General features: G+C 42.5%; 3 protein-coding genes across 7 annotated transcripts; all 3 read right to left on the bottom strand.

The window, feature by feature from the left end:
- Positions 1-47675: 47675 nt before the first annotated feature.
- Positions 47676-92702, bottom strand: IL1RL2 (interleukin 1 receptor like 2). The gene is made up of 11 exons (XM_069493855.1): positions 92639-92702; positions 91804-91873; positions 90729-90963; positions 88152-88350; positions 79119-79278; positions 74963-75037; positions 63622-63751; positions 62366-62502; positions 55994-56137; positions 49526-49687; positions 47676-48094 (listed from the first exon to the last, which is right to left on the bottom strand). Exons 2-11 carry the CDS (start codon positions 91865-91867, stop codon positions 47676-47678), a joined length of 1725 nt encoding a protein of 574 aa, XP_069349956.1. The 5' UTR covers positions 91868-91873; positions 92639-92702.
- Positions 92703-95235: 2533 nt separating this feature from the next.
- On the bottom strand, positions 95236-172336 carry IL1R1 (interleukin 1 receptor type 1). 3 transcript variants are annotated; one of them, XM_069494122.1, is made up of 12 exons: positions 172024-172336; positions 127138-127214; positions 123492-123558; positions 110341-110575; positions 110038-110227; positions 109039-109207; positions 106927-106992; positions 103129-103246; positions 102246-102397; positions 99865-100008; positions 98957-99124; positions 95236-98428 (listed from the first exon to the last, which is right to left on the bottom strand). In XM_069494122.1, exons 3-12 carry the CDS (start codon positions 123550-123552, stop codon positions 98010-98012), a joined length of 1722 nt encoding a protein of 573 aa, XP_069350223.1. In that variant the 5' UTR covers positions 123553-123558; positions 127138-127214; positions 172024-172336; the 3' UTR covers positions 95236-98009. The 3 variants fall into 3 exon arrangements, with proteins under 3 accessions (XP_069350223.1, XP_069350224.1, XP_069350225.1); XM_069494123.1 differs by lacking the exon at positions 172024-172336 and adding an exon at positions 168289-168375; XM_069494124.1 differs by lacking the exon at positions 127138-127214.
- Positions 172337-249370: 77034 nt separating this feature from the next.
- Positions 249371-286506, bottom strand: IL1R2 (interleukin 1 receptor type 2). 3 transcript variants are annotated; one of them, XM_069494290.1, is made up of 10 exons: positions 286317-286506; positions 272838-272965; positions 271589-271853; positions 265988-266168; positions 262719-262893; positions 260524-260586; positions 258378-258513; positions 256823-256965; positions 254625-254826; positions 249371-249415 (listed from the first exon to the last, which is right to left on the bottom strand). In XM_069494290.1, the coding sequence occupies exons 1-9, from the start codon at positions 286328-286330 to the stop codon at positions 254660-254662; spliced, it is 1272 nt and encodes a 423-aa protein (XP_069350391.1). In that variant the 5' UTR covers positions 286331-286506; the 3' UTR covers positions 249371-249415; positions 254625-254659. The 3 variants fall into 3 exon arrangements, with proteins under 3 accessions (XP_069350391.1, XP_069350392.1, XP_069350393.1); XM_069494291.1 differs by lacking the exon at positions 249371-249415 and having other exon boundaries at positions 254512-254826; positions 286339-286506; XM_069494292.1 differs by lacking the exons at positions 249371-249415; positions 286317-286506 and adding an exon at positions 280089-280244 and having other exon boundaries at positions 254512-254826.
- Positions 286507-288358: the final 1852 nt, after the last annotated feature.

Raw genomic sequence — 288358 nt, forward strand, 5'->3', positions numbered from 1 at the left:
GCATCCCAGAACAAACACACATTCTCAGAGAAGGATGAATATCATGTGCCCGACAGAATAGACTATTCAAGTGAAGGAGCTCAGGAAATTGCACCCCAAAATATGACTCCTTGGCATAAAGAGTATTTTGAATTAAAGGCCCTAGAGGTCAACAGACCTTGGAAGGGGCTTTCCCTCTTTCTTCATAAAAAATCAAACCCATCAAAAAGAACAATTGACTTCCCTTCCCGTCCCTGTTATCTCAATACGTTACAGGAAAGAAGATCAAGAATGCAACCAGACCTGGCTCAAATCATTTTAAATATAATACCGGTCTCTCAGGTTAATTTAATTTCCAAAGGGAATAATTTATAAGTCAAGCTGTTTCCCCGCATTCTCTGAAGTATCTATTTATCCTCCCTAGTAACCTTTTATTGTCTCTAAATGGAACTACCCATATTCCTCAACCCCCTCTCCCCTCTAAAATGAGGGTGTATCAATATCTGGACCCCATTGGGATATTGAGTGATCACTCTGTGATTTTCTCCATGTGCATGATAAATAAACCTCTTTCTCTTATTAATCTGCCTTATGATGAGTTGATCTCTCAGCAAACCTTTGGGGCAAAGGGGAAGTTTCCTCTCACCCCCACACGAGAAATGCTTTTGGAAGCAAAAAGCCAACATGTTTCTGAAAATGACAGAGGTTCTCAGAGATCTCTAGGTCAGCATTTTCTGAACCTTTTTGAACACAGAACACTTTAAAATAATAATATATCGGCACAATACTGAATGACATTGTAAGATATTATACACATTTAGAATAACGTAAAGCAAAAATGATCTTGCAGATGAATTACTAAAAAATGTTTAAAAATTAATTATGTACAGTTTTTCCAGTATAACAATATTTAACAATTAGATGAATTAAATCATACTTTTGTTAAAGGAATAAAATATCACAATTACATGTTGAAATTATATAAGAAATGTGACACAATCCGTGAATCTTACAATAAAGAGATATACAAAGAAAATGTCACAGAAGGAATGGCCTGAGAAAAATAGAAAAAATATTTTCTGTCTCTTTAAAACATCTTCCACTCCTTTTTAAGAACTAAAACCTGGCCGGGCGCGGTGGCTCACGCCTGTAATCCTAGCTCTCTGGGAGGCCGAGGTGGGCGGATCGTTTGAGCTCAGGAGTTCGAGACCAGCCTGAGCAAGAGCGAGACCCCATCTCTACTAAAAATAGAAAGAATTATATGGACAGCTAAAAATATATATATAGAAAAAATTAGCCGGGCATGGTGGTGCATGCCTGTAGTCCCAGCTACTCGGGAGGCTGAGACAGGAGGATCTCTTGAGCCCAGGAGTTTGAGGTTGCTGTGAGCTAGACTGACGCCACGGCACTCACTCTAGCCCGGGCAACACAGTGAGACTCTGTCTCAAAAAAAAAAAAAAAAAAAAGAACTAAAACCTGCATCCCTGTCTCAGGCCAGTGGTTGGGAGGGGCAGGTTACTGTCTTTTGTTCTTTGTGCTACAAGAGATGGCTCAGCCTAGACCTGGCAGGAGGGAGGTCCTGGGCAGAGGTCACAGATTGTCTTCCCTGGAGAAGGGATGGACTCCAGTTGAACAGCAAAGGCCTGAAGCTAAACAGCACCCCTTCAAAAGTTCTGCATTTCTGCTTATTATTAGGAGGATGACATTTCAGACAGAAGTCTCCATCCTCTGCCTTTGCCAGCAAATTGATAAAACTCCTCTTTCCTTCTCCTCAAACCACTTGTCCTCGTCCTTCTGATGTGGCCTCGGGACAAGTGCCGAACTTTCAATAGCAAAAACAACATGTTGGGAAATTGGCAGATGAAAATCTGAGCATTAATGCATGACAGGATCCCCCATATAAAATCCCAGCACTTTCAGGTATGGCTCACCACTCTTTAAAGGTAGATTTTCTAAAACTAAGAGAAATATATAAATGAAGTATAAACTTTTTATTTTAATTTGATTTTAAATATATTTCAGAGAGATAGTGTCCATGACATTGTTTATTTGTCTATGGCAGAACCCAGAAAAATTTTTGAGAAATAATAGTGATACCAGGAATCATGGTTGGTAGGAAGGTTTCTGTAGAGAAAAGGGATGTTGATCAAGAAAAAACAAACAGAGGAAAAATCTTCATTGTCTGGTTGCATTCTTGATCTTCTTTCCTGTAACGTATTGAGATAACAGGGATGAGAAGGGAAGTCAATTGTTCTTTTTGATGGGTTTGGTTTTTAATGAAGAAAGAGGGAAAGCCCCTTCCAAGGTCTGTTGACCTCTAGGGCCTTTAATTCAAAATACTCTTTATGCCAAGGAGTCATATTTTGGGGTGCAATTTCCTGAGCTCCTTCACTTGAATAGTCTATTCTGTCGGGCACATGATATTCATCCTTCTCTGAGAATGTGTGTTTGTTCTGGGATGCCTTATCTGTCCCTGAAAATGCTGTTAATACATCTGTCTTAGCACAGAAGTTCTAGAGAGCAGGAAGCTGACATGTGATCTATTCTCATGATTTGTCTAGATCTGTGATCTATTCAGGGCTACTGAGCATCAGTTACAAACGTAAGGCAAATAAGTTGGAGAAATAGCATTTTGTTACTGCTGACATTACTGACTAGCCCACAGCCTACTTCCTTACCTTACAGCCAGAGGCACCCATCTAAAAGACTGATGATACATGGACAATAAACACAAAGATTAGGCAGACAGTATAACTTTAAGAGCAGGTGTTGGAGTCCACTTGAGTAGACTTTGGATCCTGGCTCTTCCCCTTACAATGTGACTCTCACCTCTCTGTGTCTCTGTTTCCTAAACAATAAGATGCTAGTACCTTACTCTCAGGTTGTTTTTATCATCCAAATGGGCTAACACATGAGCTTAGCTCAGGGCCTGAAACATAGTAAAGTCTCAATACTGAAGGATTTCAGGAAATTTCACCCCAAAATATGGATTCACCGTGGTATAAAAAGAGTATTTTGAATTAAAGGCCCTTAGAGATCAACAGTCCTTGGAAGGGACTTTCCCTCTATCTGCATAAAACCAGTTGGACCCATCAAAAACAACAATTGACTTCCTTTCTCCTCCCTTTTATCTCAATGCATTATAGGAAAGAAAATCAAGAATGCAACCAGACCTCACTCAAACCATTTTAAAATAATACCTCTCAGGTTAATTTAGTTTCCAAAGAGAATCATTTACAAGTCAATCTCTTTCCTCCCATCCATTCATTCTCCAGAGTAGAGTATCTATTCACCCTTCCCAGTATCAATTTGTTGCCCCTCAACAGAACTACCTATATTCCTTAACACCACCTCCCCTCTAAAATGAGAGTATTTAAACTTTTGGACCTCATTGGGAAACTGAGTAATCACTTGGTATCCCCAATCTTCATTCTAATTAAATACAAGAATCAGTTTAGATCCTAAATTCTTATGGCAAGAGAATCTATGCCATAGGTGATCAGAAGTGACCAACAAGAAGTTGGAATACCAGTCCGGAGGCTCCTGCAGTAATCCACCAAAAAGTGATAAGGGCTGAAATTTAGAAAATGAATGTTAGAATGAAGAAGGAAGCAAGAACAAATTGGGTTTCCATGTTTAAAAGTGTAATTAATTGTATTCACTAAGTTATTTTGCATTGAGGGGGAAAGAAGAGCATGAGTTTGGGGCAACTTTCAAGGAGGGTAAGGTGGTAGAGAATCATTTCCAGAGATACCAAATACTGGAGGAGGAATATTTGGTAGCAAAGGGAAAGGCATGATGAGTTCAACTTTGGATATGCTGATTTTGAGGTGCTGTCTTGACATCAAGCTGTTAGAAATGTTATGTCAGCCAGGCTGTATAGGCTAGGTCCTAGGCTAGGTCCATTAATCTGGGGTTTGTCAGTATACAAATTGCAGCTAAAGTCACAGGGGTGATTAAAGTCACTCGGGCAGAGAAAATAGAGCAAGAACCATTGGGGGAAAGGATGGAGCCCTGGACATCATGAACTCCTCATGGGCAAGAGAAAGAAAGTCACCCATGAAGGAAGGTAAACACATTGCCATGTGGTAGGAAGGAAAGCAGAGGGAGGGTAGACAGAGCTTGTGTAGGAAGGTTTAATGGTAAAGGCCACCAAGAGGTTAAGGTAATTAGCAATGAATGCAGTCACTAATGAGCTTGTTCAAAATGATATCAGAGATAGAGAGTGGCATGGGGAGGATACAGGGATCGGAAACTAATGTTAGAAGTGAAAACACTGAGCTCAACAAGCTTGGTTTGTTTGGAAACAGCACTGAAATGAAAGACCACTGCCCTCTCCAGCCATGCGTCAGAGGCACGAAAAGGGGGAGAAGCAGCAGTTCCCACAGCAGACATCGTGTCCTTAGGGGAGAATCAGGTCCCAGTTAAGTCAGGAATGTTCTCTCTGAAGAACTTAGGAGTGAAGGCGCCTACTAACAGTGGGACTGTCGCCATACTTTCTGCCGTCTGCCCAGCTTCCCCAGAACCCCATGCCTAGTTCGTTTCTGCTAATCCTTAAATGACCTCCTCAAGAACTCTCTGGATTGAACTTTTCCCCTTTTTATATGTTTCCCCATGACCCAGGACATTCTCCTTGTTGTGCCACTCTTCACAGAGATATTTGTTCAGTATCTAGTTTCTTCTAGACTATGAGCCCCATGAAGCCAGGAAATGCATTTGCTATGTTCACTATTGTATCTCCAACTAATGGTAGCTCAATAAACAGTTTGTGGATGAATAAATGAATCAATCAATCTATAGGAATTCCAGAGAGCATAGTGCAAATGGTTGGTCCAGAGGACAAGAGTGGGAGAATAGTCAGTGGGCAAGAAAAATAAGGTGGTATTGGGATGAGAAAATAGAAGAAAGTAGACCACTCAGAGGGACTTGGATATTAATTGGTGATGAAGGAGGACCTGTGTGAGAGGCACAAAGGTATTATTAATAACTAGTTTCAGAACTGTCTAAAATTCCAATCTAAAGACATAATGTATTTTGATACTTTCAAAGATTCTGAGTAGTATGCAAAGTTGGATGATGTTCACTAATCATGCTGCAGATAGTGTCCTGGGGTCTTTGACCAGGTTTCCAAACAAAATGTTGGTGATTAAGTTTAGATCTGGGTGAAAGAGTAGCTAGTTAAGGCCCTAGGTCCACGCATCTGTCTATCCAACCATCCATCCATGTGCCCATTCATCCACCCATTAATCCAACTATCCATCATCCACCCAACCATCCATCCATCCATCTATTCATCCACCCATCCATCCATCCATTCATCCATCTACTTATCCATTCTTCAAATATTATTGAGGGCCAGGCACTATTCTAGGGGCTGGGGCTACACTAGTGGACAAAAGAGACAAAAGCTTTGCCCTTCTGGATTGAGGGAGGGGCAATAATAAGATGAAATGAATAATAGATGGTGATGAGTGCTGAGATGAATCACTAAGCAGTGAAGGATGGGGGGGGTGATGTGAGTGTGTGTGGTATGTTGAACTGAAGTAGGGGTGGTGGTGATGCATTTTATATATATATAAAAAAAAAAAAAACAGAGAAGACCTCACTGAGAAGGTGACATTTGAGCAGGACAAAGAATGTAAGGGATCACACCATGAGGATACTGTGGGTGAGAAATGCAGGCAGGAGGAACAGCCATGCAGAGGCATTGAATATTCAAGTACCTGGAATGCTCAACACAGGGAGGAATCGGGTGAGGCTGGAGCAGAGAGAGGAAAGGAGAGAAAAGCAGGAACTACATCAGGAACTGAAAGAGGCACAAGTAGAGGGCCCCGTTGGCTGTTGCGAGGACTTCATTTAGTTTTTCTGCTAATGGATAAGGGAGACTTTAGAGGCTTGTGGAGTGTGACCTAAAACCAGAGACAGATATTAAACAGGTTACTCTGGCAGATAGATTGGGGGGCTATCAAAAGTGAAAGCTGTGGGGGAGGGACAGTTGGGGATTACCATAGTCATCTAAATGCCAGATTGGGACCAGGTAGGAGAGGTGGGGGTCATGAGAAGTGGTTACATTCTGAATGTAACTTGGAAGTAAAGCCAATAGAATTTGCCATTGGATTGGGTTTGGGTGTGAGGAAAGGAAAGGAGGAAAGGAAGACCCCAAGTTTGTGGCCTGAGCACCCAAAAGGATGGAACTGGCATTAACTGAGCTAAGAAAGGCTATAGGTAGGAGAGATTTGGAACAGGGCTTCATTTTGAATATCTTAAGGCTGGGAAGTTTATTAAATACCCAAGAGGCAAGGTTGAGTAGGCTAACTAGGGCTCAGGGGAGAGGTCCAGTCCAGAGATATCAATTTGGGAACTGTCAGCATATTGATTTAACTTAAAGTTATGAAACTGGATGAGATCACCAAGATAGAGAAAGAGAAATGAGCCCTGGGGCCTTCTAAATTAAGAAGTTGGGTAGGAGAAAAAGAACTAGCATTGGAGACAGAGAAAGAGAGAACAGTTTGATAGGAAGAAACCCAGGAGTGTGCAGTCTGGAGGCCAAGTAAGAAATCTTTTAAAGAGGAAGGAATGATCAACCTTGTCAGATGCTGCTAGCAGGTCAAACAGGATGAGCATGAAGATAAATCACTGGATTTAGCCACAGGGACATCATGGAAACCTTGAGGAACTAGTGTTTGTGGGATGGTAGGAATGAAAGCCTGTTTAGAGTGGTTTTAAGAAAAAGTGGGAGAAGAGGAATTAAAGATAATGAGTATATAGAACTATTTCAGGGGCTTTTGCTATAAAGGGGAAGAAAGACATGGAGGAGAATCTGGAAGGGAAATCGGGACAGGAGACAAGTGCTTATTTTCTGCGGAAGGAATAGCAATGTATATGTAAACTGGGGAGGATGTTCCAGCAGCAGGGAGAATTGCCTGAGCAGACTCCTTGAGCAAGGGAGCAGGGCTTCCACCTAGTGCATAAGGGGAGGGCTGAACTTTGGAAGAAATGTGCATGAACCATCCTTGTATCAGAGGGAAGGCAAAGCAAAAGGGTGCAGATGCTGGGAGCTGGGTGGATATGGTGGTGGGAGTTTGCAAAAGTTCTTAACGGCTTCTATTTTCTCATAAGGTCATCAGCTGAGAGTGAGGATGGGAGGCGGTATTGTGGTTTGAAAAGAGAGAAAAAGTGGCAGCACAATTGTCCTCTAGGACAGCGGGAGAGAGAGAGGACTCGGGCAATGCAGGACGTGCTGGGGGTGTGGGCATGAATGTGAAGTGACAGTCATTAGCGTGGGTGCATGCTTCCCTCCAGGCCCAGCAGCTGTGCAGCTGCAGACAGAGGCAGGAGTTGGACATGACCAAGGTTAGATCCCAGCCACGTGGAAGCAGCAAAACGGGGGCACAGTGAGGAGTTGGGCTGTGTGCCAGGGGAGCTGGAATGGTGGGATTTCAGGTGAAAATGTGAAGGAGGTGAGGAGCAGTGAAGAGACGTGCAGGTTGATGGATTTTACTTGACTGTTGGAGTCAAGGTGCCAGAGGAAAGAGCTGGGAAGAAACAGGGCAGAGGTAGGGAGAGCGAGACTCAAAACTGAGATGATAGGGTCACGGTCCTGGGTATTATGCAGAGATCCCAGGAGTGGCCGAGGCCAGATGGCGGGGGAGGTCACAGGGGAGCAGGGCGGACAGGAGAACCCACAGGTCACACGAGGGGATCATCTGTGTGGCTCGTGACATCAAAAAGCAGGACCTGTGCCGGGTGGAGGGGCCGTGACCCAGGAGCCCACACTTTCACAAGACGAGGAGGAGGAGCGATGTGGGAGCTGGTGGTGAGGGCAGCAGCAGGGCAGTGAGGGGTAGGTGCTGCTGCCTGGTGCCAGGATACCAGGCTGTGGCCAGAAGCCAGTAGCTGCACCTTCCAGCCTGCGACAGGAGGGCTGTGGAGGAAAGCCCACCTTGAGAGGACAGCAGGGCCCCGTGCCCGGGGAAGACCCAGCAAAATGGGCCGGACTGTTCACAGAGGAGTTTGGGATCAGGGGATTTAGCCAAAGATGGAGGGTGAGCTCCCAAGAAACTGAGAAGGTTTTTGAGAGTGAGGTAGGGGTAGGAGATAATAGTGGAATTGGGGATTTCCAAGCATAATGGATATTTTGAGAGCAGGGTAACATAGAGGGCAGGCAATGAGGGGTGAGTGGGAGCAGGTGGCATTTCAGGCACTAACTCAGTAGGGACAAAAGGGATCCTGAGCTTAGACCACAGTCTGAGGCCCTGAGAATAGGGGGAGGCACTGGGTGCGAGTCAGGCCCTCCTAGGAGGCAGGTGGATCATCTGACTCCCAGCACCCAGGGCCCTCCTTGCTCCTGTTAATGGAGGTCAGTAGGCCTGGGAGGAGGCTGTTACTCTGAGTGTGCTGGGGTCACTCTTGAGCCAGGGTGACCAGGAAGTTGGAGGGCTATGCAGGCTGCCCCACACACGGTATGAGGACTGTCAGGGTCACGGGGTGGCACCATGAGCAGTCTCGGCCTGGTTTCTCCATCCAAAAGGCCAACAAGGAAGTTGGGAGTTAGGTTGTAAAACCAGCAGCATCACTAAGCACAAGGAGCTGGGGGGTGGGAGGTGGCGGGTGAGCAGGTTGGGGGGGACAGGAGGCTGCCCTGGATGGACCAGTCTGTAGCTGGAGGGTGGGCACAGCTCGCCCCTGGATAGAGACGGGAAGCTGGGATGGGCATGATGCTCACCAGAGCTGTGGCCTCTGCAGAACTGAGCTTGGCCTGAGGTGGGGGTGGTGGGCAGGGCCAGGGCTCCCCGGGCTGCTCAGGAGGCATGGCATGGCTGGGGCCCTGGAGGGACAGCTGGCATTCAGGGGTGGTGCCCACAGTCAAGAAGGACCCCACAGCAGTACGGATCTCAGAAGAGCCCAGCCCAGTGATCCAGCCCTCCACTGTCTCCCCCAGGACAGTTTCCTCTGGTTGCCTCTACCAAACTCCCTATATCAGGAACTGGACATGGGAAGGATGGAAAAGATCCCCAGGGGCTTAATTCTGCTCTGCCCTGACATTTGAAAACCCCTTCTCTAGTACTAAGTGGAAGCTCTGCGTTGTATTCTTATTAAGAGCAAGTGCATTTCTTTGTATCCCAATAATGCCTTATTGAGTAAATTGTGTCTAGGCCCTGGGCCAGCTTCAGGGAACTGTGTGTGGGGTGGCAGGAACAGGTTGCAGCCAGGCTGGGGAGTGAGGCAGCTCAGAGCTCAGGAGGAGGAAGGGGGCGGTGAAGGGAGAGGAGAGCCAGGGCTTTGGAGCTCCCATAGGCCCAGATCTGGGGGCAGCAAAGCCCACTCATGCTGGCAGGTCAGTGTGTCCCAACAAGAGGCCACGTTCTTTGTGTACTGGGGCCCAAGCAGAACCAGCCTAGCAGCTCACAGAAGATCTGATGAGCAACCGTGGAAGCCAGAAGCAGAGCAGCACGGCTGCAGCTGACAGTGTCTCCTGTGACCCCCAACACACTGTGCACTGAACTCTGACCATTTTCGTTTGTCCAAATTCCTTTCTAAGAAGCCTGGTGAGTCATGCCTCCAAATGATAAAATCTCACTAAATGGGTTTTGTTAACCCAATATGACGTGGTTTCTTTCCCAACCTGGTTCCGGTATAGCATCCCATGAGAGATAGAAGACCACCTTACCTTACCTCAAGCACCCTAGAAGATGCCTATCTTAACTCAAACAGTCCCTTCCACTGACTCCAGATCTTTAGACAAAGCTTAACTCTTTCAACCATCAATTAAAAAAATCCCTAAAACCCACCTATGACTCATAAGCTCCCGCTTTGAGATGTCCCACCTTTTCAGGCCGAACCAATGTATACCTGCCATGTATTGATTTACGATTTTACCTGTGATTCCTGTCCCCACGAATGTATAAAACCAAGCTGTAACCCGGACGCCTCAGGTGCATTTTCTCAAGACCTCTTGAGAACTTGTTCCCCAGGCTGCGGTCACACATATTCGGCTTGGAATAAAACTCTTTAAATTATTTGAGAGTTTGGACTTTTCCATCAACAAAACTTCCTGCATCTGCTTGATTTTACTGGGTGCAGGATAAAGCAACACACTCATTTGAGAATGCTGAAATGCCTCCCCGGACCCCTGCCTGAGCCTCTCAGTCCCAGAGGCCTCGAGGTGATAAGGAGGCTGATCTGAGCCATCTGGGCCCCCGGCAAGGTTCTGCTTTACTTTGACCCGTGGGGAAAGAAATCACTCAAAAGTAAATGCTCCATCCCCCTGAACTTCGCATTTCCTGTTCTGCTTGCATTGTTACTATTATTAGCAATCACTGCCTGAATGCTAATGGAATGACAAGGGCTTTACCAAACTCCTTAGCTTCCTGATCTCCTTTAGTCCCCAAGTAGGAAACACAATCCCCACTTTATGGGTCAAAAACTTGAAGTTTAATAAAGTAAAATAAGGATGTGTGTGTGCTGTCAGGAGAGGACAAAGGGCTGAAACTCAGGTCTGACTCCACAGCACATACCTTACGTTTTTATTATTGTGGTAAAATACACATTATATAAAATTGGCCCGTTCAACCATTTTTAAGTGTACAGTTCTGTGGCCTTAAGTACATTTGCACTGTTGTGCAACCATCACCACCACCCATCTCCAGAACTTTTTAATCTTTCCAATCTGAAACTCTGTCTCTACTAATCACTACCTCTTCATTCCCCTCCCCAGCTCCATGGCAGCCACCATTCTTTCGTCCTGTCTCTGAATGGGAGTACTCCATGTACCTCATATAAGTGGAATCACACAGTGTCTGTCTTTCAGTGACCAGCTCATTTCAATTACAGGAATGTCCTCAAGTTAAGGCAGAGCCACAGCAGAAGGTGCTGTCAATGCCCCAACCTCTGGGTGGGGGTCCAGTGCTCTGCCACTGTGCCACTCTGCTACTTAAGCCCATGCTCTTGATTTCACTCTGGACGGTGTATGGCCTGAATTGCATCTTCCAAAAATGCATATGTCAAAGTCCTAACTCCCAGTATACCTCAGAATGTGACTGTATTTGGAGATAAGGCCTTTTGAGATGTATATTTAAATGAGGTTCTATGGATGAATCCTAATCCAACAGGACTGGTGCCCTAGTGAGAGGTAGAGACACTGGGAATGGGATTGCACAGAGGAAAGGCTGTGTGAGGACACAGCAAGAAGGCGGCTGTCTGCAAGCCAGGGAGAGAGGGCTCAGGAGAAACCAACCCTGCCTACACCTTGATCTTGGACTTCCAACCTCCATAACTGTGAGCAAACAAATCGCTGTTGTTTATGCCACAAAGATGGTGGTACCTTGTTGTGGCAGCCTGAGTAGACTAATATGGTCGGGGTCTCTGTGTCACTAGATAGGAAGAAGCAAGGTCACATACTGGCCTCTCCTGGCTGACACCAACCCCTCCCTGGTCTTACTTGTGGTTATTGGGGTCTATATTTATGTACCATAAAGAGGGATGTGGGTTTTAAGCCTACCACTACGACAAGGTAATGGATGACCTTTCGAAGTTTCGAGTTTTCAGTAATACAGCACTGCAGTTGTCCCGCATGTCCATGGTTTCCATGGCCCAACTCACCTTATTTTCGCCAAGCCATACAAGTTCTCAGAACCAGCAACACCACAGAAACAATGTCTTCACCAACTGTGCGAATCACGTCTCTCCAGCCTGCTGCTTTATGGCACGAGGAGACGGAAAAAACTTATGGAGAAGGCCACATGGCCCAAGAAATGAGCTTCCGCCACCTGGAAACAAAGTTACCAGCTTCCTTATTAAAATTGTAAGACTCTCTGACCTTAAATATAAAGAAACTCTCCTATATTTCTTCCTGTTTGACATTGTCACTTCTTGGTGCCATAATTTACATGCAAGTATTGCTTTTCAGAAAAAGAAGCAGAAAAATTTGGTCATTGTTTTTCATTCTAAGACGCACCATGCATTCTCAAATACAGCCTCCAGGATAGCCAAGCAAGCTGAAAGCCTAAGAGGAGTTCGGTAGTATGGAGAGGGCTGAGGGGTGGACATGTGGCTTCCGAGACAGTTGGAGGGAAAGCCCGCCCGACCTTACCCAGGGAGGTGCGGAGACAGCCACCCACTTGCCGGAAGAAGATCACTGGGGTCTCTCCCAGGAAACTCAGTCAGGAGGATCATGCCCCAAAGTGCTCTCGGAAATGCAGGACCAGCACAGGGAAACTGAAGAAGGGCAAGAATACCCTTCACTGGCAATGAGACTCCTGAATTTTCACGTAAGATGAGCTCAAGGGAATATCGGCAGCCTTGGTGCCACTGCAGGTTCCTGGGACAGAAGTGCCACCAGAAGCCAAAGACAGTTGGACATAGATCCCAGGCAGGAAAAGATCTTCATTCTTCAAAGACCAGAAGAGAAATGGGGGTGGGGTGGGGGGAGTAGCGAGGAGGCCAAAGAGAATAGATTGGTATGGAATTGTAGGGTAAAAATTAAAGATGAACTAAAATCTCAAAGGGAAAATCCTATGTGGAAAGAGGAGAGTCAAGAGGAAGGAACTGCAGCTTTTGATGAAGAGCAATGCCAGGACTGGGGCTATGGACGGCTTCACACTTCTGCAGGCCGAGAGGAGGACCTCTGCTCACAGTCCATAGTAGCCCAAGGTAACCTGTAAAGTCATGCACCCTCTGAGTAACAGGAATTATCTGTGCACATGATGGATTTTACCGAGCTTGGTAGACAGGTTTGAAAAGAGGAAACTGACCAAAAGGCTAAAGTAAGAAATGACTGTGAAGCCAGAGTGTGATATCTCCCTCTTTTATCATTTGAGAGTGACAAGGGGGAAGTTAACCAGCATCAACAACAAAGGGACCTTGCATTTGGTGGTGGCCCTAGGGTGGGGCTCCCATTTGGTCATATGTCTTCCATTTCCCTAATTCTGTTTTCTCCACTGGCTGCTAAATAAATGCTGGTGGAATTCCCCTCATCTTACTGATCAGCACAATTACAGAACACATTCATTAAATCAATCTCTGCTGAGCATCTTCTCTGGCTAGACAGTGTGTTATATCATGGAAATGGAATGGCCAACAAGGTCGACATAATTTTTCTCCTCAAAAACCAACAAACTCAAGTTAGCCAACTACAGTCAGAGTGCCTGCCAGACTGCCATTTGACCCTTCTACTCACCCAAAGCTTATTTCATTTCCATTCCAATGGCTTCTTTTCAGATATTTTGTTTGGCTGAAATTTGAAAATTCACCAGGTACCTTGCTATGAGCCACTGATCTCACCTCCTAGCCACTGAGAAACCGGACACCACCTGGTGCACCATCACTGCTCTCTCTCCCAGCCCAACATTTCCCAGGATCTTCACCCGTCTTCCCCCTCCCGTCTCCTCCCCACAGAAAAACATGCCTCTTTGCCCACGCTTATCCCTCCGCTTGTGTGCTAGATTTGATCTCACAAGCCTCCCAGCTCCCAACACAGTCTTACCTCTTAAAGGATTCTGCCATGCATCCCTTCTAGCATCTGTCTCTACAGCTTCCTCACCTGCTCTCTAAGTATGTTCTAGACGCCCCCACATGACTAAAGCCTCCCTTGATCTTCACTTTCCAGTGAAATTGCTGCCTGCCCTCTCTCCTTTCTTCCCAAGTTCTTACTAAAGAGCTCTACACCAGCCTTCACCACCCCCACCACACACCTACCCCTTGGAGCCTGAGGGTCTGATGTCTCTGTAGGAGTACTGAACTGCTCGCTGAAGGTGACCAAACACCCTCCCACTGACTTGCTAATGGAATCTTCACAGTTCTCATCTTTTTTCCACTGGTACCATTGAATGCTGTGACCACTTCTACCTTGACACTCTACTCTTGGCCTCCATGACACTTCATTTTATTCTGGCTTTCCCTCCCATCACTCTGCTATTTTGGGGTTCATTTACTGATTCCTCTTAAATGTGGGCATTCTCTAAAGATCTGTCTCCCCTCTTTCCAGGGACTCTCATGGGTTACAACTCCAACTGTTAGCAATTGTTGATGGCTTCAAGACCCACATCAAGGTGGCCCATCTTCTCACTCCTCACTTTAACCCACCTGTAAATTCACTCGTGCTACCTACACAATATCCATCACACCTGTGTACTTCTTTCACTGCTCCCTACCACTGCCCCAATTCAGGTCTCCTCACCTCTCATCACAACTACCACAGTAGCTTCCTAATTATTCTCTATGCGTACCCTAGTCTTAGTGCTCTCAATTTAATTTCCTCCTCAAGAACTGGCAATGGTTCCCACAGCCCATAGAATAATGTCCAAATTCATTGCTTAAGAGTCTTCACTCTGAATGCACGTCCCTGCTCCAAAGGAGCTATGAGACTCTGGACAATTATTTACCTTCTTTGAGCCTCTGTATCCTTACCTGATAGCATTGTTGTAGGAACAGTTGTTCAGGTTGTGCACGGCAGGAGTGTGCCCAGCTGATGGAGCAAGTGGAAACTAACACCCAATCCATCCTCCAATCACCAAGTCAGTTCCAGGACCTGGGCTGAGCTTGAGTCTTCTCAGAAGAGGAAGTACTTTGCCCTTCTTTGCACAAAGGTACAGTTAGAGTTGGAACTCCCCCATATTTCTTCTTCAACACATGTATATCCCTCCCCATACTTGACACTTGGGAACAAATCTTCTCATTTCCCAAATATAGCATGTCCATTAACAACCCAGGACAGTATTTTCCCATTGTCTCTGCAGCAGTTTGTCCTCCCATTCTCTACCTGGGGAAACTTCCTCATTCTCCCATGCCACTTGGTCTGGGGAGGCTCTGTGCATCCCTACCAGCTCAGGACTTCCCCTTGAGTCCCACATCCCAGTTACACATTTATAGAGCACTTATGTCATTTTGGTTTGAATTGTACTTTTGTTTTTTGTTTTTTGTTTGAGACAGAGTCTCACTCTCTTGCCCAGGCTAGAGTGCCGTGGTCAGCCTAGCTCACAGCAACCTCAAACTCCTGGGCTCAAGTGATCCTCCTGCCTCAGCCTCCCGGGTAGCTGGGACTACAGGTACCGTGCCCAGCTAATTTTTTCTATTTTTAGTTGTTTTGGCTAATTTCTTTCTATTTATAGTAGAGACAGGGTCTCACTCTTGCTCAGGCTGGTCTCAAACTCCTGACCTCAGGCAATCCTCCCGCCTTGGCCTCCCAGAGTGCTAGGATTACAGGCATGAGCCACTGTGCCTGGCCTGCATTGTATTTTTGTTTAGGAATCTGTCTCCTCCAGTTGCTGGGGGGACCTAAGGTCAGGACACTGCGTGGAGTCCACCTGTGTTTGCTCGTTTGAGCTCAGTACTTTTGGTAAACCTGGGCTTGTAGCTAAGCACTATCAGGTTGCACTTTGGAACACAAAGAGATAGAGCTGAGAGAAGAGTTTAAGGAGTAAATATATATATATGGAAGGAGCCAGATTAGAGAATGATTCTAAAATAACCCTAATTAAAGCAATAATACACAGTGGTCACAGAAAATATATAGAGAAAGAGAAAGAAGATAAATCAAAATTACTTAGTCCTACCACTCAGAGATAAACACTGTCATCATTTTGCCCTATAAGCTTACAAATGTTATTCTGTATAGATGACTTTTACAAAAAATGAGATTATGTTATTGCCTATGTTTTCATGTGGTATATCATGAGCATTTTCCCATGATATAAAATAGTTTTCTATAGCATTATTATTTTAATGTCTGCATAGTGTTTTGTTGGATGACTGTACTGTAATTTATTTAAATATTCCCTGACTTGAATTTTTTCTCGATTTTATATAATGCTGGAGTCAATATCATTGTAACAAAATATCTGGTACAACATTAATTATCTCTTAAGAATAAATGCTTAAAAATAGAACTGCTGAGTTAAAAGTTAGATACCTTGTTTTTTGTTGTTTTTTTTCAACACAAGACAGGGGAAAGAAAAAGTTAGGTACTTTTTAAAGGTTTTTGATACCTGTCACAAAACTGACCCTTAGAATCGCCATACCAACCTAACCACTCCATTTGAGATCAATGACTTGGCAATTTCACCACCCTCACCAAAACGGGTATTGTCACATCACAGAATTTTAATGCTGAAAATAATCTAGGAGATGATCTGCATTAAGGGTTTCACACCTGGAATCAACTGGGATTTATGTATTTTCTTAAGTTCTCCAGGTAATTCTCCTGTGCAGCCAGGTTTGAAAGCCACTAATACAGTTGAAACACTTCACTGTAGATTTGAGGAAACCAAGGGCCGGGGAAGATACATAACTTCACAACTTGCCTAAGTTGACCCATGGAAGGGAGAAAACTGAAAATGTATCCAAAAGATGAAGGAAAAGAAAATGACATATTTAGGTGGGAAATTAAGTGGTAATAATCATTTCTAGTTAATTATAGATAACATAATGAGGTATTTATATTTAAAATCTCATTCTAAGTCTGCAGACTACCTAAGAGCACACAAAGTGAAAATAACGCTAACCTTTCTTCCATTTCATGGAAAAACCGTTCTTAGCAAATCAATTTATAACCATTTGTTCACTTTAAAACCGATGTACAAACAAGTGGGGATAATAGCATGGATCCAGATAGAACAACTATGTATGAGTGAGGTGTAAAAGACACAAAAACACAATTTGACACAAAAATCAATCCTGATGGTACGAGTCAAGCACCTGTTTCTTAGTGAAAAAAAAAATGTGCAGTTGAAAATTAAAAATACTTCTCAGTAGCAACAAGATACTATATAACCTTATGGCTCTAAGAATCTTTAGCAAATAACAGTAAGACACAACTGGATTTTGTGTTTGTTTTAGATTACATTCATTTCAGGTTGAAGAAAAAGTGTAAACCTGTGTACCTGTGTGATAGGTCATTTCTCCAGACTTGAGTGCTGGAGAAGAATACCAGTATGCGTGTTTGGTGGGGGGAAGGGCAGAGTAGCCGCAGAATCGTGTCTAAGATGACATGTCTTTCACAGAGCAGCTGAATTAGCTGTCATGACCAATGGTTACTTCCAGTTACCACTTTACAAGAAAAAGTGATTTTAGCACCTTCTTTTCTGAGAAAGGAAATGTTCTCAGAAAGGAAAGAAAAGTTTTTCACATTGTTATTTGCTGCTCTCAGGAGACACTTGTGGTTTTGAGAGTTTTAATTGCCTGTTACTAAATCCACCCTACCACTCCCAGGGGTGGAATGAAAACAGTTACTCCTTTAGCATTCATCTCTCCCTGGGGGGCTCTTTAGGTGAGCACCTGCCTGCAATGCTGTTACCTATACAAAACATGGCCCCAGACTCCCAAATATTTAGATTACAGAAAGGGGAAGGAGAGTGGGTTCCCTTTCACAGAGCATCTCACACTCCAGGTGATGGGGCAGGCACTGTGCAAGCTTTGCACATCCCTTAATCTTCCTGAAGGAGGCCCTCCTATGGAGAGAGGATGCATGTAGGAGACGAAGAAAAATGATATTCCTGGAAGCCATTCTGCTGCGATACAGTTAAGTCAGAGGAAAGCGCAGCCAATAGTTTTTGGAGAAACCAGAGTAGCTTCATCCAGGAGATGATCTTACCCTGTTCTAGCCTGGTTATGCTGAACCAGAAGCAGGGCACATCAGAATCATCTGGTGGAAACTCCCCAGGTGGTTCTGAGGCCATCTCCTTCCCTCACTGTCTGGAACAGGCTTTCTCAACCTCAGCACAGTTGACATCGGGGCCTGCTACTTCTTTTGTTGTGGGCAGCTGCCCTGCACATTGTAGGGTGTTCGGCAGCACACTTGACCTCTACTCACTGGATGTCAGTAGCACCCTCTCCACAGTTTTGACAATGAAAAAGGTCTCCAGAAAATGTCAAATGTGGTCTCCATGTCCGTTGGGGTACAGTCACCCCAGTTAAAAACCATTGTTCTAGAAGAGAGCTCTTCTCTGCAGGAGAGTATGCACAGGCAGGTGTTGGGGACATCGGCCTGAGCAAAAACACAGACTGGAGAAGACACATGTCTGCACCATGCCCGGTCCAGGCCAGCTGATAACAACAGTCTACAGTGTCCCAAGCTCTCTTTTTTATCTCAAAATGCTTCCACAGGTAGGCATTAATATGTCTTGCAGGTCAGAAAACGAAGGCCATGCAGTGCCCTTAAGGTCACCCAACTGCTACATCACCAGATTGGAAGCTGAACCCAGGTCATCCACACTCTTCCTATTGCTGTGACAAGCAATAGAACTAATGATAACAGTGGAATTCTGAGCAAAATACAGAAGTAGGGACACAGAATGCTTAGGTAACCAGGTGAGAAGCTGATTTTCTAAATGCACGCAATGTTTTTCTCACTAATTCTGATCACTTTTTAACAGGTGACGGGACACTGGCTTTGAGTAAGAATGTAAACTTTATGAAAAGAGTGTTCAGGGATGCCTAAAAAGACACAGACAGTATTTAAAAGGATATACTAATAGTAAAGCAACTAGTTAGGGTCCAGTTAGAAGCTTACAGGCATAAATGTGGTATTTTGTTAGTGGTCTCAACATAGAAAAGTGAAAATAAAAATTCAGGAAATATTTCCTTATTCTTATGTCATAAGATATGCCCTACCAGAGAAATACCTACCCAGACATTGAATTTGGGTGTGTGTGCAGGCAGTGGACCTCTTACATGAGAGAAGGTTCCCCTATGATGTAAGGTAAGTGAAGCTAAGAAATCACTTGGGATTCCCTGAGAGGCCATTTTCAATTGGAAAGTCATATCCCTTTGAAGCACTGGCAGTGTCTTCCTTACAGGGGTAGATTTGGTGAAAGGATAAAAGAGTGGGGATTGTCCTGGGAGAAAAAATATTGACCCTACATAGGGGGGTGAGTAATGGCCAGAGAGACCAGAGCAGAAGGACCATGCCATCCCAGCCACTTTGTACTTACAACAGAGGTCAAAACACTAGTCTTTTGTAGCCCAAATTCCCACCATCTCCTGACTCTGCGATGACAGCAGCCTTACTAGTCCCTGAGCAGTGAGGGGCAAAGCTTTGGTGAGAGAGTTTAGAAGTGAAAGTCCTTTTCACATTTGCTCTCTGGCTACAGGCATGTTAACTGCAATTCTGAACTACGTCCCTGTTATGCTTGGCTCAATATTGTCCTATAGACTTCACAATTGGTGAGTAATGCAATTTGAGAATGTGCCAATTGGACACTAAAATAGTAATAAGAAAATGATCATCTTGCTTCTAATGCCAATAGAATTACAGCAATTGTGCCAAGAGATTACTTAACATCATATTGTGGTTGTGTTTTCTGGTCATGATGAAATAAAACTAGAAATAATGAACAATGTTACATGCAAAAACAAAATATAAACACTAGGCAAAAAAAGCAACAACACTGATTAAAATGAAAATCAAAACTTAAAAGTCTCAATATTAATAAAATAACAGCCAACAGAATGCCACATATCAAACTTCTCGAATGCAGGCAAAGCTGTACTGCAAGGGCAATTCTTTAATTCTTAAAAATAAAATATTTGAATGAAGTTATTAAGTACTTACCTTGAGAATTTATAAAAGAACAATCACAACAATCACAAACAAACGTGAAAAACAGAGGGAGAAGGAATTAAAGATTAAAAAAGACATTAATTGGTTAGGAGAAAATGTTTGCGTTGATAAATCCAAGTGGAAAAGAAGGTAAAATAGACATCGCTAGCTAATTAAGTCACAGGAAGGAAAAGTGAAAGTGAAAGTAAACAAAGTACAAACAAAGGAAACATTTAGGACATTAAATGCTTTTAGAAGGAGTATTTTATATCCCTCTATAGTAATTAATTTGAAAATCAGGATATGTGCACAATTTCTAGATAATTTTAAATTACTCAACTAGATTAAAAAAATAAAAAAGAATCAAATCAATAAATGTGATAGAAATAACAAATGTAATTTTAAGAATCACCACCAAAGTAGTACCTGAGTCAGATAGTTTCATGGGCAAGGTTTTCAAATCCACAAGGAAGAAATAGTTACTAACCTAAATCAACACTCGCAGAGCCTATTGAAAGACGGAAAGATTCTCACTGGGCACAGTGGCTCACTCGTGTAATACTGGCACTCTGGGAGGCTAAGGCGGGAAGACTGGTTTGAGCTCAGGAGATTGAGACCAACCTGAGCAAGAGTGAGACCCACGTCTCTACTAAAAGTAGAAAAAAATAATTAGCTGGGCGTGTTGCGCCTGTAGTCCCAACTATTGGGAAGGCTGAGGCAGGAGGATTGCTTGAGCCTAGGAGTTGGAAGTTGCAGTAGAAAAAGTAAAGATTAATTTAATTTGCAAATAGAAATGAAAATTCAAGTTGAATTAGATAACTGAAACATACTAACAAATCTGAGTGCACTGTGTATTCAGGAAGGCAAAGACAATTTAACATCAGAAGATACATTAATATGCTTCATCACCTCAAAAGGTCAAAGCAGAAAATGCATACAGTAATTTAATATATGCCAAAGACTCATATGACCAAATTCAATACAAATATCAAAACCCTGATGAAAACTTTTAGTACCCTAGGCCTAGAAGATCACCTAGTTTGATTAGCCCCAACCGGGTGATCGGACTCTCCAGTGACTTGCAGCAAGTAGGAGGGGCGTCAGCTCGCATCCAGGATGCCTTAAGCACAGTGTTGCAGTACGCAGAGGACGTGCTGTCTGGAAAGGTGTCAGCTGATAATACTGTGGGTCGCTTCTTGATGAGCCTGGTTAACCAAGTACCCAAAATAGCTCCTGACGACTTCGAGACCATGCTCAACAGCAACATCAATGACCTGCTGATGGTGACCTACCTGGCCAATCTCACACAGTCACAGATTGCCCTCAATGAGAAGCTTGTAAACCTGTGATTAGGCCCCAGGCAGAACTCTTGCCAGTCTGGGTCTCACCCTAGGACTCAGTATGAAGGGAAGGCGAAATGGTTTCTTTGTGGTCTTGAGTCACACTGAGTCAGTCAACTGCTTGTGACTCTAATAAACATGGCCTACCTTTTGTAAATGAAAAAAAAAAATTCAGAATAATTAAAAATTTCTGAAGAAAACTAAAACTGCCAATATCATAGCTAAAAGTAAAATCATAGAGACAGGGTTATACCGTTATTCCTATTAAATAAAATTCCAGATCTCCTAACAATTAGACAAGAAAAAGAAACAAGCATCACAAATAATGGAAAGAAAAAAATAAGTTTATTATTATTTTCAGTTATAATCATCTATGTAGAATAAATAATTAAATCTGCTAAAACAAATTTAAAACTAATAGCAGTTTGTCAATTATAAAACAAAAATACAAATTTCAGTAGTAATACATTAGCCAGGAATTAACTATTAGGAAAACACTGGAGAGCCACAAGATGGTGGATCAAACGCACCACCAGCCAGAGCGTCTCAGTAAGGAAAAGTTTTAGATGAAAGAGAAAAAACAGACAGACATAGGTCAGAGGAGGGACTGAAGGAAGGGTGCCAGGACCCGCAGGAGACTCCAAGGGAATAGGTTGCAGAGCAGAACTGTAAGGAGAAAGGTATCGGCAGAGATCAATCCCTGAGAGGCTTGGAGATGAGCGAGAAGGGTTAGGTGGAGCAGTTAGTTTCTCCCTCCCTCACATCTCTGGCAGTCAATGGGCTCGCAAGCTGCTGGAGAGACTTTCTGTCCACACAAACCCAGAAACTGCTGCCACCAGTGGGATGACAGCTTCTTATGGACAGGGCACCAGGCTCCCAGATTCCTGGGGTGCCTCCTGCCACACAGACATGAACCTGGACAGCAGGCGCCATATTGCTTCTCTGCCCACCGTGTACCTTTGCCTTTCCCAGAGGGTTTCAACTCCTCAGATTTTGTTTTGCTTATCCCCACACAGACATTTCCAAACTCTGGCCCAGACTTGTAGGAGCCACAGGGGTTCAGTGGGTCCCAGATGATGTGTGTGACTCTAGAGCCTGGGTGGCATACTGCCTCCTGGAGAGAGGGCTGGAGAGGACCACAGTGCTAACATTCCTCCATCCAGACTCTTTTCTTCCCCTTATAGTCTCCCACTTGCAGCTACCAAGAAAGACAATTGAGCCACCACATGGAGGTTTACACAGGGAGCAGGGCTCAGACCTTCCTTTTGGGGTCCTGCAGAGGACTAAGGAGTGCTCAAACTGTTAGCTCCCTGCCCACCAGCCCTCCCTGGTGCTGTTTGCCTGGTGGCTCCATCAGAGCAGAACACACCCTGAGGTAGAGGGACATCAAACCAACATGGGTATGGGACTAGCATCCTTCTCCCTGGCATAGGCAGGGATTGATCTCTGGGGCCTCAGAGACAAGCCCACAGCCAAATCCCATACTCCTAGGTCTCAATTACATTATCCAGGGGCACAGAGGGGATATTTGTGAATTAGTCTTGGGAGGTGTGGGTGGCTGCAGGGGCAGATAAGGGTATAGAGCACAGTGTGGGTCCTAGCTGTAATGTACTCCCTCCTGGCCCACATCACAATCGTGAGGGAGCTTGGATGGCTTGAGGTCCTGCCTGCCAACAAAGGCCAGGGAGAACCACAGAATTGGGGGGGGGGGCAAGACCTGCTCCAGATTGCTGGACTATGGGTCTCAAACAGCCCCATCACCACACGTAGACTTTCTGGTTGAGTGGGGCCATATCAGCCCCTCCCTGGCACCTTTGCACAGAGGCAGGGAATGGACCGTTGACCACTGCACATCCCTTGCAAGCATTTGTGGAGGTTAAGGCAGTCTCACCCAACCCACCCCCCCCCCCAGCCTCATTCCCCCACTGGCCACTGCTGAGGTAGAGAATCAGGATTCACCCGGAAGTTCCAGGGCCCCACTCACCACCTGGGGCATTTGAGTGCTTTTCCTGAGGAACTAAAACTGGATCACAGAACCCAAAAACAACATTGCAACTTGTTCCTTCCAGCAAGTACCACCTACTGACAGGGAGGTCAATTTGCATGCACTTTTACTACATTTACTGACTGAATCATACAGGGTATGGTCAATTCTCACTCACAAGCACCTACTGGCTCAGAGACTAAACTGGACATGTCATTAACTAAACAAAAGAAATCCAAAAGTAAGAAGCAACAGCTGCTCCAGATGAAAAGGAATCTGTAAAAGAACTCTAAAAGTATGAAGAGTCGAAGTGAAACGATACCACCAAAAAGGAACACCAGCTCTCTACTGATGGTTACCAACCAAAATCAGAATATTGAAATGACAGACGAAGAATTTTAAAAGTGGATTGAAAGGAAGGTCCACGAAATACAAGATAAAATAAAAATCCAACAAAAAGAAACCAAAAGAAAAACAATGCAGGAAATGAATGAAAAATTAATTAAACAAATTGAATTATTAAAGAAAACTCAAACAGAACTTCTAGAAATGAAAAATTCACTCAAGGAAATACAAAACAAAGTGGAATAAGTTAGATCAGACAGAAGAAAGAATCTCAGAGCTTGAAGACAAGTCATTCAAAGAGAGCAGAGAAAAAAGAGAAATGAGGAAAGCCTACAAGAAATATGGGATTATGTAAAGAAGCATAACATAAGAATCATAGCCATCCCTGAGGGTGAAGAAAAAAATACACAAGGGTTGGAAAACCTATTTGAAAGAGAATAACTGAAGAAAAATTCCCTGACCTTGCTAGAAACCTAGATATCCGCATACAAGAAGCTCAAAGGACTCCTGTGAGATTCATCACAAAGAGGCAAACACCACAACACATAGTCATCAGACTGGCCAAAATAAATAGGAAAGAGGTGCTACTATAAGTCGTAAGGGGAAAACATCAGGTAACTTACAAAGGAAAACCCATCAGACTAACTATAGTCTTCTCAACTGATACCTTATAAGCCAGAAGAGATTGGGGTCCCATTCTCAGTCTTCTCAAACAGAATAATGCCCAGCCTAGAATTTTTGTATCCTGCAAAACTAAGTTTCACATATGAGGGGAAAATAAAGACTTTCTCAGACAAGCAAACACTGAAGGAATTTGTCAAGAAAAGAACTGCATTGCAGGAAGTACTCAGAACTGCATTATACATGGATCAGCACAATAGACACCCACCAGTGTAAAATCACCCCAAAACCAAAGGTCAAAGCCCAGATACCACAAATGGCTCATGAAATAAAATAAAGCAACAAAGTCCTACTCAACAGAATAAACAAAAATCCATCCCACTTATCCATTCTTTCAATAAATGTGAATGGCTTGAATTCCTCACTGAAGAGACAAAGGCTGGCTAAATAAATAAAAAAAAAATATACAAGCCAAGTATCTGCTATCTCCAGGAAACACATCTAACCCACAAGGACTCATTCAGACTCAAAGTGAAGGGATGGAAAACCATATTCCATGCAAATGGAAACCAAAAGAAAGCTGGTATACCAGTTCTCATATCAAATAACATAGATTTCAAATCAACAAAAGTGAAGAAAGACAAAGATGATCATTATATAATGGTAAAGGGAAAAATTCAACAAGAAGACATAATAATTCTAAATATTTTGCACCTAACACAAGTGTGCCCAAATTCAGAATGCAAATCCTACCTGATATAAAAAAAAAATGATAAACAGCAGCATCATAAGAGCTGGGGACTTCAAAACCCCTCTAATGGAACAGGACAGGTCCTCCAAACAGAAAATAAACAAAGAAACAATGGACTTAAACAGAACTCTAGAACAAATGGGCCTGACTGATATTTACAGAACATTCTACCCAGAAACCACTGAATATACAGTCTTCTCATTAGCTCTTGGAACATTCTCTAAGATTGATTACATCCTAGGCCACAAAACATGTCTCAACAAATTTTAAAAAGCAGAAATTACACCATGCATCTTTTCATACCACAGTGGAATAAAATTAGAAATCAACTCCAAAGAAACACTCATCTCTTCACAAAGTCATGGACTAAACAATCTTTTGCTGAACGATTACTAGGTTGAGGAGGAAATTAAGATGGAAATCAAAAGATTCTTTGAACTGAATGATAAAGAGGACACAAGTTATCAAAATCTGTGGGATATAGCTAAAACACTCCTGAGAGGAAAACTCATAGCCTTAAATGCTCACATCCAAAAAATAGAAAGATCACAAATCAATAATCTAATGAATTGTTTCAAGGAACTGGTAAAGGTTAAGCGAACCAATCCCAAACCCATCAGAAGAAAATAAATAACCAAGATTAGAGCAGAACTAAATGAAACTGATAATAAAAGAACTATACAGAAGATTAATGAAGCAAAAAGTTGGTTCTTTGAAAAAATAAACAAAATTGACAGGCCTCTCACTAGATTAACCAGAAGCAGGAAAGAAAGGACTCTAATAAGCTCAATCAGGAGTGAAAAAGTATAAATTACAACTGGTACCATGTAAATACAAAATATCATCTCTAAATACTCTAAAAATCTCTATGCACATGAACTTGAAAATGTGGAGAAAATGGACAAATTCTTAGAAACACACAGTCTCCTCAGGCTCAATCAGGAAGAAATAGAATTTCTGAACAGACCAATATCAAGTAACAAAATTGAAGCAGCACTAAAAAAATCTTCCAACAATAAAATTCCTGGACCAGATGGTTTCACACCTGAATTTTACCAGACCTTCAAAGAAGAACTGGTACCTATCCTGCAGAAATTATTCCATATCATTGAGATGGAAGGAATCCTCTTCGATACGGTTTATGAAACCAACATCACCTTGATACCAAAGCCAGTAAAGGATACAATAAAAAAACAAAACTACAGAACAATAGCCCTTAAGAATACAGATGCAAAATTTCTCAATAAAATCCAACAAACTAATTTCAGCTGCTCATCGAAGAAATAATCCATCATGACCAAGTGGGCTTCATCCCAGATATGCAGGGATGGTTCAGCATACGCAAATCTATAAATGTAATTCACCACATAAATAGAAGTAAAAACAAAGACCATATGATCTCCTCAATAGACACAGAAAAAGCATTTCACGAAATTCAACACCCTTTTATGATAAGAATGTTAACAAAATAGGCATAGATGGGACCTTTCTCCAAATGATAAAAGCCGTATATGATAAACCCATGGCCAACCTCATACTGAAAAATAGAAAGCCTTCTCGCTTAGAACTGGAACCAGACAAAGTTGCCCTCTAACACCACTTCTATGCAACATAGTGCTGGAACTCTTAGCCAGAGCAATCTGACAAGAGAAGGAAATTAAGGGTATCCAAACGGGGGCAGAAGATGTCAAACTATCACTCTTTGCTGATGATATGATCTTATACGTAGAAAACCCCAAAGATTCTGCCAAGAGATTGCTGGAATTGATAAACAAATTCAGCAAAGTTTTAGGTTACAAGATCAATGTACCCAAATCAGTAGCATTCAAATATGCCAACAACAGCCAAGCTGAGAATCAAATCAAAGACTCAATATCTTTCACAGTAGCAACAAAGGCAATAAAATACCTAGGAATATATTTAAGTAAGGAGGTGAAAGACCTCTACAGGGAGAATTGTGAAACACTGAGAAAGGAAATAGCAGAGGATATAAACAGATGGAAAAACATACCATGCTCATGGATCAGCAGAATCAACATTGTTAAAATGTCCATACTGCCCAAAGTGATCAACAGATTCAATGCAATCCCTATTAAAATACCAACATCATTTTTCACTGATCTAGAAAAAATAATTCTATGCTTCATATGGAACCAGAGAAGAGCTCGCATAGCCAAAGAAACCTTAAGCAAAAAGAACAAATTGGGAGGCATCAATTTACCAGACTTCAAGCTATGCTACAAGCCTATAGTAACCAAAATAGCATGGTACTAGCACAAGAACAGAGACATAGACCAATGGATCAGAAGAGAGTACCTAGATATAAAACCATCCTCATATTGTCATCTGATTTTTGACAAAGCAGACATAAACATACAGTGGGGAAAAGAATACCTATTCAATAAATGGTTCTGGGGAAATTGGATAGCCACATGTAGAAGGTTGTAACAGGATCCACACCTCACCACTCACAAAAATCAACTCACAGTGGATAACAGACTTAAACCTAAGGCATGAAACTTAAAAATGCTAGAAGAAAATGCTGGAAAAACCCTTATAAACACTGGCCTAGGCAAAAAAATTATTAACAAGACCCCAAAAGCAATCACAGCAACAAAAAAAATAAATAAATGGGACCTGATCAAATTAAAAGCTTCTGCACAGCCAAGGAAGCAATCATTAGAGCAAATAGACAACCTACAGAATGGGAGAAAATATTCACGTGCTATACATCTGATAAAGGGCTGATAACTAGAATCTATGAAGAACTCAAGCAAATCAGCAAGAAAACATCAAACAACCCATTAAAAAGTGGGCAAAAAAACCATAAACAAAAGCTTTTCAAAAGAAGATAGACTAATGGCCAAGAAAAATATGGAAAAAAATGCTGAACATCTCTAATCATCAGGGAAATGCAAATCAAAACCACAATGAGATGGCACTTAACTCCAGTGAGAATGGTTTTTATCAAAAAGTCCCAAAACAACAAATGTTGGCATGGATGCAGAGAGATAGGAACACTCATACATGGTTGATGGAACCGAAAACTAGTACAACCTCTATGGAAAGTAGTATGGAGATACCTCAAAGAACTAAAAGTAGAATTACCATTTGATCTAACAATCCCACTACTGGATATTTACCCAAAGGAAAAAAAGACATTCTATAAAAAAGACACCTGCACTCCAATGTTTATAACAGCACAATTCACAATTGCAAAAATGTGGAAACAACTCAAGTGACCATGAGTACATGAGTGGATTAATAAAATGTGGTATATGTATACCATGGAGTTCTACTCAGCCATAAAAAAAAAAAAATGGTGAACTAATATCTCTTGTATTAACCTAGATGGAACTGCAGACCATTCTTCTAAGTGAAGTATCACAAGAATGGAAAACAAACACCACATGTACTCACTATTAAATTAAAACTAATTGATTAATATTTATGTACACATATGGAAATAACATTCATCAGAAATCAAGTAGGTGGGAGAGGGTGGGGGAGATGATAAATTCATACCTCTCAGGTACAATGCACACTATCTGGGGGGTGGGCACACTTATAACTTTGACTCAAATGGTACAAAAGCAATTTATGTAACCAAAATATTTGTAGCCCCATAATATTCTGAAATTAAAATAATAATAATATAATTCATTAAAAAAATGAAAGAAAAGGATAGAGAATATCAGAAATGCATCTCATGGCATATCATAAGGGTAAGTATTGTTTTGGGAAAACCTTTTCCTTTATATGTAATCTCCTGCACCATCAGTTAAAGAAAAACTATTAGGAAAACATTGGGGAAAAAATCCTGACAAAAACAAGAAAATAATTTCTGAGAAGAAACTCCTTAAGAAGTTTAGGGCAGGATCTATAGAAAAAAAGTATTAAATTATGTTAAGATACATTAAAGAAATATTGAATTAAAAGATATTATATGTTTCTAGAGAAGCATAATATTGTAAATTAACATACAAATCCAAAACAATACAAATCAAAATACCAGTAAAAATTTGTTGAAACTCAAGAAACTAATGAATACAGAAGAGTCAGGAAAGTACTGAAAAAAGTATAATAAGGGTGACTTGTATTGCTGGATGTTAAAACACATTCTAAAGCATACAAATATTAAGTGTTTCTGCCTATATTCTAGGGTCGTGTGATTTCTTTTTCTTTGTGCTATTTGCACTTTCAAAATTTTATTCAAGTTTTTATAATCACAAAAATCTTTGGAAATGTAATATCTCTAAGTATTTCTTAGTCTGCGTCCTGCTGGGGGCTCCCACACTCTCCCACCTCCCCTCTTCCTTAACCCTTATGTCAGCCCCACCCCCACCTCTCAGCCCCACCTGCATTCCTGGCTTCATGGGGACGTCAAGCTGAACTACCTGTGGGGCTCCAAGGGCTTCGAAGGTGTTTGTCCTTCTTTCCTGCCTCCACCACACCCACCATCTCCATCTGACTATCCTTTGCTTTGCAGTCCCGTTCTCCAGAAAGTTCCCTCTGACCTCCTGTTCCCCAATCTTCTTGCTCTTCTTACAACATATGAAAGTTATTATGTAAGAAAATTGACAACCGAAGAAAAACAAACCTAGATTGACGATGATATTTCCCTGGGGAAGGGGGATATATTTTATTATCTTATGTTGAAATCTCTTCTACTTATTTCTCAATCAGGTTATTTTTAAGATTCGTGTCTTACTCATGTTTGAAACCTTTGGCTTAAAAGACTTAAAACCAGTTTATTGAACGTTACTCAAAATACTTTTTTAACACAAATTGGCTGTGTTACTAGGGATGTTTACAATCTTGTTCTTCAGTTAGATTTCAATAATCTGTTTGAAAATTGTCATAAAGAAACTTAAATCACAGAGATTTTAAAAAGGGTTTACAAATGGGGCCTCTATTGACATATCCAGAACAGACTGGGTCCCCTGTAGTGGCCTTCACTAAATTTTGTTATTTTATTGTTCTGAATGCTCTAGAAAAGTGGCCTTTGTGGCCCCTGTCTGCTCTGCTTATCTCTAGCATCAGTGATCCAAATCTTTCTCTGACCTTTCAGATAGAAAACGGTTTCCTTTTGAACTCTTCATCGAATGGGTATCATGTGATTCTTCTTTGTCCTCCACAATATTCTCTTGCTGGTTTTATGGCTTTTTTATTCCCCTTCTTTTAAGGAAGAAGGTATTAATGAACTCAACAGTTATAAGGCAAGGGAATGAAAAAGCCAACTCTGTTCAAGAACGACTCAGAGTAAACAAACTTGCCTTTTAACCTGTGGATTCACACATGGTAATGGTGTTAAGGTAGTTAGCAAATCAGGGCTTCCTGGCCAGTACAAACAAGTGTGTACTATCAGCAGAATTTATTTTATGTTCCTACAGTCTATACTGTATGTCTTGTCTTAGCCAGCAATGCCCAAAAAGCAAAAAAGAAACAGAACTTCATCATGCTCTGTTAATCCTAGCACTTGATTCCAGCTAAAAGAAAAGGCACAATTCTTAATAGCTGTCACAGAAAGTCGCTCTCATAGGCTCCTCTCCTTTGAACAACCAAAGCAAAACCTCACACACCGAGTCACCACCATAGTCAGAAAATGAGTCATTATGGAAAAGGCATTGTTGCATAATGGTTAATCTAAATCCATTTTTGTGGGCTGATTCAAAGTATCTTTAAATCAGGCATTAGGGGAAAAAAAGAAAAAGAAAGAGACCTCTCTTTATTTGGGCATGTCAGATATACAAAGAAAAGTCTCTAACTTCCCCAACCAAGATGGGCCGTGCTCACAACCTGGCCATACCTCTTCAGGACAGGTAAAGGTGGCAAGCCATGTGATGTCAATTAACCCCCTTAAACAAAAACAAACAAAAAAAAGTGCACAGCCCTCATTTTTGTGGTTGTTTGGCTTGTTCCTGTGAGGGAAGCTGTTGTGTCTTAGAACACCATCTGAGCAACCCAGATGTGCCAGTGACAGCCCCCTTTTCTGCCTGGGTGTGCTCTCCCTCCTAGCACTGCCGACCCCCAGAAGAGACCCGTTGATAGCCCATGTGCTCCAAGCTGCTTCATTAGAACCGGAGATCAGCCCTCGTTCACTCATCTGTTCCCAAGACTTGTGTGTCTGGGGGTAGAGAGTAATGAGGGAGGGGTAGGGGAGCATACCATTTATTTAATTTTGTTTTCTTAACTATAGAAAGCATTTATGTGGCTAGTTGCACCAATTAGAAATATTAAAAGTTCATTCAGAGCCATTTTATAATCCAAACTAAAATGCACTCATCATAGACATCCCAAATCTTGTATGGGTCTTTTATCTCTTTTCCAAGGGGCAAAACTTGCAACATGATTTTGTAGATAAATTCACGTTGTTTGTGGGTGGTATTAATCAGAAAGAAAGTATGAAGGAAAAGACTAAAATATTGAGATGGCTTATATGAGTTGGGATTCTTTCAGTTGTGAGAGACAGAAACCCAAATTAAGCAGAAATGATGAAGATTTAACTTTGGAATTGAGAATTCCAGGGGGTTCAGGCATGGCAGGATCCAGGAACTCAAACAATGTCACAGATCTCACTTGTTCCTTCTTGGTCTATCTCTCTTTTTCTGATTTTGCTTATCTCTGTAACTCTTCTTTTTTGTCAGGATTCTTTTTTGATGCTAACAAATTCTATCCTTGTGGAAGGAAAGATTGCTATCAGCAAAGCTACACCCTACATGTTCAGAGAGAGAAAGCAAGAAAGAGAGAGAGAGAGAGAGAGAGAGAGAGATTTTTTTCCCCAGAAGCTTGGAGGATTTCAGTTCATCCATCCTGTTACATAGCTATCTTCAGCCTGTGTCAGGATTGACCAGGGCAGGTCATGACCCACAGGAGCTGTATGCAGACAAGGAGTTTCCCAGAGGAATCAAAAGGAAGGTGGAAAGATGTGTTGGCCAGACCCAAAGTGTAGACTACCACAAACCTAGACCTTCTCCAGGAATATACTACAATAGGTGGTAAAATATCACTTAGGGGCATTATGGTATATTGAATTTTGTAGTCAACCAGCTCTGGGTTCAAATACTATTGGGTAATAGGGAAATCTATTTAAAGTCTCTGAACCTCGACTTTGTGCCTGCAAAATGTACCTGAGAAGGTTGGTGTAAAGATTTGTATGGTAAGTGCCGGCACATAGTAAATGCTCCACAAGATGTTAATCCCTGTAATGATCAACAGCACTATTTGAAGACGCCATACTGAGTGCAGTTTGCTGTGGCATGTTTATATGTTAATACAAAACACCCACCTTCATTCAACTTTGCCCTGCTTTCTCCTGGTTACAAAGAACATACCCCTCCCCCAGCGTGGTGCCCACTTACGCCTTCTCCCCACAGCAGCTCACACTGAGTGCCAGTTCTTTCTTCCTTTCCTGTTACAAAGCTTCCATTTCATGTCTCCTTTCCATCTCAGATAGCCGTCAAATTGAAGAACAATCAATTAAATTCACCCCTGAAGCAAATGAAGCTGTTGGGGACATTAATGAAATACTCTTGCCGAGATTGCATACATTAACTTTTTTCCCATTTAATTCTAGAAATACAGGCAGTAAAAGACTGGTCTCCACCAGAGATGTTTTGGAGCAACACAGCTTTCTAACACCCCTACTGTGTTACTAGGTAGGTAACCATCTATAGAGAAAGTTGGATCTGATTGAGACACAGGACCAAGTAACAGGCACGGAGGGCCATTCAAGCCAATAACGAGCTTTTATTTGGAACATAAAATCAAAGGTCTTTGGTGATTGTGGGACAAGCTGCCCCAAAAGCTTGAGCTCCGAATGACACGTGATGACCAAAAGATCCTATGTTAGAGCTGGACATGAATAAAATTATGATAAACTCACAACTAAAATTATCCTCTGTTTTATGTGTTGTTATACTTTTACTATATACAACTAGCACAAATATTATGTGTATTATTCTGACACATTTTGTTAATATGGCTTTGAAGTTTACTCATGTTCATACACGTAGCTCGAGTTCATTCTTTTTTAAATGCAGATTTAACAGTTGATTTGGGGGCTGTACACAGTTTATCTGTTCTCCTATCCATGGATGTATTTAGTCTGCTTCCAATTCTTTATAATTACAAATACATCAATAAATATTTTATGCATATGTCCTTGTTCACGTACTCAAGTGTTTCTTTAGGCTACACACTTAGGACAGCTATGAGCATCGTTCACTCTGCCGGTTAGGCCCAGTGCTCTTCATAACCGTTTTAGCAATTAGCACTCTCATTAACGATGGAGAAGAGCTCCCATGGCCCCGTGGCCTCACCAACACTGACCAGCTCTTTACAGTTTGTTAATGTGCTAGATATAAAACATATTATTGTGCAATGGCATTTCCCTTATTATTAGTGAAGCTGAGCCTTCCTCTGTGTCCTAATCACCTGGTGCCCTATTCTTTGAATTATCTCTTTACATCATTTTTCCCATTTGCTGTCTTTTTTTCATTGATATTTAGAAAATCTTTGAAAAAAAATGGTGTTAGATGCCAGGAGGGATTTTTCCTCTTGCCCCAGATTTTCAGCTGAGGCTGAGACTGAAGAGTGAACGTGCTGAGCTCCAGCCAACGGCCCACTGAGAGGGACGTTCCAGAGGAACTGGTCCCACCCCCGTGTGCCCACCGGCACCCACACTCTGATGAACAGCCACTCCATATGAAGAGAGAGCACTGGTCACCGTTGGACCTGTGGTAGGAGTGTCTGGTTTGCAAAAAGAGCCTATTTTTTCGTTACCCTACTGGGGCAAGGGGGAAATCCCCAAGAGAATTATTCCTAAAACTTGCCATGCCAGTGAGAAGAAAAAGAGACTGGATTTTGATTCCTGCTGTGCCTCTGCTCAGCTGGTAGAGTTGCTGGACTGTCCTTGTGCTCGTAAACTGGAGAAAAGTGGACTTCAGAAGAGGTGACCTGGTGGGCACCGCCCAGGGAGCAGCCATGGACGCAGGCTTCCCATTCACTCCTGGGCACATGCCACCAGATCTTCTGGTTTCCAAGAAGTAGGAAGATGGATCCCGAGAGTACCTGCCGACCTGAGAGTAGACTTCACAGGTGTGTGGTGTGTGGCCACTTACTGCATGGCAGCCTAAATATATAGCCAGATCTCTCCACCGACCCTCTTTGCCAGGGTCTCTGCTTGTAGGACATGAAGTTGTCACCATCTATCTACCTGATGCCCTTGGATGTGAGCGGGGACAGCAGGTGTGGTACCCAGCGAGAGAGCCACCAAGTGTTGTCAAGGATGTAGACATGTTCCTTTTCCATCTCTCAGTGTTGTGGGGTAGGAGAGAAGGAGGAAGAGGACAGATTCATGACACTACCCTACACTCACCTTCATTCCTGCCACTGGTGTCTCAGCTCCCATCTTCCCCCGAGAGGGGGAGACGAAAAGAAAAGCTTTGAACCAAATGATTCAAGTTTTAATATAAACCAGAGCTGCGTCCTATAAACCCCAGAAAACTCTGCAAAGCACCAAAAGTGACTGCAAATCTATGAATCTGGCTGAAATATCATTAAGGGAGTTTCTACCCAGAGGGAAACGGGGCTTGGCATTGGGTGGGAAATCACGATTGTATCATGCTGCTTTGAGCTCAATTACCTGGCCACACCCGTCTTCCACCTGCCACCACAGTTTATGGGGTTGTTGTGATGAAAAAGTGAGATTTCATTTTATACTCTTCCTACCTCAATGGCGCATCCCTAGAAAAGTCTGCAGCAAAACATTTACCCATCCAACCATATATAAGAAGGCTTAGGCTGTGTGTTGTGTTTTAAGGGATCGTTTTTAGTGTTCCCGAGGCAAGACGGAGGCATGTAGAATCAGCGTGCCTGTCCGTTCTCGGCGACGTGTGTACTGCTTTCCTTTAAACCACGGCTGCAAGTTCTTTTTAGAACCCTTCGGAAATCGGAAGAACACAGCGCGCGCCCCCTGCAGGACACGTGGAGCAACCGCGGGCGCCGCTCAGGCCATGTACGATCTCATCCAACCGGTTTGAGTTTGGGACGTGTGGGCTGCTCATCTGCCAGGGTTTTATTTAAGGTTCCGTTTTTGTCACCGAGGTTAGACTAGCAGATACCTCCCGAGAACATAGGCAGGGTTCACGGCGTGGCGGGGCAGACCCTCGGGGACTGGTGGAGGGAGGCGACAGCAGTCCTGAGAACAAGCCATTCTTCCCCAGCTGGCTGGTCCTCAGCAAAGCAGGACTCCTCCCCTCCGCCCGGCGCCACTGCCACCCCTCCCCCATGGGCGACTGGGACCCCCCCAAGCATGCTCTCCGTGCTCATTTTAGTCTGGTTTCACGGGGCGACAATTTCCCCGAGTATTGAGGGAAAACCACACTAAATGATTTATTCTATTAATGCACACTCCAAAGCCACCTCCCAAATGGACACACTGGCGAGGGGTTAGCCTTGGGTTCAACCTAGGCGCGGCCCAGAGCACCACTCTGTTCGGAGCAAGCAGGTGTCCCCTGGCCACGGCGCTGTCCCGCACTCAGGCCTGATGGGGCGCAGAGCCAGACCTTCGCCTGGCTGCTAGATCAAAACCAGCTGGGATGCTGTGGCCTCTTCACCTAGGGAGGTCACATTCAGGCCAGCCATAGCCTCTTGCAACTAGTGTTGCATTTTTAAAAGATGGAGAGATGGGGAGGGGGTTCTCCAATCAAATCATTTTTTCTTGCGTGATTTTCTTTCTTACCTCTCTCTGCCTGCACATCCCCCCACCCCCCGCCCCCCAGGCATCTTCCCTCCTCTCAATCGTTCCTCTCTCCTCCATTCCTTAACTTGTGGGTGCCATCAAGGCAGAGACCATGCTTTTTGCTCATCTCTGTATCCAGGTAGGAGGCCCACTTGTTCAGTGAGTGGTAGAAAACAACAATAAAACTATGAAAGGCCAGTTTGATGCTAAATGACTGCCCTGTGCTCTCTCATTACCCCCTGAAGTGTCTACAGTACAAGATTTTTACCTTTGGTTTGGAAGGGGAAGGGTAGGGTAGGGAATAGTACGTGATTGCTCCCTCCAGATCCTGAGTGCCCTTCCACAGCGGTGGGGCTTCCAGGAACACAAGCAAAGCACACCTGTTAGATCCCTGGCTCCTGCCACACCCTGGAGAGGTGGGACAGGCACAGCCCGGGGAGGGGCACCTTGGGAACTCTTGGGAGCCGCATTGTGCAAGGCCTGAAGGGAAACCAGATGCTCAGCCTGGCAAGAGAAATCCGCCACCATTTGATATTTGTCCTTTAAACCCCAAGCTAAGATGTAGATAGAAATATGGTTCTTACCTTGCTTGGAAGCCATGGTGCAGAGTTGCAAGTCAAACCTGAGCAGAGGAAAGACCGTGAGCAAATCTCACCATTACTCTTGTGTCCATGTTCTCAATATTTACTCATTCAGCAGACGTCTCCTGAGGTTCTGGGAGACACGGCCACGGCTGTACCCTCTGGGGCATATATTGGCTATGGTAACAGCTGAGAGGCGCAGACCCTTTATTTTCACCCAGAGTAAGACAGACAAAGCCAACCTATTATTCATTCAGTCAGAAATACTTTGTGGACATTTTGCCAGCTAACTGGTGTTGCTTGAAACAGAAAATTAGAAAATTGGGAAGGGAATCAGTGTTCAGACATGGAGGCTGGGAGTGAATCTCCTACTGTCCACGCATCCGCCCCCAGTAAAGTATTTGCTTTTGTTGATGTAGTTCAATAATATATCAATGTTGAGGGCCTACTTAGGAGACCTATAGCTATCTCAAGATTCCAAGCATCCCGTTTAGAAATGTCTGGAGAATATCCGTGCCCTGCCAGCTGTGAAATGTGAAATGAAATCAGAGAGAGTGAGATCAAAGCAAGGCCAGGCATATCCTAACTTCCCAAGCTTTCTCTCAGTGCTGGGGGATCTCAGCCTTCTTGTAGGGGAGCAACTCTCTGTGGCAGCCTCAGTCCCCAGCCTCCATCCTCTCTCTCTTGGGGACCATCCAGTTTAGTCATCCACATGGGACCCTAAATACAAAAGACCCCCAAACACAATATACAATGTATTTTTTGCCTTGGGTTGGGTGGGGAAAGGTGACAACACCACATAAACTACAATAGCTTTATGGTTGCTATTGTTTAAGTAGCTCACTCTAGCAGAGAGGTTACTGGGAAAGGCTTCATGATTCTCCCTTCTGTTTGGAGACCTAGGCTTTTCCTCGCTCCTGTATTATTGTCCAGTCAAGTTTTGCACTCGACTGGGTGGACGCAACAACAGAGCCTGAACCTGCAGGAGTGCCCCTGCCACCAGGAGGAAGCCTCACTTGAGAACATACCCTGCTAAGAGTCACCACCAGCAAGGCATATGCAATCAGATAAGTGTATAAGACAGGGAAACAACAGGGCTGGGAACTGCATAACCACACCCTGGAACAGAGATGTGTACTACTGGGTCCTTCAAGATCAAAAATATCCCATCCCAAATTGTTGATCATTTCTTTTCAAATATACAAAAATACATAAAACAAGAAATTTCCCATTGTCATTACCAAAATAGGAACTCAGACCTGAGCCTGTAATTCTTCACTGGGAGGCTTTAGAACACTTCACTTCCTGGCATCTTCAGCCAACCTTGGTGGGCGTCACAATTGGTTCAAGCTTTCTGGAGGGGAATTTGGAAGAATGCATCAGATAGACATCTATTCTATTTCCAGTAATTTATCCAAGGCAAATCACTAGATGAATGCACTTTGTTAGCAAAAGTAACAAGTTGGAAATAACCTAAACATCCATGTGATGGTTCATTTTATGTGAAAGCTTGACTGGGCCACGGGATGCCCAGATTAAACATTATTTCTGGGTGTGTCTATGAGGGTGTTTCCAGATGAGATTAGCATTTGAATCTAAGGATTTAGCAAAACATGGCCTTCCCCAGTGTGGGTGACATCATCCAATCCTTTGAGGGCCTGAATAGACCAAAAAACAAAGGAATAAGGAATTCACTTTCCTTTTCTTCGTCTACCTGACTCACTGTTGAGCTGAGCCATCTCATCTCATCTTCTGCTTTCAGACGGGGAGACTTTTAGCATCAGCTCCCCAGGCTCCCAGGTCTTTGGAGTCCAGCTGAAGTCACTGGCTTTCCTGGGTCTCCAGCTTGCCGAGAGCAGACTGTGGGTCTTCTCAGCTTCCATAATCATATGAGACAATTCTTCATTAGATATACATTTATTTAACCAGATTTATAAATTTCATTAGTCAGGGTTTTCCAGAGAAACAGAACCAATATGACATTTTATATATGTATGTGTATATGTGTGTGTGTGTGTGTATATACACATATATATGTATATATATAAAATGTCAGGTTAAATAAATTAGGTATGCATTGCAAGATCAAATCTGTGTGAATGTTCATATATACACCAAAAGGATAATAAATATTTTTGTAATTTCTTGTTTTTATGAATTCTTTCCAATGAGCAAATAATTGGAGGGCAGCTATTTAAATTTTGAAAACAAAACAAAACCATACACTTCTTTCCCTAGTGTAATCCTGCTCTTCAGAACATTGTTATTTCTTTTCACAGGCAAACTTGAACAAGTGTCTGAGGGTTGGTTTTTTTTTTTTTTTAATTTTCTTTTTATTTTATTTTCAACCCTTTTTTTGGGAGAAAATGTGAAACATATACAAAAGTGGAAAAAACAGTGCCACAAACCCCCGTGAACCTCATTTACGGCCAGCCTAGTTTCAACAGCTTTCCATGCGCTTCGCCTCTCCCTGCTCTGGCTTATTTAGAAGCAAATCTCAGACTTCATCATATTTCATCCACAAATGCTTCAATATACCACCTCTAAAAGATAATAATGTCCTTGAAGACATAATAATGCAATTATTACACCTAAAAATTCAACCATAATGCTACCATATCATGAAATATCTAGTCAGTGATAAATTTCCCTAGGACCATTTCTTACACCTGTGTTACTCCTGGGTGTGTTATCTAATCTTGTATGTACTTAATTTCTTCATTTTTTAAAATGGAGAGAACATTGGATAATTGAGAGTACTAATGTGATAATATATTTAAAGAGCTTGGCATAGAGCCTGGCACACTGTAAATGTCTTTAACTGGCAACATGGTGTCATTTGTGATGTCATACATTTTTCATTCACTAGGCATTTGTATGAATTAGCCTTTACTTTGTAAATGTCCTGTTCATATTCTCCAGCCCTTTTTCTAGTAGTCAGTAAGGATAGCAACTTTTATCTTTCATACTATTCCCCATATTTTTTCAGATTGTTCTATGCTTTTTTATTTTACTTGTGATTATGCAGTAAAATTTGTCACTCTTCCCCTCCCCTGTTCTGATCCAACATAATACACTTCTATATTTTCTAGTGTTTTGTGGTTTTCTATTTTTTATTTAGTTTGTATAAATTTTGAGAGTTATTTTTTGAGTCCTAAAACCTATTCATTTATTTAAAATCAAAAATGTAATCACACTCTAAGTTTTATGAGCTTATATTTTTTATAGAGTCAGGTTTTTCTTAAGAACCACTGTATAAATTAACTCAGTTACATAAGGTAGCCTAGGATTGACCATATTCAAAATAAACCAACACCCAGTGATTGTCTAGGGCTTAAAGTACATTTCACACATTCATGTAGTCCTTACCACCACCCTATCAAGGAAGTTTTATTCCATCTGTTTTCTAGAGATAAAACACAGTGGCCCAGAGAGGTCAGATACCTTGTGCCTACATTCTTCAATTCCAAAGCCTTATCTGACATATGCTTCCCTTTCCTCATCTGCAAAGTGAAAATTCTTAGCGCATCTGCCTCACAGAGCTTATAGTCTATTAATACATGTAAAGCATGGAGAAGAATAGTGTTAGCTATTATCACCATTATTATTAGTGAGGTGATAATGATAAGTACAAAATAATAATTATGGTAAAAATGATAGTATACTAATAATAATTATTATTGCAACATAGTAAGAGTCAATGTTCACTGATGTCTTACTAGGTGCCAATAAGCACTTCACTTACAGGGCCCCCTAATGCAGGCACCTGTATGATCCCCCTTTTACAGATGGGGAAGCTGAGGCACAGAGCTTGGCTTGCCTGAGGGGAGCAGAAATCAACAGGTTAGCTAGTGGACTCAACCAGCAAGCGGTGCCGTTGTGACTGGAGTCCAGGCAGTCTGCGTCCAGGCCGCCTTTTTGGAATCACTGTCACTAACTAGAGTCCTCTCTGGCGGGTTTGTAGTAAGTAGAGCCTGTTGGTTCCTACTCCGACGTGTGCACAGATTGCTACAGTCTTAGAAACTCGAAAGTTAGGAACACGGTGACAAACTTAGAAAATGGCATTATCCCAACCTTCTCTGCAGCCTAAGATGAAGAAAGATATTCTTGCCCCTAGGTTGGAGCCCCCCCAAGAGGCTGATGTGTGCACCCGCGCGTGCCCGCCCACTGCCTAGGTACGTTCCGCCTCTTGCCCGGCAGGGGGAGAAGGGCTCTGTGAGCGGCGGGAAGGAGAGCCTGTCCCCAGCCGCCACTAGAGGGCGCGATGGCGCCGTGGGAAGGAGCAGGAGTCGTCCCTGTTTTTGCCCAGCCGAGGCGTGAACCTGTTGTCCTCTGTGTCCCACGGGAGGAAACGCTTTTCTCTGTCTCAAGATTCTTCACCCACTGGGCTGCCTTCCTTTCCTCTTGATGTCATCCTTTTACACAGGCAGGAAATTATGCTCGCTTTTACTACCCTGGGGTCATTTAAAACAACAAACAAAGCTGATTGACTGGAAGTCAGATAATTAAAAGAAGAGCAATAAAAAGTTCTTTCTTGATAAAGCCATATTGATTGCAGAAAACAAAATATCATGATTGACTGGGTGACCGGCAGCCTGGGAAGCTGTGTTTTTCAGATTGCACTGGAAAGGCCTAAGTTGGTCATTAAAACAATTCGGTGAACTGTGACCAGCATTTTGAAAAATTGAACTAGACTAGAACAAAATAGAACAAATAACACAGAATAGAACTTTAAAAAAAATTCTGTGTCTGTCTGTCTGTATGTACACTGAATTTCAAAGTAAAATGTATTTCTTCCTGTACTTCACAGTTTTAAAAATATGAAAGCCATTGGTAGTGGGTGCCCACACTTCAGCCATACCCTGGGAGTCTTAATGTCTGCACCCCTGCTCTGTCTTGTGCTTGGTTGCCTCTGAGATGGAGAGAGAATAAAATTTACATTTCTCTGGAAAAAAGAAGAAAGTAGATACTTCTAGGTATATAAGAGGGAAAGAATGAAAACGTGGCTCTGTGGCCTGGCCATGCTATATGTCATACTGGAAAATCATCAAGCCTCTGCCCAAGCCTCTGTCCTTATATAACTTTTTTTTTTTTGAGAGAGAGTCTGGCTCTGTTGTCCAGGCTAGAGTGCCGTGGCATCAGCCTAGCTCACAGCAACCTCAAACTCCTGGGCTCAAGCGATCCTACTGCCTCAGTCTCCAGAGTAGCTGGGACTACAGGCATGTGCCACCATGCCTGGCTAATTTTTTCTATATATATATATATTTTAGTTGTCCAGATAATTTCTTTCTATTTTTAATAGAGACAGGGTCTCACTCTTGCTCAGGCTGGTTTCGAACTCCTGACCTTGAGTGATCATCCTGCCTCGGCCTCCCAGAGTGCTAGGATTACAGCTGTGAGCCACCGTGCCTGGCCTATATAACATTTTTATTTTCCAGAAAAGTGCTAACTAGACTGGTGGTGGTGGTTAGGGTGGGCAAAAGTAAATCCTAATGACAGCAACAAGGACAAGGAGAGAAATATGGAAAAGTCGGGGGTCAGAGAGGGTGTTTGTGACCACAGACCCACCAGGACATAAAGCTTTGGTCTCCAGGGTTCCCCAGGCTAAAGGGAAAATCCTAGTAAATCCATAAATCCAAGAAAACAGAAGATGCCAGTGACTCACACTGAGAACACTACATCTACTAAGTGACAAAAAAACCCACTACTGCACATTATCCTCACATTTTTCTATAACTAGAATCACAGTTTGGGTTTTGTCCAATTTTTCAATTGGCAACACCGCCCGGGGGGGAGCAGATTCAAGGTGACAAATATTTGAATGTTGACAAACTGATTACTTGGTTGTAGTAGAAAAGGTTTTCATTCTCTAAACTGATAAAAAATGTTTGTAGTTTTCACAGGGTGGTAAGCATATAAAACTATTTTTTATGTTGCTCAAATGAGAAAAAAAGTTATTTCATGAATTACTGATATTTCTAACACTTACAGTTCAATTTTTCATTGCGGAAAAATGGAGGAAGGGCATACGCCACCCAAGCCCAGGTTTCCACATTGAGCTGAGCCAGCACGACCAGGTGACGGCCCCAGCTCTCACCCCAACCACCTCCCCTCTAAGTCTGAGCTCAGCTGGGGTCTAGAATCCCAACCCAGCCTCACCCTGCAGCAGGAAATAGATATAAGAAAGAGGAGACGTAGAACAAAGCAAGTCACGCTCCTTCGGTCCAGCCAGTCCAGTCGGAGCCAGTATGAGAATACATGTCTTTCTTCGCGAGCCGGGTCAGGACAGATCTGCTCTCTCCCTTTCTGAGGTGTCAGGAGATGGAGGCTGAGCAGGAAACCCACATGGGGACCAGAAAATCTCCACCTGGAAGGTCAGGTCATCAGGTGGAATAGCCCTGTGCCTTCCATTTCTCTTTTCTTACTTTTTCAAGGTGGTTGTGCCAGAGCGTCACAGGTGAGCAGTGGCAACTGTCACCTTTAATGAGAGAACCACAGAGGAAAGGTGACTTTGGCCAACAATAGGCAGGGCTCCAAGGTCCTTGTCAAGTGGAGAGAGCGCCCTCTCCACGCACGGCCTTGGAGACCGGGTTGGACGGCGTCCAGGCGCAGGCAGCGCAGCCGGCAGCGCTCTGGGGGTGGGAGGGCAGGGGTTCCTGCCTCCCAGGGACCTCAGAGTAACTGCATTTGAGATGTGTGGCCTCTGGCAGTTCAGACTGGCGTCTGCAGCTCCCAGAGGCCGACCTCAGCAGCTCAAAGCCGACTTTGCGGGTTTGTCGTCTGTGGAATAGCCTCTGATCGTAGAAGGAAACCAGGGAGGAATTTTCCACTTTCTTAATTTTCCAGTCACAGCCCTGGATCTATCAACCAGACAGCATGCGTCGGAGGAACGTTTATAAATATAAAGCAGTACTGAGAGCGGAGGAAAGGTCAGCTGACCCTGACACGGCAGGAAGCGGTCTGAGTCACCACAGGTGCCCGCAGGCGTGGGAGGCCCGGAGGGGCACGGCCCCCACTCCCTCCTCCCCGCCTTGGTAGGACAGCCCCTCCAGGTCTCTGTGGGCCGCCAAGCACCTTCACACGTGCGTCCTCATCTCGGCGGATATTCTGGGGAAAGATCTTTCCTTCCTGGACCCTTTATTAGCTGTGACTCAGTCTCTCCCCAGGCCTTTCTCACGAGCAGACTCACAGTGTTTGAGGGGGAACCAGAGGAAGTGGGTTCTGTGTCTGACTCAGTCATAGGAGGGAGGTGAACCGAAAGGTAACCGCGAGACTCAGCACCTGTGTTTATGTCACCTTGTCTCTGACCAGTCCCTTCTCTCAGCCCTACTTGGGCTCAGCCCCTGCCCCTGGGTCACCCCAGCAGCACCAGGGCCACCTCAAGGACCCCAGCAACCTCATAACTTCACAGGCTCACCCCAGGGAACAGGAGAGCAATGAGGGTGGCCTTCAGGGGTCATACAACCTGCCTTTTGGTTATCAGTCATTGAACACCTAAACCTTTCTTATGTAAATTTGAATTTGAAACCAGCCACTGAGCCATTACCTGCCAACCTGCCTACATTTCAGTGGTGAAGCCAGGCTAATTTAATTATTTGTATTTTTGATATATTGTGTCCCTATTATTTCATGAAAAATTAGTAGAAATTTTTAAACTCAAAGTGCTGAAGCTTGTGATAATAAACTTGAAAATGACATGGGAATTTGAGTATTCTGAATGGCAACTACTTGGTATGAAGTTTACACTTCTTGATCTTTAGCAGCTTGGTCATGTGTTCAGTTGCCCAGGTAAAAGATTGAAGAACAGGTGTGAAACAGTGGACAGGCACGTTTGGAGGACTGCCTGGTGGATAAAATCGAGTGATCTCAGTGGTTAGGTGGGAGGAGTTCCAACACCCCTTCCCCCAACTCTCCCTTAGGACTCAACCCATTCTGTGATGTGGGTAATTAACAAGGTCTCCATTTTAGGGAAAAGGCTACACCGACATTACTTCAAGCTCTTCTCTGCCGCTACCACCCCGACCAAAGAGTGCCTCTGAGCTCCTGCCACAGAGATTCTGGGGGGCTCTGGAGGGAAGCAGAGTCTTCCAGGGAAAATTGGCTGTGCTTCAGGCCAGAGGTGTGTCTCAAATGAATTTGTCCCAGGAATCAGGGAAGATGAGTAATTGAGACAAAGCCTTATTCATTGACCTCATTCATCTTGAAGTCACCAGCAGTTAGGAAGCATCCATTCAAGAAATATAAAATTCATGCAAGAAATTCTCAATCTTGAATGTTAAATCCCATATGCACCTAAATGCTACTGATTTGTCCACTCCCAGACAAAAACAAGACAAGACAAAACAAAAATGTGTAAGCTCTTGCCAAAGCCCTGAGTAAATCATGGGAAATCACTCGGAAGCCTTAATTGTGTACTTCTAGAAGTCAGTTCCTAGATTTTTACAGTACTATCCGTTTAGTTCCAACCGTTGGTTGGTGCGACTAAGGGCTGGCACACTTTGCTGTGAAATCAGAACCACAGCACAGTTACAAGTCCAAGGTATCTGTTCTAACTCTGCCACAAATTGCTGAGTGTCTCTAGTTAGCCACTTCACTTTCCTGGGCCTCAGTTTCTCCCGTGGTAAAACAGAATCGATATTTCCCAATTTTTTTCACGCCATGGGACATATAGAAACAAATAAAGCCCACTGGGGTGAACAGATAAGGTCCAAGACTCAAGAAACACCAAGAAGAACTGTCTCAGGAGACCTGTAGCTCATTTGTGGCATTCAGCTGGGAAGACGGATTGTTAAAATATCACTAAAATTCTCAATCTGTGCTATTTCCCAAATAATTTTTAGGAGGACTCCAAATGACTCCCTTATCCAACTTGCTGATCACTAGATTTCTACGCAGAATCTTGTAAAATTCTGAGATCACATCCTATGAATACAGAAGCAAAGACTGCCTAGAGTAGGGCCTCTAGACCTGCTATAAGGTCCCATTAAATGAGCTTGACTAAGTCTGTCAACCTTCTGAAGTTGTAGCCAAGATGCTATGTGTGTGCAGGTTGTTCTGGGGAGATACACACGGCTCTCAGCAAGTTATCCGAGGGGAGCCACTGTCAGAAAGGGCAGAACTTACTGCTGTCCGAGAAACCTTATCTGTCCTTTAAAATGTGTGGCTGTGTTTTACAAATCCAAATCAGAGCAGTGGTCCGACAATAGGAGAGTCTATTCAAGCCTGAGAACACCAGCCCGGAGTTCAAGTACGTGAGACAGCTGTCCCCTTGAGAAAAGGAGCTCCTACATAGGACACAAAATACATTTTAACAAAAATAAAATTTAAATGTGCTGCTATCGTTCATTAATATTATTACATTAATAATACATCTTTAATACTTTTCAACAAAAAGAAACTTAAGACACAAATGGGAAAGAGAAAAGCTTTTTGACTTAAAAATAAAATTCCAGCTAAAGAATTCACCAACAGAGCTGGCCTCAGAGGTTTCCAGAAGCTACCTTTTCTTCTGACAGGTTGGCTTCCTTTTTAGCTGACAGCCTGGACTGATGTCCTATGAACTCGGTCATTCATTTATAAATGGTTGGTTACTGGAGAATCTGTTTTCTAAAATTCACAGGCAGGCCAGGAGCCCCTTGTAGAGGGTACATCCCAGTCTCTGTCCCACTCTCCTGACACTGCAGCTGCTTCTGCCTCCTTCATCTTTTGGCGGGGAACATCTGGGAGGGGAGGGGAAGGATGCTGGGGACACCCCCAAATCAGAATGGCGGAGGGATTCACCAAACCATAAGCTGGTGACCACTTACCCATTGTGGTCCAGATTCTACTGCCCAGGGGTCAAATGACCAGAGATGGTGCCAACTGTTCTCAGATGGTCCCCTGGCATGGCCAGGTCTCATGAGCCAGACACGAGCAGACAGTCTCCAGAGACCAACCCAGGGAAGCAAAGACCAGTGGGGAGCGAGGGGGCAGAGTGAGGAACAGATCAGCGACGATCGTTTTCCACTTGGGAGAAACAGCTTATTTTAATTAAACTAGCGAATCTTCCAAGAGAAATTATGATCCTCGTGTTGGAGAGAGAAACTGAGATGCAAAAAAATTACAAACATCTGATTACAAAGGCCGCTGATGAGCTTATCACATATGGGGCTGTCCGGAGATCAAGTGTCTGCTATCCTCTCCGTACCCTTCAAGTAGGAAAAAAGAAGGAAGAAAGGAAGAAGGGAGGGATGGACTAGGTAAGAATAATGGAACAAAAAGCAAATATTACGGATGAACACTGAGGACATTATGCTAAGTGCAATGAGCCAGGTAAAGTAGGACAAACACTGTATGATTCCACGCAGATGAGGTACCTTGTGCTCAAAGCAGCATAGAGGTCACCAGGGGCTGAGGCCAGGGGCTGGGATGCTAATGTTGAATGGGGACAGAGCTTCAGTGCAGGAAGATGAGAAAGTGCTGGAGAGGGATGGTGGAGAGGGCTGCAAAACAGGTGAGCATACTTAATGCCACTGAACTGTATGCTTGAAAATAGTTAAGATGGCAATTTCATGTTCCTGTATTTTACCACAATTAAAAGAGTGGCCCAAAGTCAAGTCAGGGTAATAGACAAGTAGGATGACAAACAAATGTGTAATGCTATGTCACCTCGCAACATAAACTCTTAAAAGAGAAGAGTGGGCTCCTTAGCACCTAAGAGTCCACCGGACACTGGGCACCAACCACCGCCTGTGGACGAGGGGCACAGTTTGCCCCAACCCGTCTTGCTGCCTGCTCCATCCGGGGCCACAGTCTTCCTAGCTCACCCTCCTGCCCCCACTCCCACCACACCTGGCCCGGCCTGCCCACAGGCCGACTCCATTCCAGCCCCCACTGGTCGCTCCTTAATAAAGGCCACTCGCTAAGCCTCAGTGTCGCCAACCATAGCTTGCAAGGGTTGGACTATTCCTAATTTCCTCAAGCTAGGATCTTGGAAAGTAGTGATGAGGGTTTACAGCTCATTTTTGGTATTAAAAAACTGTGAATTGTTAAACCACACATTGATGAGGGCGCACTGGCTCATTAGAAGCTGGCATCACTTTCCTTGGACTAGAATTATATCATCTCTGTGTGCTAACTGCGTCTCTCACATGCTGCTCAGAATTCTGGTTGCATAGGTGTCTGAAAAGAAAAGGAAACGAATTCTTTCTCACTTTGGTTTGACAGAGACAGTCTCTCAAAGCACAGGCCCACTGGTCTAGGTGACCTCTAAGTCACTTTCAGTAGCAACGTGCTAAGACCGTGGTCGCAGCTCTTCTTCAGCACTGGCAGAGGGAGAGAGACACAGACACAGCAGACGCTGCCTGAGGACCAGGCCCATCACGCTGGACAGGCGAGGACTAAGTGTGGCCACCCTCGCCAGCCCTCCCCAAGCCCCCAACTGCTCTCCTGCCACCCCCTGATACCAAGGCTCCCATCTCAGGCCCTGTGGGAGCCGTGTCATGGACAAATTTCCTGACATTTCAACTGCTACCTCCACAACCCCCTGTGACCTGTTCCCGAGGGGCGGAAGTGCTGTGTCTCCCCGGTGCTCAGCCAGTACCCGCCAGCATCCATGAGCCACCAGGTTGAGGAGGGCCTCCTGGAGAAGCCACGTCTCTCCCTAAGGAAATAGCACTGATCAAAGCAAAGGAACAAACAAACAACGACAAACACAGACCCTCTCGCAAGTCCGTAACTACAAGCTTCGGGGGTGGACAACCCTCATGAAATGCATCCTCCTCCGGTGTGAGCCACCACGGGACGACACACTGTCCATCAGTGGGTGAAGAGCCCGGCACTGTCCTCCCCGCCGCCTGCCGTGTGGCCGCAGGGCATGGGCTGCAGCAGCTGGATGGGAGAACATGGCGGATACCTTCTGGGTGGCATGTGGTACCTCACTTTCTTCCAAAACGTGGACTTTGCACACTGCAACTGCCCTGTGACGTCCCCGCTCCACTGGATGGCCCCGTGCTTCTGCCTGATGTACTGAATCGACTCCGGCAAGGCCGTGTAGTCCTCGATTTTCTCCAGCTCGATCAGAATGACCTTGATCCCGTCCTGGACGAGGGCATTGTAGACGGCGATTTGTTCTTCCGACATGTTCTTTAACAGGCCAGGGCCCAGCGATTCGGGATCCAGGATGACGATCAGCCTCCTGCACAGCCTGCTGTTTACATCGATGACATCGGCCACGGCTGGAAGCAGAGAAAGAAGATTCAGCAGAGCTCACGGTTAAAACGGCCCACATCACAGTGCCACCGAGAATACCGCAGAGAGGCTCTGAGAACACAGGGTTTAAATGAACATGGCTTGGTCAGGAACGGAGTAGCAAAGACTTTTACCCTTTGTTACCTCCTCTGTGAAACCTCCCTGGCTTTCCCTGAAGAACTGGTCCTTTGTGGGCATGAATCACGTTTTTGTGTGGTTCGTTGGTATGTCACTATCCCCAGGCAACAAGGGTCTCATCATGCCTGACTCTATTCCCAGACTAGCTGAAGGTCTGGTGTATATTAGATGACGAACACATTTAAAAAAATAGATTTTAAAAGGATAGGAAAAATGTAGTTGTATCAAATATTGTATTAATCTTGTGTTTGTGTTTTCCTCTTGTTCTTTATAGCTATTTAAGTGACCAGGATTTATATGACTAAAGTAGAAAGGAAATAGCATGCTCTGATGATTGCTTAGGGACAGAGCGGACAGTTCTTTAAATACCCAGCTCTGCACATGCTGTCAGGTCTGTAGATGCCTCTTGTAGGATATAAGAATTGCCTGTCACCTCCCCAAGGACAGGTCTTCTGTTTGGCTGATTTTTGTATTTCTAGTGCCTAGAACTGCATCCAGCACATAGAGGTTCTCAATAAACATTTGTTGAATAAGTGAGTGTATGACATTTCCTAGTGACTAGGAAAGAAGGTTTATTTCAGATTTCAACCATTTTACTGTATATACTTCAAAGAAAGAGAAGAAAGGAGACAAGAGGGAACCGGTGTGTGGAGTATCTAATGCGTGCTAAGCTCCGTACTGGGCCCTTCTCATTTAACTCTCTCAGCTGAGTCAGGGAAGCATACTTGTCCCCATTTTGCAGATGAGGCAACTGAGGTTCAGAGATGTTCATTGAATTTCCCAAAGCCACACTCCTGTAAAATGGGAAAAGCAAATACAAAACTTCCATTTTATTTAGGTAGGGAAGAGTGAGTGGGGTTGGACTTTATAAAACCAGCTTGAAACATGACCTGATGTACATATTTAAACACTCAGCAGTTAGTCTCAGTGACATAAGGACAAATGACTACTTGTCACCTTTCAGCCTTTTGGCCGAGATGACGTCCCTGGCCTCCTGTTCCTGTGAATGGGTCAACCACATCCTTACTCCAAAGTGAGACTCACGTTACTGCAACCAGGAATCCCAGGCACTGTGGTGCAGGAATGAGCCCCGTGAGGGCAGAGGGCTTGGGCCTAATCTCCTGGGCCTGGGGGGTGGCCAGGCCAGGTGGCTCTGGCCATAGACTCCTGTGGTTCTCTGGAGAAGGTGAGCGAAGTCGCTGCCATCAGTACAGTGAAGGAAGAGAGAGGGTGCTCTCCTTTTTTTTATTTGTTGTTTTTACACCTCACTTAAAACACACCTTGTCCAGGAAATTCATCCCTGCCAAATATAAATAACTTGTATCCGCACTGCCTCTCCAGCACCTCAGGCAGGATCTTCCACACCAGTGTGTCCACGGCATGGCTCTGGCTTTCTTGGTGAGGCTTGGGGTATAAGACATACGCATCATACAGCTTCCCATCTGCAAAGGAAAGGGGACAAGCGTATGGAATGATTCCTACCACATTCTCTCATGTTAACGAAGTGAAAACCTGAGTTGCTACCATGACGTCTTTTGGCTTGGGTTCAACGACTTCAGAGTGCTCACTTGGCTGACTAGGAACTGACGCACTGCAACATCTCATCCCCACAAATTGGCCTGCGGAGGAGTGGTCTTATCCTCCAGCTGAGCCTGGAAAGGTTGCATCATTTCTGCAAACCCTAATTCCTCCCCAAGTCTTTTGATTCTATGTCCGTCACTCCCTGTCACGTGGCTGGAAACAAGAATTAAAAGCAGGAGACTCTACCCACATCACCCTTGGCAGGTCTTGTGCAAAAGAGGACCGTTCTAACTGCACCAGGCAAAATGGGCAGATTCCTCTTCATTTAGATCCATCAGTGAATTCCGTCACTGCAATTTTGTGGACTGTGTTGTGGAGAGAAAGAGCATCTGGGCAGATTGCTGTGCCATGCTGAGAAGTGAAACCCAGCAGTACATGTCATCCTTGTCAGAATGAGGAAGAATTTACTGAGCAACCACAAGAACAGTCCCTGTGCTGGCCAATGCAAAGACGAATGAGATACAAGATCTCACTGAGCAGATCGTTCGTATACACAGAAGTAAAACTCAAGGCACTGTGAGATGACAATAGCTAATGGAACAGCAGAGACAGCAAGAAAGGAAAATTCCACATAGTCTGGAGTTCTTGGAAAAAATTCACAGAGGACATGGGACAGCTCCTGGATCTTCAACAGTGGGGAGGGTTTAGAAAACAGTGAGGGTCTAGGAGTGGAGGGTAAGTAGGCAGCAGGGGAACAGCTTCAGGAGGGAAAGGAAGGGGAATATTTATGCCCTGCTCGAGGGTCCTATGAATCAATAAGGAATTACAGCGGGGCTGGAGTGACTGAGTGGGAGAAGAGGTAACTGTGGTCATCTCATTAGAAAATGTGATTTTGAGGTTTGGGATGGTTGGAAATTCAAAGCCAACCGAATCAGTCCCTGAGAGAGGAGCTGTTCTCTATTCCCTCCTCATGGCAGTTCATTTGATGAACAGATTTGGAGAAAAGGGCGTTTCTAATATTAACAAAAGAAGGCAAAAATCTTGTGTTTTTCTAGTTTTTGTCTAAATAGCAGTAGTTAAAATGTGTACAGAACCTTACAGTTTACATGGGGCCTTTTCTCATTCCATCAATTCTTATGCCAATCTCTGCCAACCTTCAGGCCTCTGCTCACCATTCTTGGCCATCCTGCAGAGAATGGTAATATGCATACATGCACACACATGTACATGCATGCAAGTGCACACATGCACACTCGTGCAGCTGCACACCCACATGCATGCACACATATGCAGTCATGCACATGCACACACACCCATATGCATGCACACCAATTCATACATGTGCACGCATGTACAGTCATACACATGCACAATGTGCACACCCTGTCATGAAAGGAAGCTGTGTGAGAGTGGGGACTTTGGCCTCCTGCTCTACCCTTAGCCCCTGGAGCAGGACCTGGTGAGGAGGAGGTCTCAGTCAGCACTGGCCAAATGCCCGAATGCAGCTTGATTTTACAGAGGCTCAAAGACGTTCTATCTATGCTGGGTACACATCAGATTCAGCTTTTCGATGAAGTGGGATCATCGGGCAAGTACAAAGGGTATAATTAATTTGTGCCTGGAGTTGGAAAAAACCCAACCCAGCAAAAACTCCTATGGAATCTTAAAGGTCACTAGTCTGGGCCACCACTCAAATAAGTTGATATTTTTCTGTAAAAAACGTAATGACACACATTTGATTTTTCAAAGATAGAGAATTTTTTTCCTATATATAAAAAAGGAAAAAAAAGAAACATTTCATAAAGTTCATAGGTTTCTGAACTTCTGGAAAAGGAATTAAATTTTCCCATTTAGAAATTTGATCATTTTTATCCTTTTGTTCTGCTGAAGGGCTGGTCGAGTTAGTGCTCCGTTTAACCAGAGCAACCTGTCTGGTACATACGGCATTTGTGGTCTCCACCCTACAGCCAACATTCCTGCTTATCACCAACTTGTCCCAGGGCCTGCCCACTAGTATCTCTCTTCTCTCAATTTGTTTCTCTTTTTTTCCCACTGCCTCTGATCATAAAACAAACAAACAAACAAACAAACCACTCTTGCTAAGTGTTCTCTCTTTTGCTAAAGTTCCATGTTCCCTATTTCTAAGCAAAGTGTCTGAGGATACAGGTACTTGCTGTGGCCCAAACTCAGGAACAGAAGAGATCTGGTAGTGAGAAAGTCTCGTGTCTTTTTTTTTTTTTTTTTTTTTTTGAGACAGAGTCTCACTCTGTTGCCCGGGCTAGAGTGCCATGGCGTCAGCCTAGCTCACAGCAACCTCAAACTCCTGGGCTCAGGCGATCCTCCTGCCTCAGCCTCCCGAGTAGCTGGGACTACAAGCATGTGCCACCATGCCCGGCTAATTTTTTCTATATATATTTTTAGCTGTCTGTATAATTTCTTTCTATGTTTAGTAGAGACGGGGTCTCGCTCTTGCTCAGGCTGGTCTTGAACTCCTGAGCTCAAACAATCTACCCACCTCGGCCTCCCAGAGTGCTGGGATTACAGGCGTGAGCCACCGCGCCCGGCCTCTCGCACCTTTTAAAAACGCAAATATAAAAATGCCCCCAATTTTTTTTAAATATTTTTTTTTTCTTTCTTTCTGACTAAGCTTTTGAATAGAAATGGGACTTGCTGACTTGTTCTCAAAGTGCAGTGGGTTTCCATCACTTTCAGATGACTAATTCATAATTTACTGACCAATAATGCCCAAAGATCGAGTTGTAGTCATTTTGCCTTTTGCATCAACACTCTGATTTTGAAGAGCCTTGCTGGGCAACAGCACCCCGGCATTTCCTGCCTTTTCCTCTCGCAACCAACTGTGAGGGACACGATGGTACCATCAGATTATGAGTAAGGAAGCTGAGGCCAGCACAGCTGCATGATCTCTCCGACGTGCCCCAGCGAGGAAGTGCACAGCCTGGGTCCGAAGCCGGGTTCACCGCCCCCTCTGGTGTGGCTAAAAGGAGAAACGGGAGCAGGAAACTTCACCAAGCTTATCCCAAATTAGTCCTACGCAACTGCATCAGACTGAATTTTCCTAAAATAGACCCAGCGATATTTCCAGTCCCACATGTGATTTCAGAACTTTGCCACACCCCTACAAAGGGGCAGAATTTATTTCCATTCCCTTAAAATTGTATGCTCTTATTGGCTATTGACAAAAAAATAAAAAAGCTCATTTGTATAAAGATTTATGAAATGTGCCTAAAGATTGTTCAATTCCCTACTTTCTCTCAATATGATATCACTGAATTTTAGGCCTGATCAAACCAGACCAGTGGAAAATCAGACACATTCAATCTGGCCTTCGCGCAGATACTTTTACTGAATTGCATCAGGTTTAGTGGTTTTAGTCCCAACGTGCTTAGAAGACACTAGAAGAAAAGTCACATAAAACATGCTGTTACATTTCATGGGAATGCCATTGCAGACAATCCTTACACCAAATCCTTTTAAAATGAGGACTCCCTACAAAAAAAAAAAGAATCTCCCTTTGGAAATTAGTACCGGAAAAAGTCATGTTTTTCATGAGCAACTGAAAGGTTTTTGTGAACAGCACACAATAAATCTTGGAGTCGCCTTTGCTTTAGCTTTAAAGGCAAATTCAATTTTAAAAACTGTGCAAAACTTGTTAACTCTACCCTGACTTGTCTTCTACCTTTGATTTCCCTTTGTACACTGTGCTTGTTTTGTTTTGCTTTGTTTTAACCATTCTACCCTACATGTACATTTTCCACAGACCTGTTTGGAATAAGCTAAGGCATATAAAAATCTCTCTTACATATTTGTAAATTGGCCTTTCCATTCTTGTACACGCATGCACACCTGAGAGAATTTGAAAAGTACCTATGACTTGCTAGAGAATATCTAGAACTTGTGACTTCAGCCTTTCAATGGCTCTTACTAAAATGTGAGTCATACACACCTAACTATTAATTGTGTTATAAAGCTTAACTAGCCTTGTTGGGGTGAACAGCTTATAAGAAGGATGTAATTGCTCTCCCTTCCTCATTTGTATTTGTCATCTATTACTCGGATGTGCCCAGATAACCCAGAAGACATCCTCAAGGGGAACAAAGCCGTAAACAGGATCTGGGACTAATCTCAGAGTCTCATCACTAGCTCACTGTTACGGCCAACACCCAAGAGATATTACAGCGTAGTTCTCATAGATGGAGCTGCAGAGAATTTAATCACAAAGTGCACACACACTTTTCTGAATTAAACAATAAATAATAAAAATAAGGAAAAGGAGGACACTGGCTGCCTGTCAGCCTCGATCTCCAAATACTCAGCCCACTGCTGCAGAATTTGGGCCGCAGCCCAGTCCCTGCAGAGGGCGGGGCTCCCCTTCTGGGTGAGTCACTATTCCTTTTTTCTCTTCTTGCCCAACTCGACCTCACTGGAAGCCTCACCACGCACTCTGCACAACAATGATAAGTCACAGCCCTACTCACACTCCTGGGAGTTGCAGTGACGCAGGGAGAGAGACACACCACGGGGCCAGAGCTTCTGGGAAGACCACAGACAGCGCTGCAAGCCTCTGTTAGTCAAAACCCAGAAAGCAGCCGAACTACTCACATCTGTGTCAGAAAAAATAAGTGGTGGTGGACTGAATTGCCTTCTTCTCAAAGATCCGGGCAGGACTACAGTCACAGGTGGGCATAGACAGGGCCAGCCTCTGCAGGGACCGCACGCCCCACCAGGCTATGTTGTGCTGGACATGCAAGGCCCAAACGAATTTTACCGTTAAAAAGGAGTGCATTGCTTGCTATGTTGCCCAAGGGTTGTTAGTTTTGAATTCTGAAATTTAATTTGGAATAAAGTCTATGTTAGGACATCTATGTTTTATCAAACATGGGGACAACAATTTGTGCCATTTGTGCTAGGTGCAAAGCAGGTGCTTAGTGTCAGTGACCTCTTCCGTGCGTTAGAGACTCTTACACCTTGCCTGGACACCTGGTCCCCCACTTTCCCACTCTTATCACTGCACGTCTCTGGACTTAAAAGGCATAAATGTGTGCATCTCTCTGCATGTCAGCTGCACAGGCTTCTTTAGGCTTTATATTAATTTTCCCATCTAATTAGGGGACACCAAAGCAGACTTTATTACTTTCTTCAAGGCCGTAATAGAACAAATCCATTCTGAAATAAAAAAGAAAGTAACACAAAAAGTTACAACCACCATGGTGGGAAATGCCTGTACTCAAGAGTTTCAGGCTCACACGGAGGCATTTCTGTGTCAAATAGCACCGGCAGGACATGGGCACCACAGACTAAGACTCCAGAGCACAGCGGTGGGGAGTGGCTTGCTTTGATCTCCAGAGAAGCAACGACATCCCTGTGCCCCGGACCCGGCTGAATGTGCTCCTGTACTTCAGCTCAGTCACTCCTACGGCAGACTCGGTGAAGCAGGGTTTGATCATTTCCCTCCCTCTCTTCCTTCCATTCTTTCCTTTCCCTTCCTTCCTTTCTTCTTGCTTTCCTACTCTCCTCTCCTCTCCTTCCTTCCTTGCTTCTTTTCTTCCTTCCTTCCTTCCTCTATTCCTTTCTAAAGCTGAGAAAGAAAAGAAAGTTAAATACTAGGGCTGTCTGAAAAGTATCCAGCCATTGTCAATATAACAGGAACATAGTACACGGCTGGATACTTTCCAGACAGCCCTCGTACCTATCTAAATTTACACAGGGAGTAAATGGAAAACTCACATTCAAACCTGAGTCCATCTCTCTCCAAAACTGAGAGTGAGAGACTTAAATCCCTTCAGGCACCAAGAACAGGGCCTACAAAGAGCCACCACCGCAGGCAGCTCATCACTCTCCATGACATACGCTCTAGGCAGGCACCGCTGTGCTGCAGAGATGCCGTGGGCAGGGAGCACTCTGCTCTTGGAGGAATTTCCTCCAGCGGATGGAGGATGCATGAGAGAACCTTTGCACCCTGGTTGCAAGTAGGGCCCAGAAGATGATCTCCTCCTGCTGCCGCACACATATGGACTGGAGCCCTAAGAACCTGCAAGCTTTGTTTGCCGGGATGATGCTGGTGACCACGGACAAATCCTTTCTCTGAAGCATGGGAAGCTACAGGGAGATTCCTTCCTCTAAATTTGCCAACAAGTGCATTTAAAATGGTTATATGGATAAGAGGATACCAATTTTGAGGCATTTTTTTCGTGATTATGCACACTTACCTTCCGTGGTCCCAGTAGAATGGAAGGCATTTCTATACCAAAGTACAACATCAATCTTGAAAATGTTGTAGAGCCACACGACAGACACAGCCACAACAGTCAAGGCGACAAGCCCGCCTATCAGGTAAGCTCGAAAATCAGGAGCTGCCAATGACACATAAAAATAAAACAATAATGATGGTACCAAGATTCAGTGACTCATACAGATCACATTATACATGACCAAGGCACATGCATTAGATGTCAGTGAGGGCACTGCCGAACTATTTCTTTAAAGTTAAATGGTAAGCATGAGCGTAGGATGATCTGATCTGGACCATAATGTTAGGAAACCAATGGGCTCTGGCAAACCTATGAGAGGAACATTCTGCAGAGCCCCGGTTAGCGACGGCAGATGCAGCATGGACCCAACTGCACGAGGACGGCTTTCAAAACACACACGTCCAGGTGCTTCTGAGTCAGCACAAGACCGTCCAGAGGCGAAGCCCAAGTATGTTTATTTGGATCAGTCCCCAGGTGGTTCTGCTGCACATTCTTGATTACAATACTGCTGTAACCACTTCCCTGCTTACTCCAAACTGAGCAGGACTCCTGTCATAAATAAAGAGCCATCAGTTGTCTCCCTGGAAGCCACCACTGCCAGCACTGGCCGAGAGACAACCCTCACCCAATCCTCTGAGTGCCGCCAGCTCCCCGGGTGCCTGTCGGAGACACGCAGCCTCAGAAAGGGTGTTCACATCCTCCTCTGCCTCATGAGCGCTGCAGAGCAATGACGAGCGCCAGTGGTGCCAGGGGCTGACAAGGAGCAGAACCAGTTCCTCTGGAACCCCAAGTCCCTGAAAAACATGCTCCTTCATGTCCCAGAAGAGGAACAGCACAGCTTGCTGCCTCACCACAGCCCACATCTATGCTTCCCAAGAAGGAGAGGATTAGAAAAGAGGAAGAAGGAGAGAGGAAGAGAAATCCTCCTCATTCTCAGAACCCACCTCAGCCACCACTTCCTCCATGGGCCCTTCCAGCTGCTCCAGGCCTCGCTAGATGGCGAGTGGACAGAAGGAGAGGAAGAGCAGGTTCTTTTTCCTGAAACCCCAGGAAATTTTTATGGCACATAATAGTTGTACATATTTATGGGACACATGATATTTTGATATAAGTATACAATGTGTAGTGATCAAATCAGGGTTATTGGGGCATCCATCACCCCAAGCATTTATCATTTCTTTGTGTTGGGGACATTCCAAATCTACTCCTCTAGTTATTTTAAAATATACAATAAATTATTGTTAACTATAGTCATCCTATTGTCCTACTGAACTCTAGATCGTATTCCTTCATCTAAGCGTATTTTTGTGTTCACTAATCAACCTTTCTTCATCCCTTCCAACTACCCTTCTGAGCCTTCTGTAACCATCCTTCTACTCTCCACTTCCATGAGATTAACATTTTTAGCTCTCACATATGGGTGAGAACATGTCATATTTGTTTTTCTGTGACTGGCTTATTTCACTTAACACAATGTCCACTGGTTTCATCCTTGTTGTTGCAAATGACAGGACTGCATTCTTTTTCATGGCTGAGTAGTATTCCATTGTGTATACATACTATGTTTTCTTTATCTGTCCATCCTTTGATGGACACTTAGGTTGATTGCGTATCTTGGCTATTGTAACTAGTGCTGCAATAAACATGGCTGTGCAGATAGCCCTTTGATATACTGATTTCCTTTCTTTGGGATATATACCCAGTAGTGGGATTGCTGGATCATGTGGTAGTTCTATTCATAGTTATTTGAGGGCCCTCCATACTGTTTTCTATAGTGGCTGTAAAATACTCATTAAAGAGCTTTTCACTACCTGCCCTAGGCCACACCATGTTGTAAACATCTTGAGGCCCCCAATTTCCCATTTACTATTGCATGTCTTTAAATACATAGCACAATAAAGTACAGTAACTAAATACACATTTGGTGCCCAAAACAAAAAATAGAAAAACCAATCCACTGACTAAGTCCCAGTGCAGCCAGGGTAGAGCCACTGTTCTATACGACGCTGTCCAATCCAATCCTGATCGCTTGTGAGAACCTCTAGCTTCTAATTATAAGATGGAGTCTCCCCTTCTTCCCATCTTGTGCTCCCCTGTGCCCTTCCTCAGCTCTTGTTATCATTCCTCGTGGTGCAACACTGCCACCTCTCCCTTTGGGAAGGTCGTGTCTGGGAAGCTTCAATGTGTAATTCAGAGATCTTGGTATTGTAAACTGTCATGATGGGAAGGCCATGCCCACAATGTTAATGAGACTCAAAATGCCCCTGGCAAGTAGACAGGAGTGGTCTGAAATCCTTGGGTTCATCATCATTGTATTCACGAGTGTTAATATCTTCTGCTCTGTAAATGAGCCAAGGGATGATAAAACTGGAAACAGGACATTAATAAATAAGTTCAAAGGGAGTAGGGGCTTTGAAATAGAAGTAAATGGAGAACTCACTGTCGATGCACTGGAAGCCCTGGTAAGGGTGGTGTTCACCATTTGAGTCCACCTGGCTACCACCGGTCTTCGACTGAGATGGTAGGTGAGAACAAGTGATGAAACAAAATTCACAGAAAGGCACACCTGACCTAAACAACTTGGTAGTCACCCCTGTTTCCAATCTGGAGGGGTCCTCAACAAGAACAAGGAAGTCAAATGGAGAAGCTGTAAACTTAACTCTGCCCTCAAGTAAACCACAAGAGGCTTGAAGTTAAGAGAGTGAAGTTCCTAAGAACTCAGGGCAAACAAAACAAAGCACACATGACCAAAAATATGCCGCACGTGAGATGTGAAATGAGTGTTGGCAGGAACAAAGATGAGTTTACTAAGCAGGAGCTTCTTAACCAGCCAAAAACAAATCAGATAAAGGACCCCCTGCCTCCTTCCAGAAGACTGATAGGTGTTAACTGGTAGGCATATTAGTTCATCTATGCCTGGACTTGGCCTCAGAATCCTTCTGAACACTGTGCTTCCAGCTAGTCCTTACCAATTAGTCAGTATTGGCATGGAAATTTATAGTGGCCAGCTTCAGTCTGGGTTACTGAATAAAGAACTCAAACATCTAGGTTGAGGCAGATTTAAGTTGTAACCACCTCAAGTCTCATGGAATCTCCAAGGATTCCTACAGGCAGCTTCCCCTCTTTTCTCAGGGGTGGACCCCGAGTCGCTCTCCATGACCTAAACCAGGCTGCATTTCCTCTGCACTGGGGAGTGAGAGGAGAGGAGGTGCCAGCAGGTTCTGCCTTTTAGCAGGTGGAAAACAACCCTGTCCCCAATGGCCCGCTGCACATGTCTACACCAGCCTCAGAGTCACCTCCTTCATCACAATGTGGGGCCCACAGAAGACAACCTTTGTCCCTGATCTGACTCTCTCTTCTGTAGGGCAGAGGAAGGCCATGACTAGGAAATGAGTGGGAACAGGTAGACCAGGGAGGCCTCGAATGGCAAACCAGGAGTTTCAATTTCAACCCAGAGGTAAGGAGGTGGCACTAATTAATGTCCAGGCAGGGGAGTGGCAGAGTCACAGCTACCATTAGAGAAGATAACTCTGCAACAGTCACCAGAATAGACTGGACCAGAGAAAATTCTCAAGGCAAGGAAACTGCTTAGAAAAACTAACATAATCATCCAAACAGCACATAATAATGGCTGGAACCTGGTTGGTCCTAATGAAAATAAACACAATTTTTTTAAACTCACGAGATGTCAGGTTCTATGCTTGTTTTATGAAATTATCTCATTGTATTCTTTCATATAATGCTACCCCTAGCAGTAAATGCTGGTGAATCACGCTGGAGAACAATATGGCATTATATGGAAATGTTCACAGACTCTCATGTGGCAACTCTACTCCTAATGATGTATCGTAGAGGAATGTGTCTACATGGGTACCAGGACACACGAACAGTGATTCTTGTAGCAGTATTACTTGTTAATAGTTCCTAACTGGAAACTATCAAATGACCACATGTTTACGGCAGAATGGATAAATCATGAACTAGTTAGTCAATGGAATAGGATTGAGCAATGTAAATAAATGAAGGACACTACGTGCTACACCACTGATGCACCAATGAGCCCCCTACACCTAGGAAAAGAAAATGTCCTATATGATTCTCTTAATATAAAGCCCAAAGCAGACAAAACTAAACTGTATTTTTTGGGATTTTAACACAGATAGAAAATCAAAGAAAAGACTTCCCTAAAAGTCGGGGGAATGATTATCTAGAGAGAGGAGAGATGCTTTGATCAGGAAGGACACACAGAAGCTTTTCAGGTCTGGCGAGGTGTTTTTCTTTATCTAGGAGGCTTCACATGTGTTTGCTATACAATTATTTATGTGATATGTATATTCTGTGTGTCCTTTACTACGTATATGCTAAATTTCACAATAAAAGTAAAAAGGAAAATCTCAATTGATGCTCACAAGAACCCTCAAAGGAAGGTCCTATTGCAATCCATATTTTTCAGGTAAGGCGTTGTGGGCACAGAGAGGTTGAGCAACAGTGCTGAGCTCACACAGCTCGTAAATGGACAAGCCAGGATCTGAGCCCGGAAACCTGGCCCTTAAAGTCCTGGGTGGGAGCTACCCCCCCCCCCCAGTTTGCTGGTGGGAGTAGACAGGAAGGGTCAGATGCAGCAGGACGGCCCCGGGGAGGAGGAGCCCACAGAATTTGGCAACCTGTTGGGTGTTGGCATGATGGAGGTGAAGACAAGGCATCGAAATGACCCAGATTTTGAGGCTGGAAAACGTGGAGGACATAAGCGTCCCATTAACAAAGGTAAGAAAAACAGAAAGAACCAGGAGGCTTGACAGCTTAAATCTGCTTTCAGACTTTAGCCGACGTATCCGCAGTATACACGTGGATACATTTCTGTGTAATGCCATACTGTTCTCCAGTGTGACTCACCAATATTTACTGCCAGAAGTAGAGCTGTATGAGAGGATCGGATGAGATCATTTTTAAAGCACAGTTGGAAATGCAGGGCTGTCACGAGGAAAGAGAGAACGCGGCGGGAGATTTGGAATTTGTTTGCACCTGCTCAGGATGACAGTTGATGCCACAAAGGGAAAGGAGATTATCAGGGATGACGGACGATGCAGAAAGAAAAGCACCACCGATGATGGGACCTCGAGAATCACCCAGAGGGGCCGGAGAGAGAGGTGGGACGTGCAGGAGTGACTGGCAGAAAGTGATTACAAGTGACTCTCCGGGACCAGGACAAGCCAGTGAGAAGAGGAAGAATGGGGAGTGGTGGCAGATGGGCCTGGGTGTCCTTCCATGTGATGCAACCCAAGAGGGCTCCCCACGGGCCCAGGCCGAGGAGGGGTGCTGTGCTCACTCACAGGTGGAGCAGCTGGCGCCAGTGTGACCTTGATCTCCAGGGCACAGAAGTGAGGCAGAGGAGGCACCCACCCAGAACCGCACGCTGCTGTGCACGCACCCGTATTCACCGCTATTCTAAGGGAGGTGACGGACAATGACAAAAGTCAGGAGCTTGGCAGGGGCACAGGCACATCTGCTAGCTCCATACAGCAACCACGATGTTTTCTGTTAAGTTCCAGAAAAACGTTTCTCGTGGGATTTTAGCTAGATGCACACAAACATGGGTTTAACTGATCGTTACAGACACTAGCAAATTCAAGCCCTCTCTCTTGCATGTGGCTAGCTCCTCCCCCCCACACACAAAATGATTTTAATAGAACGAGGTGGAAAAAAACAGTCTTGATAAGCCACCTGCATTTTATAAGGTATTTCACACACTTCTCCTGCTATGTTACGAATTTTAAAGTTGTTCTCAAGATTCTGACTTCCGCTATCTATTGTCTGACTTTATTACCTCCAGTGGATGATAGATAAGCTTTGTACAGAGCTAGGAGCACAATTCATACACACAAATTGAGTTGGAAGCCCTCCTGCTCAAATATCAGAATTCGGCCTCAGATAATTTTGCAAAATTATAGGGTAAAAACATGCATCATCATTTTATTTGTATATCCAATTATTTATAACAATCTAAAAACTGAAAATCACAAGCAAATGGCTACAAAAATTGAGCAATCAGGCTTAATCAAGGATAACTTCTGTTTTCTTTCTGTTTTGATGTATAAAATCTCAATATATATTAATATGGCACTCCCAAAATATACTAAATAAAATCACAGCCTCACTCTGAGAACATTATCAGACACAGTGTGAGCTTCTTCCGAGATTTCATAGCTAGTTTCTCCTTTTAATACCACTCTGTCACCTCAACTGAGCATTTAATGTCACTTCTCTTTCAGATGCATTTCCTGGCCACCCTTTTGAACACTCTGAACAGCATGTCGCCCACGGGGACATTACCTGGGAGCTGTAACATAATGTATGCTGTGGACACTCCCGCGTGACACATGAAAGGAAGGCCATAATCTTCCATTTTCACTTCTAAGAAGGTAATGTTTACTGTGTACAAATTATGTTCCTGAAAAGGAACATAGGTTCTATAAAAGAAAAGAGCCAGTCATTAATACATGAGTCATATTCTCCCGACATATTTTGTAATCTTTTTTCTGGAGGTAAATGTTTTCTTGGACAACACCTTGGGCCATCATTTTACCCTAAGAATACCTCGCTGTGTCGCCCAGTGAAGTGTGTTATTTGTATAGTTCCAAACTTGCTTTTTTTTTTTTTGTGGACAGTGACAAGGAAGTGTGGTTCTGTTAGCTGCAGACACCATCCCCAGCCCCCACAGGGCTGTCCCCTGTTCCTCTCCACGCATCCTCAGTTAGCTACACTGCAAGCCCAACACAAATTCTCTGCCCTCTGACTACGCTAGTCTTATTTACACCACTCAGTATCTACCACCATAAACTGAGTTTATACATTCAATTAGCTAATGATTATACAGTATCTCCCCCAAGAGTCCCTGTGCTGGCGCTTGTTTTTCTGTTTAAAGCCTTGGTTCATGGTATCACTGAATAGGGACTGACTTTAAGCAGTGGCTGGGAGAAATGATCTTACTGTTCTGTGGCTCACTTCATCTTCTGCCACATCTCCCTCACTATATCATAGGCAGGACTGAGAACACGAACATCTCACACTTCTCTAAATCAGATGCTTGGCCACACACAACGCTGCGAAGATCTTTGAAAGACAAAGCCAGGCCAGGCGCGGTGGCTCACGCCTGTAATCCTAGCACTCTGAGAGGCCGAGGCGGGTAGATCGTTTGAGCTCAGGAGTTCGAGACCAGCCTGAGCAAGAGCGAGACCCCGTCTCTACTAAAAATAGAAAGAAATTATCTGGCCAACTAAAAATATATATATAGAAAAAATTAGCTAGGCATGGTGGCACATGCCTGTAGTCTCAGCTACTCAGGAGGCTGAGGCAGGAGTTTGAGGTTGCTGTGAGCTAGGCTGACGCCACGGCACTCTATCCCAGGCAACAGAGAGAAACTCTGTCTCAAAAAAAAAAAAGAAAGAAAGAAAGACAAAGCCAAAAGGAGTGACAAGGAGTGATTTTTTTAACTCCTGTCTAAAAAAAGCAGTAGTTACACCACCAAATTAATTTAGACAGAGAAGTTCTTGCTAGCTGTTGGTGAAGCCAGAAAGCAAAACGCCTACTCGATTCCTTCTGCGATTCGTCTGGATTCGCTGTAGTAATCATCCACCAAAGTGTTATTGACTCTCCAGCATCGCAGGTTTGTGTTGTCCTTGGTGTCGGTTATGTTGCAGTCCACAATCAGGGTGGAGCCTGTGAGGATAAAATTCGTAAATATTCAATACAAATTTTCAAATTTCTTAACACCTGGTTGATAAATGTACCTTACTCTTGAGCCTTAATATTTTTTGATTTCCAGAAATACTTCCCCCCAACCCTGAGTCAATGTATAATCGATTTCACTCTCTTCCTGGAAAGAGGCCATAAGGGACAAGTGGCCTTCCAGGACAGCTGTTGTAGAGAGATACGCATACACTGCCAAACATCACCAACTTCTGACCAATGTTTTCCACGATATCAGGTGCACAAACACTACTTCTACTCCCAGTAACACTAGCCAAGGACTTTACAGTTGGTGAAGTATTTTATGCACATTTTCTCCTTCAGTCCTTATATCTTCAAAACAATCTCACAAGGCAGAAAAAAGAGAGGTGTTGTTATTCCCACGTCACAGATGAGGAAGTCGAAGTTTGGCTAGGATAGACCGAGTGACTTGTCTAAGGTCACACATTAATGAGAGGAAGAAGTGAGATGTGAATTCAAGATTTCTAACTTGGAATCCAGCGATATTGCTACTCCACCAAATGCGACCCTCCACCCTTCCCCCACTTATCCCTCATCTTGCTTCCACACACATTCACAACTTATGTTTCATAAATTTATATTTTCACTTCGTTTTGCCCCATGAGCCTAATAAATCCTAAGTTTCAAGGAGTGTTCTTTCTTCTAGGTGGTATTTTAAAAATTTTATTGTGAAATATAACACACATATAGTAAAGAGTATGGAATACAAATGTAAAGTTAGCGAATTATCACAAGGCAAGTATCCATATCACTTTCACCCCATCAGGAAAATAGTATATTGCCAGAACCCCAGAAGCCTCGCACATATTCATATCACAAACGTATTCATCACTCACGTACCCATCCCTGAATTCCAGCTTCCACTGCTCAACATTGGTGTGTGAGACTCATCCCTTTCTTTACCTCAAAATAGTGAAGGTGTTTCTCTGGAAATGTATTGTTTTGAGTTTCATACTCAGGTCTACAATCCACTCAAAATTATTTTTATAAATGGTATGAGAAAGAGGTCAAGTTTTATTTTACTCTCTATTACATCCAACTGTCCAGTACCATTTATTGAAAAGATTACACTTTCCCTACTTCTCTGTAGTATCTTGGACAAAATCAAGTGCCTTGTATGTGTAGCTCTATTTCTAGGTCTTCAATTCTCTTACATTACCTATCTTTGTACCAGTATTACACTATTTAAATTATTGTAGCTTTTTAATAAATCTTGAAATCTGGTAGCACAAGTCCTTCTATCTAGTTCTTCCTCATTAAAATTCTCTTGACTATTATTCAATCTTTGGATTTCCATACCAATGTTATAATAAACTTATCAAAATCTGCAGAAACTACAATCTCTTGAGCTTTTGACTTTCTTCTTCCCTCAACACAAAGGAAAAGTGTTCAATAGTTCAGTATTGAATGAGGTGTTTTTATAAGTTTTTAAAAATAGATATTTTTAAAATCAGATTAAACATTTTAAATTTTATAAGCATTTAAGAGTTCCTTCCATTCCTAGTTTTATAAGTGTTTTTTTAAATAATTACTTCTTAATTCAATTTTTTAAAATAACTTTTCAGTATCTATTGAGGTAAGTGTATTATTTTTCTCCTTTAGACTAGCTGATGTAAAATAAAAGGATGAATTATCTAATACGAAACGACTTCATATTCCTAGAATTAGCTCAATTTAGTCACAATGTATTATCCTTTATGTATGAAGTCAACATCAATTCGCTAATAATTGGCTTAGAATTTCTTTGTTATAATGTCCTCTTTGGGCTTTAGCATCAAGGTTTTCCTGATCTAATAAAATGAATTAAGGACTTTCTCTTTTTCTGCTCTCTGAAATAATTAGTTTAATAATGATGTTATTTTTTTACTAAATATTAATATTTTGTAGAATGCACAAGTAAAACCAATTGGATCTGGAATTTTGTTTATAGGGAGATTTTGAATTTATTTAATAGTTATATGACTATTCTGAATTCTATATCTTGCGTCAGATTCTATGCTGATTTTTGTAAGAAATTTGTCCGTTTCTTTTTAATTATATTGCACTAAGTTTTTCAGAATATTCTTTTATGATCTTTTTTTTCAAATAAAATTTTTTTTCTTTAATGATCTTTTTCATGCCTACATGATCTATGGTGATGGCCCCTTTTTCCTTCAGTTTGTACCTTCTCTCTTAATCACTCATGGAGGGGTTTATCAATCATTCTTTTTTTGTGGTTTTGATGTGCATTTCCCTGATGATTAGTGATGTTGAACATTTTTTCTCCTGTTCATCATTTATATGTTTTCTTTTGAATAATGTCTATTAAGGTCCTTTGCCCATTTTTAATCAGGTTTTTTTTTTTTTTTTTTGCTGTTAAGTTATTTGAATTTCTTATATATTCTGATATTCTGGATTAACACTGGTCAGATGCATTGTCTGAAAATATTTTCTACCCTTATATAGATCATGTCTTCACTCTGTTGATTGTTTTCTTTGCTGTGCAGAACATTTTCAGTTTGATGTAATCCTCTGAACTAAAATAAAATCTTAATCTCCCCAGCTAACCAACTGTTGGCCAAGGGGTCCCCAGAAATACCCTAAAGTTGAGTTGCTGGCCATGAGAAAGAAAGTCAGACATGCCTCATCATGCCCTCCTCCCTTCTTGGACTTAGCAAGGCTAAGGCTATACAAGACAAAGCTTAAACCACACCTGTAGGCCATCAGTTTACTCAACAGATCACTTGAGTTTCTGTAAATGTCCAGTGGCTTGTCTCTGAATAAGAGACATTCTTGTCTTAAGTTAGAATGTTCCAAGCCTTTAGACAAAGCTTCATTGCTTTAACTAATTACAAATAAAAGAATTTTTAAACCTACCTGTAACCTATAAGCCCTCATTTGAGATCTCCTACCTTTTTGGGCCAAACCAATATACACCCTCCACATATTGACTTAGGGTCTTACGTGTAATTCCTGTCTCCAGGAATGTATAAAACCAAACTGTAACTCAGCTATTTTCTCAGGACCTCTTGAGGCATGTGCTCTGGGTGGGTCACAGATATTTGGCTCAGAATAAACCTCTTTAAATTATTTTACAGAGTTTGTTTTTTTTTCCATTAACAATCCCATTTGTCCATTTTTGGTTTTGTTATCTGTGCTTTTGCGGTCTTATCCAAAAATTTCTTTCACAGTCCAATGTCATGAAGCATTCCCCTATGTTTTCTTCTATTAATAGTAGTTTCACAGTTTCATGTTTTACATTTAAGTCTTTAATCCATTTTGAGTTGATTTTTGAATATGTTGAAAGATATGAGTGCAGTTTCATTTTTCTGCATGCGGACATCCAATTTTACCAGCACTATTTAATGAAGATACTGTTCTATCTTCAATGTGTGTTTTTGGCATTTTTGTCAAACATCAATTTGCCATACATGTGTAGATTTATTTCTCAGCTCTCTATTCTGTTCCATTGCTCTAGGTGTCTGCTTTTATGCCATTATCTTACAGCTTTGGTTACTATAGCTTTGCATTTTGAAGTCAGGTAATGTGATGCCTCCTTTATTGTTGTTGCTGTTGTCGTTGTTCCTCAAGATTGCTTAGGTGATTCAGGATCTTTTGTAGTTCCATGCAAATTTTGGGACTGTTTTCTATTTTGGTAAAATACGTCATTGGTATTTCAGTAGCGATTGCATTGAATTAGTAGATAGCTTTCTGTAATATGGACATTTTAAAAATATTAATTCTTCCAATTCATGAACATGGGATATCATCTCATTAATTTGTATACTCTTCAATTTCTTTCATCAATGTTTTATAGTTTTTGATGTAGAGATCTTTTATCTCTGGTTAAATTTATTCCTAGGTATCTTATATTTTTTGTAGCTATTGTAAATGAGATTGTTTTCTTAATTTCTTTTTCAGATAGTTTACTATTAACATATAGAAATGATTTTTGTACATTGATTTTGTACCCTGCAACCTTACTGAATTTGTTTATTAGTTCTCCAAACTTTTTGGTGGAGTTTTTAGAGTTTTCTGTATATAATTATATCATCTGCAAACAGGGACAATTTGACTTTCTCCTTTCCAATTTAGATGCCTTTTATTTCTTTCTCTTGCCTAATTGCTCTAGCTAGGACTTCCAGGACTATGTTGAATAGAAGTGATTAAAGTGGGCATCCTGGTTTTGTTCCAGATCCTAGAGGAAAAGCTTTCTACTTTTCCCCACTTAGTATAATATCAGCTGTGGGTCTGCCTTATATGGCCTTTGTTGTGTACATACCTACTATACCTAATTTGCTGAGAGTTTTTATCATGAAAGGATGTTGAATTTTGTCAAATGCTTTTTCTGCATCTACTGAAATGCTCATATGGTTTTTGTCCTTCTTTCTGTTAATGTGATATATCGCATCTGTTGCTTTTTGTATTTTAAACCATATTTGCATCCCTGGGATGAATCCCACTTGGTCACAGTCAATGATCTTTTTAATGTGCTGTAGAGTGGTTTGCTAGTATTTAGTTGAGGATTTTTGCGTCTGTGTTCATCAGGGACATTGGTCTGTAGTTTTCTTTATTCTTTGTCCTTATCTGGTGTTAGTTTCAGAGTAATGCTGGCCTCATAAAATAAGTTTGGAAGTATTTCCTCTTCCTCAATGTTTTGGAAAAATTTGAGAAGAATTTATATTAGTTCTTCTTATAATGTTTGGTAAAATTTATCAGTAAAGCCATCAGGTCCTGAGCTCTTCTTTGCTAAGAGACTTTTTATTACCGATTCAATTTCCCCACTCATTATTGGTCTGTTCAGATTTTCTATTTCTTCATAATTCAATCCTGGTAGATTGTGTCCAGGAATTTATCCATTTCTTCTAGGTTATCCAGTTTGTTGGCATATAGTTGTTCATAATAGTCTCTAATGATCTTTTTGTATTTCTGTGGTATCAATTGTAATGTCTCCTTTGTCTCTAATTTTATTTATTTTAGTGTTCACTCTTTTTTTCTTAGTCTAGCTAAAGGTTTGTCAATTTTGTTTATCTTTTTAAAAATCCAACCCTTCATTTCATTGATCTTTTGTATTTTTTTATAGTCTCCATTCTCTTTATTTCTGCTAATTCTGGGTTTAGTTTGAGCTTCTTTTTCCAGTTCCATGAGATGCTAGAAAACATTAGGTTGTTTGTTTTTAGAGTTTTCCCTTTTTTTGATGTAGGCATTTATTGCTATAAAGTTCCAGTTGTAAGAATTGCTTTTGCTGTATCACTTGGGTTTTGGAATGTTGTGCTTCCATTTTTGTTTGTCTCAAGAAATTTTTTAATTATCCTTTTAATTTGTTCATTGGCCCATTGCTTATTCAGGAGCATGTTGTCTAATTTCCATTATTTAAAAATTTCCAAAGTTCTCCCTGTTATTGATATCTAGTTTTATACCACTGTGGTCAGAAAAGATACTTGATATGATCTCTATCTTCTTAAATCAGTAGAGACTGGTTTTGCAGCCTAACATATTATCTCTCCCGGAGAATGTTCCATGTGTAGTTCAGAAACATGTGTATTCTTCAGCTGCTGGATGGAATGTTCTGTACATGTCTAGTAGGTCCATTTGGTCTAGAATACAGTTTAAATCCAATGTTTCTTTCTTAATTTTCTGTCTGGATGATCTGTCCATTGCTGAAAGTGGAGTGCTAAAGTCCCCTACTATTGTAGTATTGTATTCCATCTCTCTTTAGATCTAATAATGTTTGCTTTGTATTTGGATGCTCCAGTATTGGATGAATATATATTCACAATTGTTATATCCTCTTGCTGAATATTTACCTTTATCATTATATAATGACCATCTTTGTCTCTCATTACAGGTTTTAACTTGAAGTCTATTTTATCTGATACACGTATAGCTACTCCTGCTTGCTTTTGTTGTCCATTTGCATGGAATATCTTTTTTCATCCCTTCCCTTTCAGTCTATGTGTCCTAACAGGTAAAGTGAGTCTCTCCTAGACAGCATGTAGTTGTATCTTGATTATTTTATCCATTCAGCCACTCCATATCTTTTAATTGGAGAATTTAATCCATTTACATTCAAGGTTATTATTGATAGGTAAGGACTCACTCCTATCATTTTGTTAATGGTTTCCTGGTTGTTTATAGATCCTTTGTTCCTTTTCCTCTCTTATTGTTTATCTTTGTGGTTTGGTGGTTTTCTGTGGTGCTAAGTTTTGATTCCTTTCTCTTTCTCATTTGTGTGTCTGCTGTAATTTCTTTCTTTGTGGTTACAATGGGCTAATATAAAGAGTCTGGTAGTTATAATTAGACTATTTTAAACTGATGACAACTTAACTTTGGTCACCTGAAAGTAGTCTAGGCTCTTACCTTCCCCCCCCCCAACAATTTATATTTTTGTTGCCTTAATTTACATCTTTATATGTTTCTTAACAACCTAGTTGTATCTGTAGTTATTTTTTTACCATTTTAACCTTTAGATTTCATACTAGAAGTTTGAAAGATTTACATAGTACCATTACAGTATTGGAGTATTCTGAGTTTAATTATGAATTTACCTGTACTAGTGGTTTTTATACTTCCATATATTTTCATAATAGTTATTATCATCCTTTCACTTCTAGTTGTAGCACTCATTTGAGCATTTTTTGTAAGGGTGGCCTAGTAGTGATGAATTCTCTCAGTTTTTGCTTGTGTGGGATGGACATTTTTTCTTTCAGCACTTTGAATATATTATTCCAGCCTCTGCTGGCCTGCAAGGTTTCTGCTGAGAAATCTGCTGATGCTCTAATGGACATTCCCTAATATGTGACTTGATTTTCTTTTCTTGCTGCTTTTAGAAATCTCTTTTTTGTCAAATTTTAACAGTTTTATTTTAATGTGCCTTGGAGAGGATCTTTTGGGGAGAACTTTCTAAAGTTGAATCTATTTGGGGATCATTAATATTCCTGAATCTGAATGTCCATATCTTTCCCAAGACTTGAGAAGTTTCAGCTATTTTTTTTTTATTAAATATGTTTTCTGTTTCTTTCTCCATCTCTTCTCCCTTCTGAATATCCATAATGCAAACATTTGATCATTTAATGTTACCCCATATCTGTTGTAGGCCTTCTTCATTCTTTCTTATTCTTATTTCTCTTTTTTCTTCTACTTGGGTTATTTCAAAAGACCTGTCTTCCATTTCAGAAAATCTTTCTTCTGCTTGATCTAGTCTGTTGTTGAAGCTCTCAATTGTATTTTTAATTTCATTCATTGATTTCTTAAGCTCAGATTATGCTTTGGTTCTTTTTAATAATATATATCTCTTTGTTGAACTTCTCATTCAGATTATGAATTATTTTTCTGATTTCATTAAATTGTTTATCTATATTCTCTTATATCTCACTGGGTTTCCTTAAGATCATTATTTTGAATTTCTTTTCAGGTATTTAGTAAATTTTATTTTCTTTGGGGTCTGTTATTGGAGAATTATTGTGTTTCCTTTGGAGGTATTATGTTTCTTCTTTTTTCATGTTTCTTGTGTCTCTATGTTGATAATTTGCACATGTGGTACAACAGAAACCTCTTCCAAATTTATGGAGTAGTTTTTTCAGGGAAAGACTTTTTCATGTAGATGCATCCTAGGTGTCAGTTAGGTGGGTGTGTTGGCCTTAGTTCTGGGAAAACATAGTAGTGTAGTCTTCATACAGTTTCTTCAGCTATAGTCCATATTTGTAATATTAATATCTTCAAGTGCCTCAGTGGCCTAGGCTGCAGGAGTTTGTGCTGGCAATGGCATAGCTTTGCATGGAACTAGGCCACCAGGCTGGTTCTCAGGCTGAGGGTGTGCCTGCATGGCAGGTCCACTGGCTTGGGGATGGCCTTACCAAGGGCAGGACCACTGGCTAGTTCTCAGGCCCAGGTTGTGCATGCATAGTGGGTCTTTTGCACAGGGACAGTGTAGGGCTGCCTGTTCCTTGGGTGAACAGGGCACCACGTGGACTGGGGCACTGGCATTTGTAGCCATTTCATTGGGTCCAGTCTGTGAGTAACCACGGTTGTGGGGCTGCAGCCCCCTGCATGAACATGGTAGGATGCTAGTAGAGCCTTAGGGATGGAGAGAGGCAGTGGCTACTGGCCCCCAGAACACAATGCACTCCAGCAGTGGCTGTGGTTTCAAATGGTGCCATGCTGTAGTAGCAGGGGTCACAGGCAGCCTAGGTGTGCGCAAGGTGAGATCCTCCTCTGTAGCAATGCAACTGTATGAACTTTAGGCAACTTCCCAAACCAGGCTCAGGGCTTGTGAGGATTGCAGGATTCTCCTGTAGCAAAGACTGCAGATGTATGTGGCAGTAATAGAGGCTGCTGGGAGCCTCCTGTTTACCTTTTTCCCACAAGAGAAGTTCCTCCTGGCTCCAAGCCAATCCTGGTAGGGGAGACAGAATGGCAGAGGCAGGGCATTTCACTCTCCTCTCTATATGGCTATCCTAGGCTTCTGTGCCCACAGGGATTCCACCATCCCCTTGCTATAATCCAGTGCTCTTCTTCAGACACTCCAGTCAAAATGTAGCTGTTTATTTACTGGTTTGGCCCTTTCTTGTGGGGGAGATGAGTGCCAGGTAGCTCCAGTCAGCCATCTTGTCAACATCTATCTTTGTAACTTAACATACCTTAATTACTTACAAGAAAAGGTCTCTGTTTATTTCTTTTATTCAATTTTTTCTTGGCCAACTCTTTCCAGCATTTTTGACATAAACTTTAGAAATGCTTTGACAAGTTTCAGGACATTCAGTAAAATTTAATTGGTATTGTACTAAGCTTGTATATTAATCTAGTAGAAATAGCATTTTTAGCACTGAGTGTTCCCATTCAGGAACACCGTAAGAAATTACTCTAAAGCATGTCTTCTTTTATGTTCTACCTTAAAAGATTGCATTTTTTTAATGTAGGCAAGTTTTTCAAATTTCTTATTCAGTTATTCCTTAACATTTTGTTATTTTTACTGAAATTACAAATGTCATTTTCCCCAATTACATAATATATACTATTTCAGGCATGTAAAAATGCTATTAGCTTTGAAAGTTCATTTTTTCTTAAAATAAACTTAATGAATAATTGCTAGTAATTATAGATTTTAGATAACTTTCTTAAAATTTCTAAGTAGATATCCATAGGTCATTTTTTAAAAAACTATATGTTTATCTTACTCCTTCCAAGATTTACATCTTTGTCTTTTAATTGTCTAAATACATTGCTAGAATTTCCAAAGACAGGAGTAGGGACCAAAGTCAATTAAGAGAGATAAAACTTGTCTTTCTAGGTGTTTATGAATTCCACAAGAGTAGTCACAGGGTGAATAATATGTAGACAAGTAGCCTTTATTATGGACATTATAATTTCCTGTAAAGTTTAAGATAACTCTCCTTAAAACATATGGGTCTAGAGCCTTTTAAACAGATTTTATCTTCTTACCATTTGTTGTTTTATAATCTTTCACATTTCTAAATTTTTATTTGGGTTTCTCTGCATTTGGGGGATTAGATTTGCTGGAAGTTATCTATCTTCTTCTCCCTGCCCTACCTCAACTCTTTAATCCCTAACCAACTCTGGGACATATCATCCTGTTTGGTTCTTTCTTTTAATAAATTTGTCATTTTCTACATTTATTTTTGTTGTTTAGTTACTCTTGTTTATAGAGTTAAATGGTTAGTTTACGTATTTTAATTCTTTCTATACTAATTGTTAATAACAATGATATTTAAAGATATAAACTTGTTTAGAGTGCAACAATGGTCAAAAGCCATAAAGTTTGATATGAAGTATTTTCACTACCATTATTTTCTAAATATCCTATAACTATGGCTTTGGCTTAATCTCTAACCAAGAAAGCAAATAATTATGAGATGGATTATTTGTTGTTTACATTTTTAAAATTTTTTAAAAAAATTTTTTGACAAGTAATAACTGTATGTATTTATGGGGTACAGTGTAATGTTTTGATATATGTTTACATTGTAGAATAATTAAATCAAGCTAATTAGCAAATCCATCACCTCACATATTTAAGGAGTGAGACTATTTTCATTGTTTTGCTTTTGTTATAAATTTCTAGATTTATTGCATTGTGATTGTAGCATGTGATCTATGCCACAATTTCCTCTTTTGGACTCTAAGTTTTTCATAGATGTGAGAGTGCGCTATCTATTAAATGCATTACTCTTATTATGTTACGCAAACCATTTAGATTCTCATTTGCCTAGTAAATGTCTCAAAGCCTGAGTATATTAAAATCTCCCATTGTAATTGAAACAATTACATTGTCTTATTATATTTGACTTGTATTTCTGAGACTTTTAGCATTATAGATTTTGATGCACTGCTATTAGACACATAAAACATTGTATTTTGAGAAGTGTTATAATTTTTATTAGTATAAAATTATTTAAATTGTCATTTGATTTTTTGGTCTCAAAAGACATATTATCAGATTGAAAGTTTAATATTGCCAACCTAATTTTTGCATTAATTTTTGCAAGTGATGCCTTGCTTATTCATTTATTTTTAATCTTTTAGTTCATGCATTTTTAGATATGTGTCTTTTGAGAAAAGCATGTAATTTGATTTTAATATTTGTCTCAATCTGAATATTTGTATTTTAATGAGGACTTTGTTTAATTTGATTTTTTCATAAGTTACTCAACATATTTATTTTACTAGTGATTACCTTTAAGTTTTAAAAAATAATTTCAGCCCCTTTTTCTCTACTTACATCACAAACTGAGAAAGAGGCAATTTTGTTGATCTTTTCTTATGTAAGTTAAGGAATATAACAGGATAATTTCCCCTACTCCTTTCATATACTTTCCAGCATGAGCTACTATAATCCAAAATTCCTGATCAACATTATTTAGTGTAGTTTTATATCATTTATTGTCTTTTTCAGGAACTATTTTTACATTTTTATTGCCCATGCATAAAGAAGTTTATAATAAAGCTCACTGCCAGACCTCTGATACCACAACTTCCCCAGGCTTCAGCTCTCTTGCTTTCCATTTTGATGCCTCTCCCGATGAGCTCAGGTATATCCAAAGCTGGAAACTGGATGTGTATGGGATTTATCTTCACCCTTGAAATTCAAAATAGTCACTAGAATACGTATACAAAATGAGCTGTGCCCTTGGTGATTTCAATAGTTTCAATGACTTTACTCACCAGGCTGTACTTCAATTGAATTATTTTTTGGATAAATGATTTTAGGGATATTTCCTCCATATCCGATTCTTTCTGCTAAGAAATCATATCCAAAGGAAATAGCATTAGAATCACATATGATACCTTCCCAAGTACTTTAATGCAATAGCATGAAGCACAGCAGAGCAGACCATCCATAAACATTGGCTGAGAAAAAACAAAACCCACAGTGTGACAAAATATCAGTCCATAAATACATATTTTTCAAACAGAAATAATTGAATTGCTAAAAAACAAACAAAACAAAACTAGAAGCTTAGCTATCAAGAGTGTTCACTTTGGCCATTATATTTTGGTATAAGTATAAATGCTGAGGTTGTATAATAAAATCTCACTACCTAATAATCCAAACACACTTTGCAAGCAGTGGCTAAAAGCAAAGGTCTGGCCGAGGTCCTAGCTTGAGAGAAATATTAACCCTATAGTTTTATCTTCAGTTCCACTCCCCCATCCTCCAACTCTGCATTTCCATATTCTTTTGCACCCTTTCTCCTTCTGTTATTCTTCCTACTCTTTCACCCTAACACCACACTTTACGATCATCTCCCTGTATTGACTCTCTGTCTCTTAGTCTTTCTCCCTTCTTCCCTTTGCCATTTGTCTATCAAAATTTAGCAATCACTTAAATGTCCCATATTCCTCCTATATATCTGTGATGGAACATGGAAAAGTTATAAGAGGGAAGCTAGGAAAAAGGCAAAAACGCATGTCTTTTATGATAGCAATAAAAATTATACATTCTACAAACTATTCACATTCAGCATGTCCCAAACAAAAGTTGCCCCCAGCTAGTTAAGGCACCATCACCACTAGATCACACTCATGTAAAATCTGGAATTCATTCTAGACAACAGCTTTTCTCTCATTTTTTTCAACTTACCAATCATCAAGTCCAACTACTGTTACCTCCTGACACTTCTCAGTCTGTGCCTCCTCCTTCACTTCTAAGCCCTCTGTTGTCTAATCTCTATTCTTTTCCTAAGCAATCTCATTGACACCCACCTCTTCAATTATCATCTGAAGGCTAATGACTTTGAAGGTCCTACCCCCAGGCCTTCCTCTAAGCTCCAGACCCATAGAAGCCATGGCCTGCCCTGCACCTCCACATGGGTATCCAAAGGGACCTCATACTCAGCCTACCAATGACCAAACTCATGGTCTCACTCCTAAATCTCATTTTCCTCCAGAGCTATCTTATTTCACTGACAGCATCACCGTCCAGTCTACTGCATATGCCAAAAGGCCTGGCTGGCTTACCTGACCTTGCCATACCCACCCCCCCATCCCCCCCACATTCAATCCAACACTAAGACCTGTGTATTTTACCTCCTATGATGCCTTGAACCCATCCACATCTCTCCATCTTCAACACAACCATTCTATTAATAACTGTGCTTATGTGATGTCTCACCTGCCCTTCCACACCACCCTCCTAACCACTCTTCCTTTTCTATACGGATCATTCTGTACACAGCAGCCAGTCTGCAGTTTCAAAAACGAAAATCATGTCATGCTCCTCCCCTGTTTTCAATCAGTCTGGCTGCTTGCCATTGTTCTTAGAATAAAATCCACACTACTCACTGTGGATTGCAGGTTCCTACCTGATCCTGGCTCCTGAGTACTTCTCCAACCTCATCACCTACCATGATCTCCCTCACTCAGCATCACTCCAGCCCAACAGGCCTGCTTTCCATCCTTCAGACACACCACGGTCCCTTTTGTTCCAGGGACCTTCATATTTGCTCCTCCCTCAGTTTGTAAAAGTCTCGCACACCCCATCACGGGAGTAATGCTTCCTGACTACCAGCATCATCATTATCAGAAAGCCTTCCCCAAGCCACTGCCTTCTCAACAGGCTCTTGTCTGCTTGATCTCACATTTTCCTTTCCTTCATTGCTTGAATCTCCCCAGTAATTACGCATCTCATTAGTGGATTATCTGATTAATCTGTGCCTCCCCTCCCTCTCAGCCTTCAAGCTTTATCAGAGCTGTGGTCATGGCTGTTTTCCTCAACATCACGTTCTCTCTGCCTAGCCCAGGACCTGGCCTTGTTAGGTGCTCAGCAAAGAATTATTAAGTGATCACCTGGAGGAGAAATCTCCCACCACCTCCTCCCAAGGTCAGACTACCAGCACTCTTCTGATATTGCGGCAGCCTCCTAAGTGGTCTCCAGGCCTCAGGCCCCTCTTCAGCTCTAGCTTCCAACCATTTCAAGACTGCTCTCTCCCATCACAAATGCAGCCCCGAAACTCTGCACTTGCACCGTGCACAGGCCCTTCTGCAGCCGAGTGGTAGAGCCTATATTGTAAGCAGCCCCCTTGACCTTGCCCCTGTCTAACCCTATGGCCTCTGCTCCCAGCACTCCTCATTCACACTTACACATGCTCTGATGAAAGCGGTGCTAGAGTCAACATGAACCACGATGTTTCATACTTCCACTACTGTTCCCTCTGCCTAGAGACCCCTCCCGACTCTTCCTTACTTTTATAAATCCTATTCATCCTTCAAAATTCAGCTGAGAACTCATTTCCTCTCGGAAGCCTTCCCAAACCATTTGCTTGTTGTGCCTGTGGCTCTTTCTGATTCTTTTCCTGTTCCCCAGACACTGTCTATAACTCCATCCTTAGCACATAATATTAAAATGATCCGTCTACATCTCTAGATTCTCTCCCACCAGGAGGAGGGTTTCTCAATAGAAGAAACAATGCTTTTCATTTTTGAATTATCAGGGTCTAATATAATCTTTGACATATTGCAGATTATAGATAAATGTTTATTGAACGTGAAATACAGACTATTGGACTCAGCAACTTCTCAAGGGATTCTTCATTTTACCTTAGCCATTTCATCTTTCAAAAAATTCCCTCAGCTACCAATGTAAACTTAAGCATTATTTAGCCAGTCTTTCAGCTAATAAACAGATCTGTGCCTAGAGCTAGGTGCCAGGGATTCAATCATGAACGTGAGGAAGGTGCCTATTTTCAGAGAGATAACAGCAGAAAAACCAAGAGCATGAAAATCATAAAATCTTATGCAATTGATCTTCTTAATTGGGAAAATTAAAGTTGAAGACCACCCAAAAAGCATTTAAATCAAGCAAGTAATTGCAGCAAAGAACACTGGAGGACTAGAGAGGAAAGACTCTCTAGAAGAACAGCTGGAAGACAGGAAGCTGCCGGACTCTAGGGAATGAGGGACCCTCCTGCAGAGGCAGCCGAGAGCCACCCCTGCGGGACACTCCCCCAGGGAGCCACACCATCAAGTCAGAACTCACTCTCCCCCAGTACTTTGAAAACAGAAATTAGTGACAAATATGAAGGTCTAAGTCAAAGAAATATCCCGCCTCTAGTTCTTTCCATCTAGATGAGTAAATATTAAAAACAATTCTCTACTAACGGAAGAGCCAAAGGCACCATAATAGGAATTCCTTGCCCAGTGTATTGAGAAAGACAAACGCTGGCCTGGACACTGAAGGCCCCAGCTCTGGCCTCGTTTCTGACACTAACAGCTTTGTGAACTGTGGTAAGTCGCTCCCCTCCTGGGGAGCCTCTATTAAAGGAGTGGCTTGAGCTAAACTATTTTTAGAGTTTTTTCTACGCCTAAGATTCTACTTCCAGATCTCCAGGGCATATGTTGAAGAGCGCTGGCTGCCCTGAGTTGAGAACTGAAACCCCGTGAGCAGCAGGCTATCCTGGGACCACATCCAGAGACCGGGAACTCTGCAGCGCTCGAGGCAGGCGAGGCCACGGCTGCAATGGCCCATGGAGGTATCCACAGTGAAGGCTGGAAGGATGAGAGTAATGGGAATCACGTCTACCATTTTCTGAGCACCTGTGCTTTGTCAGGCACCCCAGTAGCTACTCTGATCTCATTTAATTTCACAAAGAAGCCCAGAGTTTTGAGTGTTTTGTTTCTTCAGATGAGAGAAGTAAGATACTTACAGCATCTTCCCTCACACTTCCTTCCTGCTGTTCTCATGGTGACAGGTTTGAGAGCCTGCTCACCTCACCATCAGGAAAACCAAGCTCCAGAATCACTTCCACCCGAAGACCAAAGCCTCAAGGCAGCTCCCACAAAGCCAAGAGGAAGACAAGGTGACAGATACAAGCACACTTACTGGTGTTCACAGTGATGCCATTTAAAACCGTGTACTCTTTCCCCATGTGTGTCAGTCTGGCTTGACATGCATAGCTCCCTCTGTCCTCTGCCGAGACATTGTTCACCGAAAGCTTGATTCCCAAAGGAGTGAACCGCTCTCCTTTGATTTCTTTACAGTCCTAAATACAAAAAAATAAAAAAAAACCCGAAAAACAAAATTCAATTCAATGAGTATTTGGGGATACTAGTTGCATTTCTCTTAGCACCATCCTATGTGGTCCCTAGGACTTGACTTACGTAAGTTACAATCTAAGCAGAAGACAATAGATAGGTAGGTAGGTAGAAAGACAAGATAGATGGATATATACACAAAACAAGAATTCCTTGCCCAGTTTTTATGCATGTGTGTGTATATGTAGATAGCTAGACAGATGATTCATCAATATAGGATAGATAGATACAATGTCCAGAAGATTTGACAAAGAATATTTTACATGCTAAAATGAGTGATACAAACATCAAGTCTAATAGGAGTTGGGAGGAGAGAGGCCTAAGTAGACCAGAAGGAAGACTTCACAGAGGAATGTTGGGCCTGGGTCATAAAGGATTTGTGCAGGAGGACATGAGCAGGTCAGAATGTCCTCTACCTGCAGGGGCCCGTGGCCCTTATTGGACTCCCATCTAATGGACCCACTCCCCTTTGTCAAGACTGCAAGCCCAGGTGAATAATGACTGCTTCTACTGTGTTACAGGCCCAATCACATCTTCTCCACGCATCAGGGGTTAGACTTGATAGAAATCTAAAATAACTCTTCACCAACATCCTATTAGAACAATAGTCAAAAAATGCCAGCCAGACTTACAGAAAGCAGATATCACATCACTTCTCCTGTCCCCCTCTGGCTCCACCGCATCAACAAGGACACAGTTGCACACCCACCCAACTTGAAGATAGTCAGTCTCAGGAAGGCCTTTCTCTTGAAATTGTCAGCAACCACCCAGAGGGCAAGCCTCACCACTCCTCTGCCCTGTCCTAGGCTCACATTCTCATCCTAATCGCCACTTCTTTCATCTTCTGGGCCCACTTCTGAACTCACTCTCAAACATATTCTTCATCCTTCAGGAAGCTCCATGTCTCAGAGTGACTGCTGAGCTAATTGAGTCCATTCATTCATTCAGGCATTTGAGTTCCTGCTCTTTGCTAGCACTGGGAGAGGCCTGGCCATGCAGGATTTAGATGCAGTCCCTGTCCTTAGGAAGCTAAGATCTAATAGATCTGTGGGCCCCAATACCTGGGCCACAGACTGGTACCGGTTCACAGCCTGTTCGGGACTGGGCTGCAGAGCTCCCTACCCACCCCCTGCGCCCCATCCATGGAAAAATTGTCTTCCATGAAACCAATGCCTGGTGCCAAAAAGGTTGGGGACAACTGTAATAGATAAAACAAACATGTAAACCCCTAATTAAATAAAGATTTAATTGCCTAAATATTGAGCTCTCTCCTTACTTAGCCACAGTTCAGAGTTACATTTCATTCTCAATCCCTGCAAGAATGTGAATAGCTCTGCCTTACAGGGTGAAACTCGCTAAATAATGCCAGAATGAGCATTTGTTCATTTACAATGTGGAATATGACTTCCTAGAAGTCTTACATTATCTCCCTGTAAACAGCTGATATGGGAAACCAAATTATAATCAGATAGTTACTTACCAAACAGAATGGAAATTACTGATCAGAGTCAGATGGGTGAAGGCATCAGACTCTAATAGTGTGATGTCTCCTTCTTTAGGGTATGGACAAGCACAAATTTTGAGACTTTGGACTTTGGAAACCTCTTCCCTGCACAGTTTTCCCTGGATAGTCCCTGGTGAGGCACAGTCTCTGGGCCTCCTTTTCTATGATTCTGTTGTTGAGCAGTCCCCTTTCTGTTGGACTCATTCTTTTCTTGCAAGATATACAAATATTAACCATATTAAAGTTTAACCTTGACAGCTGAGGGCCACTCTGTCCCTTTACAGTAAGTAACTTGGATTGCCTCTATTCTGACCCACTGGAGCATTATTTTAGAGTTTAAGCTCTCAGCAAGCTTTGATTTTTATTTTAAAATTTGGGGATGATATCTCACTAACAAGATTTAAAATTAAAATATGAATCATAATAGTAGCCAACAATTTGAGTGCCTTTTATATTCCAGGTGCCAGGAAGAACACCCCTGACCCAGCAACTAGTGTTTCAGAGACACAAAGCAGCCCCAAGCTTTCTGGCTCAGAGGGGGTAGGTGCAGGAGAGCGATGGGGGTAAAACTGGTGAGGCAGTCGGAGCCCAGCCTTAGAAAACCGTGAAGAGGAGATGAACATCTGAAGCTTTTAGAGCAAGAGAATAAGATGATCAGATTTGCTTTTGAGAATGATCCTTCCAGTTTCTGTGTGTAGGACTAAAGTGGGAGCAATCCAAAAGACCAAGAAGCAATTGGAAATGCTATTTTCCATAATCTGAGGCTAAATAGAGCCTGAACTAAGGCAAGAGCATGGGGATAGCAAGAAGGGTACAAAAACCCAATGATTTTAAGCAGTTCCAATCCACAGAATTTAGTGACAAATTTGGGATATGGAGAAGGAACAGGACTTCTATGATCTAAGCTTGGGTATGCAAAGATGTTGTTCAGTAGGAGAGGGAAGGCAAAGAAAACACAGAAAAATGATCAGATTTGGGGTAAGATAAAAAGTAGCTCTCAACATGGTGAATGAGGTGAGTTGTGGGGTGAAGAATGTCTAAGTAGAATGAATGTATATTAGGCTGCTCGACAATAGATTCTGGAGGTTGGGAGAAAGATCAAGGTGGGAGAGAGACGGGAGGCACCTGTAGATAGATGGTTCTATAAATCTTCCATTTGGATGTAAGTGAAGTAAGAACAAAAGATGACCGTGGCTGAAACCATGGGAGCCCCAAAATATAAGACCCAAATATAGAGGATGAGAATCCAGTTATGATTACTAAAAAGGGCCAGAAATAAAATAAAATAAGATAGAGACAAAGAATAAGTCTGGGAAGGGAATGAGGAGAGAGTTCCCAGCTGACGGGAGTACCCAGCAGTGGTGAATGTCACCAGGAGATCACACTCAAGATTGAAAATGAATGTTAGTTTGGCAACTGAAGAGCCATATGTAACCTCAGCAAGTACAGATTAAGCACAATGGTGGGGGCGAAAACCATTGCAATGGGGAGTAATTTGGGATTGGAATAAAAAACAAATTGGAAACATTACTGCCTTTCCAAGTATGGATACTTCACCATCTAGAAAAATATGATGGATATGGTGGGCAGATACCCTCCATGGTGAGCCATTTTATCCTGCAGAGACTATCAAGCTATTATTTTTTTTAAAAAAATCTGAATAGATTTTTAAATACCAAATCTTTTCCAGAAGCCCTTCAATTTCAAGGACTGCCTTGATGCCTCTCAGTTTTCAATTCTCCCAGATATAGCCTGGACTTACCCAGAACCCTTGTCTCAAAATTTTTAAAATCAAGTATACTCTTTCTGATTATAATTTTCTATTATTCCAGCTCTTTCATTTCTTTATTTTAACTAAATAACAATATCTAATATTTATTTATTTATCAGGTGCTTATCATGTACCAATGCTTAGTGGATAGATTGATGTCATTTAATCCTCAAAACAATGCTTTGAGGCCAACTCTCTTAGTCTGGATTTAATAGCAGAAAACAAAAAAACATTCTGGCTATTTTTATGCAGAAAAGGATGCTGCAGAACTAGCTCACCAGGAGAGCTGCGGCCTCCACCACGACACCCAAGCGGGAATGCAACCCAAACTACACCACCTGCAATTCAGAGACCAGGAGTTGCCACTTAGGCTACTCGAGCACACAGTTCATGCCACATCAGGAAGAGCCACCCCAACAAAGAACCCGGAAGGCTCAGCTCCCACAAAGCTGGAGTCTGGACCCTGGAACACGGATGCAGAAATGTCCATGTCCCCAGGACTGTGCTTTCTAGTAAAAAAGGCAGGAAGATTCACCAGCCTCACCTTTCAGCAAAGCCAGCTGGAGACACTGAATCATATCCAGAACCTTAGCTGTAGGCGATTCTGGAAAATATAGGGTAGTTTGGTGGTTTTGTTCTTGTTTTTTGTTTTTGTTTTTGTTTTTGTTTTTAGCTTGATAGCTTCTACAGGATAATAAGGCTCACCATGGGTAGTTTCTGCCCACTATATCCACCATATTTTTCTATCTGAACTTTCTATCCATCCAACCCACTTTTCTATCTTAACTGCAATCAGCCCACCCCACTCTTCCACTTCTCCCAATTATCCTTCCTACCCATCCTGGACTCACGTGCCCATCACTTCAATCACTCCCTTCCCAATACCTCGCCTCCATGTCCCTCTGTCCTTCCAGCACATCCACCCTGCAAAACCCCTGTCCTGATGGATCCCTTCATCCCTCCTTCCACACCCACAACCAGGTGAGTGCAATAGGGGACAGGAGATAATCAGAGGAATGGGTATCTTGGGACCACAAAAAATTCATGGGCTTTAGCTTAGAAAATTCTTTGCCTTTCCTTCAATTCTCTCCTTCACCTATTCACCTACATCACTCTTCCAAATTTCCCCCATAACATCTCCCTACAATTACTGGAGAAAACAGGCGCCATCAGACATGCGTCCTCCACTTCCTCTTCTCCTTTTCCCTCATTTTTTCAGTTCTGCTTCATACACTCTTAAACAAGCCCCAACTCTTAACTGAATTTCTACACTAGCCCACGTGACCAACATGCCACCATTCCCAAGCCCTTCCAGTGTACTCACTACAGTGGCCACAGAGGGACTTTTCTCAAATGTCAATTTGATCATGTCATTCTCTTGGGGTAGCATTCACTCCTGAAATATCTTAGGTGGGAAAAGGCTATGTTTCAATTCACATACAAGACCTCTAGTTCCCAGCGTCACCTAGCCCCACGGCCACTTGTGCCTGAAGCTCTCACCCAAACACAGTCTCTGTCTCACCTAATACCTCTGCACATGCTGATGTCCTCTAATTACCCACCTTCCTTACTGCCCCACCTGCTTAATTGCTGTTCATTCTTCAAGCACAGTTCAACAGTTGCCTTTTCCAGGAAGCATTTCCTCAGACACTCCCAGGGTCTGGTTTAATTTTCCTCTCTTTGTATTCACCGCAGGCGATAATAAAAGTTGATTTGTGTGCCTCCTCTGGTCAATTGTAACTTCTCTGACGACAAAGACTCTTGCTCATTATTGCATCCCAACGCTAGACATGGCACCAGGAAGATAACAGGATCCAAGTACCTGGAGGATTGATCCCTGGAGGATCTCTCATTTTACAGATGAGAACACGAGGCCCAAGAAGTGATACAAAGTCTGAGAACAAGCTAGTGGCAAAAATAGAACCACAACTGGGGTCGGGTCCCTGAATCTGAGCTGGTGAGACAGATCTCTCCTCCGCAGACTGCTTGCCTCCTGGCCTCCTCCTGCCTTCTCAAGCCCAGGGGTTGTTTTTAAGATAAAGATGCCTGAGCCCCACCCATGGGTGATCTGTTTCAGTTAGTAGAGGGTGAGGCCAAACATCTGAGTTTTTAAAGGGTCCATAGGATAGAATTTGATGCCCACTCAGGATTGTTAATCACAGCTCTGAGTCCACCTCCAGGTTCTACAGAAATAGAAATTAGAATGGCCAAGACAACATTTAGGAAAAAGAAAAAACAGAGGACTTATACAAAACTCACAAGACTTATCTAATGCCATAATAATTAACAAGGATAAACAATAGGATAGTGCAATGCTACAGAGAGTTCGACTTAAATTAGAGGTGGCATGTAAAGCAACGTGGAAAAGACAGGTAAACTATAAATCTGTACAGAAGAAAATTAAATTTGACCCTACCTAACACTATGTTAATAGAAAAAGAAAAAAATCAAAACTTTTAGAAGATAATATAGAAAAATATCTTGTTACCTTGGGGCAGAAAAAGATTTTTAAACAAGTCACAGAAAGTACTAATCACAAAGGAAAAATTATTGCATTAGACTACATTAAAATTAGAAAGTTTAAGACCCCATTATGAGAGTAAAAAGGCAAGCCACTGTCTAGAAAGACATAGTCGCAACACTTTTAACTATTACTAATATCTAGACATATAAAGCACTACTACAAATCAATAATAAATAGATGAAACAAGAGGCTAGCAAACTATCCATGGGCCAAATCTGGCTCACTGCCTATTTTTGTAAATAATATGTTACTGGAATACAACCACACCCATTCATTTCCATATTGTCTACAATTGCTTTTGCGCCACCAAAATAGCTGAGTATTAAAACAGAAACCATCTGGCTTTTGATGCCTAAAATATTTACTATTTGGCCCATTATAGAAAAATCTGGGGTACCCCTGGACAAAACAACCAAATAGAGAAGTAGACCAGATACTTTCACAAGCACTCCACAGACAAAATTACACACAGACATGTGCACACACACAACATACAATGGCCACTAGACAAACTTTGAGGAGATCAACTTTATCATTTATCAGGGAAATTGTTAACTGGAGACACAAAATGAGAGACAATTACTCAGTCAATCTAATGGCAAGAATTACAAAGACTAATAATACCATGTGTTGTCAGATATAGGAACAGAAATAATATTATAGACCTCTGCTGGAACTGTAAATTGGCACACCAGTTTGGAAAATGCTTTGGCATTTTCTACTAACTTTGAACATATTCCTTATGACCCAACTATTTCACTCTTATATAAAATACTTTACAAAAACTGCATTTATGAGCGAACCAAGCATATAAGAATATTCATATCAACTTTATTTCTAATATTCAAAAACTGGAAATAACTGGAGTCAGATAATAACAATAATAATGAAATACTATACAGCCATGAAAAGGGATGAACTCTAGCCACCTACAACAGCATAAGTGATTCTCACTGGTTTGCTATTGAGCCAAAGAAGCTAGACATAAAATACGACATATAATATTATTCAAATTAAATAAAGTTGAAAAACTGGCAAATCTAATCTATGACAGTGTTAAATCGGGGGAGTGGTTATATTTGGGGACTAGGGAGGCATAGTTTTTGCAAGAGGTGGGCCTTAAGTGGTGCTAGTAATGTTTTCTTTCTTGACCTTGATGTGAGGGGGTAATTAAAAGGGGTATTCACTTTCTGATAATCCATCAAGCTCATCCACTTATGATTGGTGTATTTTTATTTATTTATTTTTTTGTACAGATGAGTTCTCACTATATTATCCAGGCTAGTCTTGAACTCCTGGCCTGCAGCAATCCTCCCGCCTCAGCCTCCCTAAGTGCTGGGATCACAGGCGTGAGCCACTGCACTTGGCCAGATTGATGCATTCTATATGTATGTTATACTTCAATGAAATGGGGTTTTTTAAATGCATGCCAAATTTAGTACCCAGGGTAGATAAATATATAAAATCTCCTATAAGTCAGCAAAGAAATGGCAGGAAAAAAAAGAAAAAGAAATATGGCAAAAGATTTAAGTACGCAGTTCAGAAGAAGATTCAAAAATGGACAATAAACATATTTTAAAAAGTGGTAAATCTCACTAATAATTAAGAAAAAACAAAGTAAAACAACAATAAGGCACATTTCATACCACCAAATTTTAAAAACTCAAAGTCTTACAATACAATGTCTACAAAAGGTTTTAGGAAATCTATAATACTCATGGTGAGAGTATAAACCAATAAAAACTTTTGTAAAGCAATCTGGAAACCTCAATAAAGTTGCATACTTTACTCATATTCATGCCCTACAAATTAGCAATTCTAGGGCTAATAGTCATGTACCCTAGAAAAATTACACTGACAAATGTATATTACAAGACAGCTATAAGGACTTTCATTTCCACATTCCTTGCGGAAGAGGAAAATCAAAGAACCTAAATGAACATGAAACACAAAATAGAGAGGATCAACAAAGCAAAAACTTTGCATTTTGAAAACAGTAATAGCACTGACAAATTTCTGATGAAACTAATCAAGTAACTATGTGTGTGTGTGAGAGAGAGAGAGAGAAGGAGAGAGAGAGAGAGAAACAGAGAAAGACAACAAATAATGACTACAGGTGAAACTTACCAGAGAAGCAGACATTAAAAGAGATGAGATAATAAACAATTTGCCAGCATATATGAAACTTTTAATGAAATAGGCAATTTCCTAGAAAACAAAATCTTACCAAAACTGGCTTAAGAGAAAGTAAGAAATTTGTATAATCCTATCACTATTAAAGACATTGACTCAATAGGTGAAAACCTTCTCATAAAGAAAATTAATGACCCAGATGGTTATGCCGGCAAGTGCTAATCAGCAGTTAGGGAAAACTAATTCCAATCTCAGATAACTAGCCTGTGCTCCTCCACACCAAGGATCACAACTTCTATGTCAGCATATGCCAACGCAGTCAAGAAAAGAGAACATTTGAAGGTGAAAACACAGGTGCAGAAAGATGAACTCAAGATGCTTTGTTTTCATAAAAAAGAAAAGGCTAGACTATATATATTTTTATTTTCTTGTATAGCATGATGCCAGAATAATAGCGAGGAAATAATAATGGCAACCACCTGTTGGGAAAGTGTGATGGGCCCACGGCAAATATGGAACAGGAAAAACATTTTCCAGGGGGTGACATAATAATTTGTGATTATTAAACCGTATGCAGGTAGTACCCATTCAAACAAACAAATTAATTAATGTTAGAAAAAAAAGAATAGCCACGGACAGCCTAAAAACAAAGACAACTGGGAGAGGTGGTGGATCCAAATAATAAAATATTCCAAAGCTACAATAACCAAATATTTTAAAATAAATAATTAGCAGGATAACATTGTCAATACCTACTAGCTAACAAATCTATCTTAGGCACACAAATCTCTTTACCAATTCTGCCTTAAAAGATACAACTTAACCTAGAAAAAACAAGTGGGTTTTAACGAAGAGAAGGGAAAATATCAATAGGAGAATTTTTTTTTACCTTATACCATTTTATTGGATACAAAACACAACTCCTCGGGAAGTTCAGATGACATGTAAGACTGTCATCATTTCCAACTTGTAGTATTTGTTTGTACTCGTCTGATAAACTTGGTAGACCGTGTCCGTAAGTGTCATTACACCAATACTTTTTATGAACAGTTAGGTTTACATGTATTCTGTGACAGCTGTCTCTACCCCTGCAAGAAAGGTTGAAACCTCATAAATTCTTAAACAATCACAAAATCAAATGATTTAGCTCAGCTTCAAATCTTCTCAAGTAATTTTGAAGGCACTGTGCAAACCCTCTGTATCCAACAAAACAATATGCATCTCAAAAATCATTTATTACAAAAGGACCAATGGTATTTATACAGCGGAGAGACTGGACAGCACCTTGACCAAGTGATCAGAACGAACATCACTGACCAGGGGCATGGACGTCATGTGCCTCTGAGAAGGACACATGCACTTCCCTAGCACTCCAGCCAAAAAGGCACAGCCTGGACCCAGTCAGGAAGAAACACCTGGCAAACCCCAGAGCAGGATATAATATAAAATAATAGACTGTACTCCTTAAAAATGTCAATGTCATGAAAAACAAAGACTAGGAAACTGTTCCAGATTAAAAGAAATTAAAGATTTATGGCAACCGAATGCAACACTTGATCCTGGATTAGTCCCTCTACTGAAAGGAATGAAAACAGTTATCAAGGTCCTCAAGGGGACAGTTGACAAGATTAGAATATAGACTATAGATTAAAGTATTATATGATGGTTAAATTTTCTGAATTTGATAACCATACTATGATTATTTAAGAAATACATAAATATACATAGAAAGGAAATAAGAAATATACATTGAAATACTAAGGGGTAAAAGGGTATGATGCATATAACTTAAATGGTTTAAAAAGTGGTTTAGGAAAAATACATATACATATATATGGTGAGGAAGAAAATTATAAGGTGAATGTGAGAAAATGTTCTTAAAAATGAAGAATCTACACTAGGCAGCATAATCACAAAGAACACAGATGCTGGAAGCTAACTACGTTTTGATTCCTGGTCTTGCCATTTATCAGCTGGATGACTTTTGTCAAGTTACTTAACCTCTCTGTGCCTCAGTTTTTTCATCTGTAAAATGCGGATATAATCAAATCTACCTTCTAGGGTGTTAAGGATCAAATGAACCTGGCACACAGTCCTATATTGTATAAGAGTTTGTTAAATGCATTGAATAAATAAATCCCTTGATAAAAGAAAAATGAAGAATCTAGACAAAGGGCAGACAGGAGTTCTTGATACTATTCTTTCAAATTTTACTTAAATTTGAAATTATTTCAAAGTAAAAATATACAGTTTACTGAATATGTATCACATCTGGATGTTAACAATCTGGGGGAATTCATGTTCATTTTCTTCCATGACAGAAAGGTGTCTTTGTTTAATTTCCATGAAAGATTATTTTTCCTTATGTCACAGCTCCCAGATTTAAATATTTTAAATCTAGCTCTGAAATCCAGATGAATTTGTGTGATGTATGATCTTCAAGTCTAGTTAATAATTCACCTCCTAGGTTAAAATGGGAGAGCAGACTTCCACAACCCCTCAACGGTGACCTCTTAATGAGCAAGGCTGCAGAAAGGAGCCAGGCAAACAAAGCTAATGACCACTTCCACTGTGCACCACCCAGTAAGTAATTTTGTACCATGAGTCTGTCGGGTGTACGGAAATGAGGAACCTGGCATGGAACAGAGTGGGAAATGGGCCGTCCTGGGACACAGAAAGGGGCCAGCAAATCCTACCGCAGGATCAAAACAAAACAGGGGGAGTGGAGCACCTACTGGACACATGATCTCAGTTCGTTTCCACCCCAACCCTGTCAGGCCGGTATCGTTTCCATTTTGCAGACAAGAAAACCAAGGCTCAGAGAGATCAAATAATTTGTTAAGGTCACAAAAGTTAGTATGGAAGTCACAAAATTGTGACCCTCAGACCAAATTTAGTCTACAGATGTGTTTTATTCAAGCCCTACAAAGCATTACAAATTGAAGTTACACACACACACACACACAAATTCTAATTTCCAGGTTCCCTGGAATCAGAAGATGGTCTTGAGCTGAATAAACAGCTACCTTTGATGGGGTGCAGGCTTTTCAGCTGCCACCATCCCCACAAGGCCTGTGTCACACATTTATATTTCTTCCCAGCACAGGGCCTTGGGTGGGCTTTGGAACATACCCCATGCTTACCAACTGCTAAATCTCTGCCTTGCCCAGATTCCTTATGAAAAGGGCTGAACGGAGGTGTATTCCTATCTGGATGTGCTACCTGTCACAAAAACTTCTGGCATTATGAGAAAGATGGCAGCAATGATGTAGGGACAAACATGCCTTGTGGGCCCAAGGCACCATTGCAATCGGAAAAGATGCATATCATGTTTCAAAAATGATTTAAAAACCTGTTTTAAAATGTATTCACTGAAAATTATCTTTTAGCAATTTAAAAGAGTTTTCCAAAAAGGATTAATATATACACATATAAGAGTTACTTCTATTTTAAATGAGGAACTTACTTTATAACACATTGGTAGATTCCTGAGTCCCCCAAGGCAAGGGGGAGAAACAAAATCCAAGTCTGCTCCTGGTGAATTCTAGACTTAACGTTTTTGGATATTGGAATTTTGCTAGAATTATTATACCATGCTACATTGACTTCCCCAGATGTTATCGGAGGGTATGTGCAATTAAAAGCAAAAGGCTGACCTACTGAAGACATCTCATTTGGCTTATGAATGTCCTTGCATACATCTAGGGAAAGAAATGGAGAAACAAAAATAATTAATCATGAAAGAAAACGCTAGTTTTATTTATCATTAGTTTTAACGAATGCCTCTCCAATTTTCTAGCCAATTTGAAATTTTATTTGGAGGTTTCCTTAGTCTGGGAGTTTCCTAAAAATGGCCTGCTGATTTGAAAGTATTAATGTAATTCCAAGTTCTTCAAATGTATCCATAAGACACAATTAACCCAGCTTCCTCCTCAGCAACCTCTTCCTTATTCGGAGTGATTTCCCTCTTTCCCTTCTCTTCTAAGACCTGCAATTCTTTCCTCCTCCTCCCACAGAGAAAAAGAGCCCTCCTTGTCCTGTTCTCTTTCTGCTCTGCCACTCAGTTATTTGGCTTTGTCTTGAGTGAAAGGTATCTCATCCCAAAATGGATTGTTAAAAAACCGGTTCAACTTTTCAAATTCATTGATACCAAATTAGTAGTTTTTAGAAGACATCTGTGCTATTGATGGCTTCTTTGCTTTCACTCCGGTCATGAAATAATCCTTTGTCATGTGAAATAGACAGTAGTAGCTCCAGTTGAGCATTTTCACTCAAGTAGACTTGCAAATTTGCCTAATGCCTTCTCCTCTCCAAAGTCAGCTCAAAGCTCAACGGTGACATTTGGGGTCGAGCATCAGAGCACTCGAACTGAAACTTGCTGTTTCCCATTCCGCGGAATTCCGCTTGGCCATGGCGGAGAGTCATCAGCCAGGCGCGCGGGCCACGTGACCCCCCAGGAGTCCGCGTGGGGGCTCCCCATGAGAGCCCTGGAGGCCGGGGGACGAGGGCAGCCTTGCAACCCGAGAACACACTGAACATACCTGCTCTGACAAATACTGGAAGAGCAATGGATAGCCCGCAAAGCAGCAAGGACGGCATCCCCATTGTGGGCTACGAGAGGAAAGAAGAGAATGGCAGGGGAGGGGAGGCAGAGGAGGGGCGCAGGGGGCGGGGCGCGCCCTCCGGCCGGCACAGGGCCCCGGCTTCTGCCGCCTCGGGATCGCGGAAATGCCGGCCCAGGCCACTGGCCGTCCCTTCTTCACCAGGAGCCCCCCCGTCTTGGGCCTCGCGTTTCCCCAAAGACTGGTCCCTTCCCGTGTCTGCGTCTTACTCTCAGCGCCGATCCTCAGGATCAGTGCAGGGAGCGCAGACTCGCTGCGGAGGAGGATCAGCGGGCAGTGGTTGGGAGGCGGCGGTGGGGACCAGGTGGCATCTGCTTCTGCCACCTGGCCGCGGGGTAGCCCGCGGTCCCGGGTCCCTGCTTGTGCGGCGCGCGTCACCTCCCCGCCCCGTCTCCCCCGCCCCGGCGTGTCTCTGGCCTCGGATCCGCCTGGGCTGGGCGGTCTACACCGAAACCCCAGTCATCGGCTCACCGGGGACAAGCCGGCTCAGGCCTACCTGGCGTGGGCAGGCGGGAAAGGAGGGAGGAAGACTGACAGCCGCCGGACCTGCAGGTAGACGCGGGCTCGACACGTCGGCCGACACGGAGTCGCTCTCCCAAGGTCACCGGGCCAGTCGGTGGCCCGCCCGGGAGTCCTCCTGATCGCTGGCCTCCCGTTTAGGCACATTTTGGCGGCCTCTTTTCCTCCACACCTTCCCACCGTCAGGGACCCACCCGCACTGGGCTCAGCCACAGACTCCCGGCCCGGTGTCTACCTGCCTGTGGAACTGGAGCGTGCAGGATCTCGTGGAGAGTGGAAAGTCTGACAGGGACCCGAGCCCTGTCGCGGCATTTCCAAGCCTAGGTATGTACCCGCCACGTGGGCGGGGCGGACCTGCCTTCCCTGGTGGAGCATAGGAAGGAACATCGCATCACACTAGGAAGTGGGTTGAAAGCCTTTTGCCTAATTTTCTGGCAGCTGACAAATCGTTCATCACCTGGAATGCCTTTTTAGGTCTATTCCAAATTGTCCCTATAAATGCCCCATAAATTCAGACTGTCCCTGTAAATTCATTCCTTTACAGATCCCACTGGAGCAGCTACCGCATGCCCTGCGTTAGCCTGCATGGGTGGCAGAAGTGGAAGCCGTCCCCAATGGCTACTAAGGAATATTATTAACCTGCTTGAGTTATGCTCATTAACTCTTGTAAGGCAGACATCCCAAGTGATCCCCAGCTACTTCAGAGTCTGAAGGTTGTTCCTGCCTAAAACTTCCCGGTAAGACAATCTCAACAGAGACCTGTCGCCCTGCCTGTCAGGAGACACCCCGGAGTTATCCCACAAGGCACTAAGACATAGGAAAGGATATAAAATGTAATCTCCATTCAACACATTCTTTTTTTTTTTTTTCCTTTTAAATACTATGAAGGAATCAACACATTCTTGGCCAAGCTATACCTGGTGGTCTTTGTGGGATTAAAGACAGTGAGACAAAAACAACCAAAGGAGTAGAGAGAGATGTAATATTTGCATTAACAGCCCCCACAGGCTGTGAAATATGCAACACCCTCTCACTAAAGAAGCCTGAGGACTCCTATTCTCAGAACATGTTGATTTAATGGATATCGAGTGAACCCTGTGGAATGGTATCAGTGCAGCCTTTCCCAGATGTGGACGCATAAACGAGTGACACATGGGATCACTTCCAGGTCAAAGGTTCTAAAAAAAAAAAAAAAACAAGCTTCATCGACTTCACTTTATGAGTAAATTAATCTCCCGACTGTTCGAAAACACGTTAGAGAAGTCAACAGGATCCTATTAGTTTAGATTCAGGTGATACAGGCTCAACTGGTCTAACAGCTGCAAATTTTAGAGACTACTGTGCTAATGTTTAGGGTTCAGATTTAAGGTGAATGTACAGGATCTACGTACCTTAATCAGCCAACCTTCCTAAAAGAAACCCGAGCAACCTGTGGTAAGATGAGTATGTGTTTGTTTTGAAAGGTTAATACTCATTGTAAATTGTATCATCTATTTCCTGAAACTCTTCCTTTCCCTAAAAACTTACACATGTGCGCACACTTTGGTTGCAAAATAAATGCTATTGCACCAAAAAACGTCCCTCTCACCTGTCTCCTCATGTACATTTTTCATGTGTACTCTATTTTATGAATTCTTGCCACTGTAATGGCTCATTGTGCATTTTAGCAAAAGAGGAACACAATTTTCTTTTCAATTTCCAGGATATAAATAAGTTTTTGATGAACATCATTTTTAGTTAAAAATTCTTGTCATTTTGAACTGATTCTCAAATATATTAAGTAATTTTATTTTGAAGATTTGGACTTCAATGGCTTTTTTCTAACTTTTTTCTTAGAACTGTTTATTATTTACTTCATCACAAGCACAGCACTATCAAAGACAAAGGTAAGCACTGTTTCTCAGGTCTTCTGAGAACTTGAATAGTGAGGAGGAAGGGGAAGTCAATATGTGTAATAGCTATTCTTCATCCACAGAAACAGCACTGGTGGGAACATTATTTATCTCTGATGGTGAAAATTGGATTATAACTGTTGAGGAAGCAACAAAAGAATTCTGATGGCAAAATCTCTCTCTGCATTCACCACTGAAAAAGGCTTGCTGAGGAATCTTAACTGCATTGTCCACTGGTTGAGGAGATGGGGTACAATTTGAAGCTGGAATACCGTATCTGTTGTCCCTCTGGGTTTTTTTTTCCTCAATGCTCTTAATTTTCATTAAAACCATATTATATTCCCTCTCTCACACAAACACACAAACAAAAAAATAGGAACAACTTTCTCCCTTTCAAGCCTATTCATTCTCTTCTCTACCTGCTACCCCTCCTTGGGGCCTCCACACTAAGCCAACCTCACCACACTCCCAGAGTCTCACCTCAAAGGTGAAAAGATTTTCTTTTGACTAATTAGCTGGAGGAAATCTCTGATCTTATAATTGTATGATACTTATACTTAAAATTCCTTCAATTAATATTTGTACCTACTGTACCAAAAATACCAAACCAGATCCTAACTTCCTAAAATCAGATTAAGTAGCAGCTCTCTGATCATTAGAGTTTCCAAACTGGAGAGCATCCATTTTGGACACCTAGCTCGACAATTCTGTCCATCTTCCGTGTTAAAAGAGAAAATAAATGGAAGCCTTTTGAAAAATACAAAAGTCTATACAAATATTGCCTTTATCATTTTTTGGACAGGTAAAGCAATAAGTCAAGAAACAGTTAATAATATGACACATTTTAATCCATTTCAGAAGCTAGTAAACAGATAGAGTCCAGTTGAGGCTACACAAGGGGAATTAGGGCTCATTGTTTGGCCAGTGGCCTCTGACCTCCACTCTCCTTCTCCCCCCACCCTCACAAAGAACTCTCTGCATAAGGAATCCTCACCTGTTCAGGCCTCGGAATGTGCAGGTAAGCTGTGGCCAGGGCAGGCCAAGAAAGAGATTTTCAATGATAACACTCAATGCAAAGTTTGACAGTTTTATTGGAAAACAAGTACAGTCTATTGATCAATGATGTATGCTGTACATGAATCTGGTGTTTTAATATATAAAAAATATTTGGCATCAGCCACAGAATTATACAAACAAGTTTTTTTTAAAAAACCCTTCATCGTTAACCAGTACAAACATAATTTATCAAAAATGTCATTTAAAAAAATGGCTCAATACCTTTTCTTTTATTGCAAATAAAATAGAAAGGCAGGAAAGGGGAAATATAAATTCTGCTAACCCAGTTTTAACAACTGGCAATTAAATACTTTGCTGCATTTGCAAACTCTTTTTCAATACTAACGCTGACTTAAAAAAAAATACCACCAGAAAGTGCAATAAAATCTTACCAATGGGGAAGGCATTTTAAAAAGTTTGTTTTGGTGTGGAGGGAAAGACAGTAAGTAAAAGAAAGTTCATAGGAAAGTAGAAATATAGCTCCCCCCTCCCCGCCGCCCAACTCCAGCCCTTGGAAGTAATGGGAATGACATTGCACTTTTCTGCTTGGGATGCCCCTTCACCCAGGCTTATTTGTTGATTCCTGTTCCTCCTTAAATTCTTGGTGTCAACCCTTCCCCACTTTCTGGCCAATTTTGTCGATAATTCTAAGTTTCAGAATTGGCTTGCTTTTTTGGCACTGTGCAAGCTAATACATTTTCTAGATGACAGACTAAAATCATCAACAAAACTAAAAATTTAAGGCACCTAATAGACCTTTCAGGATGTGACACCCCCACTCCGTCCCCATAGACTTCTGGCTGCAGTCAATGTGTGCTGCCAAATGAAAATGACGCCCTATCTTTCAGAATGGCAGCTCTACACAGCACTGTCACCCAGTGCTGTCAGACCGGGCCCAGGACACAGTAGATGGAGAGGGAAGAGTCAGTACTAAATTCTGTGTGTTGGTGTCTAGCTCTGACAACTTTGGGGGAAAAATGTTATTCCAAATAAAAATGTGTGTCCACCCATAATATTAGATATTAAAAACATAAAAATATAAAAACCAGGAGGCCTGTCCATGTTCACAAAACTTTTAAAACTGTTCACGTGTCCTGCAATAAGTGGCACGTGAACTTGGCTTTGCAGTTTTCCAGGGTTTCTCTAATCATGCTGAAGACTCTCATCAAATTTTTCTTTAAAAAATTTGTGTACCAGAAAAACATAATTCTTTTTCATTTTTAGTTGACTAAGAAATATTTAACTTTAGGAGAAGAATATATGAAGGTAGAAAAGTTTTTCATAAAATCTAAACATCATTTCTGTAAATTCTAACACTGAAAAGTTTAGGATTTGCTTTTTTAAATGAAAGCATTCCTAGACTCTGTGGCCTCCTAGAAAACTGTCATTTCTTCTCACGAAAGTGCTGGGGTGAGAGTGAGGGGCACAGTTACTGACCTGATATCAAGTATTCAGAGCACTGGACTAGAAGCCAGAAATGGAAGTTCAAGTCCAAGGTCCAATAGAACTTAGAGTGTGATTTTTTAAAAAATAGGTCACTTCCTCTCTGTAGAAAATTAGAATAATTGCAAAAATTAAATAAGATAATCTGAAAACATCTTTAAACAATATATAAATCTGTGTCATATGTGCAAATTACTCATGGAAGGCAGGGAGGGACAGGGAGACACAGCCACAGCCTCCCCCCTCCGAGAGCACAGACTCTGGTGGGGAGAGAACAACCCTGCCCTAGAGCGGTCACCAGCAGTCATTGCCACCGACCCATGGGGGAGAGAGAGGGTTTGAGAGTAAGCTCTTAGGCAGAGTCTCTCGGGGACTATGAACTTGGGGTGAATTCTGAATGTCAGTCAAATTCTGGTCAGCTGAAGAAACTTAAGAAATCAGGGAGGAAGCCACTGGGAAGCTGTCCTTCCAAAGAAGCAATGAGCCCAGGACAGTGCAGAAGAATAAGGAAGAACCGGATGGCTATGCCAGAGAGGAAAACATTCAGAGGTGGATCAATCAATCCCTGCTCCTGTTGCTTTTAAAATTCTCTCTCTCCTGTGGAAAGCTAAGATGATTTCAAAACCTTGGAATCCTGGAGAATCTCTTTATTCACTGAAATGACAGTTTTCAAGGTCTATAAAGTAAAATTCAATCTTTGGAAACTGCTAGCTGTGGATGTGTATAGAAAATGCAAGCAAATGGAACGTTCTCCAAGAACACATCCATCTTCCTCCGTGAGATGTCAGTCTCACTTCACCTGCAGCCCCACCCAGGAGAGCCACTCCAGGGCCAGTGACACTACAAAGTCCCCAGACAGGGCCACAGCCCTGCCCTTGGGCTGTGGGCCACTTCATAAAACCATCTATAGATGGTGACCGTTTCCTGCATGTTCTTCCTCTAGTTTGCTGTCTCTGTGCCTTTCCTCAGCAGTTACGCATTCAGAGAGGGCATTTGTTGCCTTTCTTAAGGCCTTCCCAAGCCCTCTTCTCTGAAGTACCCTGGCCTGCTACTGTCACCACGTCCTTCTCCCTGAACAATCTGATTCCAGGTGACCTCAGGGATAATGGACTACACAGGTACATTTTACGATGTGCCAGAGAGCAGGAGGCACAGCTGGCCCGCAAGGCCATGAGACAGGAGGCACCCACAGAGCTCTTGCCAGGCTTCTCCACGCTACCCAAGAGGCAGGTGAACCTCTTTCTGCAGCTTCTCCACAGAGTTCGGCCCAGTGGCCAGGGACAGTAACTGGTGTTTGGCTGAAGACGACCGTTGCTGGGCCGGCATGTGGTACCTGACTTTCTTCCAGAACCTTGTCTTTGCAGACTGTGGTCCTTCTGTAAAGTCCCCTGACCAGCGGATGACTCCATGCTTCCGCTTAATGAATTTAATGGATTCTGGCATCTTCTCATAGTCTTGGATTTTCTCCAGCTCAAGCAGGACAACTTTAATTCCATCCTGAATAAGAGCATTGTACATTGCTATTTGCTCTTCAGATGAACTGTCCAGCCAGCCAAAGCTTGATGTTTCTCTGACTAAAATAATAATCAGTCTTCTGCTTTTCTTTATGTTTTCATTAATAACCTCCACAATGTCTGAAAAACATGAAGCAAAGCATAGTAAGTAAAATGTCAATTTATAATTATTCTCTCCAGAACCAAAACCTCACAAGGTTCTTCCAATCCATCCCCTAATACTTCTTTCTTGCCTTGTGCTTAAGTTTAAAGGAGTTTCCTATTTTATAGACCAACTCAAAAGCTGGCCCTCAAAAGTTGAAAATTTCATTTAGAACCCATAAAACTTTCAGTTAGAATTTTAAAAACTTCTTGTTAAATCATTTGTTCTACACTACCCCTATTTTATTGTAGCAGTTGTAAAGTACTAACTATCTGTTAAGTTTCCCAAAACTAAGTAAAAATCACTTCATTATTGCTCCAACAAAATATGAGAGAAGTGAGTACTTTGTATTTAATAAATGTGAAAATTGTCATCATAGCACTGAAGAGGTTTTTAAACTGTCAAATATGTGCACCTATGCCATAGCCTTCTAGAAAGATGAAACCCAGATGTTAGCAATTAGTTTTACAACAATATACCTTTACTTTGTTCCATGACATACATACCTTCCCCAACATAGTCATCTCTTCCATAAATGAACAGCTTATATCCACACTGTTTTTCCAAGACCTCAGGCAAGACTTTAAACACAAAAATATCTGAGTTAGAGGTGGACCCTTCCCCAAGGGTCTTTGGATACAGTACATATGCATCATAGGTCTTCCCATCTGAAGCTAAAGGAAAAATGTAATGTATTTAGAACCAAAAGGAAAAATAAGAGATTTGATAGTCAATATCACAAACATGCATTTCATAATGACTTATTAATCTTTTTTTTTGTACAACAGCATGATTGAAGCAGCAATACCAAAAGTAGTCCATCTTTTTAAAGTGTTCATCCCTTACAAGGTTACTATATATCACGTTTTATTACAACATTGTTTTTATATCGTATGGGATGGCCACCTCTCACACTGTCAGGATGGAATGATCCTTTTCTCCCTGTTCTCATTTTCTTCCCCAAATGTCTCAGCCCTGAATTCTATCCATTCTTCCTTTTATACATTATTGTGGTATTAGTTTTTTGCAAAACTTAAGCAAAAGAGAAAGAGAGAGCCTCCCCGATGCATGAAAATCTAGTCATTTATTTGAAGGCAGATCAGAGAGTTATCTATGTCCATCCTACTCAGCACAGAGCAAGTCCTCAACAATCGCTTCTGAATAACTGAATTTATAAACAGATACTCTAAACCTCTGTTTACCTTACCAATATGAATGCTAAAGAAGAAATTTAGAAAACAATGATATTCAGCCTAGTCAGTTATGAAACAATAATTATGTGTAACAATAGCTACCTAATCTTATATATGCCCCCTTTCATTTTAAAATTTGAGTAAAAATCCCCTTAGTCATTTTCTACATCTCTTATCTCCTCCTCCAACAAGAAAATATTGCATAGAACACAAAATCATACCTTTTGGGGGGAGAAAATCATAGCAGGAATCCCTGTACCAAAGCACAATGTCAATCTTGAAGATTTTACAGATGAAAACAGAGCACGTAATTACAACTGTTAACATAACAAATATCCCAATGATTTGCTTCTGGAAATCAGGGACTACAGCAGAAAGAGGGGAAAAACATTAGAACCAAAAAGAATTAAAAATTTGAGCATAGCAAATTGAACATCTTCATCCCAGAAAAACCATATTTGGGATTGGTCTACATTCAGACAGTATTAACTCATTCCTTATTCTCACTTAACAATCTAATGTACTAATGTACAAAGCAATCTAGCATGGACCATATAAAACTAAGGTACATTCTATTAAGTTTCCAGCTATATAGCATAATGTACAATAACACAGAAAAAATACTGAAGACCATAGGATAGAGCATTCACAGTAAAACAAGTAAAAGTCGAAAATCACTCAAAAACTTACAAAAGCTCCCTGAGGCAAGAGAGTCAGTTAGGAAAAGCCAAAAGCTGAGGTGAAGGGAAAAGGGTGTGGGGGTGGATTTAGGGAAGGTTTCACATTTCCACATTCTCCTGGCCTCTAATTATTCATCCAATGATTACAGTGGAGGAGGGGGAGGGGGAAGGGGGACAGCAAAGGAGGAGGGGCTAGAGAAGGATTAGAAGAAGAAAGAAGAACAAAGTGGCTTCTAAATGTCAGAGACCATGCAGGCACTCAACAAAGAGAATCTAACAGCTTTATTATTTTACTTTTCCACTTTAGATCTTCAATCCATCTGGAACTGATTTGGGTACAAAGTAGAAATCAAGATATACCATTTTCCAGACCAATATCCAACTGGCCCAATCAATAGTTCACATTTACAGTCTTAATTACTGTAGCTGCATTTAAGATCATGATGTCTGTCGTGTAAATCCTCCAGATTTAGTGTTCCGGTTTAAGACCACCTTGACTATTCTTGGTCCTTACGCTTTCACATGACTCTTAGAATAAACCTGTCCATTTACACATGTGCCCTCAACACACCCATGCACACACACACACACACACACACACTTGCACAAAAACTGCTGAGATTTTGAGAGGAATTGTTTTGAATCTATAGATCTATAGATTCATTTGGGGAGAACTGACATCTTTATAATATTGAGTCTTTTTTTTTTTTTTTTTTTTTATTGAGACAGTCTTACTCTGTTGCCCGGGCTAGAGTGCTGTGGCATCAGCCTAGCTCACAGCAACTTCAAACTCCTGGGCTCAAGCAATCCTCCTGCCTCAGCCTCCCGAGTAGCTGGGACTGCAGGCATGCGCCACCATGCCCGGCTAATTTTTTCTGTATATATTTTTAGCTGTCCATATAATTTCTTTCTAATTTTAGTAGAGACGGGGTCTCACTCTTGCTCAGGCTGGTCTTGAACTCCTGAGCTCAAATGATCCGCCCACCTCGGCCTCCCAGAGTGCTAGGATTACAGGCGTGAGCCACCGCGCCCGGCCAACATTGAGTCTTTTAATCTGTGAATGTTGTATATCCCTCCATCTATTTAGTTCTCTAATTTGTCTCAACAACTTTTTTTTGGTTTGTATTGCTTAGGTCTTGAACAGCTTTTGTGAGATTTATTATTAGATATTTGGTAATTTTTGATGTTATTATAAATGTTATCTTTTATTAATAAATGCAATTTCTATTTGTATGCTACTTGTATTTAGACATACGTGAAATTATATATATACTTTGTGTGTGCGTGTATGTATAGAACAAGATTACTCTAGTGAGCTTGCTAAACTCACTTACTAATTCTAATAGTTTGTAGGTTCTTTTAGATATTCCTCCATGTACACACTTACAATACCCTATTTTAATTAAACCACAAATTATCTTAAAATATTCCACAAATGTTTTCAATGTTGTGTTTGATTATTCCAAGTGATGAAAACAGTGGATATTTAGGCTTCTTCTACATATTGATCATGTAATCAGTACTTAAAAATATTCATTAGGTACTGACAATGTACCAGAATTAAGTCGCTACCAGCTCTGGAAATAGAATAATTGGTGAGATAAATGGTCAGCACCATCACAGAATTTACAGTCAAGTAAAGAAAACTAAGTACAGTAGATCTTGTGAGTGGATGATGGTGCTGTGGAAACACATAACAGAGCACCTAACCTGGTCTGTTTGGACAGACAGCTAAGTTAAGGACAGGCAGGACAGAAAAGATTCCTAGAAGAAGAGATAGTTCGGCTGAGGAGTGAAAGAAGAGCAGAAGTTACCCAGGTGAAGAAGTGAAGAGTGTTCCAGGCAGAGGAAATAGCATTGCAAACCTTATGGAATCTTACTACAGTAAAATAAAATTGCATTTCAAATAGTTTGTTGTTTACCTGGATGTATTAATTGGATATATGCTACAGTCATGCCATACGTATTCTTGGCTAAACAGGTAAATGGATGGAGATAAAATCTACTTTCAACTTCTGAAATATTAAGCACTGTGATAAGTATTTTCCTTTTTTGGTCTGCAGAATTTTCCAGACTGTTCAAAAAAGAAAGAGTAAGTTAATTGTGTCAACTACAAATAAGACAAGTAGAGCTGACATATTTCCTTATTTGTAACATAAATTGAAGCTGAAATAATCACCCACCTTAATCACAATCCTAATAATCAGACTTTTGGCAACGCTATCTGAGATTTTATAGCCCTTAGACCATTGTCAGTAGCAGACTCAGTAGTGAGAAATCAAATTCAAACTACCAGCTTCCAAGCAGAAAAATATGGACATGTGTATCCTGGTCTCCATGGGGCACAGAGAAGAATACATTAAACAAGAGTAGATTGGGGAGGATAACAAAGGGCTTTGCAGGTGATGCAAGGAAAGGTAACAGCCAGTAGAGACTTCGGAGCAGCAGGATTCTGATTCTTGACCCCATTTAATGAGTCTTTTCTAAATTACTTAAGAAACTTGAAGAGTAATTCAGGATAAGTGCCTCATTGGAATGTTGCAATATGTATAACTGAATTCACTAGAAAGGCTTCTAAATGGTATAGAATTTGCACCACAATGATGTGTATTTTTTTTTACTTTAAATGTATAAGATCTTATAAATCCTGCTTAGCTTAGCAAAACTGAAAATGGTCAGCAAAGGGTTAGGACCAATCAACTGCCAACTAACCCTTGCTATTAGGTTAAACCATCAAGCTTATGTATTAATAAAATATGATATGGAATTTAATATCAAAATGGGATTGGCTCTTAGCATACATACAGATAATAATCTTCCCCCAGCACTGGATCATCTTCGTCAATGTCGGACCCATTCCACTTCCAGTAGACCAAGTCACTGAACAGGCCAGTGACATTACAGATCAATTGTATCCGGGATCCTGCAAAGCAATGTATTTTTAATCATAAGATTAATTGATTTTTTATTCTGATCTATCTAAACACCTAGATTAATAAGTGGCTATTAAATAAAAATTTTAAATTATAGAAAAACACAAAGAAAAATTGTCCTTAAACCCACCAGCCAGAGATAACCACTATTAGTAACTTTATCTATCTCATTCCTTATCTTCTCTGTGAACATATGCAATTCTTAAAATAGGGTCTTATTGCCTACTATTTTTTAATGACTGTGGGGTTCAGAATTTCGGTCCACATGGTTAGCCTTCCAGAATAGACTCTGTCTTGACTGCTTAGTATTCCATAATACAGATATTCTACAATCAATTATTTTCCTATTGCTGAACACCATTTGTTTCTCACTTTTCATTATGATGATTAATATTCCAGTGAACATCCTTGTACATCAGTGTTTATACATGTCCTGAAGTATTACTTTGAATAAAAATCTGGAAGTAGAATTGAATTAAAGGAGAAACATATTTTAAAAGCCAACCCCTCCTCTCTTAAAGGAGGCTGTATCAGTCTATGTACTCTCCAGCAGTGTATGTGACCACCATTTCCCCCAAAACTTCCAGATAACAAGTGTTTTGGGTTAGTCATCGCCAATTGAGAGAGGAATAAAATTACATTTAAATTTTCATCTGCATTTCTTGAATTTGTGGTGAATTAACATGTTTCTCATACACTTAGTCCTCCTTGGCCTTTCTTTGAAGAACTGCCTGTTATGCCTGCTGTCTGTTACGTACGTGCATCCTCCCATTACCCTTGCTGATGTGTGGGAGCTCTCTGTTCATCAAGGATATCAACTCTTTATCATACATGAAAACTATTCAGTTAGTTTCTTGTGTTTTACTTTTGCTAATGAAAACTCATTGATGTAGGTTTTTATTTGGTCACATTTATAAATTTTTCTTTATTGTATCTGCTTTCATTATATTTCTTCTAAAAGCCCTCTACCACCAAATCAGGAAAATACCCACATACACTTTCTTTTAGGTGTGGAATGTTTTCATTGTCTTATTGTGTTGATTGTTTTTGTTCTTTTCTTTTTTTTAAGACTCCCTTGCTAAAATATGTTTTCCTTCTTTAATCTGTCAAGAATATAACTGTCTGTACTATGAGGGAGACCTTTAACTTAATGTTTCTATCCAAATAGCTGAAGGATCACTCTAGAACCATTGATTGATAATAATTTTCCTCCTCACTAATCTGTAATGCTGCCTTTATCATAAAACAAATCCTCACTTATTTTGGACTTCCTAGGTTGATCTGCATATGTATACTGATGCCAAAGATACCACTCTCTTTTAATTACTAAAGTTTTAGAGTAAATACTATTAATGACATCATTTAGAGCTCATCTTACCAGTATTATCTTAATACACCTCATCATTTTATCCTCTCAGTGAATTTTAGAATTACTTGCCAGTTTCTAAGTCCATTCATATCTTTATTAGAATTCCATTAAGTCTATAAATTAATTTTGAGAGTCGGTATCTTTACAATTTCTAGTTTTTCATATTAGAAAAACATACACATCTGTATTACCGTTTTTCTTAATTGGTGTTTCTGAAGATTGTTTTCACTATTGCCCCCTTTGGAAGCTTTTTAGACATTTTTTCCCTAACTGCCTCCTTTCCCATAAAGTTTTTATATCACAAATATACAGTATATCTGTTGATGTAGATTTTATTTCACCCCAAGAACCAATTTTCTCCTTATTGGAGACAATATCACCCAATCCCACCTTGAGAATGCATGCTTTAAATCTCAGTGTTTCTGAGATTTATACTTCAGGGTTTTGGTTTTTTGGGTTTTTTCTTCTCTTATAAATTCCACATATTTCTAAAAGATTTTACCAAGATATTTTATAGACATTTCGAGAACCTTTACTGTTTGAAATGATATATCTTTTCCTATTATATTTTCTCACTGGTTATTGCTAAACAAGTCTACTATTTTGGAATATTAATTTTATATCTGGCTAATTAATACAGTATTAATTTTAATTTTTCCCAGTAACATTCTTGGGATTTGTAGGTAGGTACTTACATGATCTGAAAATAATAATAAAAATATCTTTTTTCCCTTATGGTAAGCATACCTTGGTTTTTTTTCTTTGATGGCATTCGTGGGCATTTCTAGACCATGTTAAGTAATACTGGTTTCATGGATATCTTTGTCTTGCTCTTGACTTCAGTGAGGTCTATCACTATTAAGAATGTTGGTGACTATTGGTTTGCGTTGACATTATTTATAAGGACGTACCCCTCAATGACTATTTTTCTAAGTCTAAATCATTGGTAATTGGTATTGGACCTTATCAAGTGCCTGTTTGACACCCTTTAGGATAATCCTGTAACAGGGTGTCATGTGCTTCTGATTCACTGTCAATGGATACATGAAAATGATTATTTCCTAATATGAAGCTATTTTTATTAGGAAATATTTTACTGGAGATCAATGCAACCTAGGCTTCAGAGCTCTCAGTTATACACTTCCAGAGCAAGCATTCTCAACAGGGGCTACAACCAACACTGCAAAAAAGAGTTCTTGGGGAGGGGCAAGAAAATCTTAGCTATTACAATGGTTTGAGCCCTCCAAAGGACCAGAGCATGTGAACAGATACACAACAGACCATGGGACTGGAATTCTGAGAAGGGAAGACAATTAGGGGAAAAAAGCCTTTTTAGCTCTGAAGGGGAACGATTTAAAGAAAAAAAGGTTAAGAAATACAGCTCTAGATTCTATTGGCCCATGTGTAATTTCGAGTTTGGACACTTTGTTTATGTCTAAGAACGTCTCTATATTACCTTCCACCATAAATAACCAGCGCAGTATTGGCCAAGTACAGCATTCATAGCTCACTAACATGTCCCTTCTCATCTCTGTACCGACAGTTGTTCACTGTTTTATGCAGTTACTATTACAGAAGAGAATTCCAAGGCAAGCCTGATTTTTGTTCTTTTAATGCAAGAATAAGTTTTGATGTCTGGACTCGTGGTTCCCAAGGGAACTTTCAGTGATGATGGAAATGTTCTATATTTGTGCTATTTATTGGGCAGTCACTGGTCACATGTGGCTCTTAAGCCCTTGAAATATGGCTAATGTGATTGAGGAACTGATTTTTAATTTAACTAAATGAATTACTTGACAATTTAATTTTATGTGTGCGTAGCTATATGTGGCTAGTAGCTACCGTGTTGAACAGTGCAAGTCTAGATGCTTATAAGGTTCTTTATTCTTGAAATAAAAAGTTTTCACTAACTTGGAAAAGTATTTTTCTAGAATTACTATCATCTTTTTGGCTTTTAAGCTTACTCTTCAGACTAAAAAGTTAGCTCTGGTCATAAGATATCCATATCCATGCTATAGAGTCAAATAAATTATATTTCTCCTTCCTACGCCTTCTGAATTCGGCTTTCGGCTGGTGTTTTCATGGGCAGTGAGTGTCCATAGGAAAGTGGAAGTAGGAAAATCAGACATGGCGGGATTTATGCCACAGAGGCAAGAAATTAAAAAATAAATATTTTAAGATATAATTTGCATCACTTTCCCATTAATTACAGATATATTCAGTGAATATGTGGTAAAGGTATAATTTATTCTTGACTTCAAAGAAAATGATTTCAGCGTATCCTGATGGGAGCCCACTTACCCAAGTCTACTTCCATCGTTTCATTAGCTGGACTCACAATCACAGGCCTCACTGGCCTATTTTCCTCTGCAAGAAAAACATCCACAGGGCTGGTCAGTCTCTTATAACTCAGAACCTCAAGTGATGACGACACTTAGCAAAATATACTAAACGGCATCTGGCCAGATATTCCCTCAAGTGCTCAAGACATATGTGGCAGGAGGTGGAAGGTGAAAAGTGAAGGAAGAAAGTGGAGGCAGAGGCCGCAGCAAACGGTGAACACCCGCTGCAAAGCTGCACCCTTCTGAACCCACACAGTTGGGTGCTACAGAAAAACACACATCACCAGGACCCCGTGTCCCCAGACAGGTGCCTCTCTTAAATTTAAGCACATTAGGAAGGTCAGTAATAGGGGAAAGACATTTTCTTGAACTGGACATTATTGATCAGATGAACTAGTCAGTGCTAGACCTGCTTGTTTTTAGTAACTTTGGTAATGACCCAACAGTGAAACCTATAGGGTTATCCAAGAATGCCATAATTTATTAAAATAGATAAAAAAAGTATCAAGGAGCCCCAGAAATTAATCTGGCTCTTATTTATAAAAAAATTGGCTGCTTATAAATAAGAGGGTTGATCGGTGGCCAAAAAGAAACTATGAGAAACTATAAACTTGAACACTATTCCCCAGTCCAAAAAGAAAAAAGAAACTAAATAAATGCCATGAGGGCAGGATATTATCTCTTTTGTATATTAGGTATACTCCTTAGTATATACCTAGAACACTTCCTGGCACACAGTAAATGCTCAATAAATACTTTTGAATCCAGGCGTGAACAAAAAGCACTAAGCATCATTAGGGTGGGCCTTGGAAAGAAAACAAAACATTACCTCACCCCTGAGCAGAGTATATTGTTTCTCTACAAATGGGATCAGAAAAGAAGACAGAAAGTACTTAAAATACACTTGACCTATCTTAAAAATTCCCTAGTACCCAGCTCTCCCTAGAGTTCTACTTGCTGGTTTGGGTGCTCTATCTCAGGAAAGACAACTAGAGCTATTCAGTGACAAGGATAGGCTGCTAAAAACTCAAAAGCATGGTTGTGGTACTAAGAACACTGAAAATTAGGATTCACTGATGCTTGTGGAACCAAGGCGAGAAATTAATTCTTATTTAATACAATCAATCTTTGAAAAAATAAATCATTATAGAATTAGAAAAATGTAGCTATAAGTAGGGTGATCATATAGCTTGCTTGGGATAGTCCCAATTTATACTTGTTGTCCTAGCATAATTACTAATAGACACCCCTTTAACTTACAAAAAAGTTCTGGTTAGAATAACTCTTCTCATATTACTTAAAGCTTACAAAATCTTGAGATTTACAGAAAGGTGAGCATTCTGCCCATTCCCAGGTAATTTGTAGGACTGCATTTTGTTTCATTTGTTGTAAAATAGTTTTTATTATGAAACATGGTTAATATAGAATTGAAAGCCCCAAGAAAATTAACAAGAACAATCATCATATACTTATTAGTTACACACCTGTTTTGCACTAAGCACTGATTTACACCAGGCACACAAGTTTAGCATACCTGATCTCTAATCTTTCCAACAAACTTGGGAGGTTATATCATCTTGTTATAAAGGAGGAAACAGCCTTAAAGAGGTTAAGTAACAGCTAACATGGAACGAACAGGAGGTAGATTCTAGGAGCATAACTTATTCCAGAGCCTGTTAGCATCCACGCCAATCATGCCAACAATCCCTGTTGCTAGACACTCAGGCTCCCCAAGTGCAGGCTCTCAGAACATTCCCATATGCCAGCCAGAGGGAGCCCCAGAGCTCTCTGGAAGAACCATCTTGAGACAAGTCAAAGAACAACCCTCCTAGATCAGCTGGAAAATATAGCTCATAATGTCTCTGTTTAATTAGCACTATGTCTGAAGCAGGAATGAAAAACAGTACATAGTATATAGTAACCAAAAAATGAAACTAAAGCCACATGACCTTTGTGCAATCATTGATCTTGTTTTGGATTTAGTTCCTTCCATATACAATGAAAGTAATATTAGATCATGGTCTCTGGGCCTTCCCAGATCTAAAGTTGTAGGGCTATAACTATGACTTACCTAGAGTAATAAATTCTATTACCCGGGTAATAGGATATTGCTTTCCCAAGTATGTATAGGATGCACGACAAGTATAGTTCCCTCGATGCTCTTCAGACACATTCATCATGATGAGCTTATCAGTGACTCCACTGAAGTGAACATTGTCAAGAAGTAGGGGTTTGCAATCCTAGACAAACGGACAGAGAAGAAGCATTGAAAACCAGTTAATAACTTTCCCCAACCTACCAGCAAAAGGAACTCCATTTTTTCACATTAGCAAATGTTATATTTTTTAAAAGTGACTGGAAAGGTTCCTTGCATACAATACATTTTAATATTGCACTTCTTTTTTTGTCAAAAGTTAAATTATATTTCTACAATACTAAATTTTTATGCCTATGAGCCTTGTGCTATGAAAGCAAGTGAAGGCAGATTTATTTTGTAAGAAAAAATGTTTGAGGAAAGAATATTAATACTATCTAGTTTCTCATTAATCCTGTACTTCATTTCTTCACTGATATTATGTACTTTGTATCTCTTAACCTCTCCAAGATGATTCCCCGTTTAAGTTCCACCAGACTAGGTAAAGTTACCAGAATATGATGTGCTCTATGGAATGCTCATCAACCCACTTTTAAGACAGTTACAGAAACTACCAGGTTATTTGAGGACCACTTAATATCTTTAACAAAACACAAAATAATGTATTTTGTAATAAATAGTTATCTCTTAAATACCTTGAGTTTATAATCAGCCTTCTCTTTAAACATCTTTATTTCTATTACTTTTCTCAGTTGTATTTTATTAAATTAAATTAAAACAACAGCAGGTAAGATTTTAGTTAAGCTTTAAATTAAATGAATGCAGTCTTATAATTCTTTTTAGATTCCCTATTAAGTTTCACCACTACAGAGAAAACAATATGCAAAAGAAAAAGGCACTTTGCAGATTCAGTCTATTGTCCAGAGAACTATTATTTGCTGGAAAAGTAAAATACCATATTTAAAATAAAATTACCTTATACCACTGTATTTTGGGTAACTCATTATTTTCATCTTTAAAAAATTCCAAATAAGGGCACACAAGTCCTCCATCTCCGCCAAGGGGTAGTTTCTGTGTAAATAAAGCTTCTGCACTATAACACAAGTTAGGCTCATTCTCCACAAATTTTGCAGTTATTTTAATTTTGAGGCAGTCAGATGAATTTCTAAAATGAAGTAAAATAGGTAAATTAAGCATTATTAAAAGAATTTTCTGTCTTTAACTACTTACTGCAGGTACCTAGAAGACATGTTTATAACATATTAATTCCTTTCTTACCTTACTGCACAATAGTAATGTCCTGAATCCTCTACCTTAGCAGGAACAAACCAAAGTTTATTGTTGTACTGATGAATCCTGGAGTCTTGTGCTGTAGATATAGGTGTCTTGCTGTCATTTTTATACCAAATTATAGTGCCTTTGTTTTCATCTGGGTTAAGAGGACAGGCACGAACATCAATTTCATTTGCAGATGAAACTCGATTTATTCGTTCTTCACGTTCCTTGCATTTATCTTTAAAAGGGAGAAAAGGGAAGCAATTTCCATTCAAAAATTTGCCAGTGTTTCTTAGTTTAACATCTACTAATAAATACATCAATTATTAAACACATCAATTCATATTACACAAAAAAACTTTACAGCCTTGTGATTAAGAGGCTTATCTTGGGGGAGCCTGAAAAATTTATATTCAAGTCCAGCTATGTCACTTACTGCCTGTGTGCTGTGCCCTTGGCAAGTTATTTAAGCTCTCTCACCTCCTCTTTACTCATCTGTAAAGTTAGGATAGTGTAGGAGAGACATGCATTTCAATATAATATGGAGTAACAGAAACTGGATTGACCCTCCCACCTGAACAACTAGAAAATGGACAAAGTATATGAAACAGCACTGTTCAAGACATTGAACATCAGGAAGCAAAGGACAGAAAGATGGGAAACAAAGGAGGTGAGCCCTACCATTGTCTAAAACAACTATCAGGCCATGACACTACAAAGAGGAAACACAGGCAAAACCCAGTGAGTTGAGGAGATGGTGCTAAGAATCTGGACAGACCAAGAGTTTGCAAGGCAGAGGCCCAAGTGGTTAAAGCCACATAAAGAGAGGAAGAGTTTGGATATCTACAGAGTGTCTCCCTCAAGTTTTCAGCTGAGTACGATCAGTGTGAGAGTGTAAGAAAAGTACCCAAGGCTAGAGTAAAAAATTGCCAGAAGGATTAGGAGTAATACCTGATGCTGGAAATAGTTGCTGTTCCCAACGGGCCAGAAGGGAAGACCTCATTAGTCAAGGGGCATCATGTAGAGTACCCAGAAGGGTTCTGACTCAGTAGTTGGGAGAAAATTAGGTCTAGAACAAACCTCTTTCTGATCCTAATAAGGTTTAGAATCAAGACCCAAAAGGATCAAACCACTTCCAATTAACAGCCATTGGTAGAACAAAGCTCGAGAACATTTTTAGCAATACAAAATACCCAGCAACCAACAAGTTAAAAATCTACATCTAACGTCCAATAAAAAGTCATAAGGCATGCAAGTAATATACAACCAATAATGAGGAGGAAAAAAAAATAACCAAAACTGACCCATAAATGACACAGATGATAGACTTAATAAACAAGAAAATTAAAGTCATTATTACTACTGTATTCTATTTGTTCAAGATGCTAGAGGAGAAAGATCAAACATGTTGAGCAGAGATATGAAAGAGATTTTTTTTTTAAAAAAATGAAACTTTTAGAGAAGAAAACTACAATTTTGAGTTAAAAAATATGATAGATGGGGTTAACAACAGATTTGACATAGAAGAAAAAAAGATTAATGAACTTGAAGACATAACATTAGAAACTATCCAAAATTAAGAACAAAGAAAAAAATAACAGAACGAAATGGACAGGGCACCAGTTAGCTTAGGACAACTTCAATATATGTAATATGAATCACTGAAGAAGAAGAGAAGCAGTGAAAAGAGAAAAAATATTTGAAGAAATACAAGCTGAAATTTGTAAAGATGTGATGAAAGTTATGTGTCCATAGGCCCCAAAATCACAATGAACCCTAAGCAAAAGAGACATGAAGAAAACTACACCAAGCACATAATAGCCAAATAGTTTAAAATCAGTGATGAAGAGAAAATCTTATAATTAGCCAGAGAAAAAAGACACAATTAGTACAAGGAACAAAGACAAAAATGACGTAGCCTTCTTTTCACAAACAATACAAGCCAGAAGAGAGTACAACAATATCCTGAAAGCACTGAATGAAAAAAAAGTCAACGTAGAACTCCATATCCAGTGAAAATATCTTTCAAAATTAAGGAAAAATAAAGACTGTTTTCAGACTTATAAAAGCTGTAAGGTGTTATCACCAGTAAACCTGCAGTATAAGAAATATTTAAGGAAGTCCTTGAGAAAGAAGGAAAATATTATCAGATGAAAATGAATCTACACACAAAGGAATGAATAGCACCAGAAATGTTAACTACATGAGTAATCATAAAGTAATTTTTTCTTATTATTTAAGTCTCTTTCAAGAAAACTGAATGTTTAAAGCAAAAATAATATACTGTGAGGTTTATAACATATAAAAAAGTAAGATATGTGAAAACAACAGAGCAAAGTTCAAGAAAGGAGAAGTGGCTGTATACTATTTTAAGTATTTTATATCATATACTAAATTGTATAGTATACTTAAAGGTATAGAGAGATAACTTAAAGATGGATAGATAAGCCCTAGAGCAGTCATTTAAAAAACAGACACACACACTATAAAAAAGTTATGACTAATAAGTCAATAAAGGAAATAACATGAATCATAAAATTTTCAATTAATCCAAAAGGCAGAAAAAAGAGGAAAAAATAACAGAACTGATGAGACAAGTAGAAAACAAAATAGCAAGATCCTAGAATTAAACCCAAATATATTAATCATAATGAATTTCAAATAATCTAGAGACCCCACTTGAAAGGCAGAGATGATCAGGTTGGTTAAAGAAAGATCCAACTATATGGAGCCCAACATGAATGGATACGCTCACACACACACTTTATATATAATGACACAAATAGGTTAAGAATAAAAGGAGAGAAAAAGATGTGCCATGCTTACACTAATCATAACAAGGCTTGATTAATTAGCTTACTTTAATCATTTCACAATGTATACATATACCAAAACATCACAATGTAAATATAGACAATTTTTGTCAACTTCACCTTAATAAAAAAAATGAAAATAATATATTAATGAAAGCTGGAGTGACTATTATATTATTATCAGAGTACTTTTACAGTAAAGAATATCACCAGAGAGAAAAGAATCATTTCATACTGATAAAGAAGTCATTCTTCAAAAGGATCACGAAAATGCTAAACATTTATGCACCTACTAACAGTGCTTCAAAATACATGAAGCAAAAAGTGATAGAACTTTAAGAACTAGAGAAACCAGCCCTGCAAGAAACTAGAGAAACCCCACTAACAAGGATTGAAAGAACAAGTAGAACAATTAAACAGATAATCAGCAATGATATAGAAAATTTGAACAACACTATCAATCAATTTGATATAATTGATATTTACAGAAAATTCCACCCAACAATAGTGGAACATATATTCTTTTTAAAGAAATTCTTAAGAAGTTTTTTAAGATCAAAGAACTTACTGAAATATATCATATTCTTCCCTATAACTCAATACTCAGTGAATTTGAAAGGATTCGAATTAGACAAACTATATACTCTAGTGACAATAGAATTAAATTAGAATTCAATAACAAAATGGTATCTAGGAAGTCCCCATATATTTGAAAGTAGCACACTTCTAAATAACCTGTGAGTCAAAGAAGAAATCAAAAGGGAGAGTATAAAGTATTTTTACCTGCATGATAAGGAAAACATAATATATCAAAACCTGTAGTGTTCAATGACAGTGGTATTTAGAGAGAGATGAGAACAACAACAAAAAAATCTCAAACTGATTACTTCAGCTTCCACCTTAAGAAACGACAAGAGGGACAGAATACATCCAAAGTGAGCAGAAAGCAGATGTCCTTTGCCTGGGACTTCATTTATAAAGAGGACTGAGTGATGACACAGAGAGGCCAACATCATTGAAAGAAGATTTTCATTATTGACATTTCTGAAAGAAGGGGTGTGCCACATTACCAAAAGTCACAGAAGGAGTAACTCAGTGGGGTTATGAGGCAGAAGTAGGAACAAGGGGAAAGGCCAGAGCCTTTATTGGGGTTTCCATGGGAAAGGCAAGGCAGGGTGACATAAACAGTGTAGGATTGGCCAGTTTGAGTCATTTTAGCAAGACTTGGGCATAGAGGCTGTCCCTAGTTATTTGGTACCTGGCCCTGGGTTGATTTAGGGAAGGAGGAATATTGGTTTGGTGTGTGAGAGTTGGATAAGAAGGTGGGTGGGGCACAGCCCTGGATCAGGCGGTCTCACGTGAAAGGCTTCCTGCAGACAAGCTGCCCACAACCCCTAGGGACTACCTAGCCCTCAGAGCAGCAGTCTCTCACAGGTAGGAAAGACCCCCCAAAATGTCAAAACATTATAAGATACAAAAAATTTAAAAACATGATTAATACAGTAGAAGAATTAAGAAGTAGAAAAATAGTAAATGATATAGATCAGAGAGGAAATCAATGAATTAGAAAACAGAGGAACAATAAAGAAAAATCAAAGACACCAAATGCTAGTTCTTTCATAAAATCAATAAAATTAGTAGGTCTCTAGCCGGACTAATCAGATTAAAAAAAAGTCACATCTTTCATCAAAGAAATTTTTAATGGGTAATAAGGGAATACTATGAACAACTTTATGCCAATAAATTCAACAACATAAATGAAATAGGCAAATTCTTTGAAAGACACAGACAGCTAAAGCTCTCCCAAGAAGAAATAGGCTGAATTGTCCTGTATCTGTTAAAGAAACTGAATTTGTAGTTAAAAACCATCCAGCTTAAAAAAAAAAAAAAAAAATCCATGCCTAGATGGCTTCACAGATATATTCTACCAAGCATTTATCAAAGAATAGCACCAATTGTACACAAACTTTTCCAAAAAAATTGAAGAGGCAGTAATACTTCCCAACTCACTCTATCAGGTCAACATTATTCTGATACCAAAACCAAAAACATTGCAAGAAAAGAAAACCATAAACCAATCTCCACCAGGATCATAAATCCAAAATTTATTTCAAATATTTTAGTACATATAATTCTACAATATATAAAAAAGGATAATGCATTATGAAGTAGGTTATATCCCAGGAACTCAAAGTTGAATTCACATCTTGAAAAACATGAATGTAATTCTACACTAAGAGATTAAAAAAAAAACTATATAATACTCTCAATAGACTTAGAAAAAGCATCTAAAGATATATGCTTCTCATCTAAAAAGGTGAGAAAAAATTCTCAGCAAACTAGGAATAGAAGGGAACAACCTGAACCTAATAAGAGACAGCTATGAAAAACATACAATTATCATATATGGTGAGATTGGGCACAAGGCAAGGATGCCCAGTATCACTGCTTCTATTCAATATTGTACTGGTGGAACTATCCAGTATATGAAGGCAAGAAAAAGAAATAAATGACATCCAAATTGGAAAAAAGAAGTAACATGATTTTATTTGCAGACAGGATGATCATTTATGTAAAAAATGTTTTGAAATCTAAAAAAGACCTATAAATATTATTAAATTGTAGGATATAATATGAATGTACAAAATTGAATGTGTTTGCATATACTGGAAAAGGATATTTTACAACTGAATTTTTTAAAATAACATTTAGAGTAGCATCAAAATATATTAAAAATTAAGGATAAATTTGATAAAAAATGCCCAGGAGACCTGTACCATAAAAATTATAAAATGTTAAAAAAATTAAATAAGATCTAAATAAATGAAGAAATACATACTTTGCTCATGGATCAGAAGACTTGATATTGTTACGATATCAGTTCTCTCCAAATTTACTTATATTTAATTCAATCCCAATCAAAATCTGATCCAAATTTTTTGTGCCAATGGACAAGCTGATTCTAAAATTTATATAGAATTAGCCAAAACAATTTTTATTTTAAAAAGAATAAAGTTGGAGGAGTTACACTGCCTTATTTCAAGACTCATTATAAAGCTACATCAATTAAGACAGTATAATATTGGTATAAAGATAAATATGTCACTGAGACAGAAGAGATATCCCAGAAATAAGTCAATTTATTTTGACAAGGTACAAAAAAATTCAGTGCAGAAAAAACAGTCTTTTCAACAAATTGAATATCCTCATGCAAAAAAAAAAAAAAAAAACTTTGGAGGCAGGATTTCCAATATGGTGGAGTGAGGGTCTCCATAAATCAGTCCTAAAAGCAACAAAAAGACTGGCAACAATTTTCAAAAACAAAGGCTTATAATAATCAAAAGAAAATTTATTTAAAAATAAACAAAAACCTGCCGAATCACAGTAGAACAGCAGGGTTTGTGACTTTGTAACTTAAACTACTTCCATCCTCCTCTTCCTATCTCCACAATAGCCACGAAAACCAGCAGCTTTGCAAACACATTATCTGTGAAAACCAGCAGGCTTGCAAGAATGACTGGGTCTGGAGCTCCTCAAAAAGTCCCATTCCCACAGCACTGGCAGTTCCTAAAAGTCATATTCATAGAGTACTATCATTATTGACCTAAGACCTCCACAGAAAAAGCCCTATCCCCAGGGTGTCAGTGTCAACTGTTTAACATTACAGCTGCCTGAGGCTGTGATACCAGTTGGAGCAAACAAGAGCCCTAACCCCTGGGTAGATTTGAAAAGCTTTCTCCACATATTCCTGGGGAATCTAGAAGGGTGCCCGTGTATGGAGGACTGTGCACATGCCCAGGAAAGAGCAGAGAAGACACCAGTCTCCCATTTCTGGATAATTCCGAGGTCAAACACAAGCAGGACATGAAGGCTAAGACAGAGCTGTAAACAACCTAAGTATTGAAGGTGTGCCCCAACACACATAGGGCCCCTCAGCAAAAAGTGGAGAACTTACTGGGTCAAGAAATGTAAAAAAATCGCTGGCCAGTCATTAGATGACCACTAAATTAACCAAGCACTGACTTCAGTGGCCACACAGTACAGGAAATACATCCTTTAAAGGAATAGCCCAGCAAACTCATTAAACAAATGAATAGAAGCAACAACAGCAACAACAATAGTAAAAAAAAAAAAAAAAATCACTAAAAACAACAAGCTGTGTGTGTGTGTGTGTGTGTGTGTGTGTGTGTAGAGGAACATATGATTTCTAAAACTGCAATCTTATATTACCTAAAATGTCACTTTTCAACAAATATTATGAAACTTGCAAAAAAAACCAGTAACATATGGTCCCTACACAGGAAAAAAAAGGTGCCAATAGAAACTGTCCCAGAGGGGTCCAGATGTTAGATTTACTAGATAAAAACTTTAAATCAGCTATTAAAAATATATTCAAAGAACTAAAGAAAATTATGTATCAATAATTAAAGGAAGGTATGATAACAATGTTACACCAAGTAAAGAATATCAATAAAAAGATAAGAAATCATCAAAGAGAACCAGGTGGAAATTCTGGAGTAGAAAAGTCCAATAAATAAAATGGAAAAGCACCATAGGGACTCAACAGCAGATTTTAGCTGGCAAAAGAAAGAACTGGTAAATTTGAAAATAAGCCAACTGATTACTGGAAGATTATCCAATCTGAAAAGAAAATGAAAGAGAATGCTAAACAGAGCCTCAAAGACCTGTGGGGCTTCATCGAGCACAGCAACATATGCATGAAGGGAATCCCAAAAGAAAGAGGGGGAAAAAAAGGGCCAGGAAAAATATTTGAAGAAATAATGGTCAAATATTTCCCAAATTTGATGAAAAACATTAATCAACACATCTGTCTTAGTCCATTTTATGTTGCTACAACATAACATTAATTACCTGAGACTGGATAATCTATAAAGAAAAGAGGTTTATTTAGCTCACAGTTCTGCAGGCTGGGAAATTGGTGGCTACACCTGACAGCTTCTGGTGAGGACCTCATGTTGCATCAAAACATGGCAGAAAAGTGAAAGGTGAGCTGGCTTCAGCAAAAGGGCAAAACAAGAGAGGCTACCTTGCTTCATAACAACCCACGCTCACAGGAACTAGCAATTCTTGTGAGAATTAACCCAATCTCCTGAGAAAGACATTAATCTATCATGTCAATAAACACCTCTTAAAGGCACCACCTCCCAACACTGCAACATTGGAGACCAAGGGTCGACGTGAGTTTTGGTGGGGACAAACCATATTTAAACCATAGCAGCATCTCAGAAGCTCAAAGGATTACAAGCAGGATAAATTAAAAAGATACATTAATACATCCAGACACATTATAGTCAAATTTGTAGGAGACAAAGACAGTCTTGAAAGCAGCAAGAGATAAATGCCTTATTACATACAAAGGATCTTCAATAAAATTAATAATTGGCTCTCAGAACCCACAGAGGCCAGAAGGCAGTGGGATGACATATTCAAAGTGCTGAAAGAAAGACTATGGATCAGGAATTCTATACCTGGCAAAACTATCTTTCAAAAAGCAAGGAGAAATGAAGAGATTAACAGATAAACATAAACAGAGAATCCACTATGAACAACAGACCTGTCCTACAAAAAAAAAAAATGCCAAAGGGCCCCCGTTCAGGCTGAAATAAAACTACCTAGACAGTAACTTGAATCCAAATAAAGAAATAGGGAATACCAGGAAAGGAAACTCCATAGGGAAATACAAAACTATGTAGGTAAATATTTAAAAATCCATAGGTATTTTTGGCTTATAACTTCTCTTTTTTCCAATATGATTTTAAAAAGTAATTGTATTAAACACTGTCTATAAATAAATCAAAAGGGGTCACAGACTTGAACGTAAAACCTAAAGCTACAAAACATCCAGAAGGAAATACAGGAGAAAATTTTTGCGGTCTAGGATTAAAGATATTTAGATACAATACCAAAACTATAATCCAAAAAAAAAGTAAGGATAAATTGAGACATTCAAAATTAAGAATTCTACTTTTTGAAAGATGCCATAAACAAATGAAAGGACAAGCCATATTCTGGAAGAAAATATTTATAAAGCACATATATAATAAACATCATATATTCAGAATATACAAAAAATTCTCAAAACTCAACAATAAGAAAACAAATAACACAATACAAAATGGGCAAAAGGTTTGGAAGTTTCACCAGAGAAGATACATGGATGGTAAGTAAGCACATGAAAAGACATAAATGTAAGATGTGAAACCATAAAAATTCTAGAAGAAAACATAAGAAAAACTCTTCTGGACATCAGCCCAGGCAAAGAATTTATGACTAGGGCCCCAGAAGCAAATACATCAACAACAAAAGCAAATAAATGGGACTTAAACTAAAGTTTCTGCACGACAAAGGAAATAATCAACAAAGTAAACAGACAACCTACAGAATGGGAGAAAATATTTGCAAACCATACATCTGACAAAAGAGTAATATGCAGAATCTACAAACAACTTACAAATCAGCAAGAAAAAACCACAATAAAAAGTGGACAAAAGACATGAACAGATATTTTTTTCAAAAGAAGACATACAAATGGCCAAGAAACATGAAAAAATGCTCAACATCACTAATCATGAGGGAAATGTAAATTAAAACCACAATGAGATACCACCTTACCCCTGTCAGAATGGCCATGACTAATAAGCCAAAAAACAATAGATGTTGATTCAGATACAGTGAAAAGGGAACTCTTATACACTATTGGTGGGAATGTAAATTAGCACAACCTCTACGGGAAACACTATGGAGATTACTCATAGAACTAAAAGTAGACCTGCCATTCAATCCAGCAATTCCAGTGCTGGGTATCTACCCAAAAGAAAAGAAGTCGTTAACTCAAAAAGATATTTGCACCAAAATGTTATTCATAGCACAATTCACAATTGCAAAGATATGGAATCAACCTAAGTGTCCATCAACTAATAAGTGGATAAAGAAACTGTGATGTGTATACATATATATACACACACACACACATACATATACACACACACACACACACACCATGGAGTACTACTCAGCCATAAAAAGAAATGAAATAATGTCTTTTGCAGCAACATGGATAGAATTAGAGACCATTATCCTAAACGAAGTATCTCAAGAATGGAAAAACAAATAGTACATGTTCTCACATATAAGTGGGAGCTAAACAATGGGTATATATGGCCATAAAGTAGTGTAATGGGCATTGGAAACTAAGAATGGAAGGGTGGGAGGGATAAGAGGGATCAAAAATTACCTACTAGGTACAATGTACACTATTCTGGTAACTGGGACACTAAAAGCCCCGACTTCACCACTATACAATTCTTCCATGTAATAAAAAACACTTGTACCCCCAATCTATTGAAATAATAATAATAATAAATGGGCAAGTAATTTGAACAGACATTTCTCAAAAGAAGACATACAAATTGACAATAAATATATGCAAAATGTTCAACATCACTAATCATGGGGGAAACCCAAATCGAAACCACAATGAGGTATCATCTCACCCCAGTTAGGATGGCTATTATCAAAAAGACAAAAAAACAACAAATGTTGGCAAGGATACAGAGAAAAGGGAACCATTACACACTGTTGGTGGGAATGTAAACTGGTACAGTCACTATGAAGAACAGTAGGGAGGTTCCTCAAAAAAACTACAACTAGAACTATCATCTGACCTACCAATCCCATTACTGGGACTTTATCCAAAGGAAAGGAAATCATTATATTGAAGAGACATCTACATCCCCATGTTTACTGCACCATTATTCACAATACCAAGACAGGGAATCAACCTAGGTGTCCAAAAACAGATGAATGGATAAAGAAAATGTGGCATATGTACACAATAGAATACTATTCAGCTATATAAAAGAATGAAATCCTGTCATTCATGGTAACATGCATAGAACTGGAGGACACTATGTTAAGTGAAGTAAACCAGGAACAGAAAGTGAAACACCACGTGTTCTCACTTATATGTGGAAGCTAAAAAAAGTTGATCTTACAGAAGTAAAAAGTAGGACAGAAGATACTAGAGGCTAGGAAGGGTAGGGGGAAGAGAGGGATTGAGAGTGATTTGTTAAAGGATACAAAATTGCAGCTAGATAGGAAGAATAAATTCTAATGTTCTATACCACTGTAAGATGAGTATACTTAACAAAAATACATTAAATAGTTTCAAATAGCTAGAAGGAGGACAGTGAATGTTCTCAACACAAAGAAAAGATAAATGTTTGAGATAATGGATATGCTAATTACTATGATCTGATCACTATACATTAAATGTACTGAAACATCATTACATACCTCACAAATGTGGACAATTACTATTTGTCAATTAAACAACTAGAATTGGATTAAAAGTAGCTAAGAACTTAGAATGGTACCTGCACAGAGTGAGAACTCCTAAATATTTAGCTACTAGGAATAGCAGAAGCAACAGTAACAGTAGTGATAAAATGAGTAACCCTTAAGTAAGTCCTCAGCTGGACATACTATATTAGTTATGTAAGGTTTGTCCCAACACTCTGCCAAAATTTTTTTGGTCAAGGTCACCGTTGGTCACCCAAAGTCACCCATGAATTTTAAGCTGCTAAATCAAATAAACAACTCTCAGACATTGTCTTACTTGACATGTAATTTGAAGCGTTATCATTCTCTCGTCTTTGAAATACTTTCTTCCCTCCCTTGGCTTTTAGGACACTTTTCTGTTCTCCTCCTGTATTTCAGGTAAGTCTTTCAACGGTTCTCTGACCAGTGGATGCTTGGGCCATCAATCCTTAGAAAGCTATGGGGCTCAGTCCTTGAATTTCTTATCTTTTCTAGCCACACTCCATGACTCCATTCAGACTCGTGGTTCTCAAACCAGCGGCTCGCTGAGGTCTCCAGTTTTATAAATCCAACCCAGAACTCTCCCTCAGGCTCTAGACTGCCTAGTTGATGTCACCATTTAGATACTGGACAGCTGGTCAACAGGTGAACTTAACCTGTCCAGTCTGAACACTTGATCTGCCCCACCCCATCCATGGCAATTCCGCTTTGCATTTGCTCAGCCTCAAACCCCCTGGAGTCATCCTTGATTATTCTCTTTCTCTCAAACCTCACATCCAATCCATCTGCAAATCCCTGGGGGCTCTATTCTCAAAATATATTCAAAATCTGACTACTTCTCACTTCTCATCACCACCCTCGGACAAGCCATCAGTATTTCTTGCCTAGAATAAGCCACCATCATGGCTTGCCTGGATTTTCATGACAGCCTCTTAACCAGCTTCTCTATTTCTGCCTTTGTCTCCCCAGGATCTATTCTCCAGATAGAAACCAAAATCTAAGTCAGATCACTCCTCTAATTCTGAACCATGAACCCTGCAGTCTTCCCATCTCAGGCAAACTATAAGCCAAGGTCCTTAGAAAGGTCTGCAAGATTCTACACAATCAATTCTCCACCATCCCCCCATCACCCAAATATCCTCATCCCTATGACTTCCCTCATCTCTCATTATGCTCCAGCCATGCTGGTATTTTAGTTCCCACAACAGGCCAAGTACTCTTGGGCTCAGGGCCTTTGCACATGCTGCCTAGAATATTCCTACATCCCAACGTGGCATCTAAACAGCTCCCCTTTTCTCTTCCTTCAGGTAAACTCAAAAATCAGCTTCTCAGTGAGGCCTTTTCTGGCCACACTATCAAAAATATAACCTACTGCCCATTCCAACCCCAAGACTGTAGACACTTCTGCGTTTTTTTCCTCCCTATACTTATCACCATATGACATAATATATATTTATTTATCTGATATATTGGCTGTCTCCCCTACAAGAATGTAAACCCCATGCAAGCATGTATTTCTGTCTGGGTTATTCACTGCTCTATCCCCAGTACCTAGTACCTGGCACACAGAGAAAATGAAGAAATAGAAAGAAAAACAAAACAAACTGTCTCTCGATGGTTTCTAGACATGGGTTCATAAAAACCATGCATTCACCTCTTCTAAATGAAAGCCAGAATTTCCTGAATCATACTCTTCAATTAGCAAGAAAGTAGGAAGAAGCCTGGGCTGGACATTGGAGACCTAGAGTTTAGTTCTTCCTCCAAAACTAGCTACATGACCTTGGGCTCTTAATGTTTCCCAATCTGTAAGTGAGAGAATGGGAAGTGAAAATGCTAAGAGGAACTTCCAGCAGTGCAGGTCTATGACCGGGGAGCTCTGTGTCCTGGGATTGCTTCAGCAGAAATGGGTAAGAAAATTGACTCCGTTATGGAAGGTTCTTTATGTATTCTAAATAATAGATATTCTTAGCAGACAAGAACACAAGGAAATGCTTAACTTACCAGCCTCCAGAGAAGAAATCAGTAGAGCTATGAAACAAACAAGTCTGGGTGACACTTGCATATTCTCCTACAGAAAAGGAGGAATAGAAGACAAACGTAACAATGTTACTATTGCAGCAAATCTCTGAAACTAAATATGCTGACACCCCAACTGTCCCCACCCTCTACCCCAAGTCAAAATGATGAATTAGTTTTTAACGCATCATTAATGTAATCATGTTTGGCTTCTGGTTAGAAAATAGGGGAGTTGGGGGTTGGGGATGAAGATTTTTCACAGAATTGAGGACAAATTTGATAATTTAAGATTAAAAAAATCTTCCATCATCTGTCTCAATATACATTTCCAGTCTTGTATCCCACTTAAATTTCCCCCAAATCTAGTCTACATTCAAAGTAGACCAACCCCTAAACCAGCTTTCCTTTGCTTGTGTGGATTTGTTCCTCACCTCGAACATACTCTGCCACCAACACCCACTTGACAATGTCTCCCATAATTCTAGGTCAACTCAAAGGTCATGCCTTCATTTTATAATGTGAGATACAAAATTGCTTGTATGAGATGATATAGGTACATAGAAATGCACAAAAAAAGACTAAAAGAAATTATAATAATATGCCAAAATTAGGTTGATTCTTGTGGTTTGGTGGGTTTCCCCTTGTCTGGGACTTTATGTACTTGCTAAAATGTCTAAAATGAGTATTGTATGACTCTAATCACAAAGAAAAAAAGAGAAAAAATTCCACAGCCCCCCGAGTGGTTTCAAAGGCCACACCAACACAACATTAGCTACAACAGATACTGTTTAGTGACAGGGCGACATACTCAACTGAGGTCCTGGTAAATTACTAATTTAATTACATAAGGCTTTGTCTACATACATGCCAAGCAGTGTAATCAGATTAGGTACCTGCCCAATATAGCAAATCTAGAAGGAGAACACGCCCATTGCTTTAGCTACAAAACAAAGTCACTAAAATAGTATAGTGTTTAGAATAAAAGTAAATATGCAAACAAAATATTTTAACACAACAATCATTCAGACTCTAATGATGTGATCATTTGAATATTAACTGGAAAATGTTCTATTTAAGAAGGTGCATCAAAATGTCTGAAAAACATTACAATGTCTTTCTTTCTAAAACAAATTCAGGAAAGAAAGAATTTCTAAGCATGCGAGACACACCCATTCACATTCTCTTCACTTTACCCCAAGTACCAGGACGCTGATCCCTAAGCCTCCTCAAGCCTTGAAACCTCCCCCAGAGCAGTAAAACTGCATTCCTTAAATAGCCTGTAATTCTGACCCTTTATTCCCATAAACAGGCCTTCTCTCAAATTAGTCTAGATTACTAGTATTATTACCATACACACTTTTAAACTAGGTTCAGATGATTAAATAAGACAGAAGGCTTGAAGCCTTGCAGCCTGGCAGATGAACTCTGTCTTGGAAGTGAGTTTTAAGTCTTTATGATAGAGGGGAAGAAAAGAAAGGGTTAAAATGTTTCCCAATCACCAGTTCCAGGCCAATCAGTTACTTACCTTAGTTTACCATCAACAGAATAAGGGCATTACGAAATCAGCTGAACACTGCCAGCTGCTCATTCATTCAGTTACAAGATCAGGCTTGTTTGACCATTAGGCAGAGAGAAGAAAAGAAAGATGCCAGGCTGAATTTTATGGAGCGTGTATCTTGAGATATAATCCCAAATTGATTGTGGACAAACAATGTTTAATCACACGTCCAAGGCCGGCGGCCTCTACCACAGGTCAGGGTGATCTTGGACACATCTCCTCCCTGAGCCTCAGTTTCCCCACCTGCACAAGGCGGGCAAGGAGCCAGCTGATCTCAGACCCCTTCTTGCTCTAACAGACTATACAGGGGAGGGCAGAGCCCCACAGATCCAGGCTTACTCCTGCCCCAGAACTGCTCTGGGAAAAGGCCTGGGGACAGGAGTGCCCTGTCTCCTCAGCAGAGGCCTTTCTGAATCTGCGTCAGCCCCCAGGACCCTGGAGCAAGGGGCCAGCACCGAGCCTCGGGATGGGCGTTGAGGGTCACATGACCTACAGGAATGAGGCTGTCAGGAGGGAAGGTGGTAAAGGATGCAGCCAAGATTGCAACACACACGCTCCCAACAAAAATCAGCACAACCCCATCATGCCCTCAAATAACGCAGAAATCCCAAGGTGGAGCCAGCCCCGACTGGCCTGTGTAGCGCCAGTAGGGAAAGGCTGTCCATCCAAGTCAGGAAGTCCCTCAACATAGGCGGCACGTTGGGTAAAAGCTCAGCCTCAGTTCCCCCATTTGACAAAATGGGGATGAGGACAACAGCCTTTGTCATGGATGGTGCGATGAGGGTGAAATGAGTGGCCACAGGAAAAGGGCTTAGCACGCTGTCTGGCAAACGGTCACTCTCAACTGCCAGCTGTTAGAAACCACCCCATGCTCGGATGACAAATACAGGTTTCAGTAAAGTGTTTTCAGTTACCCGTTCATTTCTTTATTCACTCACTGACCCGTTCAACAATTATAAATTGAATATCTACCACATTCCTGCATCCACCCTTGGCTCTGGGAACAAAAGTAGGGATAAAGGCGCCAGCCGGGCTCCGGGAGCCCAGCAACCAGGGGGAAAGTGGGGACATCGCAGAGAGTTAGACTTGGACGTGGGGCGTCCTGGGGAAGCCCTACACCCAGCGCAGGACGGCCGACAGGGCCCTAACTCAGCCTGGAATAGGCGGCAGGAGAGGATCCAGCAACGTCAAGTTCTCAAGCATAGACCGAAGGCCATGCCAAGAGGTGCGGCTGCGAGGCCACACGTGCCCACGACATGAAGAGTCTTGCTGAGGATCTGGGCCTGTAATTTGCAGGTGGCAGAGAATTGCTTAAAGGTTTTAAGTCATAGAGTGGGGTATGGTTAGATCTTCATTCTTCGTGGACATTTTGGCACCTGCGTGGAATACAGACTGAAGACAGAGGGCAGGCCCGGAGAGCAAGCTGCCTCTGAGGGCCACAGGGGAGAGCACGAGGGGTGGGCCGGCCAGCAGCGGCCAGCAGGCAGGCAGGCAGGAGCACATCTGGGAACACTCGGGGCAGAGCGGAGAAGGGGGATGTCTGGGCCTGACTCCCTGAGGTGGGGCCAGGGAGAGGCAGGTCCAGACCCAGGGGGCAGGCTCGGCAGGCACAGACAGCTCACAGGAGATGCTCGGACCATGTCACCCACGGCACCATGAGGCCGGGCGCTCCTGGGACGAAGCAAGCAGTGTTGTCTCCAGCGGAAGTCAAGAATTTGAGCTTGAGGTGAAAGTGGAGTGAAAACGGACAACAAGGCCTGGAATGTGCTGGAACTAGGAGAGCTCAGGCACTGCATGGGGACCTGCCATTCAGCAGGACGTAGCTGCAGCACAGCAGAGGTGACCTGGTAAAGCAGGCAGGCAGTGGCTCCTCCTGGGGTCACAGCCTCGTTCAAAAATCTATTAATAATATTAATAAAACCATGGAGCTGCCCCAAAGAAAAATGTGCTGACAAAAATAAAATACTTTTACATACAGTGGGAGATATCTCAGGTTCCTGGAGCTGAGGGTGGAAGAGGTCAGCTGTTTATGAGAAAAGACTGGGGGGCACTGGGGTGACCCAGCCCCATTACCTCAGAGAAGGCCTTTTCTTGTACCAAGTGGTCCTGCTTCTCAGGAGGGAGTCAGCATCGTTAGGGGCCGCGTCTGTCTGGGGAAGGAAGAGCACACGGTGAAGCTGGATGAAGAGGCCTGAAGTCACTGACCGCCGCGAGCATCTCAAGAGGCATCAGAAAGCTTTCATTAATAAGTGCTCACGAAAATGAGTCCAGTGTTTAAAAAGTCTATGTTCCAGAGCCCTTTGGGACAGGACATTCTCAGGAAATCCAGTCACGGGGTGAGGAATACAAACAGCTTGGCAACCTCAAGCTATTGCTGATTAAACACGTGTACCTGGAACTTTGCTGGACACGGGCATGCAGACATGAATCAAACCACTTCTGAGGGTGCATGTGGAAATACAGCTTGGGCCTTGCCAGAGAGAAACGCACCTGATGCCAGAAAAAATAGGCAAGCCCGGTCTAAGAACAGGCAACCTTACCCTTCCTGTACGAGGCATTGCAATACCCTGCACCCTACATTACATAATTTAAAGTAACTTCAAAAGAGCTGAGTTGTGAGGTCCATATTGTTATGTCTTATACACAGTTTACCATTCATTCAGTTTTCTTTCAGTACTCTGGAGTCTAAATTTTTTCACGTCGGAATCATTTCCTTGGGCCTTTGAAAGCTTGCAAGGCCCCGGCATAAGGCCTTTTAATGCCCATCAATAAAACAGCCTGACTAATTCAATACGTAGCACTTTGCTTAGACTACATGTACTAAATCCCAACCTACTATTCACTTTAAACTTATGAGACAGTGCATAGCATAACTTTAAGGTACCAGAAGCACAGGGCTCATCAACACAAATCAAGAGAAGCCCCCCACATCCTCCCGTTCCCAGTCCTGGGTCAGTGTCCCCCCAAGCCCCATGAATGCACCCCAGAAACAACTGCAGCTGACAGGGATTATGTAGAGAACATCACAGCCACAGGGAAATTGATGAAATGAGGGAGGGGATGAAGGACCAGCAAGAGGGATGGGTTTACTTGCAAGGCCCAGAAAGGCTCCTGCAGAGAAAGTGACTGCCCACACCCCTCTAACTACTTCACTTTCCCTCCTCCTTTTTGCCCCAGAATTCATCCATCCCTCTCTGAAATGCTCTGCCCAAGCCTCCTAGTTTCTCCATGCCAAGGACCCTCAGTCTCCATCTCACTAGACATCTCTGGAGCACCTGACCGGCCCCCTCACCCCCTCCTGCTTGACCCCTGGATGAGGGTCAGAGCCGCCCCCCACCACTCTTCCTTCCCCAGCTTGCCCTGTGTCCTTCAGGCTCCCCTCCCCGCTCCTCTGTTAGTACCTGCCACTCTGCCTCTGGGCACCCCTATGTACTTCCCGGGGCTGTAATTCCATTCTTCCCATTCAAGCCTAGAGGTTTCTGGGACTTCTGACCAACTCTGAGCTGATTCTGATCAGTCACTCCTCCCAGAGCCCCAGAAGACACCCTCCTCCAAAGCCAGGTGTCATTCCTCATGCAGGCTGTCCCTGGTGTAGCACGCTAGGGTGCCTCAGACTACTGGCTCTAGGACCAGGGCTCCAATAGCAGTGGGCAGCTCCCCTGGTTGTGGCCTTCCCTTCCTGGGCTGCCCCCCCAAACCCCTGTCTCCCACACCCCTGTGAGGAGGGCCCAAGCTACACATCCTGCATGTAGTAAGGGCTCAGTAAATACTTGTGGCAGGAGGAAGGAAGGGAGAGGAGGGGAGGAATCTATCCACCTCCCACCATCTTTTCATTAGACACATGGGGACCAAAACTCAGCCTGGAATCAAGAGGGGACAAGGAGAGAATGTGGGTCCTGAGTGAGAGTCCGAGAATAGGAATGCGAGGGGAGGTGCCCAGGAATCGTACAGGAGCAATACTACTCAAGGAGTTAGACAAAAGGCTCCACCCAGATGGCTGTGGAGGAGCCGGGGTGGGGACAGTCCTGAGGAGAGAGTGCTGGGAACAGGACTGGAGCGTGAGAACTATAGTGCCAGACGCATACTCACTGTGTATTCAGAACCCACTTGGCCACGTCCCTTGTGATTTTTAAAAAATGGCTTATAGCAAAGCTCAAAATAAACCTTTTAAAAAAAAATCACAACAATAATAAAAAGTCACAGATTTATTCTACTGTGTTATTTTTCAGATTGAATTCTCCATATAAAATAAAATGATTGAGGAAGGGAAAGGGATTAACTCACCCAATAAATTAATAAGCCATAACATACTGTTCCCCCGTTCTGCCCAGGGTACAGTGGTGCCTGTATTACGTCTGGCGTTCCGGGACCGGCTAAGGCCCTCTCCGCAGCAGCTTCCAGCCACGGCCGGGCGGTGCACTGAGATAGCGACACTCATGCCCAGAAGCCAGCCAGAGCCTGGGGTGACCAGAGGCCTTGGCAGGCCATCCCCACCTCCAGCAGCCCTGTCCACTCGCTGCAGCACCTTGCGGCTTTATGTGACAGTCACAGGAAAACACTGGCGACTGTGAAGATCTTCCCCAGGACAATCTCACCGGTGTTTGTTTGGTGATTACGACATATTTGGAAACATCGGCATATCACAAACATGACTACAGTGGCGCGTGCAACACACATATAAAGCTACTTGTTTATTAAAGATAAAATGAAAATGCTTATTTAAGGGTTTATCTGAGGCATAAAAGCAATTTTCTAATAGACCTAGAATGAGAAATTTCAATGTGAACTAAATTACAAAAGTAGCAATTAAGAATAAGAATTAATAATGAGCAGCATATCGGCCCCAACAAAAGCCCTCCTTCCAGGAAAGACTGACTTCATCTAGTGGCACCTTCCTGTCCTGCAGGAAATTCCATACCCAGGGCAAGCACAAGAGAAGTGACAGCTGGGGACAGAGGAGCTGTCACCAGAACCCAGGTGCCTTCCCCAAAGCCTAGGGCCCAATGCAGGGGAAGGAAACATTTTTTTTCTGCTTCATAGACACATCACAACTACTAAACACATTCTTATTCTTGAGGAATTTCCCACGACTTTAAGGAATTCCTTTCTTACTCCTGAGGAATTCCCCAACATTGTGAATGCTGCCTTCCACGATAGAAGCCAAGCGCAGGCCAGGTGGCACGCAACAGATGCACCCCAGACAATGTCAGAACATGCTGTGGGTCCATTTCTGGGGACAGTGGCGGTAGAGGTGCCCAGCGCTGGGGGAAGGAAGCCAGCTCACCCAGGCACCTGGTGCTCACTGTCCATCCAAGCACAGGTAGCTCTGTCCCTGCACTGGGACCTGCACAGAGCAGTCCCACCACGTGGCTTGTGCTGTATCTAGCTTTGTGCACCTCTAAGCCTCTCTCTCCAGCCCTCCCTGCCCCCGCTCCATCCCATATTGGGAGGGGACCAGAGCATGTGCACAGGTAGACACCTCAGTCCATCCGTCCAAGTCCACACCCTTCCATACAGCCCCGGCCAGTCCACAAAGCAGGTAGGCACACTACCGGTGGAGCCCAGGGGGATGACCCAGGGAAGACACAGGGTGTTTGGGGAGGGAATTCCAGAGGTCCCAGGTACCTAAGGCATGGTAGGCACAGGTTCCATGAGTGCACATCCTTACATACCCTTGTCATGCCAAGGAGGGTGGCTGGCCAAGCTGCAGAGTAGAGCCCTCCAAGGCACAGGGCCAGACCTCTGCAGAAACCCAGGAAAAGAGAGCAGACAGCAGTAGGTGACATCTGCTTCTTCCAGGGGCCTGAAGTAGCCAAGTCTCAAATATGAAATTTGTAAGAAAATCCTAACAATACTTTCTACATTTTTATGTCATATCAATACACTCTTCTACCTTCCCATGGAGTGCCTCATAAATACAGCATCATTTAATATAATATTCACTACAACTTCTCATCCCAATCATTAATCAATATGCACATATATATCGATCTGATGTGATGGAGAAATTAGTCAGAGAATTAGGCTCCAACTAATTTGGCCATAACCAAGAAGCAACTGTGGGTGAGACCCTGGGAAAAGCAAGGGCTGATGTAGGTTCTTCAGCTCATGAAACGGCACAACATATTGAAAATCAGTGGAAACGTGTACAAGGAGTAGGTTATGGTACCAAAACTAAGCCCATAATTATGATGTTCTCCTGTTACCCCTTTGTTATAAGGATTCAAACAGCTATTAAATAGTCCCCAATCTTGTTACGAACAAAAATTTCAGTGTGAAAGAGAAAGCAAAAAGGAACTTATTTAGAAAGCCATGGAACTACATGCTTATGGAAAATACTTTAGAATTCTATGATTACACAAGTCCTTGCTTCCTAAATTAGAATCCACAAATCCCCTAAGAGAAGGTATTTAGTCAGTCAGGGAGCCCAGAGTCTATCTCCCTGGGGCATTGATTTCACCCAAAGATTTTCGGGGGGGGGGAATTATTATTTTTATATTAGAGCAAACATGACTATATTATGAAGTAGAAAGAAAAATCACCAAGATCTTTCTAAGGCAAAACATGAGGCATCAAAGAAGCACCTTCTCAAAGCACTTGCCTTGAAGTCCCAGGCAGCCATAGTCATCTCTACACAGTCCCAGTCAGGAGAAATGGAGGCAACAGGGCCCCACAGACTCACCCCCACAAGGCAGGACAGACGAGCCACCTAACCCTACTTACCTCAGGGTCCTCGCAGGATGGTCCACACTCAAGAGGGGGAAAAGAGGATGTGGAAACAACCACAGAGCAGTAGGGGGACCACCACGGTGTGCTCTGTATGTGACACAAGTGTTTCCATTCTGTAGAGATCAGTCACCCACACTCTATTACACACAGATATCCTGAAAACCCAACTGTGCCTTCCGCACGGTCACCACTGATTTTCCTCCAGAGAAACAGCTTTACAAAACTATGAGCAAACAAAACCACTCCCACGGCAGGAAAATAGAAACTCACTCATCATCTCAGAAAGCCCAGGGAACACCAACAACATGCATCCAAAAGCCTAGCTCATGGTAGATTGATGGCTTATTTATCCATGCAAATGGGGCAAGGAAAGTTTTACTTTTATCATCAAGGAAGCACAAGGATACAAAGATAAAGTAAAAATTTCCAGAGGTTTCAAGTGTTGCCATGAAATCTAAATTATTCAGCGATTACAAGACGCAAAGCCATGACATTGGTGATTTCAACCAAGGCACGTGGGTTTTAAGGGCTAGGGGGAAAGGAGACTCAGAGAGTCATAATTACTGTCACAAGATGCTACAAACGGGAATGGGCCAGCCCCGAGCCTCTTGACCTTGAGATTAGAGTTTGATTTTTCCACTTCACCCCTGCAAACCTCCTGGGGCTCCTGGACCACAGGAACCAGAACCCAGAGGCGGGATGGGCCCCGTCTCCAGTCCTTCACCCCCTTCCTAAATGCCCCGTCTTGCCCTTTCCAGCCTCTCCTATAGGCTGGAAGACTATGACTGTGAGAGACCGTCCCCAAGCCCCGCCTCCCAATTGGGCAAGAGCAGCTCTGTTTCTCAAGCTGGGATCTTACAGATAGAGTTTTGAGAACTAGGCAATCCACACAAGAAATTTTACATTGTTTTCACTTCTATAATTTTTTTTTATTGAGGTAAAATATGCACATAGTGAAATACACAGGCCTTAAGTGTACACAGTTCCATAAACTGTGACAACTGTATGCACCAGGAATACTCCATCAGGATACAGACCATTGCTGTCACCCCCCAAAGCTCTCTTGTGGCTTTTAGTAGTCACCCCCCATACACACAGCCCCCACCATTCTGATTTCTCTCTCGACCTCTATGACCCTTTTACATGTAACGTCAGTGTGTTCCGGGTGGCTAGCTTAGACCTTCCCAGCGCCCTCTTTCAGAGCCCACGCCAGCATTAGTGCTGTAATCACGCACTAATGCAGGGAAAGCAGTGGTTCTCAACAGGGTGGGCATGGCCCCTGAGGGAGCATTTCGGAAATCACGAGGAAGGAGACACTTTGGCCGATCACCACACATTTAGTCTTGGAGGCGTGGATGCTAGACATCTGGGACAATACCAGGAATTCCTCTATCCCACATGACCTCCAGGCGTCCCACAGACATTCATGCCAATGAAAATATGTTTATACTATTTGGAGCCCAGCCCCCAACTCCATTCCACATTTATGTAAAATACATATTGTTGGCATAATTTTTATATACATTGAATTTTTCAGGAATGCAACTACTGCGGAAATTAAGAAAAGAATGGCCTTTGACTACCATTTAGATCTTGACCAAGAGTCGCTCGTCCTTCAGTGATATTTGGATGACCACCAAGACTCACCTGTTCTAGGCTGCACTTGGAGCTGTCCCACCACAGCTACCCTGAAGTCAGTCTACAGAACGCACTGAGTGACCTCAGGTTCTAGTTCAGCTCAGCCCAAGCATCTACACACCCGAAATACATCATGTTACTACCAATTGCTTTTATTTCTTCTTCACAAGCACTATATTGATATTTTGAAATGCTCTAGGTAAGTTTTGTTATATCATTTCAGAATTATAAAGGGAGTGTGTAAAATATTTGCATAAAGAGGAGGGTGTTGGGTTTTGATGAGATAGAAAGTGACAGCATCTAACTTTTCATTTAACTCTTGGTCAGGAGTCATTGGCTGTATTTTCAGGGGTCTGTAGGATCTCAGGTTTGCAAAGCCAGATGTGCAGACCAGCATGGCTGGACCCCTCCTGTTAGCACTCCAATGAATTATGGCTACCAAACTGCACTTACAGTTCGGGTCATTTCAAAAGACATCCTAAAACTTGCTCTTCCCACCTCTTTTATGGGGACCTTCAGGAGACAGTTCCCACCCACTTCACTTTGTCCCAAGAATGCTTTTTCTCCTGAGCACTCTGCTTTCATCTTAAGGACACTGAAGCCCTGCCCGCTTTCCTCTCTCCCATGCCTGTAAGTAAGCATATTTGTGTTGTCAATCTTGGCTACACATTAGAACCACCTGGGGGGCTTTACAAATACCAGAGCCTGGCACGCCCCCAGAGATGCTAGTTTGTTTGCTCTGCATCGGGTCCCAGCAGTCATCAGAGTGCCCCGGGCAACGCTAAGGTGCTGGCCGGGCTGGGACGCTGGGTTTACCAGAGGCATCTGCAGCCCACTTGGCCAACTTCACAGACATTTAGGCCATCAAGGTTACATTTTACATATTTCTAGCCACATTTTCAAGCTCCCTTTCATCTGCACCCTTGTTTTTCTTTCATCTCACCTTTAATTTATGGCATCTCTCTCCTCTCGTGGCCGTGAGTCCTCTTGGTAAGTCATAGGTAGCTCTCTCCGCCACTCTGCCACGTGTGTGCCGTGGGCGTGCATGAAGAGGAGACAGCACAGAATCCAAAGATACACAGGTGACTAGAGCCTTGAGGAGCCCCAGGCCCTTTTAACACTTGGGAGGACGGCTCAGTCCTGGGGCCCCTCTACACGTCCCCTGCGCTAGGCGTGGCCAGGAGGCTGCAGCAGCGTTTCCTGGGGCCACGGCAGACAACCAAAGGAGACGAAAGTTGCTGACAGTGCAGATCCCCGTCCTGTGCCTCCAGCCCACCTAACAACCTCGAGGAGAGGGAAACACAAACCAGGCACCCACTCACAGCAACAGATGGGTACCCTTGTGGGCCTGGGCCACCGCCAGTGAGTCACAGGTGCCCCTGACAACGTCTCTCCTTTAAAGGGTTAAGTTCATAGTGGATCCATTATGCAGCACAGGAATATGCAGATCTCTGTACCTCCCTACCCCTACGCCATGGTCATTTCACCGCAATGGACCAGCTTTGCCCCTTGGATTAATGAGAAGCTCCCTCCATAATGTCTCTGCTTGCAGGTGGACATCCACCTCGCGTCCCAGCCCCAGGTTTCCATCTGTCCTGGTCCATGAGCATAGCCCAACCTCGCAGTGTATCTCACTCAGCAGCAGGGAACAACAGAGCTTCATCTCTACCCATCATCTTCTCCCCCTTGTCCCTGGAGACACCAAGTGGTGTCCTCCGGGCAGCCAGTGTGCCCACATCCTGCTCAACGGGGCGGATTGCAAAGACCTTCCTTATGAAGAGAGACTGCCAATGTCCTGTCACTTACCTCAGCGAGAGGACAGAGATTTTCATTTATTCTATTCACTGCTCTAACCCAGCACTCACCATGGTCCCTGGCACATAGTAGACATCCAGTAAACATCCACTTGCTTAATAAATGCATGAATCTAATATTCATAGCGTTTCCCCAGTAGTGAAGGATTTACTCAAAAGCTGTTACATGTTGTGGAACCATAGAGAAAATCTTGATGCCACATTATGACATAGAGGGAACAGGAAAGCCTGTTAGAAATGGGGGGGTTAGCCAGGACCAAACCTTACTCCCCCAAGGTCAAGTTAAAATTCACATCAAACATCCTTTCTTGGATGGCATGGAGGCCACACGAGGGCGAACGGGCACAGGCAATGCTCCACAGACAGCAGAGTGGCAGCTGGCCAAAAAGGACTGAAAATAAATCAAGGCTCCACACACCCTTTTTGTCTAGCACAAGAGTTAATGTAGGATGTGAATACAGAATATTAAATAAAATATCAAATAGGATCTTAAGTAACAAATTAGAGGGGAAACGATGCCAATAGCTTCTAGTATTAATAAATTGGTGGGGAAAGGGGCAGAGAACGTCCCCAACACCACTGCCAGCTTTCCTTGGCCCATCTAGAGTTGCAGAGACATTTGATCCATTCACCTTCCAGAAACTCAGCACTGAACCACGGTGACCCAGGCATCACACTGCAGTGATGAAGGGACCTTGGCTCACCTTTTTCCCCTGACATCAGGGGACCAAGTTCATGGTGTCCCTTGCCTCAGTTCCTAGGATGTGGAGCTAAAACCATGGAGTGTGCCCATCTGATGAGTGCCCCTAGTCCCCAGGAAACACTGCGGAGGAACATGCAGGAATCGCATCTGCACACCCTCCTCAGCCTCCCTCCCCCTTGGCACAAAGCCCTGGTAGGCAGGGACTGGTGGGAACCATCATGAGGAAAAGTAAAAGACACAGGGGTTTGAATCCAGAGATCTAACTCTCCTGAGTGCCAGTCGTCCAACAAGCTACTCCCCTACCTGTCTAAGCCTGTGCTTCCTCCGCTGTAAGACAAGCATGATGATAGCACCTTCCTCACAAGACTGCTGGGAGGATAAAAGAGCAGTGCATGTTAAGGACCTTGTAAACCGTACAGCGCTGGGCATGCTTGTTGTAAACAGTGAGTGTCTTCTTGGTGTCTACTTGCTTGTAGCTACACTGCCCAGCATCATCCTTTATCCGAAGGGGCAAAAAGGTATCCTTCCAGTGCCTTTACGGCCTCATCCCTTACCTCGTCAGCAGACTGACTCTTCTGAGCCTAAATCCCTAAAACGGACGCTCCTAAACAGTTGAACTTGGCCGGATTAAAATGCCTGGAAGCAATTCACACAGGGAGACACACGCCTACCTACAACCACCAAAGGATCTGAACAACCTCGACTGCTTCACACAAGAAACACACATACATAGACTTAACCGCCATCACCTTGCTGCACAACAAACTCTGACAACCAAGTGTACTTTGGGAAAAACGCTTACCGCGCACCGCAGAGCAGGGAGCCCAGGAAGTGTCAAAGCCACAGCCCGCCCTCCCGCCAACCCATTCCGGGGAGGCCCCAGCTTTCTCCTACCTGGACGAGCCCCCGTCGGGGGTGAGGGGATCACAGCCCCGGGAGGAACCCGGCTCCGCCGGGCGGGGCGGGAGCCCTAGGAGCCCAACGAGGAATGCTCCGGGGCTCGGGCGCACGACGGTCACATTCCTGCCGCTTCCTGGGGGCGCGCGGGGCAGGCTGGCGCCCCCGCTGCCCCGCCGGGCCCTGCTCCGGCTGCTCTGGCCGGCGCCGCGCGCTCCGAGTGGGCTCCGGGCGCCGGGCACGAGCTGCACCCGCCCTCGCGGCCGGGAACTGCGGGCGCGGCTCCGGCTCCGGCTCCCGCCCAGCCACCGCGGGGGCGGGGAGCGGGCGGAGACTGCTCGGCGGGGCCAGGCAGAGGGCGGCGGCAGACCCCTGGAGGCGAGCGAGCCAACCCGGTGCCCCCAACTCCCCGCCCGGAGGAGCGGGAGAGACTGGAAAGCCTCTCCGGACGCCGCTCAGCCCTGGGCATCCCCGCGGCCCCCGCGCCCCCACCAGGGGTCCAGCCGGTTCCAGAGCGTTCCAGGGCTGCCGCGCACTCCCAGATCGCAGCCCTGCTCCTTGAGGGGCGGCGACGGTGGTCCCACCAAAGTTAGTTGGGACAACTCACCTAGCCATCGCTACCTGGCCCTACCACCCCATTGAGCTGGGTGGCGACCAGCGAATTGAGCTGGCGACACGCAAGACATCAGATGGAGGGGCAAATGCTACGTTAGAGCCTAGAGCGGCCTCTGGAGCCGAGACCGGCTTTGTGAACTTGGACGAGTCTCTGACTTTTTGTACCTCCAGTTCCTCTTCTGTGAAATGGATCATAACAGCGCCCGTCTCATGGAGTGACTGAGGACATTAAATGAGTTACTATATATAAAATTAGTGCCTGGCACAGAACTGATACTACACAGTCGTTATCTGCTGGTTTTAGTGATATTGTTATGCGCCTGAATGAAAAAGCAGTTTACTTGCGTACAATCTTGATAGCCAACTTCACTTCGGGACAGACCTCGAATACAGTACTCTTTTAAACTCAAACTCCCCTTACTCCCACCGGCTCACTTTGCAAATGAGAATTCACACTCACGGAAATGCAAGAATGGTCAAGGTCATAAAGTGCCTGGCAGGATCACACCCTAGGACTCCATGGAGGGAGGGACGGGCTCTGGGTCCCGCCAGCAGCCCGGGAGGCTGAAATCTGCTCTTCCCTTTCCACTCCGCGTGTGACTGGACCCTCCAACTTGGACGTCTTAATGGACGATCCTCCGAGGAGAGATTAGTAAATGATGATTGCTTCCTTCCTCCAGTGTACACCAACCCCCCCGCCTGTGTCCCTTTCAGGCTGGGCACACTTTTGTTTCCCTAGTGCAGCCTGATATGTCCTGTCAGAAACCCAAGAATTGAGGTAACCGGAGCCTCGGCTGCCCAGGACAATTCCAGGATGGGGAGCATGTGAGGGAAGGAGCAGCAATAACTCATCAGCCCTAAAAGCTGCCTTGTGGCTTGGCATGATGACAAGTTCTCTTTTTTTTTTTTTTTTTTTTTAAATCTGGTTTCAGAAGCTTGAATGTTTTCTTTTTCTCCAAAGAGCAGGCTCATGTCTGGGGCCAGTGATGCAGAATTATGAGAATTCATTACCTGTCCTATCTCTCAGTACTTTCTTCATACAGCAGGGGCGTTCACAGCCTTGACTCCACTCAGAATCACCCGAGAGATGTGGCAATCTCATGTTCAGATTGGTCATGTCAGGATCTCTGGGGCTGAGGCCCAGACTTTAGTGTTTGTAAAGCTCCCAGGTGATTCCAGCGTGCAGCCCCGGCTGCAAATAACTGCTGGTCTAAGCTCCCACAGCAACACCATCACTCTGAATCCTCCACCAAAAGCTACTTCAACACTCTGTCCAAGTGGCAGTTAATAATGGCTACAAAGATGGACCCGGCTCGATGCTACAGAACAGGCCTGGAAGCCCTGTGCTGTGCTGGTGAACATAAACTGGTCCTGCCATTTATATAATGAAGGTTTTTAAGAAGTTCATAAGTAGAAAGTGAAATTGATTTGCGTAACAATGTAGAAATAAAAACTACAATTTTTCCCCTTTTTTAAGTGTTGACCCCTCTCAACCACCCCTACCCAAAGTGTCCTGCTAGATACATAGGCCTCTAGATGCAGATGGAACTGTCAAATACCCACCCATCACAGGACTGGCATTTGAAGATCTTCTCTTCTTACCTTATAACCACTGTTTTATCTGGGACCTTGAGGTTAACTCCTTCCTCACTCAGCCACGCTGACCACTGTCACTGACTTTCCCTTTCCCTTTATTTCTTTTCCTTGGATAACTTGAGTGTCTACATGCCTCACTTCACCCCCTGGGTTGAAGGCTCCCATAAGGTGGAGACTGCCATCCCTGTGTTGCTCTCTGCTCTGGTCTCAGCACCACACAAATGCTCTGAACACATCCATGTGCTTCAGCATAGGCACATCGCACTGATGTTGTACACTGATGGTGCAATCCAGCGGCTCACATCCTGGACAAAAGCTTACAAGGAACAGAAATAACACCTTTAGCCTCTGGATGCCTTCTGGAGTGTCTCCCTCCCACCTCGGAAATGTGTCTCATTCAAGAGATTTGGCCCTCTGTCATCCACCCCCAGGCCACCTTCCTTAAGCAAGACTTTATCCCCTGCAGATTTTCAGTCTCTCCTCCACCTGTCAAGCTGATCAAGTCCCGGGATGCTCTTTCGGAAGAGTCTCTAATAATGCACATGAAACAAAATCACGTTGATCAATACAATGTGCTCTGAAGCCTGAAAAATAAAACATTTCCCATGGCCTATGTGGCAGGACAACATTTGGAAAGATTGCCCATTATAAACATTAACACTAGGCTTGAAAAGAGAAGAATTTTATGCTTGTGTCCTTGAACCCCAAGCCAAAGTGTTGGAGAAGTTAGACCATAAATCTTGTATCATAAACCATGGAGTGCAGAAGATTACATGGTAACATAAAGCTGTTTGTTCCCAAAGGAGCAGAGCTGACCAGCAGGTGTGAAGGGGAGAAGCCCAGGGAGGTAGCCGATGTTTACTGGATCCTGAAATATTCCTAAGAGGTGGCCCAGAGCCCTCACTCTCTAGCACTACCAAACAAGAGAACCCCTGGCCTCCTCTTGAGGGTGGAGATTTGATGGCAAATCCTGGGAGAGAGAAACATCACTTGACTTCCCACTGTGTAGTCCTAGACACCAGCAAGGTCATGACAAAGCCCTGTGTCCAGCCTGGCCTGAGCCAACAAGCAGGACTGGCAGGAGAACTGCCTAAGCCTCAGGACAGGCTGCCTCATAAGGTCCAGTGTGCCCCAGAGTGTTCAGGTACAGCAGCCATAAGTCCCCAAACCCTCAGTGGGCTGAAAGGACCAACACCTGGAAGAGTCCTTGGACTTGCAGCTGGCAGGACAAGCATGGTCTCAGCCGAAGTTTGTAAGAACAGAGGATGACCAGAACGCCTCCTGGACACGGGACAGCCCTTCAGCACCTCCGTCCCTTTCACTCCCACCACCCCCAAAGAACTCCAGTGACCCTCCAGAGGAAATAAAAGCAGGACTTAGAGGGTGAATAATTCTGAATAGATTGTATCATTACCCGCAAGGAGACTCAGTCTTGAACCGGAAGAAACAAAACAACTTAAAATTAGTGAGATTTTTTTTCCTGTCATCAGATGGAAATGGGAACTTATAAGTGAAATTCAATTGTAGAGAAATAAAGAAAATTACATTTTTGCACACAGGCCTCTGTGATCTTAATTTGCTACAGCTATGTTTGTTATTTATGCCACTGCCAGTAATCTCTCACAGAACCTTAAGGTAGACCCGAAACCACTGTCCTAGATGGACTTCCTTCTCCAGCCCAGTTTGTTTGCTGCTTTCACACATTTTCCACCTACTGACCTCCAGATAACCACTCTCCTATCTAGGGCTTTCACCACTTCCCCTCTCTACAACTCCTCACTTTCAATTGACTCAACACTCCCCCGTTCTCTGGGCAGATATTTGTGGGCTACTATGATTATCTTTCTGTTCAGTTTCCTCTGATTTTGTAAGACCTTTACCAAAAAGAAAGCCAAGAAGAAAGCCATGTGTGAACAGGAGATAAGAGCCGATGAGAAAGTGTAACATATATCCTAAGATAGTCACAGGTAATGAACCATTTCTTAATCTCTTTTATAGGAGGAGGAAAAAGGGGTGGACATGACAGGCAAACTGGCCAATTTTTTGGTCTAATTGCAGCTTAAATCTTGCTCAATGAAGGCAAATGACCGAAAGAGGCTTTTTGCGTCTGGTTTTTCCCAGAAATAGCACAGCAAGTTCAGAGGCTGATAGATCTGGTAACTTCCAAGTACTGCTGCATCTAACAGAACCGGATTGGTGGCCTCTGTCTGTCTTATGCTGGCTTCTGTTTGATGGTTGCTTTAACATGTGAAACTTGAAGCACCAAGAACTGAACTATCGCCATCCAAAAGGCAGCTCTTCCCAGCTTCCCCACATCATCCAAGACATGCCTATTGAAACCTCTGTGCTCCGTCATACACCAGACACTTAGCAAGAGTGAAGCCCTAATCGTGTCTTTAAATTAAATACTCTTTCCTTATTAATTCTACCTGGTTCCACCATCTTTGGCTCTCTGCAAGTCTCTGTAATTGGTCTCTAAGTTTTGTCAATTTTCCTTTTCTACAAGTGCCTTCCAAAATCTAGACTTTCACGTTGGAGCCTTTCAACCCTTTAACCCTTTCTGAATGTAACTGCTAATTTTTCTCTAGGTGGTTTTCTTTGAATATGGCCAGTGCAGTAAACAAAAGATGGCTGAAATTTCTTTGCTCTTCATCTAATTTATAGGTGAAGTCTAATTTCCCTCCCCTTGAATCTAGGCTGGCTTCAGTGACTTGCTCAACCAATTTCAACCAATAGAATGTGGTAGAATTGACTTTCTGGGACTTCTGAGCTCAATCATAAAATCATAAAACATCTTTCAGGTTCTTCCAGGGCCTCTTGGAACACTCACTCAGAACTGCCAGTAAGAAGCATCACTGTCCTGAGACCTCCCTACTGTTAGAAAGCCCAAGCCACATGGAGGCCACCCGTACGTGCTCCAGTCCACAGCCCCAGCTATCAGCCAGTCACCTCCAGTCAGGGAGCACACCATTTCGATATCAGGCCAGTCAACTCTAATCAGTGGCTATCTGACTACATCCACATGAAGGGCCGCAAATGAGAACCACCCAGCTTAGCCCCATCAACCAACACAACTATGGGAGATAATAATACATTATTGTTTTAAGTCACAGAGTTTTAGGGTAGGCTGTAGCACAATACTAGATCACTAAAACAAAGACTTACTCAGGAATGTGTTATGGTTCTCCCTGGCTTATCTTGTACCATAAAGTCAGCCTAGCATGCAAGCTATCTCAGAACTAAAGCAACACCTACCTCCCTTCTCCAGCATCACCTCTGAACACTGTTCAATTACAGAGTGCTTCCTTAAGATCATTATTATGACAATCTTACCAGAAAACAAAGGAAAAACGAGATATGAGACAGTCAAATAGGTTTAGGTTTAAATACCACTTTGAGTAAAAAAAAAAAAAAAAGTAGCTAAAACTATGTACTTTTAAGTAAATGTTAACTGTGAGAATGATTTAGTTTCTAATGTTGTTCTTCAATGGTTTTCTAAGAAATAGTTCAACCCCTAAGAATTAAGTCTCCACTACCTTAGGTACTTGGAGGAGTGAAGAGTGGGCCACTACTTCTATCAACAGAAGCAGAAGAAAAATCTGGTCAGACTCAGGAGTGCCACATTTGTTCAATCATTTCCCTGATGGCCAAAGATTATGTGAACACCCAACTATTCCTCTTGTCTGTCTTCAGAACAAACAGCTTGGCAATGACTCAGCAGCAGGTGAACTGCTGTCCAACACTAATCACTGTTATCTATGACTACCTGGAGGGAGAGTGGGAGCTGGGAAATGTCTCTTCCTTGGATCCAAGGCTTGGGAGAAGAGGTTATAGTACCACGGATTCCTTCTCTACCTCTTGCACTCTCATAATAAATCACTGTCTTGAAAACCTCGATGGCAGGTGCTGAGCTGTTCCTACTCTGGGATAGTTAGACCTGCCTGCACACTCAGAATATAATCTAGAACTGCATTCCTCAACCCCCAGGCTGAGGACAGGTACCGGACCATGACCCGTTAGAAACCAGGCTGCACAGCCAGAGGTGAGCAGCAGGTGAGCCAGTAAAGCTTCATCTGTATTTATAGCTGCTCCACATTGCTCACATCACCACCTGAGCTCCGCCTCTTGTCAAATCAGCAGTGGCATTAGATTTTGCATCGTGGTGAGTTGTAAAATTATTTCATTATATATTACAATGTAGTAATAGAAATAAAGTGCACAATAAATGTATTGCGCTTGAATCATCCTGACACCACCCCCGCCACACACCCCAGTCAGTGGAAAAATTGTCTTCCATGAAATTGGTCGCTGGTGTCAAAAAGTTTGGGCACTGCTGCTCTAGAATGTAAGCTGGTCTTGTCCTTGGAGGAAGCCAAAGCCACTGGCACTTGAGTCTTCCTGAGAGTAACAACGGTAGAAGCCTGTGATCTCAATTCACCAGAAATGGCATAAAAGACTCAGGACTCAGACTGGACCAGACTTTGGGCAGAAGGCACCCTACATGTGACTTATGCATGGTTCTCAGGAGGCTACAAGGATTCCCTCTTTTGTTCCTCCAGATTTGTGCTATCCTACAAATGCAGCCTCCAGAAACATGTCGCTATTTAAATTATTTAAAATTAAACAAAATAAAAAATTTAGTTCCTCAGTAGCACTAGCCACATTTCAAGAGCTCAATAGCCACATATTGCTAGTGGCTGCCATATTGGACAGAGCAGACATAGGACATTCCATCACTGCAAAATACTGTGTTCTGTTGGACATTGCAGCGTAAAGTCTAGACAATTCAGGAATGCTGGAACAAAGGTCCTTCTCTGGAAAGCTGGTCTTCATTCAAAATAGTCAGTCTGCTCATTTTAAATCTGTACCTGAAAGGGAATCTACTTTGCACTCTTCCTCTTTCCTTGCGATCAACCAGGTGATCATTTAGTCTGTCTTTCATTGCTTAGCTGAATCCTATCTGCTCGTATGTTTCGTCTATACTTTAGGTACTCAATTAGTATATTATTGGAATTACTTTACATTAGTTAATATAATGTTTTGTAAATACATGGTTCCATGTCCATATTTTTGTTTTTCTAGTAAAAACAAATGTAAGATCTTCAGAGATAGGAACCTATGTATTTTTCAGGCCTGGGGAATCTCTTAATTCACTGTCCTAAAACACTCATGCACAATCAGATTAATGTCCAGAATGTCAGAAGTAGTCAAAAAACTGGCTAAAAAGGAGGAAGCAAAGAGTTTTTTATTGTGTTGCCCCAAAGTTCTGCTCCCCACAGAGGCAACACTGGTGCCAGTCACAATGTCATCAAATCAGCAACAGATTATTTATTACCTTTTGATTAAAAGAAACAAAGGCCAAAATATAATTACATTAACAAATGAAATTGTAAAATCTTAGTATGTTCTACATTTTTGTCATTCCTTTTTGTTTATTCTCTAAGAAAAAAATCACTTATGTGCTTTGCCCTGTTCCTTTGACATAACTGGGTGCATATCAAGTAACTTGGCAATTTCCCAACTAAATCTGGGCACAAAAATAATGATGCAGAGAAATAGTCTCTAAGAAAAAGGGTGCCCACAGAGAAGAGGGAGAGGTATGCACCCACAGCCTAGGTTTTTCTGAGAGCATGGGGAACAGGTCCCAGCATGGAACAGTTTGAATGCAGAAGAAAGCCACAAGTTCCCTAGAAGAGGTTTTTTTTCCCTATTCTGTCCCAGGAAAAGGAAAGAATCTCAGGAAACAAATGATGATTAAGAAGGTATGAAGTGCTTTTTCTGTTTTCTCTGCTGTGTGTGTGTGTGGAAGTAGTGATGCAGGTACCTGGAAGAAGCAGGAAAAGCCAGCAATTTAGGAAAGACCCTGAAACAGACTGCAAAAAGTGCGACCTAAGCCAGGGAGGGTGGAAGGCAGAGAACAGCAACAAGAAAAATGCAGGGCACACTGTGGCCTTAGGGGCAGAATAGTCTCTGCCATCATCACCACCTCACATATAAATCCTGTATATCTTTTGTGAGATTTGTCCCTAAGGTTTTAATATTATTGGTGCTATTGTTAACGGTATTGTTTTTAAATTTTGATTCCTGAATGGTCATTGTTAGTATATAGGTATACAACTGATTTTTGTATATTGATCTTATAACCCACAAAACTCACTTACTAGTTCTAGTAGCTTTTTAATAGATTCCGTAATAATTTCTACATAGACCACCATGTTGTCTGCAAATAAAGACCATTTCTTTTCCAATCCAGATGTTTTTTATTTCCTTTTCTTGACTTTTTTGCACCAGCTAGATCTTTTATTACAATATTGAATAGATGTGGGCAAAATGGACATTATTGCCTTGTTCCTGACCTGAGGGGGAAGCTTTCATTAATGAAAGCTTCATTAATGATGTTAGCTGTAGGTATTTCATAGATGCCCCTTATCAGGTTGAGGAAGTTTCCTTCTATTCCTAATTTTCTGAGAGTTTTCATTGGGAATAGATGCTGGACCTTGTCAACTGCTTTTCCTGCATCTATTGAGATGATCATACAGTTTTCCTTTTATTAGTTTTACTAATACAGTGAATTCATTTACTGTTTTGCCAATACTAAGTTAATCTTGCATTCTTAGAATAATGCCTACTTGGTCATGATGTATTTGCCTTTTTATATATTGTTGGATTTGATTTACTAGTATTTTGTTTAGAATTTTTATACCTATGTTCATGAGGAATATTGGTCAGTACTCTTATTGTAATGTCCTGTCTAGTTTTGACATCTGGGTAATGTTAGCCTCACAGAGTTGGGTAGAAGTCATGAGTTGAGAAGCATTTATACCTCTTCAATTTTCTGTAACAGTTTGGGTAGAATTGATATTCACCAGGGAAGTTATTTGGGCCTAGAGTTTTCTTTGCGGGAAGGTTTTTAACTACAAATTCAATTTCTTTCATAGATAGAAAGCTATTCAAGTCATCTATTTCTTCTTGAAAGAAGCTGGTAGATGTGTCCTTCTGTCAAAGAATCTGTCCATTTCATCTAAGTGTCAATGTTTTATGCATTATTTTGTTCTTAATATTCTCATTATCCTTTTACTATTTGTAGAGTAATGCTATGTAAGTGATAATGATATCACCTAATTTTTGCTATTGATATTTCTATCTTCTCACTTTCATCCCTGATCTGTCTGGCTAGATAGAGGTTATCAGTTTTATTGATCTCCTCAAAGGATTAGCTTTGCTGTCATTGAGGTTTTCTCTATTGTGTCTCTGGTTCCTCTTTGGTTGCTTTTTTTTTTTTTTTTTTTTCCTGAGACAGAGTCTTGCTCTTTTGCCCAGGCTAGAGTTCCATGGCATCAGCCTAGCTCACAGTAACCTCAAACTCCTGGGCTTAAGCAATCCTCCTGCCTCAGCCTCCCGAGTAGCTGGGATTACCGGCATGCGCCACCATGCCCAGCTAATTTTTTCTACATATATTTTTAGTTGTCCAGCTAATTTCTTTCTAATTTTAGTAGAGATGGGGTCTCGCTCTTGCTCAGGCTGGTCTCGAACACCTGACCTTGAGCTATCCTCCCACCTCGGCCTCCTACGGTGCTAGGATTACAGGCATGAGCCACCGCTCCCGGCCTTTAGTTGCTTTCTTCTTTGATCTTTATCATTTATTATCTTTTGCTTATTTGGGGTGTAATTTATTCCTCTTTTTCTAGTTACTGAAGGTAGAAGCTAAGGTCTTCAATTTGAGAATTTTCTTCTTTTTTAAATAAGCATTTATTGCTAAAAATGTTTCCATATCTGATATTAGATCACTACACATATACAAACCTTACAATACTATAATTCCATTTCTCCTTGTCTGAACTTTGTGTTATTTTTGTCATCCATTTTAGTTTTATGTACATTTTAAACCTCACACTACATCATTACTTTAGTTTAAATGCCATTTTTAAAAGAAATTTAAGTAATAATTTGTCATTCCTGGTGCTCTTTATTCCTTTGGATGGATCCAGATCTCCATCTAGTATTATTTCCCTTCTGTCTGAAGGATTTCCTTTGATATTTTTGTAGTGCAGATCTGCTGGTGATGAATTTAGCTTTTGTACGTTTGAAATGGTTTTATTTTACCTTTGGTTTTGAGCAATATTTTCACTGTATATGGAATTCTTGGTTGACAGTTTTTTTTTTCTTTTAGTACATTAGCGATACTGCTCCAAAGGCTTCCAGCTTGCATTGGTTCTGTGAGAGAGAAACATAATCCTTTTCATCTTTGTTCCTCTGTAGGTGTATTTTTTTTTCTCAAACTGCTTTTAGCATTTTTTCTTCATCACTGGTTTTAAGCAATTTAATTATGATGAAACTTGGTGTACTTTTCTTCATGTTTCTTGGGGCTCATTGAACTTCTTCGATCTATAGGTTTGTAATTGTCATTCAATTTGGAAAAGTTCTGGCCATTATTTCTTCAAATAATTTTTTCTGCACCCTCTCCATTCTCTGGGGGACTTCAATTACATATGTATTTGGCTACTTGGAAATTGTCCCACAGTTCAGTGATGCTCTGTTCTTTGTTTGTTTTCCTCTGTGTTTTATTCTGATGGTTTTTATTATTATGTCTTCATATTTAATAAGCTCTTCTTCTACAATATCTAATGTGTTGTTAATCTCACCCATTATATTTTTCATCTCAAATATTATAGTTTTCATCTCTAGATGTTAGATGTAGATCTGTTTTTCTATCTTCCATTTCTCTACTTACCTCTTTGAGCACATGAAATACAGTTTGAAATGAAATATCAGAACTGTTTTAATGTCCTTGTCTGCTAATTCTAACATCTGTATGAGTTCTTGATTGATTAAGTTTCCTCTTCCTTATTTTTCTCCTCCTTTGTATACCTGGTAATTTTTGGTTGGATGCTAAACATTGTGGATTTTAACTTGTTGGATGCCAGATATTTTTGTGTTCTGGGGTGTATTTGAGTTCTTGGACATAGTTTGACTCTTTTGGGTCTTGCTCTTAAGACGTGGTAGGCAGGACTACAGCAGCATTTAGTCTAGGGGTCATTTTGTCCCAATACTGATACTTCGTTCTTCTGAGTCCTCTACCAAATGTCCATAAATCATGAGGTTTTCCAGTCTGAGTGGTCGGAGTAGAAATTATTCCTGGTCTTGTCCACTGTTCTGTCCAATCCTTTAAAGTGGTTCTCTTTCTGAGCTTGGATAGTTTTCTCACATGCATGCACTGATGCGTACTCAGCTGAATTCTTAAGTGGGACCCTCTGAAGTTCTCCCCCTTTGCAGCCGTCTTCTTTTCTGTGAACTGTACCTTCCTGGACTCCCTTGGCTCTCAGCTCTGTCTCATCAAGTCAGAAAGTTTGCTGAGCTCTGCCTGGGTCACCATTCCCTGTGCCATGGCCTGGATACTCTCTCACCCCAGCAAGCAGGAGCAGCAAGCAGGGCTCAGCCCATTTGTTTCCTGCCACTCAGGGAAGAAACACTGTCCTTCATTGGCTGATGTCCAGTATCTTAAAAAACCTCATTTTATGTATTTTGTCCAGTTATTTAATTGCTTCTGGTGAGAAAGTAAATCCAGGGCCTATTACTCAATCTTGGCTGGCAGCAGAAACCTGCTAACATAATTTCTGAAGCTTCTCAGTGAAAATGCCTAAGATTCTTTACACATGCCAAAAAAGTTTTTAATCTTTGGTTGAAAACTTTTTTGGAATCTTTATAAGACATAATCCAGAATTAATAAATGTTAGCCAAGGCCAAGGCTTTTGAGGAAGGAAGCAAATTGTGAAGGATGTCAGGTAAAGGACAGCCTGGCAGTTGTCAGGTCTTAGAGGCAGAGAGACGGTTATGAGGCACCATCCTGGATGGAAAATCTTCCAAGGTTGTACCACTGGGAGTGGAAAGGAAAGAACCATCATAAGGAAAGGAAAGAAGAAAGGAGGGAGGAAGGGAGACATCTGAAGACCACAGAACCCAATCTACTATCTCCCGGGTTGCCAAACCCAGGAATTTTGAAGGAAGAATGATTAGCAATTGTGATTGGTTAAACACAGGCATTTGGAAAGGGAAGTTGAGAGAGGATTTTGAGAAAGTTCAAAAAAATTATTAAAAGAAAAAGATATTCTATGTTAGTGGTTCTCAAAGGTCCTTGACACCCTTTCAAAGAGTCCTCAAAGTCCAAACTACTCTCATTATAATTCACAATGGTATGTGTCTTTTTCATACACATTCTTTCACATGCATACAGTGGAGTTTTCCAGTGGCTACATGATGCATAATATCTCAAAGATTAAATGAAGATGCAGATACCAAAATTCACCTAGCTTCTGTTGAGCTGAACATGAAAGAGATTTCCAAAACAATGTAAAACAATGCCACTCTTTTGGCTTTATTTGTTTGTTTAAAAAAATATTTTTATGAAAGAGATGTTTTTATGTTAATAGATAATGAGTATATTGGTACTTTTAAATGATCAATAAAAATTTATTTTTTAATTTCTCAATTTTAATGTCTAATATGGTTAATGTCAATAGAGCTAACCATGTAGACAAAAGCTCTTTAAAGTTCTCAATAATTTTTAGGAATGTAAAGGAATCTTTAGACCAAAGGTTTGAGAACTTGTGTTCTATGTAAAGATGTTCAGTGCTGTGGAGACCCCTGTGTAGTTCACGGAGGTATCTTCCCAGGAGCAAAGATGAAGGGCAGACTGAGAAGGCAGAAGGGTCACGCTCAACACCAACTGCTTCACCAGTTACCCAGATGTCAGAGTGACATTTCACAGAGCAGCAGCCCCTATCAGCCTCACCCATAAGGAATTGTCTCCCAAGCCATCATTGAGATTTTAACTGCTGTTTTAGGTAGCACAAATGTTACCCCGAATTCCCCAAAGAGTGCACAAAATCACTTGCCCTTTCCAATTTGCTTTGCCACAGCTTTCTTAACTGCTCATCTGACCCATGTTCAATAATTGACACTTTATGTGGGAGTGAAATGTCTAGGTATCGGGCACCTACTGGGTGTCTGACCGTGAGTTAGACGCTTTAATAGGACATCATATGGAATGCTCATAACACCATGAACGATATTGCTACCTTTGTTTTATACATAGCAGCAGACATTCCAGAGAGGTTAAAGAACCTGCCCAAGACTACTCAGTGAGTGAAATAATTGAATTGGGAGTCAACTCACTCTCCAAAGGTGATGGTCTTTGCCCTTCACATGCTGCTTTCCACTGCTCTGCCTTGACCACTGTCATTGTTCGTAAAGTAAAAAAAACAAACAAAAAACAAAAACACCCTACATTATGTAGGAGCTTGAGGTTTGCTTTCTAGAACTAGAGGAAATACCGTATGGTGGTTACCAGCATGAGTGCTGGAGCCTGATCGCCCCAGACGTACCCAGCTCTACCACATACTACCTGTGCGGCACTGAGCAAGTCACTTAACTTCTCTCATGTCTCAGTTGCCTCAATAACAAAATAGTGTTTTTAATAATCTCCACCTTATTGGGTTGTTTTGAGGACTGAATAAGTTAAAAAGCATTTAAGCATTGTTTGGCGCACTGTCAAAAGTAGAGATGATCATTACTTGCCGTACATTAGTTACGTTTGGGTAGTTATATACTCAGGTTCTTTGAACCTATGAAATAAGTATTAATATAATATACTTACCCAGTTATGCCAGGAAGCTATTGAGAAAATTACAGATGATTAGTGTACTTGACAGTATTTTAGATTAATAATACTATGTAAATAAGCAAATATTACTGTAGCTTTATTAGTCATAAACTCATAGTGAAGTCATTTTGGAATAGGGAGTTTTCTGGTAAAGAGTGTATTTCTGACCATAAAAATATACACCAGTCACCACAGCTGATAAATTCCTCATTCTAAAAACACCAACCAAAACCACATTTAAAAACCATGGTATTTCTGCACAAACACTCAAGTTTAAAGTAACCAAGTGTGAAATGAATGAATAACTTGATCTCTGTGTGACAGGACAGAAAACTTAGTCAATATTGTGAAGAACTATCAAGAATTGGAATCTAAACAGTACTCAAAGATAATAAAGGACTTAAAGGAAACAAAAGGTCAGCTTGCAATGAGAAGTTTTGCAACGTTCTTTACGTAAACTCAGAAATTTAATTACTGTCATGCCAAAGTGGTTCTGTTTCTCTCTATTTTTCATTGTTAAAAAGTTTTAACCAAACTTGAATCATTTCCTGTCTTGATAACTGCAATATGTCTTTCTTGTTCCTCCTACTCTATTTAAGTCCTAATTACTATTGCCAAAGAAATTTCCTTCCTTCCCTCCCAAACCATTAACTGTTGTACACACGTGTGCACACACACCCCATCTTATCTGAAGTCCCTATTGGTGCTTCCTAGCACGTGTCACTATCCAACTTATTATATAATTAATATATAATATGCAATAATATTATATATAAATTATAATTAATATGCAATAAATTGCATATTACTTCTTGATCTTGTTGGTTAACTGTCAATTTCCACTGGAATGTAAGCTCCATGAGGGTAGGGTTTTAGTCCATTTTATTCACTTTTATATTACTATGGTCTTGAATAAAATCTTTGCATGTGGTAGCTGCATTTTACATACTTACTAAATGAACAAGTGAGTCATTTACCTCTGCCCATTAAAAGTTCTTGCACTTTTCAGTATTTTCAATCTCTTCCATTTAATAATATTTCCTATTCTCTCCTACCACTCTTCTCCACAGCCAGTTATAGTTCTCCAAGCTAGCTTTGTTTCCTCCTACCATGCACTGTCCATGAATATGCAGGGGCTAATTTTAGGACAACTTAGCTGTCCTGGATCCTTCTGAAGGTAAGTGGGGAACTGACTCAGCCAATGAGACTTCAAAGTCCTAGAGACCTGGAGCAAGGACTTCCATACCCACCGGCCCCAGCTCCAGCTAGGCTGACAAGTGGGCCTCTGCATTTAAAGGGCTGGAAAGAGAACTGGCACTAATGATGCTATTCACTGAAATACATATTCTTCAAAACAGGCTGGACAGCCACTGGCCCCAGATATGGCAAAGAGACCTGGTGAATCTGATAGAAGGATGGCCTGGATCAGTGGGCCCCATACCTGGCTGTGCAGCAGGGTCTCCAGACAACCTAAAGCCCCACCCGAGCAGAATCTCTACAGACAGTGCCCAGGAATCTGTATGTTTAAAGAACCACCAAGCCTAGAAAATCCGTAAGGGCCTTTCTAATTCTGCGACTATGACATAGTAGCTCTCCATGGTGTAAAACATGCCCTACGGGAGTTTTAGATATAGGTGGGGTTATTTTGGGTTGTCTATATATATTTGAGGGGGTTCTTTATTTAGTAGACAGGAGTTGGGACTACTAGACATTCTGCAATGCCCAGGACAGCACTGCAGCAAAACAAATTGTCCCCTATCCTTAAAAAACTCTCAAATATCCCACCAGACCTGAACATAGGTCAAATCTGAGTCTGGCACCTAACTCTGTCATTTAAACAAAAAGTATTTTGCATAGAGTTTTAATATATGCAGAAGTTTCCAGAAATGCAGCTACCATGTAAATTGAGGGGAAGTTGAACTTGATATTTTTCTGGAAGTTTATGAAAAATTTTTCACCATGGGAGAAAAGTCACATCACTGGTGGCAGAGTCACTCATGATATTTGGATCTCCACCAAGACACAGACTGTGTTTTCCTCTGCATTTTCAACCACCACCTTACAGACTTCTCTGTGTGTAGCTGCAGGCATCTCAGTGTCTTTGTGTCTTCTAGTTTAGTAACGTCTACACGTGTATATGTGAAACTGAATATGGAATAAGTTCTATTTCTTCTTTACATTATGGTTAGAGTAATACATTTAAATTTTTAATATCATGTGTAGGTAGGTTATGTTATCAATGAATGTCTTTTCAGTAATAGTAAAGGGGATATTATAAAATATTTATTAAGAAAAAGAGCACTAAAAGTCTGTTGAAATTAGGAACCTCTGATCTACACCTTCTAGTTCATCCCTCAAAACAAAGGGGCTGGTTGGAGCTGGAGATACTATTTTCTTTGACTTGTCCTGATTGCCTATTCATTCACCCTTTGCTGTTTCTCTCATTCCTCATCCGTGGTTTGTGACTTATCCAGCAATAAGTTTTCTAGGGAGAACCATTTCAAATGCCACATCTTATTGTATCCCAGACAACACAAGACAGGTCTTTCGTCATGGCTCGGCCTCTGGGAGATTGTATATTACAGACCCTCTTAGCTTTCCCCAGTTTTGCTTTTGAAGCACAGGTAACTAGAGCTTTCTCACTAGACCTTGCCTTTATTAATTCAAGCCCTGCTTTGAAATATTACACCCAAGACCACAAGGCGGGTCTTGACCCAACCATGTCAGCTGACACCCGCAGCACTATGTAACACAATAAGGCTGGAAGGGCTTAACATTTTGTGCTTCTTTCTCCTTTTAAACACCCTCTTATTGCCTTGTCTCACCTACGTGCCACAGTGCACATCCCAACTGCTGAACACACCTTTGGCCCTCAACCCATGCAAGAAACTCCTCCCTTCACTCCTTTGGAAAGCTCCTGGTCCAAGAAACAATAATAAGGTTATCAAGGTTAACAAGAGCTGTGACCCAGGAGAAAATGGGACACTGTATGTGCCAGATGAAAGCTAAGAATGATTCTTGAGGCAGAGATGATGAAGGGGATTGCAAACGTAAATCCTCTGCTGTGGTGTTCCTACCAAGATGTTCTGCAGAGAGAAGACAGCACATGCTACAAATCAATGGGTTCCAGATAGTTGTGTGGTAGCCAAGGCAGAGCCTCCCAGAGGCCCCCTAGCCCTCAGCCTGGAGAGCCACGGGGGTGGCCACCTGCCATCGCCTACGCCATCCTTGCCTAACCTTTCCCTGCCTGGAGAATAGTGAGGGTGGCGTCTGAGTACTTAGATGATCTCACTCCATAGACCTCCTTATCTTTCCTTCTTCCCTTTGGCATCCCTTTCTTCCCTTCCCTCTCCCTCCCATCTGCCCTCTCCCTCGCAGTCTCTTCCAAGTCTCATACTTTGCTCTCTGTCAGCCAAGGAAGACCCATAGGAGGCACTGAAGCCATATTTCTATATTTCCTAAGAATTGCATTAGTGTACAGTATTTTAAATTGTAATGTTTTCTTGTTGTATATTTGTAAAGTATCATATTGATATAACTCAGAACTCTTCCCCCTAGCCCTCTCATTTACCACTAATATTTATGGTAAATTTTGATTTGATTTACTCACATTTGTTTTAAGAATGAAACTCTGGCAAAGCCTCATTCCAGAAAAGTTAAATGTATTTGTAAGACAGCTCAGCTTGCTTCTCAAAGTGAGCTTCGTAATACTGTTCCATGAACATAAACACACAGTTTCACATATAAGAAGGATAGCATCTGTAGTAAAATGTCTTTGGTTGATAAAACTTAAGCACTGTATTATATCATCCTTTGAACCAACACATGTTGGGCTGGGATGTAATGTCTCCTTAAGGAAAGAGAGTGAATACACTGCATGCAATCTTTCACCATTCATATAGATGTCTTTGAGTTGATATTTGCTCGGTTGATGTCAACTCAGCACACCTCTCTTCCTTAGGAAAGTAAACTGATTTCCCTGACCCCCACTTCCAGGCTACAGGTGTGGGCCTACAGGACACCTTTGGCCATGACTGATGGGGCCAAGAGTATTTGCTAGACCCAAAGCTAGAGAATTCACACTCTCTCTTCGAAGAATTTTACACTGAAGCTGAAATACACAGAGCTAACTTCTATGTGTTGTAGATAGAGTAGAAACAAAGAAAGTATTGTATAGCTTTGAACTCTATTTGAGAGATACAGAGTGGCTATGTTTTCCCTCACATACATCAGAGAAGCAAGAAAAGCCAGGAGCAGAGACAAGAAATGACGAATAACTCCTCTGGACTCTGATATACAACCTTCCAGGCCGGGTGGAAGCCGGGCTGTGCCTTTGCTCAGCGTTCCAGGAGGCACTCCTGCATACTGACTATGGTGTTTTGCTTGAACAAAGCCAATCCACACCTGATCCTAGCACCTGCCTTTGCCACCTCCTGTGGCTTGTAATCACCAACTCCTGAGTGCCCCTGGTTCTGGTTAATCAATACTTTTAAAACTTCAGTTGTTATTGCAAGGTTTGGCACTTCTCTACTTACTATCCACTCATTCATTATCGTGTGTGTCTGTATTGGGGGGCGTGTGTGTGTGTGCGCACGTGCGTGTGTGTGTGAGAGAGAGACCGAGAGAACTGACACAGAAAATTCTGACTTCAATATAGAAAGTCTTAAAAGAAAGGCATTGTTTGAGGTCAAACTGTTCCTAGACGGGACATCTGGTTAGTCCCAAAGTGTCCTGCAAGATGGCCCTTAACTTACGGGCTGATTCATCCCCGGGGCCTGGGTCTCAGACAGACAGGCTGAGCAATTCAGGCTGCTCCGTGTCTTGTACTCACGATGTTCTCATGAGACAGATGCATGGAATGGAATTCTGACTTGTTAGCTGAAAATAAACTGATAACTGCCAAAAGGCCACACTATTCTTATTCACTGACCAGCATGTTTTCTTCTTCCCAGAAGGCCAGGCCTCTGTGAGATGGACACATTTTTTCCTTTAGCTACAAAGCTGGTCTACTGCATTATGGTGGTCCAACCCCATTTGCATTGATTCAAAGTGATCTGATGTCCTGGGATTTATGTTTTTGAATATAAGAAACAAGTGCATATTCTTTAAAGGTTACTCTCTAATTATTTCTGTCTGCCTGGCAGCTTCATACTTTTGAAGAAAAGGCATCACCTTGAAGGGAGGAAGATGAAGGCTAGAACAAAGAAGGCATTGCTTGGCTTTGAATGCCAGGAGAGAGTTTAAGTCCATAGCAAGACAATAGCCTATGCAAAAATGCCATTAGCTGTAATATATGCACTAGGAAAGAAAAAATGCTGCCAAGTAACAAGAACCTATCATCTATTACAAGGTGCATCCTAATTTCAGAGATGTTAAAATGTGGTGAAAAAATGTGCCAGGCTTTGTTGAGAGAGACAAGAGATATTTTGTAAACTCCCCAAACTGGGCTTTACATCCCGAGAGTCATGGAGGAAGACTGGACCCATAAACTCAGAGTAAGCAGGACTGAAGCAGGACCGTGGATATCTTTCTACCATACAGCCAGGGCAGCCCTTCCCGTGGTGAGAGGGAAGAGCCCACGGGCAGAGGAAAAGAGAAAGCAAGAGCTCAGCTCTACAGTCAAGCCTGGAAGGAGGAATAGAAGCTGAGTTGTGGGGCTGGTGGCCTCGTCCCTCAGGAGTAACCTGGGAGAGGTGATCCCCTCGAGAAAGTAGCGCTATTAGCTGGGCATCATGGCATATGCCTGTAGTCCCAGCTACTCGGGAGGCTGAGGCAGGAGGATCGCTTGAGCCCAGGAGTTTGAGGTTGCTGTGAGCTAGGCTGACCCCACGGCACTCTAGCCCAGGTGACAGAGTGAGATTCTGTCTCATAAATAAATAAATAAATAATAAAAGCAGTGCTTAGTGAGACCAAGCTCCTGCCGGAGACCGAGCTGCCTCCAGCAGAGCAGTAGAAGCTGCCAAGAATTCCTTGGCCTCAAAGGGGGGCATATGAAGTTGCTGAAAAGACCAGATGAGCAGAAGAGATCTGGAGAGGAACCAGGAGGCCGAGTCTCAGGGCCTCACTTGTACAGGCAATGGCAAAGCCCACGGTTATCAGCACCAGGTGGCTTAATGCCCCAAACCCCAGGTGACACCACAACAGACACACACTGGCCAGTGTGCAGCAAGGACCCAAAGACGGGCATGGCCGCTGACCAAGCAGGATGAGACATCCCACCAGGACCAGCTCCACGATGCCAGGCTAAGAGGTGATCCCTGAAGGAGTCTCGATCAAAGCTGGGGCCTGAGAGAAGCAAGAGGAAGAAACCCTGAACAGCTATTCGTCAAGACTTACTGAGTTTGAGAGTAAACTGTAAGAGAGATAATAATACCTATATTTGGCTAAACACCTTGACTTGGACCAAGGTTTTTATTTATTCTTACATTTAGTCATTAAGCAAGTTTTACTGAGCACATACTGCATACCAGGTAGGTGCTTGGGGTGTGTCTGGGAACATCAGACAAAATCACTACCAGCGTGGAGCTTAACATTCTACAGGGTGTGGACAGACGATAAAAGGCAAATATAATAAAGAAGGGAGTTATTTAGTATGTGAAAAGGTGAACGTGGAAGAAAATAAGTTTCTGCTTCAGGAAGCCTGCGCCTAAGAGCAAAATTGTGCTTAGTTACACAATATATTTTTCCCATCCAAGCCCCTAACCTTTGTGGCAGCATTGCCTCCCTCTGTGCAACGCGGAAGGACAGAGAAATGAACACAAATAGGTCTTACACTGAAGGAATTGACAAGCACCTGCGAGTTTAAACAATGAACTTCATGGGGGCAGGAATCATGTCCTTTCCTGCATGTAACAAATGTCTACTAGGTACCTAGTAAGATGTATGCCAAGCACTGGGCGCTGGCACACAATACACCACAACACACACAAACAAAACACACAACACACACAACAGTCCCAAAACACACAACACACTCTCACGCTACACACACAACACTCAAAAAATACACAACACACTCTCATGCAACATACACAACATTCATACGCAACATACAATGTACACTTGCTCGACACACACAAAAACCACACACACCACACACAAGTTCACACCACACAGACGTAAACACTCCCATACTCACATGATACATACACTCACACAACACACACCTCAAAGCCTTCATGCTGAACTATTTTCACATGTTTTCTTTTTTCTTTTCTTTTGCTGACCACTAGTATATAACCAGGTTAGTATATAACCAGGTTAGTATATAACCAGGATGAAGTATTATATTTTCATTTTAAAGACCGCTGAGAGATATAGGTTGAGCTAGCCAAATAAGCACTGGGTTTAATCGCACTGGGGCGGTACCCCAGGGGAAGGTTTTCAGACTGAGCCATTTCAGTATAGCACCCTTTGTCCATCTGAGTTCCCAGAGGGGCCATTGCAGAGTTCCGGGGATTAATGACCACGAGAATGATTTACAGAGAGTAGAATGGTGTTTGCCAGGGGACGCAGGAGGGAGGAGACATGTTGATCAAAGAGTACAAATTTTCTGTCATGAGATGAATAAGTTCTCAGGATCTCCTGTACAGTGTGGTGACTATACTGAATAACTCTGTATTGTATTCTTGAAATTTGCTAAGAGAGTTAATATTTTTTTTTTACAAACCAAGAAAGTAAATTTGTTTATACTACTAAAATAGTTTTTAAAGTCATTTATAGATCAGCTGCTACAATTATTTTTCCTGAAAGATATAAGTAACATATTACTTAATATTAAGTGATCTCACCACACACAAAAAAAAGGTAACTATAACTATGTGAAGTGATGAATGTGTTAATTAGCTTGATTGTGCTAATCATTTCACAATGTGTATATGCATCAAATCATCACATTGTATCCCTTAAATATATACAATTTTTATTTGTCAATTATTTCTCACTAAAGCTGAAAATAACATAATAAAAGAAAAGAAAAGAAAATCTACCTATACAACCAAGAGGTAGCAGACTGGACTTGTTATATAATTTGCCATTAAGACTCTTCCAACCATATCCCTGCTAGGCTGAGAAAGCCATCAGGCACCAGGTACATCTTTCCAAACATGTGGTGCTTAAATGAATGCTACAATTGCGTTCTGAAATTGTGTCATTAGAGATCAGTTCCAGAAGTTAATCTCACGCAGTTAAGTTTAAAACAATAACCTAACTGACCACACATTTATTTTCTAATTTTCAGCAGACCAAAATAAGTACAATTTAGATTTCATAGTAAATATCCTGACTTCACAAGGAAGTACCAAGTGTCTTGAGAGGGAAAACCCTCCATGAACAAAGAAACACTTTTGCAGTGCAGTAAGGAGCTTATGCTCTGATGAAGTACGCTTGAATTCTTCAAAGAAAGGCACCACCTAATTTCAACATGAAGTTACAGCTTTTACCATTATCCTCCCCTAAATGGTTTCTTTGCACCTTGCAGAGTTGCATAATTATTTTGAGCAATCTAAAAATATATGTGGGATAGATAAATACCAACTATTTTTTCTTTTCTATACTCACTCCACAAACTTCTATGACCAGATACGGGGCGGGGGGGAGGGGGAAGCTGTTTTTATTCCACCAAACAATTCTCTAACACCAGCTGGGTGTCCTACAATTCAATTCAACCCTGGTGATAACTCCAGTTGAGGGCTCAGGTTAAGGGCAAGACTGCTTCCCACTTCAGACACCAGCTGCAAGCGGCAGGTTGTCACCTATACGTCTGGCTGGCTGGCTATGAATCAGGGCTCCTACAACACCCTGAGGTTTTGGTAATTTGCTAGATGGCTCACAGAGCTCAGGGAAATACTTATGTTTACTGGCTTGTTATACAATAAAGACTATGATAAAGGATCCAGATGATCAGCCAGATTGAGCCATGCATAGGCAAGGCACATGGGAAGGGATGTGGAGTTTCTGTGCCCTCTCCGGGTAGGCTGCCCTGCATGTGCTCAGCAACCCAGCAGCTCTCCGAACCCTGTAGCCCAGGGATCTTTATGGAGGCTTTATTACTTAGATATGACCAATTATTAACTCAGTCTCTAGTCCCTCCCTTCTCCCCAGAGGATGGGGGATGGGGCTGAAAGCCTTAAGTTTCTAACCATGGCTTGGTCTCTCTGGGACCAACTCCTGGGACTCAGGAGCCCATCAAGGGTCACCTCATTAGAACAAAAGATGCTTCTATTGCCCGGGAAATTCCAACTGATTAGTTCTGTGCCAGAAACCAGGGGCAGAGACCAAATATATATTGTTATTATGTTTCTCTCTCTCTCTCTCTCTCTCTCTCTATATATATATATATATAAAACACATACATATATAGAAAGAACATATATATATATTTCTTTTCTGGATACTTTACAAACACATTCTTTACCAGGCCAGGGGACTGATTTGGATGGAAAACCCCTAGGAGGTCACGGCTTTGGTACTCTTCCAAGGTCTTAACAAATGAGGGTAATGCTTGAAACTCAAGTGCTCAGAAGACGGGACAGAGTCAATGTTTTCTGTTCAGCGGTGTTCCCACACATGCAAATACCGCTTCTGAGAAATCCTTAGCACACATCCCTGAGGGGGCTGTACAGACTTGGACCACATGTAAGCAAGCAACAAGCTGCCTAAAGTTCTCTTCGGAATAAAGTGAGATTCACTTCAATAAGTAAGTAAGAAAGAACATGTCAGAAGACAGGATAGAGATGCAAGGACAGCTCTTTGAGTACAGAAATAACTGAGGGAGAATGTTGGCAGCTGCTTAAGGATCGGAGAAGTTGGAAGTAACTAAACAGTAATATTTGCATCCATTTTATTTTATAATGTCACGAGACAGCTAAGCAACACATGCCCATGTCTGTAGATGCCACAGTCGCCACTAAATCGCTGACAAGAGAGGCCCGAGGTGACCCCAGGCCCACTCTGTCCAGTAGACCTTTTCAGTCTCACTTCCCTCATCTGTTCATGAGTATGACAGTGCCCACCTAGCAGGATGGTAAATACAGATGAAGTGCTGATGGTGGTGATTGGCACTTAGTCAGTGCTTTGTGTTGTTATTTATTTGGTCACCCCAGAAATAGGCAGAGGAGGTGCTAGGATTTCAGGTGTACCATAAATGGAATAAGGATGTCTTCCTAATCCCAGATTGGACGTGCGGTTTGATGAGAAAAAGTGTAGGTATGAGACAATATTGCCCAATATTTAAAACCAAGATGTTAAAACTAAGACCTTTCAATATTTTATTTTCTTAGTCATGTGTCTGAGACTCACACGCTGAATTAAGCATTACCTTTTAAAAGTGATTTTTTTTTCTTCCCCCTTTATTAGATTCTTTCAAACTCGGTCAAACACAAATCACAATGGAATTATGAATTAACGTGAGAACAGTAAGAAGCGGAACTGAGAAACCAGAGACATGCAAATTTTACCTAGGAAAATGTTAGCTTAGTTGTAAAGAAAACTCTAGGACCAAGAATAGAAAGTCTGCTAACATGATTTCACCATTTCCCCCAGTGGAAGGAGCAGCAAACCCAAAAGGGAGTTTTTTAGGACAATGGAGAACTTTCCTGTTACTATTGTTATTGTTACTGGTGTTTATATCCTCTAACATTTCTAACACAGTGCAAAGCACTCAATAAATACTTTTTGATAATTTAAAATCGAACTTAGACAAAACGATCTCAACTATAAGGAAGTTGATCTCTCTCTACTCTAATTTTGAGCTGAATCACAGCAATATTTACCAACTTTCTTATGAATAAAATTCGCAGAATACATTGAACAGCAATTAGATGCAATGAAAGTAATCCAGAAATGTCATTTGCAGAAAAGTCAGCCATTTATGTCAAAATCTGCCTGACCCTTAAATTTTATCTTTATATTTTGAAAAGGGAAAAAAAAAAGTAGTTACCATATTTACTTAAGTGCCAATGCGGCCAAAAAGTGTTAATGCTTTACTAACGCTCCAACTTCTTAACAGGCATATATTTTTCTTTCTGTCTTCCGGGTTTCACTGTTATTACTTGCAACACCAGCATTATGTTGCAAGCAGGGGAAGAAAAGGTCTTAAACTTCTTTCTCAGGAGGGTGGTTGAAGAGAGACAAAGAAAGTGTTAGAAGTTAGAGAAAAGGAGAGAGAAATGACCAAGGCTGCAATGCAGTAGGAAAGTCTGCACCATCCTAAGGTAATTCACCTACCTTTTCAATGCAAAGCTGACAATGTTGCAACTGTGCCACCTACGCGGGCTTCTTTTCCACCTTGTTAAAACAGACAGTGGGACACAAACACAATTTTCTTCTCAATAATCCAAATTAGCCGGATAAGTAGTGCTGAGCAAGCCCCTGCTTGCCCTTTGCTTCAACCTTGGGTGTCAAACCTGCCATGCAGGGCTCCCCACCCCTCCTGAACAAAGCCCAGACCACTCAATCTAGCCTTCCAGATCCTGCCATCTCCCTTGACCCCACCTGTTTGGAATAGGTTTTTTTCCTTGCCCTTGACGTACCTATGCTTACTTCGTACCAGTGTCTGTGCATGTTCTCCTAATCTCTACCTCTCACCTTGCTTGTGCAGATTCTGGGTATGGTACCCAGAATACTATCCTTCTCCCCCCACTTCTCCCACTTCAAGACCCATCCTAAATACTCTTTTCCGAGGATGCTCTGGGATTTTCCCACCTCTCCAACCGGGAGAAACCGGCAATTCTCTCTCCTCCTCCGAAACCTTGTGGTTCTCCATCTCTCCCTGCTGCCCAGTTAAGATGCTCAAAGGTAGGCTCTATCTCTGATTGACTACAGCCTGAACAGAGCAGATATTTAAATATTTGCCAAATGAACAAAAGTGGCTACGTTTACACTGCTTATGTCCACAGTGCCTTAAAAAGTTGAAAGCACACTATTAAGTAAAGAGCTTTTGATAAATTCCAGTGACAAAACTTTCTGGGAAAATAGGCCCAAATTCCCCCCGGAGGCAGGATTTGGCAGTGACTGTGGACAGCCTTGGTCTAGCCAGCTACTTCTTGTGTACTTGGGTAATTTGCTCACTTGATGGCTGTCTACTTCTCTGGTCAATGGTTCTCAACCCACATTATACTAACTGTGTGGATAATCACCTGGGGAGTTTTAAAAACCCAGGCTGCATTCAGACCCATCACATCAGAACCTCTGGGGGTGGGGTCCAGGAATCGGTATTTTCATGGCTCCCCGGGTGATTCCAATATGCAGCCAGGCTTGACAACCACTGGCCTATGTCCCAGAGAGTGATGATACTCAGCTGATGTTTGTCCTCTTTGCATGTAACTGAGTCGGTTCATTAAGGTAGCAACACCCATTTTCGACACTGATCCAGCAGACTGGGGCGAGGCTAAAAAAGAGAGCTCAACTCCATGGACTTATTCCCACATGCCAGGTTTCCCTAGAACAATAATAAACCATCTGGACATCAGTTCCAGGCTAAAGGAAGTGTCTGCCTCTACCTCCAACCCCTAGCATTCTCCACTTTTCTATGAACCTGATTTCTATACATTATGGCATATTACCTTACTGACTTTTTAAAAAATTTCAATCGAGGGAGAAAAAGTTTAGAATTCTGATCTCACAGATCTCTCAGTTAAATAAATCTCAGAGTTTGAGGTTGATGACAAACATCCAAGCACGGTGAGTGTAATTTCCCACATTATTACAATAGCAGCGATGTGACCTCCCCTTCTCCCTGTGAGTCAGCTCAGGAACCCACTGTGCTAATCTAGAGAAATGCCTAAACCATGAGGGAAATTTATTCAAAGAGGTCATTATAGCAAGTTCACATCAGATTTTTCAAATCAATCAAGTTTCAGTACATAATCTGTCACCACTGACTATAATCACATATTTTCCCTCCAGGAAAGAAATCCTGTGAATCTTGGCATATGGTTTTAAGATTCTTTTTTTTTTTTTTTTTTTTAGTTGCCAGAGACACATTTTTAATGTTAGTTAGCCTGATCCAACATAAAATATACTTGTTATCCTGGGATCTATATCTTCTTCTCTGCTAAATCCTTGTGAATGAGATAACAGGATTGATTGATAACACTTAACAGACAGATGATACTATTTATGAAACCAGGTTCCCCCCCCACACACACTTCAATCAGAATCTGTTTATTCCACGGAAACATCTACCGAGTTCCTTTGTACTTGAATTTGTACTTTATTGCTATGTATCATTTGTATTGATTTTGGCTTAAAAATTATCTACAGAAGATTTCAGAGGCTAAAAAATTACACTTTCATATAGTACCTTTTTAAAAACTAGCTTACAGATACCACGTGTCAGTGTGGATAACACCTCTTAGAGGTGCAGGAAGAGAGGCTGAATCACATGCTTGCTATGAACGGACTAGGAAAAACTTCAGCGCCCAGACATACACAATGATTTTAATGACATCTTACAAAGAACTATCTATAAACTAGTGTTTCCTATCTTCAGATCCACTTACTATTTCAGCATAATGACACATAAAGAGGTTCGGGAGTCCCACAGATGCATGTTCAAATCCTGACTCTTATTTATTTGCTACGACCTGAAGAAACTCTCGTAATAGCCTCAGTTTTCTTAGAAAAAAATAGACAACAATAAAACCTGTGTCAGGAACACAGACAATGTCTGAAAAGCTCCCAGACTTTTCAGGGAAGAGATGGATGACTGCTGATCCTGCCTGGTCCTAGAACGGCCAGGCGAGGTGGGTACCTGTGCAGGGAGGCTGAGCGCTGTTGCTACAACCCCCAAGACTGGACGGCCGCTCATCAGCCTAGACCACAGCAAGAGAGATCAAGAGGCTAGCAAATAAAATCACAGGCAATGAAAAGTCTAAGAACAGTTGCTCCAGGATTTCCAGTAAAGCTCTACCCTCTCACTAACTCCGGGAATAGAATTAGGGAAGCCACATCAATCTCTAGGGGTCATAATCACACCTTTGGAATGTGTGGGTTCTGTGGCCCATGTTGGAAGATGTTATTGGTATAAAGGACTGAGCAGCTCCAGTCATCAAGAGCAACCCGCTTACCTTGAACAAGAAGAGACTCCTCGGTAAGAGGTTCAGCATCTTTAGAAAAAAGACAGGGTGTTAGGCCAGGCGTGGTGGCTCACATCTGTAATCCTAGCACTCTGGGAGGCCAAGGCAGGTGGATTGCTCAAGGTCAGGAGTTTGAGACCAGCCTGAGCAAGAGCGAGACTCTGTCTCTATTAAAAATAGAAAATTATCTGGCCAATTAAAAATATAAGTAGAAAAAATTAGCTGGGCACGGTGGCGCATGCCTGTAGTCCCAGCTACGTGGGAGGCTGAGATCGCTTGAGCCCAGGAGTTTGAGGTTGCTGTGAGCTAGGCTGACGCCACGGCACTCTAGCCTGGGCAACAGAGCAAGACTCTATCTCAAAAAAAAAAAAAAAAAGAAAGAAAGAAAAAAGATAGGGGGTAACGTTTAAGCATCTTCTCTTCCAATACTTTCCCCTCAAATGATAAAAGAAGTCACACTTCCACAAATGACACAAACATGGTGTCACCTAGTTCTACAGTAATGTCTCATTCATTCGTTCCTTGATTCACCAAATAGTCAGACAAAAAAAATTGCTTAAATCCTTACTGAAATTTTGGTCTTTAAAGCTAGTCATACCACTGTCATGGACGGATTGAACATAGTGTCCTATCTTTGGCTGCTACAACAAATTGCCATAGACCAGGTGGCTCAGACAATTTATTTCTCACGGTTCTGGAGACTGGAAGTCCAACATCAAGGTGCAGCAGGCCTGGTGTCTGGTAAGGGCCCACTTCCTGGATTGCAGACGGCTGACTTCTTGTATCTTCACACAGCAGAGAAAGAGCTGGCTGGTTCTCTGGCCTCTGCAAAGGGTGTTACTCCCATTCATGAAAGCGCCACCCTCCCCTCACACTTTAATCATCTCCTAAAGGCCCCACCTCCTAAAACCATCACAGAGGGATTAGGTTTCAACAAAAGAACTTGGGGGGACATGAGCATTCAGTCTATTGTACACAGATCTAGGAAAACCAAAAGCTTAACAACCTATGAGTCTAAAATATTTATTTCAATTATAATTAGCACAGACACATGTCAAGTTTTAAAAATATGTTTCTAGACTTTTCTATTGGAAATATTCCTTTGGCTGCCTCTTTTACCTGGCACTATCACATGACAACATCCATTCCAGGTCACATCAGATTGGGGCAATTCTGTCCAGGTTGAGCACCTAAAATTTGCTTGTGGAATTCCTTCTTTTCAGAAGCAAACCCTGCCTCTTTGCCCTGGACCAGGAGGCAGAGCCTGCTGAAGCGTTAGCTGAGCTTGCAGTCTTCCCATTTCCTGCCCGGATGTCCCCGTGTCCACGGAAACCTGACCCGTGAGTGCCTCCTCAGGGCCGGCAGTTCCTGAGACCTTCTTCCCAGACACCTGCCCCAGCGCGTGCACAGACAGATACACACACACAATAACCCCCACTCTGCCCTGGTCACAAATAACCATGTATGACAATTTTGCCTTAAAGATAAGCCTAAGTGTCTGATGAATAATATTTTGTCTCGGTTCTCTGTGTTTCCCCACGAGGTGGAAGTACCTCTGGACTCAGAGCCACTAGGAACCCCAGGCTGTGGCCCAGTGCGCACCCCTCCCCCAGGACCCTGCCAACAGTCAGCCTTCTAAGCAAAGCCACCCCACAGTCATGGAACCAGAGGGGCCAGCGTGAAAGACGACATGCAGTAGAGAGAGATCCTCTTCTCAGTGTCCTCCCCAGATGATAGGCTCTAGGAATTTTGCTGCATTTTGAAGCACAGGGAGCTATGGCTCAGAGTTGGCGGGGAGGGGGCACGGTTCCAGTGGTGCTCTTTGCCCACCCAGTGGTCCCAAGGAAAGATCGCCATTCTCCACCTCTAAAGTTGGAAAGAGAACCCTACCCACAGCTGGAGAAAAGGACGTGAGAGAAACTCCACGTGCAGCTCTCTCCTGAGCGTCCAATCCTGAAGGACTCCCCAGCACCCACCAGGCCAGTTGAGTAACACACGAGGGAATGAACGAGAAAGCCCTCTGTAAACTGAGTTTTATTTCTGGGAGAGGGTAGAATATATTTTTGTAAAATGTCCCCGTGGCCATATTTAAGCAAAGGTTTTGTCACTTGTCTCACACCGAGGACAGGGCTAGGCAAGAGAGGCAGTGATCTGGGTGTCAACCCTATACGCAATATCACCCCTGATGTGACCTCTTGTGGCAAACACAACAAAGTCCAACGGATGCTTGTGCAAGGACCCAGGCCTCCCTGATAGCATCCAGGTGAGCATTCTACAAGGTAAGCGTCTACAAGCCTTGGCATCATCTTCTCAGCCCATGACCAAAATTCTATCTGAAACTCACAATAAAATCCAACCTCCTCACCCCAGCCCCAAATGCCCACAGTTCTCTGGCCCCTGCCTCTGTCTCCAGCTCACCTCGAGCCCCTCCCTGCCAACCGTCTTGCCAGCCACACATAGGTCTTCTCTCTCTGCTCCTCACACAGGGCTTTTATGCCTGTGGCCTCTGCCCTCTGCCTGTCCGGCTCCCCCTCATGCCTCAGACCTCATCCTTTCACCTGGAGGAGTGGACCTTGGCTCCTTAGTCACTGTCTCTCTTTCATAGTGTGAATCACAATGTGTGTTGATTTGTGCGGCAACCTGGCTGTTTTGTGTGACCCTTGCATCCCATGGCTGGACACAGAGCAAGACCTCAAAAAAATAATCGTTAAATGAATAAAAGTTATGATCACAAATGGTTCAAACCACTTGCATAGATGCCCAACCTCAGTCAGGATATGAGGTAGGAAAATTTAGAAAACGCACTGAGTTGACTACTTTCCCCTTTAAGACTACTAAAGTTTCATAAAACCCAGCTTGCTGGCTGACAGGTAGGTGAGGAAACATTCTCTCAAACGTTCCTGGTGGGGCTGGTAATTGGCATAACCTGGTGGGGCAGGGGGAGCAATTCTAAAATACATAACAAAAATGCAAAAGTACCTGGCCTCTGACCTGGCAATTCCACTTCCAGGAATTTAGCCAACAACTTGCAAACATTTCTGCAAAATGACACAGGCAGCCTGTTAGCCATTGCAACATTGGTTGAAAGAGCAAAAGATTGCAAACAAATGTCCACCAAAAGGTTGAAAACGCAGCTCCTTACATGCTGATATGGAGCAAGGCACAGAACAGTGTGCACCATGAGTGTGAAAGAAAATGCTAGAAACTACGAACAAGAGCTACCTATTGGTGAGGAACAGGGAAAGAGGAATCTGAGAAAAGGGAAGAGAAGGAGACTATACTGAAGAACTTTTCAAGTTGTTATCCATTCAAAAGCAAATAAATGATGTGTCATCCACTCAAAAAATTTAAAAATTCCAAAATCTTATGGAAAACTTTTTAAAGTAAAATTCCATTTTAAATTATATTCTTATCCTCGTTTTATACAAGGAACAACTGAGCAAAGAGAAGATGGGAGGAAACAGAGCTGCCCTTCACTCCCAAGCTAACACTCACCCCACTCCATCCCAGCCTCCTTGCAGACGTTCTCCTGACTTTCTTGGTGCAAATTTGTGGGCGCAATGGATAGGAAGTATAAGGAAAGTGTCTCCCAATATTTCAAACATCCGTCATGTCTAGGCTGATGTGATCAATTGAATGGTCCTGCCAAGAGGGATCTGGCCTGAAACTTGAATCCAGGTAGCATTTCTCATTGGCCCACGTGCATGCAGAGAGACTAAGGCTGCACCCTGCCTAACCCCCACATGACAGTGTGTCTTGGCTGAGTTTCTAGGCTCAACATCTTTCAGTGCAGCAGAACTGGACTCTCAGAACCTTTGGATGGAAGAACCAAGTGCACAAACACCCAGTTGTCCAGGCCAGCGTGACATACAGGCTTGGAAGCCAAATAAACTTGGTGCAGATTGATGGGTCGCTCATCACTAGCTTTGAGCAAACTTAATAAACCTCTCAGGGCATCAGCTTGTCTAGCCCTAGAGCTGTAATAATACCAACCTCGCAAGTTTGTGAGAAAGACTAGACACAATAAATGTAAAGAATCCAGGGGCCGGGCGCGGTGGCTCACGCCTGTAATCCTAGCACTCTGGGAGGCCGAGGTGGGCGGATCGTTTGAGCTCAGGAGTTCGAGACCAGCCTGAGCAAGAGCGAGACCCCATCTCTACTAAAAAGAAATAGAAAGAAATTATATGGACAGCTAAAAATATATATAGAAAAAAGTTAGCCGGGCATGGTGGTGCATGCCTGTAGTCCCAGCTACTTGGGAGGTTGAGACAGGAGGATCCTTTGAGCTCAGGAGTTTGAGGTTGCTGTGAGCTAGGCTGACTCCACGGCACTCACTCTAGCCTGGGCAACAGAGTGAGACTCTGTCTCAAAAAAAAAATAAATAAATAATAAGAATCCAGCATAGCGCATATTCCTTTGTGGAGGACTCAATAAATGGTAACTATATACACAAGTAAGCAGCATAAATATCACCAGTGGCCCCAAAACCACATGTCATTATCTCTAACATTCAGTCAGACCTACCCTCACCAACCCATGGGCTCCAGAGTGAAGCTGTCTGTATTGTGAATTCCGGGTCTTTACTAACTAACTTAACTAACTACCGGTATAACTCTAGGCAAAGCACTTCTCTGTGCCTCAGCTTCCTAATCTGCAAAATAAGATAATGATAACTTCATACGTGAGGTACTTAGAACCAGGTCTCATACGTAGTAAATGTTCTAGTAAGTATAAACTATCATTATGATAATTATCATTCAGTACCAAGGAAATATAGACATCTGTTGTCACATGTGCACATACACGCTTTCCAAGTTTAGAATTAAAAGATGTCAAAATTTCTGCATGCAACTCTCCAGAAACTATATATTTTAAAAAGTGAGACTATAACTAAACTTTGTATTAACAACAATAATAATAACACCATTTTACATTTTTCCTTTTCTTCTATACAAAAAGTTTTCCTCGATCTTGTCTCTTTCTATTCCCAGTACCATCTTTTGAGGTGGATGGGACAGGCCTTCTTTCTGAATTTTATAGCTAAAAGGAGATAAAATCATAAAGACTGAGGTTTGCTGCAGATTATTCAATCAGCAAACAGTCAAAGCAAAAGCATCTGATTCCTTCACACTCTCAGCAGACTTTCTGAGAGACATCAAATGAGGTCAAAGTCCTCAGAAGTTAGGCTGGCAGAAGTTATGGTAAGAGGTGACTGCTTTGGCAATGAATAACCAAAAAAGATAAGAAGCTGAACCCAAACAGACAGAATAGGACACCAGAAGGTTTTGCAAAGGGTTTCCTTAAGGTAAATTAAGACAACAAAATATCCTTGGCCAATTATCAGATTAGCATACTTTTTTTAAAAAATGATAAAACACAGTGCTGGTGAAGGTGTTGGAAAATGGTATTAATACAGTGCTGGTGGGCATATGAATTAAAAACACTGTCCTCGGATTAATTTAGCAGCAGGGATTTAGAATTTTAAAAATGTTCAGGCCCTTTGAGCCCACAATTCCACCTCTGGGGGATTATCCCAAGGAAAACTCAGGAAGAGATGCAAAGGTCTAGCTGCAAGGATGTTAGTTTTAGTATTGTTAATAATAGAAAAACAATTACATCTGCCAACAGTACTTAATAAATTATGCAATGCAATTAAAAAGCTTTGTAAAAGGAAATCCATTGTTGTGGCAAGATGTTCACAATATATCACTGAGAAGCAAAAGCAGGTAATAAAATAGCATCTAGAGTACGTTTCTAGAGCACATTTCTTCAAAATGTAAATATATTCAGAGACAAATATACCCACCAAAATGTTAATAGTGTTGATCTCACAGTGATGGGTTTTTATTTTTCATCACTTAAAATTGTCTATATGTATTCTTTTTAAAACGTTATTTTTGACAATGAGCATGTGCTATTTGTGTGAATGTTTAAAGGACATATTTTAGAAGTGGATCTTACCATCCCTTAACCACACCTGTCAAGTTTTTCTCCTAAGTAAACTAACCAGCTTGTGCCCAAAAGTGTTTGTGGCTTCTATGATTAACAACCGCATGTTATCTTGAGAAAGACCATAAGAATTTTTCTAAACTCATCACCACTATTAAGAAGATCAAATTCATGTCAAGAAGTATTCCTAGCCCTTTCTGGGCAACCTTGTCTTCTTCCTTTTCCTAATGGATCAACACATTTACAGTAAACACAAGTCCTCGGCATCTAATGTACATGCTGTTCTCCAAGTTGCCTCTTGGCTGGACACTGTGACTCACCAAACCGGTTGGTCACTAGCGGAGCATCCTTGCCCACCGCCCAGCTCCTCACATCCTCACAAACAGCAGCGCAAAACTCGATTTTGCATAAGAGCAGTAAGGAGTTATACAATGAATTCAATAGTAAACGTCATTTTGTTCCCATTTTTGTTTTATTTCCTGTCTTTAATCATTCAAATTCTGTCCCATTTTCTTCTTATTCATATGCACAACAACCCTAATTAATAAGAATTATGTAAATCTAAGGGCATCAAATAAGAAATACAGGGCAATGTTTATGATCCCCTCTGAGATTGCATAGTCTTCTCTGTAGCTATAGATGCAACATTTGCAAAGCCTCTGGTGGAAAAAATGCTCATGCTTTTCAAATGACATCTGAAGCCCTTATTGAGGGAAGCGTGTACAAGTCTTGCCAATACAATGCAATGTAACTTTAAATGCAACCAGTGGAAGTCTGTTAAAAAATAATGCAGTGCCTCAGTCAAACATTGAGTGAGATTATGACTCTCTAAAATTGTAGAAGCTTAATGGAAAATGATAAAATAAGTCTTAATTCTAACATCATCAACAGCATTATGAAAGGACTTCATTTACAATGCCCTTCACTAAACAAACCTTACCACTTACCACAAATCATATAACTGTTTATGGTTTATAAGCAGCATGCAGTTATAAAATATATTTCCCATATACTTCATAGTTAATCTTCCATAGAATCAAACACAGGCAATCATAGGTGATGTCTTAACATGGCTCACACACACATCTAAGGTTAAGTGTGCCTCAAAACCACATTAACGCCAAGAATCCTTAAAATCTTGTTTCAACAAACAAGACAACATTAACTTTTGTCAGATACCATTTCTCCCTCCTAAATATCTCATCAATATGTAAGCAAACCAAAAAACGGGAGGGAAAAAATACAGAAACAAAAAACCTGTAGTGCAATTAACCAACTTACTGTCTCCGTTGTTCATCCTTAGGGCATTTGGGACCGGGCTGGCCTCCTAGGAGGTGGTAGCTCTCGGGGTGGTCCCGCACGGTTTCTTTTCCCAAATGAAGCCTGCTGAGTTGGTGCTGGTTATTACAAACAAAAAGTGCGTTAGAAGTCAGTCCTGGATAGAGTTGTTAATTCTTTTTTTCCTTTTCTGAAAGAGCTCTGGGTCGAGTCTGTGCCACACAAGAGTGACAGCTCACATCTTGTCAGACGCCCCAGCTGGCGCGGAGGTTCAAAGGAAGGAGAAAGTGGGGTCTTAGGAATGCCTGTGTCAGAGCCTCTGAGAGCTTTAATCCCTCTGCAGTGACACATCTGGGGAGCTATGAACAGGAAACTCAGAGCTGGGCAGACAGCCAGAATCACTCAGCAAACGTGCCAAACCCTTATGAAATACCAATACCCCGCACTGCACGCTAACCTCGACCGCTTCCTGAGGCTGGAGCTCTCTGCTTGTAGGACTTCGCATTGAACTTTGACCAGGCTGGCCAGCTATGTCCAGCCACTTACAGTGTTCCCGCCATCAGAGTCGTGACGGGTCAGGGCCAGGCCAGGAGTCTTGTGCCCCTGCCGTCTCTGCCTATCCCCCAGTCCTTAGAGCAATCCCCACAGAGACAGCCCCAGGCAATGTTGCAGGACCCTTAATTCAGACCTGCTCCTGTCCCAGACCCCAGCCTTCTTCTTGGTCGTGCCCACCACCCCTGCCATGTGTCCTGAGAACACTGGAAGCCTCTCTTCTCTGCACCCTGGACATGGGGTGACCACTGATCACTCCTCTGCCTAGGGTGATGCTCCTGGAGAACCACGTGGTTCAGAGAGGACTCCGGAGCCAGAGCCTCTGGCTTTCACACAAGCAGCCTGATCCACCCAGGAGATACAGCACTGTCAGGTCTCCTCTTTTATTTCTCTTATAGGCCCTCCTGTGCCCTGCATTCAAATGAACATTCTCAACATGATACAGAATCTACCCGATCACCATGTTGCTCTAAACTCTGAAGCGTGGGAAGGAAGACAGATCTCCTACTGTGGCATTCCAGGCCCTCAGCAGGCTGTTCTCAACATGCCTTTCTGCCGTCGTTCCCACCACCCTTTCCAAGAACCCTTTGCGCTAATCTGGACTGGCCCTCCTCTCACTCTAGCAGACACTATTCAGTCCTTCGCTCTAATGCTCTCAGCCCACTGTCTGTCCTCATCCTGTTAAGTGTGACCCCGACCTGCATGACATGTCCCACCTCCTCGCTGCCCTCCCCCTTCCAGTTTTCCCTGCTGTTCTCTCAAGCACACCCCCTCCTGCATCGGGGCTGACTCTCCCCACTCTGAACCTCTGCTTTCTGTCCGTGATCGGACAGAAGAGCAATAGTGGGCACTTAACAGGTGCCAGGCATTCTTCTAGGAAGCTTAAATTCTTTAGACCCATTTTACAGAAGAGGAAGCTAATCAAGCACCCTTCCCAAGCTCATTTAGCCAGGCAGGGGTGGAGCCCAGCCTGGCATGGCTGTTCAAGTCTTACCTGGGGACCAGTGCAATCTATTTGGAAACAGGGCTTATCTACTCAGGAACAGTGCAAGTTCCTAGCAGCCATTGTCTCTTCTTGGTATCCTTTCCAGAGGATGTCCCATTCTAGGGCATTACCAAGCAGCTGTGATGAATTGGTAGATCAGAGAGTTTTAATTGAGAGACCACATGTGCCGGTTTAGCCATGGACAGGGATTTTAAGAACATTAGGAATAAGCAGAATGGTCTTGAGGTTCAAGGCCGTGTTCCTGCAGTAGCCTTGCTGACATTTTGGACCTGTCTATAATGTGAATGTTCAGGTCTAAGCCACCTGGTGAAGCAACAGACTGCCAAAGACACAGCCTCACTGGAACATCTGGGAAGACTCCCAGAGGCTGGGCGGAACTTCCCACGATTCCTCCACCGTCGCGCAGCCGTAAAGCCTGGGTGGGACCCACTCTACCCCCAACTCAAGGGGCTGCCCCGCTGGTCTCTTCTTCCCAAGGAGCCTGAGGGATGGGCACACCCAAGGAACAGCCTGTCAGCACATGGCACCTCCTGGCCACGTTGATGGGCTCTGGGCTGGTCCGGTCGGAGCAAGGCTTACTGCTTCTCTTTGCCAGTGGGGAGAAGCCGGCCTCTGAGGAGGGCTGCTGTGGCACCGTTCCTAAGACAAGGAGGGCAACAGCCTGAGGAGGACACCCACTCACAAGGGAGAGGCTTCCAGAGAACTTCAGAGAAAGTGCTAGAAACTCATCCAACCCTTATAATCTCTGGACTCTTCAGGGATGGGAACCAATATATCCTTTTTGGTTTTTTAAAGCCAGGTCAGTCGAGTCAGATATTCAATTATCTGCAACCAAGTGTCCTGACACCCACAGGAGACATCAACGGGCAGCCCGGGAGCCAGAGGGAGTCTGACCTCCTTTCCTCTGCACAGCCAGCTGGCCCTGCTCCTGCCCCAGCTGCTCCCTCTCCTCCCTCCCCTCTTCTCCCCACTCCTCCCTCCTTCTCACCCCTTCCCCTCCCCGCAGTCTTCCCCACTTCCCCTCCCTCCTCCTCTTCCTCCTCCTTCCTCTCCTCCTCCATCTTCCTCCCTCTTTCCTCCTATCTCTCCTCCCTCTTCTCTTCCTGTTCTTCTTCCTTTCCTTTTGCCCTCTTTCCATCGTTTTTCCCACAAAGAAAGAGAGGAAGTGGACAGGGAGGCTCCGTGCCCACAGGAAGGGGTGGGTAAGGAGACGGAGAAGCTGCGGTGGTCGGTGGTTCACCACTTTCAGAGGAACAGATGCCTGCCTGGGAGCTCCTGCACGCAAGGCTGGGACTCTCGGGAACGCAGGAGTCTTCCAGGGCTGCTGGCCAGGGACCCCCGATGCAGAAGGGTGAACGGGGGCTTCGTTCAGGAGACACTCTTGCCTCCTGCTGGGTGCAAGGTCTAGGGGTTCTTTGAAAGAAAGAAGAGAAAGAAAAATCGTGAAGACCCAGCCCTGACTCCAAGGAGCTTGCTCTCTCACAGATAGGCTGTGGGCAGGACACCACTGGGCTTCATCCACCATGAGTGTTTGCCTCCCAGATAGGAGTTTGTTGCACTAATTTTTCTCTAAGCAGTTTAGCATTATCTTTACTGAAGAGTGGAGAGGAAAGATTTTATTTCAAAGATTTTTTTTGGCCCTTTTTTCCACTCCAGACAATTTCTTTCTCCTTCCCCCACTTCTCAACAAGGAGAAAAATGTGAGAAATCTGCACTGTTTAGTTAACATGTGTGAACACACACACACACGCACACAAGCACCCACACACACGTTCCTGCCTGGGTTTTGTCAGCTGCAATAGCTCCCCCACAAAGTTCAGGGAAAATACATAGTCATAGTTGGCAACAAAACCTCAATACTAGAAGTTAATGGAAAATCTCCAAAACTCCAGGGTCCTTTATGAATGCCAAAGCGTAGAGTTCACTGAGCCAAGCTCAGAGGTTTAATACTAAAACTATCAGAAGTGATCATTATAACATGGTTTTATCAGTAACATGATCTTTGCAGAATTCCAGAATCTATATTTATACATAAAAATCAGAAATAACTCATGTGTTTTCCCGGAATATTTTTATGAAAAAATTTACACAGTCAGAATTGATTTGCATTTAAGAGTATCTTTAATGTGGTTATAATATGTGTATTTCCTTCCCACACATCACAGTGGAGGAGGAGAATATAAAGAAGCATGTATAGCACGTGTGTGCGTGTGTGTGCATGAGCACATGCGTATGTACATGCAAGTGCATGCAACCCTGGAATCCACTCTTGGCTCTCCCTCCACATGTTATGCATCATTAGGAAATGGTAGTAAACCTCTGTGTCACTGAGTCCAGCAATTCTGGGATTAGAGAGGTAGTCCCCCGGGGGGCTTGAGTGCACATTAATGTATTGGGAGCACCAATCTAAATGGTCATTAACATGCCTTCCAGTGACACAATCTGTTAGTTTAACCCAGAAAAGTAACCACACTGTGTCTGACGGGTGCCTGCAGCCTTTGTGGTCGGGCTCTGGGAGAATCTGGCTCGATGATCTGCCTGCTGCTCCACTCTTGTTCCTGGCAGTGACACGTGAACAGTTCAGACCATCCCTGTGATGCTCCCAGACTATCAGACCTCTCAGGGCAATGCAGTCCCTTAATACTCCATACCTCCAGACAGACAGCTTCCACATCCATTACCGGGTTTGGGGATTTTTCAAGCTCTGATTACGGAACAGAAGGATCCTAGATGAATTATTACAGGGATAGTCATTTAGCACTTAATGAAGCCATGATTGCTAAAAGAAAGCACGAAGTCTAAGAAGCCAGGTCTGATGAAGCTCATTCAGCCTTTTGTTTGATGGGGTTTTCAGATGGGGAGATTAGGTGGAACACCATGGACCTAGTGAATGGCACTTCATGGAAACATTTGCAAACATCTGTCTTGTGAGCAAAATGAAGAACATGGTCACTAGAGTTGGACACAGTCATACATGCCCACACTCTATGATGAATGGGTCAATCTGGAGAGAGGGCCCTACTGGAAAGCCTCTGGCTTCATGCTTGGTCCATCTTGGCTCACGCGTGTGTGGCAGCCTCTCCTCCCAGGAAAGAGGCAGCCGGGCTGGGTGTGGACGTGCTCATGGTCACCCTTCAGTTGTGGAGAGTCTGGAGCAGAGGGATGCAGGATAGGAGGGAGAATAGTTGGGAAGGAATACATTTCCCCCCCAAAAGCAAATTCAAAGTTAGAAAACAAAACTGGAATTTGAAGCCCCCCCAAAATTTTCAAGTGAGCATTGGCAAAAAGGAACCAGCTGGTATTCAGGTGGATCCTGGTAACATTCCTGGAAGCTACAAATGCAGGAAAGGAGAACGCTTTGAGGCCAATCCAGGTGTTGGGGAGGGAGCTGGGAGGTGCAGAACACGTTCTTACAGCACAAGGGCAGAGCTGGAAAGCTTACACATTCTGGAAGACCTGGAGTTAAAATGGACTTGAATTCACTGAGTGAGCAAATCGGGACCCCAGCGAGGGATGTCATTAGGATGGAACCACAGGCCAAATCTAACTCCATGAAACTTAACACAGACAAATCTGAAATCCCACTCTTATTTCCCAAACCTAATTTTGAAAGTACAGGCAGGGCACACAAAGCAAAGCACTGGTGGAAAACAAAACCAAACAAATGCTGGAGTCTTGATTGACTAATCACTGTGAATCACGTGTGGTAGGAGACCGTGTGGTAGGAGACCATGTGCTAGCTGCCCTGCTGGAAGTGTCACTTCTTACATGAGCGAGGATGCTCACTCTCAAAGCTGTGCTCAGAGCTGTGCTTTCCAAATGCACTCCCTGACCATAGGCCAAGGGGATTGACATCTGCACACCTGGAAGCCATCAGGCCATGCTAGGGGCTGAGATACCCTATCCCAGAGATGGAACAGGACAAAGGGATAGAAAGTTCAGGAAGCCAGTGTAAGAAAGACCTTTGTAATGCTACAGCACTCATCAATGCCAAATCCAAAGATGGTGTGTTTGCCCCAGTGAAGTATTCGAAGGCCACTTGGGTGGACATGAAGAGCTAAGAGAATCTGCTTCTACCATCTCTTCTAGACCCGCTGATTTTGGGGTTCAGTTTTGGGATTATTTTGTTTTGTTTGGCCCTCATGACAAATCAGTGTGCTAGACAGGGCATTTTCTTATTATTCACATTTTAAAATAGGAAACTGAGGCTAATGTGGGTAAATCCAAAACTAGAATTTGGATCTACAAACTTTAATTCCTTTTCTTTCTATTGTATTCTATCACAGTGCCTAGCTGTACACATCTATGAACTTTGCATGCAATGCCATTTTCAGTTCTTTCAGTGAATAAGGAAGTTATTATGTTTAACAAGGTAAGATGATATGTTACTTGTATTCATCATATGTCAAGTTCTAAAGATGAGTCACAGCCCAATAAATGTATCTGACTTATTGTTCTGTCAAATGTTATGTGAAACTGTATTGTCTTCAACCACTTTCTGGCACAAGGCAGCTAGCGTCACTAAATCTGTAGGAAGAGGTCAAGCGTTCTGATTAGTGCAGATTTTAAAAATATTTTTGTTACAAAAATATAATCACACTACAGAAGATATGGAAAATAAAGAAATAAAGACGAGATTTAAAAGCTCTAGCCACCTAATCCCCATCAATGTTAGCATTTTGGAATATTTTCATCCACTTTTTTTTTACTTCTACATCTATATGTCTGTGTAATATCTTTGTACTTGACATGTCACAGTAATTTTTTATGCTATTACATGGCTTTCGTAGTCGTAGTTTTTAGTGCCGTGTACTATGCCATTAAATAGGGATTTGCTGAAAAGCAATTTATTCCAGAATTCTTGACTGTTGAATGTGCTCCAGCTTCTCAGCAGTCAAAACCAAGCAGGAGACAAACTCTTTACCGTCACTTACAAGTTGCCTGGGTACCACTGTCGCTACAAAGGACCTCCTACTCTGACACATTCCACTTCTTCAGAGTCTTAACTCTCTTTACAAGTTATGTTTTATTTTGGAAAGAAAACAGATTTTATCCACACACTACATTTTAAATGTGTGGAAGGACAGACACTTCCACTGTTTTCCACAGTGGTTATTTGGGAGGAAAGGAATTGTTGCTAATACAGGGTTGTTTTCTTCTCCATTATTCTTTTCCGTGGGTTGTAGATATGTTAGCAAAAGTGTGCATTACTTCTAGTGAAAAACTTCAAAAACGTATAGAACATGAGATGAAAGGCTCAGTCACTGCAAGTTAAACACTTTTGTGCTCCAGGTCCCTTCCAGAGCTGGTATGAGAAGGGGATACAAATAACATCACATCCAACATGGGTAGCTAACAGATCATGTAATATATTAGCTTGATTTGCTTCATTTTAAGAGCCATTATCATCAGATACATTGGGAGGTGTGCGCGTGTGTGTGTGTGTGTGTGTGTGTGTGTATATGTGGTGCCAGAAAATGGCATTTTTTCATGACTACTATATTACATCCTTGCAGATGAAGATTTCAGGAGTGAAAGAACACATTCATTGTCTAGCTTACTGCAAACATGGTTTACGGAAATCACAAAAATAAAAAGCTCTTTAAATGTTCCTAGTGGTTAACAAAAGGCTTGTGAGACTGAACATTTACTCAGTCACTTACTCAACTTCAAACCTGTTGTTCTTTTGTAATAAATAGTTCTCCTTTAAGGGTCAGTTCAACGTCATTACTTCATTTCCTGTTCCCCCAACACGGAAGAGTCCTAACGGGATCGTGTTCCCTTATGTAATTCTGACTTTAAAATGATTCCTGTGGATTCCCCTCAAACTGTCTCTCTAAGAAATTCTTGAGTCCCTTTGTCTTTCTGCACGCCTCTCCACTCTCCTCCACAAAACAAGGCACAGAGTGAAATGACACATTAGATTTTTCAAGCTGAGAACTAGCTGCAAAAGTCAGAAACTGTAGTTCATTTACTCTTCAGGCCTATACCTAGGACTTGAGCTTATTGGCTTTGAGGTCAGTCTCTGCAGACAAACAACCCAGCTTTACCTCTTACCAGCTGTGTGGCCCTGAGCAAGTTTCCTAGCCTCTCTGTGCCTTAGGTTTTCATCTATAAAATGGCAACAAATATTTGTATTTACTTCACTGTGTTATGGAGGATTTCAGGTGAGATAATAGACTGAGAGCGTGTAGAACAGCTCCTGGCATGTGCAGTTAACATTTGTTATCTGTAACTTTCTTTGTTCTTTTAAAAAAGCAATGCACCGTAAAAACACAATTAAAACAAAATGTTCCTGTGGGAGCATTTGACTCAATGTACAATCTACCTCCACCCTGGTTTTCCTTCTGCCTCTCTGGGCGTGTTCCCTTCTGTCCTCTGAGTCAATTTTCACCTTCTAACTTCTAGACTCTCCAACCACCACCGCGGCCCGAATCCTGCTCTTCTTGACCATCACCCTCTGAGAGGACAAGGATTTAGACTGCGTTTCTAGCCCAGGCTCTGTCACAGTTCAGGACAAATAACCCCCACTGAGTGCTTCTCCTTTAAAGGGTCCAGGACTCACCTATTGCAGATGTGTATCAGGTGCCGCTCTGGGCCTGAGGATATACCCCAGAAAACCCTGCTTTCGGGGAACCCCAAAGTCAAGGACAGCAGGGTGTGGGCCCAGAGTTGTGTCCTGAGGCTGTGAGAGATTCCCGAACAGAGGTGGCAGGGCTGGAGGAGCTGCCACACAATCAGGTTGGCTCGCACCAAAGTGGAGCTCCCATCCCCCCCAACCACTGACTCCCCACCCAGGCTTCCTTTAACCTCCATCACCAGACACAAGTGTGGAGCCCCCAAGCCCCCTCATCCCTCCCCCGATCCCATCCATGCAGTCATTAGCATGCCTTTCTCTTTCTTTCATGGTTTTCTTTACATTTGATTCTTTAACTCACCAGTGAATATTTCCCCAGCAAGCTTGACTTTATGTTAAAATCTTTCTTCACAGCAATGAGGAGAAAAAAGACACTTTCTTCAGTCACCTTTAATATTTTATATGACAGAAAGTTGAAATAATATAATAATATATAAGCAAATATTGGTGTATTTAATGATTTGTATGAAAAATCAATGACCAGGGATTTTCAGCAAATGGACTCGAGGCCAGTTCTGCTAACAGACTGAGGACAAAACTTTAGGTTATAGAGGATAAAAAACTGGATTAAAAGCATCTCAAATATAAAGGTAGAATTTAGAAAGAAAGATTTCATGCCTTCAAGAAAGTATGAACTAAGAAAAAACTCTCGAAGGCAAACAGCAGAGAAAATGGTTTATCTCTGCCTGGTCTCCAGGTACAGGTTAATGCGGAAGTCTCCCACAGTAATACATAGTTCCTGGCACACCTCGACATGGGTTTGAACTGGATTTTATACATGTTTATATGGTCTGAAAAGCCACAAACCAATTTAAAGTAGAGCTAAGGCCTTGGTAGAGGGGGAATGTAAATAATTCCTGGGAGAAATGTACTCTCAAAAATTTTTCACTTATAGGTTTCAAACAAACATGACTTTATAGTCAAAAACCAAACAACACGCAAATATATAAGCTGTTAAGCTTACACACACAGACACACACACACACACACACACACACACAAAAGAAAGAAAAGAATTAGACTGGTGAAAATAAATCTTCAAATACTGAAATGACCAAATATACAATATAAAGCAAATGCATATATGTGTTTTAAAAATGTTAAAGGGAATCAAAACATAGTAAGGGACAAAGAATATAAAAAATACTCAGGAAGATTTTTAAAAGAAATAATAGGTACTATTTATTAAAACTGAACATGTATCAGGCCTTAAGATAAATTTCAAACAAATATCAAAATATTGGTATCAGATACAGACCACATTTTGTTACTATAATGCAATTAAGTTAGAAAAAAATCAATAGCAAAGACACAAACATATTTAGAGATGTAAACATACATTTCTACCCAACTGCTAGGTAATAACAGAAATTAGAATATACTTAAAATTAAGTGAAAATTTTAAAAAACTACATATCAAAACTAATAGTACATAAAGGCAGCATTTTTAGCCTTAAGGGCATATGTTAGAAAAGAGGCTAAAAATTAATGAGTTCAGCACTCTATGTAAGTAGTTAAGAAAAGAACGTAGAACAATTCAAAGAAAGGAAAATAAGAAAATAATAAATATGAAAACATAAATTAATGACATGGAAAACAAAAATAAAGTATAGCAGATCAACAATGCCCTAACAAAAAATGACTAATACAATTGACAGACTTCCGGAAATATTGATGAAAGGAAAAAATCTTTATAAACTATTAGGAATGAACAACATGTGACTATGGATATGGCAAAATTTTAAGATAAAAGATACCAAAAACCACTTTAAGCCAATAAATTTGAAAATTTAGATCAAGCAACAAATTCCAAAAATACCCTTAAAATTGACTAAAGACAAAATTAAAAATTCAAATAGTCTCATAAAATATTAAATATTTAATCCATATTATGTACAATTTCTACAAAGAAAATATGTTATCCAGCTGATATTTTGAATGAGTTCTACCAAATATTCTAGCAATAGATAATTTTAATCTTACACAAATTCTTTCAGAGAATAAAAATTCAAAAAGAAACACATTCTAATGTATTCCAACACCATTAGCACCAAAGTTAGAAAAACCCAGTATAAGAAAATAAAATTATATTTCAACCTAGAAGTACAAATTCTAAAATAAAAAAAATTTTCAATATATAATCATTGGGGATTTTTACAAGATAAGAATCCATGACCATGTTGGGATTATCCCAGTAATGTGAGGATGGATTAATCTCAGGAAATCTGTTAATATTATATGTCATACTGAAGATTAAGGACAAAAACTGAAATTAGTAGATGCATACTAGTTTTTCATAATACCAAAGTATTCATTCTTGATACTCTCTTGGTAAACCAGGAAGAAAAGAGTCTATTCTTAACTCCCTGATAAAGGATGTCTGCAGAAAACCTATAAGTAAATGGTGTACCCTGTAAAACATTAATTTTCTCTAAATAAGAAACAAGATAAGAATTATCATTATGAATTTTTTTATTCAGTGTTTTACTGGAGATGCTATCCAATGAAGTAAGAAAATAAACAAAAGCAAAAAGTACTGCAATAAAATGAAAAAAGCTGTCATAATTTGAAGACAGTATGACTTGTCTACATGATAAACACCCAAAAATCAACTGACCGCATATTAGAATTAATAAGAGAGTTTAGTAAAATTGGTAGATATAAGATAACTTTACTATCCAAAAATTAGTTGCACTCCTACACATGTAAAAAATATTTTTGGCAAAAAAATGATGAGGACCTAAGAAAAAAAATTATCAAAATATTAACAATACCTTTGTAAGAAAAATATCATAAAACTTTAATGGAAAACCTTAAAGAACACTTAAATAAATTGATAGAGAAACAGTAATCATAAAGATTTCAATCCTCCCCACATTTATGGGGAGGATTTAATAAATTTAATAAATATATTTAATAATTTATAGGAGTTTTTATGGAAATGCATATGCTGATTTTAGATAAATGAAATAAGAAGGGCCAAAAATAGCTTTTAAAAAGTATTTGAAAAGAAAATGAGATGAAAGACTCGTACAAAACTTGTATCAAAACTTATTATAAGCTTCAGTGATTAATGTATTGTTGCAAGGTTTACAAATAGACCGGGAACAAAATAGAAAGCCCAGAAAGAGGCCCACGCTTAGATGATATGGCAGAGACAATTAATGCTTGTTAAGTATATATATGCTCTCCAAATTTGACAGCCTCCTTTGCATATGGTTGGGGCCAAGTAACATTTAGCAAGTGGCTGTGAACAGGATTGACCTATGTCACTTACGGTTTAAGGCAGTTAGGAGCAAATGTGTATTTCTATCATCCTTCTCTTTCTCTCATATGTGAAACTGGAAGGAAAGGATTCCAAGATTGTAGGATTGCAGGAAGGAAGCAGCTGGATCCCTGAGAAAGTCACTTTTATAAGAGAACCACCCAAAAGAGCCACTGACCAACATCAGAATTAACAAGTGTCAGAAACAAACTTTTGTTGTGCTAAGTCACTGGGATTTCAGGCTTTGTTACTGCGTGTTTCCTATCCTGACAATCATGTATGGAAAGTTAGCACGTGGCAGAAGTAGCAATGTAGACTGTTTAATAAAAATGTCTGGGACAAAGATTAGATGGCTCTATGAGGATGGTTTTATATTTGGATTTTCTGTTCTGTTCCACTGGTCTGTGTCCCTGCACTTGTGGCAGTACCAGGCTGTTTTAAGAACCACAGCCTTGTAGTATAGTTTGAAGTCTGGCAAATTAATACCTCTCATTTTGTTTTTATTGCTTAAAATTGCTTTTGCTACATGAGGTCTTCTCTGATTCCATACAAAGTGTATAATTATTTTTTCTATATCTGTGAAAAATGATGTTGGTGATTTAATAGGGATTGCATTGAATCTGTAGATCACTCTGGGTAGTATAGACATTTTAACAATGTTGATTCTTCTGATCCACGAGCATGGTATGGTTTTCCACCTATTCACATGCTCTGCAATTTCCTTCCTCAGTGTTTCGTAGTTCTCCCTATAGAGGTCCTTTACCTCTTTAGTTAAATATATTCCTAGGTATTTTATTTTCTTTGTTGCTATTTTGAAGGGTATTGAGTCCTTAATTTGGTTCTCCGTTTGACTATTATTGGCATATATGAATGCATCTGATTTGTGTGTATTGATTTTGTAACCTGAGACTTTACTGAATTCATTGATCAATTTCAGGAGTCTCTTGGTTGAATCCTTGGGGTTTTCCAGATATAACATCATATCATCAGCAAAGAGTGAGAGTTTGATCTCTTCTTTCCCTATTTGGACTCCCTTGATTCTGCTCTCTTGCCTGGTAGCTCTCGCAAGGACTTCCAATACTATGTTGAAAAGTAATGGGGACAGTGGGCAGCCTTGTCTGGTTCCAGTTCTAAGTGGGAATGCTTTCAGTTTTTCCCCATTCAGTATGATGTTGGCTGTGGGTTTGTCATATATGGCTTGTATCATTTTTAGGTAGGTCCTGTCTATGCCTATTTTGTTAAGCGTTCTTATCATAAAAGGGTGTTGAATTTTGTCAAATGCTTTTTCTGCATCTATTGAGAGGATCATATGGTCTTTGTTTTTGCTTCTATTTATGTGGTGAATTACATTTATAGATTTGCATATGTTAAACCATCCCTGCATCTCTGGTATGAAGCCCGCTTGGTAGTGATGGATTATTTTTTTGATAAGCACTTGGATTCGATTTGCTAGGATTTTATTGAGAATTTTTGCATCTATATTCATAAGAGATATTGGTCTGTAGTTTTCTTTTTTTGTTGCATCCTTTCCTGGTTTTGGTATCAATTTTATTTTGGCTTGGTAGAACGTGTTGGGGAGAATTCCATCCTTCTCAATATTGGAGAATAGTTTAGGTAGGATGGGCACCAGTTCTTCTTTGTATGTGTGGTAAAATTCGGGTGTGAACCCATCTGGACCAGGGCTTTTCTTTTTGGGAAGGTTTTTTATTGCTGTTTCGATTTCAGTTCTTGATATTGGTCTATTCAGAAATTCTATTTCTTCCTGGTTGAGGCTGGGAAGGCTATGTGTTTCTAAAAGTTTGTCCATTTCCTTCACATTTTCCAGTTTGTGTGCATAAAGATTTTTGTAGAATTCATAGATGATATCATGTATCTCTGTGGCATCAGTTGTAATTTCTCCTTTCATGTTCCTGATGGGAGTTATTAGAGATTTTTCTTTTCTGCTCTTGGTTAGTCTAGCCAGAGGTGTGTCTATTTTGTTTATCTTTTCAAAGAACCAACTTTTTGTTTTATTAATCTCCCTTATGGTTTTTTTGTTGTCCTTTTCATTTAGTTCTGATTTGATCTTAATAATTTCTCACCTTCTGCTGGGTTTAGGGTCGCAGACAAAAACATACCCTGGGGACAAGAATCCTTATTCAATAAATGGTGCTGGGAAAATTGGATAGCCACATGTAGAAGACTGAAACAGGACCCACAGCTTTCACCTCTCACAAAAAATCAAATCACAGTGGATAACAGACTTAAACCTTAGGTGTGAAACGATTAGAATTCTAGAAGAGAATGTAGGAAAGACTCTTACAGACATTGGCCTAGGCAAAGAATTTATGAGGAAGACCCCTAAGGCAATCACAGCAACAACAAAAATAAATGAATGGGACCTGATTAAATTAAAAGGCTTCTGCACAGCCAAAGAAACAGTCAGGAGAATAAACAGACAACCTACCAAATGGGAAAAAATTTTCGAATACTACACATCAGATAAAGGACTGATAACAAGAATCTATTTAGAACTCAGGAAAATCAGTAAGAAAAAATCAAACAACCCTATCAAAAAGTGGGCAAATGACATGAATAGAAATTTTTCAAAAGAAGATATAAGAATCGGGCCGGGCGTGGTGGCTCACGCCTGTAATCCTAGCACTCTGGGAGGCCGAGGCGGGTGGATCGCTCGAGGTCAGGAGTTTGAGACCAGCCTGAGCAATGAGCGAGACCCCGTCTCTACTAAAAATAGAAAGAAATTATCTGGCCAATTAAAATATATATATAGAAAATATTAGCCGGGCATGGTGGCGCATGCCTGTAGTCCCAGCTACTTGGGAGGCTGAGGCAGCAGGATCGCTTGAGCCCAGGAGTTTGAGGTTGCTGTGAGCTAGGCTGACGCCATGGCACTCACTCTAGCCCGGGCAACTTCACTCTGTCTCAAAAAAAAAAAAAGAAGATATAAGAATCGCTAACAAACATATGAAAAAATGCTCAACATCCCTAATCATCAGGGAAATGCAAGTCAAAACCACAATGAGATATCACTTAACTCAAGTGAGAATGGCCTTTATCAAAAAGTCCCAAAACAACACATGTTGGTGTGGATGCAGAGAGACAGGAACACTCATACACTGCTGGTGGGACTGCAAACTAGTGCAACCCCTGTGGAAAGCTTTATGAAGGTACCCTAAACAGATTCAAGTAGACCTACCATTCGATCCAGCATTCCCATTATTGGGCATCTACCCAAAGGAAAAAAAGTCATTCTATAAAAACGACACCTGTGCCCAAATGTTTATAGCAGCACAATTCACAATTGCAAAGATGTGGAAACAACCCAAATGCCCATCAATTCATGAGTGGATTAGTAAATTGTGGTTTATGTATACCATGGAGTATTACTCAGCTATAAGAAATAACGGTGATACAGAATCCCTTTTGTTCTCCTGGAGAGAGTTGGAACCCATTCTATTAAGTGAAATATCTCAAGAATGGAAAAACAAGCACCACATGTACCTACCAGCAAATTGGTTTCCCTGATCATCACCTAAGTGCACATTTGGGAATAACACCAATTGGGTATCGGGCTGAGGTGGGGGGTGGGGAGAGGGGATGGGTGTATACCTACATGATGAGTATGTTGCGCACCGTCTGGGGAATGGTCACGCTTGAATGTTCTGACTCGAGGGGATGGGGGTGGGGGGAGGGGATGGGTGCATACCTACATGATGAGTGCAATGCGCACTGTCTGGGGAATGGACACGCTTGAAGTTCTGACTCTGGGGCATGGGCGGGACATGGGCAATATATATAACCTGAACTTTTGTACCCCCATAATAAGCTGAAATTAAAAAAAAATGTCTGAGACAACCAACCAGTAAAGCATATGCTGAGAAAACAGAATTAGTTTTTTATCTCATACAATGAAGGAAACAAAAGATCTATTTCAGATGAATCTCAGACAAAAGCAAAATTTCCCATCTTTAAGAATAAAATATAAAAGAATAGCTTTATCTAAAATAAGAAAATATCAAGATGGTAAAAAAAAGTTTTAAAAAGACTCAAAAGCCTTAAAAATATATGAAGATTGATAAATTTGTCTACATTATAATTAAAGCTTCTATTCACCAAAAGACATGATTTTAAAAAAGTAAAAGACGAGCCAGAAGTGGAAGATATTTGTAACACAAATAACTTATAGAGAATTAGTATCAAAAACATGTACAGAACTCCTAAAATCAGTTAGGAAAAGTGAGATATATAAATGTTAAAATGGACAAAGAGACAAAAACATGGAATTTTACAGAAGAGAAAACTTGAAAGGCCAATAAACTAAATGAAAACCTACCCTACTTAAAAACCCAGAAATTAGAAACACAAATGAGACATATTTTATATTTGCTAGATGGACAAAAAATTTAAAGTCTAACAAACCAGATGTTGGCAACAAGTAGAAACTCCATTTCATGTGATATGATATAAATCATTACAACCACTTCGGAAAACAATTTGAACATGTGCCTACCCCAAGATTCAGCTTGTACTTTGCCTAAAGAATATCATGCATACATACCCTGTGAGGCAAGTACATGAACACTCATAGAAACATTTTTCATAACAGCAGAAATCCAGTAAAATCTCCAAAATCCATTGCTAGGAGAATGGATATATTTATTATAGTATATTCACACCACTGAATATGACACAGCAGTGAAAACTAAGTTCTGCTACATGTATCAACAAGGATATAGCTTCAAAACAAAATGAAAAATGAGAAAAAGCAAGAATAATTCAGTATTTTCATAAAATAAAAAACAAATGAAGCAAAGTGTATTTTTGGTATACAAACATAAATGCTAAAACTGTAGAAGTGATAACATTCAGGAAAGTATCTCTGGGGGGAAAGCAGGAAGGCAGGACAAGGCCCAGACAGGAAACTTCAAAGATGATGATGATGTCCTATTTCTCAAACTACTTAGCAAGTTCATGGGAGCATGTTTTTTTTTAACTTAAGGCCTTATATATGCAAAATATTTATTCTTTGTAAATTTCAAGTAGTCCTTAATCTAAAAATTAAAAAATAATCAATGCCCCTCTCTTGTCTTCTTGTTTTTAAAGAAAAAGAAAACATTTTGTAATGGTACTCCACCAGATAAGACAAAATTTACAAACAAGTGGAATTTTTTTTCCTAACAGATAAATTGGTCTCTTTTCCTGCATTCTTTATCATCGCTGCAACCTCTTTTTGTCACAAACAAAAGTTGGGTGTTTTCTTTAGTCTTTTTCCCATCATTACCACAAAAAAATGGCATCATCACTACTTGCTGTGCAAGAATTGTGTGTGCGTGACTCAGGGAAAAAGACTGATCCATGATGTGGCAATGAGAAAAGACACTGGGGGGAAGGGCTTAATTTTCAAAGGCTCAGCTCTTGGGAAACAGCTGTGGAGTGGAGTATCTGGTGAGTTCTGACATATGTATGAACCTGTGAAACCAGCACCACAGCCAAGATAATGAATAATACATCCACCACCCCCAAATTTTCTTACTCCCTTTTGTAATTCGTCCCTCCTGCTCCTCCCCAGGCCACCATTGATCTGCTACTATTGGCTAATTTCATTTTCTAAAATTTTATATGAATGGAATTACACAGCATACATATATACCCACTCTGTATGTGCGTGTGTGCGTGTGTATATATATATATATATATGCACACTCACACGCATACACACACAGGAGATACATATATAGATAGAGATAGATAGATATCCCACTCCAACAAAAGAATTAAAACCTGATAACAGAAAAAATATTTCTATTAACCTATTCTGTGTCTGTAGGCTGACCTTAAGCCCATAGCACACATATAAAAATGAATTTTCTAAATCAGTGAATAATACATAATAGGTCGTTTACATAAGAGATAATGACTTGATTTATGGCCTCAATATACCACTTAAATATTAAGATGTTTGTTTATAGAATGATAAATGTACAATGTAACCTATGAGTCATACTTAAGTTTTCCTTTCAATGGTTTCAGACAAAGGGAAAAGCTTGAAAACAGTGATGCCATAGGACAAAATTTGTACTATTAGCAAGAATAGCTTTGTGTCTCATTCCAGTGTCAAACTTTGACAAAGACGATTTTAAATAAAGCTTTGTTATAACCTGATGCCATAAATGTATGTTCTCTGATACTTTTATTTCATGTATTAATATCATGATTGAGCCTCAATGGTATTCTGTAAATGCTTCAGTTGGTATTAACCACGATTATCTTGATATCTGTGATAAATAATAAGCAAGATCATACATACCTCACTTGACAATTTTGAGTTTTCACCAGCAGTTTACTCTTTAGAAGATTTAGTCAAAGGCTAACATAATTATTTAGCATTTCAAGTTACATGTACTTTATTTAGCAAGTAAATGAAAATATGAAATATTGAAGTATTTGCATAAGAAAATGAAATGCTGGCATTTTTGTAATCTCTTTTCCATGCCTATTAAAGTTTTATACATTTTTTAAATTTTTTTTATTTCCGCATATTACAGGGGCACAAATGTTTAGGTTACATATAGCCTAAAGCCTTGTGACACTCAAACTCACAGGGTGACACCGAACACAACTGGTGATCATCCTTATGCAGCAGGTAACAGTATGTACGTACACATAGTATGAGATACATGTATATGAGATCTATGTGTGCCACATATATGTGCATATATATATTTATTCTGTGTGTATATATGTATATATACTTTTTGTCTTTTTTCACCCAGCATAATTATACTGAGATTTACCTATACGATAAAGTGTATCAATAGTTGATTCTTTTTTATTGCTGAGTAGTATTCCATTGCGTGGATATACCACATTTATTCATTCAATAGTTGATAAACAGTTGGGTAGTTTCTGGTTTTGACATATTATGAGTAAAGCTATTGTGAACATTTATATACAAGTCTTTGTGAACTTTCATTTTCTTGGGGTAAATACATTGGAGTAGAATGTCTGGATCAGATATTGGGTATATTTTTAACTTTTTTGGGAAACTACAAAATTGTTTCCTGATATTGGGTATATTTTTAACTTTTTTGGGAAACTACAAAATTGTTTCCCAAAGCAGTTGTACCATTTTACATCCCCATGAGCAGTATTTGAGAGTTCTAGTTTCTCCACATCTTCACCAATACTTGGTATTGTTAGACTTTATCATTTTAGCCATTCTACAAGGTATATAGTGGTATCTCATTCTGACTTAATTTGCATTTCCCTAAGGACTAATAATGTTGACCATCTTTTCATGTGTGATTATTTGCCACCCATATATCTTCTTTGGTGAAGCATCTTTTTAAATCTCTTGATCATTTTTACATTGTGTTGTTTGTTTTCTTATTATTGCATTTTGAGCGTTCTTTATGTATTTGGATACAATTCTTTTATTAGATATAAGACTTGCAGATATTTTCTGTGGCCTGTCTTTTCATTATCTTCAGTGTCTTCAGAATGGTGGAAGACTTTAATTTTGATAATTTATCCATGTTTTCTTTTATGGATTGTGCTTTTGATCATAGCTAAGATAGCTTTGCCTAATCCAAAATCACTGAGGTTTTCTCTTATGTTTTCTTCTAGTTTTATCATTTTAGATTCTACATTTAGTTCTACAATCCTTTTTATAGGTGATATGAAATATAAATCAAGGTTTGTGTGTGTGTGCTTTTATTTTACATATGAATGTTCAACTGTTCCAACACTATTTGCTGGAAAACTATCCTGTCTCCATTGCCTTTTGAACCTTTGTTAGAAATCAGTTCTCTGTGTGTGTGTGCTTCTATTAACGGACTCTCTGTTCCGTTTCTTTGATGTATTTGTCGATATCTATACCCATACTGCATTGTCCTGATGACATAGCTTTATGATAAATCTTAAAAACAGGCAGTTCATAATGTGGCAATAAGAAAAGGTACTGATGAGGAGAGTCAGGGGAGGTAAAGTTCAAAGGTTAAGCTCTTAAGAAACAGCTCCTTTTTATTTCTTCCACCACCACCCAGCTTGTGTGTGCGTGTATGTGTGTGTTTGTGTATGTGTGTTTATTGGGGGGAGAGAAAGATTCAAGATATCAGAAAACTAACTGCTATCACTTTGCTAAATAAAATATTTCTGCTAGGAAATACTATTCTACATATCTCCCCTGCTAATCCTTAAAAAGTGTTTCTTTGAAAATCAATCAAATATAAAAATTGTGTCACATCCACCATTTTGTTAAGTATAAATACTCCTCACGTGCATATGGAGTGACCTGCATGTATGTGGCCAAGCCACATGTTCTTATTTCTGAATGTAGCAATGCATGTAGTCATTTCCTGGATTCAATAGGTAGTGACAAGGAACTTTCTAAAGCTTTGGTTGAGAAATTAGTCAGTAGTTTTTTTCTAGGTAACTGCATGGCAAACCTCGAGACATAGTTGATCAATTGATCTAGACACAGAGCATACATGTTCTTGCACAAGAGTTTTCCAGAAAGAAACTTTGCTGATTTTCTCAATGAGATGAGTCAGATTGATGGCATTTTCCTTTTTTCCCCGTAAAATGACTGCTTCGTTTTTTGTTTGTTTTTTCATTTGATTCTCCACCCTGTCCTTCCCTCTTTCACCACCTTCGACCACCAACTACCTTGGGTAGTTTTGGCCACAGGAACCTAAATCCTCACAAATGTGCTACATTGAGTTAATTGAATCATAGACAAGTCCATTCGACCAACTATTATTTTCTTATCAACCTCTTAATGAACAAAAGTAATCAATTAATATTCACCCTTTCATTCCAAAACTGCAAATAGCACCTTCAAGTCTCAAGTTCCTAGAGATGCGTAATCTCCCTTTCTGGCCTCTGAATTTTCTTCTCTAAGTGTATCTTAGCAAACTTTCACTTGATCCTGAATAAATTCCTATTGACAAGGTGTACTTGTCAAAAAAAAAAAAAATCATAGTCATGGAGCTTGAGAGTGGAAAGCATATTGCCTTAGACACAGCTCCACCCTCATCCTCTCAGGCGTTAGATTTGATTCCAGCCTTCTCTTGCTCCCCTCTCACCAACCTTGTTTTGCCAGTAAACCTCAGACCTACTCAGCAAGAGCTCCGCTTCTAGAGTAACTAGTATTATAAACATGCTTTCTTGTACTCTGTTCTCTGAGTTCATATGAGGTGTGTAAAGTAGAATTTTCAATGTCATTTTTAGAACAGGCCAAAGTTTTAGTTAACACATTAATAAGGAAATAAATAGGGAAGACCTGAAAAGAGTTGGTTTAAAGATCACTTGAGAAATGTGGATTTATATAGTGAGTGAGGAAATGAATATCAAAATAGTATTGTCAAGAGCTTTTGTTTTTTTATGAAATAGATAAGGGATATTCTAGATAATGCTAGCAAACGTGAATAAATTTAAGAACTTTTATTTTTAAAAAGCATCAGGGAGCTAGGAAAGCAATTAGGAGTAGGAAAAGAACATTTTCAAAGAGAGAATAATTAGGATGCGAGCTGCTGATTGGCAGTCGTTATTTTTTCCTCTAAAGACATTTACTAATTCTGGCTGTAAGCTAAAGATTGGGGTTGACCCAAACAGAAGATCTCTGCTGGGAAAAGAGAAACCCACAAAGCTTTCAGTGGTTGTGTGGGCTACTCTGACAATCAGGAACTTGAGAGATCTCAAACAAATGACAAGTTTGTAAAATGAGGCATTTGCTGAGCCCAGGGGTAGTGAAGGTAGCTGGGAAAGGGGGTAGAAAGCTTTTGATATCCCAAAGGAAAATTTCCTGAAGTCTTTAAGTAATTACAAATCAAAAATCTACTGTTTGGGCATAAAAAAGAATGAGAACCTGTCATTTGCAGCAACATGGATGGAACTTGAGGGCATCATGTTAAGTGAAACAAGCCAGACACAGAAAGACAAATGTTGCATGTTCTCACTCATATGTGGGAGCTAAAAACGTGGACCTCATGGAGGTAGAGAGTAAAATGAAAAATACCAGAATCTGGGAAGGGTGTGTGGGTGGGAGGGGGGATGCAGAGAGGTTGGGTGATGGGCACAAACATACGGTTAGAGAAGGTTTAAGCTTTAAATTTTGATAGCAGAGGAGGGTGGCTATAGGTAGCAACAATGTATTTATATTTCGAAGTAGATAGAAGGGAAAATTCCATCACCTTGAGTATTTATCATCCCAACACATATAATAGAAATGATAAATACTCAAGATGATAGAGATTCCCCAAACCCTGACTTGATCATTGTAAATTCTATGCATGCAACAAAATATCCCGTGTATCCCATAAATATATGAAATGTTATGAATCAATTTAAAAAACTAAAAAGAAAAAAGAATACACTATCCACAAAATCACTTTGTTGACTTAGGCTATTATAACTACAAAATCGGCTTTCAGAGGATAATGGCCAATAAAGGGAATGATTTCCAGGGACTGCTGTGAGCCATAAAAAGGCCCTGCTTATCAGGTCCATACAATCGCAGGCTGTCCAAGAAGCTGTTAAAGATTGGCACTGATTTAAAAAAAAATCTACTAGAAGGAAAAGCCCTGCCTCAAGCACATGACCTGTTTTCCATCAAAACATTTGCCAGATTTTTAATCTATATAAGACTGGACACTAGAGAGCTGGGCTGTGAATTTCTGAATGGTGTATCTGGCTCTCCCACAGTTTTTCAGAACTACGGCAACAGAAACTCACAAGGCTTTCTATGAAAGGCCCAGAAAAGCCTCAGCCAAGAAACATGGGTAGACCAGACTCTAATGTGTCTTTCTAAAACTGAAAATTCTGATTGGGTTGAGTTTATCAATACCTCATTCCATCTGCTGAGCAGAAACAGAGGTAACTGTCTCTGATCAATAATAACATAACTGAAATCTCTGTGGTTCCCTCATGCACACCGTCCAGCAAAATCAAAAACTTACCATGAAAAGACAAGACAATATGACCAATAATCAGGACAGAAAAGGAAACAATAGAAGCAACTCATATGTGATCAGGAATCATGGTTAGCAGAGCAGGCCTGTAAAATAACTGTGCATAATATCCTCAAGAAGATGGAGAAAAAGATGAACTAAATAGGTAAAAGGATAAAGAATAGCAACAAAGACTTGGAATATATGAAAAAGAATCCAATAGACATTCTAGACTTGAAAAATATAGTATCTGAAGTAAAATTTCAGTTGATGGGTTAACAGCTGATTAAATGCATCAGAGCACGTTGTTAGTGAATTGGGAGGTGATTTAACAGAAAATATCTAAACTAATGCATGGAGAGGAAAGAAAGAGCCATGTGAGATATACTCAAAAAGTCTAACATATGTATAATTAATCTTAGAAGAAGAAAGAACACGTCAGAAGCAATAGTTGAAGACATCAAAGGGGCTTAGCAAATTTCAAGTTGATGGGAAAATGATATTTGATCTGACAGATTTGTTATTAAGTATCTTGAAGTAGAGCCTTTGTGGGGATTTAGGTTCCTGTAGCCAAAATTCCTTATGGTAGGTGGTGGTGGTGGTGAGGTAGGGAACAAGTAACTAGAAGGTCAAATTAAAAAAAAAAAAAAGCATAAACCAAAGATAACTACACCTTAGACCCATCATAATAAAACCGTTGAAAACCAAAGACAAAAACAACAGCAGCAACTTAAAATAGCCAGAGAAAAAAAAGCACAGACAGTCAAAGGAAGACCTACAGCTGCCTTCTCGATGGCAGTGAAAACCAGAAGACACTGGAGCACAGGCAGACCTCGCTGCATCACGCTTCACTTTACTGTCCTTTGCAGATATGACATGTTTTACAAAATGACGATTTGTGACAACTCTGCTTCAAGCAGGTCTATAGGCTCCGTTTTTCCAGCAGCATATTCTCACTCTTCACATGTCTGTGTCATGTTTTGGTAATTCTTACAATATTTTAAATTTTGTCATCATTATTATTATATCTGTTATGGTGATCCATGATCAAGGATCTTTGATGTTACTATTGTAATTGTTTTGGGTGCCACAAACCACACCCATATAAGATGGCAAACTTGATTGATAAATGTGTGTGTTCTGGTTGCTGCACCAACCAGCAGTTCCCTCATCTCTTTCCCTTTCCTTAGGCCTCTTTATTCCTTGAGACACAATATTGAAATTAGGCCAGTTAATAACCATACACTGGCCTCTAAGTGTTCAAGTGAAAGGAAGAGTTGCCTGTCTCTCACTTAAAACCAAAAGCTATACATGATGAAGCTTAGTGAGGAAGACATATTGAAAGCTGAGATGGGCTGAAAGCTAGACCTGTTGCTCCAAACAGTTGGCCAAGTTGTGAATGCAAAGGAAAAGTTCATGAAGGAATTTAAAAGCACTACTCCAGAGAACACAGGAACAATAAGAAAGAAAAACAGCCTTAAGACAAGAAGAAAGTTTTAGTGGTCTGGATAGAAAATCAAACTAGCCACAATATTTGCTTAGGCAAAGCCTAAGCCAGAGCAAGGCCCAACTCTCTTCAATTTTATGAAGGCTGAGAGAGGTGGGGAAGCTGCAGAAGACTGAAGCTAGCAGAGGCTGGTTCATGCAGTTTAAGGAAAAAAGCTGTTGCACAACATAAAAGTGCAAGGTGAAGCAGCAAGTGCTAATGTACAAGCTGTAGCAAGTTATCCAGAAGATCTTGCTAAGATCACTGATGAAAGTGGCTATGCTACACAGCAGATTTTCAGTGTAGATGAAATAGCTTTCTACTGGAAGAAAGTTCCACTTAGGACTTTCATAGCGAGAGAGGAGAAGTCAATGCTGGGATACAAAACTTCAAAGGACAGATTGACTCTCTTGTTAGAGGCTAATGCAACCTGTGACTTTAAGTTGAAGCCAATGCTTATTTACCTTTCCAAAAATCTTAGGGTCCTTAAAAATTATGCTAAATCTATTGTACCTGTGCTCTATAAATGGAACAACAAAGTCTGGATGACAGCATCTATTGACAGCATGGTTTACTGAATACTTTAATAATAAGTTGAGACCTACTTCTCAGGGGAAAAGATTCCTTTCAAATTATTACTGCTTGTTGACAATGCACCTGGTGATCCAAGAGCTCTGATGGAGATGTAAAAGGAGATTAATGTTGTTTCCATGCCTGCTAACACAACATCCATTCTGTAACCCATGGATCAAGGAGTGATTTCAACTTTTAAGTCTTACAATTTAAGAAATACAATTTTGTAAGTCTATAGCTTCAATAGATAGTGATTCCTCTGATGGATCTGGGAAAAGTAAATTGAAAACCTTCTGGGAAGGATTCATCATTTCAGATGCCATTAAGAACATTTGTGGTTCATGGGAGAAGGTCAAAATATCAAACTTAATGGGAGTTTGGAAGAAGTTGATTCCAACCCTCATGGATGACTTGGAGGGAGTTCAAGACTTCAGTGGAGAAGGTAATTACAGATGTGGTAGAAATAGTGAGAAAACTAGAATTAGAAGTGGAGCCTGAAAATGTGTCTGAATTGCTGTAATCTCATGATAAAACCTGAAAGGATGTTGCTTACTGAAGCAACCTGAAGAGTCGCTTCCTACAGACAAGCAAGATAGTGGTTTCTTTGGAAGACCTCTACTTTTGGTGAAGATGCTGTGAACATTGTTGAAATGACAACAAAGGATTTAAAATATTACCTAAACTTAGTTGACAAAGCAGCAGAGTTTGAGAGGATTGACTCCAAATTTGAAATAATTTCTACTGTGTGCAAGATGCTTTCAAACAGCATTACATGCTGCAGAGAAATTGTTTATGAAAAGAAGAGTGGGTTGATTTGGCAAACTTAATTGTTGTCTTATTTTAAGAAATTTCCACAGCCACCTCAACCTTCAGCAACCACCACCCGGATCTTAGCAGCCTTCAACATTATGGCAAAATGATTATGACTTGCTGAAGGCTCAGATGACCATTAACATTTTGTAACAATATAGTATTTTTAATTAAGGTATGTATATGATTTTCTAGATATAATGCTATTACACACTTAATAGACTACAGCATAGTGTAAACCTAAGTTTTTTATATGCACTGAGAAACCAAAAATTTGTGTGACTTGCTTAATTGCAATATTTGCTTTACTGCCATGGTCTGGAACTGAACCCACAATATCTACAAGATATGCCTACAATATATTTGAAGTGTGAAAGGAAAATAATTGCAAAACTAGAATGCTACACCTTGAAAATATATTCTTCAAAAATGTAGGTGACTCTAAATAGGTCCTGATGTTCAATATATAAATATGTTCAAAGAAATAAAGTCAAACATGTTGAAATAATTTTTTAAAATAACATATTGATGCCTAAATACAGATATAAAGATAGATATAGCCAAAGATATAGACTCTTTGACAGAGAAAAGGAAGCTATAGAAGGTAAAAAAAAAAAAAAAAAGAAGCAATACCATAAAGAACAATAACTAAAATTTTAAAATTTACCAGGTGGTCCTCAGAGCAGATTAGTGATGAGAGAAGAAAGAATTGGTGAACTTTAAGATAGATTAATGGAAATTATACAATTGGCAGAGCACAGAGAAAAAAGACTGTAGCAAATGAACAGATCCCCAGAGACTGTGGGATAATATTAAGCTGCCAAAATATATGTAATTAAAACTTCAGAAGGAGAGCAGAACATGAAAGGGATAGAAAAACATTTGAAGGAATAATGACTGACAACTTCTCAAGCTTAGTGAAAAATATTAATTTACATATTCAATGAGCTCAACAACTCAACAAAGAATAGACACAAAGAGAACCACAAAAAAACCAGTGATAAAGACAATATCTTGAAAGCAGCCAGAGAAAAATGACACATTAGATACAAGGAAAACAATGATGTGGTTAACAGCTGACTTCTCATCAGAAACTATGGAAGCCAAGGGGTATCAGAACAATATATTCTAAGCATCTAAAGAAAATTAAACTGTCAACTAAAAATTCTTGCCCAGTGAAACTACCCTTCTAAACTGAATGCTATTATTTGCAGATGGCATGATTGTATTTCTAGAATATTGAAAAGCATCTACAAATTATCAGAATTAGTAAGTGAATTTAGCAAGGTCACTGGATAAAAGGTCAATATAAAAATCTATTTTATTTCTATCAACAAACAAGTAGTAAATGAAATTTAGTAAAATTATGTCATGTACAATCTTATTAAAAAAATACCAATCACCTAAAAGTAAATCGAATAGAAAATATGCCAGTTGTTTACATGGAAAAATCACAAAAAATTGCCAAGAGAAATTAAAGAATATCTATATAAATAGAGATATATACTGTACCATGTTCAATAATTGAAAGAGTCAATGTTGTAAAGGTGTCAGTTCTTCTCAAATTTATTTATAAAATCACTGCAATAAAAATCAACATTTCTGTTGGTTTTTTGGGGGGGGAATTGACAGATGATTTAAAATTCATACGGAAATATAAAGTGCAAAGAATAGCCATGGCAACCTTGAATAAGAATGGAAAGCTGAGGGACTTACCCTGCCAGATATTAAGTCTTATTTTAAGGCTACAGTAATTAGGACAGCACAGTACCAGTGCAAAGTTAGACAAACTGACCAACACGATAGAAGTAAATAGTCCAGAAAAAGACTCCCACATACACAGTTACCTGATTTATGTCAAACATGACACTGGAGTGAAGTAGAAAAAGAGTGTTCTATTCTATAAATAGCACTGAATCATTTGGGTAGTCACATGGAAAAATTGAACTTGAATCACACCAACTAATGCCATATGCAAATATTAATCATTGATGAACTACAAATCTAAATGTGAAAGGTTAAACAATAGAGCCTTTAAAGGAAGCCTTATGTATAAGACTGGTTAACTCTGTATAGGGCAATAAGATCATCTCATCTTTGAGAGTGATTTCTCAATCAGGACTTATACTATTGTCCATTGCTTCAGATTAACCTCTAATATTACAAGGTTGTAAACTGTCTACACTTATTTCATTAACAGTTTTTGCTTGTGTCAAACTAGACCACCAGGCTAGATTATTAGAAAGTTCTCTAACATAGTACTAAAAGAATCATGCAAGCATTATTTTGCTGCATTTCTATGTTTAGAAAAAAATTCTCATTCACCAGAATTCCTGGGAACCAAGGAGGAAATACACAATACATATCAATGGGCTGTGTTAAATGTAGCTAGGCTTCATTTTCATGGGCGTTCCAGGTCAGGGTTTTCACATGGCCTTTCTCATTTGGTCCTCATGTTACAACTGCTATGTCTCAGTTTTGCTGACAAGGAAACTGAGATTCAGAGTCATCGATAAGGCCTTGTCCAGGGCCACAAAACTAAGTGGTAGGGCCAAAATATTTAGCTAAAGTACATATTGATATTTCTACTTTTGCAAAGCATTAGCATACCTTGTAATTGTTTTTAAATAAATAGTAACTATAGTTTTAGGTACTTGAGGAAACTGCTTAAATGTATCATCAGCCATACTCAGATCTGTTGAACTGTTCTGATACTTCGATCAGACAGCAGACCAGAGTAGCCTGAAGCTGGAGGAGCCCATATCTGCTGGTGTCAAGACTGGTTTAGGGATCACCCTTGACCACGTAAACCTTCCAGCTAGCAGAATTACACACAGTGGAGTGTATTACTACCCCAAGATACACCTCAGCATTGTGGGGAACACAACAGCCATTGGGGATATGTCTACTATTTCCCAAAAGGGAAAATAAGTTCTATTAATACACTGTCAAGTCATCAGCTGATGGATAGGAGAGTTACATCTATCTTTCATTTTCTTTCCAAATACCCACTCAAAAAAAATTGTCCTCTAAAGTGTGGAAATGAGTCAGTGCATGAAACTGACTTCCCTGATGCAGCAGTAGAACTTCTTGGAGTCCAGAGTGGGACTCGATGTCCTCAGGAAACCAGTCATCATTTGCCAATGTGTGCAGAAAGTCCCTTTCTGGGGAGCTTCAGGGGTGCAAAGCCACGTGCCTGCCCTACAGAAGCTTACAGTCCCATGGGAGTGGCCCCTTCTGATTCTCGTAACCAGTACCCCTGATGCTTCTGACATCGCTTCTGTTTGCTCCTAAAACTGGCTGAGGTCCAAACCCCAGCCCTGAGTACAGTTCCTGAGAGGAAGTTGTTCTTCATACACAGAGCTCCGGTCTCATAACACAGTTAGTTATTAGAAAACATTGAAAAACTAACAATATCTGAGAGTACGCAGCCAGGAAACCTTACAGCTTAGACTATCAGCTTTCACTTGCACTGACCAAACATCTCCCAGCACTTTAGATTTCTGTAAAGACAGCCCCACTGATGACTTCCTCACTCGAAGTATTTAAAAAAGAGACAAAGAAATAGTATGGCACAATAGGACTGTCTCTTGGGGCTTTTTTGGGCAGAGTAGGTTGAATAAGAAAAAGCAGGAAAACCAACACCCCCATTCTCAGCTGCCTCATGCTGAATGTATGGCATTATCATGACACCATTCCTAAGAAACTGCTTTTACTTTACCCTATTCTGAAGCTCTGGTATCAATTAAATTAATGATATTTAAAAACTGAAAGAATGCAAATGTCCCACGTCAATCCAAAACATTGTGAGATGCACTACACACGTTTGGCTTTAGGACAAACAAGACAACCATTTTTGAGAAGATATCATTAATATTTTTTCTCTTGTGCTTTTCCAGCAAAATGGACCACTTGAAAAAAATTTCCAGAAACAGTATTTAAATTAAAGGATTAGATTAAAAATGTATTGAAGGCAATGTACAGGAAGAGGAAGCAAAGGCAAAGATGGCCATTAATAATGACGAATGACTGATGGGCAGTTCATATCACAGCCACTGAGATAATCAGGAGAAGAAGCCACTGGAACTGCCCCTGGCTGGTGAGCTGAAATCCACTATCAACCTGAGGCCATTGAAACTTCCAGTAGTAGCCAGTGACCTGCAACACAAGTGTTTCTGCGTGCTTTCTGTGATATTCACATGAGAATCAAGTCGCCATTGGTGCCTAGTTCACCCTGGGCTTCTGAACAGGGGTGACCAATCTTCTTGCCACCTTCTTTGTCAGGAAGCTGGATTACTCACTGACAGCTGAGGTGCGTACTAAACCGCTGCCCCGAGGATGGGGAAAGAGCTGTTATTTCCTGTCCCCGGTACAGCTAGTCTAACTCAATCTTCATTCTTATTCTAATATGAAAACTTGATCACTCGCAGAGAAGTGCCTGAAACCACTGTGGAGCCAGACTGGCAGATGCCCTGGTATGTTGCGGGTTGGAAGATTTTTATCTGTGAGTCTTGGGAGAGTGCCAGATGGAGACCACTGTGTGTGGTTCAAACTCTCCCATCCCAGGCTCTCTCAGCTGGTTTCAGCTAACTCAGCATATGTCTACAGGATTTTTTAAAATTTCTACATTTAGAAATAGACATTCTTGTATATTATTATTTAGAATAAGAGCTTTATTGAGATATCATTGACACACCATAAAATTTTCCCCAGTATATTCATAGAGTTGGACATCCATCATGGCTATCTAATTTCAGAACATTCTCATTACTCCCCAAAGAAAACTCATACCCATGAGCTGTCACTTTCCATTCCACCTCCTTCCAGCCCCTGGCAATCACCAAACTACTTTCTGGTTCTATAAATTTGCTTATCCTATATATAAATGGAATTATACAAAGGGTGGGTTTTTGTGATTGGCTTATTTGACTTAGTGTAATGATTTCAAGGTTCACCCAGTTGTACTACGTATAGGTAGTACTTTATTCCTTTTCATGGCCAAATAGTATTCCTTTGTGTGGCTATACCACATATTATTTGTCCATTCATTAGTTAACAGACATTTGGGTTGTTTCCACTTTTTGGCTATTGTGAATAATGTGCCTATGCACATAGGTATATAGGTTTTTGTGTTGTTAATTATGTTGGGTAGATACCTAGGAGTGGAAGTGCTGAGTCATGTGGCAACTTCATATTGAACATTTTGAAAACCCACCAAATCATTTAAAAAGTGGCTGCACCATTTTACATTCCTTCCAGCAATGAAGGAGTATTCCAATTTCTCTATGTCCTCATTAACATTTATCATTTCTAGTCTTTTCATTTTAGTCATCCTAGTGGATGTGAGGATGTTTTGATTTGCATTTCCTAATGACTAATAGTGTTGAGCATCTTTTCACGTGCTGCTTATCAGCCATTTGTCTCTCTTATTTGGAGAAAGATCTATTCTAATGCTATGCCCACTTTTTAATTGGTTTGTCTTTTTAATGTTAATTTATAAGAGGTTTTTATACATTATGGATGCAAGTCTCTTATTAAAAAAATAATTTGCAAATATTTTATCCATTCCATGGGTTGTATTTTCACTTTCTTAAGAGAGTGCTTTAAAACATGAAAGGTTAAAATTTTGGTGAGGTGCAATTTATCTATTTTTCTTTTGTTGCTTGTGCTTTGGTGCTTTATACCTAAGGAATTATTGCCTAATTCAAGATGACATAGATTTATACCTATGATTCCTTCCAAGAGTTTTATAGTTCTAGCTCATACATTTAGGTCTACAATCATTTTTGAGTTAATTTTTGTACATAGGATGAGGTAAAGATGCAAATTTTTTTCTGTGCATGTGGATATCCAGATGTCCTAGCAACATTTGTTGAGAAGACTATTTTTCTCCCATTGAAATTTCCTGGCACCTTTGTTGAAATAAATTGACCATAAATGTAAAGGCTGATTTCTGGACTCTCAATTCTATTTTCATTGATTTTTATATTTATACTATGATGGCACCACATTGTCATGAATACAGTTGCTTCATAGTAAGGTTTAGAATTGGGAAGTGTGAGCCATTAAGAGTTTTTCTTTTTCAAGATTGTTTTGGATGTTCTGGATCCCTCGCATTGCCATACGAATTTTATGATCACTTTCTTGATTTCTGCAGTAAAGGCAACTTGGATTTTCATAGGCATTATGATAAATCTGTAGATCCATTCGGGGAGTATTATAAAAAATTATGTCTTCTGATCCATGAACATGGGATGTACTTAAATTTATTTAGGTTTTTTAAAAAAATTTTCTGCAATGTTTTATATTTTTAGTGTACAAGTCTTACACTTCTTTTATTAAGTTTATACTAAGTGTTTTATTCTTTTTGATACTATTGTAAGTAGAATTGTTTTCTTAATTTCGTTTTCAAATTTTTCATTATAATGTATAAAATGGAATTGATTTTTATATTGGTCTTGTATCTTGCAATCTTACTGAACTTGTTTATTAGTTCTAATAGCTTTTTGTGGATTTCTTAGAATTTTCTATATATAAGACCATGTCATCTGTGAATAGAGCTAGTTTTACTTCTTCGTTTCCAATATGAATGCCTTTTATTTCTTTTTCTGGCCTAATTACCCTGGTTAGCACTCCCAGTGCAGTGTTGAATAGAAGTGAGGAGAGTAAACATCTTTCCTGTGTTCCTGATCATAATGGAAAAGCTATTGGTCTTTCATCATGAAGTATAAGGTTAGCTATGGGGTTTTTATGGATGCCTATTACCAGGTTCAGAAAGTTCTCTTCTATTCCTACTCTGTTGATTATTTTTTATCATAAAAGGGTATTGGATCTTGTCGAATGTTTTTCTGCATGTATTGAGATGATAAAGCAGTTTGGTCCTTTATTCCATTAATATGTTGTATTACATTGATTGATTTTTGGGTATTGAAACAGTGTTGCATTCTTAGGATAAATCCCACTTGGTGGTGGTGTATAATCCTTTTATATGCTGCTCTATTTGGTTTTTAGTATTTTGCTGAGGATTTTTGTGTCTGTGTTCATCAGGGATATTGGTCTTTATTTTACTTTTCATATGATGTCTTTGTCTGGTGTTGGTATCAGGGTAATACTGGCTTCATAGAATGAGTTGGTAAGTGTTCCTACTTACTCTACTTTTTGGAATAGTTTTTGAAGAGTTGGTGTTACTCTTTTTTAAATGTTTGGTGGAATTCACATGAAGCCATTTGAGCATGGACTTTGTGGAAAGATTTTTGTCTACTAATTTAATTTCTTTGCTTGTTATAATTCTATTCAGATTGTCTATATCTTGTTGTTTCAGTTTTGGTAATGTCTTTCTAGGAATTTGTCCATTTCAACTAAGCTGAATAATTTGTTGGCATAAAATTTTTCATAATATCCCTTATATTTCCTTTTATTTCTGTGAGGTCCCCTTTTTCATTCCTGATTTTAGTTATTTGAGTCTTTTCTCTTTCATTTCTGGGTCAGTTGTTTAGCTAATGGTTTGCTAATTTTGTTTACCTTTTCAGAGAACCAACTCTTGATTTTGTTAATTTTCTCCATTTTTTTAATTCTTCATTTCATCTATTTTCACTCTAATCTTTACTATGTACTTCCTTCTGCTGTTTTAGTGTTTAGTTTCTCTTTTTTCCTAGTTTCTTAGCATGGAATGATAGGCTATTTGAAATCTTCTTTTTTAATATACTTATTTCTCTAAATTTATTTCTGTGTACTGCTTGAAAAGCTACATCCCATAAGCTTGGTGTATTGTGTTTTCATTTTCTTTCATCTTCCAATATTTTCTAATTTCTCTTTTAATTTCTTTTTTTGGCCCATTTGTTATTTAGGAGTGCATTGTTTAACTTTCATGTATTTTGTGAGTTTCCTAAATTTTCTTCTCTTATGGAATTATAATTTGATCCCATATGGTCAGAGAATATGCTTTGTATGATTTCAGTTTTTTTAATGTATTGACCATTGTTTTATGACCTAACATATGGTCTATCCTGAAGAATGTTCCATGTGCAGTTGAAAAGACTGTGTATTTTACTCTTCCAGGGTGGAGTGTTCTATAAATACTAAGTCTAACCCAAACGTAAAATTCACAATGCCTAAAATCCAATCAAAAATTACCACGCATGCAGGGAAGCAGGAAAATATAATGCATAGTGAGGAAGAAAATGAATCAATCAACACTGATCCAGAAATAACACAGAATATAGAATTAACAAGCAAAGACATTAAAACAATTATTATGACTGTATTCCATATGTTCAAGTTGTTAGAGGAAAGATCAAACATGTTGAGTAGTAACCTGAAAGAGATTTTTTAAAGATCCAAAAGTAACTTATTGAGACAAAATCTAGTATGTCTGAGATTTAAGAAAATACATTAGATCAGATTGATGGCCGATTCACATTATAGAAGAAAAGATTAGTAAGCATCAATTTATAGCAACTACCCAAAATTAAACAGTGAGAAAAAAATATGGAAAAATAAACAAAGCATCAGTGAATTGTGGAACAATGTAAAACATCCTAATATATGTGTAATTGAAGTCCCCCAAGTGGGAATTAGGGGAGGAGAGGTGATAGAAAAAAATTTGAATAAACAATGGCCAAAAATTTCCCAAATATGGAAATTATAAACCCATGGATCCAAGAAATGCAATAAGTCCCTTAGTACAAGAAACATGAAGAAGTCTATACTATGGCACATCATAATCAAATTGCTTAAAACCTATGATAAAGAGAAAATTTTAAAAGCTGCCAGAGTACAGCGGTAAAAAAAAAATAAGAAGAAGAAGGGCAGCAGATTTCCCATCAGAAACAATGCAAGCCAGATTTCAGGTCAATATTGTTAAAGTATTAAAAGAAATAACAATTCTTTTTTTTTTTTTTTTTTTGAGACAGAGTGTCGCTTTGTTGCCCTGGCTAGAGTGAGTGCCTTGGCGTCAGCCTAGCTCACAGCAACCTCAAACTCCTGGGCTTAAGCGATCCTACTCCCTCAGACTCCCGAGTAGCTGGGACTACCAGCATGCGCCACCATGCCCGGCTAATTTTTTCTATATATATTTTAGTTGGCCAGATAATTTATTTCTATTTTTAGTAGAGATGGGGTCTCACTCTTGCTCAGGCTGGTCTGGAACTCCTGACCTCCAGCGATCCACCCGCCTCAGCCTCCCAGAGTGCTAGGATTACAGGCGTGAGCCACGGCGCCCGGCAAGAAATAACAATTCTTGACCTGCAATTTATTTATCCAGCAAAAATATTTTTCAAAAATGAAGATAAAATAAAATCATTTTCAGACATGCATAAGCTGAAATAATTTGTTACCAACAGACCTGCACTACAAGAAATGCTGAACGAAGCCCTCCAGGCAAAATGAAAATTATCCCATATAGAAACCTGGATCTACAGAAAGACATACAAAGCAATAGAAATGGTAATTACATGGGTACATAAATAATATTTCTTATTACTCAAAAATCTTCAAAAGATAACTGAGGAAAAAATAACAACAATGTATTATGGAGCTTATAACACGTAGAAGAAAAACATATAGCAATAATAAATGCACAAAGACCAAGAAGCAGGAAATGAGAATATTATAAGGTTCTTTTACCATATATGATGTAATACAGTATCACTTGGAATTAGTCTATAATGAAGATGTGCATTGTAAGTCTCTCCAGGGCATAGGTTGGTTGGGAAGCTCTGTGATTGCAGTGTTGCCAATAGATTGTTCTTCTTAGAGCCACTCTTTTGCTGGTTGAAATATAAGTGACTCCTGATAGCCACCCCCAGTAAGATCTTCAGTCTTTAGCCTGTCTTTTCATTCTTATCTGCCAAGATACCCTTTGCATTCCCTGTGAAGAAATTAATCTCTTGCATCTGGGCCTCCTTGGAACATTTCTGGGAATTGCAGTTGACAATCAGGAATGTGTGAGGTGGTTTCACACTATAAACTTGCACCTGGTGCGTGGGTAGGGATGTCCTGAGTCTCCAAACAGTCATGAGGGAGGAGATCGAGGAAGGCTTAAAAGGAAAGGGTTCCAAGTTAAACTGTTTAACAATGAGTAATGGTTTTTTAATGTGTACACTAAATCTTTCTTTCCTTCCTGCACACCCGTTGCATGTAATATGTGTAATGGAGTTCTGAGATCAGGGTCTCAGAAACCATATATATATATATATATATATATATGGATGAAAAGCTCTATAAGTAGAAATCTAATCCTTGGAAAGAGGTGGAATTTTTTTTTTTTCAAATAACTGGTACTCACTCTTCAGCATTTAAATTGGTTTCTCCTTATTAGCTGTGTTTTCATTATAACATTTGTTATAATTTTGTGCATCACCATGTTTCCCCCACTAGATCACCAGCTCCTAAGGGTAGGACCCATATACCAAGACCCTCTTGGTGCCTACCATGCTAACACAGAGCCAATGTCACAACATGCTCATCACACTTGTTGGTTGAATGAATACATATTTTCCTGTGCAAGCTTATTATCAGAGAACACTTAGCAAAGAAATGTTCATCTGTACTGGATGAGATCAAAGAGTTGAAGGTATGGCAGCCAAGAGTGTCTTTAGAGGTCATCCAATCAAACTCCCACCACCAACAGCCTGTTTTACTTGCCAGTTCTGTGGACATCACGTGACTGATTAAGGTCAGCCCAAGGTAATCCAGGAGTGACCACTGACTTTGCCAAGGGCCAACTCAGAAAACAAGCAAAAAATATATAAAGGAAATATCTATTTTAAATTAAAATGGCATTGTTTTTCTGAATTATAAAAATGATGCATTGAAAATTTTCATGACATGCAGAAATGTTTAACAAAGAAGAAAATAAAACTCAAAAATTCCATCTGGAGTAGGCCATATTTTAAGTGGCAATGAAATCCCTTCCTTTATTGCTTTACTTTATTGATGGCATTGTCAAAAAATATTCCTACCTTTGCACTCAGTAGAATGTCCGTGAGAAAATGGTTGCTCTTTTGTTAGACATTGCAGTGGATTAAAGAAGCTGCAAATTCTTTGTCACTCTTCTCTTTGAGAGGGGAGCTTGTTTTCTGTTCCCCTTGACTTTGGTGCAACTGCTTTTCCCGCAGGAGGCAGAGGAAGGGATGTTGGGCCAGCATCTCTCAAAGGTTCAGCAGTTTCTGTGACTATGCTTTGCAAGCCCTGAATTCCTGTGTGAGGAATAGCCCTCCCTGCTGGAGAGAACTCATGGAAAGTCCACATGGACAGGCCCTGAGACCACATAGAGAGAGAGGGAGTTCTGGTCTCCGCAGCATGCCACCTGAGCCCCGTCATCCCACTGCCCTCAGCAAAGCAGCAAACATGTGAGGGCACCGTGTCGAACCTCACCAGCCCAAGGAAGCCCCCGTGTGACTGCAGCCTCAGCCAACATCACGTGCTACAGAAGAACTGCCTGGTGGGTCCAACCCACAGAATCAAGAGAGAAAAGACAATGATTGTTGTTTTCCTGGACTGGGGGTGGGGGGAGAAGGTTGTCATGAAGCAGTAGGTGACTAAGACATCTGGCAAAAATCTCACCAACTGAGCTTCTTTGAGAAGTACCAAAGCTAAACCCAAAGAGTAAATCTCAAGTTATATTGCGAAGTTGGAGGCCACAAGCTGGTCATCACTGACAAAATGAAAAGAACGTGGGATTTGACGTGGTACAACTGGAGGGGAAGCCGACTGAGCTGCTTGTGAGCCGTGTGACCTTGTGTAATTCCCCTGACCTGTGTGCTTCTCCGTCTTCTCATCCTGAAAGAGGGGCAATGTTGACGCCAATTGTAGAAGGTTTTGAGAGGGGAAAAATGAAACTCTGTAAGAGGGGATGCTTTTTACTGGGTATGATAGGGCTGCTTTTTACCTCTTCTCTTCTGTGAGCTCAGAGATTTTTTTTTTTTTTACCATAAACTGAGCTTTCAAACCAGTATGCTGTTGTCTCCCACCTTGGAAAGGCAAGAGAATACCAGATCTAGGTGAAGAGGTAATATTTTATAATATGTATTTGGCATCCAAGAAAGAGTCCAGAGGTGGCTCTCATGTGCTCAGAGTTTTTAGTGATTTCAGTTTTTAGTGAGGTTCTGTGAAAATTCAGAGTGAGGGGTGACAAAGGCAGTGAAGGAGGCACATGGTGGACTTCAGAGAAAGCCATCAACACGTCCCCTTTCAGTCATCCTTAGTCTCCTCTAAACTGTGTCAACAACTGTGGTGGAGGAGCGAAGGGAGGGAAGGACCTAATTAACAGCTGAGATTTTTCAGAGACGAGGGAGTGAATCCCTGTTGCTCTTCCATTTTGTGGAGCCTCAGCCCCTCTTTCCACCCCAACTTTTATCAGAGTCAGCACCTTGCCTAATGCACTTTTTTGGTATCCAGGTGGATTTGTTTGTTTATTTGTTTCCTTATTATCCATCTCCCCAGTAGAATGTTAGCTACGTGAAAATAGGAACCTTCTCTGTGATGTCCACTATATTGTATTCTTGGCCCCTAGAAGGGTGCCCTGAACCGTCATGAAATATCTTTGGAAGGAATAAATGCAGAGAGCTTGGCACATTTTGGCCCCAGACCTCCTGGATCAGGAAAGGAGCCTTGGGAATCTGCCTCTTACTGAGTTTTCCAAGTGGTTGATCCCCAAGCAATCTTAAGGTTGAAAACCACCCAACCACCCAACTCACCCTGGACCAAAGGAGAACATTCAGAAAAAACAAAGACAGGAAAAAGGCAGCATGGTAATCCAGACCCAAGGGGAAAGGGAGTTTCTGTACCCACAGCCCTAGGAGCTGTTTACAAACAAACTGATCAGGCCATTTGGCCTCAAGCACAGAGCTGGCCAGGCAGGGCCTTCAGCCCATGCACGTGACCACATCCTCCCAGCGGGGGAAGGACTTCTCAGCATGACATTACACTTAGAGGTGGAGAAGGAACATATCCCATAATCTCACTAGTGAACATGAGAAACATTCATAGAAAAGACAACTTGGAAAAAAAAATTAAGTTTGGCAAATAAATGAAAACTTAGGGAAAATATTTGCAACATATACTACCAGCCAAAGTTTAATGTTCATAATAAATTAGCAATTCCCACAGATCCAATATAAAATCTGTCAAAGAATAAAATAAACAGTCGACAGAGGAAGAAAAAAAGAAAGAAAGAAAAAAACACAGCCAAAAAACATGAAAAATATGTTCAAGGTTACCAATAAACAAAGAAATGTAAATTAAGATAATAAGGAAAATACTGTGTTTTGTCAGAGACTAAAATATCCCAGTAAGGAAGATATAAGAAACCAGGCACAGCTATTGTAAATGTAAATCATGATAATCTTTTTTGGAGGATAAAGTGTCAAAAATTTAAAACTTACATTCCATTTGACCCAGGAATATTATTTCTAGGAGTTTATCCTACACAGATAGTTGCACAAGTAAAGAGCACTATATGCGCAGTATAAGACTTTTTATGGACCAACTCTAAGGGCCCCCTTTGGAGGATGTATAGCCCAGGCTCTTCGATGGAAGGTGACCGTTGGGCAGCCATTGGTCTAGGAGAGGCCACCTGCACCAAGGGGTCCACCAGGGTAAATCTCACAACTCTACTTGGCATATTAAGGCAGCAGCATCTCTCTCTTCCCTGATATGAGCTTGTAAAACCTGGTGCTGCTACAACAACCATTGTACCACCATGAGGGGAAACAGTCTTCAAACAAAACCAACACACAGAGGAGGGCACATGGAGGGAAATGCCAAATATAACAATAATAACAACAAATGGAGCCCACACGGAAGCACAGAAGCTGCTCTTTCCATGAACTTCAGTTACATGGGACAATAAATCTATTCATACTTTAAGCCAGGTTGGATCACTTTCTGATATAAAAAGCACATGATAGGGCCGGGCGCGGTGGCTCACGCCTGTAATCCTAGCACTCTGGGAGGCCGAGGTGGGCGGATCGTTTGAGCTCAGGAGTTCGAGACCAGCCTGAGCAAGAGCGAGACCCCATCTCTACTAAAAATAGAAAGAAATTATATGGACAGCTAAATATATATATAGAAAAAATTAGCCGGGCATGGTGGTGCATGCCTGTAGTCCCAGCTACTTGGGAGGCAGAGGCAGGAGGATCGCTTGAGCCTGGGAGTTTGAGGTTGCTGTGAGCTAGGCTGACGCCACGGCACTCACTCTAGCCTGGGCAACAGAGTGAGACTCTGTCTCAAAAAAAAAAAAAAAAAAAAAAAAAAAAGCACATGATAAAGCCATCAGTAGAGAATTGAATAAATAAATTATGACACAGCTTTATAATAAAATACTATGGAAGTGATTTTTAGAAAATATAGGTGACTCCCTATGCAGTGTCACACATAGATTTCTACTAGGTGTTGTTAATAAAGGAAAGTGTTAGGGAATAATATGCATGGTATCACTTCATTTAGTGAAAAAAGTAAATTGAGCCACAGGTAGAGATAGATATAAATTGGAATCATAGGGGAAGAGAGAGCTTTTATTTCTTCCTTGATACACCTCTGATTGTTTTTAATGTTTTAGTAATAAGTATGTGTTGCTTTTGCTTTTTTTTTTGAGACAGAGTCTCCCTCTGTGGCCCAGGCTGGAGTGCAGTGGGGCAACCATAGCTCACTGCAGCCTCGAACTCCTGGGCTCAAGTGATCCTCCCGCCTCAGCCTCCCAAAGCACGGGAATTACAGGCATGAGCCATCATGCCCAGCCTGTGTTACTTTTAATATACATGTACACATATCTATACGTATTTCAGCTTTGGAACTCTGATGTGCTCTAAGTAACATCATTGAAAAAAACATGATGTAACAGTTATTAATATCATAATCTTCAAATTTTTTTTTGCATAAGATCAGTTTGCATAAACTTATGCTTATTTAGCTTTTAATCCCTTTGGCCAGTTCCTTATCTGTTTTGAAAAAGAATGTGTGCCTTAATCTCTAAATGTAATAAAAATAAATAAAAGCTACCTCTTAGGCAGACCTCTTCCACAAGCCTCCCTTGCCCTCATCTCTGAGAGTCCCACCTATGAAATAAAGAGACAGGTCTTCACAGGGGGGTAAACATGAGGCGTTCAAAGACCCCGGCACAGGGCCTGCCCCCAAAATGACACATCTATGGTAGTTCTTGTTGTTATTCAATTTTCTTAGAATAAAGGGAGCTCCTTCAGAAACTAATTTTTGCTTGGAAGTTCAGTGGACCTTACTCTGACACTACATCTCTTCAAACACCCTGGAAGCAGCGACAGTTCCCTGGGTCCAGCTCTGGCCTTCTGACTCTGGAATGTCACAGCCAACAAACACGGGCCCAGGGAAACCAGGGAGGCCCCTTTAAGGGAACTTAGACTCATTGACTCAGCCAGCTGAAAAGGAGCCTTGGAAATCCTCTGGCCACCACTGTACTCATTTTTCACATGATTAGTCAAGACAAATGCCTTGGAATTTCGCTTAAACTGGGTGTCACTTCCCATTTTCAATATAAAAAGACACAAGTGAAGAGCTGCCAATGAGTGGAGTCTTGGGCCAGGTCCCTGGATACTCTGGGCCAGCCTGTGGCTCTCCAGGGCTGGGAGAAGGGAGAGGGCTGCGGCCTCCTGGGGTCGGCTGCTCTGGGCTCAGAGCCCTGATTCAGGGCTGCCTTCCGGCCCGCTCACACCCCTGTTCCAGTTTGCAGTAATGAATGTTACACACGCACACACACACACACACACACACACACTGATGTTTTTAAAGGACCTTAATATAAAGGTTTTAAGTCGCTGTCAGTTATTGCTGGTGATCAGGCCAGCAGTTCTTCTAAATAAAGTGTTGCTCAAGGCTGGGCCTTGCAGCGTCCCGGCTTCATGAGGGCTGTATCTGGCCTGCCTGTGTAACTGGAGAAATATTACCATGCATGTCATCAGGGTGCCACGGAGATGTGGGAAAGATACAAAACTTCTTAGAGATTTTTCACTTAGGGAGGCAGTGTCCTACAGAAAAGTTAAATATGAAAGAACCGGAAATTCGAAGTGCACACACGCGACACACGGGAGGTGCTGGACGAGTATTTGTGGAGTGATAGAGAAACAGGGTCTTTGCTCTGGCGCCTGAAGCCAGCGGAGTGCCTTTGTTGGGCTCCAGTTTCCTTCCCGCGCACAGAGGCCACCCCGCCTCCTCCATGCACGGGAGTGGGGTGAAGGCTGAGGGGAAACGCTTCATGCTGTGAACAGAGCACGGGGCCTGGGGGAGGTGGCCGACCTTGGCACCCGGCTGGGCTCCCAGAAGCCCCCAGATGCTTTAAGGTGAGCTGCCCCAGGACCTCTGCAGCCACCTCCTGTCTTAAGTCTTATCTGCCCTGGAGCACAGATCCTCCTGCAGTCAGGCTTCCTCATCAGCTCCCCCACCGTGCTCAGGCTCCTCCTCTGGGAGGACTTTCCACCCCTCGCCCCCTAGGCAGAGCTTACTCTCCCTTTAAAGTCAGTGTCCAGTCTCACCCCTCCATGAAGCCTTCAACCCCCGCTCCAGGGCAGCTCTCTGCCATCCTCCTGTGTGCCTGTCCCCCCACCCCACCCCTCCCCCGCCCTAACAGGCGTGCAGGTACAGGATGGAGTCAAGAAACCCATTTAGCCACCAGATTGATTTACAAAATGCAAACCTTAAAGACCTTGACTTTTAAGTCTGCCACTTGAGAGAGAAGAGTTTTGTTTTTATTTTTGCTTTTATTTGTTGGACATATACGTAGAGCATATCCTTATCCATCAAGGGTCAAAAGCCTGGAAGCCTGGGACATAGAGCTTATGCCATAAATCAGACAGTATCTGCTCCAGGGAAGTACAGGCTTAAACCAGCTCGCAATAGAAGAAGTGTCAAAGGGGCGTGAGTAGGGTTGGGGCTGCAATGGAAGTTAGGGGCACAGGAAGCCTCAGACAAGGAGGAAACCGTGTCCCGAGTCCCAGGCTGAAGCTAGCGACTGCAAAGCTCAGACTGAAGCCCACCTCCACGGTGGAGCCCATGGATGGGCCTGGGGGGCGGGGCAGGTGAGGGGCGGGATGCCTGGGAAGCTGGGCTTGAGGGAAGCTTCAGAGTTCATGTAACCCCTGTGGGCTACAGTGGGGCTCTGCACAGTTCCTGGGCCCCACCCCCTGCAAAGCATGTGCCCCCCAGGGCCAAGCATGGGTGGAAATCAATGGCACGACACCCAGCGACCAGGTCCACATCCCTGTCCGGCTGCTCCTCTGGGCAGCAGCACTGAGAGGAGAGAGGAGAAGGGGCAGGCGGGGATCGTGAACTCATTCAATTCCTTGTGAGAATCGCCTTGAGCTGGAAAGACTGGATTTCTCATCGTAAGCAGCAGTAGAGAGTCACGAGCTAAATTAAGTTATAGAGAAATAAAGTTCCATTTTGGTGGAATTGTGACGAAAGGTCACACTGCTATGTTCAGGCTGGCCCCCACATCTCCTTGGTGATCAACCATCCCGGTTTGCCCCAAACTGTCCTGGTTTTAGCTTTGAAAGTTCTGCAGCTGAGAAATCCCTCAGTCCTGGGCAAGCCGGGATGCTTGGTCACCCACCCGGTACTGATGCATCATCTTTCCAGGATGTCCCAGTCTGATTTCAAATGGAGTGAGGGCAGGGGCCTTGTGACATTCAGAATGTGTTCATTCAACCAGCAATGAATATAGTTGTCCCTGCACTGAATTCTGATGGGTGAGAACAACTCTTAAGCAAATAATTAAAATACAGCTTGATTAAGGGGAATATAAATTAATGCACGAGAGAACACTGCACACCTGCCGGAATGGCTAAAATGTAAAGAATGGACAATAACAAATGGCGACAGACATGTGGAGCAACTGGAGCTCTCCTACTCTGCTGGTGGGAACATATAATGGGAAGCCCCTTGGGGGGAAATGCTGGCCCTTGCATATGGAACTAAACATACACCTACCCTTGACTCAGCAGTTTCATTCCTAGTTATTTATTCAAGATAAATAAAAATATATGTCCATGAAAGAGCTGTACTGCATAACAGCCTTAGGCATAACTGCCCAAAACTGGCACGCGCCCAGCTGTGGGAGAACTGGCAGACCGGCTGTGGTGTGTTCACACGTGGAATAGTGCCTGTCAGAACAGGAAGGAGCTACTGGTGCACACAACGTGGACGGAGCCCGAAAACATGATGCCGAGTGAAAGAAGCTGGACACCAAAGAGCATGTGCTCTATGCTCCATTTACATGAAGCTCCAGGAAGGACATGTAATCTGCGACAGAAATCAGGTCAGTGGTTTCACAGGGCTGGGGCTGGGGTGGGGAAGCCGACCAGGAAGGGGCACAGGGAAATCCTTTGGGGTGTTAGAAATATCCTATATCTTGCCTGTAGTGGTTGTTACATAGGTATATATATTCGTCAAAATTCACCTAACTGCATACTTAAAATGGGCACATTTTCTTGTTTGTAAATTGTACCCAAACAAGTTGTTTTTTTTTTTTTTTTTTGAGACAGAGTCTCACTCTGTTGCCCGGGCTAGAGTGAGTGCCATGGCGTCAGCCTAGCTCACAGCAACCTCAAACTCCTGGGCTCAAGCGATCCTCCTGCCTCAGCCTCCCGAGTAGCTGGGACTACAGGCATGCACCACCATGCCCGGCTAATTTTTTGTATGTATATATTTTAGTTGTCCATATAATTTCTTTCTATTTTTAGTAGAGACGGGGTCTCACTCTTGCTCAGGCTGGTTTCGAACTCCTGACCTCAAGCGATCCACCCGCCTCGGCCTCCCAGAGTGCTAGGATTACAGGCGTGAGCCACCGCGCCCGGCCTGTTTTTTTAAAAAAAAATCAGGCCAAGAAAATACATGGGGCTTGATAAGCGCTGTAACACCCCCAGGGGTGAAGGACGCCTTCCCGGTTGGCTGGGACTGAGAGGTCAGAAGGAACCCGGGGTGGAGACCAGGAGGAAGTGCGTGCTGGGCAGAGACGGACAAGGAAAAAAGCAGGGACAGCGGGCCCCAGGAATGGCATGATGCCGGGTAGGGGGTAGGCCACTGAGAAATGAAAAAAAAAAAAGGCGGAACCAAAAGGTAGATCTGGGCAATTCTGGGAAAGGCTGGTATGTCCTGCCAAGAAAGCTCACTGGACTCTGCCTCTGGGCTGGCGTTGCTCAGCCATCATGTCCTGACTCACCGAGAGAGCAGCGGGCAGTGTGGCACGAGGAATGTGTCACTAGTGAGGACTCAGTCCCAGTGATCCTGCACGTGCAGTCTGTGTGTTTCTTCAGGGGGGTTAGGGGCCCATGAGTGCCAAGGGAGGGTGCTGCCCCACACTGCAGGGTGACAAAGGGTCAGGCCCATTCTGTTGATAACGGGTGAGATCTGTGCTTTAGAAGGACGCTCTGCTTGGGGACCAGGGAGAGGGCTGGAGCAGGGGGACCAGTTAATAGGCTGGGACAACGGACTCCAGGTTAAGGAGTAGAGACGGAGGGAGGATGCACACTTAACGTTCTGGACAGCAGGTGCAGCAGCACTGAGAGGCTGGGAGAAACTGTGCAGTGCTGACTCGGTGAGGGGCCGGACCATCGCTCATGGCAAGATTGGGACGAGGCGGGTGGTCTCGTGTCCAGCAACGCTACTAACAGTGCCAATATTCAGGATCTTCTCAGCTCTTTACCAAAGTCACTGGAACTTTCTTCAGGGCTTTGTGCATGACACATGTGTGTTGCACGAGACTTCCCGGAAACAGAACCTCTTCCCCCGTACACACTCTCCTGACCCCTGTTACCCCCTCCCTTCCCAGACCACGAAAGGAGAGGATGAGACGGGCGAGAGAGGTGCCACGGGCCAGGGAGCCCCTCACTGCCCCGGAGTCACACGGCGTCCTCCCTCCACACACGTGGTTAGCCCAGAATTACTCCGTGCACTCTGGGCTGCAGGCGCCCAGCCGAATGCCTCTTAAGAAATCCAATCTAAAGGCACCCCCCTCCGTGACTGGCCGTGAGTCCTAACAGTTGGAAACCAGCAGCTCTGCGGGACACCGAACCGTAGGGCTCTTGCGTCAGGGCAGCATGAATAAAGCCCGCACGTGGGAGTCACATAAACAGACTCAGCCGGCACCGAGGTCCCCGGAAGCGAGTTCAGATCCAAACAGCCCCATGGTCATTTCCACATTGTTATTGGCCAGCTTTCCTTGTGGGATGTTAAGACTGGTAGAAAATCCTGGGACATCAGCCATGTGTGACTTCAGCAGCCTATTTACGACACTATGAAGTTCCTTTCCTGAGAGCAAGGAGGCAGCGAGGCAGCGACAGAAAGACACAGTTCGGGGTCACCATCTAGACATGTCGGCGCCTTCCTGCTGAGGGCTTTCGTGGTGGGAATGGCTGTGCAAGCCACGCATCTGTTCAATAACTCCCGAAGAAGAGATGGGGTTGGGAGTGGGAAGCTAAAAAGCAGGGCTGGTTATCCTCAGCTCTGAAACCCAGGGCTGGCGGCACATGTGTCAGCCCGGGCCAGGCATGACTCAGAGTTCACTCGCTTCTCACAAACAAGCAGCTCTGTGTCCCCTTGACTCAGCAGCCCCTGTGCCAAGCAGCTCTCAGCCTGCAGCTACCCAGGGCCCTGGCCCCAGTGGGCACTGGCACCCCGCGTGCTCCGGCCCAGGGTCCTCGAACATCGTCCTCCGTCGCACTGTCACCCTGCCCGGCTGGCAGGGCCACGGCTGCCCAACTCCGAGAGGGCACAGAGCACTGCACAGAAAGCATGTGCACAGCTTGGCAGTGCCCCCGCCTGGCCAGGCACCTTGAGCTGGAGGGACGGACGCCCACTCTCTGGAGGCCTAACCCTCTCTCTCGGGGATATTTTTATTTTCTTTCACCGTTCCCTGTGGCCGAGTCAGCCCTCCCCGGCAGCCCAGGGACAGAACGCTCTGCTGTGGTGGGGATGACAGGAACTGGGTTCAGAATTAAGTAAAGGAAGCCTCAAACTTTCTGAGCTAACAGTTTTATCTGCTGGAAAATAATAACCAGACTTAGACTGTCAGGAAGAGAAAGGGAAATACCAGCCCCCAGATATTCAGGGCCTGCTTACTTATCACACAGTTCTTTTATAAAAAGATGCTGACTGTCTTCCCGGACTGAAGAGCTCTGTGGGAGCTTCTCCAGGTGGCAGAAGTGATGGAATCAGGGAACTGTCTGCCAGCAGCAAGGCCTCAGACCAGGGTGGAGCCGCCTTTACGGGGGAACTTGGGCCAATTATTTAGTCTTTCTGTGCCTCAGTTTCCCCACCTGAAAAAAAGGAATGTTGCATAATGATGGAACCTGAGGCAGAGGGTTCCTGTGGGGACCATGCACTTGCTCATGCATTCATTAGCACCTACTGTGTGCAGACACAGTTCTAGGGGATGGTGCTACATCAGTGAAAAAAACAGATTCAGATTCCAGGCCTGGTGGAGAGTGAAGAGGGAAAAATCAAGCAGAGACTCCGTGGAGTAGGATGGGACTGCAGGGGGCAAGCAGGTACCTAGGGCCCAAAATTTATGGTGGCCCTGAGAGTGACACGCTGGGTGCCTGGGACCAGGTGGGGGTGGAGGTGGAAGGCTGGCAACTTCAAAAATGGTTGATCAAGGCAGGTAAATTCCCCAAGGCTGTGCCTGGGATACTGGTCTTTAATGAACCTCAGCTGCTCATAAGAATAACTGGAAGAGAAGGAGGCAGGATAAAACTCCAAAAGGAAAATAGACATTCTCAAAAACGTCACCAGGATGGGCCATTTAGTGTTGGGGCAAACACCTGGGCACACCTCAATTCTCTGGTTGCAGGTGTAGCTGCAACTGAGCTCAGATTAAAACAAATCAAAACAAAAACATTGATGCTATCTGGAGTGGCAGCAGCCCTAGAGAGAGTGATTCAGCAGGTCCAGAATGGGGCCCCAGCATCGCACTTTAAATGCTCCTGCCGGGGGATCCTGGCACACGGGTTGAGAATGACCACCTCAGGGCGGGATGACACTCGACTCACAACAGCAATCCCCGAGCAGGGCACACTGTGTGCCAATCCTCTTGCCCAAGGCTTCTCATGAACTATCTCATTTCTTCCTCCACAATCCCAAGGGTCAGTACTACTCTATTCCCCTTCATAGATGAGGACTCAGAAACCTCAAGATTTTATGTACATCTCTCAAGGTTGCGTAGCCCCCCACCACATTACGCTGCCTTTCTGCCCTAGCACACACAGTAACCAATGTTTCTAACGGATGTACTAAGTTTTCAGAAAATCGAATGTGTGCGATGAGCTCTGCTTAAGAACACAGGGCAGGGTAAAATTTGTCTTATAAAGATTAATGTGCAAAATAATTACAAGTTTCTAAAGATGAGTGTTCAGAGCAGTGAGCTCTGCTTCCTGGAAAATCCACTAAACAGCACATTCCTAATGATGCCCAAGAAGTGAGATGTGTCTGCTCCGTAAGGGTGAGTCAGGCGTCGGCAAGAAGCAGGGGCCTTGTCGGCTCTGACACACCAGAAATGAACCTTGGCAGCACTTGACAGTGGTCTCCTCTCTGAACCCATAAAGTGAAGTGTAAGAGGAAACCTAAGTTTCCTGAGGGAAATTAGCCAAGTCACCACTGGAGCTGGGAGGCCACACAGGAAAGAAAATGCCAGAAAGATAGAAGCTTTTGGCCGCAGTGTTCTCACGCAGGACCATAATAATTAAAAAGAAGCTTTGGCAGTTGCCCCGGAGCGAGCTCACCAGCAGACACGAGGGTCACCGGGCTGCCGGGCAGTTCTGGAGAGAGGGTGGCCCCTGCAGAAGCTGCAGGCCTGCGGGCCACGTGCATCTGCAGATTGTCACTGCAAAAACGCACTCTGCCACTTACTAGCTGTGTGACCTTAGGCAAGTTACTTAACCTTTCTGGGCCTCAGTAAATGGTAGCCAATATTACTGTTTTTGTTACCAAAGTGGTTGACTCTTTATAGGCTCGTGTAATACACAGCCATAACCATGTAGCACCAGGGTAGGCTAACTTTTCTTTATTGACAGTCAGATAGTAAATATTTTAGCTGTTGTGGGCCAAGAAGCAAGTTAATATGTGTATAAAATATATATTACATATCTCATATATTATATATCATACATGAGATACACACACATATATAATATAGGTACTTCTATAAGAAGAGAAAAAACTCAGGCCCTGTCTGCCTGGGCCTTCCTGGGAGGCAGGTACACGGCATCCTGCACCTGCTGGGGACAGTCCCAGGAAGAGGAACTGCCTGCCAGAGGGAGGGGACCTGGTGGGCTGGGTCAGTGGAGCAGAGGAGTTGAAGGGGACTCGGCCACCGCAGTTTCTCTCTTTGCCCCAGTGACACCCAGACCCTCTCCTCCTGGAGAGCCCGGCCATCTCCCCACGGGCAGCTGACCAGAAGTGAGGCTATCGACTCACCGATTCTCAGACCAAGATTCCGCAGTTTGGTGCCCGGCAGTTGCGACACTGGAGCCCCCATGATGTAGGGGGTGACCAGCGTGGGCCCTGCGTAGCAACAAGGTGAGTCCTCTGGCCGGGGAGGGAAGTGCAGGAAGCAGAACGGGGAACAGAGACTAATGGGGACACATCAGCTTGGGTCCTGTGGCTCACGGTGCTCACCAGTTGTCCCTCGGTCCTCTACAAATAAATGGCAGTCCAAGGTTGGCCCCCGGGCCATAGTTTGCTGACCCTTGAGGTAGCAAGAGAAGCCTAAATATCACCCCAGTGTGGGTAGGGGGAGGACGGTGAGCACATACTCACCAGCATTCTCTAGAGCATAACATATTACTGGGTTACAAAAACACTTCTGTGCGTCACTACCAGCATTTTCAAAAAGCGAAACTAGGAGAATGGACTCTATCCAGGTTTTCAATTGCATCCATATGTGCAAGGACGTATGCTCTGGGTACAGCGTCAAATGTGTTTCTTACTCAGGATGGGGCGCTAAGCACACTTTTTGGCTTCTGTATACCTCAAAAGAGGTTTTTTCATCTATGCACCAAGTATTCATGGAGCACTCACTGTGAAAGTTTAAGGATAAGCTTCTCGAGGAAAGGGGTCAAGCCCTCGCCCTCTGTTTAGCCTGAAACCCACCAACTTGCCACATGGGTAGGAAGTGAAGGAAGGAAAAGAGGATTTGCGGGCAACTTGGGTGAATGTATGTTCCATGGAGAAGGGAGGATCTTTGGTAGCACCCCTAGATGTATCTCACACATGGTAGCACCCCTAGAAATATCTCACACACTTACCGTTCGACCAGAACACCTTAGGGAGCCTCAGTCCAGCGGTTTTCAGACTGTGCTCCAAGGAACCCCAGGGTTCTGCTATGTGCTTCAGGGGCTCCCAGGGAAAGAGGCTCTTTGCCTTCCCTTTTCTGACTCAACTGGAGTAGCTTTGCACTTTTTATATATACTTTGAAGTGACATATAAATTTTTTCTGATCAACAGGCTCCAATTCTAGAACATTAAACAACAAAAAGCCATTGAAACCATTTATTTTGCCCAACTCATTTTATACCTGGAAAAACCTGAAGTACCCAAGAAAAGTCAGCAGCACAGGAGAGACTGGGCCTCAGATCTCTGCTCCCCGCCCCGTCCTTCCTTCCACCCTCCCACGATGCAGCCCGAGTGAGTCCAGACCTGCTCTGGGAGTGATTCCCCATGGACACACAGCCATCCAACCAGACAGCGTTGTGATAGTGAGCTCTAAACCAAAAGGGAGCCTGAAGAGAACACGCATTGCTTCAAATATTCACCAAGGGGCTGTCCCCGTATTATTTATCACGGTTCAGGCACAGAGTAGCTTTGGGATCTTGGACAACTCACTTCACTTCCATGGACTTTGGTTTCTGACGTCCTCTCTGACCATCCATGATGAGTCTCCATCGATAAGAGAACTGATCTTTACCAGAAAGAAAGGAGGAGCTCAGGCGAATGACCCAGATGACAGCATTTAACTCTACCACTATGACACGCCCTTTGGGGAGTGGTGGCCACCTACAGTCAGTGTCTGCATGGGACGAAGGCTCCCTGAGAAGCCGGGGAGGTGGAGAGAGCGACTAGACTCCTCTGCTCCCAACTCAGCCCGGCCCTGCAGGGAACACCAGGGAAAGTGCAGCCGACATTGAGAGCATTAATTTAGAACTTAGTTGTGTTAAAGCAACTTCGCTGTTTCTCTTTTATAGTTGAAGAAACTGAGGCTCAGAAAGGTCACATGATTATTTAAAGTGTATAAGGGTGATGTGTGGGAGGAGAGAGAGAGAGAGAGAGACAGAGAGACAGCATATGAGATTTACCACTTGAGGTGGAGGGAGATGTCAATTATTGGTTGACTGTCTTCTGTAACAAGAACGTTACATACTTTGTCACATTAAATCCTCACGATAACCATGCAATGCAGGTAACACAAGCCCATTTTACAAAACAGCAAAATGAGGTTCAGAGAGATTAAAGAAATGATGCCAGGCACACAGCTCTTACATGACAGCTCTGGCCTCCTCACTTTTTTTTTCTGATTCCTAAATCTTTGATCTTCCCACTCTCCCAGGATGCCTCGGGGCCGGGGTGTGGACGCACAGCCCAAATATCGCCCACTTAACGTTGTGCAAGCACAGGACAGAGGAGGCGGGTCGTCTTCAGCACGTGACATGAAAATGTGGCAGGACAAGAGCCAGTGATCCATCTCGACCAGGACGTCACTGCCTCTGGCGAGAGGCCACTGTCTGAGCACCTCTGATCTACATCTCCAGTGTCTTGTCTCCAGTGTGGCACCACATCTGGAAGAGTCTGGAATCCCCATAAGGAAAGGACGGAGACAGGGCTGGGATGGACGCCCCGCTCCGTCCCTAGCTCTTTGCCTCTATTGGCTTAAAGACACAAACGGCCTTGCCCAGTTTCACAAGCTCTTTTCACGACTTTCAATTGTTTCCTATGGGACTATAACATTTTATGAATAAGGTCATTTACGAGTGGTTTCACCATAGTGAGGAAAAGACAGGCTTGGGAGGGAGAAGTCCCTTTACTTCTCAACCTTTGATTCTTCCTTGCCAAAATGGGGTAACAACTCTAACTTCCAAGACCAGCGTGAGAAGCCGATGAAGGGTGTGTCCTGATCACATAGGTCCTGTACAGACAGTACTTGGTTTTATGCCTGTGGGCAGCTCCTGTCCTTCCATTAAGCAGATGTGGGGCTTCCAGCCTCGCCTAATGGAGCAGCAGGGGCCAGGGTCCCTCTGATTCCATCGGCATTCTCTCGTTTGATCCTCAGAGCAGCCCCAGGGTTGAAGATGATGTGCTATCCCTGTTTACAGACAAGGAACAGGAAGTTGTGTGAAGTCAATGGAATGTAGGACAAGCACCAGGAAAAGCTCCAAATCTTGAAATTACAGCTAGAAGAGCCCTGGGAGCAAAGGGTGCACATGTTGTCACCTCTGCAGACCTGGAACGGGCTCCTGGTGGCCCGGTCAGGCTAGTGAGCTGCACCGAGGGTCCCGGGCCTGCCACTCAGCACTCAACTTCAGGGAGAGGGAAACCACCAGAGAGAAGGGGCCAAGAAAGAAGACACTGGGTCTGTCGTGGAAAAACACCACAGACTTGGAATGTTGAAATGCAGCTTGGTTGTTTCATGGAGCTCCTTGTGCAGGGAGAAGTTGGGAAGCTACTCCAGCTGGAAGGCAGGGCTCCCCACTCCACAGCTCTTAACCCACCTGTTTACAGGCAGGTGCTCACGTGCACACAGGGCAGAGAACCACCTCCCGCCAGCCTTCCAGTAATCGCGCTGTGACCACAGGGGAGGGCAGGTCTTGTACTGGCGAGGAAACACACTTCAAAAGGCTGTTTGAAAGGGGAAATTGATAGTGCACATTTGAAAAGAGGTCAATGTTGATTTGAAAAGGGGTCAAAGGACATTTGAAAACACAGGGAGTGACTGTTTATTCCCAAGCAGACAGGGGAGTGTGACCTAGAAGATCTGGAGAGGGATCGTGAAGTCTGTTCAAGGGCATAAACCTGTAAGATCTTTGTTGTTAGGAGAGTTTAAATTTCAAGATGGATGACAGGGCGTTCTGTTGACTACGGAGAGCCAGGTTTCCTAAGGAGGATGTGAAAGTAAATTTAAAACTAAAGCTGTGTGCAAAGTGTCTGAAGTTGTGACAGTCTGAGTTGTCAGGGTTCTAGCTGGGCTCCAACTAGCACGTGACCTTGGCCAAGTGATTCAGGTCACACCTCAGCCTACAAACCTGCCTCTCAAAGTGAGATGACACGTGTAGAATCATTTTAAGCCTGCCCGTAGTTGAAGTGTCATCTTATTCATTTTCCCCTCATCACTTTTTCCCCCTTATCTTTAAGGAAAATCTCTTGAAAAGGGGAATTTCAATGAACCCTAAATGATGGACTCTCAGTCAGCACAGCCGTGAGAAAGCGATGACTCGTTTCAGTTCTCAAGGTGCTTTCCTAACCGGGGAGGTGTCCACGGTGACTCCACCCCCTCGTTTCTGGAAAGGAGAAAGAACCACTGGCCACAGCGGCCTCCGCACTGGCTAACCCATCCATCAGACCATCAGAGCTGGCACGAAGTCAAGCGCACGTCCAGCCTGCCAAGGATGGCCACGCTTCATCTCGATGTGCCAGACCTTGGTTGTCACCAATGGGAGACACGCTGCAAAGGCCTTGGGGTTTTTTCAAGAATAAATTTGCAGCTTTTCATTTCAACCTGGTTTTCTACTGTTGGCTCTGGGTGTAATAGCAGGGATTTAAAAACTCAGGAAGGGAGGGAGCCCTCCATATATCTCGAAAGGAGAAGGGAAGAGGGTCCAGACGCCCTCTCCAGGAATCCCATGGAGAGGGGCCTGCCCGGTGCTTATGACCAGCCAGCATCTCACTTACGCAGTTTGTGTGTCTACACGTCTGTGTCGTGCAGCACTGCACTCCCAGGAACTCAAGCACAGGATAGGAAGCAATCACCAAACCATTTACCTGGATGACAGCCTCAAGAAGTAAACCAGAAGAATATTCTTCTTGCTATTGTTAGAAATGAGAAAACAGTGAGTGAAGCAGACTCACTATTTAAGCTGTAGAATGGATGAGGACATGTCACTCAGGCCTCATCAATTAGATTACATTCTGCTTATGGCCACAGTCATTAGTCCAGAAAGGAGCCCAGGACCCAAGTAGAATAAGTCAGAGTCTTCCCTGGACTCTTTCAGCCAGAAATATCAGGAACGATGATCTCTTTTCATGCAGGTTGCTGTACAAACATAAGGTACACCCTAACCTACCAATGGCTAACATGCCCATCACATGAAAAGAACCTGTCCAAGAAACACTAAGATAAGATACTGTGATGGCCCCCAGATCCAGCCTTGCCTGAAGCTATGCTCTGCTGCTGGGTTTTACTTTACTGTTTTATGAGCCAGTAGGTGTCTCTCCTCTCTCTTGCTCTCTCTCCTCTCTCTTGCTACTTTGAGATGAGTTGTCACTTGCAAATAAAAAAAAATTTCCTAGTACAAATGTTTAGTTATAAAGAGAGGGATTATGTGTAAAAAGGTTTTATTTATCCATATATTTACCATGATTCAGAAGGAAAAAAAAACCCAAAAGTGTCCTAAATGAAAAACATATAAATTAGAAATCTTGAAATTTTACTTTTATAAATATGTTGAAAGAAGTTGCCTGCTCAGTGGATATAAATTTAAAGTTAATCCTTGGTCAAATAGAGTCAGAACAGGGGCTTTCCACTTTGGGATGCATAATAGCATTTTGCTCTTTGAATGCTACCCAAACGAAACACTCCCAGAGGAGAGAATGCCTGGTGGACGTACTCAGCCCTTCAATTCAAGAAGAGAAAAATATTTATTGCTGTGGTATTGAAAAGCTATAAAAACACTTCCAAGAAGCTGAGGTCAAATGTTTTCTGTAAAATCTAATTGCTGCTCTGCACTCCCTAAGGTGTTTCACTAACAAAGAGCTCAGAAGCCACACCTCCAAGTTCTGGCCTGTGGTTGCTGGTGGGCCGGGATGCTCGAGCCACCCTCAATCCACTGTGGAGCATGGTAAGTGGGTTATGGTAAGTTAGGACTCACCATAATCGCAGGCTACTGGTTATCGAACACAATGAGCCAGACGCTGTCATAGGCACAGTCCTCACTACTACCTTGCAAGGTGGAAAATATGATGGAGAAATACCAAGCGGGTCAAGGTAATAGTTCTGTGCCCAAGATCATAAAGCTATTCAGTGAAGGGGCTGGAATTAGGGCTCCTAGAGATGTGTTCCCAGGCCAATTTACTGTGGGTCTCATTTGAAAATACTGAAGAAATACCCATGTGGCAAGTGTATGAGCTCCTGAATGGTCGCCACACTCATCTCCACACTGTCAGAATAGGGTCAAAGCCACATGGTCATCCTCCACTGAGATTCCACTGCCCAGTGATTATAAGTCATGGAACGCTGGCTTCATAAGAAACGTGGGTCACTTGGGACACCCTTGTTTTACAGAAGGGGAAGATGGAGGTCCAGAGAGTGAAAATGATGTGTCCAAGGTCACACAGGCATCACCTGGTGACAAAACTCAGCCTCAACCCTTATGCTGCTCACCCGCCAGGACACCTGGCCTCTTGAGCTTTTCTATCTTCCGAAGGCTTGCCTCAGCCTGCCACCCCGCTGTGCCAGGACAACCTGCACACGGCCCACCCTGCAGGTGTCAGATGTGCACACTCCACAGGAGGGCAAAGGACACAGCTTTGCCTGAGCCCTGCTCCCCAAAACTTTGAAGATATTCATTGTACTTTTAAAATAAGGGCTCTGTTTTTCAATTTCCTTTTGTTTAAAAATGTAGTTTTAATGTTTTTGATAAACAATTCTAAAAACATCATTTTGAAAGCAGAGCTTGAATTACTTAATTTTGATTCATTATATGTATAAATAAATATATATGTGTATATATATAGACATAGACACACATATACATAGACATGAATATATATTAATATATAGAAAGGAAGGGAAATGACAAAACAGATCATGTCCCTAGAAATGATAGTTAGACCCTGTCTCTCTGTCCCCACTCCCAGCCCTGTCCCCAGCTCTGGCCAACCTTTTGAGCATTGTTCACACCCCTCTCTGTGACTCGTACTTAAGATGTGGCACCCCTTACTCCATGGGACTGTCCTAAAAGCATCTGGGGAAGTAGGTAGCAGTGTTAGCTCTGAGCAGGTAAACCCAAACCAACCAAAGGGGTGGAATTCCTTCCAGATTTTCTGCTCATGAACTGAACTCTTTTCAAATGATATCAAGGTTATAATAAGTTGAGCGGGAAGAATAAGAAGGAAAAACCAAGGATCACATCAGGGCTTTGGGTGCAAAATTGGAGAGGTTCAGCTTGGAGGCCCCAACTGGCAGCCAGGAATTCATCACTGTAGGAACAGAAGGGAAGTGTCTCACAGGATGGCACTCCTTGTCCAGCACCTGGAGAAAGAACAGATGAATCTTCAGTCTCCAGCGGGTGCTGGGGACTGGTTTCTGCTACAACAAAATAAAGTGAGTGACTGGTCAGGATAGGTATCCAAAAAGTGTTAGGTTTAATTGCCGCCAAAGTGCACACACGAGTGGTTGAGTAACCAACCAACTGCCTTTAAAGTTCACACCAGGTTCTGATTTGAAAGCCTGAAAGGCTGAAATGAGAAGGTGGCGGGGGCGGTGTGTGGTTGTCAGAGATTCACACACTGGAGCCCTAATTCACAGTGAAGCCCGTGACTCACACTGATGTGCTCGCCCTTCGCCGCTGCCCCACCCCCACCCCCGGCCATGGATCTATTGCAAATATGAAATTAAATGAATTACCTAACTAATTCGTTGTTTCCTCCATGAAAGAGCTCTCTTCAGGTGATTGGAACATTTGAAAAAGATTGTCCTGGGGCTTGGCATAAAGCCGGCCTCAGTGCTGGGTGAGGACAGCCTAGAAAACTCTCCCTCCCTTGGCTGGGGAAGAGCCAGGAGAGCGCTCCAATGCTGGGCTCTCGTCTTAATCAGGTTCAAACTGGGAAGGAAGCTGGTGGTTCTGGACATGCAGGTCACCACCGCACCTGTGAACACGCACATTCACACTCACACTCGCCAAACCATCCCCTCCTGGGAGGAGACTACACAGTTGACCTATCAATTCATGGTTACTTCCTAAAGCCTACAGCAAAGCAGACCCAGTGGAAAAATGATTTAATGAGACCGAAGATGTAAAGACCCTTGGAATATGCACTCTGGGCAGAGTTCTCAATTTTTGAGAGTTTGGAAAAACTTTTGATATTTTTTAGCCTGCATACATTCCCTACCCCAACCCTCTTGTGTGTGTGTACATATATGAACACACACACATATATTATATATACATATATATACACAGACACACAAACATTTTAACAGTAATGAACTAGACCTCTGAGAATTTTGGATTTACTTAAGCCTACAAAAAATGGATAAAGTTTGATACACGAAAAGGTCACTTTGAAGAGAAAGGACTGTACCTCAGCTAGAACAGCTTTGACTAAAGCCAAATGGGTGTTAATAGCATATCTAGGGACACGTTCAGGAGATGAACTGAAGTCAGTGGTCCCAGAACACCAGTTGCCCACATCTGTGCAGAGGAGCCAGCTGAGAGCTCTAGCTTCACCCAGCTCCCTCCTAACACCTACTGGGCTTAAAATGAGACCCCAAGTGGAGACTCACATACCATGTGCTGAGATACTTCAAAGTTATTTAATATCCAGCTAAGAATGCTAAGTCTGAATTCCTATCTATTTGTTTCCAGGGCCTGTGGTCTGCAAACAAGGGATCCCCTGATCCCAAAACTAAAGAAACCCCTCCCTGGCCCCTCCAGCCTTCTTTGAGCCCAAGAGGTAACATGGGGACCTGACTAGGGAGAACCAGGGGCGGGCACTGACCAGGTCAAGCACCTGAGAGCCTGGTGGGCTTGTTGCCTGCCCACCCCACCCCACCCGGGCCCTTCCTTTTCTGATTCAGTGTGTCTAGGCAGTTTCAAAACTTAATCCTCTCAACAAAGGGAAGAGAGGGAGGACAGCTATTCAGGGAAGCCTGCTACTGCCCAGACATCCACTGTGGATGATTTGGAACAGTCAGCTTTAAACAAAAGCAGCAAAAAAAACGTTCTCTGGATCCTGAGAGCAGGCCAGTAATTTTCTCCTCTCTCACAGCATCCTCTGGCTTGGAAGGGTCCAGTTTGGCTCAAGCAACCTTCTCCCATAACTCCCTGTTGCTGAATTTTCAGCCAAATTTTCAAAAATGTTTTTTGTAAGACTGAAAATAAGTTTTAAAAGGAGTCTTTTGGTTTTAGTGTGGGACCCAGGGCAGGGCCCCTCTTGCTGGTCTAAGGGTAGTTGTGACACCAGCCATCACATCTGTTGTCCCTAGAGGATGCTCTTGGTCAAGGCCAGCTGTGAATTCATCACGTTTCTCCCCAGATGGGATGCAGTTGATGGGATAGAAACATCTGACAGTTGAACACTAAACTCTCCTTTTAATGGAGATTCCATCCTTCATGATTCTTCAATATTCCTCACTGGTAGCTAGTCCTTGGTTAAGAATTTATGTCCCTAGCTCTTCTGCAAGTGATCATGTTGGATTGTTTCCACCCATGTGAGTACTGGACTTCCCAGGCTTGGGGAAAAGGCACTAAAATATAAGCATCAAGGAAGTCAAAGTTGCCAACTTCACAATACGAAAATGGGTGCCTCAGTCTCCCTCTCTGCCCAGTGCATCCTCCCAAAGGATCGGATAGTTATTAGGTTGAGGAGAAAGACTAAACATTTCCCTTCTTAGCCCCTTGCTTGTACACAGTAATTCTACCTGATGTTCCAGTATCTCAGGGATTCTATAGATGAGGGGTTGGCAAACCACAGCCACAGGACAGAATCCTGCACCCCTCTTTCTATTTACAAAGTTTTCTATGAGCAAAGTTTCTATAAGTAAAGTTTTATGGGAACACAGCCATGCCCATTTGTTTACACATTGTCTGTGGATGCTTTTGTGCTATAGTAGCAGGATTGAGTAGTTAGAATAGAGACTGTGTGGTCAGCAAAGCCTGCCATATTTACTATGTGACCCTTTATAGAGAACTTTGCTGAGCCTGCCCTAGATGGTGATGACGATGATGATGGTAGCTAACAGAGCACCTCTGTGTGCCTGGCATTGTTCGAGGGGCCTGGTGTGGCATATCTCATTTAGTCCTCATACCAAACCTGAAGTTATCTGATGAAATTATACCAACTTAATAAATATGGAGACAGAGACAGAGGAAGGTTAAGGAAACTTCTCTAACATCACCAACATATTAGGAGCTGGGATTCTGTCAGGGGCAGTCTGGGTCCAAGAACTGTGCTCTTAATGGCTCTACTATACTGCCAGAACATTCCTTCAGGCCTGCATCCCCACTGGCAATGATTCCATGCTCCCCAAATTGTCTTCAGATGCTTAATTCAGCCCGCAGTTACTTCCATAAATTACTGGGAAGAGCCACCCTACTATAATTAACAAGTTGGCATCCTGGAATTCAATAGCATTAGAACGAGCCTACCCTGGGATTCTGAACATCTTTGAGAACTGACAAAATTGAGTTTCTGGCCTCAGTTTGAAAATACCCCAGGAGCTTCACTCACACAGTGGCAATGGCCAGAAGTGAGGTCTTCTCTGAGACATCACCCACACCCTCCAACATGTGCCAACCTCCTCTTCCTGGAGCTCTTCAAACCATGATCCTGGGAATACCTCACTTTCTAGGACTCCCACTAAGTTTGGACTCAGCACAGTGCAGCCATGGAAAGGCACAACACTTCCAGAACTGACCTCGTTTCATCTGCTTGCCTCGACTGGATGTTGACAATAACCTCCAGCATATTAGGTTCCTCCACTGAGAGAAGCAATGACACTCTATTTATTTAAGCTCCTTGGATTTGGTAAAACCTGAATATTTCTATTCTGGAAGTGTTTTCTGAAGAATGCCAGTCCACCAGCCAGCAGCAGTGGCTTTCAAAGCACTGGGTGGTATCAATTTCCAGCAAGAGGAGAGCTTCTGAAAACAAAGCCATTGGATGGGACATTCAGGAAGGCTTCGTGCCCCCTGACCAAATAGGCTGCTGGCTTCCTTTGGCTGTTGGCCTGAATCCCAGGGTTTGGCACGACTTAAAAAGATTTCATTAGTTCCCCTGATCCACACAAACATAGGAAGATCTGTTGCAGCTATTGGATCTACTGGAAGTGATGCACTCTCCCCGTCCTGCCTCGTTAAGCATCAGGGAGGGATGTATGACCGACCTTCGACATCTTCGTAGTCTTGGCTATCAGTGGAACAGGCATTACGGGGTTAAAAGCACGCTTCAGGTGTCAAAGCCAACATAAACGTCTAGATGGAAACCTGTTTTTAGTTACAACCAACTTGCTGGAGTATTTTAGTCTTAAAATTAATCCTCAGAAAGACCTAGAAAAATGTTTAAAGGTCTCTAACTCAAATCCTTTGTTTTGCAAATAAGAAACATGAAATTCAGCAATGTTAAGTGATATATGGCTAGGTCACACCGTTGTCCTTAATGTTGCTAGAGAAACCCAGTCTAGTTACCTAAATGGAAAGGGAATATGTGCATTTGGTAAAACAAATTCAATGAAAAGCAGCACCATTCCCATTCCAGAACTCCTCTTCCTCCCCAGAGATAACCACCCTCAACCTTCTTTTATGTGTCCTTTCAGAAATAGTGAAGACTGATGCAGCATCACTATCTATGCACATAAGCTTCTCTTCCACAAATCAACCAGCACCTGGTTCTAGCCCCACCTCATCTCCACTCATAAAAGTTGACACAGACACAGCCAACCTGCTTGATTTGGTCAGACTCTAGCAGGGCCCACACCCACTGTGCATTCGCTCATCTACCACGTCTTCCGCTGGGTGCTGCACACTCTCCACAGTCACTCCTGTCTGTGGAACGTGGGATCCAGCTGGCAGTGCAGGCACCACCTCCCAAAATTTGGGGTAAATGGGCTTAGACAATGAAATCCTGAACCCCAGTCACGAAGGGTGGTTAGTGCTGTTACCAGTAAGGGTGTGTCCTACTAAACTGGGGGAAATCCTTTTCTGCTTGCATGCTATCCAAGATGTAACTTCTCCTGCCATGAGGAGCTGGAAACATCCCTCCCTTGACTGCAGCAAGCCCAAAGAAGCAAGACCTGGAGTCTCAAACAGAGGGAGAGCACAGAGCCTGCAGCACCCACCAGATGACCTGACCACATTAACAAAGCAGCAGCCAGAGTTCTGCAGAGCTGGACAAAACACTCTCCTCGGCCACGCCATTGACAAACACTGCGCCAACAACTGCCACCTCACCATGTAATTGGCTCCTTGGACGATGATCACAAACTGAACTGTCTTAAGTCAAACACGGTTTTTTCCATGGCCAAATATGAATGGGAATTCTGCTCTTGGAAACTCACTTCATGGAATTAAAAAAATACCAGAACTGGTAACTAAAATAAATGAAAACATACATCTGTGCCTTTAATCAATTTAAACTGCGCATATTTAAATCAAACCCAATTTAAAAGCAACCTAAAAAATATTTCCTTGGAAGGACTTTTCTGCATGAATTGCACATACTGAGGTTTCTTTTAAATCTGGTGACTTCTGGACCAAAGCCACATGCTTTACCTTTTTTCTATCTTTCTGTAGGAAGCTCATTCATTTTTATTACTTCAAGAACCTTGACCTTGAGACCACATTCAAAATTTAGATCAACTGTCCCAAAAATTTTCACTGCTATTTGAAGCTACCAAAAAAGATTTTTTTAATTATATATGTGGAAGGGGCCATCTCCATGGCGATATCTACTTTCACTTGATCAGTCCTTTGATCTGCCATTGCAATCCATCACCTGGAGGGCCCTGCAGCAAGCAAGCAGTCATGTGACCTGAGGGGCCCAGGAACATTCCCCCTAAATCTCTCATGACCCTCCTAGGTTGTCTGAAATTCTAACAGCAAGAAGTCTTTCCTTTGAAGGCACCTGTTTTAAAGTAAATGCCCTCTACAAATGGCAACCCATGAACTTTATCAGCCAATAAAATGAGAAGAGCCTGGGCAGGAGTTGGGGTCTCTGCCCGGGGGATCCTAGTCCCCAGAACTGTTCAGATCTCAGTGAAATGGGTGGGGTAAAAGTTGCCCCATCTTTCCCCCAGGTTGTTGCAAGGATTAATTGAATTCAGTATAAACTATTAATATATAAAAGTGAGTTCATTATTTTTTTGCCTATGCCCAGACTGTAGGAAAGAAGAGAAGAAAAGACCAAGAATTAGGAGGCCAGTGTTGCCAGGGGAAGAGGATACTCAGAGACGAGGTGAAACACCCTGGAGTGAGCTTCAAACCCTTGTTTAGACTACAGGGGCTCCGGGAGAAGGTTGTGAGACACCGCAGCGGTTGTTTGCTCTAAGGTCAACCACAAACGGTTCAGGATGTTCCCAAGACTTCTGAGCACATGTTGCTGTGATGCTCTCCCCCCACTTTAATTTGTGCCACCTCTGGGGACAACTTGTACCAGGAGGTCACTTCTGCAGGGTCAGGTATCTTTGTCAAATCTTCCACCCATCACTTCGAGGGGTACGCCCTGCTTCTCCTGCTCCAGAAACTGGGAGGGGGCGGGAGAGGAATCTCACTGGCCAGTGCCAACTGACACCATCTGCAAGTGTGAAATTCTCAGCTGGATTTCAGAGACTAAGTATAGGAAAAGAAAGTAAAATATCGCATGAATCATTTTTATATTTATTACACTTTGAAATAATGGTGTTTGCTACATAAGGATCTAAATAAAATACATTATTAAAATTGTTTCTTTTTATTTTTATTTTTAATGTGGCTATAAGAAAATGCTAAAGGCCATGTGTGGCTTGCATTACGTCTGTGTCAGGCAGTGCTGGACACGAGGGTACGAGGCCACAGGAGACAAATGCCGGGGCCACAGCACGCACTCAACTCCATCACTCATCTGCAAGGGACCCAGCCAGGCTCCAGGTCTGGCCCTGTGTCTCCCTGCTGGGCCTCTGTCCTGCAGATTCAGAATGACACCACAAATAAGGCCAAGCAGCCCACTGGGCATGGATTTTGAGAGAAGCAGCCTGTCCTCCCACGTCTGATGCACGTGCTGGCCCTGGCCCCAGCAGGCCCTCCCCACACTCTCTGCCCAGCCTCTCCCCCTCAGAGGCCAGTGGATGCAGCGCTATTTCTCTATTTCTATGAATTTGACTATTTTACACACCTCATGTAAGTGGAATTGTGCAGTATCTGTTCTTCTGTGACTAGCTTATCTCTCACTTAGCATAAAGCCCTCTGTGTTCTTCCATGTTGTCACAGATGGTAGGATTTTGTTCTTTTTTAAGGCAGAATAATATGTCATTGTATGTATGTATCATATTATTCACCAATGGATAGATTTATAGATTATTTGTATGTCTTGGTTATTTTGAGTAATGCTGCAATGGAAACAGGAGTGCCGATATCTCTATGAGATTCTGATCTCAAATATTTCGGGCATACCCAGAAGTATGATTACTAGATTATATCACAGTTATACTTTTAGTTTTTGAGGAAATGTCCATACTGATTTCTTTTGGGGGGTGGCTGATTTTATTTATTTGCTTTTTGTTTCAGAATATTACGGGAGTACAAACAAACACTTTGGATACATACATTGCCTTTGCACTGCCCGAGTCAGAGCTCCATGCTTGCCCATCCCCTGGAAAGTGCGCACCACACCCATTAGGTGTGAGTTTACCCATCCCGTCCTCCCCTTCCCACCTGCCCGACACCCAGTGAATGTTACTCCCATACGTGCACACAAGTGTTGATCAATTAGTACCAATTTATCAGTGAGTACATGTGGTGCTTATTTTTCCATTCTTGTGATACTTCATTTTAAAGAATGGGCTCTAGCTCCATCTAGGATAATACAAGAGGTATTAGTTGACATTGTACAAATATTTTTCTTTATCCACATTGTCTTTATCCATTTATCTATTGATGGGCACTTGGGTTGATTTTATATCTTGGCTATTGTGAATAATACTGTAGCGAACATGGGAGCACAGATCTCTCTTCCACACGCCGATTTCATTTCCTTTGGATGCACAGCCAGCAGTGGGATTGCTGGCTCATGTGATAGCTCTGTTTTTAATTTCTTTTAATTAAAGAAATATCCCTAATTCCTTTAAGTGATTCCTTATCACACAAATTGATGAACTTGGAACCCACTTGAACCTTTTGGTATTTTAGTATGTGCCACCTTTTTATGAATGACGTCTACACACTTCCTTGATTTCTAAATATCCATTTCATTTTCTTTGTCCCTGTCAAGCATCAAGTGGCACCCTCCTTATCTAGGATGTTAAATAAACCTGATTTAAATTTCTTAATGATTTTATACTCTTACCATGCCCATTCCTGACTTGCCTGAGTAAAAAGGTCCCAGGTTTTGGTAAACTACGCTTGTCCAGGAGGCCCTGGGTTCTGGCCCTGCTTCCAATGTGCCCATGTCCAGCCCAACTTTGAAATGCAGCCAGAGGCAGAGCAGGCATTTAGCAAGTCTAGACAGGAAACCTGGAGACCAAAGCGACTTTCAGGATAAGTGAGTACTTCTCCGTGATCTAAAATGAGGGAGCGCACAGGGAAATCTCGGCCCTTGCAGATGACTCTCAAATCTTCCAGATAATGAAATGGCAAGCTGATAAACTTGAAAAAGATCTGACAAAGTGATGAATAGTAGGCAGGAAACTATAGCTGTATTGCTCTGCAAGTATTACTACAATTATAGTTTTCCCTTAAAATGACTTCCAGAAAAGACACCTATACTATTTTTATAAGATAAAGATCCCAGTATATCCATTACAGCCCTGGAAAGAAACCCAGGAGTCTCTGTGGCCGTTTCCTGGCAGCGTCCCCTGCCGCCCACTGCCCCACCCCAGTCAAAGGTCCACACGGCCCAGCCGGCTGCTGTCAGAAACAAACCCCATCCTGTGTTTACTCAAAACCCAGCTCCAGCCAGAATTGGAAAACTGCATGAACTTTGGGTTACCACAACTAAGAAAATAAAAAAAACATAATTAGGCCGAAGGAAGTTCTCAGCAGCACAGAGACTCGGGTGGAGACGTGTGCGTTGCGTAGGGACAAACATTAGGAGACAGAGCGGCAAGGCCACTGACCCTGGGTGTGGCCCTGCGCAGCGTCTCAGCCTCTGTTTCCTCCAGGGTCAAGAGGGTTTGATTAGGTGACATTTGAGAACGGGCTTCTTGGGATGGCTGCCATATAGTGAGACCCAGGAGAAGCCTTATTTTTCTCTTTATAGGAGGGGTGCTGGGGGAAGGTAGTCTGAAACAGTGAGGACTCTTCAGCCAGAAAACGTCAAGGTGATGCGGGTACTAACATCATCATAAAGTCCAGGGCCCCATGCATAATGAGCCCACCTTCCCCGGACCCTTGAGAGTGCACCATGCCCTACCTCCCCCACTGCAGTCAGCCAGCACTTGGCGGAAGCCCCCGATGGGCCCATAGCCAGGCAGGGTGACACGAAGAAGCAGCGCTGGCCAGGAGGAAGAGGACAGAAGCCTGGCCAGAGGCAGCCACCCGTGGGGTCTCTGAGGGCTTCCCCTTCCCTCTTGCAGTACTGACCGCCCCAGAGGAGTGGGCTCACGGGAGCTGGAGGGGTGTGAAGTCACACACCCAGCCATACACAGGTACACAACAGTGAGCGAAAGGGAAGAAATAGAGCGTAAGGTTAGAACTTCAAAATGAACAAGATTAAGTCTTAAAAATCAGAATTAGACTATTCCAATAACCCAACATTATTAAAAAGTTATGAAAGCAGACATGCTTGAAGCTCTGACTCGGGTGGGGCAAAGACAATATATGTAACATAAACATTTGTACCCCAGTAATATGCTGAAATAAAATAAAAAAATAAAACCACATCAAGCCTTTGTCCCCAAGGAGGTGAGATGCCTCACTTAGTTACACAGTTAGTGGCAGAAAATGTGTTTTTTTCCCCAACAATACATATATAACTACCCAAAGTTATAGCAGAGGTCACACGGAACTACAATGAGGGTGCCTGCAAAGTGAGGAAGCTGTGATCGTATCTGAACTGTCAGTCTTGGATGTCTTTGTGACAAGAGATGCCACTGCTTTCTGTTGGAAACCCTCCTCCAGCCTTGACACAAGTTCTGCAAACCATCCCCTCACCTTCCGAACACCCAACTGGGTCTGCTCTGACTCCCTGGCTCTTTAACTGTGGACACTGCCCTAAGTCTTTGTTCTACTTTCTGCTTTATTTTCTCTGAGAAAACACAGCAATAAAGTAATTACTGCTTTACTCACCAACTCCCATAGAAAGCCCCTCACAAGAGGTACAGTTTCTACTGCTTTGTATGCTTTTGTCTATAGATGGATTCTTAAGACTGGGGTCTTAAAATTCAGTAATAAGGACGGAGGATGCATTTACCCTCTAGGCCAGCTTCTTCAGATGCTTGATTCAAAATTCTAGACGTGATTAACAAACAGAGAGAAAGAAAGAGATTTCCAAACTTCCCACTGATTACTAAATGTGTCTATGTAAGAACTTAGTCCAAACAGCTTCGTCCAAATTTAGGCCAACCTTAACATTTTGGCCTAAATTTAAAGATGCCACACAGCCTGCTAACAAGGGTACTACTGCAGTGATGAGAGAAAACAAAGTGGTGGCCGTGTTCCAGTTATCTATTGCTGAGTAGCTACCATAGGACTTAAAGGCCTAATTTTATAAGTATGTTGTTGTATCTCACAATTTTGTAGATCAGGAATTTGGGCAAGGCTCAGCTGAGTGATTCATCCGTTCCTTGTGGCATCGACAGAGGTTACTTAGTGGCACTTGGTCTGGAAGGTGGTCTGGTCTGGAGGGTCTCTCATACATCTGGCCCCTTGGCAGGGACAGCTGGAATATGGGACTCAGCTGAGAACTTCCACTGGAGCACTGACCTGGGGCCGCTCCAGCACAGCAGCCTCAGAGCAGCTGGATACTTTCAAGGGCCCTCAGGACTCCAACAGCCAGTGTTCCATTCAAGGGACCCAGTTGCAGGCTGCAGGAATTCCTATGAGCAAACCTTGGAAGTTCCAGAAAGTCACTTTTGCCTCATTCTTTTGGTCAAGCAAGTCACTAAGACCAGCCTGGATTTAGGGAAAGGAGATTTAGACTCCACTTTTGATGAAAGGAATAGCACAAAATTTGTGGACATCATTAATCTACCACAGACCCTATTGTTATGCCTTTCCCAGTTGTCTGCTTGGATTAAATCCTCACAGGGCCAGTTAGTTTGCTCCACAGATTACACAAGATCATCTCTTCACTGCCCTCGGTGATGCCATACCTCTTATTCAGGTACTATAGCGGAGTCAGAGATTTATCATCACTTTTAGGGCTGGAAGGATTAATGACCGTTAGAAAAATATCTAACAGTCATCACCAGCATTGATATTAATATCCATTAGAATTCATTACAGTCTTGATAATTTTATGTTTTAACATACAGTGAAGAGGACAGCAGAGTATGCTGGTAAGAGTACAAACTGTTCAGTCACAACCCACCCCAGTTCAAATCCCTGCTCTATCATTTACTGGCCGTGTAAATTTGGGCAAGGGACTGAAATTTCCCAACCTTCAGTTTTAAAATGAATATAACACCTATAGCAGGTGTCTTAGGGGCCCCTCACTCTTGATCTGTGTCCATTTCCTTCAAGAAAAAGTTGTGGGAGAACTTCTATGTCCTTGTCAGGAGGTCCTGGTAGATGAGAACTTCACTGGCCACAGCAGGTGACCTCCAGACATCACCCTTCTCCAGATGTTTCCTTAATTCCTGACTCAGTCTCCAGGCGCCCTCGCTCCTGCTCCCTGGAACCAACTCCCCAGCAAACTAGCTGCATCAAAATCTTCATCTCAGGATCTATGTTCAGAGGAACCAAAACTAAGGGAATTCTTACTTTATAGGATTGTTCTAAGCATGACATAAGTGCAGAACATGAAAATTGTCTGGCATGGAGCCTGGCAGACAGTTGCCTCTCATTTGTTCTCTGCCATTTTCAGGCATCCAGACCACTCACCTTTCCCCAGACCTGGGCAGCCCTTCCCAGCCCTGCTCGATGCTCAGTCCGTTCCTCCTGACGGGATGCCTTCCCCTCTCTCCACGTGTTGAAATCTCACACACCCTTACACACCCTTCTCTGACCTCCGTGGGCGGGTGGAATCCTCTGATTATACTGACTCATAGCACCACAGCTGTCTCCTTCCTTACACTTCCCACAAGTTTACATTTTATCAGGGTCATTACATTATTTTTGTCTATCTTCTTCACGAGATCTAAGCTCCCACAGAGCAAGGGACATGTCTGTTTTTCCTAGCTAAGGAAGGAGAAATTAGTATTTGCTGAATGAGTGAATTAATGAACGAATGTACAAGATGTTCTGTCATCTGTGATACATGCACTGGCATCTTCCTCCATCCTACTGGCCTCCCACCAACCAACACACGTTTCCACCCTGGAAATAATTTCTTCCCTTCCGTGTTTTTATAGCATATTGTGGTGACTTGCATTTACCATGTTTTCTTCTGTAGTGCAATTTAGATGTTTTTGCTTATCTGACTGTTTGTTTTTTCTGTTTCTTTCTTGCTTCCTCCCTTTCATCCTCCCTCCTTCCATCTCTCCCTCCCTCTCCCTTCTCTGACTCTCTGTCTCTCTTTCTTTCTTTCTCTGTCTCTTTCTTTCCTTCCTTCCTTCCTTCTGTCCGTCTGTCTTTCTTTCTTTCTTTCTTTCTTTCTTTCTTTCTTTCTTTCTTTCTTTTTTTGAACCCCAGCATAAAGCCATAAGCCACGTGCTCACGGGAACTCAGGGGTGTCCGTGCTGACCCAGCCTGGGTCTTGTCTGACTGGCCTCCCCAGGATTGTTGCACTATACGTAGGGCTGACATCTGGCCTTACCCCAGATCCACCCCTCTCCAAATCAAGGAGCCCTGGCTGTCCCTTAACCTTCACAACAATGTTCCCATTGAGGAAAGAAGTTGCCCCAAGAGAAGGAAAGGCAGGCCTGGGAGCCAGGCAAGGGACGCCTGTGGCAGGGTGAGAGCAGAGGGACACGTCTGAAGGCTCATGGGCACTGCGGCCCCAGCTGCCTTCCAGTCCAGCCCACAGAAACATTTTGCTAGGTTCCTGGGAAACTGGGGCTTTAGCAGAGGAAAAGAGAAAGACTTCTGAAAAGGCTGTACTAGTGTAAGGTAGGAAATTGAGTGCGTAGGACTGGGGCATGTCTTCCCTAGACTCCCTCGGGGCTAAGGAAGCCCGTGTGGCAGTTCTGATCAATGAGACATGAGCAGAAGCCTGCAGGAGCTCTGGGAAGGACTTCCAGGTATAGATAAAGATGCGGCTGGTGTTTTCTCTTCCCTGTTGCCTGCCTGGAACGTAGACACTATGTCTGGCACTCCAACAGTCATCTTGTGACCATGAAGCAAAGGCCAAAATTGCACTGACCAGGACATCATCGAGCTGCTGAACCTCAATATTTCTGGCAAGGTGAGAAAATCAACACCAATTTTTGTTTAAATGACTCTCCATTGATTTTTCTGCTGCTTGCCGCCAAATGCATCCCTAAGTGATCCAGATGTAGAGCTAAAGAAGCCTTTGGTTGTCATTTGTGTGGCCCCGTGTGTCAGTGGCATCACAAGCTGGCGCGACTGGGGAGAGCATTACAACCTGTGACCCTGTCATGCCCGCTCTGTTCCACGAGCTCCTGGAGAGCAAGGAAACGTGGCACAGCCCATCGGTGCGTTTTTCCCGAGCCCTCACCAAGCACAGCATCTCACTCACCGTAGGTGTTTAATAGGTTTCTTTTAAGTAATCTGCCCCTCAGCAGGAAGAGATAGAGAATCTGCTTTGGGCTATTAGAGAAAAATCGTGACTTCAGAACTATTGGTGGCAGCGTAGTCAGTTGGCACCGGGAGGTCAAGAAGGTCATGCTCTCGGCAACGCACCCACCCCTCTGCCACCAGGTGCTGTGAACTTAGGGGAGGGTGGGACAGAGAAAGGGAAACTGAAGGCCAACCCTTCATAAGTTTTCTCTCTGGAAAGATGGTCATTTCCAGTGTGTTACAGGAAATTTTTATTTAAAAAGTTAAATGAAGAAGGGGGGATAATATAATATGTAACAAGAACTAAAAGCGTGGGCCAGCCCACCAGAAATCTTATCAGGATCCTTTATCTCCAGGAGGTGTCTGAAATCAGCCCAGCCTACCGACTTTAAGGATAAGACTCCTGAATCCCCCAGGACGGACACTGCTGAGCAAAAGCTGGTGCAGACAGGCACAGCAGGTTCAAATGTTTACCAGAAGAGTGCACTCAGCACTTGACATAATCACCAAAGGATTTTATTCCAAAAACATTTTTATTAAAGTTTGAAATAATTTAATCATAGACTTTCATCAGAGTTCGGCAAGTATTCTGCGCCCAACTGTGATATTCTTCCAGACATTTAAACAGGAAGCCCTGAATCCAGAGGGCAGAGAACACTTCGAACCGAGCCAGTGGTGACTCGGAAAAGTTAATCCTCCCTGCTCACACCAGGCTCTCGGGGGGTCCCTACTTTACTGGCAATAGTTACCTCTGAAATCAAAGGGGAGGTTTTGAGGGTTCTTTTCCAGATAAAGGAGCTCACGGCTGGAGGTGCGGCCAACAGAGGCTGGCAGCAGCATTCAATCTTATTTCTGAGCAGGGAGGAGTGATTCCTGGAACAGGACTCAAATCTTCTCTTTTGATTACAGGAAAAACCTCCCTGTTAGCCCTCAGAGCATCCCACCCACCATGGATATCACGTACCCCCATATTTCATTCATCCATTCATGTGATATGTCTTTGACATTGGGAAATCTGTAAGGCCTCTGCTTTCCACAGAACATTGACAAGGGTCCACTGTTTATATCTCACAGTGATACGGACACTCCAAGAATCAGTGGTGAGCTTACCGGATGGACGTGGAGGTAGGGGACAGGGACTTTGCCTTGCTTGTCTCCATTCATCAAGAATCCACTGAGTGCTTGTGCTAAGCGTAAGTCACCAGGGACAAAGCCCAAAGTGTATAAGATACAGCCCCTACCCTCAAGGAACTCGCAGTCCATTAGGAAAGACAGACAAGGACATGGCAATTTCAGCCCTCAGAAGAACAAGTGTAGGAGTTAAGAATGTGGCATCTGGAGCTAGGTATAAGGGTTCAAATCCTGCTTCTACCCCTTACTAACTTGGTAACTGAGGCAAGTTACTTAAGCCTTCTTTTTTTTTTTTTTTTTTTTTGTTGAGACAGAGTCTCACTTTGTTGCCCAGGCTAGAGTGAGTGCCGTGGCGTCAGCTTAGCTCACAGCAACCTCAGACTCCTCGGCTTAAGCGATCCTACTGCCTCAGCCTCCCGAGTAGCTGGGACTACAGGCATGCGCCACTATGCCCGGCTAATTTTTTCTATATAGATTTTTAGTTGTCGTTCTATTTGTCGTTCTATTTATAATGTCGTTCTATTTTTAGTAGAGACGGGGTCTCGCTCAGGCTGGTCTCGAACTCCCGACCTTGAGCAATCCACCCGCCTCGGCCTCCCAGAGTGCTAGGATTACAGGCGTGAGCCACCGCGCCCGGCCAAAGTTACTTAAGCCTTCTAAGCCTCAGCTTCAGCATATGTAAACTAGGGATATTGTTATTGGCTTCTTCATAGGTTTGGGTAAAGGAATGCGATAATGTCTGAAAAATTATTTAGAAAAAGCCTGGCCTAATGGCTCAATAAATGACAACTGTTCCAATTGGGGTGACCATCTGGTGCTCTGGGATCCCATAAGAGGGGCCTTTCTACCAGTTTAGGGGTTCAGGAAATGCTTCCCAGGGAAGACTTGAACAGGAAGGAGGACTCAGCCAGTTGGACAGAATGGGATGGAATTTTCCAGAGGCAGGAAACAGAACATGCCCTGACACAAGAGAGAATGGAGACTGGAGAGGAGATGCATGAGTTTCTGTATGGCCATCACCAGGCAGGGGCAGGGATGGAGCAATGGCAGGAGATGAAGCCAGAGAGCTAAGCACTCGTCCACTCATTCAATAAATACTTGCTGAGCATCTACCATGTGCCAAGCACTGTCTTCTCAAAGCTTCAAATACAGCAGTGAGCATAACAGACACAAACCCCTGCCCTCACCAAGCTTTGAGCAGACAGCTTGAATGAGGTAAATAAGCAGACTGAAAAAGGCCTCTATGTCTTAATTAAAGAGTTTGGGCTCTGACATGCAAGCAGTAGGCAGCCATTAAAAAATTAGAAGCAGTGGAATGATGCAGTCAGGTTTGGGCTTTAGAAAGAGCACTTGGCTTGCTTGTGGGAGGGTGGAGGCAGGGGACCCATGAGGACACTGTCACATCCTAGGCCAAAGAAACTGTGAAGCTGGGCTAACCATAACCTGAGCTGGAACTGCAGCCTAAGAAAACAGTAAAACTGTGGCACATGCGAGAACTGCATTTGTGTGCAGCCCTGAGAAATGCCTCTTACCCACACTCCTTGGTTTCAGGCTCTTCAATCTGGCTCCCCCTAGCTACTGACTCCCTGTAGAGTGTTCAGACTCCCAGGCAAGAATCTGATTGGTTCAGCTGGTCCCTTGCATCCCTGTAGGGCTGTAGTCCTGGCAACTTCCCTTTGATGGAAGGTGAGTGGCAGAGGAAGTTTGTTCTCCCTTCACAACCTTTCTCCTGTGCCGTGTCGCCCTTTCAGAGCCCATTCAGAGTTATGAGCTTTCTACCTCAGAGCCTTTGCTTTTTGCCCTACAATGTCTTACAGAATGCTCTGGAGAGACAAAGATCAGTCAGACCTTGAACCTGCCCTCAAGTTCCTCACAGTCTTATAGGGAAGAAAAGAGGAAAATGTGATTAGCATCATAGAAAGTAGAAAGCACTAAATGCTATAGTAAAGGCCCAGATAAGTCACGTGGAGAATTCAGGACTGGGAGAGATTATTCCAGTGTTTGGGACAGGCTTTATAGTGGAGGAAGCATTTGAACAGAGCCCTAAAGTGGTAACAGTGTTTGAAGAGGAGGAAATAGCACAGGAAAAGCCAGTTGCAGGAAAGCCAATGGTGTATGGGCAGTCTCTCCCCTCATGCCTTCCCTTTGGAGCATTCACACATGCACACAGGCATGCAACAAGCATTAGTTGATCACCTGCTGTGCACCAGGCTATAAGGACCTCCTCTTTTCTGAATGTCTTTTGAACAACTACTGGACTATTGTATTCTAGGACAAATGTCCTGTGGTAGCCTTAGGATGGGCCACATCACAGAGCAAATGAGGGCTTGGACAGCAGCCTTCATAAGACTCTGATCCTCCCCTTTGGGGCCTGGCCTCCAAGGAGATAGTCCAGGGGTACTCAAACTATGACCGCAGCCAACTTCCTTCTAAAGAACTGAACAGAAACAGCAACAACAATAAAAGTTGTAGTACAGTTGCTAGAAATAATGAAGAATTATTTGGTTTTTTAGGAGGTAACACCTGGTTCCCACTCCTGATGTTTCCTTCTATGTGGACACTCCAGACTCTTGAGGGAGGAGACATTCAGGACCTCATTGTGAGTTTCAGAAAGGAGCCACGTGTACATGGCTCAGTCCCAGGCTCCTGCTCTGGCCCTTGCAGGCCAGGCCATGGGTAGGAACCAAGCAGCTGCTGGGCTTCTCCATGTCCTGAATTCCCCAGGGCTGGAGCCCACATGGGGAGGCTGCAGGACCCCACATGTCCTGGGACTGGGCGTGGCAGTGTGCCCAGTGCTGGTGTTCGCCATCAGGAAGCTCTTTGCCACATGCCTAGAGCACACCCTCCAATGTCGGCTTGCCGTAATACAGGGAACACTCCACAACCCTTCTGCCTACTCTTTTGTCCTTTCTCTGAATTATTCAGAACTCAGCTGGGGAAAATGGGAGTGATAAGGAGTGGAATTTGTGGGGGAAATACGCGTGGAGTGATGAAAACATCTGATGTGGCCTGTGGCATGGCTCCAAGCCAAGGTGGCTCTGGTGACCCTTTCCTTGGTGACTTGTGGCAGCCTATATGGGGCCATGTGGCTGTGAGCTGTTTCACACTGGATAGTGGGCAGCTTGCAGTCTGTGTTATGCTCTGCCCCCTAGAACCTTCCGTTGGCCACTGCAGCTCATGGTTGGTGGGTTTGTGGATAAGCATACGGTTTTATCTCAAGGCTGTTTGAAATAGGATAGAGCTTGAGCAGGGAGCCAGGCCATGGGGTGACGAAGGCAAAGACATGGGCTTTTGGACACAGACTGCTGCAGCTGACCTGGAACTACCTTAGCCACAGGTGGGCGTGGTGTAATTCTAGGCAAAGCTGGATGAAACAGGATTAAGCCTTCTTAACACAACAGTGCTGCAATTAAACTACAAGGCCACTGAGTTCCTGTGCTGCATTGTCAGTCCTGGGCCTGAGTCGGCAGAGCCAAGTCACCTGCCCAAGATTCTGTCTCCTCTCAGGCCAAGAAGAGCCACACATAGAGAGGGATGCATCTTAAATTCATGTGGCTTGTCCACAAAATAGGAACTTTAACATATGCTTAGCATGCTGAGAGTTGCTGGGTGAGTTTTGATGTGATGCAGTTTTTGTTAGATGGGGTTGCAAGAGTCGTTTATTGAAGGAACTTGGCTGAAAACTCTATGTAAGTAGGACAAAAACAAAGGAAGGTACAGCAAAGAGGAAGCACAGAAAAGGAGAACACCAGGACAGTGGTACAGTGTCCAGCCTGGGAAGCTGTTGAACTGATAGTGCATAGCGGGATTACCCAATTCGAGGGAGCGAGAAGATGGACAGGGTCCTTCCAGCAGGCCCACTGATTTTACAGCTCCCAGTTAGAAGACCCGCGTGAGACAAGATCCAGAGGAGTGTGCTAGGATACATCAATGAATGAAGGACGGAAGGAAAGAACTTCTGGTACAGAAAGCAAAGGGCCCTGAGTATCAACACAAGAAGCAAGAAGTTAGACCAGGGGTTCAGCCCATGCAGCTCATTAGAACCCCCTGCAGAGCTGCGGAGACTCCGGAGCCCAGACACTTACAGCAGAACCCCTGGGGCAGGGTCCGGAGAGCCACCTCCCTAGAAGACCCCAGTGTGCAGCCGAGGCTGAGAATCTCCTGTTCGCTGTCACACATTCACTCGAGGCATATCCTCCCACTTCAGAAAAATACCTATGTGGGAGAAACACTACGCAGCATCTTGAACATTCAAAAGCTAGGGAAAAAATGCATACTAAAGAGCACATGGCGAGACAGCTGTCCCCTCACCAGGACCCAGAGGCACAGGCAGTGTGGGTGATCTGCTGAGTGTGCTTTTACAGCTGGAGCGAGGCTAGGGAAGGGACTTTTCCCTTGCAAAAGGTGCAGAGGCCTAGAAAGTTCAGCAGCAGGAGGCCGTGGTCCCTGTCGACCTACTGACAGCTAAGTGGAGAAGCTCTGTCACCAGACAGAGGCCGAGTCGTGAGCTTGGCGGGGGGGGGGGGGGGGGGGGGGCGCGGGAGGGGTAGGGGGGAAGCACGGTGAGAAGTTCTAAGTATGCTGGATGGGAGAGAAAGGCTCCCTGAAAGGCCAGGAGCCTGGCAGACTGGGCAGCTACCCCTGAAGATTTACACATTATTCAAGAAAGTTCAGGGTCTCAAATGCTGTGACAAGACGCACAGGTGAAATTTTCTCCAGATGTGATAAAGGTCGTGCTATCAAATTCCTGCTGGAATAACTGGCCAAAGAGCTACTTTCCCAGGTCATGGATTCTCGACTAACCACAGACAGCAGTGGTGCTCCGACTTCAAGCGTGCGTGAGAATCACGTGGAGGGCTATGGAATGTTGGCTACTGGGCCACCCTGATCTCCAGGCAGCAGATGGACCCTGGTGCTGCTGGACTGACGTCCACAGGCAGAACGCCAGCTGCTCCGCTGGCGTCATCTCCCCTTTGTCTTCAGATACCCCCAGGCTCTGCTGTGGTCACTGCCGACACTCGGTACAGGTTCTGGAAGCAACATTTGCCTGGGAAATCAGTTCCAGGGGCCAGGGAATGGCTTATTTTAAAATTCAGTGCAGGCGATCAGGGCTGTGCTAATCCAGGACACTTAAACACCTAGGACACTTTTAAAAGGGGACACGTGAGAAGCCAGGTCAATGTCCAAAGCCTAGGGAGCCACACCCTTCTCTGGAGAAGGCAGAAGACAGCCCCAACTGCAGTCACCTCTCTGGACAGAGCAGCCTTCTTGCTGGGACTGAGCAAGAAGGAACTGTGAGGGAGAAACGCAGACTCTAATTTCAAAATGGTTGAGGTTTGGTACACTTCCTTTTTGGGTATTGCCAAGGCTGTATTTCCATGCAACACTAACCTTTGCTGCTAATGCTTGCGAGGTTTTATGGTGGTTGTTTTACTGTGCTTCATAAAGAATATTTGATATTCTTGCAACAAAAGATAAAATAAAACTGGGAGCATATTTATTTTGTTGGCTCTTTACTTTTGGCCATTTAATTTCATGCAGAACTTCTGGTGAGCTGTGATAGACAGGGCTGGATGAAACTGTATTAGCAGTGAGTTTCTGACACTGTGACACCTGGGACCTTGCTGACCTGGGGACAGCCCCCTCCCAGGTTTAGCAATCCCTAGAGAGAGGAAAGGACTTGCCTGCCCCTTGAACATACCTTTCAAATGCAAACCAACCAATCCAGAGCGGACACACTAACCACCTGCTGTATGGATGGCTCACACTTATGGTCACCATCCACCATACACCCCAGAGCCCACAGAAATTATTCAAACCTGCCCTGCCTCGCTCATTCCTTCCCACAGAAACCACCACAAAGGCTCTGGCTTGCATCTTGCCCTCACCCCCTCTGCCTCTGACTCCCCTGGTGCTTCCCCAGGTGCCCTCCCGGCCCCTGGGGTGTGGCATGGCCCCTCCTGTTGGGATCTGTGGGTATAAATCCATCTTTTCAATGGCTATTGTCTCATCTGTTGGCCTCGCCACACTTGAATGATAAAACCTACATTTTATTTTTGGCAAATAATAAAATACAAGTGAGTTGTCAGCCTTGGACACAGCATAGTTTTGAAACAAATTTAATTCACAGACTATTCTTCACCATTTCTGAGCTTTCTGAGGGCTAAATCCACATGGCCCCTCAACCCCCAGCAGGCCCAGAAAGGCCCAGGAGAGCACAGCTGTACCTACCGGGAGAGCAGCCTCAGAGAGGGCGGTAGGACACTCTACCAGGCTGCTCACCGTCACCCCTGCGGACAGCAGTGCCGGACGGGCCACAGGCTGGCTGCAGTGTCCCACAGGCTAGCAGAATAAAAACTGGGAAATCCTGCAGAGGCCAGAGACACTTGCATCCCATTTCTGATGCTTCCTTCCCTCTGGAGGGGTCCTTGTCAGAGTCACTCTGGTCCCCCACAGATCCCAGGTGTGTCTTCTGGTGGGTTTGGGGGAGAAACAGGATGGACTCGGCTCAGCTCTTCTTCCCTCTTCGCGGCAGCCACACTGCCACCGGGAAAGCAAATATTTGCTGTGTTTCTGGCTTTAACCTTGACACAGACCACTTGGGGCCAGCTGTTCTCCAGCTGTCGCGTCCTGGGGTTTGGTATCAGGAAGCCCACTGTTGCTGCACATCTAAGCCACACTCTTTGGATATAATTAAACTAGGCAAGCCTCGGTTTGCTTATCTCTCAAATGTGAGTTACAATACATGCCTGGTAAATTTTTTTGAGGATTCGCTTGAGCAAAATATGTAAAACCTTGCACAAGAATATTGGCTTCCCCTCCTTTGTCCTTGCTTTTTTTCTCCCACTCTTCTTCATCTTGAGCTTTCTCCCCCTCTGGTGCTGGGAGAGGCTAAATAGCTCCTGGCCCCAGTGGGCTTGGTCACTGCAGGCTGGGCCATTTCTGAAGAGCCAGTGGGCAGCAGGTTCTGGGAGTTTCTCTGCAGGAGGCTTTGTTTTGCTCTGTTTTGTCTAAAGAAGAATGAGGAAGTGGGTTTTGCAAGTGTGCCAGAGACGGGGGAGGACACACTGGTGCGGGATCCCTGAGGGGGAGGAGTTATGTCCTCCACCACTGCTTTGGGGTCTGGCTGGCCACAGGGGCCACAGAAGGGGAAGCTTCCGGGAGTGCACAGGGAGGCTCCAGGCACCAAAGCTAGCAGAGGCTGCAGCCCAGGGTGGCAGCTGGATGGCTTGTCCACTGGACAGCCCCGGGCAGTGCCCTCTGTGGAGCGACAGTGATTTGTTGGAGCACAACGGCAGTAACGAGTAGCCCTGAAGGTTGGCATGAACCGCAGAAGCCAATGAGTGAGGACCGCAAGGACAGGAAAACAACCACAAAAACAGGAAGCGCTTTTGTGTGTCCAAGTGAGCTATTGGCAGGAGGTCATGGCCAAAACCAAGGAGAGTTTGAGAGTAGAGGCAGGAGCAGGGAAACAGCTGGGTTCCACTGATGGCATCCACTTGCTCACACAGGCTGGGCAAACCCAAGAAACACACACTTTATCTATGCGTTCAGCAGACACCTAAATGCTGTGTCTGCTGTGCTAGGTGCTGGGAATACATCAGCCAGCAAGAATGCTCCTGCCCTAGGAACTTACAGGAAGTGTCCATCCCATCCTCGCTTTAGAAGAGCCCCTAGGTATTCCCATAAGCATTTAAAATACTTGAGACATCAAATTTATTTTTTAGTGCCTAAATTATTTTTGGTGCTTATTATTGCTGTCTGCTGTCATCCTCAGTAAGTTCTTGGGGAAGTGGTATTTTACCATGTAAGGCTTATGTTTTTCCTATGGGCAGTGCATAGAAGTGCCAGGTTTCCAAGGACTATTTATCACCCTCTCCCCCGAAATTTTGTAGGGTGGGGGGAGAAAAAATTCACCTTCAGAACATTAAAACAATAAAATCAACATAAGATAGATAAGATCAGCCAAATTAAGAAAAGAAACTACCTTGTTTCATTTGTCTGTTTGTGTATGTGTGTAATTAGGATTGAGGTTCACAGAATTGGGTTGTCCTTGATTCAAGACAGATATTCTTCATCGGTCCTTGAATGGCCTGTTTCTTAACCTGTTTGCTTGATAATTAATTAGACAAAAATAATCCTACACCCAACGTGAGATCTAGAATTTAATGAAACTTACATCCTTCTAACCTATGCCACCCCTTGTCCCCTACCTGCCACCTGACATAATCACTGTCCACACACACACACACACACACACACGCACATACTTTTATATTTAAGAGCACATATACAACAAAACTGTATTTTAACTATAGATGTGTGTGTACATGTATGCTCACATAAAAGAGAGAGAGCATGTTTAGTTTTAGTTGCTTTTTATTTTATATACAAGGACATCATGCTACAAAATGACTTATTTACTCAATAATATATTTCTAAGATTTATCCATATTGTTGCATATTATTTATTTATTGTGTAGTTTCTTTTACCACTTATAAGATCCACTGTGCTATTTCACTGCAGTTTATGTACCCACTCATTGGTCTAGTGGGTATTTGGGTTGTTTCTACGTTGTATTTCACCCTTTATTATGGACGCTTTCAATCATACACAAAAGTAGAGAAAATATTACAGGGAAACCCAGTGCCATCACCAGCATCAACAATTGTCCACATAAGGCTGATCTTATTTCATGTTCTCCCACCCAGCACCGGATAATTTTGAAGCAAATGTCAGATATCACCCATAAATAATTTAGTATGTGTCTTAGAAGGATAATGACTCTTTCTTAAAAACATAACCATCTTAATTATCATGCTTCTTCCTTAATATTAGCATAAATCCAGCACTCAGAATTCCCCAGTCACCTTGTACAGCATGACCCACACTTCTGAAATCATGGAGGGAGGAAATGCGTAACCTGTGCAAGCAAGGTGGAGTCTAAAAAGCCGTTGGCGGTTCTCTTCTGGCTACAGTCAGCGGTTTTTCTGGGTCATTGCTGAAGCTGCAAGAATCTGAAGGTGGGGAGCTCCAAAGAGCGCTGGCGAAACCCCGAGAGGAGCTGGAGGAAGAAAGCCGCGCGGCTCCCAAGGCTGAAGACCAAGAAAAGGCGGAAGCACCCAGAGCCGCAGTGTGCAGCATCCTCACCTAATCCTGCCAGCTCAATCCTCGTTCCCTGTCCTTTCACGGGGCAAATCCTGACTAGGTGCTCATGGGCCTCTGCCTGCCCTTTTTACTTCTTCTCCCTCCTTGGATGCTTAGAAAATAGAAGAGCAGAAGAGATGAGAATAGGAAAATATAAAAGTGAGGGTCTAAAACTGCCTCAAATCTCCTTGGTCTAAGCCAGAGGTTGGCAAACCTTTTGTGTAAAAGGTTTGGATAGTAAATATTTTAGGCTTTGCTGTCTCAACTACTCAATTCTGTCTTCAAGGAGCAAAAGTAGCCAAGGACAGTCTGTAAACAAACAGTTGGGGCTGCATAGTAACAAACTATCTACAGAAGCAGAGGGCAGGACTGCATTTAGCCCACAGGCTGTGGGTTACCAATGCTTGGCCTAAATACAACCAGTTTTATTTCGGTCTATTCCTCCTATGTTTTTGATTTTTAAATAGTTGCTATAGTTGAAAAAGAAAATAGAGTAAAATAGAAATAAAAAATATAGTTAAAAGTTAATGTTGGCTGGGCGCGGTGGCTCACGCCTATAATCCTAGCACTTGGTAGGCCAAGGAGGACGGATCGTTTGAGCTCAGGAGTTCGAGACCAGCCTGAGCAAGAGCGAGACCCCATCTCTACTAAAAAAATAGAAAGAAATTAGCTGGACAACTAAAAATATATAGAAAAATTTAGCCGAGCATGGTGGCACATGCCTGTAGTCCCAGCTACTCGGGAGGCTGAGGCAAGAGGATTGCTTGAGCCCAGGAGTTTGAGGTTGCTGTGAGCTAGGCTGACTCCACAGCACTCTAGCCTGGGCAACAGAGGGAGACTCTGTCTAAAAAAAAAAAAAAAAGTTAATGTTATTATCCCCACTTATCAGATGAGAAATTTGATGTGCTATGAGATTAAAGGACTTGCCCAAGATCACAGAGGCACCGCGTGGCAGTGCTTGAACTTAAACCCAGAAAATCTGTCTTCAAAGTCCTTGTTTTTAACTTTTCTCCTTGTCTAGATGCAAAACCAATTTTAATACTGTTGTAGCCATAAAAATTATATTAAACAATGTATAATTTTCCCTTAGCATTGCAAATATGTAAGTCTTACAATCTTGACCACTATAATTGGTGATTGATGCATAATTTTTCATCATCAGGGTAATAAGTTTCACTAAATTATTTCATACGTGTAATGATTTTCTTTTATTGAATTACTTCCTAAGCTAAATTTCCAGGAGTAGCATCAATGAGTATCTCTCTGACCTTGTTGTCATGTATTGGGGAGGGGAGTGATGATTGTGGTGACTGCCAATTTCTGTGGTGTAAATACTCCAACAAGGGCCAATTTTAAGCTGCCAACATGACACCACTGAAAGAGTTGGGAAGAAATGCACACACTTGGCTCCTGCAAGAATGAGCAAGCTGGGAACCCAGTGCCCCACTGGCTTGATTCACGTTGCCTTTTAACTTTCCAGCACCAAATTATAAATGGAATTACAGGGTGTGAGAGTGACTGTTTCGTAACAGCTTTGATCTCACTTCTTAACACTCCATAGTTTGTGAGTGTATATTGGCAGCTCAACGTTGCTTTAATTTATATCTCTAATTATTACTGAAACTATCATTTTTCCATGTGTTCCTTTATGTGTGTTTCTTCTGCAAATTCCCTACTCATGTTCTTCTATCTATTAGGGCGATGATGCTGCTATACACTAAATGCTTGTGTCCTCCCAAAATTCATACGTTGAAACTCAAACCCCCAATATAATGATATTAGGAGGTGGTGCCCTTCAGAGGTGACTAAGTCATGAGAGCAGCCATCTATGTACTAGGAAATGGGCCTTCACTGGACACCAAATCTGCCAGCACCTGGATCTTGGACTTCTCAGCCTCTAGAACTGTGAGAAATAAACTTCTGTTGTCTAAAAACTACCCAATTTAGGGTATTTGGCTATAGAAGATACCTTTCTTAAACTTTGAACAACTCTATTTGTTATAGTTATTAATTCCTTGAACTTGTTTGACATAATTTCCTTTAAATCTTGTTTTTATTATTTTATTGTGCTGAAATTATAACATAATTAAGCCTGCCCAATTCTTCTACTGGTAGTGAACAAGGGGGAGTTCATCCTACTCTTTCATCTATTCTATAAATATCTATTAAATGCCTGATCTGCAGTCCTGGAGATACAGCGGGGATGAAAATAGTCTTTCTGCCCTCACGGATGCTCGTTCGGGTAGGACCACAGATAGAAAACAAACAAGCAAATATATAACGGAGGGTCTGATGGTGATAAGAGCTCTGATGACACAAAAAGGGTGAGGGCCCGGAAGGGATGGAAGGAGGTGCTATTTGAGAAAGGCCTTTGGGAAGGTCACATTTGACCAGATACCTGAATAGGTGAAGGAGTGAGACATGATGATTTTCTTGCCATTCGATTTTTTTTTTTTAATTAAGCCCATTTATCTATCCGGGTTTTTTTTTGTTTTTTTGCTGTATGATACAGAAAAGGCCCTGGTGATGTTTTTCCAGCTTATACACCATTATCTCAATGCTCTTCCTTCTCTTTATTTTCAGAAGTGTTGTTACGAAGTTGGGGCTATTTCTCAGTTCACCAGTAAGTTTCAACATACGTATTTCTCTGACAGCCCACTCTACTTTAATTGCTATTTTCTGGATTGCCCTCTCCAAAAAGTTCGCCAATCCTTGCTGATTCTTCCAGTTTCCATTTCTAAATGACCCTCTCCAGCCTCAACATGAAATTCCATTTTCCTGAAAGGCAAACTGTGTCTTAACCATCTCTGTATCCACAACACCTCCCATAAAGCCAGGCCAAAATAGACTTTTAATACATTTTTGTTGAATGAATGAATGAATGAATTTCAAAACTTATGTAAATGTTTTCCGCTCTTATTCAGGCCTAAGGGCACCTGATTCTCAGGAAAAAACAGAACTATAGTTCTTTACTACACACCCACCATAAACACAGCAGCTTTGCTAAACAACTGAGGAAAAGAACAGAGTCTCTCAAAAAGGCACAGCCACCTCCATAAGAAAGGACATACGTAGTTTGTGTTTGAATTGTTTCATTCTGTTTATTTTACTTGGGATAGGATTGGAAGTCTTGATGGCCAGTCTTCAGAGTGGTTAGACCATATGCTTTTCCAGTTCTGTGTCTGCATCGTCTGTGCATCCATAGTCCCCCCAAAACCAAGAAGACCAGCGAAACGGGAGCTAGCGCAATCCCCCAGGAGAACGTGGAGGTGGCTGTGGGAGGAACAGAGGAAGGTCAGGGGTTGAACGTGTTCTCCGTGCAAAATAAGACAGAGTAGTGCAGGTGTACAGAGAAGAAAGGAATTGGAGTTTGTTTTTCTTGATAAACGTGCATTGAAATCCAGAAAGTACCTCCCTTATGCCAAGATCAAAGATATTTGAGAATGACGTCTGTGGCATTAGAGAAACAAGCAAGGTAGGACAAATCTGTTAGAAAGAAACATGACAGAGTAAGGGGGCAGGTGCCAAAGAGCTAACTTTGTTCTGCCAGCAGGACAATGTGCGTTTAATATGCTCCCTGTTTACGTCTGAATTAACCAACTGTGACATGGCCAGGGAACAATCCGCCCTTTTCCAATAAGCATGGCTGTCATGAGGATTAAATAAAGTAGCAAAGGAAAACAAACTTTGAATAAAGGAGTTTTAGGTGCCAAGATTATTGCTTAGATCCAGCTATTTTATATTCTGTCCCTTGGTATCTCTGTGTTACGGAAATAGAGGAAGAGACTTTGGAATAAAAAGTTAAAAAGTAAATCTGAGAACAGAGTGTTATTAGACATGTTGTTGATGCGGCCAGAAGTCTACATGTTTAAGCTATTATTTGCCGTAGTCTGTTTGGTCATCCAAGAATCAACACACTCTCAGCCTATTTCTCCAGAGGATTCTTACACTTTAAAATCCACAAGGATTAGAAATAAGCAAAGCTGTAATTTTCTGAGCAGCCAATGGAATACACCCCTCAGTCCTGCAAAAGTGTTCTCTGGGATCAGTCATGGCCAGCCCAGTGAAGGACATGTAGGGACAGGGCTCATGCTTTGGAAAATTTTAAAGGTTTACAGCGTCAGGACCAGACAAACCACAGGTTCCCTCGGCTCACTAATCTGACTCCCAGAGGGTGGATTCTGCTTGTTGTGGGATCCCCTGTTTCCAAATGTGTACAGTCACAGTCTCTCTCCCAGCCTGCCCGCCTGGAAATGATCTGAAACATCACCCTTTGCATATACGCCCCAGTTCTCAAACTTCAACATGAAAGGAGTTTTGTAAGCAGAAGCCTTTGGCCTCTCCAGGAGAATCTGACTGGGTGGATCTGGGGTGAGTCCAGGGATCTGTATTTTTATCTGGTGGCTCAGGTGAGTGTGATGCTGGGGGCACTCAGAGCATAGCTGGAGAAAAGTGGTGTTGGGTGCCCGTCCTCACCCGAGGCTTGACCAAATCACCAGCTTTCCAATTTACAGTATGTCTGCAACAGCCTCCCCGGCAAAACATGGTGATGTGGAGCACTTTGTTTATTGGATTGCTGCAAGACTGTCCAGGGGCATTGCTGAGACTACAGCTGGGAGCTGCTGTGGTTTGCCTGCCGTAATTTTCTCAGGCTGTCAACAGAGACTACATGAACTGCACCTCCCTTTCTGCTCAACAATTAAACATTGAGATGAAATCAATTTGGTCAAAAACGGGAACATAGGTTTTTCTTTTCTTCTTTTATAAATGTCCTTAAATGGGCACTGGGTTGGTTTGACTATCATCTTGTACTTATTTCCTATTGTCTAGTGACTTTCACCTTAAAGCTGTCCTGAACCCTGGGTGTCTCCCAGTCCCAGCTCTTGGAGGATGAAGTTTCTCAACTTCAGAATAAAGAACAATCCACCCTCCTCTAGAGGTCATGCGAGGGCAGCTAATCCTGGTGACCAAAAGCAGAACCTCATGAGAACACGGGATATTTAAAAGTTTATTGCAGAACCATTTTATCTGTTTTCCAAAAATCAGCTTGCCACTTAACTTTTTCATTTGAGTATAATCTCCCAAAGTCCACCCTCCACCCTACTGAAAAAAAAAATCTTAAAAAATGGGAGATTTTCTTTCAGCACCCCACTGGCAAGCAGCACAAAGGACTTCCTAAGGAATCATGTAGAGAATGAGTAGCTTTCTCTAGGATCTATGGAACAGTCAACTCATTATTTTCCCCTTTCGGCTTCCCCTAAATACATACCTTCTTTGACTGTAGTGCGTAGCGTCTGAAAACTCCAGTTATTAAGGACAACACATTGGAAATCCGTGTTCAAATCCTCTCTTGTGACTGGATCAAAAATCAGTGGCACTTCAATGTAGTTCTCATTGTTTTCAGAATATTCCCTGAATTAGAAAACATTCAAGTGAACATGATGTGTCAAATGCAAGCTTGTCTTTTACCACATAGACACCCAAACTTTCTCAGTTAGAAGCATCTTGTGCTTAAGTCGATTTCAGGTTTCATAAAGTTAGGAGCACTTGCCACCATACTTGTTACTTATTTGGGACAGTCCATAGGCCTGTTCCTGAGGCCTGAAGTGTCACTGAAGACGCTGGTCACTGCAATAGGACACTGGTTACAATGAGAACTTACAGGAGCCAGTTGGGTTTGGAGAATGGAAAAGTTTGTTTTTTCAGACCCTTGATGAACAAAGAGCCAGTAGTGGGAACAGAAACATCTAATTTGGGGAAACGTGACTCTTTCACCAATGAATTGTTCACATATTGAAGGGCAGGGAGTTTCTAGGACTCCAGCCCCAAGTGGCGTCTCTTCTCCTTTTCCCTACAGCTGACTCACCCTGGAAACTCAAGCCCAGATCAGAGGGCAGGGGAGCCACTCTAGCTGGAATGGCCACCATGTATAATCTTAGAGGAGCCAAAGCCACTTCTCTACTACCTATTAGTATGAATAAAGACATCATTGAGTGGATCCACTAGGACTATTTTTGTTTTATTTACAGGGGAAAAATAGGCTCCTTTAAGTAAATGGATAGTATGAGTAAGCTGACATAGGGCATTTAGTTAAGGCCAAGTCTTTCGCAACAAGGACTTGCAAGCACACGATTATGCTCACCACACATAGTTTTTATCCACTAAATTATACCCAGAAAGACCTTTTTGACAAGTCATTCCAAAGAACACAGAAATTTGGCAAGCAAAAGTGCAGGCTAAGTCAAGTATCAAAACTGTAATTTAAAAAATACTTTATAATTTGAAATGTTGAATGGTTCCCATTTACAAGGTCTGGTTGTTCTAGTTTCAGAGTAAGAAAACATTTTCTAGAAATGACTGCTTATGAGAACTGAATTCTTTCTGCCTTTTGTTATTAACCTTCCTTAGAGACCGTGGCAGCCTGAGAAACAGAAGAGGTGCCTGTAGACACTGCGGCCAGGTCTCAGAGTCTTTTTAAGGGTTTATAAAAACGTTTAGCAGTCAGTTTGCAGAGTGGGGAATGGAAATTTATTATAATGGCTCCAAAACATTTTTTAAAATCCTGCAAAAATCAAGAAATAAATGTTTCAAAACCTACCAAATGCAACATCACTACCAGCTGGTCACCTCATATAAAGTTTGAATCTTAAGATAATTTTTAGCAAAACTCAATTTTTAAAATTCTAAAAAGCCAACAGCTTAGAATAAAAAGTTACTTTTAATGTGGTCTGTGTGTTATATTGATAAGTCGGATATGACATTGTCTTCAAAAGAAAGAGTGAAGCCTACGAAAGTCTCACAAGAGAAAACCCTGGCCCACTTACTGGCGCGGCCCCTCGGTCACACGGCCTCCCTGGTAGGCACTCTCTATGTGGGTGTCGTTGGCCTTCCACCACAGCATCGTGGTTAAGGGTGTGCTGGCTCCCAGAAACACCTTACACGGGATTATCAGTCTTGACCCTGTGTACGGCAAGACACAGCACGTCAGCCCTCAGAACCCAGCAACCCACATCCATGAGCAAACCCGAACAGTGGACCCCTCCCCGTCTTCTCAAACACCCCTCACTGGCCAGTTCTTTTCTTAGAAGGAAACTGAGTTTTTTCCAACGATTCTGTTCACATAGAGCTTTAGCATTTACCAAGTACCTCCAGTTCCTTCAACTGGTCTTCATGGCAGGCTGCAACCCGGAGACACATGAGGTTGAATGGCTTCTCCAAGGCCATTCAGCCCCTACGGGGCACTCTGAATTCAAGGGCTGCTTCCTCCACAACTTTAGTTACCTCAAAAAACCCAGAGCAATATGCGGATTCTTTCTCTTTGCCCACTGCTGGTCTCAGCTGTGACATTTACCTTGGGAACTCTTCACTCGCGGACAGCGCTCATTGAGGATTAAGGCTGTAAGAAGCCCCTGTATTTCCTATGGACAGCTCTGCCGTCATGTGCTATGATGGTACTAGATCCCTCTGCCTCAGTCGTGGGAAGTTATTTTTCTTTTTAAGTCACCAAAGAGGAAGAGAGGGAAAAATAGCAGAAATCCTTCCCACTCATTTCTTCCTCATGGGTGATATGGCTCCTTGTGGGATGTCTTTTAATGTCCCTGGCCCCACCAGGGCTTAGAATGCCAGCTTTCCCCCATCTTAGGCCACCCCTTCTGACCTCAAAGAGTCCCCCTCGACGGTAGCAGCCCATGAAATCAGTGTCATGTGACACGGCCACCCACCTAGTGCATTCAGAGCAACTGACTGGGGACTGGGCTCACTCAGCTGGGAAGCACCGAGGACCAGGGCTGTGGGACCCCAGTCAGCACCAGCACAGCCGTGTCCCCACTGCCCGGGGTTTCCAGGTGGCTGTTCCTACAGCCAAGGCGGCCATGTGGGCTGCAACTCACGTGCCGGCCAGTATTCCCAGCATCTGCACAAAAGCCCACCTCCTCTATGGCCTCCAACTAAAACTTAAAATTTAAACCCAACACCAAGCAGAAGTAAAAAGCAAATAATTTTTTATTAAATAAAAAGACTCTGCAGCCAGGATTTCATAAATGAGCATCAGACCTTCAAAACCATTAGATAGAAATAATAAAATAAAATAAAGGAATACAAAAAAAAACATTATATAGAAATAAACACACAAAAGGGTGCAGGCTTCACAGGCGCACAGACTGGAGTCTGAACCCCAGCCTGCCCCTAAGGGTGGCTTTTTAGACTTTGTTGAGCCACCATGACCTCTTAGGTGGCTTTTCCTTCTGGATAATGGGAGAAATAAAACTTTCCTGCAGGGTCAGTGTTGGAATTGAATTGGACAGAGTAGATGCTCAATAAATGTCAATCCTCCCCCCACACACATACACAGTTAGCATCAAAAGGCTATTAACACAGCCCCATACATGCCCTCACTGGCCACAGGTGTGGACCATCCAGCAGGTGTGTGCTGTCTGGGATGGACTGCGGCACATGGGGTGAAAAGGGGAGAACCCTGTGCTCTTTTGCACCACACCACTCAACTGACTGATCAACTATTCTGGCAACAAGAAACTGCCTCTGACCACTGCCAGCCCCACTTCACAAATGGGGTCTTAGAGAGATGCTGAGATTCAGACAAGTGAATTATCTTAAATATACTAAAGGCGCTGGCTATGGAAAGGATTCCTGCTGTTGTTAATCTTCTCATACAGTTAATAACTACTGCCAACATGTTCAGATTTTCACGTTTTGATTTTGGTAGGTAGGGTTTTTACAAAGCAAAGTATACCTGTTTTCAAACAATGTCGTTTCTAACAACCTTGGACAAAGGGACATGTTCCCTGGCATTTGTTCTTCCAGCCTCAGACACTGGGATTCTAAGGCCTCCACCCAGGCACACTGCACCCCAAGGGCCAGGTACAGTTGGCAGGCAAGAGTCCCAAGCCCCCGGTGTCGGGATGTCAGGCACCCCTGCAGGCGTGTGCGTTGCACAGTGTTTGCAGACCTTACCCAGAGAAGCTGATATGGTCTTGAGAGGAGAAATTATCACAGGAATGGTCTCCTCTTTTCTTTCTGGGAAAGATGTAAGGAAAAGAGATTACATTAGGAAAGCCCTCATTTACAGCTGAGGTTCAAGTTCCATTGTTTGGCTAATTAGCTAAGTTATCCTTTCCAGCAGGGCCAGTCATTGTGAGAATCAGCCTTTGTCTGGCAAAGGAAATAGGCTCTCCACAAAACTGAGCATCTTTGGCCAACATTTCCCAGCAGAGAGATTACTGGAAGAGGCCACAGTTAAACACACATTCCACTGACAGACGGTCTCTGCTCTTTGCTCTGCGATAAACAATTAACCATTCCCCTCCCAGGCTTCCTGAACAGAATCTTAATGGTCATGTTTTGTCCATAGGATAGGCTTTACCCAAAGGTCTATTTGTACTAAAATGTCTCCTCCACCTCTCCCAAGTCCTGCCCCAAGACACTGAAGATTCACTTCTTTAAGAAAAGGCACAGGGGCCCCAGCACCACTCATTTGTAAGGCTAAACCCATGATGGGTAGTAAACACAGCAACCCAGCCTTGGCCACTATTGTCCTGTTAATTGAAGAGAGAAAATCTTTGAGAGGTAGAGGAAGGTCTTCAAGGGATTAGAACCAGTTTGGAAAAAACTGGGCACCTGAAGTGAGCAAAAAAGGATGCCTGAGGTGCGTGCAGGGCTATTTTATATACTGAATATCTAACACAATTGGAGTCTGTTAAGGGGATTTCAGAGAGCTTTGGGAACATATTAAGGGTACATAATTGTCCAAATTGCACAACTGTCCTCATCATCCTCACTTCTTCCGCTAAAAAGCATTTTGAAATCCTACCATGCATGAGTGTGAGGCAGCACAGCAGCGCAGCTGGAGCAGCAGTGGCTTCCCGACCACAGCCAGAAGGCTTCTCCGCCCTCAGAGTCACATCGCTGCCCTGGGGAGCTGGGGCATTCTAGAGAGAGACGCCTCCAGGACTGGAACCTCAGGGCTTCTCAAACTTGAGGGTGCACCGGCATCACCTGGGGGGCTTGTGAAACACAGGTCGTAGCCCCTGCCCCCGTGCCCAATTAGGTCTGCCTGGGCTTGGAAAGGACACCTCTGCTACTGGTCCAGGAGCGCCCTTTTACAGCCACCGAAACGCAGGACCATGACATCAAGGATGAAATGTAGGGTGGCCGCCCCCTAGTGTCCTGTGCAGTGTCACACAAATAGGATAATGCCCATCAAAAGGCACAGCAGGATGGCTCAGTCAACTACCCTGTCCGGGAACAAGGAGTTGATATGAACGAATCCTCACAGGACCGTAAAGGAAACATATTCTAGACACTTCAGTTCATGGAAAAACATGGTAAAAGTGAATCTCTGGATTCTCTGTGAGAAAAAAGTCGTTTCCCCTCATAGACCAATTATGTATCCTTAATACATTCCCAAAACTTTCTGAAATCCCCTTAAAAGACTCCAATTGTGTTAGGTATTCAGTATATAAAATTAAAAGTTGTGGCTCGCTCTTCAGGGCAGAGACCAGGACTTTCACACCCCTTGCAGCTACCTTCGTGTCCGGCAGGCAGGAGTTGTGGTGTAAATACCGAACAAATGTGAAATACTAGCCACCGTGTTCACGACCTTATTTTCAAGTATAATTCATTTTAATCAATGAGAACTCTATTTGAAATTCTGGTATCAAGGGAAACTAGACACACCTGTGGAATGACAAAAAAAGAAAAAGGATGCTTTCCACTGGGTACACCAATGCATAGCCTACTGGTTGAAAAATCTGATAAAATCTTCATATTCTAGAATTATACATAAAGTTACAGCAACCAGGTTGTGATCGCTGACCCCATAAATTCAACCCTTCCACAGTGGACTTTACAAAGGGAACTTCCAAAGAAACCACTGTTTGGCCCTCTCTAGTGGTATGTTTTAGCTTCGGTCTTGGAACCCTATCAACTGCCCAATTCATTCATGTTTTCTAATAACAATACCCTAATTTATACCTTTCAAAGTGTCACACGAATGTCTTATTCGGCTGATGCTTTAGGAAAGTTGACATATCTGTTTCCCTTTACCCTTCTTTAAAAGACCTTCAGGGAATTCTGTGTGGACCTGCATTTGTTCTTTGCATGCTTGTTATTGAACTAGGATGAAAGATACCTTGATGGCAAGTACTTACTCCTGACACGTAGCTCAACACTCCTAGTGATGTTGTATTGCTGGCCTCCGTGGGTAAACGCCATGGCACAGGTGTAATAGCCCGCATCCTCCATGGACACATCATGCACGACCAAGCGAGTGGTCCCCCTCACTCTCGCAAATTTCTCACCATCTTGATCCAAAAGGACAGAATCCTTAAGGGAATATTTTTTAAGGCTACATTATATAATAATATATATCTCAAAAGCTATAAATCACGTCATCATTATCAACCAATGTTGAATTTGCAACCCAAGAATTGTCCTGGTATTTATTTTGCCAATTTTGTACTTTGGGTATACTCTTAACTGTATTTTCAGGGAAAGGAATTTGTTAACATGTAAAACAAATAAAATTACTAGATTTGTTTAACCACAATATTTAAAGCATATTTGTTTAAGCACAATTGGGAAAAAAGAGACTAACTCTTCTTTGACAAAGTAGGCCATTTATAAGACAAATATATTTATGACTGGACTTATACCCACAGGCCTTAGGAAATATCTGGGATGAGCACTATTAAATAGTTATGATGACTTCGACATCAATGTTCAGAAAAGATGACAGTGCAGTGATTACTTTAAAAATCATTGCAATTTTATGAGTCAATATGATAGAGAAAAATTTTTGAGAGAAAACTAAATGGGGAAAATGAATCTATACTTTTTATATGAACACAAGGTGCTATGGGTTCTTTACAGAATAGAATCTTCACAATCCAGGCCCTCGATTAATAGGAAGAGCTGAATGGGATTTAAGAAAACATGCTAATGAGCACACAATGTTCTCAGGAAGATCTCTTTCAAAATCACAGTAATTGAAAGCTTGCATTAGTCAAATATAACCTTAAGTCATTTCAGACTCTTACTCCGAATGGGAACACAGACAAAATTAAGATAGCCACATGGCTCATGAAGTATTACTTTACAATATATTTAATTAAAAGGAGAGATTTCATTGTTCTACACATGAGTAGTCAGATACGAAAAAGCCAACGAGGGCTCCGCACCACAGCTGTCCTCGTGGTGTTGGGGCCTGGCCTCCAGGCTTAGAGTTTTGGGTTCGCCACCTGCCAGCTGTGTGACCTTGGGTCCCTTATCTGTCAAATGGGCATGTTGACACTTACTTCCTTGGGTTGCATGTTAGGGAGTTTAGAACAGGCTGGGACACAGTACGTGCTCAGTAATGCTTAGCATTATTATGAAGGGGACAAATATTATTAAGCACCACCATGATCTTTGTCCATCCACATTTATTGAGCACCATTTGTATGTCAAGCACTAAACTAGGTGCTTCATATGTGTCATTCTGTTTAATCTTCAAAACAATCCCAGGCAGTGGGAATGACTAATTGCCATTTCACAGAGGAAACAGGTTTGAGAGGTGAAGTCACTCTGCCAAGGCTGCACAACAGGTAAGTGAAGGGACAGGATTTGAAACCCAGACCCATTGACGCCAGAGCCTGGGCTCTTTCCTCCATAAGTAAAACCTTTTGTTTGTCCTCTTTATACTCTTCCTAAACCAAAAGATGCATTCTATGCCCAGGCCACCTTATTCATAGGAGCTGGCTGCTTTCCTCTACTTTCAGAAAACCATTTTAAAGCCTCCAATATTAAATTGATATCATATCTATCTTGTAGTTACAATACCAGTCAACTGGTCAACCTGTTATTGATTAAGGAGTTAATTCCTATCAATGATTAAACCAATAACTGTACTTCTCAGAATCAATCTATAGTCTACATCAGCAGTTGGCAAACTTTTTCAGGAAAGGGCCAGATAGGAAATGCTTTAGACCTTATAGTTTGCATGGTCTCTGTCACAACTATGCAGTGCAAAAGCAGCTAGACAATACATAAACAAATGAGGGTGGCTGTGTCCCAGTAAAACTTTATTTAATGACTCTGAAATTTGAATTTTGCATGAATTTCACATCCTGAAATATTCTTTTAATTTTTTTCAAATATTTAAAAAAAGCAAAACCTATACTTAGCTTGTGAGCTATACAAAGACAGGAGGCAACTTGGTCTGGCCCCAGGCCATAGTTTGCCAACACCTGGTCTACTTAAGCTTAATATTCAATATTCTCACTAAGAACGACTAAAACATCCAATAGTATTTGTTCAACCAGACAAGGATGTGTTTATATTTACTTCTTTAGCCCAAAGATTGTCATGTGCTTTAAAAAAAAAAACTCCTTTAATATGTGTATAAAATTGATATATAAAGTAACTATTTTTTCTTAATTTTTATAGACAAATGATAGAATAAAAAGCTATTTTCTTTAGGTGTATTTTAGTCTGGATTCATTTTATATTCTGTCTTCACAAATCACTATTTCAAGGACCTTTACCTAAGCCACATAAGGAATAACAGAACATATTGATCATGGTCCTTTAAAATTGTTTAAAATATAATCATCCCTCAGTAACCTTGGGGGATTTGTTCCAGGACTGTTCCCACAACAAGTACCAAAATTCACAGATGTTCAAGTCTCTGATATAAAATGGCATAGTTTTTGCATATAACCTACATTCACATCTTCCCATTTAATCTTTGAATCATCTCTAGATTACTTATATTACCTAATACAATTTAAACGCTATGTAAATATAGCCATTCATCACTTAACAAGCATACATTCTGAGAAATTCATCCTTAGGCGATGTCATCATTGTGCCAACATCATAGAGTGTACTTACACAATCCTAGGTGGTACAACCTACTACACACCTAGGCTTTGTGGTATAACCTATTGCTCCTAGGCTACAAACCTGTACCACGTGTTACTGAATATTGTAGGCAATTAGAGCACAACAGTAAGTATCTGTGTATCTAAACATATCTAAACATAGAAAAGGTGATGCACCATGCTACATTACCAACAGCTACAATGTCACTAGACAATAGGAATTTTTCAAGCTTTATTATAATCTTATGAAACCACTGTTTTATATATGTTCCATTGTTGAATGAAACGTCATCATGCGGTACATGACTATAGTTATTACACTGTATTTCTTTATTTGTATTATTTTCAATATTATTTTGTTTGTTTTTCAATATTTTTGATCTGAGGTTGGTTGAATCCAAGGTTGGTTGGATCCTCAGATGCAGAACCCACAGAATCAAAGGGCACACTATGCGTGTATGTGTGTGAATGTATTGTCTTCAGAAAATGGGTATTTTATATCTTTCCTATGGCTAGTAAAATACATTTTAATGAAATGGCATTTTTTAAAGATATACCTTGTACCATTGAATCTTCACGTCAGTTTTGTTACGGGTGAATTCACTCAGGTCAGGGCACACTAACATCCCAGAGGTTGACAAGGTTAAAAATTGCGGGTATGAGATCAACGGCAGGGAAGCTTCTGCATTCTCAAAAACCCTGAGCTCAATGGACATTTCATCACAGTGAGAGGCATTTCTGATTTAAAAGGGGAAAAAAAGGATAATAAATGGCAAGGCAAAATAAAAGTAAAATGAAATGAAACTAAGAGTAATTTCCTCAACCCCATTAAATTCTGTATCTGCATTTTCTTGATTAGTACAGATGGTTCCCAACCTACAATGGTTCAGTTTAGAATCTTTGACTTTACAATGGTACAAAAGCAATATGCATTCAGTAGAAACCACATTTCAGTACAGTATTCAATACATTACGTGAGATATTCAACACTTTATTATAAAATAGGCTTTGAGTTAGATGATTTTGCCTAAATGTGGGCTAATGAAAGTGTTCTGAGACCATTTAAGGTAGGCTAGACTAAGCTTCAATGCTTGGTAGTTTAAGTGTATTGAATGCATTTCCAACTTAATGATATTTTCAACTTAGGATGGGTTTATCAGGACATAACCCCATAGTAAGTCAAGGAGCATCTGTATTGCAATACTTTTGTCCCTGATCCTTTCTAATTCTTGGGGAACAAAAAGCTTCACATCCTAATTGTTGCAAAGAAACAGTGATATGTCCTGCATTTTTCATAAAAGTCCTGCCACAAGCCTCATTCCAAGGCCATCAGCGCCACTAAGAAATTCCCAAGTCCTCTTCAAAAGGGTTTAAACCCTCCAGTTCTGGAGCTCCTTGAACACAGCCCAACATGCTCCAACTTTAGGATCCAGGGAACCATATCCAAATGGAGAGATTGTTTCCCAAGAACCACTGTTTCCATAAAAAGAAAATTTGCTTTACTTCTCTTGGGAATGATTTATCAACTGAAGTCTAATTTTAGAAAACTGCTGGAAACTTAGTGTAAGAACTATAAAATACTGTTGCAATACCACATGGGGAAATTAACTTGGTAAGTTTGTTTGGGTTTTATTACCATTATTATTTTTGTTGGCCTAATCATAATTTGGATACCATAATTCTTTTGAGACTCTAGAACTAGAAAAAGGGCAGAGGCAAAACCTTGCAGGAAACATGGGGGAAGTGGATGTAGGGACAGAAGACAGTAATTAAAACTACTTTTTAAAGTAGAAAAACATAAAAATACAATTATTTCAGCTAATGTCCTGGTTACCTAAGATACAAAAGACTTCGACAGAGACAATGAGAATGTGTTTTACATCAAAGGGGTAAAAATTACACAGCAAAATGTATAACAATCTATACCCAAAGAAACAACAAAATGTGAAAAATATATGTGAAAGAAATGTGATAAAAGCTTTCTACCTGAAAATAAAAAGAATTAATTAAAATACATGATGCCAACATCTGTATTATGTATTATATCTGGTTTTAAAAAGGAAAAGTAGATGAATGAACATTTTATACATAAAGAAATGCAGAAAGTTAGCTCTCACCTTGAAAAGTGTGTGATCTCACTGCAAGTGGAATAAAGGCCAATGAGCCTGAGCTAAAGAACAGTGCACACTTGAAAAACAGTCACCATGGCAGCTATTACCAGGGAGTAGATGCATGCCAGGCCTGTGCCAAGGGCTTTACATACCAAGTTTCATTGATTCTCCAGCTCTATGAGGTAGGAATTCTTATTATGTCATTTTCAGATGAGAAAAATTAGCTATACAGAAATTAAGTAGGCTGGATAGATACTAAGAGGTCAAATCAAGGTGTGAAGCAGGGCTCTGGGAAAACCCATAAATTAGGGCACTATCTCCAGAAAACAAGCTGACTAGACATATCGAGAGTTACAAACCTGTTCACATTATTGATCTGGAAATTCCCCTCGAGCAAAACACTCCATGAAAATAACTCAAAAGAAAGAGAGGGGTGAGGGGTAATTTGATCAGTACTCACACTCCCCATGCAGTGTGGCATCACCCTGGCAGAGGAGTGGTAACCATTTAGTGCTGGTCACCAAATATGCCCACTTCCTCCCATTCTGAGCACATGGTACATCGCATGTCCTGGCCTCCCTGTGGGTGGGCGCAGTTACGATTCTAGTCAATGAGCTTTATGTGTGCTACTTCCACATCAAAGTTATAGTAGCCATGAAAGACCCTCCAAAGCATGTTTCCTTCTAGTACAGCAACCAATAACATTTGAAATAGTGACAGTTCCTCAGAATCTGCCAAACCACACTGGACTTGTTGAATCGTGAGAATAAGCGTTTGTTATTTTAAGCCACTGGGATTTGGGGGCTGTTTGTTATAGTGGCATAACCTTGCCTACTCTGACTGACAGAAAGACAATGTGGGTTCTAGGTCACAAGATCATAAAAATCACAGGAAAAAGGCAGTCCCATGCCCTATGACTCTAAATCTCAAAGAGTATTATGGCAACTGCTGGTGACTGCCACTCCACTAGAATCCTAACCTTACAGCTGAAAGAGAATATCAGAGATCGGCCAGGTAAACCCTCCCACGTGCAAAGAAAGTTTGACACACAGTGGGATTTGCATTGTCCCCTCAATCTCAGATCTCTTTTTTTTCCCCATAAAAATAAAATAAAAGCATTAGGTGTAATTTTTTAATTGAGTACAAAAATACACTGTACGACAAACATGACTCAGCTCACATCTCCCTGATTTTGCACAGCATCACTTTAGTAGTCATGCAAACTGCCTTTTTGGAAGAAGAGAGTGTTTCCATGTGTTTATTAGCCAATGACCGTGGCAGTCTCCGTGCTAGATCCTTCTCATGCTGTGATCCCACAAAACCCTCCCAACAAAATTCCTTACAGGGAAGAAAACTATGACCCATAAAAGTCAAGAAATAAGACCAAGTTCCCATGAGATAGAAAGTGAGAGTGCCAAGATTCCCATCTATATCTGACACCAAATTTCATTTTTTCTTACTATACTATTAAGTTTTCCTAGAAAAGAATTTTTTATCCTAAAAAAGAATGAAGAATCATGCATTTATAGCTACTGTAAAATCCAGACATCACATTTTCCCAGTACAAGAATAGAAGATTATTTACCTGCTTCTTAGGCAGGGTTCATACAAAGGATTGAATCTGTCCTAAAACTGCTTATAAGTGGAGGCTAGGCACATGGATGGTAGTGCCAAGCTGGGTTTGGTTTAGAAAGATTCTCAACATCACACACTCACACACACACACACACGCACACACACGCATGCAGGGCACCCTCACCCCATCTCTCTCTCTCTCTTTCTCACACACACACACACACACGCAAACACATGTACACGCACACACATGCACACCACCTAGGACTGGGGCTGATGTGGTCAAATTCTTCCATTCACCAGCAATTCCTTTGTGCTAAGAATGTCACTTTCTCTGGTTCTCTTTCTAAATGTAAATATTCCTGAGTACAATTTCTCCTTAAATCCAGTAAGTTTATGAAATGTGGAAGGCCTGTCAAGCCAGCTGGTAGAGGGAAGCAGAGCCTTGGAAAAGATGGAGGTAGCAGCTGAGATACACCAGAAACACTATTTCCCAATCAGGCCAGAGTCTGCCCTCATGCTTTCAGAAGAACTAATCCAGGAAACTTTTAAGATCCCCAACACTAGGCTGAAAACGTCCTTCAGAAAGCATCAGGATACGCCAAGACCATTAAGTGGGGGAAGGAGAGTCTCTTCCACAAACGGTGTTGGGAGAACTGGATATCCACATGCAAAAGAATGAAGCCTTACCTATCACCATCTACAAAAATTAATTCATAATGGATCAACTGTAAGAGCTAAAACTATAAAATTCTTAAAAGAAAACATAGGAAAAAAAATTTATGATATAGGATTGGGCATCGATTTCCTGACACCAAAAGCACAGGCAATAAAAGAAAAAATAGATAAATTGGAATTGATCAAAATTAAAAGCTTTTGTGCATCAGAGGACACTGTCAACAGAGTGAATATGCAACTCACTGAATGTGAGAAAATATTTGCAAATCATATATCTGGTAAGAGGTTCATATCCAGCATATATAAAGCACTCCTAAACTTGACAACAAAAAAAAATCCAATTTTTTAAATGAACAAAGGACTTAAATAGACATTTCTCCAAAGAAGTTACACAAATGGCCAATAATGGTGAAAAAATGCTCAATCACTAATCATTAGGAAAATTCAAATCAAAAACATAATGAGATACCACTTCATACCCATTAGGATGCCTATTATAAAATAGCAAGTGTTGGTGAGGATGTAGAGAAATGGAACCTTTGTGCACTGTTGGTGAGAATGTGAAATGGTACAGTCATGATGGAAAATAGTATGGCAGTTCCTCAAAAAATTAAATATAGAATTACCATATGATCCAGTAATTCCTCTTTTGGGTATATTGTACCCAAAAGAATTGAAAGCAGGAGCTCGAACAGGTATTTGTACATACCTGTTCATATCAGTATTATTCACAGTAGCCAAAAAGAGAAAACCACCCAAGTGTCCATGGCTGGATAAACAGATAAACAAAAAGTGGTATTTACATGAAGTGGAATATTAATATTCAGCTTTGAAAAGGAAGGACATTCTGATACGTGATACAACATGGGTGAACCTTGAAAACAGTATGCCAAGTGAAATAAGCCAGTCACAAAAAGACGAAAACTGTATGATTCCACTTGTATGAGATACCTGGAGAGTCACATGCCTAGCGACAGGAAGTAGAATGGTTGCCAGGGGTTGAGGGGAGGGAAGGGTGAGCCATTTGATTAATGGGTGCACAGTTTCCGTTTGGGAAGATCAAAATGCCCTGAAGTTGGATGGTGGTGATGGCTGCACAGCAGTGTGAAAGTACTTAAGCCACTGATCTATGATGGTAAATTTGATGTTATGCGTATTTTACTACAATTAAAGGGGCAAAAGAGAAACAGGACAAAGAGGTGGGAAGACTAGACCCCCGGTAGGAAGGCTTGGGTTCCAGTTTCAGCTCCACCACCCACCACCTGGGGAACTTTCTAGGCAGCTTGGTTCCCTCGTCCATACAATCAGCAGTGAGGTTAATTTATTCCTAAAGTCTCATCCAGCTCTAAAATTCTGTTCAGGGTTCTACATCTATTTCTTGTGTCCCTACCACGTGGATTCAGCAGTGAACACAATAGATCAAGCCCTACCCTCGCGGAGTTTACATTCTACTGGGGCAGACAAACGTTAAGAACATACACACAGACAGATGTGTCAGATGGGAAAACACTCTCGAGTACAGTGACAGCAGGGTAAGGGGAGAGAGTGGTAGAGTGCTGTTGTCAGCTAAAGTGGCTAGGGACCTCCACTCCAAAGAGGTGGCATTTGACCAAAGACTAAATGGAAGAAGGAAGGAGCCATGAGAACATCTGGTTGGGGGGTTTCTCAAGAGGACATAATGTGGATTCTCACCTGCCCCCTAGATTTTGAAATCCCGAACTCACTGAAGAACCTTGCAAGCAGCATCCGTTCTGCATGGAGCCCCCTCCCCAGCCCGGTGGCAGAGGGGCTTACCTGGCAGTGCAGATGTAGGTGCCAGAGTCCCCCTGCAAGGCTGGCAGAACCCAAAGGACACCATCCCGGGCCCACATTCGAGTCTCTTCTTCTCCTGGTATCGTCCCAGCAGAGTCATTTTTACGCCACGTCAGGTTGACATGGGGGCTGGCAGAGGCCCACAACCAATACGGCATCTGCGGGCACCTCAGGGCCACAGGCTCCCCTTCCAGCCTTAGTTCCCGTTTATAATGCCTGCCACGATATTGGCAGTTTCCCGCAGCCACTGAAGGACAGAGGGACCAAAGTCAGGCTTTGGGTCCAAAACCTGCCCCAATCACAGAACCTACCTGGCCCCCAGACTGAGGATGGTTCTGGCAGGAAGACATAGAGCATATCTGAGGAAGATGTCATGTGTCCCCGACAAAATGACCTGCACCCTGGGGACCCCATTAACCCTTCACCCTCGTCATTATGATTTCAAAATTCCCAAATAAAAAGTTCAGGGCTACCATAAATTCCAACTTACATTTGGTGGGGCAAGTTAAATCAGGTTCACGTGGTGACCAAAAACAAAAAAAAAAGATTTAAAAACTTAGCCATATTTTTTTTACTTGTTGACCTCCTGTCATTAAGAGTAGATCTGGGACCGGGCGTGGTGGCTCACGCCTGTAATCCCAGCACTCCGGGAGGCCAAGGTGGGAGGATTGCACTCAAGGTCAGAAGTTCAAGACCAGCCTGAGCAAGAGCGAGACCCCCGTCTCTACCAAAAAATAGAAAGAAATTAACTGGACAACTAAAAATATATATATAAAAAAAATTAGCTGGGCATGGTGGCACATGCCTGTAGTCCCAGCTACCCAGGAGGCTGAGGCAGGAGGATCGCTTGAGCCCAGGAGTTTGAGGTTGCTGTGAGCTAGGCTGACGCCACGGCACTCTAGCCCGGGCAACAGAGTGAGACTCTGTCTCAAAAAAAAAAAAAAAAAAAAAGAGTAGATCTGGGCAGAGTTCAGACAGAAAAGCTTAGTTCTGGTAGGTCATGTGGTGAAAATCCAGAGGCCCCTTTTGTCAAGGGCAAACATGCCACTTCTTTGGTTTGCTCCTTGGCAGGAATGACCCCCACCCAGGATGCAGCAAAGAGGATGGACAAGAAGCCACATCTGCCACTTACCAAGGTGTGAACAGTCACACCTTGCTTTTTGATTGCAACAAAACCTCCCTAGATAACTAGACAACTTTCCCCAGAGAAGCTGCAGGATTTACTTCTTACCTGTGTGCGCCTCAGGCCGAATGGTGAAGGCGGAAGCACCCATCATCAATATGTACAAGCCAAACATCATTCCTGACAACTTCTGGAGGACACAGAAAGGAGAGATCTGAGGTCCAACACCATGTAGCCTAAGGGAGGAGACAGAGGGGTCACCAGGGGCCACGAGCCCCCAAAGAGAGAATCCCTCGAAGATGGTCCCAGGGGCAAGGTCTGGGGGCTTCCTGGGATGATGGAAACCTTTTTGCCTAGGTTTTCTTTTTTCAACAAGAAAACTCAACATTTTTGGATTTGCTTCTCTATAACTGTATTCACTGAACACATCTAAAGTCAAATCCCTGGAGCACCTACAGATGCTCTTGGGACATGCCAAGTCTCTGTCTCTGCAGAAGCGCGCCTTTGCAGTCCTGCCCTCTGCCCGAGATGCTCTTTCACACTGCGCGTGCCCTCTCCTCCCTCCAGTCTGTGCTCACAGTTCACGCTCTCGGTGAGGTCTTCTCTCACCTTCCTGTGTAAAACTCACCACCCTTCTATCCCAACACTAACCCCAGTTTCCTTTTCCTGCTCTATTGTTTTCTGTGACATTCAGCAGCAACCATGTCTCTCCTCTCTAGAATATAACATAAGCCCCAAGTATGTAAAAACCCTGCTTTATTTTATTCACAATTCTAGCCTCAATTCCCATTCGTTGAATGAACAATAAATGAATGAACAAATCACTAGAAGCCCAAAGGGCCTCATGTTTCACTTGTCAGAGAACTTTTCCTATATTCCCTGCAGATTAACTCTTATTTTACAAACAATTCTGACATACACTGAGGGCTTCTATGTTCTGCTGACTCTCAGATCTAGAGCATTCCAGGGGGAAAAACAACATGAGGTCCACACAGGGAATAACTTACACAAGTTCGTGAAGCCTTCCTCCCCCAGCCTCCACAAGACTGGAGTATCAGATGCCCTCTGTACTTCCCTCTAATCCTTCTCACACCATACAATTGTCCCTTGTGTCAGCTAACCATCGCCACAGTGATGCTACTTAACCAACCACCCAAAACTAAAAGGTGTAAAGCAACGGTCATACACTCTCGTGCGTAAGTCCACGAGTCACATGGAGGTTGGCTAATCTAAACTGGGCTGAGTTAGGCTCAGCTCCCAGCCACAGGTAGGGTCAAGTCTGTGGCGTGTGTCTCTCATCCTCCTTGGACCATTAAGCTTCCTGCTAGATGATCGTCTCGTGGGATGGCAGAAATGCAAACAATGCTGGCAAAAGCTCACCAGGCCGCTCTGAGAACTGGCTCGCTCTTGTCTGCCCATGTTCCATTGGCCACAGTGAGCCAGCTGGCCAAGCCTGCCGTGGGGGCCATGGGGAGCAGCTGTGCCCTCTGCCATGCCTGATTCTTGTCTGACTCCCCACAGGTGGCGACAGCCTTGAGGGCAAAGGCCTGGTCTTGCTCTCAGCCCTTACGGCCTGCACAGTGCCCAGTTCCAGCAAGTACCGGGGAATATTTATTAATATCACTGAAAGTCTACCCGAGACAGAGTGGTCAGAGACCGCAGGGGGGAAAAATCCCAGCCACCCTTTCCTTCAGTCGTTCTCTGCTCCTGGACCAGGTATTGTGAAGGACTCGCAGTGACCCCAGATGGCTCTGGACTGGCCAGGGCAGGGCTGGCGCTGAGGAACTGAGTCGGACTCCCGGGAGTCCGAGGGCTCAGAGCTGCAGTCTGAGCTCCCCCTTCTGGAGACCCGAGGTCCTCCTGGTAGCTGAGTGTCTGGCTGGAGCTGTCTCCCCTGAGCTTTCTGTTCCTGTATGGTTCTGTTCTTCACGTGTTTCTGAAGCACAGATATTTCCTGTAACTGTACGTCTAACCCCAGTCTCAGGTTTCCCGGCACAGAAGGTCACATAAACGTCCACCAAGTTGCTTTTCCCTCTTTGGACATGCATTTAGCGTGTCACATCCCCAACTGTACTGGCCCGAGCCAGACTCGCTAACTCTCTAGCAAGGACTTGGAAGAAATGAGAAACAAATACACCATATTGAACCAATACAGAATCAGGATAAGTATCAATACAGTATCAGAATAAGTAAATGAAGTCAAAGATGCTGGTGTAGGGACTATTTTAATAATAACAGCTGCTGTGCCAAGTTTTGAACATTCCTTCTTGCATTTTATCCCCATGACGTGAGGATCACACTGATTTACAGGATGTATTAGGAGAGTTCAAAGGGGTAAAGAGGCTTGGCCAAGATCTTACAGCTAGTAAGGAGACATCGAAATTTAACCCCAGGATTCCAAAGCCCTTGCTCTTCAAAAATATAATTTCTAAGACAGATGCTGCTGGTTTTCTCTCCCAGTATCTGTCCCCCCTCTTCACCTCACCAACAACAGAAACCCTGACTTAACTGTGCAGGTAGACCCTCCCACACAAACACTACATTTCCCATCCTTTCTCACAACTAAGAGTGAGTGGCCATGTGCCAAGATGTTGGCTGAGGAAATGTAAGTGGAAGTGTTGTGTGACCCTCCTGGAAGTCTCCTTAAAAGTCTCTACCACTGTTCCTTCCTGATGCTCGCTGTGGACATGGGTCTGCATCACGGCCACCACCTTGGACCCCGAAGCGCAGGCCACTCACTGCAAGTGGCGGGGCAGTGAGAGGGGAGCGTGAGTCCTGGGTGGCTTCGAAGCCACCTACCACCTTGGACTACCTTCTTTTATGTGTCCAGGCTTTTTGTCACGCACAGCCAAACCTAACCCCAATATGTTGCCTTTCCAGAGTTTATCAAAGGAACCCAGGCTCCTCTATCTGACACGCAACAGTTTCACATCAACAATTTCTACTGGCTGACTCTAAAGGTCACTTTGACTCCAAGGCAGGAGTTGAAGTGCAGCCTTTCCTCGGATGAAAGCGCAACCCCAGGCTCACGTTCTCCTGGGTTCAGGCTGAGCCTTGAATTATGTGAAGGTTTGTAACCAGGTTTAAAATTACTTTGACACCAGAAAACCCAGCTGTGTCCAGCCAGGGGCAGGCGCCAGCTGAAGCTTCACAGAGCTACGGAGCTGAAGGGTCTTACAGGAATCTAGTCCAATCTCTTCCTTTTATAGGGGATGCAAGTGAGTTTGAAGTTAACCCTCTCCTCCAAATCACATGGTTGGTTGGGTGAAAAGTAAGAAGTGTTTCAACAAGGACCCTGTATAGTGGAATTAAATCCTAAAACCTCCTTCCCAAGTAATTGCCACCCTTGATCCACCCCTACCCCTACCCCAGCCAAGAGAATTGTCTTGGTCTCTCTCCTTGGACTTGGGCAAAACAGCTGCTTTGCTGTGACTTCTCCAGGAAGTGGCTTCAGACTAGTAAACCACAAACACATAGTAGTGACAGTTTTCAATAACCAAAACCTCATAAAAAGGCTGGAACCAAAATTGCCGTAGTGTGGGAAACAGTTAAGTCCTTGGCAGGCCCAGAGGGGGAAAAAAAAATTAGTTTTGCAGAAGTTTGCAGCAAAACACTATTCTCCTGCCCTACTTTCTTTAAATGTGTTTTAAAATCAGAGACAGCTTGACATTTCTGCTGAAATCTGAGTTGACCCTCTTACCGGAAGAAAGAAATTTCAAGGGCAGCTCATTCCAAGTATGTGAGTTAGAATTCTATCCCCCCTTTTTTTTTTTTTTTTTGGTCAAATAACCATGTTTCACAACTCTTAATGTAAAAAAACAGAAGGCTAGGATGAAAAGCAGGGCCAGGCATAAGAAAATGACAAAAATGTGTGAAGAGTGGAAGGAAGGAAAAAGAACGTAGTAAGGTAGAAAGAGCTGATAGCATAGCCCTGAGCCGGACAGGTGGTGCACAGGTGGCCCAGGTAACGAGTTACCTGCCTTTGATCCCCAGGTGTCTCCCTCCTGGCCCCCGGCTTCTGTTCATAGGCAATACATACAGCCTGAGAGTAGATAAACGAAAAGACTCCACCTTTTAATTTAATTTTTAAAAATTACAAAAAGACTGAAAAGTTGAAATAATAGTATGACAAGCTCAAGGATATATTTCACCTAGATTCATCAATTAACATTTTGATGCATTTACTTTATTCTTCTCATTCTCTCTCCCTGCACACACACACACACACACGTACATATATTATACCTATTTTTTCCTGAACACCTAAAAGTTGCAGATGTCATTAAACGTTGCCCCTAAATACTGCAGAATACACCCAGGAATATATTTTTTTAACAGATTGAGAGCAAGTAAGTAAATGATAGCTCCAGAAATGAATCTTCAAACATGTAAAAGGAGTAGGAATTTTATTCTATAGTATATTTGAATATATCTGGGCTGAATTCACCCAGATTGAACTTTATTTAAATCCTTACCTTACTCTCAGAAGTTTTTAGGCAACTGTCCCATTTCTGAGTCAGGCGGCACAGTCATCCCAAGAAAAAAAACAAGGTGACAGGTGTTGACTGTTAGTGAAGTCACCTAGCTATCAGGCCTGACACACACCACCTAGTCACCTCTAGTGTGTAAAATGAATTCCTAAGAACCCACGTTGCATAAAACCTTCTGAAACCCATAGGGAAATAAATGTTTACATCAAAATTAAGCTTGGAAATTTTTTTTTAATTCAAAGGTGAAGTAATATAAAAAGCATTTTTTAACTAAGTCTCGGGAAATTACAGAGTTGTGAGAGTCTGAAGATAGGGAGGACCCAGATTCAGATACAGATAAATTTATGACCAGGTTTGAGGCAGCTTTTGTTGAAAAATGTCCTGGGCTCAAAGCAGAACCCGGGATGGGTTGTCTGCAAATTATTTTTGTTCTATAGGAAAGGGATAAGCTAGCTTTTCCCCACAGTGTCAAGGGAAGGAAGCCTCAGAGCAGCACAGCAGGAAGGCTTCTGTCTGCACAGCCGTGTAGATGACAGCGGGAGCTGTCCTTGACACTGGTCTCCCGTCCCTAGTGGGACCACGGGGTTGGAATCACTTCCTGGAGACCCATCTTTGGCAGAATGGGGTGCTGGGCCACCTTGGGCTGAATCTCAGAGGGGCAGATCTGCAGAGGCTGACGCAGACAGCTCCACCAAGGGCTACGCATATTTTACTTTCTGCCAACAAATATTCCTTCTTGCTAAGACCACCCTTTCCCTGTCAAACCTTTTGAACTTGATCAACTTCTGTCCCGAGAACCACTGACAAAGAGACACTTCAGTCAATCAGCCCAACTCCTGTTCCTGCTGACACAAATCCTCCATTCACCCAACCCACTCCCAGTGAGCCTGGGTCATTCAGAGCCCCCAGCAGGCTGGACCATCAACCCGAGCTTCCTTCACCTTGTTCCCGCATCGGCCCTCCCCTAGGCTGACACCCACCGCGACCACTCCTCTGGCCCAGAATAGTTGCCATCCTTCTCTGAAATGACTGATGAGGAAGCTCTGCCCATGAGGCCCTGGGCATCTACAGGACAAATCCACCAGGACTCAAATTTTCTCAGCCTAATATTGGCGTAAGAAGGGTTTGCCACTCTGTTCAACTCCAGAGGACAAAGCTTGTGAGTCTTGTAGAGCACAGCATCCCCGTTATAGACATGGAGTAACAGAAACAGACTCAGATACCTTAAGTTACTTGCCCAAGGCTACAGAGTTAATGAAATGATAACTAGGATTTAAACCAGAGTCCACACAATCCTCGGCCTTGGTGCTCGTTCTCTGCTGTGTAGAGGCATCAAAACCTGGAGTTACAGAAGGCTCCAGAAGCCATTAAGTTTAGCTGTCCATCCAAACAGTCTTCCCAAACCCAATGTCCCCAATAGAAGGCCAAGTGTACCCCATCACAAGATGGGCATTTCCAGTCTTGTCATTTCAGAGGCCAAATTTGCCTCCCTCTACACCTCATTCGTTGGTCAGATCCCACCCTCTGGGGCAGCTCAGAAGTCCATCTGCTCCTCCCAGTAGCCCTGAGGGTTAGGGAGTCCATACAGAAGGGCACAGTAGAAAATACATGGACAGAGCAAGTAGGAATCCTGCCTTGCTGCCCACCAGCAGGAGGGTCATGGGCAGGTTATATTACCTGTGTGAGGCTCAGTGTCTGCATCTATAAAACAGACATACCCTGGTGTACACCACAGGAGAATTAGGTGGCACATGATGTGTAAAGCGCTCAGCAGTGCTGCAAAGAGAAAGCTCTCAGCAACCAGTAGCTCTCAGTATTTTGCAGAAGCAAACCCAGCTACTCAGGAAGGTAAGGAGTTTGCTCAAGGACTCGTGGATAGCACACCTGAGAGAGAAGTCAGAGCTTCCACTAACTGCATTCCACCTAATTCCTTCTAAAGGTCCATTTCACAGCCCAGCCTGAGAACTTACTGGTATCGTAATCGGTAGCTTAGCTGACACCAGTTACTCTATGAGAACTGTGTACAACTTTACCTAGTAGAATCAAAAAGCCTAAGTGCATAAATCCATATTATAGAAATGTGTTGAACCTATAAATACACAGTCATAAACACACACAAAGAGACACACACACATATTCAAGGCCTGCCAGGAATTCTAAAGCTTCCTATGCTTTCGTTCAGACTGACATCTTAGTGCCAGAGTCTTTAAGCACCTGGAACTGGAGGCTGGAACAAGGCTCCTGTCCTCACTCTACCATTAACCAGCTATGTGATCTTAGGCAAGCACAAAGTCATCTACTCAATCTGAGTCACAATTTCCTCATCCCTAAAATACAAACCTTAGGCTGCCAAGAGTTCCCAGGTCCCTCACAGGTGTAAAACTCTGGGATTCTAAGTCAATCTGGATTTGAGCTTAGGCCTCCAACCTGGGTACAGATTCAATTTCTAAGGCATCAAGTGAGAGGGCTTAGCCAGACAACCACTGAACACAGTCAGCTCACCTGCCAGAAGTCCGGTAGATAGCAAAGGCAGAGCCAAGACACAGGGCTTCTGAGTGCTCCTGGGCGTTGGAGCTGTAGCTCTGTTGGGTTCCCCGCTGGGTAAGGTTAATTAGTAACTGACTTCTCTGCCAGCACTGGGACAGAGGGCTGGTTGTTAGCAGATATACACCCTTTAAGCCAAAGTTGCTTTCAACTTCTTGTTATCTAAGTGTAGGGAACACCTCAAATATTTGAATAATCAGTAGTCCAGAAAACTTGCCCATCTAAAATATGACAAAGACAGAAGAAACAAGGACAGAAAGAGCTGAATAGCTCAAAGACAGCCAATAGGATCCTGGTACAAAGGCATGTACTACATTTTACTCACAGAAGAAGTTTCAAAGCTTTCCTTCAGAAGCTCTTTCTCTTGATTTGTGTGAGCGTGGCTAGTTTTTCAGAGCAGTAGATTATATTTTCCAAAGATGACCACAACGATATCTCTCATACCACATGGTCTTCCAGAATGTGACTGTGCCACTCTGCCATCACAAGAGGTGGAGTCCAACTCATCTCCCTTGAATGTGGCCTGGCCTGTAACTTGCATGTAACTCACAGAATGCAGCAGAAGTGATGGTATGTGAACTCTGAAGCGAGGTCAGAAAAATCCATGCAACTTCCACCTAGTTTCCATAGAACGCTCACTCTGTGGGAAGCCAGCCACCATGGAAACAGTCCACCTACCCCGAGACCACTTTGCTAGAAAGGCCACATGTAGGGTGTCTGGTTGTCAGTCCCAGCTATGCCCAGTCTTCCAGGAATCCCCACAAAGGCATCAGCCATGTGAATAAGGCCACCTTAAACTCTCCAAATGAGTCCATTCGCCAGCTGAGTACCACTGTGTGAACCACATCAACCCACATGGAGCAGAAGAATCACCCAGCTAAGCCCTTCTTGAGTTCATGCTGTATAGAAGGTGTGAGTTATAATAAAATGGTTGTCATTTAAAGCCACCAAGTTTGGGGGTAGTTTTTCATGCAGCAATAGGTGAACAGAATGCTCAATCAAAAGCAGATTCCAGGTAGCAAATTAGAAAGAAAGAGAGGGCTGGTAGAAGAAAACACACACTGGAAAAAAGTGGCACCTGATTGCCCAGTATCAGAGGATACAGAAAGAATGCTAAGAGAGATGCAAGAACCAAAGAGTACAGCAATCTGGGGCCTTTGAGAGCAGACACAAACAGTCCCCTCCACGTTATTGTGCCCTACGGAGGATATCAGGATGTGGCAGCACAGAATGGTTGAAGTTTCTAATGATTTCCCTGAATCATGAAGAACCACTTAAATTTTGCTGAAAACCCTCTTTCTCTGGGAGGGGACAGTACATAATATACGCAACGAAGATACTATTTTAATTACCTCCCAATGTGTTTCCGTTCGTGCTATTCCAGATTCTCTTCGACTATGGACTCAGGAAAGGGGAAGGTCAAAGACCTTCTCAGAAAGGAGGGAAGGAAGTGGGTATGACATAGGGGAAGTTCCTTCCTGGTAGGAATGGGAAGTAGAAGAAGCCAAGCACAAGAGGAAGTAGGAAGGCAGTCCTGCTCCTTGCTCTGGGTTCAAAACCTGAGAGCAAAGGAACAAAAGGTGAAAGAGAGAGGGAAGCTAAAAGCAGAGGAACTTTTGCTCTGCTTCCAGATTGGGTCTCTAGGGGAATCCCACCATGGTGCGGTGAGCGGTGCCAGGGAATAATGGTGTGGCCTGTGAGGTAGAAGGGATACTAGGTCAGTTCCCTGCGACCTCAGTTCTTCACTGACAGGAGAGATGCAGACCTTGCCCTGCACTTCCAATGGAAAGTGGGAGATGAGCTGAAATCTGGGCTGAGATGGGGCTGCTGTGATGAAGGACAGAGTGATCTGAAGCTGAGGCTACAGGCTACTCAGTCAGTAAAGAGCAGGTGTGGGGAAACTGCCTCACCTGCTAGTACATAACCACATTGCTAAGGCCCACAGTCTGCTACCATGGCATTCCTGGGGCTCCCCTGACACCTTCTTGGTCCAGCAACATATGCTGGAGCATCTGGTCTGGTGGGTTGGTGCTTGCTGAACATTTTGAGTATCACCTGGAAAGTCTAAGCCAGGGAAAAAACAAGGTGATGGCCAAGACACAGAGGAGCTGTGGAGCCAATGAGAGGCACAGTGGGCCTAAGCCAGCCGGAGCATTGGCTCGACGCAGCAGGGGCACCAGAACTCAGTTTTCCCAGCCACGGACCCCAGCGGTAGATCCAGCAGGACATCCCATGACCAGGCAGCACGTGCGGATCAGCCACCTCCTCACCATGCCCCCTGTCCTCAGACTCCTTCCTGGCTGGAGGGAGGCACCCTGTGAGAAACTGGGCGACTGAGTGTCTGCCCAAAAGAAACTGAATGAATCCAAGAGAGGCAGATTGGAGCCAGCTGAGACGGAGATAACATGTAGGGGCAGGTTTCGTTCTCCTTCCCTAGTGAAAAGGGGCCTCCAGAACCAAAAGAGATTGTTACTAGAAAAGGTACTTTGTTACTTGGTGGGTTTTTGGCATCAATTTGCAATGAGTATAAATTTTCACCATGTCATATATATATATATATATATATATGCACACACATATATGAAGGAATTATTTCTTTTATATATAAAAAGAAATAATTCCTTCCAAAATGGTTAAGATGTCAAAACAGACACGATTTTTTTTTCTCTTTCTTTTTTTTTTTTTTTGAGATAGGGTCTCACTCTGTCTCCCAGGCTAGAGTGCAGTGGCATCATCATAGTTCACAGCAACCTCCTACTCCTGGGCCCAAGCCATCCTTCTGCCTACATCTCCTGAGTAGCCAGGACTGCAGGCACATGCCACCATGCCCGGCTAATTTTTCTATTTTTAGTAGAGATGGGGTCTTGCTCTTGCTCAGGCTCGTCTTGAACCCCTGGCCTCAAGTGATCCTCCCAAAGTCAGCCACCACTGGGCCCAGCCAGGATTTTCTTTTTGTGCTTTGAAAGATCATCTTCTACCCTCTGGAAAATGTGCCCACCTAGAATGGCTTGTCCTCTGAGGGCCACCAAAGGTGACAGCTATCCTAAGCCCTCCGTCCAGTGTATCCACAAGAAAAGGTAAAAGTCAACCAAAAAAAAAAAAGAAAAGCCGAAAAACCCAAGTGATTTTTATCTATACTGTGTGGGAAAATCCCTCACCCCTCACCATAAGACAATCTGATCTTTAGTCTGAAGATGGCGCAGACTTACTGGGTTTTCCCCACAGACCCAAAAAGTACCCTCAGGAAACCCTCTGCTCTCCCCGGGGCCGTGGACAAGGGTTCCATTCACGCTCCCAGCCCCTGTGGCTTCTCTCTGCGGTCAGGTGCCGACCAGCTTGGTCCTGGTGGTGAGCACAGCTCCGAGAAATTGGCCACCCTTCCTCTCCCACTCGGGCTGACCTAACTGAGCAGCCACGTGTGGGAAGCACAGCCGTGTCCGCCAGTATTCACTCTCCGCACCCGTGAAGCCCAGCGTGGCACGTGACTGGAAAGGACCAGTGTGTCCCCAGGCCTGTGCATTTCCTCACGGGGGCTCCAGTCAGCCTCTCACACCCACTGCACGGAGGCAGAGCCCTGTTTGTCCACACTGCTGGCACAGCACGGGCCACTGTCCTGACGGGAGGCTGAGGTCCACTGCCATCCGATCTGCTCACCTGCTCCTGCTGTGTCTGTTTCTCCTTCTGGTAAATAGGAGTAACCCCCCTCCCAGCCCTGGTGTCCGAACGACACGAGCCCCACATAGGGTCACTGTAACTTCTGTTTTGAAAATGGCCGAGGTCCTGGAGGGGCTGTCATGAGTCATCGCAGTCTGACGCAGTTACCAACGACGATAATGCAACTCAAGCAAGAAATGAACGTGTGTTGTGTTAAGCTCCCGAGAGGTGTGAGGCTATCGTTGCAGTACACCTGGTATGCACAGCAACCAACAGAAGGATTAGGACATTGCATTCATTTTCTACTGCTGTGTAACAAACCACCACAAACTCAGTGGTTTAAAACAACCCCATCTGTGAACTCATGTTGCCGTAGGTCGGATGTCTGGGCTGGGCTTAGATGGAGTATCTGCTCGGGGTCCCACAGACTGAAATCAACGTGTCAGTTGAACCATGTTCCTTGCTGGAGTTGGAGGTCCTGTTCCAAGCTCACATGGTGGTTGTGACTGTGGGGCTGGAGTCTCCGCTTTCTTGCTGAATGAGACCACTCTCAGCTATAGATGCCACCCATGTTTTCCTGCCCTGTGGCCCTGTCCACAGCGTGACAACAGAACATCTGCTGCTGCTTCGGATCTCTCTGACCACTTGACTCTTCTGAGGAGCCCACCCGATGAGATCAGTCACAGCCAGCATGGTCTTCCTTTCATTAACGTCAGGTCAACTGATTGGGAACCTCAATTACAGCGGTAGAATTCCTTCACCTGTGCCATATAAGTAACCTGATCATGGGAGTGATATTCCACCTATGCGAATATCTCACAGGGAGGGGATTATACCAGGGCATGAATCAGCGGGAGTCATCATAAATTCTGCCTACCGCAGGCATTTAAGAAAAATATTCTGATGAATATTAGCTCTAGAAATTTAGGATCCACCGGAAGCTTTTCATTCACTTCTTCCTTGCTCCCAGAACTCTTCCTGAATTTTCTAAAGCCCTGCTGCTCAAAGTGTGGCCTGTGGACCAGCAGCGTGAACAGCACTTGTGAGAAACGTAGACTCTCAGGCCCAACCTCACACCTCAGGAATCAGTCATCTGCTTATTAACAAGACTCCCAGGGGAGAAGCACTGATCTCAAAAGACCCTTGTCCTGAAATCGCTCCCTCACTGCCCACCTGTCACTAGGCATGACATTCCTCTTCTCTCCTAAGGAAGTGGTTCTCGAAGTGTGGTCCCCAGGCCAGCGGCATCAGCATCACCTAGGAACTTATCAGAAATGCAGATTCTCACGTCCCCAAACTACACCCTGAGTCAGAAATTCTGGGTGGGCCCCGCAATCTGTGTTTTAATAAGTCCAGCCAGGGACTCTGATGCAGCCTCAAGGTTGAGAACCGCTGACCAAAGGCAGTGTCATGACTGAGCATCCCCCACGTGGAGAGTGGTGAGGATGACATGAAGAGGCAACCTGCGTCCGCACTGCTTGTGCTGCTCCCGTCGTGTCGTTTCCAGGGACCCACTGAGCTCTCCCGGGGGTGGGGAGGAGGGATCGGGGTTTCTGGGTCTTCTGGATCCCTCAGCTCTGCTTGTCAGACACTCAGGCCTTGCAGGTTGGGGTGGGAGAGGGGACATTGAGGGGAAGGCGGTGGGCAGGGCCAGGAAGGGGACTCCCAGGCCAGCTGAGAACATTCCAGGCAGACACTATCCTCCCAGCTCCCCCAACCCATTAAGCTAAGATTCCTTCTTGCCTTTTGGGATAAACAAAGAAACAAAAAAATAGAAAAGAAAAATACAATTAAAATGGACAAGATTTTAAACAAGGTTTAAAGGAAGGCGCTCTCTTCCGTCTGTGATGTGGGAATGCCACGTGAGCCGGGGGGAAGGATGCCCACTGGCCTGGGAGGGCAGGGCTGAAGAAATGGGCGGGGACGGGGGAGTTTGGTGGGAGACGAGATGAAGCAGAGAGAGGGGAGCTGGCAGCACCCACCGCAGACATGCAACACTAGGAGGGTCAGAACGCCCAGTTGCCTCAGTTCATACAAGAGGAAACTCAGGGAGACAGAGTCCCGACCAAGATCACACCCCCTTAGACGCAGAGCTGGAAGGCTGGGGCTTGAAGAAGAGGAAGGGGCTCCAAAAGGGAATGGGATTCAAGAGCGGGAGCTTCAAAGAGTAAGAGCAAACGTTTAGGTGGCACCTGCTTGGTCTTGGCCACTGTTGTAAGTGCTTTATGTTATTCAGATTCTTTGACTGTGATGGTCATCACCATCAAGACCGCTATTTGCAGATGGGGGAACTGAGGCACTGAACAGATAAACTGTGTAACATCACACCGCTAGTCAGAGGCAAAGCTGGACTCTGAGCCCAGGCCAGTTAGCGTCAGGGGACACGTTGCACCCCGACTGTGCTCTGCTACCTCTCACAGACAACCTCCAGCCTCACCGCTCAGCCGACACCGAGAGCTCAGGCATCAGAGACACTACACGTACCTTTAAAAATCAAACATTCTACACTAGAAAATCCCAAGGAAGAAAGCCTCTACATTCAGCAAGTCCACATCTCACTTGTGCAGCCTCTTGTGCGGTGGAAACCGGTCTCTGACAATCAATTTCCTCCTGTCAGATTCTACAACACTTTTGCCTGCCACCTAGAGCCACAGAACGTTCTCAGAAACCCTTGGATCTAGCCCTTTCTTTTGCAGATAGAGAAACTGAGAGCTAGAAAGGTCAAGAAATGGTTAAGGTCACCTTCACACAGGTGAAGAACGTCACAGATGAGGAAGGTCACCCAGATGAGGTCCGGAGTCACCTGAGATCCATCAGAAATGGACTGAGGCGTCCTGACCCCCAGACAGCTCGCTCGCTCTCTCTCCCTCTCTCTCTCTGCCTCTCAAAAGCCTCTTACCTGCAGCTCTGCATTCTTTCACCTTGTTGCTTCTCGCCTGGGGAAGGCTGCCAGGCCCGACTTTCACCTTCAGTGGGAGCCCGGCTGTCCGGGCAGGGATTTATAACCTCCTGGCGCAGGATTTCCTCACTGGCTGTGTCACTTGCTCCCAGTGGGTGGCGGTGGACACACCTTTTTCCTCTTCACAGGGGAGCACCCCCGGCTGCAGTCCTGGGTACGTGGTCACCCAGATGGGGAAGTGGCCAAGGAAACTCTGCGTAAGTTTCCCTATTTCTTTGTGACTCGCTAAAAACTACGTACTTCCAGCTGAGAGGTGGTTTTAAAGTCATGTCTATTTTGCCCGTCCGTGGCCCCATGAAAGAGAAAAAGAGGCCCTTGGTCTTTACCCAGCGGGAGAGTTTGTTTCTCCCCCTCCCCAAGTAACCCTTCTAGGACCTAAGAAAGGTTAAGCTTATGTTTTGGTTTGGTTGGGTTTTTTGGGTTTTTTTGTTTGTTTGTTTTTTCAGAATCTTATATAATTTTTAATTGTTAGGTGAAGGAAGGAGTTGATTTGCTAATTCTTTATTACGTTTTGTGGAGTTTGCCTAACTGAATAGTTTGTATTCTAAAAGTGGAATCCGGTGTTAAGTCATGTCTGTACAAAACAAATGTCTCCTAATAGGCCCCTCCGCCCCAAGTCATCTCCACAGCGTTAGACAGAGGACAGAGCACGAGGAGCCTGAGCCACAGCTGCTGCAGGCACTTGCTCAGAGCCACCCGGACCCCCTGCAAGCCTCACCAGTGACGGGCCAACTTCCACCCTGCCTCTCAACACCCTCCATCTCACTGACTCAAATCCGTACTGGCCTCCCTGGACCGGGTTTCAAAGACCTCAGGAAGCCAAGAGGGTAAGGACTTGGTCACAGGCTCCCTAGAAGGCCATGACCTGCTGCTTGAACCCCCTGTGTCCCCTTGCCTGTGTGCCGGGCCGTGTCACATAGTTTAGGCAGAGGTGCAGTTTGGATTCCCCCTGTTGGTAGATGGAGAAGAAGGACGTTTTTCGAAATGTCCCTTAAAATCCATGTTATTAAACTTAATGACACTTTCTGCCTATTGATTCAGATCTACATATTCTTTTACAGGTGAAAAGGTAGGTACAGAAACTCTTTTAGAAAACTCTTAGGAATTTCATGCCCAGAATGAACAGCTCACAGTCAGAAGGGTCCACTGGCCCTACTTTTATCCTTTTGCTAACAACGAAGGTAACTCTCTGAGTTCAAAACCCAGACAATAAAAATCAGAGAAAAATACCATGTTAGAGCTAGATGGAAACTTAGAGCTGATCAAATCCATCCTCCAGTTTAAAGAAGAGTACACTGAGGTCTGGGCATTTAGAGGGCCGCAGGTGAGTAAGCTGTATTAATATCATGGTGTGTGTAGCTTCATGACAGGTGATGTTCTTATAGAAACAGTGAATACTCCAAAATGCAGTTTGCTAGGCAAAGTATAAATGTTACATTGTATCCATGTTTGTTCTTTTCCAAGGACCAGTGGAGGGTGGAATATTTGTTTTGATTCCATCATTTTGACCTGGTAAGATTGAAGTGTGAGCCACACATTTTGGGGTCAAGCCTAATGAGTGGTAAGAGCAGGAATTCCCCCCAGCAGGAAGATCTCCCCAAACACTTCATGCCAGGAAAAAGCATGCCAATAACTGAGTTCCTCTCCCCACACTCTCTCTGTGGTCAACCAAACACATCACTCCCAGCTGACCTGCCTTGCTTGGGATCCTCTTCACTGAATAACACAGGCAGCGCACAGCTTAATATAGCCAAAGAGAGGAAGCAGAATCACGAAATCTGCCTCTGGCCATGCTGAAATGTAACTGCTGATCTTGTGATCTACAAAGAGGAATTTGCACAACCTCACTTCTTTATGGAAAAACTTGATCACAGAGTCACAAAAATTGCCTGAACAGTCTTTTCAAGAACGAATGCTCAGACCCAATGGTCAGCCAAGAGTAAGTCCCCATGCCTGTGGTCGGACTCGAGGAACAAGGGCTG

Source organism: Eulemur rufifrons, chromosome 19 (genome assembly GCF_041146395.1).
Source record: "Eulemur rufifrons isolate Redbay chromosome 19, OSU_ERuf_1, whole genome shotgun sequence".
NCBI lineage: Eukaryota > Metazoa > Chordata > Mammalia > Primates > Lemuridae > Eulemur > Eulemur rufifrons.

Bases quoted from the DNA above. Each gene is read 5' to 3' on its own strand.
- IL1R1 (XM_069494124.1), bottom strand. From the start codon at position 123,552: ATGCAAGTGTCACCCAGACTTGTTTGTTTCATAGCTCTACTGATTTCT. The intron at 103,247-106,926 runs GTAAGTGGGCTC...ATTGCTTTGCAG, and splicing joins AACGATGGAAGTAGACTTGG to GATCCCGGATACAATTGATC. The intron at 99,125-99,864 runs GTATGATTTTGT...TTTTTCCTTTAG, and splicing joins TGATTTTCTCCCCCCAAAAG to CTTCAGATGGGAAGACCTAT.
- IL1R2 (XM_069494290.1), bottom strand. The intron at 266,169-271,588 runs GTAAGCCCCTCT...CTTTTAAATCAG, and splicing joins ACCTACATCTGCACTGCCAG to AAATGCCTCTCACTGTGATG. The intron at 258,514-260,523 runs GTAAGGTCTGCA...TGCCGTACACAG, and splicing joins GACCATATCAGCTTCTCTGG to GGTCAAGACTGATAATCCCG.
- IL1RL2 (XM_069493855.1), bottom strand. From the start codon at position 91,867: ATGGGGATGCCGTCCTTGCTGCTTTGCGGGCTATCCATTGCTCTTCCA. The intron at 88,351-90,728 runs GTAAGTTCCTCA...CCTTTCTTGCAG, and splicing joins ATCTACCAATGTGTTATAAA to GGGTAGAGACAGCTGTCACA. The intron at 62,503-63,621 runs GTAGGCGTTTTG...TTTCTTTTATAG, and splicing joins CGAATCGCAGAAGGAATCGA to AACCTATGTTCCTTTTCAGG.